The 240,769-nt window shown below is 39.8% G+C and overlaps 1 protein-coding gene across 2 annotated transcripts; it reads left to right on the forward strand.

Moving 5' to 3' along the window:
- The first annotated feature begins 21,620 nt into the window (after positions 1-21,620).
- On the forward strand, positions 21,621-231,437 carry LOC124161199 (transcription factor GATA-4-like). Of its 2 annotated transcripts, none has more exons than XM_046537447.1 (8): positions 21,621-22,289; positions 88,349-88,425; positions 155,799-155,838; positions 212,402-212,804; positions 216,493-216,754; positions 224,903-225,144; positions 228,223-228,589; positions 229,500-231,437. In XM_046537447.1, the coding sequence occupies exons 4-8, from the start codon at positions 212,409-212,411 to the stop codon at positions 229,964-229,966; spliced, it is 1,734 nt and encodes a 577-aa protein (XP_046393403.1). In that variant the 5' UTR covers positions 21,621-22,289; positions 88,349-88,425; positions 155,799-155,838; positions 212,402-212,408; the 3' UTR covers positions 229,967-231,437. The 2 variants fall into 2 exon arrangements, with proteins under 2 accessions (XP_046393403.1, XP_046393405.1); XM_046537449.1 differs by having other exon boundaries at positions 88,352-88,425.
- Positions 231,438-240,769: the final 9,332 nt, after the last annotated feature.

The following is a 240,769-nucleotide window of genomic DNA, read 5'->3' on the forward strand; positions in this document are numbered from 1 at the left end:
CGCGCTCTTAGATTTTCGAATGACGATATCTATTTTTCGCGATTAAACGAAAAGTGAAAATTTTCAAGCGCGCGAAAACGCGACGGCTAAGTAGAAATAATGGGAAAAGTCAGCGTGACGTATTTCTGGTTCCCGCTGCCGCCCTGTGAGGTGACCTTGAGGCGAGGCTTGAGCGCTGATACGACGCAGGCTGCTAGCAGGTAGCAGAGTACCCTGCTAGCAGGTAGCGCTTGGCTTAAATATGGATTATTACTACCTTTACAAGCGAAGGAAACTTTCCCACCATGGGCAGTTTTAATAGGTGATTATTAGGCATGTTTCCCTGAGCTCTGTGCCTCATGCATGCATCGGTAATCTCAGACGATGTAAAACTCCTATCTACTCGTATATAAACTAGGTACCTGTGACTTCACGTGGAGTGGGATCGCAGGGGCGCCAATTTGGCCTTTTTCAAATGAGATTAAAATTGACCATTGTCGTTCGTCTAAACTGGGAATTCTAAAACCAAATAATTTATAAATTAGGAATACCCTAATGGTGGGTAACGAATATCAATCAATGCATTTCGTTTTCTTTGAGGAAGGAAACTACCCTATTAATTTAATATTCATAATAGAATATAAATGTATCATTACCATACGATTACGTCCCTGAGAACACAAATTGTAACCAGTGATTTTGAAACCCAGAAAAAATACTAAAATTGAACGTTAATGAAATGGAAAACCTTGTTGTATTCCAGCAATTATTTTTTAAGGTACGACAAGTTTCGACGCAGCGGCGTCGTACTCACGTACCTGAGAATGGCGCCGCTGTGTTGGAACTAGTCCTACCAAAAATAAATTGGAGGAATACAACAAGGTTTTACATTTCATTAACGCTATGATGAACTTCCACAAACCTAAGCCTGAGAAGATATAAATAAATTAAAATTGAATCAACGCACTTTAAATTTACAGAATAGCAACCATATTATAAACCTCTTGATGCAACAATTTTTCCGTCAATACATAGGAAAAAATCATTCTTAGTGTTTGAGGAGCTTGACGCCACTACCTGAACATATGGCGGTGAAATTCACAGGAAATGCTACGGGAAAAGAATGACCGGATCGGCAATTGTTCCACGGATCTTTGCAAGAAGATTTCTGGGGGATCAAGGCAAGAAGAGTGCTGGATTCCCACCCAGTTGGTCCGGGTTTAAATCCCGGCGGTGGCAGAGATTTTTCAGAAACTCCGTGGTTGAGTGCCTTAAGAAGGACACTTCACCATCCGTCCGATGGGACATTAACCCGTGGTCCTACTTGGCACCCTTAGTCAGAAGTAGGCTAATATCGACGCCAGGTTTCTCTCCAACATTTCTTTCTTTACTCTTCCCTGATGGCGTTGATGGCCTCTGCTGTCGGTCGCTTCATACAAATACACCAAGATTATTTTTTGGGTTTTCCTATCTTTGCGTTTTCCTGCAGTGGGTTTTTTCGCTGAAAGACACTACACCCTTATCGTTATGTTTTTTCCCACAAACAGAAATCTTTTTTCCACAAAATTTCCACATACAGTTGTTCATATTTTTGACATTTCACAAATATTGTATATTGTATATCCTTTATATTGTAAACGTTTGTCTACTATTTTTTAATATGTTTGCATTGACGCTATGGAGGGGTTAGGAGGAAGAGGGGACTTCTTAGTCTCAACCTCGCCCGAATAAAGGCATTTTATTATTATTATTATTTTATACATATTTTCACAGCATTTTTGATGGTTTTATGCGAGGTACGGGTATCACCAAGTACTCTCGTCTTTTTACTCTGTGTTGAAAAATTTTCTGACACTCCGGCAAGTATTTAAAATTGCTGCTTTTTGTAGTGTAATAAACAAGTTTTTCGGCAGTCCAATAGTTTGAAGACCTTGATGGAGTGAATGAGGCACTACTCCTGTGGCGGAGAAAATGATAGGTATTATGTGTACTTTATCTGATTTCCACAATCTTTATTATTATTATTATTATTATTATTATCATCATCATCATCTTATAATTTTACATTTATAACTATCTTTTTGGTCAGTACTAATCAAAACTACGCAATTCAAAGCACTGTAGAGTCATTATAACCATTATTGATAAAAAGTTGACTTTAAATTATCACAATAAAACCATACCTCGCTAAAACTGTAGCTACGTTTCATTTCGAGATGTTTGTAGGTAATCATATCCAACCCTGAATTTTCCCATTTTTTCCTCAATTATTTCTCCCAATCCCATTTATTTATTCCTCAATCACAAAACATAATTCTTACAGCATGGTGACATTTATGGAGCCCTGACTGATTATTCGTTTGAGGTCTTACCGAAATTTAATTAAACTTGGTCATAAATTGCTACTAGCGTAAATAAAGTGTTTTAAAGATGTAAAACGAAAAGAGGATGGCAGCCACAAGAGACTCACAGGCCGCGCGTAAGGCTTGAAGTGCTTGCACCATAGGGTAGTTTCCTTCATCAAAGAAAACGAAAGGCATTGATTGCGATTAGTTATCAACCATTAGTGTATTCATGATATACAAATTATTTGGTTTTAGAAATCCCAGTTTAGACGAATGGCAATGGTCAATTTTAACCTCATTTGAAAAAGACCAGATTGGCGCCCATGATATGCCACTCCACGTGACGTCGCAGGGACATAGTTTCTATACGAGAAGATAGCAGTTTTACATCGGCTGAGATTACCAATGCATGCATGAGGCAAAGACTTCAGGGAAACATGCCTTAATAATCACCTATTAAAACTGCCCAAGGTCGGAAGGTTTCCTTCGTTTAATATGGTATTAATAATCCTTATTTAAGCCAAGCGCTACCTGCTAGCAGGGTACTCCGCTACCTCGCCCCAAGGTCACCTCACATGCGGCAGCGGGAGCCAGAACGACGTCACACGGAGTTTTCCTCGCATTCATACTTACCCATCGCCTTTTCGCGCGCTTGAAAATTTTCACTTTTCATTTAATCGCTAAAAATAGATATCGTCATTTAAAAACCTAAAATCGTGAAATACGTACTCTCAGAGTAATAATCTTTCGATTTAGGCAATAAAAAAATAATAGGAAAACACCCTATTGAGAATGGATATCTTTCAGAGTGAAACGGAGAACATCATTTTAAAACCCCACTATATTTCCAGGTCCAACAGAAACGATGAATTAAGAGAGAGAGATATTCTGCCGAACGGGTAGGAATGGGAGTTCGTTTTTCTCCCAAAAATGAGGGACTCCAATAAAGTTGATGCGGAACTTCGCCAGATTATTTCCTTTTCATTCCCCGCTGCACGTCTATTGAGGTGGTTCGCCAGGTGGAATGTAGACATAGATTACTCCCTAATCCTTTCTAACCCAGAGCCACTTCAGGGAGAAATCAAATTTCAAGATTTTTCATTTTGAAAACTTGAAAATTTTCCATCAAATCATGTTTATCATGGTAGCTAAATATTTCATCGCTAAAATTTACACCACAAAATAATGTCTAGTTTTGATATTCCCCGAATAGGGCTGAAAATTTATACATTTTTGATATTGCTTAGAAGCAACACTGGGTTATTAAGGTTTAAGGCGGGCTAATTCCAATGTGACCAGAAGAGGTTCGTGTGTCTTCGAAAGTACGGATGGTATAAAAAAAATAAATAAAGTGTCTTCGTCCAACAGGAGTGAGGACTTCCAAGCAGGAAAATACGATTTGGACTTGGCTGGGTGGTGTGGGTCTTGGAGAGAAGAAGGCAATGCTTTTAAGTCGGGAATGCTCTTTTCTCGGGATGAGGTCGAGGTGGTTGACGGGAAGTACTAGGTGGAGTGAGATCCTTTCATTTCGGGGCTGGAGATGGGGAGGAAGGGGGCATTTCGAGGGGAGCGAGGCGCCAAACAGATAGTATTGATCACCATCATAAGTCAACAACCAATAGAAAGGTTTGTCGCAGCTCTCCATTCCTCTCTCCTATCCGCAAGCCTTTTCATAGCGACGCATTTCTTTAATTTTACATACTTTACAACCTGTACTGTGTAACTCATTCGGGAAAGTCCCATGCCCTTTTTCCCGTGCACCTATCCTTCTACAATTGTTTTCATCTGGGCATCATAACGTGGCCAACTAAGTTGTACCATCTCCTGGCGTGGTAGTATTGATGAGAGTGAGATGAGAGTGAATTATCACCTCTGTTTTACTTTTAAATCCTAAAATCTTCCCAAATCGGTGGAGGGCGGTTGATATGATCATCGTATATGATATTCAAAAGGAACTAAAAACATCAGGATTGGTACCAGGCACAGATTTAATTATGCTATTTTACGTATTCTACGCCAGGATTTCAATTGATATGTACGCGAAAATATGTAAGATAGTAAATATTTAAATGAAATTATAGGCTTGGGGAGAAAGTTTCCGTTGACACATTTTATATTTTGAGAAAATACATAAAAATTGCTTACTTTTGCATCCATTTTTTCCTAGAATATCCATAAACGAAACCCCGTTTCGTCGCCGGCCGGTTCCCTCGATCCCCGTCCGCGCCGATAACGCCAGCCGTCTCCACCAGGGGACGTACGATCTAACACCCCCTCCTCATCTCCTCCCCGAGTGCGACCGACTACCGTGCAGGAAGGAAGCAGCCGACGTTTTGACGGCTTCACACCGCTTCTCTTGCAGTAGCAAGTGCATCGTGAAGTCTCCTTTCGCTCCTTTTATTTCGCAAAGAGCATCCGACGACGACGATGCTGCGGCTACTGTATCGGTCTTGTTTTCAACCCCCTACCCCCGCAGAACTCGTCGGGAGCTCGCAGAGTTTAGTCCCATCGCGATGGAGAGGAGATTTCAACCGATGCATATCCCTGTTTGGTGTCAGAGTGAAAAGCAATCGCCGGTCTTCGTCCCGAGATACGCCGGTTCTCACGAATCGATGCACGATAATTACTTCAAGACGACGTTTTCTAGAGGGGCAATGACCACAGAGCAGGGATTTTGGGAATTAACCAAGAAGTATTTATAAAAATATTTACAGATGGAAACTTAACACCGGTTCATAGAAAAATGGCAATAATTATCCTTAAGGCGGATTTTACGTGAGATTCCAGTAAACGTTCATTAATACAAAAAATTTGCGCGGAAAAACATGAAATTTACGCGAAAATTAGCTTAGGGATCGGTCGAATACGAATAATCGGAAAAATTAGCGTGAAAACTTGGAACTCGCAGTCTCGTGATCATTTGTTTTCAACCAAGAATATTTCTTTGGCTTTCCTATCTTATGCTTGTAAATTTTTAAATATTGCTTTCATTGGTACCTACTTATCGAAACAGCCCAATTAAAAGCTCTATAGTGTCATTATATCCATTGCAAATTAAAAATTGACTTTAAATTACGTCAGTAAAATACTAATGGCAACCATGCTAATGCTGTAAATGCGAATTATTTCGAGATGTTTGTAATTATTCCTATCCCTCATTGATCTCCTTGATTTCTCCCTCAAATAGAAAATATAACCTTAACATCTTGGCAATATTTGTCATGTCCTGAATTCCTATTCGTTTGAGGTTTTGCAGAAATATTATTTAACTTCGTAAAAAAAAGGCTACGGGTGAATACAAAGCGTTACACAGTTGTCAAACGACTTATGCTGGGAGCGGCAAGAAACTCGGAGGCTGCGCGCTGGGCTTAGATTACTTGAGCGGTTTAGAATTGATATCCTACTGAGCGACACGGAGAACATCATATAGGAACCCAAACATACATACAGATCCGACAGAAACGATAAATTAAGAGAGATATTTTTCCGAACGGATGGGTATGGGAGTTAGTTTTCCCCGCGAATAGTAAAGGACTTAATAAATGCTAGTCGTAATTTTGTTCGAGACTTTGCTATTTAAATGTAAAAGGCTGGTGTCCTAACACCCCCTGCCACACGCCTCTTCAGACGGCTTGCAGAGTAGTATGTAGATGAATATTTGTTGATGAAGAAAATTGCTCTTATAAAAATTGTAGTGTAACTGAATTAATTTGGAATGGCAACGTCTAACCGATCGAGGGAAAAACATTGCATTTAATCTTTAGCGGATATTATGAATAGATTATTTTTTGCCTGATGTCGCAGCTATCTTGAGAGAGCCAATTATTATTGTAAAGACTATCACATGGATAGGATAAGGGAGAAAGATTGCGGAACCGATAGATTTAAGATGACTTTTTCCGAGTACAATATGGGACCATAATAATAATGACAGTGCATGTATAAGATAGTTTGTCTAATTATTATTAGTAAGGTAAGCTCTGCATGGGTATTTTATAGCTTATTATATTTCTTTAAATCCTAACATTCTGCATGATTATTTGGTATATTAATACTCATGCATGAATCTCCGCTCAATACTACCACGAGCGTTTCTTTTTTTATGTGTTAACGGCTGGTGTCACAACACCCTCCGATATATGCCTATGAGGCGGGTTTCGGGGTGGTATGTAGTTATAGAAAAGTTACACTTCATAGTATTGCAATCCCAAGATTGGTATTCTGCTCTCCTCTATTTTACCCTATCCAATATTTTACCTCCCTGAGGCTTTTCTTCCCCTTATCCCTCGTGATTTTTCCTAGGCCGCTTGCGGGTTGGTACGTAGATGAAAACTCAAGAGTAAATACAAAAAAGAGAGCAAATACAACTTGAATGTCTTCAAACGGAGCACCACCAATATGTACATCAAACCCATCAACTTAGAGGAGCTTGTGGTTAGACTTTACATCGTAAAGTAGGCTAAAACGTCGATAAGTAGTTTTTGTTGAAACTCTGCAATTTTTGCATCAACAGGATATCTCTCCTGATATGTTGCTATAGTGTGGAATCTTTAAGAGCAGCTTAATTCAGACGCTGGGTTTCTCTATGCCTTTTCTTCCCTCATGGTGCAAAGGACCTCAAGCTTTGGGTCGAAATCTCTTAAGAAAATTTTTAATGGAGAAAAAGTACCATATTGGTAGATGATATATTTTTTATCCCATTGAATCACTCCAATAGCGTGTAAGGATTATCAGGGGGAGGGCGACGTCATTGCATTAGTCCTAACATACCTTGAGTGTCTCTATGTTAACATGGAATTGTGTCTCATGCTTTGCATATTATTAGCGAATGGCAACCATTGCTGTGACTTTGGGCGACAAGAAAAATCATTCGTGGGATGATCAGTGGCCTTTCATTGGTAACTAAAGTTAACAATATTTGAATATTTGAACAGTAAAACTCGTTTATAAATATCACGCATGTAGCGAAATCCCGCCTATAACGAGGTGAGTTATCGGTCCCTTGGACTTTCCTGTGATCGCCAATGTTAATTTGCCTTCATGTAACCAGTTCGGATGATACGAAACCCCCGCTATTATGAACTATTCTTTAGGGAATTATTTCCCCTTTTATGAAGAAATTACCTCAATCTTCGCTACTTAACCGTTCCATACCTTACTATCAGTTGCTCTTACGTGTGGCCATCACCACATGTCAACTGTTGATCTTAAAATCCTTCCCTTAGCAACGGTTTGATGGGAAGGGTGGGACGATGATTAAATGCTATGGATCTGTTGCTTAAATAAAGACGATTTACGAAGTATAAGCCGGCAATCCTGTAATGTAAAGGGCAAAATCCTTTATTATGGATACAACGAAATCCCGTTTATGACAAAACAGGACGATGGTCCCCTGAAATTCGTTATAAGCGAGTTTCACTGTATTTCAATTTGTTATCGGATTAATTTTTGTCGCGAGCTCATTAATGAGTAAATTAGCCACGCCGCAGTATACATATGATGGGTATCTACATCTACATCTACATAATACCCCGCAAGCCGCCTAAAAGGCGTGTGGCAGGGGGTGTTAGGACACGAGCCGTTTACAGCTAAAAAAAAAAATTAAGTGCTCAAACGAAGTTGGGACTAGCGTTTATTAAAGTCCTTTATGGTTCGGGGGAAAAATGAATTCGCATATCTATCCGTTCGGCAAAACATCTCTCTTAATTTATCACTTCTATCGGACCTGGAAATATAGTGTGGCTCTAATATTATGTTCTCTGTGTCGCTCTTAAAGATATCCATTCTCAATTGTTCAAGCAATCTAAGCCTTGCGCGCAGCCTCCGAGTCTCCAACGGCTCCCAGCCTAATTCGCTTAACATCTGGGTAACACTGTCTATGCGTTTACCGAATAGGGTGCTAACTACCCGACCGATTCTACTTTTATTCTCGCTTCCTCCAAATACCATATCACACCTGCATTCATATTGTAACTTTTTACCCGATGCGATGGCTGGATTTTACTAGTACGGTCATTTTCTTCTCTGTTCGCGGCGAGCGCGGGATCTGCCTATCCCGCGATGGTACCAACCCGGGCGCTGCGCCGTCGCCGTAGCTGCAGACAAGACGGGAAGTGGAAGGTCGTTAGGACAGGCCTCCACCCCTCCCTGCAGAGAGAGCCTACCCTCCCTCACCTCCCCCCTCTCTCGGCAGCCCCCGGAATTAATGGCTGCGCTGTCGCCTGATTGCGGCGAATGGAAGAAGCGTGCTCTGCAGAGAAGCCACTCAGCCACAACGGCGGCAAACGACGACAAGGTGGTCGGGACAGATTACGCACCTACTCCTCTTCATTTTTTTCACCTCCCATTTTCGTGTTTTTTTTTCTTTTCCGTCTTTCATTCCTTAACCGTTCCCAACTCCAAAAGTTCTAGACCACCGATCTCCAATGATGGCAGAGTTCGATATTTTTCCGATTGAAACCTGCATCGATGACATTGGCCATAGACCATTCCACGCAGTGGCGCAGCGAGGGGGATTAAACCCCAGAGCTCAGAGAAATTTTAAAGTTTAATCCATTTTACTTAATTGGATTGATATTACTAATAGAATAGAATAGTGTGAGGATTAATAAAATACCCCTCAGAAAGCCGTAAAACTCACAATTTTGAATCGTTTATCTTAAAATTCCGCAATTTAATAATCTCGCACCTAACGCTCATCCTGGTGAGTATTTCATACCACCACACACCCCGGTATTAGTTACACCTAAACCCACCCCACCCCCCCAGCCTTAATTCCTGGCTGCGCTCCTGATGCCATGAAGTCTGGTTTACCCATCGCTTCCCTTATTTCGTACATGGTCATGCCTTCAACATTTCCCACTTTTGTAACAGGACACTCTTTAATTCTAATATAATACTTAAATAATAAAAAAATACTTTATACTCAAAGAGAGCGAGCTAAATTTCACTTTTTCTCTTGTAAACCACTACGCCTTGCAAGAAATACGGGTTAGTTATTATCAAAATTTTTAGTTTACTCACCAATTAATGGTTACCATTTGTTGATTAATATTGTGTTTGTGTCGTAAACTAGGAAAGACAAGGAACAAGGAAAAACAAGGGTAGTGAACGAATATTTATTAAGATATTTCACCGATTAAGTAGGTTTGTTCGGAATATTTACGAAGTATTCTGGCAGTCTCCCCTCCCTTCACATCGACATCCCTCTATCCCCCATCCTATCTCTTTAATAGGGTAGTTTCCTTCATCAAAGAAAACGAAAGGCATTGATTGTGATTCGTTACCCACCATTAGTGTATTCATAATACACAAATTATTTGGTTTTAGATATACCGGTTTAGACGAATGGCAATGATCAATTTTATCCTCATTTGAAAAAGGCCAGATTGGCGCCCATGCGATGCCACTCCACGTGACGTCACAGGGACCAAGTTTCTATACGAGTAGATAGGAGTTTTACATCGTCTGAGATTACCAATGCATGCATGAGGCACAGAGCTCAGGGAAACATCTCTTAATAATCACTTATTAAAACTGTCTAAGGTCGGAAAGTTTTCTTCATTTGATAAGGTATTAATAATCTTTATTTAAGCCAAGCGCTACCAGCTAGCTGGGTACTCTGCTACCTGCCAGCATCCTGCGTCGTATCAGCGCTCAAAGCCTCGCCCCAAGGTCACCTCACTTGCGGAAGCGGAAACCAGAACGACGTCACACGGAGTTTTCCCAGCATTCATACTTAGCCGTCGCGTTTTCGCGCGCTTGAAATTTTTCACTTTTCATTTAACCGCGAAAAATAGATATCGTCATTTAAAAATCTAAAAGCGTGAAACACGTACTCCAGGAGTAATAATCTTTCCATTTAGGCAATGAAAAAATAATAGGAAACCACCCTATTCAAAGTTTGGCCTACTCCCTTCCAATCTATCTAAATATCCTATCTTTTCCCTTCCTCTCCCTCGTTTACCCTACATTCTTACCTCTAACACTATTTTCAACATCGCCGCTCAGCACTCGCCCCATCCATACCTTCTGTCTCCTCCGCATCTCATCTATAAGCTGCTTCTCCTCACGCCACGTCCAACATTTCGTCGTTCCTCCCCCTCTCTGTCCACTTCATCTTCTCCATTATTCTCCGCATCCATATCTCGAATGCCTCCAGTCTTTCCTCATCCACCTTCCTATGCTTCCGCACCGTAAAAGCTATTCTCAAGATCAGACTTATCACTAGCCTTTTCTTTAACATCTTACACAGGTAACGATCCTCTCCTTACTGCTATGCCTGTTTTCTTCGAATTTTCTGCCCAAATAGTTGAATTTCTCTATCTACGCTAGCCAGTGAAGCAGCGAGGGGGCGGTTTTAGGGATTAAACCCCCCCTAGAGCTCAGAGAAATATTTAAGTTTAATCCATTTTACTTAACTGAATTGATATTACTAATAGAACAGTGTAAGGATTAATAAAATATCCCTCAGAAAGCCGCAAAACTCACCATTTTGAACCATTTATATTAAAATTCCGCAATTCATTAATCTCGCACCTACCGCTTATCCTGGTGGGTAATCTATACCACCACACATCCCGGTATTAGATGCACCTAAATCCCCCCCCCCAGCCTTAATTCCTGGTCGCGCCCCTGGCGCTAGCTATTTCCCTCCTACTTTTACCTTGAGTCTCATATTCAAAGCTCACGATGGTTTGCAAAACCACATATCCATGGTCTTCTTGTGATTAATCTTCATACCATACTCCACACAACACTTGTCTAACGCATCCACCAGAGCCTGCAACCCTCTCGCTGGCCACTCGCCTTTTTCTTTTAACTCTTACATTACGATCCTCTCACCAGCTCTTTACTGTTAATGAATGCATCGAGTCGATATTGACTTGTATAAATAATCTCGACCTTTATAAGAACCCTCGCAAACGGAAGAAGAAAAGGTACCATTTAAAATAATGACTTCTGAGCTCAACTTGAAGTGAATATATTTGTGTTCCACGCGTCAATATCTTCAGCAATACTCCGTCTTGGAGAGATCACATTTTGTATGTTACCAAACAAATTAATGCTTCTCTCCATCAATTGAAATTCCATACAGGTCTGCCGCCAATCCAGGAACGAAGTCAACTTGTCACCTTATTGCTTTTTACGCACTTCGACTGCATATCCCATGAATCGCGTAAGTCCCAAAAATCCCACTTGGGGAACATTCGGCTATCTTGGAAGATCGGCTGCCATCTTGGATTTCGTACCACGCCTTTATGCGCTAGAAGCACCAGGCTATGAAGCACATGTCCAGTACTAATTAAGACTGAAATTTTTCGGGCAGCGGAAGAAGGCGATAAAAGACAAGAAGCGTTCGAAACGTGGGTGAGGAGGAGGATGGAGAAAGTGAAGTGGACGCAGAGGAGGAGGAACGACGAAGTGCTAGACGTGGTGGGCGAGGAGAGGAAACTCCCAGAGATGATACGAAGCAGTTACGGTTTAAATCTACAGCTACGAGGTACCGTGCAAACTACCACCAGGGTGTGTGGCACGGGGTGATTCCACACCAGGCACGCAGCAGTCATCCTAGCCTTAATCAGAAAAGCGCCTGTTCGCCAGACACAGGCCAAACACTCTCGATAAATATACGCAGTCAGACCAGAAACTAGGAGAGTGCTTTGGACACGAACGTGCTACCATAAAAAAAACTAGACAAACGAAAAGTTATGGGTGCAAGTGATTCATGCACGATTCATGACATGCCAGCAAAATCCATGCAGATAGTTATTATTTACAAATACAAGACGTTATTAACTATACGTGAGGAGCCTATTTTATCTATTCAAGTCAAACTATCCTAGAGCTAAATTATTGCAAGTATGGTCCCTAATTGTACGCGAAAAAATGGCTTCTTAAATCTATCGGTTTTGCAGTATGATGAGCCTAAAAATTACTTCTTTTCGGTATCAAAGTTGCCCTCAGCGGGAAAATTGTCTACTTATGTCAGGGTCTCAGATACGAATTATTTTCAAAATCAAACAATATTAACCATTGCCGCCCGAGCCCAAAATTTTTAATTTTGCTAAAAACCAGGATATTTTTGGAGACAAAGAGCTATGAAGAAGAAATTACTGTAATTAAGTCCGTTTCTAAAACGTGTATTGGTGATTGTAATTTTCAGAATTATATTTGCTAAGTTAAAACTTTATGGAAGGAATTATATAGTTTTGCAATGGGTGAGAATGGTCAACAAATGTTGAGGGCAATCAACCCGCCTGACACTCAAATTATCTGGCTGGCAGTGGCAACAATTCATGTCTTGCCCTTTATAGCCGAGTTTGCGGTAAATTTATTAACTAAAAAAATATTTTGCTTTTTTGAAATTTCATTGATCTTTAAGTGGGAAATGATTCCCATTATGAAACCTAAACTAACGTTAATTTTTAAATTAATTTGTACGTGCAGATGTGCTCATAAAAATGTTTCAATGATTGGAATACTTATCTCACTGTGTGATAAGAGATTACCGGTAGTTTCAGCGTATATTTAGTATCCTATAGTTAATTAGCGGCACAGAGGTGTTTTTAAGACGATGATGAATACGACGATCGTTTTCCAAGCGAAGGTCTGGTCAAAATATTTGAATATATCGCATTTCAATTTGATATCGGATTATTTTTCGTCATCACAACTCCGTCTCTCCTTACGATTAATATCCTCTCTTCAAAAGATAGTAATTTTCTCGATTTATAACTTTTTTCAGCCAAGGATTCTCATCTTACCTGCGCCTTCCTTCTTAATATATTCAAGGATCAGAGACTCTGAAAGAAGATAATTTTCCCAGACAGGGAAAATTTGATACCGAAAAAAGCCATTTTTCGGCCCACCATATCCTGCAGTTAGCTATTAGTACCTAATCTTAGGCATGTAATTATCACTAAAATAATAACTAAGCATTCTCAAAATATCTCGAATATCTGGCAAATAGCATTCTACTTGAAATTTCCGGAAAAGATTTCATCTCAATTTTTCCTTCAATCGGTTAGACTCCTCCATTCTGAATTCCTAATTAATTCAGTAACATTTCTATATTTAATATATAATTTTTTAAATCTGACTTTTTTTAGATGGAGCGAAGCTAAGCGGGAAGGGATGTTTCAAAAGTGTAAGGTGGAAGAATTGTAGATTACAATTAGAGACGGGAGGATGAGAACAGGACGCTTAGACATCATGAACGAAAGTAGGCCTCGTTGTTAATAGAAGAGGGAAGTCCAATTAGGAAGGGAGAACCGTCTAGGACAGGGGTCACCAATTTACTAGGCCACGAGGGCCGCATTCCAAGTTCCGAATCGCCCCGTGGGCCGGATAGCAAATTTGCCGATGACTGAAGAATTCGATACCAACGTCTACTGAAGTATCCGGTGGCGTATTTCTTATTTACGATCAGTTGAAGGCGACTTTGACGTGCAATACAGCGCTGCAATGCTCCTAGCGGGTCTCACAGAGTTAAATGCGCGAAAATCGCGTGCTACTTGAAACGAGTACGCGGACCGGATGAAAGCCCTCCGCGGGCCGGATCCAGCCCACGGGCCGTATTTTGGAGACCCTTGGTCTAGGACGATTCCCTACATGCTCCATGTAACTCCACCAAAACCACCTACCTACGGAACGAACAGAAGAGTAACATTGACGTTGGACATTTCAACACTCTAAAATAAAATAAAGACACGTTCTACTTTCCACACTCATTTTAATATTCTGCACCGGTTTCGACGTGTTCTTCGTCATTTTCAAGCTAGACAGGCCACGAAAAGTGGTCGCAAAACATTTTTTTAAACTACGAAGTATTTTTATTCAGAAGTTATTATTTTGGCGAATATCATATTTAATGGTTGATGAACATTTAAAAAAAGAAACCATCATGACACAAAAATAATTTGGCAATGCAGCCATAGTTATACATACATGTATTCAAATGCTAAAATTCGTGTGCTCAAATTTTCGTACATAGATCGACAAATTTCGTTAGGAGTCATCCAGAGAGAAAAATAGCCACCAATGATTTTCGCTTGGAATGGCGGCATTAAGGCCGTTTCACACGGTACACGGAATTGCGCAGGCTAGAGCTGCATTAATTTCTAAAATGGCGTGGAATTGCGCAAATGCATGAACGAAATTAGAACAGGGGCTATTTTGCCGTCTCGCATCCACGCATTCTCGCATGTGTTCTAGCAATTCACCGCTTTATACGACGCAATTTTGATTGCGCCTTCACACGTACGTCAGACTGCGCAATTCCGTGTACCGTGTAAAACGGCCTTTAGACTGAGTGCTCTGTGGCGGAGGCTGTATCGTGCCTCACGGGGAAGGGGGAAGTTTTAATCCCAATGACGCACGAGGTGGAATCGCGGAGGAAGAAATGCAACCGACCAAGAGGAGAGACCGGGTGGGCAGGGGGGGGGGGTGGAAAAGACCCCGAGGGTAAGGCCATGGACATCAGGGGAAGATAGGAAGAGGGGAGACTAAACTTCTGGACTATTTTTTGGTCAAACCCCACTCCTACGCTTCGAATGCAAAAATTACTCAACCCCATTTCACTAACCAAATGCAATGAAAAATACTGAATCCACAAATACCACAAAAGAGGACCCTCAAATGGCCTCAAAATACGTGTACACCCACCACACATTTAAATGGGTTTACTAAAGTCGCCACTCGCGTCGCTGACGAGCAAAGTGATCCGGTTTCACGGGGAAATATGGTATTATTACGGATATTAACCGAAATGTATGCACATGATGATATGATCAATCAAATTTATTACTTTTAAATGCTATTGCAATGACAAACGTTATAATGCCAACGATTGGAAAGAATTGGATCGCATTGCACTCATCACCGTGCCGCGGACATTTTTGAAAACCGAATAAAATGCGACCGAAGTGGCAGCAGAAATCAGCCTTTTTGGGATGGAATTGGGCCTCCTCCATGCAGTCCCCTTGCCTGAATCACACGACCATTTTACCAATCTCTCAAGGTGATGGCTTCAGCGACATCTCTTGCGACAAAGGCATTTTAAGGATGATGTCTTCGAAATCTTTCTCAAAGCCAATGTCGTGGATGGGATCAACATGAAGACGAAAAATGAAGTATCTAGCTACGATAACTTCTAACCTATCGCGGGGAACACATATGCGAAATACTCGTGGCTTGATAAAATAGAATTGAAAGTTGCACGATTCGTCAAAAACTGCTACGGGCGTACAGAATTACGTTACGTATGGGCGTTACACAGATGTTAAGATAACTAGGCTGGAAGCCTCTAGAGACTCGCAGGCGGCGCGCTAGGCTTAAATTCCTTGAGCAATTGAGAATGGATATCTGTAATAATGACTCGGAGAATATCATATTAGAATACCACTATATTTTCAGGTCCGAGATAAACGATAAATTATTAGAGATATACTGCCGAACGGGTAGGTGTGAGATTTGGTTTTCGCCCGAACGAAAAAATGCTAGGTGGAACTAAGTGAGAGTATTTCAACTTATTATCGTCTCACCGTTGGTATAGTGCTAACTGAGCGTTTATGAAACTTTTGTCAAATGTTTGTATGCGAAAAATTCTAATTATTCGGAGTGAGAGCCCACGGGTAAAAATTGTACGAAATGCCATCTCAACACAAATATTTTCTTGCAAACAAAAACTTTATCCAAGCAGTTCATAATTTGCTTAACACTTTGACTCCTTCTGAGCCATATTTGGCTCATCAGAAGGTTCTCCGTCTTTTAATTTGCTCATTTTTGTGATTAAATTGTACATTTAATAAGTGTTAATATACAAACTATTAAATTATTGTTTTTCACTGGAATATTTTCATATTGCTTGAATGAAAAGGGCATCCTTAAAGATGTGATTGAATGAATTGCGCGTACGTTAAGAGTGAGCTTTTAAAAATGGGAATAATTGAATGCAACCTATCTGAGACGTAGTCATTTCTTTGAATTTTTCCCCCGAATGATCGTAGTATCAGACACATTGATTTTTGTCCATTATTTAGATATTTTATGAGATAATCAACCGACAATTTTTTCAGTGCGTGAGAATCTGAAGATTTACGTTAATGTGATGTTTTCTATTCATTATTACGCGCTCTTTAACTTTAAACCTTTTATAGCCTATAAGAATGCAATGTTTTATCTGGTGCATTCCATCTTTGAATGAGGTGAGTGATGTAACATTGAACTCAGGTTATTGCTGAGATAATTCAAGCCGGATTTATTAAGCTCCGAACTTCTTCATCGCCTCTCTTTTAAGATTTCCTCCGAGTCATAAAACCCGGGAACTTGATCAATGCCCTCCATTAAAACGTGTGCAGCAACGGATGTGCGCTCTCGGCCATTGCGCGGCCTTTTTTTTCCTTTGTAAAATTTTATTACGCACTCACCCATTTAAGTGATGCGCGGATATTCAGCTCGCGATGGTGCAAATCTCAAATCTTGCAGACGCATTGATGGATCATCCGACATGATAGAAAAGTTACTTCCGTCCGGCAGATGAAGATTAGAAAAATTTCTAGTAAGTAAGGCAATTATCACTTGTCAGCGGCTTTTTTGACATGTAAAAATATATCATGCATTAAGATGCAATTCGAATCCTCAAAAAAATTAAATTAAAAAGTTACAACCGCTAAAAAATCAAAAAACAAAGTTTACTTTCACAGTGACGCGTGTGTTTCTAAAAAATGATCGTGCCTCAATAAGAATGGTTTTTAATTAATGCAAGAAATAATAATAAAAAGACTTTGTTCTCTTATCCTATAAATTGGTGTATTGACTACTCTTAAATGGTGGGTACCGGGTACCTACTTCAATAATAAATGCTTCTTTGCCTGGAAAAGGTTACGTCGACGAGTTTTTTGATTCTGCATTAAAAATGTGTCGGAACATGGTATGTTATTTGTGTCAACCAAAAATTATATATATTCGACCATTGTAATTCATTCTTTGAAACAGAATTACCTCCAAGTTATTGGCAGATGAACGATAGGAAATTATAAATACGAGGGTGCTTTGAAAAGTTCTCGGAATCACCACGAGTTATCAGCGCTAGCGAAACGAAATTTTCACGTGATAATCATAGGACTGTTCGCTGTGAACACATGCCACGTCAATGCTCGTGGGAAAGAACTGTGTCGGTGACGTGACTTTTTTGTTGTTCCCGCATAGTGATTTGCGAAGATGGAAAAATCGAGATTCGTGCAGTGACAAAGTACTTCGTAAAGATAGATATGGAAGCAAAGGACATTCATGCCGATTCCCAGGATATACTAGGGGACTCTGCTCCTTCATAGTCAACTGTTGCCAAGAGGACAAAAGAATTTAAAGTTGGTTGGGGGAGCTTAGATGATGGTCCGCGCAAAGGTCGGCGAAGAAGTGTCACTACTCCAGAAATCATTGCAAAAGTACACAAAATGTTAATAAAGGATCGCCGATTGAAAGTGGGTGAAATTGCTCTTTCTTGCCAGATGTCATAAAAGGGTATATTATATTTTAACGGAAAAATTAGAAATGAAAAAATTAACTGCAAGATGAGTACTCTTGACGCTGGATCAAAAACGCATGAGAATGGACATATCGGAACAATGTTTGACCCGGTTAAGGGAAAACGAACAAGTTTTTTTGCACCAGTTTGTGACCAAAGATGAAACTTGGGTCCATTACTATTCCCCAGAGACAAAAACATAACCAAAGCTGTGGAAACATAATGATTATCCACCACCAAAGAAAGTAAAGACATTTCTTTCGACTGGAAAGGTCATGACATCAGTGTTCTGGGATGTGAAGGGGATTCTGTTTATAGATTGTCTCCCCACTAGGCAAACAATTACTAGAAGACACTATGCTAACCTCTTGGGCTAATTGCAACAAAATATACGCGAAATAAGGCCAGGTTTAGCAAGGATGAAAGTCATCTTTCATCAATACAATGCGCGCCTGCACATATGTGCTGTCGCCATGGCAAAATAACACGAACGATGGTATTTATTGCTGCCACTTCCGCTTTATTCATCTGATGTGCCTCCGTCAGACTTCATCTCTTTCCAAAACTGAATTTTTTTGATGGTGGACTTGGTGGATAAAATGATTTACTTCAAATGAAGAACTGATTGCCGGAGTTGACAACTATTTCGCAGGCCTAGAGAAATCTCATTTTCTAGATGGGATCAAGGCACTAGAATATCGATTGACCAAATGTAGTAATCTACAAGAAGACTACATTGAAAAATAAAAAAAGGTTCAGTGATGTAAGAACATTTTTCTATTCCATTCCGAGAACTTTTCAAACCACCCTCGTAGGACGTAAAAAAATTCTATGCTAAAAGTTTAAATTATGAATTAACCATTTCAACCATGAATGAACCATTCCAAAATTAACTTACACTCTTCAAACTTAATTATAAAGGCACGTTGGACCGAATCAGGGACCAGTTCACGGAAGCAGTTTATACTCATTATAAAACGTTGCAACATTCGTATGTATTTTATGTAGCTATACCTACAGCCAGAAGCGTAGCTAGGAATTTCGTTCGGGATGGGCCCAAAACCGGGGGACCGGGGGAAAATATTTGGAAAACATTGTACTATTTAGAGGGTTTTTAACTAATTTTAGCAGTTCTCATAATCGAAAAAACTTCATTTTTCACAGAAATCATTTAATGATTTTTCTACATTTTGTTTTCTTTTATGATGAAGCAAAGTAATTTTGTTTATATATTTCGGGAGGGCGGGTCCAGACCCCCCGGACACCCACCTCGCTACGCCACTGCCCACTGCCAGTTTTAACCGTTTTACGGTATTATCAGGTAACTCGATGCATAGGTGGTCGGGAATCCAAATGGCAATGGCAAACACAAAAAACTGTCAAAAAGCCATAACTTTGACCTTGTTTAGGACATTACCTTTTTTGCCTACGACTGGTTCCCTGACACCCCCCGCCAAACGCATATTGAGGTGGATTACGAGGAATTATATAAATGAGGTCTAATAATGAAATCTAGCTTTTACGAAGTTTTATGCGGCTCCTATTTTGCCATCTTAGACAATGCATTAAGCACATGTGTTATTTCAGCTGAGTAGTGTCACCAAATCAAACTGCCTTTTTCTGACGTCACCGGTATGCAAAATACTTCTGAATAGTTGAAATTTAACTTAGTAAACTCTTATCTGTAATTCAACCGATTAGAATCCTGCAACCGTAAGAAAATGCATTCCCATTACGGTGTCGTAAAAAGAGGCAGATAGCTTCGTTGTCCATCCCCAAACTTCGGATCCCATATTACCTCTGCGATATAGATGCCTTAAGGTTTGAGTCACATCGGGGAAAGCGGCAGAAACTTTTTAAATTGAATTTCCGAACATAAGAACAGCATGACTAGGGGAGGGCGGATATCGCACTCGACCAAGCACATAATAGTGGAGTTCCACCCTTGTCACTTCAAGGTGAAAATCCTTCCCAAATAGCAACACCGACGCGACGTCTCCTGTATGTCTACCTTGGAAAAAAATGGGATAGCGCAAAGAGGAAGAAGAATTTTACCCTATTCAGTTATGCCTCCAACAATACCTCTCCAAAGCATGAGAGTAAGATTTCATAAATATGCTAGAAAGTGTGATTACAGATGGAGCAGCGGTTTGAGATTATGATAGGAAAAAAAAGAAAAAGGTCATTGACGACTGACACAGATTACACGAGAAAAAGCTGCCGAAAGAGTGGACTTGATAAAGTTAGAAATGATACAATAATGAAGGTGATGGAATTTGAAAAAAATATCTAGTCAACGAGATAGAAGGGAAGAGAGTACTCTGGTTTGGCCATGGTAATAGGATGCATGACACCAGACGGCCCGATCAAATATTGGATTGGAGACCTCCAGAAAACCTGAAAATCGAGATTGAATTGGAGAATGCAGGGAATATAGAGAGCAATGGAAGCAACAGCGAAGAGAGAAGATGAATGTCATGACAGAGAGAAATGGAAGCTGAGCACAGGAAAGCGACGGAAGACGTAAACAACCTGCAGTCTATAAAAGCAGCGGTATCGATATATCATCATTATAAATCAACAATCCCAAGATTAGTTTGACGCAACTCTCCATTTCTCTCTCCTATCCGTATTCCATAGCGACGTTTTTCTTCTCTTTAACAGGCCATCATGTCTCATAATGAGGCCAACTAAGTTTACCCGTATTCTCCTTAAGTTTTAGAATACTTCTCTTTTCTCCTCTCTTCTTAGCACTTACTCATTATTTAACCGTTCTATCCATCTTAACTTTGAGTAATTCTTCGGTAGCACCAAATTTCGAATGCTTCCACTCCTGACTTATCAACGTCCATGCCACGTCAAAGAAACAGCGAAAAAGGAGCGAAACAGTCTATATATTTGGTTTCAAGAGGAATCTGCAATATTTCAGGAGGTGGTAGGGGAAATAATTTTAAGAATTTTTTTGTGCTATAAACATGGGGTCGTAACCTTTTAATTACCGAGCTAAGGCAACACAAACATTTTTTTCAGCTACCATGAAAACGGTTTTTCTTGCGCATCCACCCTTTTCGACGTTCTATTTAATACCGTGGTGTTTAATGACATAAAATAATTAAGGGTAGACAAAAATGTGCGATTTTAATGAAGTGAAACAATTAATCTTTGACCTTAATTTAACGACAGCTTTGGGCGAGTATCAATAATATGTTTACGCAATCTCATTCATTTTGAGATTGTTTCAGAAAATTATAATCGCACATTTTCGTCCAACCTTAATTATTAATGTTCTTAAAATCCAGAGTATAAAATAAAATGTCGAAAGGGGTGGATATCTAATAAAAAACCATTTGCATGGTAACTGTAAAGTGCATCTAAAAGAATGTTTGCGTTGCCATAGTTCAGTAACTAAGGAGTTACGAACCCACGTTTATAGGACAAGAAATGCTAAAAAATACCTCCCATACCATCTCCTGAAGTAATGCAGATTCCTCCTGAAACACCCTTTATACCAATATTTTATTGTTCTTATTTACAGGAATCTGCACCGGGAATTATTTTTTTGAGGTTGTGTTTGTAGATCGAATTGGAGGAGGGCTTTCTCAAGGTGCAATGCCGGCCGGCGGCGCGGGGAGACATCAACGCCAGAATGTGCCGGGAGGGGAGCTAAAAGGGGAGGGGCATGAGAGTGGATTGGGGGGCGGGGGAGAGAAGGGGAGGGACCGCGCCTTCTCCTTGAGTCTGGAGAGGGGAGGGCGGCAGAGACACGTCTGGGAGCAGTTCACAGAAGCGGCAGACCCGTTTGACGGACTAAACGTCTATCGCGAAGCGAAGAAGCCACGCTTCTTACCCCGAGTGTGCCCACAGAACTTATCTAAGGTTCGTCCGCGTTTGTGCCAGTATCTCAGCAATTCAGTTTTCATCTGAGGAATCTATACATCGATTATTTTCTCTCTCGTGAACTTTACCAGAAGTGTTATCACCGCGAATACTAACCATCTCGTTTCAATACGAGCCTAGTGGTCCAGTGCGTATGACCGGCGAATATATTTCTGGAAGTTTATTCCAGTTTAATATCCAAGCTAGCAATTCGGTTTTATCGCAGGTGAACGCATTGAAAGTGTTGTGAGTTTTACGTACCGTAGAGGGACCTGTCCCGCGTCGGATCGCCGCCAGGTACGGCCGTAGTCGCCGGGGGAAGTCGGCGCCGGCTCCGGCCGCGTGTTCTTCCCGTGTCCCGGGCCATGGGTGTGCCGGCAACTTGAGTCCCTGCCCCGTGGCTCAATCGGCGGGGGCGACCCGGCGCTTTCGGTCCCCAGCGTCGTCAACCGTCCCTTCGGCATCCCTCTCCGCGTGAGTGTTCGACGGTGACAGTGTCCACAACGCAGCATAGCGCCAAGTCTCGACCTACCGTCCAACGTCGCCTGCAGCCGTGGACCTTGGTAAGTGCACCTTGTATATTTTTTTTCGCTTTAACTTATGGCCAACTGTAAAACCGTGAAAAAAACAATGGGACAATCTCCATATTAATCACTACAGACCGAAGCACGTTGCTTTCCATCTTATGAACTCGGAAACCTACGCCAAGTCTCGTAATCTCCGCCATCAAGTTCCCACCAGCACCACTGTGCGACTGCCTAAATGGAAACGAAATATATTCCGTAGACTAGGCTACCAATCTCCCCACTTCTCATGCATTATATGACCAAAATTGTTTGACTGCCTACCGTCATTCCCACGCATGCATGGAATAGATGGATTCCGAAGTCTAGTGTAATTACAATGGAATCCGGTGAGGTACATATTATAACTTGAACTTAATTACGCAGTGGAAAACTTAATGATGGTATTAGGATTATACCATCTACATTAATATCCGGTTTTCTCCGCGATTCTTGGCTTGTTAAGACGACTTAAGATATTACTAGATTCCTCCTCCTACCACTGATTTTTCCGTATCACCTTGTTTTTCTATTTTCTCATCGCCTCCCCAGTGTAATTATCTTTCCTACCCCTTTCTCAAGCCTGTCATATCCTACCCCACCTCTTCCTCAAATGGAAAAGGTAATGTTTTCATGTACTGTGATGCCTTGTACCAGATGATGGCTCTGTCAGCCGAAACGCGTCTTTCGTATTGAAATAATTGTGCATAACTGTAATTATATTTTATTTTAATTTGTCGAATCTTCCACTTCATCACGTTTGAATGTGTTTCTTTGTATCTCTTGGTCAGTCCAAGCCAAAACTAATGAAGACATTTTTAAAGAACGGCTAAAGTCTTTGCCAGAGGATCAATTCAGTCGTCGACTTTAGTTTTGTCTGGAGAGTAAATTGTAACGTAATATTTTATTTTGCTATATCGTGGTGATGTTTAATATCTTTACTTTTAGCGAAAACTTTACTTCGCAGATGTAAATATTTGTATGTCACGGAAGAAGATATCAGTGTTAGGGATTCGAATAATTTCCCATGTAAATCATGCCCTTCGAACGTTGAGTTTAGAAGTAAATATTTATGTGTGTATTGGTTGATGAGTAAAATATTACTAATTTTGATGGCGGCAGGGTAAGTTCCCTGCGTGCCAAACCGAAGGTCGAGGGGTTCGAGTCATTCCTTCGTATGTTGCCGTTATCCCCAGTATGAGTGTGTTGTGATAGTCGAACGTTGTATTTTTTTGATTCTTTTACTGTAAATGCCTTAATGCGTTGTTTTAGAATGGTTGAGGACTGATAAATAAAAGATCTAATAACAATAAAAAAATAAGGTGAAAACTAGGGAGTTACATCGTTTGGACGTTGAGTTTAGAATTAAATAATTGTGTTTTTTTATTGATCAGCGACTTAACAGTATTCAATTTCGCCATAATGGTAACGATTTCTGTTATAAATGTTTGTGTGCAGCAATTCAGTGTGGTAATTCAGCCGATTTCAGTCCTTTAAGTTTACCCTTCTACGCGAAATGATAGAACTTTGAAGTACCTTAAAGTGATAAATCGATAATTGAAGGAAGAGTTAAATACATTGTAATATTAGATAACTCGTTTTTAATGAGGGCGCATTTAATATACGATTAATTAAATAAAGGACGGAGTATCATTAAATGTCGTGGACAAATGACTCATATAACTACCCTTGCATACAACCCTCGCGTCGCGTTCAGTCGAAATTCTATTCTTACACTTTTTCATAAGTGTATCGCACGATCATTTTTAAAGTGTTTATTTGTCTGATTTTTGAATAAGATAGTAATATTTTGCAAGCATTTTTATATTCAGTACTTCCCAATAGTAGTACCAAAGGTTACGGGAGAAGGTCATGAATTCCTTTACATTTTGAGTGATTCTGAGACACATGTGGCTCCCAAGAAAGTTCTATGCATTTTACTTTTATTATTTTTGCAATTAAATTATAAATATAGCAAGTTATAATATTGATGACACAATATACTAATTATTACATTATTATTTTTATTGTTCTATCGTTAGAAAACAGTTTGAACATAATTTAATAACTTAACACTAGTATATCTGTCTTCACTTTTATTTTCGATTCTTAATATTGAGGTATTTGTAGCATTTTAGAACCTAAGGTTTTCACCGAAAAAATGTGTTCCATTTCATTGTCTGAGTTGTTTAAAATTGCTGGTTAATTTAACTCTTATAGATACCTACAATGCTATACAATGCAATAACTTCACCTATTTCACTCGTCGAATGAAGTTGACGGAACTCGGCAATCCGCAGGCCGAGCACGGCCCTCTAAGAAATGCCACGCCTTCGCCATAAATATATTAATTAATTTATCAATGTAGATTGTGAAAATTCTTCTTGGTTAGGTATACCGCTTTAATTATTTTTTTCGGATAATATCCAATGCCTTATACTCTATCTAAATAGTTATTTATTTATTTTCAATTTCCCCGTAAACAGCACATCGAGGCCTTCTACAACGGAGGAATTCACAAAACGCGTAATTCCATGCCTTGGATAAGTACCACCTACCCGGGCGGGATTCGAACCCGCGACCTAAGGTTTGGCAGGCGAGAACTTCACTCCACCGCCACAAAGGCCTGCAAATTTAGATATTTCCCCTCATTTCAGGGATATAATTCTGCCTCTTAACTTTATTTTCGTTATGTATGAGTTTCTCTTATTTAGTATCTATCGCAAGTAGTGCAATATCCGATAGTAGGTACTTAATCCATGGCCAATAGAATAGCGTACCCGTCATTCATCCAGTATTATTCACTGTCAATATTACGTATAGAGTGAATGCTGTAAACTTCATCAATAGAGAAAACCACTAGCAATTTTTGAATGCAGGATTTTTTTTAATGTAGGAATTGGGATTCAAATTTATCCTGATGGTAACTGATGAACATTTCAGATCATTTTCTCCTTATTATGTAGTATTGGAATGATTATTTCCCTCCCTTAGCTCTTTCTTTTTTCGCATTCATAACCCATCTTCTTCATAATTTTCATCAAAGCTAGAGTTTGGGGTGGTGATAAGGTATCCAATCCAAGAGTCTTTCAATTGCAATACTTATTTTAATCGCATTCATCATGATCTGCTGGAATAGGCTGACTTCACAGCATAACCCTGGGAAATATGTGCTTGTAATAACGATATAACAAAAAATGACCAAAGATGTAATCGTATTTGAGTAATTCGAACACTTTTGCTTCGCTAATTCGCATCACTGGTCTTTGTCCCCGTAATTCTTTCAACTTAAATTACTCGGGTCATTCTTCAATTAGAGCTTTTCCCACCTGAAGTATTTCTCATGTGTTCCTCCGTATTGGAGCCTAATAGAGAAATAAAAGTAATCTGAAGCTCAACGGGAAATGTTATCTTTATAAATGATGCTCCAACTGCTTCAGTGATCTTCTTTAGTGATTTCCGTCGTTAGCTTACGTGCTCTGCACGCCTCGCTGGCTTCAGTTATCTATCTACAGCGTATTATCTCACCAATAAATCCCGTTGGCGGTGATGTGATGTCCTCCAAGACTGCCTAACCGAAAACCGAAGGTCGCGGGTTCTACTCCCGCCAGGGTAGGTTGCCCCTTTCCAGGGTATGGCTGTTTGTGAACGTGCATTGTTGTTATTCGCTTGTTATCTCCGATGTTTTCGGGGTAGGGAAGATAAATAAATATAAATAATTTGAAACTCGATGAAAATCATTGAAACCTTTTGGGTATCTGTAACATTTTTCGTGCTCGGTAATTTTTTAAGCTGTGTTGGAATTTAAAAAGAGCTTTACTCATTTATTCATTCATAGGAAATAAATCCTAAGATCGGTATATTTCAGCCTCACATTTCATGACGGAATTCTCATCGTTGGAGCCGTAGCGGAAAATGATTGCGTGAAACAGTCACTTTTTGGCGCTATCGCTCGGGAGAAAGGAAAAATGATCATATGATCAAGACTGTAGATTTTTAGCCATAACTATTAGATAAAAGGGATAAATTCATAGCTAAGCTAAAACTTGATAAGGGCATTTTTTCTTAATTTCGCTAGGTTAAAGGAATTTTGGTTGCCGATTTCGTTTTACGTTTCACGATTTTCAACATGGTAGCACTTTTTGTATCTAAAGCTATCCAATTCCGTTCTGTTTATTTGTCTTCTACTCATAGACGCTCTAATTGTGCAATTTTCAGGCTGCAAATATTAGCACGTAGCGATTGGTAGCAGTTTAATGAGGGACTTCTCATTTTTGTATGCCTCAATACAAATGAACAAGAATGTTATATTATTATCATTTTGGCCGTATTAGTGAAAATTTTAAGATTCTGTGAGTGATTAAAACATATTTGCGCTTTTTTAGCCAAATAGGAGCGTAGTAAACCAAATAATAGTGGTGTGATAATGAACTAACGAACTTTGATAAGCTCTTTGATGGAATCCAGAGAATTTATATTTGTCGTTATTACTGGTTGCGATTTATTAAGCTCTTCATCACAGTATTTATTTGGTCACCTCGAAATTCACTTTATTTATTCACTAATTCTATTTATCTATTTACTAAATTAACTTCGGGCCGTACGTTTTCGCGAAACATAACCCAATTTTTATTTTAAATCCAACTCGATGATAAAAGTCTCTTGGGTCTGGCTGTAATGTGCATTGCGTGTTGTTTTCTATCCGAGGTACGTAGCAAAGTTGTGCTCTTATGATTTTTTGTAATATTTTTTGCGAATAAAGTACTGTTAGACACGAAGGTAGTTAGATAATGGAAAAGAGCGCAGTCAAATCACCTAGATTTGCTGTCTACGAAAGAATGATAGCGATAAATAATGGACCATTCTAAAAGAAATGAAATTTGTAAAAGAAAATATTCATTTGTCATACTTCTTTTCTACCTAAAACATTTTCATTTTTACAAACCACGTTTATTTTCCTCTCATTTAGTTTAAAACTTAGCTTTTGTTGACTTTTGGGTCGTTAACCAATATCCGAAATCCCAATTTAATAAAATAATTCGGTAGATGGTTGGGATAGATAAGTTAAGAAGAAAAGAAATGCCTTCTCCTTCAACTAAAAATATAATGACAAAAAAATGATAAAAAATAAAAAGTCGCCGCCCACTTTTCATGAGTTTGTGGCGTCATTTAAGTTCTGGTTCATTAAGTCGTTCAGATAGACCCAAATTTTGATGCAAAGAATCGCTCATTAGAATATTTATAGCAACAAACCGCGTTAGATGCATGCGTGAGATCGAGAGGTAGCGGAGAAGCAGTGAGCAGCTCGACAAGACTCATTGACGCAATCAACATTTCGCGGTAAATCCGTCGATATTTCGCCGCCAATAGCTCGAGAAGTAGGCGAAGGATCGGTAAGCGGTAAAAAAAATTCTTTATTTTTCAAATCCTATCGCAATCGACAACAGTAAAAAAATGGATGAGAGGCCGTTATGTTACATAACGGTTTTACCAATTAAGCTTAACCAATTAATATGAAGCTTAACTATCAGTATCATTACTACCAGGTTATTAAAATTACTTTTCTCCTATATTGATCCTTCAATGCTTTCCAAATCAAAGTTATTTTGCTTTTATATTCCTGCATTTCTTTTATTGTTTCCTGTTATCACGTTTTCCTGCATAAAGATCAAATGTGTTGCTAAAAAATTGGTGAAAGTTCAATTGTATAGGAAATCATCATTTTGATGCGTCTTCTTTTTATCTTCTTCTTCGTCATCTTCCTTAAATCCTTCCCGTTTAAACTTTTTATCGTCCAAATAATGATTTTTTTTAAATCTCCGGTTGATCTTGAAATTAAAGCTGTTGTATAGGTGTGAAAAAAAAATTTCGTTTGAAATGTTTCCCACGTGTTATGAAAGAGATGGTTACGAGATGTTATTTAATCTATCCCTTCACAATCACATTTCTTGAATGCGAAAAAAATCCAGCCTTCTCGTTCTCCCCACGATACGTTGAGTGTTTATGGCTGAACCGGTCCAACCCATCACTTAGCTTTACCAGTGAGAAAAGATGCAATGGATGGGGAATGAGAGGATTTTACCTTGATCTGATATTAATATGATTTCCTCGAAAATTTTCAAATCCTTCTCCTCTCGTCATGGTACACATACTTTTTTTCAACTACGCTTAGGCTTTACGGAATAATATTTCCGGGAAATACATTTTATAATCCACAAATTTTTATGGCTCTTTTGGTAATGATTGGTCAAGGTATATTCAAAACGTATGTAGGGATTACATGAAAAATGTGTAATATTTCGAGCCTAAACTGCGTTGAGATGTATATTAAATGCGAAGAGAAAAAATATCCGGTGCAGTGAATTATGGAACCTAGGTATCGTAGTAGTCTGCGCAGTGGTCCGAGAAGCCAAATGTCCGCGGTTAGATTCCCGGTCTAGGGTATTTTTTTCAATGGGAATTCACAAATGGATAACAAATAATAATTTGGATTGTTGGACAAAAAATAGTTTGGATAATATAAATGAAATCATAGTGCCTTCCTAAAAAAGGTAAAAATATTATCTAAGCACCTTACCGTAGTACTCATGACTTGCATAAGATTTTTCAAAACCCATTCTATGAACTCACTCCCAGTGTAGAAATTAACGACTCAGAAAATGGAGAGCCAGTTTTCGACTTTTTTCACTAGCCGCTTTGAGACTCAAATGAAAAAAAATCAAAAAATGCGGGCTCCTACTACATGTTTACATGTGTAAATAATTGATTCCACGTTGAAGATTGATATAATTTTAAGGAATTGGTCCAATCCTTGCCATTACTCCTCCATCTAAATCGGTGCTGTAGTTGGGAAAAAAATTTAGGCGATACTCACCAAAAATTCCAACAGCTGAACATCTATTATACATCCTGCCGCGAAGGTATTTTAACCAGTACGCTTATAACGAGCTTGGATTTTAGGGGGTACGCCGTACCGACCCAACTACAGCACTGATCTAAATGCTTTCCTTCGTGGGGGAGAGTCCCTTCAAAGAGTCGCTCCACAACCGCTCTTGTTGAATGGAAAAAATATCCAGCATCCTCGCACTTAGAGTGGAATGTTTACGGGTGAACCGGTCCAGCCAATCATCTTGCAGAAACGGACGAGGAAAAGAAGGCGAAGGAATTGCATTTGGCAAAATAAAACGAGTAGAGTGGCTCGAATGAGTGCAAGGGTCACGCCCCTTTGTAGTGTCCACTAGAAGAAATTAGGATTCGTCAAGCGTATTGTGGGAAGATTTTCGGACGAGAAAGTAAAAGAAAGGTGCTATTTCGCTCTCGTCCGACCGCACCTTGAATATGCAGCGAGTGTATGGGATCCAGTGCAGAAAGACTTAATCCGCGAGCTGAATAAGATACAAAGGAAGGCTGCGCGTTTCGTCAAAAACCGCTACGGGCGTACTGACAGTGTTACCCAGATGTTAAGCGAATTAGGCTGGGAGCCGTTGGAGACTCGGAGGCTGCGCGCTAGGCTTAGATTGCTTGAACAATTAAGAATGGATATATTTAAGAGCGACACAGAGAACATAATCTTAGAGCCACACTATATTTCCAGGTCCGACAGAAGTTTTTAGCCGAACGGATAGATATGGGAATTCGTTTTTCCCCCGAACAATAAAGGACTTTAATAAACGCTTGTCCCAACCTCGTTAGAGCACTTCTTTTTTTTTCTTCTTTTTTTTTAATAGCTGTAAACGGCTGGTGTCCTAACACCCCCTGCCACACGCCTTTTAGGCGGCTTGCGGGGTATTATGTAGATGTAGATGTAGTCCCTCCCCTCATCCATGAACGTTTTCAACCCTAACTCGGCTGCAGCTGGGGCCTGTGGAGTATTCCGTGTGCTCATCTACATCTACGAAATAGCGTGCAAGCCACCACCAAGGTGTGTAGCGGTGGGTGATTCCACGCCAGGAAATCAATCAGTGGGGTAAAAAGGAATTTCATTCGGGGAGGTCCAAAACCAGGGGGGGGGGGGGAAATTAAAAAAAAACAGAGCACCAAGTAGAGGGTTTTAAACTAATTTCAACACTTTTCACTATCGAAAAAACTTTATTTTTCAAATAAATCTTTTGTAACTTTGAACGTAGGTTTTCGCAGCGAGAGGCATCGTTGCTAACGGCTTCCGGGTGCAGCTGCGTGTTGCCCTTTGTCGTGCAAGCTTTCGCGACCGTTGCAGGACGCATCATCAGGCCCAACTACAGCACTAATCTAAATGCTTTCCTTCGTGGGGGAGAGTCCCTTCAACGAGTCGCTTCACAACCGCTCTTGTTGAATGGAAAACGTAGTTGAAACGTAGTTGATTTATTAGCCATCTTTTGTAAATTCATGATTTTTCAAATGTTTTCTTTCCTTTCATGAATCAAAATGAATGTGTTTTTATTTTGCGGGGGAGATCCGGACCCCCCTCGCTACGGCACTGAAACCAGTACTCTTCTTAGCCTTAATCAGAAACGCGCTCGCTTACTGGACACAGGCCACACACACACACACAGTTTAACAACACGCAGACAGACCAGAAACTAGGAGAGTGCTAAAGGCGAAACATGCTACCATGAAAATAAAATTACTAGTTAGTAATTTAAAAACGAAATGTTGGCGTAGTAAGTGATTCATGGCTAATGTTTGAGTTATACCACGAGTTAAAACATGATGGATGCGGTCTAACATAGGTACCAAAAAGTTCATGCAGTTAGTAATGAATTCAATACAAATGTAATAAATTATGAACTACACATGCAGAGCCTATTTGAACAAGACCGAGTAAAGCTATCCTAGGGCTAAAATTTCTGAAGTTTTTCTCAAGTCCCTAATTGCAAGAGGAAAAGACTGCATCTTAAATCTATCGGTTCTGCAGATATTTCCCCTATCTTTTCCCTGTGATTGTTTCAAACATTATTATTAGACCGTCGCAAAATAGCATGAGTATCAGGCAAAAAGTATGCCACTTAAAATTTCCGCAAAAGAATTAATTCAAAATTTTCCTTTTGATCTGCAACTTGATGGTGTTGGTTTGAACATTGAGAGATCGGTCACCAAGCTTTAACCCAGGGTTCTCGATAAAATCGAGAATTTTCAGTTCAATACATTTTCACTTCGGTTATTTCGTACATAAAAGTTTTTTTTACAATGAGGTCACATGAGTGCATACAGAGTAAGTTAACGGTTTTTCCGACTCGATAGAATGATGGGAGATCTGTTGCTTTCCCGACGAATAGACTGAATACGATTATCTTGGGTTTGATTGAGCCGGGTGAGATTGTCCATTTTCTCCTCAGTTTCGACGCCCGAAATTTCCGTTTGATTTAACTTTTGTCTGATTCAACACATTAGGAGTAGTATTATATTTGACTTTCGTGTTCATACCTTGCTTAACAAAAAATTTATTAGCGACTAAAGCGAATCCAAGGAGATTGGTATCGATGTAAGTATCACATGAATCGATCGGGTGGAATGGTTATCATTTGAAAAGTTTTCCTTTTTGATAATAGTATTACCCTGAAAATTTCATTCATACAACTTGAATGGTTGCCAATTTATTCAAGATTGTGTGCTCCACAAAATAATGGCGACAATGATTTTTCATTGGCAGGATATTTTTCAGAATTTTATAATGAATTAGACAAGAGGCTTACGGGAAAATCAGGGTAGATCGCGAGGGTACGAGGTACCCTCAACGGTTTTTCCAGAAGATTCCAAATATTCATACCCCTAAGACTCAAGGCCGAAATCCGAAATTGAATCGTCATCTCAACAATGGAAAATCGAAAATCGTCATCAAGAAGTGATGTTTGTGTCATGACCGTGGCCTGTATTTATACTTATTTTGCATTTGTGGTCTCTTTTCATTAATATGCGCCCACTTTCGTCCTCCAATGACTCAATCGTTCACAGCACTGGCGCCCAAGGGTTGCTCAGCGCGCACCTGGTGTCTCTATTAAAATTCCGGCTTTCCAATCGGCTTAAATTGCCACTGATGATATTTCGGTCCCAATAATTGGATGTAAATACATCAATCATTTTCATTTATTCATAAATCATCCACATTTTCTACATGCCTCCCAATTCTCGGCAATGGCCGACTTGGTCGGTTGGGCTAGTCGCAAGTAGCAACGATGCTCCTTGAGTTGCGTTTCTATGGTGAGGCCCAGGGGCGCAGCTAGGAATTATTGCTAGGGGGGGGGGTTTCAGGAGCAACTTATACTGGAGTGCTTGGGGTATTGCATACCAGCCAAGGTAAGCGGGAGGTGCGGAGGCCTTCCGCCGGAAAAAAATTAAGATAAATGGTTCACAATGGTGATTTTTTTTTAAAGATTGGCCTTCTGAGGGATATTTTATTAATCCTCACACTATTCCTTAAGTAATATTAATCCAATTAAGTAAAATAGATTTAACTTGAAATTTCTGTGAGCTCTGGGGGGGGGGGGTTTATCCCCCAAGCTCCTCGCTGCGCCACTGGTGAGGTCAGTCTCCCCGATATACACCTTTCCGCTACCCCGTGGCACACGGTAGACTCCTGTTGTCTTGAGCCCGATTGGGTTCTTTGCTCATGCGTGGAAGTTTCGAATTTTGGGGAAAAGTTTGTGGATTGTTACGAACATATATCCCTCTTATTCATGGGCGTACTCAGGATGGAAACTAGGGGGGAGGGGGCAAGCCATGGTTGTTCAAGTTGTAGGTAAGATTTTAGCATGGAAGAGGTGAATGAAATCAACATTTTAAGGAAACTGTAACAGCTCTTTATTAGCTTTTAAAATTGTTTACTTGAAAAAATATTATTTTCCTTAAAGACATTTGCGATTTTTGCTTCTAGGGGGGACAGCTGCCCCTCGCTGGCTACGCCCATGCTCTTATACGATCATATATGCCTCGCAAGGACTATCGTGATTTTTACGAAGGTGGTGGACATCTTTTGGCAGGATACGCTTTGGCCAACGGCTTCTCCCTATCGTTTCATAACGATCTCAGTTTTTTTCATTCAGGTGACGCCACCAGGTGGAAACCCTGTGCTTAGCGGTGATGAAAATTGATTCTAGACTGAGGTCCCTTGTCTCGGTTTTCCCCCGTGCGTCCAGAGCACGGTATCGACGCGTTCTGTTAGTGCGGTCGATAAACAAGTGAAAAGCAGGGAAACACGAAACCGTGTTCTGAGCAAAATGGTGCCCACGCTCTGACTTAAAGCGTTAGTGCATTTAGAAAGCGCGTAAATTTGATATTGGTGACTCGAACAATGCGTTTTGAAAATATGTATCGCCGATATCTAGTGCATTGAGGAAGTAAAAGTGAAAATTGCGTTTTGAACTGGGAGAGTAGGAGGAATACGAATCTCTTCATTCAGAAAGTGAGTTGTCATTCGTTTTTACCTAATTCATGGTAACAATCATTCAAATGAAAACTGTTTGATCAATGTATAATTTCTCTGCGAACTTCATTATTTTTCAACAATCATAAGCTTGGTTTGACGCAGCTCTCCATTCCGTTCTCCTATCCGCTTGCTTTTTCATGCCGACTTATTTCTTGTATTTTACGCCTGACCAGTATAACTCATTTGGGGCCGTCCCTTGCCCTTCTTTCCCGTCCACCTGTCCTTCGATGACTGTTTTCATCATGCCACATGCAGTATGCAAAGAGTGTTTATGATGAGGAAGAGTATTTATACAGTCGATGGTACTTGGTCACAAAATTTATAAAAGAGGCCATTTCAAGCATCAGTTTAAATCATTGGTAATTTATTTAAAAAAATATAAGTTTGAATACTTTACCTCCATCACTAGTAATTTACTTAAAAAAATATACGTTTGAATACTTTACCTGCATTACTAATAGTATTATACACTTTGGTATACCTATGTGTGTGGGCAGGAAAATTTCCCAACTTTGGTCAAAAACTTGGCATTCATTTCCTGGAACGTGCATAGGTCACAAGGTTTGGGAAATTTTAACTGAATCGGAGAGGAATGGTTTTAAAATTTTACTTTGCGTTGAGTTCGCGTGGAATAATTTCATTTTTAATGAAATTTCGACATGGATTGGCAAATATTTTTCTACCTCTCCACTTTGAGAGGGGTATTATGTGGCTAAGTCTGCTTCTTATGTTTTTTAGATGACTTCTCTTTTCTCCCACTCTTCTTAGGACTTCCTCGTTACTTACTCGGTCGATCCATTTTATCATCATCATTCTTCGGTACCATCTCATTTCGAATGCGTACACTATTGTCTTTCGTGTATCTTTCAACGTCCTAGCTTGGATCGCACGGAGAAACATGCCCCTTATGTATAATCTGATGAATTATTGCCGCCATGCCTGTGCTTTCTGTCCAGTCATGAAATAGGTCATTATATTCATTGTTAGTAAGGTTTTCATCAACCCCTAAAGAAACTTGTGTGTGTTGAAGTATTGAATTATTTTTTATTTAAATATTTTACTGTTTGTTCTGAGGTGTTTCGGGGAATGAAGAAATTAATTATTTTTTACCTGAATGAATCATTAATGGTTGTACTGTTCTGTCAATGTTCGTCATTTTTAATAGAATTGTACTGACGAGAATATTTTTTCACATTAGAGTAGGGAGATTGTTTTTCCAGCACCCGGTTGCGAGCTAAGTTTGTACTGAAGTGGTGGAGGATAATCCAGCGGCATTACAAACCGTTTATAAATGGTGTTAAAATACTAGTACGTGGAGGTTAACATGTTATTTTCAGAGTGAGCACATGTGTTATGTAGATATGCTTCTACATAAGTTGCAATGGTCCAGTGGCAGATACTTGATATGGATATTTTGCTTCAAGAAGATGTATTTACTCTTCAGTCATGTTTCAGAGTTTGCATCGCTCGTTTATTTTTTATCATATCGTTTCATCGACTGATTTATATTGTAAACCTCTCTGAAGAAGTAAGCCAAAGTGACAGAATTGATCTGTGGCTGTTACCTCCATTTCCTACTGTGATAATTACAATCGCTTTGTATATATGGCATGCCTTTAATTATTAATCCATTTTTGAAACCTTATTGTTTATTATAATAATTAGTCGTTTATTGGCATTGGTTTATTTTTTCTGGAAATCCATTGAAACTATGTATCCTACAAGAAAAATCTGTGGTGAGGATAACTTCCAAGAAATCAAGGCTGCTTTTTTTATAAAATGAATGCAGTATTTACTACAACAAATACTTCTACAATGCAGTTTTCTAATGAATCAAGTGGAAATACGATTACTAAAAAAAAAACTTCATACAATATTATTAAGTAAATGGTGGAAGTTGATAGTTTTTTATCAAATCTTTCGATTGCCAAAAGCTAGTTCCCCTCGGTATAATGGTAAATAGGTTAGTTTACTCTGAATAGATATTTATAATTTGTATTAATTAACGATAGCTTTATCAACCACATTCTATGGCAAATATCACCATTATATTTTTCTCTCCACTCGTCAAATGCGCGACCAACGGTTAGAAAGTATTAACAGCCAGCGAAATTTCCCTTGCAAACGCCACGTCTTACTTAGCGATGCAGTGGTCCAAAATTTTCTATTCTCCCGTTGGAATCATACAGAGACCGACGTAAAGAGGAATACAAGTAAAAAGTCATCTCTTTTACGATTAGAGATGACCTTTTTCGATGAAACTGTGTGGTACTCCGTATCGGGGGCAGTTCTCCAATGGTTGCCATGAATTCCATCACAGTGGTTTGTGCAGAGAAAAGCAAATGCAGGCAAAGCTTTCCAAGTCTTGAGTATCCTAGAGCACCCGGCAACAGGGAAAACTCGCGGCCAATCGGAGCTCATAACTCAAAGGTACTGTAGTTTAAAATGGTGACCTACGCATCGCTGGTGATGTTGATGGAGACTATCGCGGGGTGGTGCAGCTTGCGTAGCAAGGTTTTTCGGGTTGACCTCCGCGTCGTTTCATCTTCATGACGACAGTTTCGCCGGCGTTGCAGCTAGCGTCTTCATACGAGAGGCTATCGAAATAGCGAAAACATCCACTTTCAACAGGGAGGACAGCCATTCGCTCTCAAACACCTGGAAGAGACTCTTACCCAAACGGACCGATCAGAACGCACCTAGCCCAAACCAAGGCCTATATAAGACGGGCAAAAAACCTGCATCAAACACTTCGTATCTGAAGACGCTAGCTGCAACCCCGGCGAAACTGTCGTCATGAAGATGAAACGACGCGGAGGTCAACCCGAAAACCTTGCTACGCACATCGTTGATGATTTTGGTTCCTACTGGAATCAACTATCTTGGGTCAAAATTTCGTGACATAATTTTTCTCCAGCCTGTACGTTAATCCGATAGCTTTTGTATCATATGTAGCGTATTTACTGCGTATTGCATGTAAGTGGGATTACCCTGCAAATTACCTCTGTAGGTGGTAATATGTAAATGTAGAAGTAATCGGTAGCACCGATTGAAAACGCGGCAGACTTCTCCGGATATTTCCGCTCCGTGCCAACCTCTAGTCCCACCAAAAACAAGATATCGATAGCTAACTTCTATCAACACGTATCTCAAAAAAGGCAACTTTCCAGGAGGGGGAAAAAGCTGTTATATTTTTAACTTGTACACTTAAATTAAAAAACACGTTCATGAAACTAAAAAAGAAGCATTCATTTGCAAAAAAGAATCGTGTTTTGCTTCTATTTTGTTTTTTAATGTTATTACACTCATTTTAAGATACTTGTCTCAAACCGGACAAATTTTGAGATACGTGTTGTCACATTTAGTCATCGATATGGGGGTCGGTTTCCTTTTCCCAGTAAACCCTCTGACGCACGCGGCCGCTGGTTTACCGAACGCTTCGACACATCCCTTCGTCCGAACACCTCGAAGGCGCGCTGATAAAGCAATTCTCTCCCCCGCTGGGACTCCAATCGCTCTAAGGGCCAGTATCGCGGACTAGATATCGCCTTCCCCCGGCAAGTTCTCAACAAGTTGACCGGCAAGCCGTCCCCGGCAGTGGCCTCGGTGAGAAAAAATATCTCCTAGCTCGAGTCAAACACGACCATTTCTGTACGCGATTAGACTATTTTATCTTTCCGCAAGCGGTGCGAAGGCTGTCCGGAGATATTCCGCTCTCGAACTTCCCGCTATACCCGCTACGGAACGACAAAAGTCTCGCGTACGAATGTGTTGACAGCAAAAATATTTAAATTATGAGTCCCTTTATCGAGAGATGATAAAAAAAACATGCCTGTAAGAAGGTGAGCCGATTAGAAAAGTATGATTAGTGTGCTCATTACTGTTTTGTCTCATCCATAAGAATATTTTTCCAAAGTGCATTTCACATAAATTTCGCTAATCGTAGACCCTTCACACAAAATTACACGAATTTTCCTCCAAAGAGTGAAAAATTTTTCGTTTATAATTAGTTACAAAATTTTATTATTCTGAGCACATATCATATTTGAAATTATTCTTGTGGAAACCAAAAATTTCAATTAACCCGCTTTAAAAATTTCAATCAACTCAGAAACTTCTTAAGGGAAAAAAGGAAAATTTCTATCGAAATAATTAACCTCCTCAAATTACGATTTAAACTCCAAAAATCAATGGTGAACGCGTACTATATAGAGAAAAAATATGAGGGAATAAGAGCATTCTTCTCGTGATATTTTTTCTATCGCTTTTAGGGAATAATTAATAATTACGCTAGTTCGACACCAAAAAATATATTAATGAATGTTTGGATTATTCTTCCTACGATCTTCCACACTTGTTTTCGACTGTTCATTAATCTCTCGTATTTTCATTTCATTAAAAACTCTCTTCCTGGTAATTCATATCGTTCACAATCGAAGGGACCTAAAAGCCACATTCTCACCTAATATCATTTCAATTTGAATTAAGTCTTAGGCATAAATGTACAATGAAATCTATGCATACTTACATTGGATTCTAATCAAACATTTGATCAGTCATTAGAAACATTCATAACAAGTGTTTCTTTGTGTGGAGAAAACTCCTCATCTTGGTATGATATTGTCTGCCTCACTCCTTCCACCGATAGCCTGCATTACAACCTACACTTGTTTTCGAAGCGAATTCGCCATGAAGGTTAGCGTCAAGGACTGGATGAAAGTGGAGAAAATGACGCTGTTACTTGGTGTTAAGTGGAGGAAATCAAACCTTTCTGGTCAAAGGGGGACTTTTTCGATTCGGGGTGCATCGTAGTTGCGTTTCTTAGGATTGTTGCTGCTCTACCTTAATTGCTGCTCAGCCAACTGGGATCGGTGAAAGGCAACAATTGAGCTAGGATTTTTTTACCCTAAGCCTAGTGGATGTGTTGCCGTAAACACTTCAGTCAGTAAAAGAATCTATCGATATAAATGAAGTGCGTTATCTGATGTTACAGACGATGATATGGACATCTCAACTATAGATTATTTAAGTTACGGGATAAATTGACTAGGGCGTTGTAGAGTACAGCTAATATGTAAATATTAGTATCTCTTTGGATAATCGGATTACAACGCTGCCAAAAAGGAATCTCTACGACGTCCTAGTCAATATATCACGCACTTTACAAAAATTATAAAAGCCTTTATTTCTGCTGTAGTCGTATGTTTGAAACTTAAATAATCTACAGTTGAGATGCACTATCTTTATCTTACTTATCGCGATCGGGACCAGTGGTCGGCGCGGCATTTCTTCTCTTCTTCTGTCTACACACTTCCTTCCAATCATCCCGGGCTTACGTTCGGTGAACATTTACCATTATGTTATCCATCCACCTTCTCTTCCGTATTCTTCTTGGTTCTTCTTCCTTCCGGGACCGTATAATAATTTGCTTATTTAGGATATCGTTCGTCATTCATCCGTTCCGCATGTCCTGTCTAATCCAATCTCCTGATTTTTAATAATCCCACTATCGCACTCACACATCAATTGAGACAAGTTGCTAGAATGCCCGTTTTGAATACAATTTAATAAATATTTTCCGAGTAAAAAAATAAAAATTTTGCTTCTCTCGATCACCTTACCCATGTGTACTGTTTTCGTTGCAACAGGAATAAAAACAAAAAAACTCGGAAATAAACTATGAATGTGGTGTTGCGGTTATATTTTCTAAGTTCCTATTGTTTAAAAAAACCGCTTCCTATAAAACCGCTACGTGCGTACAGACAGCGTTACCCAGATGTTAAGCGAATTAAGCTGGGACGCACTGGAGACTGGGAGGCTGCGCGCTAGGCTTAGATTGCTTGAATAATTAAGAATGGATATCTTTAAGAGCGACACGGAGAACATAATATTAGAGCCACACTATATTTCCAGATCCGATAGAAGCGATAAATTGAGAGAGTTGTTTTGCCGAACGGATAGATATGGGAATTCGTTTTTCTCCCGAACCATAAAGTACTTTAATAAACGCTAGTCCCAACTTCGTTAGATAACTTCATTTTTTATGTGTATATGGCTGGTGTCCTAACACCCCCTGCCACACGCCTTTTAGGCGGCTTGCGGGGTAGTATGTAAAAGTATATGTAGATTTAGTAATTTGTTGTAAAAACTCGAGTACTTGCAATATATGTGTCGATATAAGTCACCCCTACCTTATCCACGCTATTTATCTCTTCACACGAACTGTCCTGACGCATGACCATCCACTCTTCACTATGATCCCCCTGCCACTATCCGCTCCAACCTAAGCTTCATCTCATGGAATCCCCTCCCCATTTGACATCCCGCTTTGTAGTATAGTTGAATTTGTCATTTAAGCTGAAATTTCCGAAATTATTTGCTTTACAATCAATATTAGCTACTGCCACCTCTTTAGGAATGGATGGATAAATACTATGCAGATGGTAAAGACAATGCATGTTTCATCGGATTTGATGGGATAGCTATTAAATAGCACCTGATACCCGCACCTGTAGTATTTGCCTTCCATTTATCATTTACTTTTGTCACCTCCTTAGAAATAGATAGAAAAATACTGTACAGGTCGTGTACAAAGCATGGATCCTCGGCCATGTCGGAGTAGCTATCCAACAGCACCTGATGCCCGCACCTCTAGTATTTGTTTTCCAATTGATATTTCCTTTTGTCACCCCTTTTGGAATAGATAGATAAATACTATGCAGTTCTTAAACAAGGCTATTTAACAGCACCTGATGCCTATTTCCTCGCACTACTAATGGATATTTCATGCTGTTAATTTTCTCGATAGGAATGCCATTAGATCTGTAGTCCCTCCTAATTACAAATGTGGATGGATTATCCTTAAGTGGAATTGGAGGCTCGAGTCGGGGAGAAGACAACAAAAAGTGAAGTGATCTCCTTCGCTTTTTCTTCGCCTTTAGAGTGGCTATTTTTGCTTTTTTCTTCGCATCATAATGATGGTTAGATTTGTACATAAAAAGGAATGCTAGAAATGCAGTCGTCGTAATCGAACGTGAGAAATTAGGATCCTTCGGAAAGGGGCCACTTACATGCGGGCTTGGGGCAATCACCCTTGGCTTGCTGCGAGGTCGTACGAGGCCACTTCTCACCTCCTTAGCCCTTCATTGTGACCGATTGGAACTTGAAAGTGTGCTTATCTCTGTAAGGAATGCGAAATAACAATTACGAATGCATTTATAACGTTAAACTTTTTAATAACGTCAACTTAACTCATGAATTCATCCTCAAAACTTTAATGGGGGGACACAGCAGGTTTAAAAGTCCACAAAAAATTGTCCACTTTGGATTTTATTGATAGTTGAAAAAATTAATACGATTCTGGTGCAGATGGGCCTATATACACTTCAATTCTCGTATTGGTCGCTGGTGGTCCTTTGTTAATCGATTGCATTTAGTCGACACAGAAATCAATACGATGAAATGATGACTATTGCGTGTTGTGTACATGATAAGCTGAATTTTGTAGATTAACTCCACATCATCACGCACACGACGACTTTAAGGCACAAATGTTACAGTAATGATTCCTCAACAAAATCTTTCAGGGTCAGTAAATTTAATATAATAGACGTCGATTATCAAATCCCTCATTTTATAAATTAAAGCTTGCAAAAATTATTGTGAAAGATCACTCATTGAATGTTTGCTAATTAACGGAATGAGAATCATCATCAGGTTGTCCACGATGCAAAAAGTAAAGAAATCGGTGTGACCCATAGGTACCTGACCTTTTGGCCCCGCGAGTACACTGTATCGAGTTATGTCCTCACTTCACAAGGTTATGTCCAAAAAATCCAAAAATAGAAACGATTACTTTTATCAGATTATGGTAATTGACTGCAGAAGCAGTAGATTTAAGATGCCGTTTTTTCCGCGGACATTAAGGAACAATAATGCTTGCGATAGTTTATCTCTGAGATAGCTTGACTCGGAATCGGTGAAATAGGCTCTGCAAATATACTTAATAACATATTATACTTGACAATACTAACCATCTGCATTTTTTTACATGTTATAACTCACGCATGGATCACTTACTGCGCTTAGTTTTCGTTTTTTCTCTTATTAACTAGCAATTTTATTGGCATTATAGTATGTCATTTTCCTTAGCACTCTCCTAGTTTCTGGTCTGGTCTCTCTTCGCCGAACGAGTGCGTTTCTGATTAAGGCTAGCATAAGTGCTGTTTGCCTGGTGTAGAATCACCCTATGCCACACACCCTGGTGTTGGCCTGCAGGGTACCTCGTAGCTGCATATGAATATCTTATGTGCTGTCGGTGAGTTGAATATCCATCGGGAGTACCCACAGGGAAAATCTACATGTACATGCTATCCTGCAAGCCGCCGGAATAGGCATATGGCGGTGAGTGCTATGAAACCAGTCGTTAAATAAGGAAAGGAAATCTGAATAAAAATGAATATGCCTCAGATAAATTACGCCCAGCATTTATTAAAGTCCTTTACAGCTCGGGGAAAAAAAACGAATTCCCATATATATCCGCTGGGCAAAATATCTCCTTTATTTATCGTCTCTGTCGGACCTGGAAATGTAGTGGGGTCAATAACCCATATGATGAAACAAATTCATCCAACTCTTCAAATTATATATATGATAATGTTTTGCTTACCTGCGTGAAACCTTTCCATTTTGGAAAGTTAAAGAATAAACTATATGAGGTTGACTAATATATTTGAGGAAAGCATTACCCGGGTTTCATACCATGCGATGTAAATATGATGTCACCAGACGATGTGACTACGTTATGAAACCCGGGTCGTGCTTTTCAAAATAAATGTATGGGTGAGCCTAATAAAGTTCATTCTTTCGTTTTCCATATCTTCAAAGCATTTGTAATCCGTCTCCACTTAACCCTACTCGGCGCTCTCTTAACGAATTTGGGATGGTTTTCTCGTCTACAGTGTAGGGAAAGAATATCGGGAGATAACAGTACGAGATGATGGACTTACAAGGGAGGGAGGGAGGGCTTGGTCTCGCCATCCTCTCCTTCGGTTTGTGTTCGTTTGTGTGTGTGTTTGGAGATGGTGCGATTGTGTCGGACGCTGAGGGGTTTTCTGGATGTGCCGCGGACGCGAAAGATTAAAAAAGGGAAAAAAATTGGTCCGCTCTATTGCTCGTCATAAAACGTTATTGCACCCTCGCAGCAACCCTTCCTCATCGGAGAGTGGCATGAGGGAGCGGAAGGAGTATAAATGGCATTGCAGAGACACGGGAGGAAGGTATTCGTTGGGATCTGCGGTCGGGAAACGATGGAAGGTTAGATGAGGTGGAGATGGTTTGTCGAGAATGATGCGAGAAAGATACCTTAAAAAAGTTCTGAAAAGGCAGAGCTATAGAACGGAGTGGGACCTGGGAATGAAGAGTAATACGTCGCTGAGAAGAAGAGCGCGGGTGTTCCTGCTCTTGCATTGGTAGTTTTCACTAGCCTTTAGGAATTCCTGAGGTTAATACGGAGAGATGTATGTGATTCCAATATCTATACTACCCTTCGTTATAACAAAAGGAAAGTTTTGTTTATTCAAAATTAGTGTAACTGTACTCTCCATATCCGTAAACTTATTTATTCTTCCATCGTTCATTCAAAGTCAGGTTACGGATAATTTGTTGGGGAAGAGCTAATTCCTATACAATATATTTGCCCGAGTGAAGTTGTGTATAAGCCGAAATCAATACTTAATATTTTCTGGAAAATAAACATGCATTTAACACAATTCTGTTGATGTGTCTTCAAATTTTCCAATCAAAATCAATAATTATCCAAGAGAGACAAAATGCTAAATTACCCGTTTCTTTTATCAAGCATTGATAATGAAGCGTCAAGAAAAGTTCTTTTTGCATGTGTATTACAAGACCTCATGTCAACGCCGAAGTCATATAAGCTATTCAAGTATGTCTGGTCTCTTTCTAAAGAGAAAACGGAGATAGGTTTATTTTATCGCCTTAAGTAGCGGCTTTCAAGTAGCCGTTGGTCAGAAGTGTAATAATTACGTGCCGGAAATTTTAGAGACTATAATTTTATTTGCTTCATAATTATGCGGGAAATATTTGGGCATACCTGGATACCTGTGTCTAAGCGAAATATGTCGAACCTTTTAGCGTCTACAAATTGTTTTGCTGTAAATGGTAGCTTTTTGTTTTTGGCTATCATATACAAGCTTTTAAACTGTCGTTTTTACAAATAAACTACGTGAAAACAATAAACTACATTGGAACTCTATAATATTTATATATTACCATGGTGTAACGAGATAGCTAATACTGTTGTTTATAAAGTCATTGTGGGTTGCTTAATTAATAGGGGAATGGTAGAATTCCAAATGTGCGCCCTCAGGTTTTCGGATGCATGGCGCGTGTCGATTGAATGTGGAGAACGAGTTCACACCTGCCTCGCCGTATCTGAACTCCAACGCAATACAAGTGCCGAATGTAGAACTTATGAATATGCACGAGTTTTATTTCGGAAACCTTCCTATATGGAAGAACCGCGTTTGAGTATTTGTAGAGTGGAAAAAAATATTTATAAGGGACCGGAGATGCTTAAGTTCGAGCCAGGCTTTGATGGAAGGATATTGAATCATATTTTACACACTTTTTCTAAACTTGCTTCGTCTCTCCGTTTCATTAATAGAATCTTGTAATTGATTTTTCGCCCACTGAAAACACACACAAATGGAAAATGTATGAAAAAAATAGTTTTAAAATTTCTCAACATTTTTTCAGGCATTACTTTCCTCTAGAAGGTTCGACAATGACGTCGAGGAAATCGCGGAAATGAGTTCAAGACTAGTCCATTCCGAAATTTCATTTTCAAATTATTTTTTTTATTTTATATTTCACGATCACTTATCATTTAAAAGAATTAAACAAAAAATATTTTTAAAACATGCTTTTTTCACAACCAAAAATAAGTGTAAAATGCTGAAACAAGTAAAAAAATGAGCATATAATGGCTCGCAGAATATATCGTGGGTGCCAATCCTTTTTCACCTATCAGGCTCTTCTGCACTTATTTCTTATTAGCCTAATCAGCACTCATCCTTTATTTTCCGAGTGATGATACGCTCATGCTTAACTTATTAGTGCACTAGCAAGCCACCCTGCTTTGCTAGAAAAGGATAGTATCCAGGTAAATGGGCTATTTGGCACTTGAAATTCTGGTCACATAGCAGGATTTTTGATGTTTACTCTTTAAGCGTGTCAAGAGGTGTGCCTACCCGGCAGGATGTTCATCCGTAGAAGTGGAATGACGTTATGTAACAAACGGTAACGATGACACTACTCATAGGATGGATCCGAAAGTATCACTACGGGGTTTGAGGGCATGAGATGCATCTATGTACAAACTTCTGTCGAAATCCGTGCATCCGTATGGAAATTAAGAGCGGACAGACAAACAGACATCCTCTTTTATATATATAATTTAAACAGATTTCATACTGTTTAGGCAAAGAGCCTTATCTTTTTTATTTTGTAACAATGAATCCATTTACTGCTAAGGATAATCCGTATTAATCGCCCGGCCGCCCGAAATATCGTGTCGCCTCGCTTTTCGCAGCTCATCAGGTCCTGCTAGTCACAGATTTGAGGAGAGGATATTTGTAGGCGGACGCCCCAGCAGCTGCCGATTCCCGCGAATCCATACTCTGCGGTTAACCGAGGACTAGAGGCAAATGAGCGGTCGATCTCAGCCACAGTTAATTTTAGTTTCGAGGGTATGCGTTCCATCGCACCGCCGGTCGAGTGAAAGTTGGAAAGTTTTAAAGGCACTATGCAGGGATCTAACCAATAAAATCAGAAGATTATTTTACTTGCCATTACTGCCCAGTGCCCATCCTGGTCTACGTAAAATTATATCAACCCGTGTATCGCTGACTCAGACTCGGAGGATGCCACTAGGGTTAGATTGCTTGAGCAATTGAGAATAGATATCTTTAAAAGCGACACGGTAAAAATCATCTTAGAACCCCACTATATTTTCAGGTCCGACAGGAGCGATAACTTGGGAGACATATTTTGCCGAACGGAAAGATATGGGAATTCGTTTTTCCCCTGAACCGTATAGGACTTTAATTAATGCATGTCGTAATTTTGTTATAGCATTTCATTTTTATTTTTTAACGGCTGTTTTTTTAATGTCTATACATCCCCTGACACACGCCTTTTTTGGTGGCTTGCGGGGTAGTTTGTAGGCGTAGATACATCCTTCCTGAAGAAATACACACTATAAAGGCCGTTTCACACGGTACACGGAATTGCGCAGTCTGACGTACGTGTGAAGGCGCAATCAAAATTGCGTCGTGTAAAGCGGTGAATTGCTAGAACACATGCGAGAATGCGTGGATTTGAGACGGCAAAATAGGCCCTGTTCTAATTTCGTTCATGCATTCGCGCAATTCCACGCCATTTTAGAAATTAATGCAGCTCTAACCTGCGCAATTCCGTGTACCTTGTAAAACCGCCTTAAGTCTATTTATATGCCATAGTAGTCAATGGATACCATCGACCTCTTGGGCGATGTCTTAATTTAATCGTGGTATTGAAAACGGGCCTGCCCTAGTCACACGGCTGTGCTAGTAGTGCACCACCCAAACTGTCCATCGAACAAGCCGCCAAAGGGGGAGTAGCGTGCAGATGTAATCTTTCCCGCCCGACGTATTCGAAGCACAGGGGCGTCCAATCAGAATAACCCCTCCACCCTCCTCAACGGAGCATGGCGGAAAAGAATTAGGAGGGAAGGGAAAGAGCCGAAAAAAGGGTACGCAGCCCCTTTATAATTCTAGAGGGGTCCGAAACGAGGGGGGAGGGGAAGATTCTCCCTCATTCCCCCTACTCCCCCACCCCCATCGGTCGCCAGGGCAACCCCACTACGGTCATGCGCGGAAGGAGATATGCATAAAACACCCTTCTTCCCCTTCCACCGTTTGGGGGATATATATCCCCACTCTCTCTTCGTTTCCATCCCCACCCCCTAATCGGTAACGAGCAGCCAATGGAAGGAGGGTACGGGAACTCTTAACAGGGCCACGCTAACACCCCCCTCCCTTCGCAATAGCGACTACCCCCGAAAATAAAACTTAAGCCCCCATACCACCCATATATAAAAGGAGTGTGTAAAAAAAAGAAAACAAATGCCTCGCGCTGGTGGCTTGGCCCTCATCCCACACGAATAGCACCTTCTCAACGAGCTTCCAAACTCGGCCCTCGGGCGCACGGAATGTGGACCGAGTATCTTGACGCCTGAAAATGAATTACGCGCTCACAAATCCATGCTCATAGCGCACCGTTGCGAGGAAAATGATATAAGAGGAAAACTCGATCTCGCACATTGAAGAAATTTTTTGCCCATTAAGAATTGCTAAGCATAAATAAATTGCTCTGCATCATCCCTGGTCAACAATGCCGAGATAAAAAGTCCGAAGATTCAAGCACGATGGAGTGGAATTTTTCCATATTGAAATAAATACTTGAAAATTTCCGCTATTAGAAAATTTACGGCGTCCTAGGTTTCAATGTGACTGCATGATGAATATACTTCGTAAATACACCTTGAAGATGATCTAGTAACATTGAAGCCTAGGTAGTATTAATCTTTTTTAATCGTGGAATATTGAAGGTATTTATTTCAATGTAATCCTAAGATTGGTTCGACGCAGCTCTCCACTCCATTCTCCCATCGGCGAATATTTTCGCACCTACGTGTGTATGTCTTCTCTTTCACATCCTTCTTAACCTCTTCCTTCTATAAGTATTAAAATAAAAGAGAGATGGCACTTTTCCACAGGTATATTTAAAATACGACGCGTTTCAATCGTTAGGTCACTATCAAGTACAATGACCTTGATATTGTACTTGATAATTACGTAACGGTTGAAACGCGTCGTACTTTAAATAAACCCGTGGAAAAGTGCCATCTCTACTTTCTTTTAATACTTATAGAATGTCAGTCCACGGCATTTCGCCTGCTTCTGTTACTTCTCTTCCATCTATTTTTTCGATGCATTCCTTTTTCCGTTCTTGCCATCCACTTGCCCCTCGAAAATTGTCTTCGTCTAAATTTAATTGCTTAAAGCAATAAATTATTCACCGAAACTACATTAAAATCAGTTTAGGCTCTGGTTTTAATTTTGTTTTTAATAAGGGAGGAATTGATTATTGGGAATTCGAAATTGAAAATATCCAAAGACGAACGAAAACCATTCTCCCACACAGCACGCAAAGCCATCTTTAATCATAAGGGTTAGAAATTATTTGTTGGTTTTTATATAAATGTTTTAATTATCATAACATTTCCGAAATATGGAATTAAAGGACCGAAAATGACTTTAAAATATGCAAGGAAGCTCTACAGCTTTTCAATCATAAAGCTACAGCATAAGGAAAATAATGATTAAATGCATAATTAACGGCCTGAAATTTTAAATAATTATATATATATGTTGGCAAATTTAGCGATCACGCGTCGAGATGTAAAAAATTTAAGTTTTCACAATTACTTCATCAATACCAGCTATGCCTTTTCAAGTGAATCGTTTAATAGTATTGCCATACTAATTTCATAACAATACTTACCTTCTAGATGATGTAGAAACAATAATAATTTTCTAAAGAAATTCTGAAATGCAACTCGCAAGTTCCATAACAATGATGTTGGTGTAAGATGAAATTCAAGTTTCGTAAAAAATTTTGAATGAAGAAATCAGAGGAAAATTTGAAACCTCATTATAAGGTCTTTACATAATGTGCCACTCGAAAGGTCCACAGCTATGGTTGAATGGCCCGCGAGACATTATTAAATCTTCAATTCGCAGAAAGTATTTTCGAGTTCATCATTCTGACTCACGCCTGAGATTGTGAATTTAAATGCCTTAGGTGCACGTATTCTTAATTATGCGAAGGTACACATGAAATTTTCGTTAGACTGAATTGGCCTTGTTAAGAGTAAAATTTCATAATTCAGAGCGGTATTGGATCAATATAGGGGGGCTAAGAGGGATATACCCCCCCCCCTTTAATATCCAATTTACACTAGAAAAAAATTGTAATTTTGTTCGGATCCCCACTACTGCTGGGAGGTTACCTCCCTCTAACCCCCCCCCCCTATGTCGGCCTCGGTGGCGTCGGGGTAAAGTCCCCGGCTGCTAAGCTAGAGGTCGCGGGTTCGAATCCCGCCTGGGTGGATTGATCACCATCCAGGGCATGGATGTTTGTGATTGTCCATCAAGTTAATTGGAAGAGAGGACAACAATGTCCTAAATTCGCTTGAGAAAATAAGACGAAATAATAATAATGTCCCTATCCGCCACTGATTCAGAGCTTATATCATGCTAATGCCCAACAAACAGTAAAGGCTACATAAGATTACAAGCAGGCATAAATTTTTACACATGCTAGTGTGTTTTTAATGAAATAACATATATTTGACGAAGGAACTCTTGCAATTTGCGCATGCAATATTTCCATTTAGAACGGAACTTAACCGTTTATCGCCGTCTTTATGTAGTAGGATAGCAAAAACAGGGTAACAAAGGAACAAGGATTTAAAATAAAAAGGAAGGTTCCTGCGGCGGTAGTGTGTCCTTATTGTGTATTCCTTGGGAGGGATTCTTCGACCTGAAGACGCTGGCAGATTAGCCGGCGAACCCTTTGCCCACCAGCCAATAGGGTAGTTTCATTCATAAAAGAAAACGAAAGGCGTTGATTGCGAGTCGTTTCCCACCATTAGTGTATTCAGAACATACAAATTATTTGGTATTAGAAATCCCAGTTAAGACGAGTGTTAATGGTGAATTTTATCCGCATTTGAAAAAGGCCAGATTGGCGCCCATGCGATGCCACTCCACGTGACGTCACAGGGACCTAGTTTCTATACGAGAAGATAAGAGTTATACATCGTCTGAGGTTACCAATGCATGCATGAGGCACAGAGCTCAGGGAAACATGTCTTAATAATCACCTATTAAAACTGGCCAAGGTCGGAAAGTTTTCCTCGTTTGATAAGGTATTAATAATCCTTATTTAAGCCAAGCGCTACCAGCTAGCAGGGTACTCTGCTACCTGCTAGCATCCTGCGTCGTATCAGCGCTAAAATCCTCGCCCCAAGGTCACCTCACTTGCGGCAGCGGGAACCAGGACGACGTCAAACGGAGATTTCCCGGCATTCATACTTAGCCGTCGCGTTTTCGCGCGCTTGAATATTTTCACTTTTCATTTAATCGCGAAAAATAGATATCGTCATTTCAAAATCTACAAGTGTGAAATGTGTACTCCAGGAGCAATAATCTTTCGATTTAGACAATATAAAATAATAGGAAACCACCCTACTGTCGTGGCAGAAAACCCGAAAGCATTCATGGTTAATTTAAGTCAGCAGATATGAAAAAAATCATTTTCGGCAGACGTTGTATTTCTCGAAGCATGAAGACGAACTTAAAGCTTGACAGTATGTTTATAACCATTAATTACGATTAATCTAAGTGAGATAGGCATTGTTTATGTTAATCTTTAACCTTAATCAATAATATTACAAACTGATCAAACAATCGTGCTCTCAACATTCAAATCAAATATCCTCCTGGAATGCATGGATGCAAATTGCGCAGAGCAGTTATTCGTGTTTTTGACAGTGTTTCACCAATTTTAAAAATATGGAAAAAATTAGAATTGTACTTTGGTGTAGTGGTAACAACATATATTTTTTCGGCGTGTCTATTGTTTCCTAAAATTTTTAATTTAATTTTGAAATTTCCAAACTTTAGTTTTGAACAAAAGTTTAGTTTTCGGTCAAAAACTTTTGAAAAAAAATCAGGATGGTAGAGCGTAATAGTATATACATTTCAAACTGAAGAAAATGATTTTACAAAAATAAAAACTGGAGATATGGTTAAAAAAGAAAAATCTTGTTTCAAATTTTTGGGGGTTAATTTCCATTGTTAGGGCCTGAAACTTTGAGGAAACACAATTTTTGATGCACTTCAGGTGTATATTTTTTATTTTTCAAAACATCTGGGGGCACTTTTCACCATCTTAACCGGCTACACCCTTTCGTAATTTTTAGGCTGTGATTCATTCATTACAGTGAATTTAATTTTCCTCTGCATTGAGTCGAGCCATGTATAATTCATTTTTAATGCATGAATGATTTCACGCGTGTAATCCGTCACCAGGAGAGACCGGTCGAGAGGAAGGCATGCGACCTCTTAATGAGTTATACGCACGAGTGTTAGGTGTCTTCAATGTCAAAGGAAGGTTTATAAGTCCCTCCCCGCTCTTACGAATTCTACTGCCGTTGATGGTTTATCATTCGGTGATTTGTCCGGTCCCCTTGATCGTTCGATGCCGGTCGGAGCGCCCGCGGTTCCCGGCCGCCTTTTTTCTGCCGCATCGGAGATTTCCTTCAGCCCCTGCCGGCGTGACGCCAGTACAGCTGCTGGCTGTAAAACCCCTAATTGTCTTCCGCTGTTTATTTTCTCCCCTCTCTTCAGACAGCGGACGGAATATAATTTAAAAAACGAACTAGCCTTAACCCCTTTTTAGTGTAAAAGTCGATTGATGAAGCGAAATAATAAAATAATTTCCAACTCTGAAGATGGAAGATGGCTTTGCGTGCTGTGTGAGAGAATGGTTTTCGTTCGTCACTTGAGGTTTTCAATCACAAATTCCCGACATTCAATTGCTCCCTCATTATGTCTTTTTGCGGCAATGAGGAGCTTCTTTTCCACTTCGCGCTTAAGAAGAAATGCTTGTATGTAAGGTACGATTCCCGTTCTCATATTTTCAAGCTTTTCGGTTTATATTTGAAGGTCAATATAATATGATGTTTCCCACTGTTATAATGTAAAAAAAATCGGCAGAGCCTCAGAGATCGCATCCTTAATTTATTTATGACCATCAAAAGTATTGTGATTATGTTGTAAATTCATCGCGTCCTGAAGAGGTGCCATTCCATTCATCCGGTGAAGGTGGATTGAATGAAGTTTAGATATTGGTGCAGTATTTGATTTTTATCAAATTTATTTCTGCATGTTTTTATATATGATGAAAATTTATTGATTTTTCCGGCAGAATTTTGGTGGGCAAGGTTCTCCTCACGTTAGATTTTACTCAGCCAGATACCATACTATTCATAAAATTGCCTTTTAGTATTTTCTTTGAAGGAATTATGTATTAAGTTCTTTCGTATGCAGAAAGTTTTTTCGAAAACATTTTTTCCTTCGTGGTGTGTTAATTGCTATATAAGTTGGTGACTTCATATTTCGTGAGTTATGGGTTTCATTACATTGTCACACAGGCCAAGGATTAAATTCGCCATGAAAAAAAAATTTGGATTAACCGGGATTCGAACCCGGATCTCCCTCTTGCCGGTCAGGTATGCTATTAGTTATACCTCTAACCACTCTTTTTCTGAGGAAAATCTCGGACTGGGTTTAGCGAACAAGGTGTGGGTGTCTTAAATCCAGTCTGCGGCACAGGAAACGAAGTCGTGCTTGCAAATGCATTGTCTGATAAATAAACCCTGCTTTGTAGCTATACGTGATTTATTCTCTGGCAGAGGCATAGTAAGAACGACCTTCGTCTCCCGTGCCATGGAGTGGACTTCAGACGTCCAAACCATGGTCGGCGAAAAATGAAAAAGAAGAAACTTTGTTCTTTCACATGAAATATTTATTCACACATTTACACGACCATGGTTTCAGCGTAATATGTCATCATCAAGAGATCTTACGTTGAAACCATGGTCGTGTAAATGTGTGAGTAAACATTTCATGTGGAAGTACAGTTTCTTCTTTTTCATTTTTCATAATGAATCGCTTTCACGAAGTACCTAACGCCTCAAACCAACAACGTTACCATGCTTGGCGTTCGGATGACATTCGCCCCGTTACCTTAATTGAATCATTGTTTGATTGATTAGAAGCTCAGCTCAGCGTACTTATTGAGATATTTGCGGCGGAAAATCAACGACCTTAGCCCTTCGCAGCTAAGTTGATGACGTCACGCACTCCTGACGAGAGGATCATCTCTCCTCGGATACTCTTCCCTTCCCTTATGGAAAGGATACGCGCACACGAAGTTCCGCCTGAAAGTCAAGTCCTTTGTTGTTCGGGGGAAAAACGTATTCCCATACCTATCCGATCGGCGAAATATCTCTCTTTCTCGTTTCTGTCGAATCCGGAAATATTATGGAGTTTAATTATGACGTTCTCCGTTTCCTAGCGAGCAGCCTCCGAGCCTCTAGCGACACCAGGCCTAATGCGTTTAATATCTGTTCAACGCTTTCTGTAGGCCCCTTGCAGCTTTTGACGAATCGCGCAGCTGTAAATGTGTGCATTGGTAATGTATCTGCATGACATTGCTTGAATTCAGAATGAAGATGTAGTGTTACAGAACATGCAAAGAGAAAAGAGTTATCTGCCCACACTTTTCATTTTGTTATCTCGTGATCTCTCTGGTGATGAATTTATTTCCCTTGTGTGACTTTTAGTTTGCCGAATTCTACAGTTTACATAAAAATAAAGTGATGAAAACCAGTCTTGAATGCACGGCGAAGATCGCGGGTAATTCCCCGTGATAAACTTCGTTCGCTCTCGTGATTTTCAGACGAAAGTATCGAATTACGTTATTTTTTTCTCCTGAATATTTTTTCATTAGATACAGAAAATGCCATTCTCGTCATAAATCCCAAATGATTTTTATTTGCCGTTTATTGTTGTTGTGATGGTCTTGTTTGGAACACTTGCTCTCATTTTTTTGGACGCTCATCGTATGTGCGTGATGATAATGGCCCTGTGTTGCAATTAGCGGTAAGTGGGGTAAAGCAGCGTTTATGTTCCCAGGGATAAAATGAAAACGAGAGTTTTTGCATTTTCCTCCTTTTTTATTATAAATTACTCGGAGCCTAATAAAAGTTCGGTCGCAGTGATCTAAAATTCCCTTTCATCCACAGATCGGTTCCATTGTACACTGTACAGATTAAACTTAAGAGAACAAATGAATGACAGAAATACCTAGTATTAGTTTGTGTGAAGTCCGTTCGGTATTTCAACGCGGAACTTTGAGCATTTGCTTTTTACTTATCAATGGCCGGTGTCCTAACACCCCCTACCACACACCTATTGAGGCGGCTTGCGAGTTAATTGGTTGGTATAGAAAAGTTACGTTACATCGTAGTGGCGTAACTATGGGGAGTTTGAGGGGATATATTCCCCCCAAAGCCTCAGATAAATGAAAGAAATATTTAAAATTATGGTCTAGTTTTGACAGATAGACCCGGTTTTATAATGTTTGGTTAGCGCTAACCATAAGGTTATTCAGTCTTCAGCTTTACCTGGCAGTGAATGTAAGTTCTGGCTTGCTAGAAGTCTGATCTTATGCAGGAGCTAACCAGAACTTTCAACCTCCTATAATTAAAAGATGTAGGATCCTAGGGTTAGCGTTTACCAGACATTATAAAACTGGCCCATAATAGCTAAAGTTAAATATATTCTTAAAGTTAAATTTTTAGAGCCAAAATGATGTGAATTGTATTTCCAGGCATGCCATATTTCACAAATTTTACCAGATTTTGCCTGGGGGGGGAGGGGTCACCTTCCCACCCCCCAAGGCATATTCCTAGTTACGCCACATCGTATTGCAATCCGTAAGGCCGTTAAATGAAAAATCTTGAAATTCGATTTCTCCCAGAAGCAGCGCTGTGTTAGAAAGGGTTAAACGGCCTTAAGATAGGTATACTAGTCCTCCCATATGCAAGCTAGTTCTTTTACCCCCCTTCGACTGTTCTATCCGTATTCTTCATGATCCGTCCAATGCACTTGCCCCTTGTCTTCCCCTGGGGACTTTTTCACCAATTTTTCCTTTCGTTGTACTTCCCACGGAACTGCTGTGTCTCATGGAGCTACCAATCCACCGCGTTCTTCTGTGGCGTACCTCTCCGATTGAAAGCCCGTCAATCACTTCCTCTGAAACCCTCCACTCCGTTCCCAGCACTATTTTCAACACGGGTCGACGGCGTTAAACTAAAGCAGAATTTCGATAGGTGTGGGAACCGCTCTGAAAGTTTGTGAAACCGATTTACGTGCAATGATAGTGTGATATTAGCTTTATGCAAGACTTTTAAGCTGTTTTAACGGCAACATTTAACGTGCGTTCTTTTGCCCAAGTGATCTTGCTAATAACACGTTTGTGTGAGTAAAATTGAAATGTATAAGGTTCAACGGTAAGTGTTTAATTACTACGTGATAGAATAAGTGTAAAAATATCTAAGTAAGTACCTATCTATTTTTTAACTAAATTTAGAGTTGTTGAATTTATTTATATCCAGCCAATATATTAATTGCAGCGTTTATGCGATTCGTTGGACCGTGAACAACAGCCAATTCAAGTACTATTGCAGCGCTACTTTGAAATTTATTTTTGGGATAATTGAATGGGCTTGTTGTGAGTTAAATTGCCCTTCGCCCGACGTATTCTCACGGCCAAGTCGGCGGATTCCGTGGGGAGGGCGGGAGCAAGCGGGTGGCGGCGATCGGAGCCGAGGAAGCCGAGAAGAGCGGGCAAGCGGCGAACCGGTCTCGACAGACCACTTCATCGTTGTCTTGCCGTCTCCCCTGAGAAACAAGAAAATACTTCATCACTTTTTTGGAGCGCTTAATTCATGAGTGTCTGTCAACTGACTTCTAGTTGTGTTGCAATTAATTGAAGCGTCCATGGAGTTCGCAAGAATTGTCGCCTGAAATAATAATCCTGCACCGCGAATCAATCCACATAATTCCTAACACACCGCGAATACATGCACATAACCTGCAACCATTTAGACCATAACGTGTGGCAACTTTTTTATTATTTTCATATTTATATTTTTTTTTTTCATGATGAGTTTCATGATTAGTCTTGCGTTCAACTACCACCACTTTCCGGGGCGTTTCACCGGTTTCCGAGGCGTCGGTTTAGTCTTCGATAGGCAAGCCGAAGGTCGCGGGATCTAGTCGCGCCTGGGTTGGTAACCCCTATCCGAAGTATGGTTACTTGTGAACGTCCATTATTGCTATTCGTTGGATACCTCTAATGTAGGTTTTCAGTGCACTGTTTTCGTGTTGGTGAAGATAAATAAAAATAAATTTAATTTTCTCAAGAAGCTGAATGTACAAATTATTGAGTAATTTTGGGTATTCCTAGTATTTTTCGTGTGTAGTAATTTTTCCAAGCTGTGCTGGAATTCAAAATAAGCTTCATTCATTCATACTTAGCATTGAAATCCTAAGATTGGCATACTGCAGCTCTAAATTTCTCCCTATCCCATGCTTTTTCGTTATCATCCCTGAAGTTCTTCTTCCCCCGTATCATTCGTGATCTGTCCTAAGTACTTGCCCCTTGATCTTCCTCTGGGGACCTCTCCATGAATATTTAATTTCATTTTCTTTCCCACGTAACTGGTGCTGTGCCTCATCACGTGGCCAATCGACCATGTCCTTCCTTGAACCACATTAATCAACTCGAAAATCACTTATCAACAAATTTTCAGCTCCAATATTTCCTACCATGTATTAAGGCCACGGAATAGAGTACCTATTCGAAAACCCAATAACGAAGCTTTTAGAAGATCTAATTTATATTGTTCTACTAAGATGTTTAACTTTCTACCATTTCATATTACCTCTGTAAAGTCCTTCACGATTGTTTTACATGAATTGAAAATATGGTTGTTCTCCATAGAAAATACTGAAGAGTGCTTGTAAATATTATCCTTGAACATTATTTTAATATTGTATGTTATTTGTCTGATTTCTGTACAGTGTACGGAATATTTCTATGCATAACGGTAATTAATGCATTTTTTTTTTATGTTTTATGTTTCAATCCTTCACAATATTCTCGAAGGAACTCACGTTAAAGAAAAGCGTAATTTGACTCATAAATTATGGCATATTCTTTTGTTTTGGCCGCACCAGTCAGATGTCAGTTTGTTAATTTAAGAGGTGGCAACCCCAACACTGGTCCTTACCACAGTGGTGCTTATATTCCACCTTGTAAAAACTAAGCGGTTAAAATTTCATGTACCATAATGTGGAATAAAAATATATATTATTAAAAAAAAAATATATATATATATTTATATTGACCCGGAAAGTTTACAATTACGATAGTGTGAACAGTGAACACCCCACAAGTATAAAAGCCAAATATTTAAGTGTGATGGAGTAATTTATATTTCAATACTGAAATACAGTGGAACTTGGTTATAACGGCATCGGCTGTAACGTCAACTCGGGTTTAACGTCACATTTTATACAGACCAGCCAAAATTGAACATTTTATGTTGTACGAAAACCCGTTTATATTGTCAACAAATATTGTGACGCTCGGGTATAGCGTCAAAAATTGTGCGATTCTTAGGTTGCAAAAGTGGTAGTGTGATTGTATTATATCCCAAAGTTCATAGAAACCATGTGTAGAAACATCAAAAGCAAAAACAGGTCACACGCTGGACGTTGAGCTGGTGACGGGATGCAACTCTTTTGTTTAATTGGTGTCTGGACATATTCCAATGTACGAGTAGATTTCAATAAACAGTGTTGTATACAGCAGAACATTTGCGTTTTCACTTTGTCCTTTCACTCAGATTTAAGGCTACTTTTTTATAACGTCACTCGGATATAACGTTAAAAATCTTCTGGTCCCTTTGATGACGTTATAACCAAGATCCACTGTATATACATGCAGTTTTGGAAATGAAATCTGAGTCCAAACTACTTCGGGTCGAAACAGACTAAACCTCTGGGACGAAACGAAACACACATTTGATTACGACGAGTAGTTTTGACCCATACAACGAGTACGAAGTGTGGTTGAATGGAGCGGAGGTTCACCCTACCGCCTCTAGATACATGGTGCACTTTTCCACTCATAATGCGCAGCGCAGTATTCAGTCGCAATTTGATGAAGCTAAATAAATGCTTTGACCGCTCTACATTTTGTCATGAAATGGATCGAAACTATTTATGCCTCTTTTCCCCCTCCACTCAATTTCTAGGGTTGAGACTATGAGCAGAAGAGTTTCCATTAATTTAGTTTCGTTCCCGGGAGTGATGTTCCGTCCCGGATTGAAATTAAACTCCTCAGTATCCCCCATCTGTATCCGCCACTGTTCCTATGGCCAATTCCACCATCGTCCTCAGGCATTAATTTTATGGTATTTTATTGTTCATAATGGCTTGTTTACACAAATATAGAACTTATGAAATACGTCTACGGTTCACGTCAATGTCTTTAACTTCGTGGGTTTGTTCTTTTCCAATTCTCTTTATTTTCTTCGATGTGCAGTATTCATGTTTGCCTGCCTACTTCAGCCAACTTTCCCTTTCCTTTTTCTCCTAAAACGTTCCCCTCCCCTTCCATCTATAACTCCCTAATAACCTTAAATATCAGTAACTATTCGTTAAAAATCAACATTACTATTTAAATACCAAGCCTCCTCGTCCTCGAGATTTGTCCTCGTCAATCTTGAACCTGGGCTGGGAATTTACCTAACATGACACGGTTCCATCAATAGCCTGTTCTTAAGATTCTCATTATTAGTGGAGAATAAAGAAAACCTGGATAGCGTAGTGGTCTGCGCAGTGGCCCGGAAAGTCAAAGGTCCGTGGTTCGATATCCGGTCCAGGGGAATTTATTCTCATGGGAATAGGGTATTTTCCTTCATCAAATAAAACGAAAGGCATTGATTGCTATTCGTTACCCACCATTGGTGTATTCATAATATACAAATTATTTGGTTTTAGAAATACCGGTTTAGACGAATGGCAATGCTCAATTTTAACCTCATTTGAAAAAGACCAGATTGGCGCCCATGCGATGCCACTCCACGTGACGTCACAGGGACCTAGTTTCTATACGAGTAGATAGGAGTTTTACATCGTCTGAGATTACTAATGCATGCATGAGGCACAGAGCTCAGGGAAACATCTCTTAATAATCACCTATTAAAACTGGCTAAGGTCGGAAAGTTTTCTTCGTTTGATAAGGTATTAATAATCCTTATTTAAGCCAAGGGCTACTCTGCTACCTGCAAGCATCCTGCGTCGTATCAGCGCTCAAAGCCTCGCCCCAAGGTCACCTCACTTAGAGCAGAGGGAACCAGAACGACGTCACACGGAGATTTCCCAGCATTCATACTTAGCCGTCGCGTTTTCGCGCGCTTGAAATTTTTCACTTTTCATTTAATCGCGAAAAATACATATCGTCATTTAAAAATCTAAAAGCGTGAAATACGTACTCCAGGAGTAATAATCTTTCGATCTAGGCAATAAAAAAAGAATAGGAAACCACCCAATTATATGAATTTCACCTCGGTTTACGAGGCAGGATTGAAATAATACACATTAACCGCCAAGCGCGGCGTTAAGCACTGGAAGAGGGTTTACCACTAACCATTCTTTTTAAATGTAAGAATTAAATTGATATTGATAGGTCTCATAGAGTTTATCGTGACTTCATCAGTTCTAATTTGCTAGATCCGAATTCTGTAATAATTTCGGACTGTGATTCGGTTTATCTGGCATAGATATCCTAAGGTATTCGTTACTTAATTTAATTCTGTTCCTTTATTCCAAGGACAACTGTACTTTATACTTTCTCTTTAATTTGTATAATTGCATTATTTATCTATGGCAGGATTTAATATCTTATTAAAAATTCCTTTTTTCCTAGCTACCTTACATTCCACTACTAATGCATTTCAAGTCTTAAAATCTAATACGCGTGGCAAGTTATAGGACAGTAGGCAAGGAATGGACGCCAGAAAATTTTACGAGTCTGTAATGAATACAGCTATTTTCCAGCCTATTTAGAGAATTTGTATGTAAATGACCCTTTTCTTGCACTTATGGCAGATGTCCAAGGAAAACAACGTATGTAAAAGTAAGCAATTTTAATGTATTTTCTCAAAATATAAAAATGTGTCAACGGAAAGTTTCTCCCCAAGCCTATAATTTCATTAAAACATTCACTATCTTACATATTTTCGCGTACATATCAAATAAAATCCTGGCGTAGAATACGTAAAATAGCATAATTAAGTCTCTGCCAGCTACCAATCCTGATTTCTTTAGTTCCTTTTGAATATCATATACGATGATCAATTATCATTCGCCCTCCACCGATTTGGGAGAATTTTAGGATGAAAAAGTAAAACAAAGGTGATAATTCGCTCTCATCTGGCTTCACCTTGAATATGCTGGGAGAATTTTGAATCCTGAGCTGTTTTAGACTTAACCCGTGAATTTATAAATTACTGAGGAAAGCGGCCCGATTCGTCAAAAAGCGCTACGGACGTACAGTGATAGTTAAACAGACTTTAAACGAGTTGGGCTGGGAGTCGCTAGAAACTCGGAGGCTGCGCGCTAGGCTTAGATTGCTTGACCAATTGAGGACTTAAGGAAGTGCATTCCAAGCATTGCAGCTCATTCTTTCGACCACGAATATTACGAAAGAGGATCTTGATGACAGCGTCTAGGAATGTGTTGTCACCCACCGCACATTTAAATGGGGTTACAAAAGTCGCCACTCGCGTCGCTGACGGACAAAGTGATCCGTGTTTCGTGGGAAAATAAGGTATAATTAGGGGTGTAAAACGAAATGTATTCACCTGGTTATCATCTACCAAATTCATGACTTTTCCATGCCATCCCTCGTAATTGCAGACACTAAGCTGCAAAATATTGAGAAAAACAATTGGATCGCATTACACTCATCACAACGCCGCGGGCATTTTTGAAAGCCGATTAAAATGCGACCGAAGCGACAACAGAAATCAGTCTTCTGAGGGATGGAATTGGGCCTCCTCTATGCAATCCCTTTGCTTTCGATTCGACTCCTCTGTGGTTGACTTTCGTTCCGTTCTTCATCCGAGAGGCTATGGAAGTATTGTGTGTGTTTGAGTGGCTACGCTGAGCGGGATGAAGAAAAAACAGTCAAGCATCGGGGCCCCGTTTTATGGCCACAATCACTGGTCGCCCTCGCGTGCTTCTGCCCCCGCTGACGCCGCGGCGCGCCGCAGCCCGGCAGCCTAGGACGGTGTTTCAGAGTCACCCGTTCCGAGTGGATCGGGAAACTTGACTCGGATTCTACGCCGCTTATGCCTCGTTCACATTACGATTGTCCGAGCCATCGTCGTAACGATAGTTGACCGAACTAGCCGTGTGAATGCATGTCCTGACAATAGTTGACGCAGTTCCGAACGTTGCCACTTCACGATGGTTAGGCGCTGGGAGACCGGAAACGGTAGCGACAAGAGAAAGGCGAAAAGCCCGTGAAGCTCTATTTTTTCATGGATTTGTCCTAGGAAGGGAGAATATGGATGGAAGAAATTATTATTTCGGTAAATACACGTTGAACACAGTAATACCTATGTTGTCCCTGCATACCTTAACAGCTTTGCCAACCGTCAATTTCCCGTTCACTTTAGATGTCAGCACTAGAGGGCAGCACAGGTTTTAACAATCGTCGTGTGAATGCATGATAGTTCCGACAATCCCTGGAACAATCGTAATGAGAATGAGGCATTACTATCGGCAAGACAATCCGTGCGTTCCAGACCCGTAATTTGCACAAAATGGCATGAGATTACATTTTTTTAAACTGTAAACGGACAATTCTAAAATAATTTTACCCCGCAATACCGTCAATTATGTGACAATGTATCAATATTGTGCTTTCCTATTTTTTTAACTGCCTAAATCCAAAGATTATTACTCCTGGAGTACATTTTTCACGCTTTTAGATTTTTAAACGACGATATCTATTTTTCGCGATTAAATAAAAAGTTAAAATTTTAAAGCGCGCGAAAACGCGACGGCTAACAAGTAAGTAAGTTGTAAGTGTGAATGCTGGTAAAAGCCTAAAAGCCCGTGTGATGTCTGGCTGCTGCTGTGTGAGGCCACCTGGGTGCGAGGCTATAAACGCCGCTTTGATGCAGGCTGCTTGCTGCCGATCATGGCGGTAGCGTAGAGTACCCTGCTTGCAGGTAGCGCTTGGCTTAAATAAGGATTATTTATACCCTATCAAACGAAGGAAACTTTCCGACCATAGGAAATTTTAATAGGTGATTAATGAGAGATGTTTCCCTGAGCTCTGTGCCTCATACATGCATTGGTAATCTCAGACGATGTAAAATTCCTATCTACTCGTATAGCATCTAGATCCCTGTGACGTCACGTGGAGTGGCATCGCATGGGCGCCATTCTGGACTTTTTTAAATGAGGTTAAAATTGACCATTAACATTCGTTTAAACTGGGGTTTCTAAAACCAAATAATTTGTATATAATGAATACACTAATGGTGGGTAACGAATCGCAACCAATGCCTTTTGTTTTCTTTGATGAAGGAAACTACCCTTATGCTGAGAAGAATTGGGAGAAAAGAGACGTATTCAAAAACATTAAGGAGAAGATAGGACAACTTTGTTGGTCATATTATAAGGCATGCTGGCTCGATGAAAACAATCTCATTTCGCCTCCAATATGAAGTGTCAAACCTGGCGGGAGGTTGTTTTCGCCGCTCACTTGTCTCTTGAAAATTGTGACGTTTCATCGTTTCTTGTTTGGGGTGTCTATTGACGTCATAACAAAAGCGGAACGCTTTCCGATAATAAGTGTGAAACGCACGGAAGACGAGCGTAGGATAGGTTCCTGGGGCCCTATCCACTAAGACAATCTCTCGGATAGTTCGTGGTTTGTTCTCGGAAAGACGTCATCATTACGGAATGAGCTATTCACTAAGGTCTATCCGAACTTTCCGTCACGGGAACTCGTCCGAGAGCGGCCGAAATGACGGAGGGTGTCGGAAAGTGACTTTCCGTTTCTCGGAAACGGAAAGTGATATGCCAGCTGGTAAGTTATGGAATATTTTTACCGATAAAGTGATGCTGTAGAAGCTGGTAAGAAATCTCAAATCATTTGCAATACTGGCACGGTATGTGTACTAAATACAATGGTAAATAGATGATTATGTGCGAAGTTTGGAATTAAATAAAGTTGCAGTTGAACCGAAGAAGTCAATGCCTGTTTTTGTTGTAGTTACTTTCTTAATAAGTTCCAATTTGGGAAATGGTGATATCCGTTGAAATAAATAAATAATTGCCTTTAAAGGCATTGACGCTTTTCAACAATGCATTAAATTTGTACTTAATCAATTTGTTTTGGAGTCAGTTGTTTCGAATTTGACGTTGTGTTTGGATTTCGACCTGCTAGATTTTGGATTACTGCTCTCTTTATTTTGACTGACCTCTTGGACTTACTCTTTTTCGGAATCACTACTTACTGACGTTTTTAGGCAAGTATTTGCTTAACGCTTTGACCTCGCACCGTTTGGACCTCGATTTTTGGATTGGATTAACGCTTTGACCCCGCACCGTTTGGACCTTGATTTTTGTTATAGTAGTACCTCGTACTCGGAACATCTTGCGAGGTAAGTGCAATCTTTGACAAGTTATGATTGATTGTTTGAGAAAGTTCGTTTCCTGCGGGAATTCCTGGCGTATGACTGTCACTGTTTGTCACATTTGGCTCAGTACTCTCATCATCTGATCTTTCCTTGACAACATTTGAAAAGCTTGTGGGTTTTGATATCCTCTTACGTCGTCTGCAGATCTTCACAACGTTCAATGAAATCACAAGTATACTAGGTATACCAATGTAAAATTTGGCGATTTCGCTACTTATGAAAAATATCAATGCTGTGAGAATTGTCCAGTATAGTTGCCTGCGACCTAAAACAATAATATTTATTAAAAATTAACATATTTTCACTTACCTCCTCCGCGTTCCATTTTCAAAGGTATGATAAACAATTGCCGGACGGTAATCAGCCATTGGCTCCGAGAGGATACGTCATCAGTAACTTCGGCAATCTCCGCCTCTTCTGCCCAAGAAGGGGGGAGGGCACGGAATATTTTCCGAGAAGTATAGTGGATAGCATAACAACGCTTCCGAGTGACGGAAACGGAATCGGACACGGAAACTGAAAGTTCGATTCCGAAATCACGGAAACGAGGAGACTTAGTTACTGAATAGGGCTCCTGATCGACTCGGACTGAATCCGTTTCCGATGCCTCCAATCCGATGAAACTCAGAAAACAACCCCCCAAGATCTCCCCCGCCGCGAACCGATGCCAGTGCACTAATGCGCGAAAGAAGGCCTTCTCCCGCCGTCGAACATCTCTCCACGCCCAGGAGAGCAACAAATTCACTGGAGCACTGGTATTCGAGTAATCAGGCGGTAGCCGAGTACTCAACTACCTATTTAATCGGTAACTCAAATATCATCTTTATCATAACTCAACAATCCTGAGATTGTAATTTTTGAAAGCTGCCGAGAAGCCTGCTTAACGGCGGTGGAATATACATGAGTTGCCATGAGAGAAAATTACCCTGGACTGGGAGTCGAACCACGGACTCTTTGGCTTTCCACTCGCAACTCGCGCTTGCCACTGCGCAGACCATTACGCTATCCAGTATTCCCAAAAATACCTAGCCCGAATATCACACCCGTTCCGTGAGTAAATCAATAGATTGTATGATGCCACACAATTTGTTTAGACCTGATAGCAGCGTATATATCCGGAAAGCTATTATCATAAGCATGAATTCCCATGAAAATTCCCCTTGACCGGGAATCGAACCACGGACTTTTGGCTTTCCAGGACACTGCGCAGACCACTACGCTATCCTGAATTCCTGAATTCTCATGGCAATTCTTCCGCGCATTGCCACCCTTGATGGACCGCGAGGGACTAACATCTAGTACCAGCCTCGGTACAATTGCCATTAGAATTCGGGAACATGGATAGCGTAGTGGTCTGCGCTGTGGCCCGAAAAGCCTAAGGTCCGTGGTTCGATTACAGGTCCACGGTAATTTTCCTCATGGCAATTTACATATAAATCCTAAGATTGGTTGGACGCAGCTCTCCATTCCGCTCTCTTATCCGCTAATCTTTTCATTGTGACGTATTCCGTCACTTTTACATCCGTTATTACTTATACTCCCCTTCCAACTGTCCTTCTACGATTTTTTTCATAATTCCATCATTCCTCATAATGCGGTCAGCTAAGTTGTCCCGTTTTCTACTTAAGTTTTTTAGAATACTCATCTTTGCTTCTACTCTAGTTAGTATTCCCTTATAACTCTAGGGGTTAGATGGAAGATGAGACTTTCTAGTCTCAATCTCGCCCAATAAAGACGTTTATTATTATTATTATTATTATTATTATAACATATTCGGTCAATGCAATTTATCTTCACCACATTTCTATTGCCTCCACTCTTGACATCTCTGCACCTATCAATGTCTGACCCTCACTATATTGAATTTAAATAAATTACAATATAAAATTACTCTTTCAATAATTAATAAGTAGGATTCTATTAACGATTACAATTAATTTTACTTTTCATGTTGTACATGATGCAATCGTTAACATTATTTTCTCAAATAGGGAGTACTAACATACTAACAAGCATTTTAATTACTATATAATTCCATTACATAACATAATAATTGAAATGTTTGATTTTGGCTCTTTAGGCTTAAATAAATATGTTGTGCCAAAAATTAACGCCTGTTATGCGGTTGAAATAGTTGTAACTGCCTTTTCATCAGCGCGAGTGGAATTCAATTTTTCATTTTTGATTGCTTCGACGATTAATGTAACAATTAATCATTGCTCCGTTACATCACGTCTTTGTACATAATTTTACTGGAAGAATTCAAGGCGATTGAACGAGTAATGCTAAATTATATAGATAAAATACGAGCAGTCTAGGGGAGGCCCCAATAGCCCTAGCTATCATACCAATACTCTAATTACATTCATTGCTTTCATAGAAACTACCGACAAGCAAAGGAAAGGTTGCAGTCGCCAAATTAGATTTTGATTTTGTGGCTTTAGCGAGATGGAGATTCAGTAATCCTAAAAAGGAATAAAAATTCCCCCGCCTATGCTCTTGCTATTATTTTTAAGCCTCCGTTAATACTCAGGCAATTAATCTTCCTTGTCTGGATTTATTGCTTTAACTCATGTTCTCGAAAACACTCTCTGTAATGAGGTCAATCTCCCTCTGAAATCTCAACGACGTGGGGATAATTGCGATGTACTTAGAGCATATATATTTGTCCGCCTTCCTTCCTTCCTATCATCAAATTTAAAACGCACTCAACTTGTTAAGTTGGCTTTTGTCTTACTCTTTAGTACGGAAAAAATCCATTTCCGAATCAGATATTTATCGTAGTGACATGAGGAGCATCAGCGGAGAACCGCACAATATTTCTTGGGCCGCGAGACACGGATATCTTACAGAGTGACAAGGAGAAATTCATGTAAGAATCGGATAGAATTCACCTTCACTGCAGAGAAAGCTTTCTTTCATGACGAAAATATTGGTTTAGGAATTCATTATTTTTCACCCCAAGAAAAAAGCCCCGTTTACAACAACTTAGCTTAGCGAAACCTAATTTAATGTACGTTCAATGGTTTCCGGGTCAACTTTGTGTAAGTTGAAGTTCACAAATGACAAAAGGACTTCGTTTTCTTCCACGGATTTATTTTTTTGGTACAACATGTTCGACAGACATGGCTGCATTTGACTTTTTCCTCTTTCCAAAAATAAAGGGAACCTCAAAAGGCTCTCTTTTTATAAGCATAGAGGACATTTCAAGAAATCGCTGACGGAGCTGAATGCTGTCCCAAAAATCGAGTTTGAGAGGTATTTCGAATATTGGAAAGGCCGTTTTACACGGGGCACGGAATTGCGCAGGTTAGAGCTGCATTAATTTCTAAAATGGCGTGGAATTGCGCGAATGCATGAACGAAATTAAAACAGGTGCTATTTTGCCGTCTCGCATCCACGCTTTCTAGCATGTGTTCTAGCAATTCACCGCTTTACACGATGCAATATTGATTGCGCCTTCGCAGGTACGTCAGATTGCGCAATTCCGTGTACCGCGTAAAACGGCCTGAAGAAGCGCCGGCACAAGTGAATTATATTTACTGGGGACTATTTTGAAGGCCAACACATTTATGTGGACGAATGAATAAATATTTTTTCAAGAAATTAAATTTCCCGTAATAATCTGAATACTCCTCGTACAGCGATTGATAGCATTTAGATGCTTTTATAGCTTTCGAGATAGCATTTAGATGTTTTTTTTGCATGTGTTCCATCTCTTTATTTTATCTTTCTAGTTATTTTCGCCTATGAATACTAAAAGATAGAGCATTCGTTCTTCATGCTGTGTTTATCGCTGTTTTCTACGATCGTAGAGGACCACTCGTTATTGTAGGAGTTGAAGGAATAAAAAAACTTGGCTTTTTTTACATGGTGATTTATTTCGTCCGACCATGATTTCATTAGAGCGTAACGTTTTTAAGGTGAAAATCCTTTATCGTAGGAGATGAAGGAATAACATCTTAGTATTCACCTTGACAATATTACGCGGTAACGAAACCATGTTCGGACAAAATATATAAAACTTGTGGAAAAAGCCAAGTTTTAATTCCTTCAACTCCTTAGATATAGGATTTCCTCCAAGTCGCGCCCGCTACAATTACTTACCAAATCTTATAATTGTCCTTCGAGGGAAGATTTCCGTTGAGGTAGCGTGCACCCTTAGCAGGTGTATTCACAATTTAATTACAAAATATTTCTCGAGAAAAACTTTGCTGCAATTACATAAAATGGGGTTCTTTTAAGAAGTATGCATCATATCCGTCTTCAAAATGTTTTATTTTTTTCGAGTACTCTTATTATAGGTTGCCATTTATCTGGCGCTACCCCACCGATATCACACGAGTCTCCCGGCTTAACAAACAAGGGGAGACCACGTACCTTGCTACATTTATTTCAATGCTATATTTTTTATGGCATTCGGAATGCCGAACGCATCTCGGAACTGGTAGTGGTTTCATTGGATGGGCCTTAGTTTGGCTGTATTTTTTATTTTTCATGCGGTATTTTAACATGCTTCATATTATTTGAAAAGAGCTGCCCTTCAATCATATCTATCAGTTGGTGTAGTGGTTAGCGTCTTTTACTCCCACTGCGGGGACTAGGGTTCGCGGATCCATGAAGGAGGTATATTTCATTGAATTCATTTAGAGAATTTTGGCGCCAAGTTACTATTTAATTTAAATTGCAGCAAGAATAGGCAGGAGAAGAATATTTTATCATCATAGCGGCTTTCAGGTATTTAAGTAGTTTTTTTTATTTCGAATATGGCGTTCGTTATTCCGAATGCTAATAAAAGGTGTCATTAAGAAAGACTTAGCAAGGTGCGTGGTCTCTCCATGTTAGTAATACTTGTGTATTCACGCTACACTATGGTGTCTGTCGCGTTGTTTTTTTCTACAAATTATATCCTGCGCCTCGCTTTCCTATCTCTGGGTTTTTCGTGCGATAGTCAAATGCGGTCCCGAAAGCTCATCTGTCGAAATCGATTATCTCGCGGCCGTGCTTGCGTAGCTAGTGCGCGCCAGATAGTTTCTTTTGTCTTTTTATCTCCGGTTAATTATGCAGGTGCCTCCCACATAGGCTCATTTCCTGCCTACGGCCGTTTTTCCAGAAGCATAGAGAGAGAGAGAGAGACACCGATAGATATATCGCCGGCATAATACGGGTAATCACTCATTGTAGCGATTAGCCCGCTATCTTTTCAGCTCCTTGGAAGGGCCTTCGGTCGTATCGGGGCGGGGACGAAGCGGGTCGGCCGGAAGAGCGATAGCCGATATCGAGGAAGGACTTCGTTTACTGCTCCCGAAAGTGTTTTCCCCCATTAATATTTCGATGACGCCAATATGTCGAGAAGTATGTTGAAGGTGGAATATTTTATTCTTATTTTTGCTCTTACGAGTAAGCTCAAAACATCAATAAATATAAATAAATATAAAAAAATAACTGTAAATAATATTAAATTTAAAATTAAAATAAATTCCTGTTAAATAAACGTATTGACCCCCACCGGAGTGGTCATGATATGGAGACAGTATTTCGGTTATAAAAAAGTTGTTTCCTCCTATATGAGTTTTTGTTTATTGATAAAATAGATAGTTTGCTAATACCATGAAATACTGTAACATTCACATCGTAAATGTGTTAAATTTTAAGTAAAAAAAAAGAAGAGAAGGAGAAGTTTAATTGTTTCTTTTATGGTCAAGATTTTTTTTACCAAATAACTTTTTTCAATAAACAACTTTTAATTAAGACTCGTACAAAATTACTGTTTTTTACTCCTGAAAATAACGTTGTCAGCATAAAAAATCCATAGACTATATGGTTGATATTTTTGCCCATACATAACACATTGATGAACTCGGTAGTTATGCGGAAATATTTTAGTATTTTACACTATCTATAGTAGGTGATTGTAAAGGAAGCGTAGGAATTGATTTCTTCTAAGGAAATCGGTGTGCTGTGAGGGAATATCACCGAACTGTCACTGTAAATTTGGATGAGCGCAAATGTCAATGAGTTTGTCAGACGCCGATGCACCCAAGGTGTATGGGAAATTTGGTACACCTGTTCGCTTTATCTACAGTCCACAAATTTCTCAATAAATGTGTTAAGTGTAGGTGAAACGGGTATGACTTCTCAAATGTCTCTCCTTCTGACATTTTTCATTCATCATTCAACGTCCATCTTCTCAAGGAAAATACTAAGAAAAACTACAATTCTTATCAGAATAACGTCCATTGATTTTTTTCCAGTGTCTTGATGTAGCAGTTATAATCTGTTTAAGCTTGAAAGAATGCTATTATTCCAGTTGAAATCTGCCGCGACAAAAATTGCTTTCAACGTTTCTCATGCCATCGACATGACCCGTAAAATTTGTCATATTTCTTGGATCACATTGTTTTTCGAAAAGTTGTTCGTTTTTTCCTTATATTTATATTTAAATCTGGAATCAAAGTAAATTTTACACGCATGAGCACTCACAAAATTTGTTTTCTTCTTCTATTTCAACTGTGTTTTGATTAACTGGAAATTCACTCGCTATTTGTTTTGGAGATCACGTATTGACATTCAGAAGTCTCTCTAGACAAGTATTGTAGGTAACGCTGGGGTAAGCGAAGAGAAATCCAGTCTATGGTTACAATATTAATGTCTTTTTCAAAAAATTTACGCTGAAACATGGTGAGCCATAGGATGGGAGTAAAAAGTAATTGCTAGCATGGATGTTATTTTTATCCGAATATCTTATATGAATAACTTTGACATATTGCATATTTTTAATTCTCTCTTCAATTTTTGTGATTTTGTGGGACAATTATTCTGAAATGGTACATTCATATCTCTTAAATAAGTAATAATTCATATACTTCAGTAAAAAAGGCCACATCTGTTAAGATATTTTTATTCGGGTTTTTTCATATAACTCTTTTTTCCCTTCATCAAGCACTGCTTTATAGGTAGTATAACCAGTGTCTCGCATACAAAAATAATAATTCAGTACTGATTGGTTTTTTTTATTTGGATGGCCTAAGGAAATATGTTGAATAGTAATTGCCTAGGTAATGGTGATCAGCGAAGATTGGAAAACTAGTTTTTCAACGCACTGCTTCCTGTTGGCAGAGTTGTGCGTTGTGCGCAACTGCAATCCGGTTGATTCTGGCGAGGAATGACTTAAAACAATCTCTGCTGCACTATTTGACTATAGAACGCAGAAAACGAAATCTGCGAGTTGCAATTATTTTTCAGTAAAGCTTTTATGCTACTTTAATATGATACAAGTTCTCTGGAAGATCTCCAAAAAAATACTCAGTCCAGCATAATTTCCAGTACAAAAACGAAATCAAGGTAGGCTGGGCAACTATCCTTCACTTCTCTGCCAAAAGCAATAGTTAATTGGCTGCGGTCTTGATGCGTCTCGCGACCACCACTGTAGCTTATATTAATCCCTACAGAGAAGCATTGTTGCCGAAAAATAACTCGTTTATTTTCGCAACAGGTTATAATATTCTCTTGCTGTATCACATAACGTTTCATTATGGCATTATTATTATTATTATTATTATAAATTTATTGCTCTCAGATTATTACATCAGACTGGGGTATTGTTTTTAAACAGTTTACAGCCGAGTTTAATGCTTTAGTACAGTTATTTTAAATCATTAATATAGGAAAATGTACAAAAAATGCAAAACATACATATATGGTTACACAGCGTTGAAATGGTCGATGAGGATGGGCTACATCGGAATTAGTATAATGCTTTTCTGAATTTCTGCTGGGATGAAGAGTCATTTATGGGTTAAGGAAGTTTGTTCCTTGTTTGTGAGGCGGCAACGGTAAATGATCTTTGAATAGTTGTGGGCCGATAATGTGATGCATGTAGATTATGAATTCGTATGGATGTTCATCTTTTGTGCAAGTTATATATGAATATTATGAAGGAATGTATCAAGCGTTGAAGCATCATATTTAGTTCGGCTATAAGATCATAAAATACCTGGCAGCAGTATTCGATGAGTGGAACAATTATTGAGTAGAAAAGTTTCCTTCGTACTCGGAGAGGCAGTATATTTTCATAGTTTCGATTGATGGAGAGAAGCATCAACTTTATTTGAAACGTAACAAATGTTATAGTATTACTCAGACAGAGTATTGCTGAAGATATGGATGCATGACACAATAATTTTATCACATGGAGTGGGGATTAGAAGTCATTATTTTTCTATAGTGATTTGCGTAATCTTCTTCCATTTGCAAGGGTGCTTAAAATATCGAGATTATTTTGCATGTTACTATTGACTCGATGCGTTCATTAACAGTAAAAAGCTGATGAAAGGAGCGTTATATAAGAGTTTAAAGAAAAGGCCTGTGGCTAGCGAGAGGGTTGCAGGCTCTATTGAATACGTTACACAAACGTTGCGAGTAGTTACACAAACGTTGCGAGTAGTATCAAAAGACCAAGGTTATGCGGTCTTGTATAGCATAGGAATGTAATACTCAAGAAGTAGCTTGGCAAAAGCTTGGGCGGATGGAGCAATTCAACTATGATGGAGCGATTCAACTACTTGGGTAGCACATTAGAGGAAAACTAATACAACCGTAAAGGCACCAGGAAGATAATTGCGTTAGCAAAGAAGGCGTTCATTAATGGGGAAAAGCTTATGAGAGGATGGTTATGTAAGAGTTTAGATAAAAGGTTAGTTAAAAGTCTGATCTGGAGTATTGCGCTTTACGGTGCGGAAACAAGGATGATCAGGAAGGAGGCGAGAGTTGACTTAAGGCGTTCGACATATGGGTAGGGCGAAGAATGGAGAAGGTAGTGTGGACGGAGAGGAAGAGAAACGACGAAGCGCTGGACGTGGTTGATGAGGATAGGCAGCTTATGGATGGGATACGGAGGAGACAGAAGGTATGGTTGGAGCGTGTACTTAGCGGGGAGGGGATGTTGAAAATGGTGTTAGAGGGTCTAATGTTGGGTAAACGAGGGTGGGGAAGATAAAGAACAGGATTATTTTAGATAAAATGAAAGGAAGCCGTGGCGGAACCAGAGAGGGAATGGGGGAGTTCTATAGCTCCCTCCTTCGGTAACCAATTTACATTTGATAAAACGGTAATTTCGTTCAGTTGTCGCATATATGTACCGGAGAGGAGAACTCCGTAGCCCCTTGCCCCTATCCTGGATCCGCTGCTGAAAGGGAGTAGTCCTTATTGTAAATTGAAGAGGGAAGTCCACGAAGGGAGGGGAGACTGCGAGAATTCTTCGCAAATACCCCATGCTAACCTAACTTAATCGGCAGAAATCTTTAATAATAATATTAACTATTGACTCACCCAATAAATAAATTGATGAAGGGCCTGGAGTATGCCGTGTCAGAGTAAATCACGTAATAATAGCGTACTCGATGGAAGGTGGAAGGAAAAAAATTTTTGAAGGCAGCAAAAATATTTTTATTTTTATTGAAATATTTTAAGGAGGGTGGTGGTTTTGCGGGCAGAGCTCTCGTCTGCTAATGGAAAGCTTCCATGTTTAAATCCCGATTGAAGCCTTCGGACACCCCTGGATAAAATCCTCGAAGTAAAAGATGGTCCTGGGAAAGTAACCCCCCTTTACCCTGAATGTGTGAAAACTCACACCCCTGAGGCCAAGTCCGGGGTGATCTCTATCCTTAACTGTCAACAACGACCTTTGGTTTGAATCACTGAACGAATTTAGGAAGTAATGGCATTTTATTGCGCTATTTTAGTAAAAGAGAAAAATTTTGCACATATTTTGCTTAAAACAAATATTGTAGACTTTAAAAATGGAAAAATTAGCTTTAAAATGAGAAGTAAACTATTTTTCTACGATATATATCATTACGGCCCATCACAAACAAGTTCTCGCTTTCAAGGCAGGCGTGTGTTCGGATGTCAGGGAAGCGAGCGCCACCCGATGTTTGCTTGTTTTATCGTTTTTTTTTTTATCCCGTCCACGAGAGGGGGAGGTAGGAAACACGAATCATATTGTGCTCACCCTAAAAGTTTTAACGAGCGTAATATTATTCTAATATTCACCCCCAATACCGGTTCGTGAAGCCCTCGCAAAACGGGTCGAAAAAAAAGTCGAAAACGAAAACAAAACATGGTCATCCCGCGCATTTCCCCACGCGACGCTCGCCCTCCGCGATTTTTTTTCTTCACATAATGTTGGCGGCACTGTTTTACCCTCCCTCCATTTTCCCTCCACTTCTGTTTCCGATATTTGGCTTGTTCAATGAGCGATATTTGGTCATCGACAATCTAAAGTTGATGGATGAGCTGTGATGTCGATGACGAGCCTCGAAATTTGGCTAATTATCAACGTTAGCCATTTAGCGAATTGATGGTTCGCTAGTTCACTTCGTGTAATGGTGGCATGGTAGATTTAAAAATAAACGGTGTTATATTCCACACAGTATTTATTGAAAACTCTACCGGTTTTGACCCTTTCAGTTCGTTATCAAGAGTTAGCTGAACAGAAGGTTCATTATCGAGAGGTAACAGAACAGAAGATTCTATTATCTCTTGATAATGACCTGAAAAGGTCGAAACCGGTAGCGTTTTCAATAAATACTGTGCAGAATATAAATAGGTTTATCTCTGATAGTTATCTTTGTTTTATACTGTATGGAATATAACTGCGTTTATTTTTTATAGCTATCCATAGTCGATTGTCAACAATGATTATCGATTTTCCATGTTCATCGCTAATTATCGAGTTTGAACTATCTATGAGATATATCAATCATTGATGGTTGAATATTAATATCAATGCATCGATATCGGGGAAGAGTTTGATATTTATCGTTATTCATCATTCTGCGGCTACAGCTACCAATGGCGCCTCATCCGCATCGATTATGGCTAGTTATCGACGAAATGGATTAAATATAACACATGAAATGTTGATAAGTGACAGAGTCACCCTTTCCAATGCTTAAAGCTGCATGTCAACAACTTTGCGCGCATAATATCGTTATACTTGTGTTTCAACAAATCTTTCGGCACTTTCGCACTCTTCCGACAGCTGAATTTTACGAATCTATGCCAGATAATGCGATCACCGTATGAATTCTTCTGCGAAATAATTAGTGCTGAGAAAATATTGCAGTTCCGAATCGGGCAAGCAGTTCACTCCCCGTGTAAATGGGTGTTCAATATCGGATGTCTTGCTTTTTTATATGGGTAGTAGGTATGATGGAAGCGGGGAGGTGTGCCGTAGGTGTAACGTCTTCTCTCTCTCTCTCTCTCTCTGGAAGTGGTGGTATAAAATATGGGGTGATCGGTCCGTCGTAGAGTTGGCCAGAGTGGTTTGGGACACTAAAAATGGATGCTCCGAAGCACAACAAGGACAAACGGACGAAGAGTGTTCGTCTTGGGACGCGAGTCTGCCTTCGGTGGCTCTCTGCTCTGCCCCGGAGATATATACTCTCTTAAAAGCTTCTCTCCCTCTCCCACGGAGTGTTTTATTTTATTATTTTTTTCAGTTTCTTTTATTCATTTGTTATTTTCTCCCCTCCTTCCCGGGCGGCGGAGAGCTCGGCTGACTGCCCCGCCCTCTGCCCGTCCACAAAAGAAGCAGGCACGATTCCCTCGCCCTAATGCCAACAGCCGGACACTTTGTACAGCGACTGACATGGCTAATGAACGCCTTTCCTTATACTCCTTAGGAGGTACTTTGTATCAATCCGTAAAGGCTGACTTCTTCGCCCTTCGCTCCTCACAAGTCGCGTGTAAAACTTGTCACAACTGGGAGCCTTGATTTGGTTTCATATGTACTCCAATCAAAAACTTAGTGCATACTTACCTCATCTCATAAGTGAATTGATTTAAGTTTTAACGTCTTCTGGCCGTTTTATCGAAAAATAAGTAGAGGTTAATTGACCGTACTTTCTATTCGTAGCCTGCAATATTAATGGGACTTTTTCATAAATCATCTAGCTATGCATGATACGCTTCTGTGATATAATCTTCGCTCTCTTTAATTGTGATCGGTATAGAATCTATTACATTCGCAATCATTCGTCTTCTTCAATGTTACAATACAAAATATACTTTGTGAGCATTATTTCTTGCTCTATTATCACTTTTTATAAAAGTAGTATTCTATTAGGCATTCTAAAAACTCGTGACATTATGAGGCGGGATGGCCTGATGAAAACAATCGTCGAAGGACAGGTGGAAGGGAAGAAGGGCAAAGGGCAGCCTCGAATGAGTTACATAGGACACAGGTTATAAAATATGTAAAAGAGAGGAAAATCGTTATTATGAATAGGATAACGGACAGGAGAGAGGAATGGAGAACTGCGTCAAACCAATCTTAACATTGTTGACTTATAATGAGTAACGATTAGCAGCGTGAAAATCCAGTACTCATACTACAATAGAATACGCTGGCGTTCATATATTAGCATTGAGCTTGGCTGAATTAACGAAGTTAGCGTGGCATTTGGTCGATTTTAAATTAACGGGAAAATAAGCCTAGAATTTTGGAACGCCTAGAGTCATAGTCATATTTTCATGCGCTTTTCATTCATGTTTTGTCCTCTAAAACCGTGAATCACGGAGGGATACCTCTCGAGATTGCATGGATGTAACAATGCGTATCTAATGAGTAAACTCCGCTAAAGACATGGATACGGCTAAGGGACCACTAAATTTAATTCGATACCGTTATTGCGGTAGTTTTTTGTTGATTCAGATAATTATATGGTTACATGCACGTGTTGATTTTTATTGCCATTGCGCTAATTTTTCATTAACGGCTAAATTTAATTTTTACTAAAAACCGTCAATTAATTTCATCCCTTGACACGCCACTCTGATATTTTCCACCAATTTGCGTGGGTATAGTTCATGGACTTGACATTCTCGGAGTGCGAAAGCATTATGTCATGGCAAACTTAACTGAGTACTGTCCGTGTATTCCAGCGTCGAAAAATCTTCCATGCCATGATCATCAAAAACAGTACCGCCTGCACGTGGCCCTAAAATTTCATGGCAGACACTATCCTGTACTGGTTTTATGTCTGCCCTAAGATCGGCGTAAAGTCCGACCATTTATGGGCAATATCCGGGTCGCCAATCCTCTTGCACTAACACACGACCCGACGCGTAAATGTCACACACACACACTTTCCAGACGTGTGGCTTTTATGGAGATTCATTCAAGCAGAATCAATTGGTTTTCTCTATTATTGTTATCCATATGTCAACTCATACGCTCCATAGACGCTTTACTCGTTTTACATTACATTCTTCTTTCGATCGCGAAGTGGAGTAAAATCAAGCCTCGTTCCCACTTGCTACAAAAATCTTCATTTAGATTGAATTTCATCAAAATTACTTTTACATTTTGAAAACGATATTCAATGATGACATATATGCAGATTTGAGTCATTTATTTTGATGCATCTATTACCATTTAAACAAACATATATTTCTATAAAATATCCTACCCAACAATTACCCATACGTTTGATCTCCTGAATGCAAACCAAGCACCAGGATTCGAAAGTTTTCATCGTATTAATTTATTTCAATTGTCTAAGGTTCCTCTCGGTGTCATTTAACCTTACAGCTTCATTTTTTACTTAATTTAAATGTGATTTTTTTTCTAGTAGTCAGCGGATTTCTTAAAAGCTCAACAAACCGCATCCAACAAATTTGGTTGGAGGGAGTGAAATTTTCCGCATCTTCGCTGGGCAAGTTAAGGGATGCGATAAGAAGTGACTGGGTGGGATAAAGGTAAAGAACTAATTCTAATAACGAAAAAATACAAGATTAGTATTATAAGCTTAGGAACACCACCAAGCCTACCTGACTACCAAGTAGCATACCTGACCGACAATCGGTAGGTCTGGGTTCGAATCCCGGCTAATCCAAATGCTTTTTTCATGATGTATTTAGTCCTTGATGTCAGGGGCGCAGCTAAGAATTAAGGCTGGGGGGGTTTAGGTGCAAATAATACCAGAGTGTGTGGGGGTATGGTATACCAACCAGGATAAGCGGTAGGTGTAGGAATTTTAAGATAAATATAAGACACTGTCTTGGGCGTAACTTTGTGGAATTGCTTCATAATAGAATAAAATCAAATTACTTTGTTCTATTCCACACTTTATTTTAAATAGCACGACCCGGGTTTCAGCATCTAATGCTATCATCTAGTGCTATTTAAAATAAAGTGTCGTGCTATTTAAAATAAAGTGTGGAGCAGAACAAAGTAATTTTATTTTACTCTATGTATAAGATAAATCGTTGAAAATAGTGTTTTACGGCTTTCTGAGGGATATTTTATTAATCCTTACACTATTCTATTAGTAATATCAATCCAATTAAGTAAAATTTTTAAAATCCCCCTCCTCGCTGCGCCTCTGCTTAGTGTGTATATAACTTTGCACCCGATCGCGTGACTGCTCAAAAAGGTTACACGTTTCATGCAGTGCTTTAGTTGTAGTTCCTTAAAAGTTTTGGGCGGAACATTCTAGTGGCGAATCTTTTCCTCTCGAGTTCCTTGCCCGAGGATGGAATTCGGGGTCTGGCGCCGGGTACGTGAGCGATGAATTTATTGCGAGCCGCCTCCACTCGGCTACCCTCTCATCTTGTCGTGCCCCCCCCCCCCCCGCCCCAGTCCCCTCTCACTTATCCTAATCGCTCTCCCTCCACCCCTACCCCCACTCCTCTCTCCCCCCCTCCCCAACTTTCGCTGCACTAAACCACTGACGGCTCAATTTCATGGTTTGAGGAGAGAGCCTTTTAGGAGAGATGGCCCGTGGATGGGGTGGGGAGAGGCTGTGGCCGGCGCAGATAAGAGAGGGAGAAAGATGGAGGTGCCTGGTGGCCATTTACCCCCCACTTTCGCCGTCTTCCTTCGCTTCTATCCACTTACCATTCTCTCCCCCAATAACCCCATTATCCGCTCTAAAACTACATCATATATCAAGTATTTATCTTACTTACTTATATTATACCCTCATACGAAATAACCTTATGCTAATATTTGCCCTGTAACTCTTTTTTTCCATTGTTGCCAGAATCAAGTTGTTGATGCTAAAGAAAGCTCGTTTGTTTTTTTTTGTCAAAATATTCTTGTATGCAATGATATATCCTTACATCATGTGAACGATGAGGGAAAAAAAATCCGGTACCCTAAAAACAGGCCTCTAGCCTAGTGGGGCACACAACTTACTGATGTAAAAATAAATATTGTCGTAATCCATTTGTTTAGGTAGAATAAATTATCATTATTTTCTATGAATGAATCAAATGAGTATCTATTCATGGAATAGGAAAAAGATTATCTCGTGCTCGATTCCCAGTCCAGGGGATTTTTACCAATAGAATTTAATGTAAATTTTACTACCGTCACGCGGAAGTCCTGACATTATTATAGATCTACTACGGAGATGGATATAAAGTTTCTGCGCCGTTTCTCCATATGAGTCTCGGCTTTCGGGCATTCCTCCGCGTTGAGTTGTCCCCAGTGACGACAGTTCTTCCAGCCATCCTGCTGTCGTCTTCAGGTCAGAAGTAGCGATGCATAAATTTGGCCGTGTTATATGGGTATTATCTATATGGCCTCTCTGATTAGCCTAGGATAGTAGCGGCTTTCAATACACAGGACTTGAGGCTTATCGAGAAGCCCACAGTGTGGCCAGGTTCCGACCAAACGAGCTCCGAGACGGCGAAAAGGTGGAACTGCTTCTTCTCCGTGGCACGTTTATGTTCCCTTATCCTGGTTGTGATAGATCGTCCGGTCTGTCCTATGTAACATTTACCGCACGAGCATTGCAGTTGATACACTCCCTTTTATAAGCCTAAAGTGGTGATAATAGGGAAGACAAATTAGGTACATGCACCTTTTGTTATTATTGCAAGAATGCCTCATAACCGGCTCTAATTTACTGTCATTCTCATTCTAATTCATTGTGGAAAATATAAATTACCTTATTTATAGTTAATGAACTCTTGTGACGTCACCAACTCATAAAAAGTGGGCGGAAACTTCGGCATTTTCTTATTTTAAATTTACAAAGGAATGACCAAATGGGGAAGATATTTCTTCGTCCTATCTCATCTTTCCCATCCGTTTATCTAATTCGGGTCGGAGTGAATTCGCTTCGACTTCGAGCCCACAGCGACGCCCCCCGGCCGTCCCAGGCCCAACATCCCCGGGCCGCCCGGCGTCCGATATCCCCACTCCTGTGCGATCGCCTCCCCCATATCACGCTTTTACTCTCATCCCGACAGAAGAGTGGAAAGTTGTTTCCGCTCCTCTCCTCGGCCCACTCTAAACCTTCCGCTGTCGTTCCGAGGGCGGCCTATTCCCCGCCGCGGAAACATATATAATACATGTATTCATGCACGAGTGTAAGAGAGTTGTCATTTGCCATTGCGGAGAGTTACGTGGCGTGGGACGACTTTTCTCCTAGGTCTCGGTCGTTGAGGTCACCTCGCCCGTTCAAGTCTCTCGCGCGTGAAGCCGTCTGCGGGATGGACAGCGAATCCATTGAATATTGTTTCTTCCCTTTTCTCGATGCTTTCTATGTTTCGTCGTACTCCAAACCCAACATCCACCTACGTATACGGTAGTAGGTCTTGGTCTCGGTAGAGACTGGCGTCTTGGATTCTAGACGAAAGATATCATGTTTCATCTAGACTAAAGTCTTCAATTTCTTTATTTAAGCCTAAAAAATATCCTTTTAATACTTTATATTACGTAAGAGTAAGTCTACACTCGCTGATTCAAATATAGAGGCTGGGTAAATCAATGTAAAACGAAGAACAGAATTCGATGTTTTAAAACGTCCATTGGAAGAGAGTCGACTAGTCAAATGTGATAGCTTTTTATGGATGCAAACCTGGAGCGTGAGGTAGTTTCTTCCCTAAGGACAAAAGATGAATGGGAAGGTGATAATGCGAAGAAAGTTCCTGGGGCGTATATTAGGAATAAGCGAAATGAAGTATCAAGTGGCTTTTGGCGAGGAAGCTACAGGATCGTCTGCACAAGATCCGTGAGACCGTGCAGCGAGAATTCAGAATGCGTAGACCAGTGGGGTATCAACCAAAAATGTCAACCATTTCGCGAGGAAAATCTCAGCAGGGTAGAGTTAGTGATACTATTTCTTCTATGTAAAATGATTGATTAGTGGAGAAAGTCAATAGAATGAACGCACAATCATGAAAATGTAGGCTCATCCGCAAAAATTTTCATCGATTCCACGAATAAAACTTTTTGATAGTTTATTTCGTCACTATATAGTAGTATTTATTACTTGCTTTGGTTTTGATGATCTCTAAATTGGGTAACGGGTATCAAAAATGTGAGAGACATAGACTCTTATCACTATTCCGAGTATCGGGTATCATCAACATATTACGTTTCGTGTCTTTTAATTTATAATTATCGACCTTAGACAGAGATTAATTGGGAAAGAGTATTTTTCTACAGAAATGTTTAACTTTATTGACTGGTCTGATCTTGACTTTCGTCAATCGAAGACCAATTGAAAATCGCCATTTTATTATTTTTCCAAATCAATTGGTCAATAATCGACTTCCCTTCTTCGACAGCTGAATGAATTATTTACAGTAACTTCCCTTGTTATTGAAAAGAACTCCATTTTCATTATGATTCCATTGGTTGTTAGGGCAAAACACTTTCGTTGGGCAACGTGAGTATTAGATAATTTGGTAAGTTACACATGTTGGACACCTCGCTATTTTATCACGAAGACCACCATGAAAACTTTACTTCGCAGTCATTCTTTTAATGTAGTTCCTTTATAAATCGTATTTGGTGATGGGAGACCATTATTATCACATATATATTAGTTTATGCATAAATTATTGTTCACTTCCAATTATAAAGAGAGAAACTTATAATTTAAGTGCTGTTGAAGCTGTATTTTAAGGAGGGAATATATCTTTTAATGTTTATACATATATTTTAGATGACTTTTAATTGCTCCCAAACCTGCCGTTAGTCGTAAACTGAGATATCTAAAAATGCATTTATGATTAATTGAGTGAATTGATCTCCGAGATTCCATTTAAGATATGAGAGTGTGAACCGTTTATTCCATGAATGTATGCGGGATGAGAGTTTATGGCGTGCTCTTCAGGTCGGTGGAAAGTGAGTGAGTTATAAATCTTGAGCCCCGGAAAAGCATTCCGCTTGCGTTGGTAGGCAACGAAATTGCTTAAAAAATCAACAGATGGAAGATTATACCCACCTTGAAAATTATAAAAATAAAAATAATTTAAAATATTTTTAACTCGATTCATTATTTCATCTTAGCATCATAACACTTTATTTACCTTGTTTCGTGGGCAATTTTTCCATCTAGCACTTTGCTCAGGATTTGTTTCTTACAAAAGTTTTCAGTTTATCCTGGATAACTAAGTAAACACCTTCTGTTCATCGTGTTGATGTTTGTTTATGTTTTAGTAAGTATTTTTAGGCACCGGTTGCCATTTAATGATAATCTTTTATTATATATTTTCAACATGTTTTATAATAAATGAATCATTGGAGCAAACACATGTTGTATTTTTCTTATCAAATATTATTTGATAAGAAAGTGAATTTTTTTGTGTGAAATTTGAAAATATGAAATGTGAAAGTGAAATATGAAAGATTTATTTTTCTTATCAAATATTATTAGAAATTATTAGAAAATGGCTCGGATAGAAGCATTGAAACCATCTAATATTATTAAACACCGATTAAATTCATCTACTTTCTCGGATTATTATCGCCTTTGCGAATGATTCACATGACATCTCGTGATTACCCAATAGCCCTAGCAATAGCAATATCACTTGCGATGTAATTCCTTAGCATCTATATATAACAGCGAAATACCTGAATTTTGTCATAATTAAATTCAAGCTTCGAATAATTGATTCGATGATTGTAGTCGGACTTTTCTTAGATAATGGTTAAGCTGAGAACATTGCCTAAAATGCCTATTTTTTCTTTTATTCGGAAAACCAATATTATTAAGTTATGCGATCATTTAGCATTAATTATGGTGAAATTAAGGCCGTTTTTTATACTCTAAAATGCCTATGCTACCTGTTTATACCTTTTTCTGCTGATATCTCCCATTTACGGACCTAAAAAAGCAACATTTACACAATGTCGCCAAAAATTCTCTTTAGTGCGGAGCTATTCTGTATATCAGTTTATTTTTTAAGCTATCGACGCTAAAAATAATGTCATTAAATATGAATAAACAAAATATCACCCGAAGAATTGTTACATAAAGAGCAGAAAAACAACTATGGTAAATTTACGTGATGCGTAAATGCGATGGTTACATTTGCCAAAAACTTGTTTTTGAATGTACCTCTCGGTTTTGCTGAGTCATCATCACTGGTCAACAATCCTAGGATTGGTTGGACGGAGCTCTCCACTCAGTTCTCCAATCAGCTAATCTTTTCACGCCTACGCATTTATTCTCTTTCACATCCTTCTTTGCTTGTTCCATATATTCTGTTCTAGGTCTTCCTTTCCCATTCTTGCCTTCCACTTGTCCCTCGACGATTGTCTTCATCAGGCCATCATATTTCAAGATGTGGCCTATAAGGTTGTTCCGTCTTCTTGTTAAGGATTTCATGAGGCTTCTCTTCTCTCCTACTCTTCTTAGGACCACCTCGTTAGTAACTCGGTGGATCCATTTGATCTTCGTCATTCTTCTGTAGCACCACATTTCGAAGGCCTCTATCATTGCTTTCTCCGCTGCGGTCATTTTCCATGCCTCACTTCCGTATATGAGCACACTCCAAATGTAGATCTTATAAATTGTTTCTTAACTTCCATATTTACGTTTCCCGATGTAAGCAGATCTTTCTTTTGGTGAAATGCTCTCTTCGCCTGGGCTATTCTGCTGATAATTTCTTTCTTGCTTCTCACGTCACTAGTTATCTTGCTTCCCAAATAACCGAATTCATCCACCTCTATCAGTTTTTGCTTCCCTATTTTAATGTTATTCTTGACTTCTTCTCTTCTGCTGCATACTAATATCTTGGTTTTCTTCGTGCTTATTTTCAGATATTGCTGAGTAGAAAGAGATTATGACCGAAGCTGCTCTGCCTTAACATCCAGTACTGATATTATGGGGAGCATAGCTACATGCTGCATTATACTCTGCATATAAAATTATTGAAAAACGTGAGCCAAATGACAGGAATAATATGCCCCTCCAATACACCAATTCGAATATCTTTTCCACCCACTTAAAGCTAAATTATTGTAACCGATTTCACTCATCTTTTATACTACGTGTCTATAAGAAAATTAAGCCATCACGGTGCATGAGTAGGTTTTCTGTGAGCAACATAATATCTGGATGAAGATGAAGCAAATTGCATTCTCGAATCCAAAGATGCAGGGTTCAATATTGATGTCGGTAAGAGTACGCGAAACCATTGCCATTCAAATGCAGTCACAACTTGATTTTTTTCGTTATAATTAGCCATGATTGAATTTCTTTGTTTCAAAAATATTTAACCTTAGCACCGAAACACAAAAATCATATTTTTATAAAATACCAATTTTACGTACCTACTTATACGCGTATTTTTTTGTTTGAATGACCAATTTTTGATATACCTTTTTAGCCGTACTTATTTAGATAAATTGTTGATTTCAATATTTTTGTCCATTCCTTAACGAAAGTAGGTACAGCTATTTCCAAATTTCCTCTTCCATTTCATTCACACCGAGTTAAAATATCATTAGTAAACCACTCCCGTTGGCTGTAGAAACGAGCATTACAAGCCAACAGGAGAATTGAATAGGTTATTCGTAGGTCGCATGTATACCATATTTGCACTGAATTGTTGAGGCCTTTACTTTGTAGAATTCCATATTTAATGTTTGGAAGGAAATTTCTTAGCTTTTCTACAAAAACACACACTTTATTGCCGACTAGTTTCGGTTACACTGTACCATTTTCAAGACTATACCATATTTTTCGATGCCGAGAAAAAAATTTGCACGAATCATACAAAATTACACGGAAAATATCTTTAAAACTGTCCTCCTAAAAATTCAAAGCCTTAAATGGCTGGGCATTGTTACGAGTAGTACGTGGAGAATTGATTATGCTCTCACCAGGCTGGAAAAAACCGTGCCACAGATGGCTTGCTTTAGATAATAGCTCCATGTTGGTCTATTTCCCTGGTGCTTAGATTTCTTAAGTTTACTACATGGGCACTGATTAAGGCTCTCACTGTGTCTTGTTCACCGCGTGAGTGTTCCCCCTTGCGGATACACGAAATGACAACCCGCGCGTGTATTTCAAGAGTGAAAATGGTGGTTATAATTCCATCGCGAAGCGTTTTGGGCGTGAAGTGAATGGGATGTTGACTGATATAAACGGCCGGGCACCAATGCTTGATGGCCCGCGATCGTGGAAGACAATTTTCAATCAAAGCCTTAACATGCGAGAGGGCAGTGTGTAGTCAATCAGAGGCGAAAAGCGAAAGTCCACCTTAGAGCAGTTCCATCGCAACTCACGTACCGCCTTCTTTGGAATTTACATGAACCGAATTTGAATGGAGTGACTCAATTTGAAATACCCTTGCCGTGTTTTCAACTTTGTATGGAATATGATATTATAAATTTTGCTACTAATATCCCGCAACGCCAAGAGATTTCAGTCGAGAGCAAAAGGTAGGATTAAATAATTCAAATGAAACATATAAGCAATATTTGCACGGGATTTATTCAAACACGAAACATGTAATAATGATGTTTCATTGTAAGCTGGATAATGTTGTTGAAAACCAAAGAGTATCCAAGATTTTATATCAATACCGCGAGGAGTTCAAGTATTAGCTCCCTGTAATATATTCGTAGTAATGGTAAAAAATCAGCAGCTTAGGAAAATGTCGTTGATTAACAGTGGCCTTTTTAAGGCACCCGCAGTGACTGATTGGTTATAGTGGAAAGATATGAAATGATGTACGGCAGGAGCTAATCACAAAATTTATTGGAACAGCAAGCCACGTGTGAGGTGGATATAATTTTAGTTAGCTCGGATATGAACTGGGGAAAAAATTTATGTTAGCTGAAATAGCATTATAAAATGCACGATGCACCTGATAATGTTGTTGAAAACCGAAATATGAGTACCAAATATTTTATTTCATTTCAGAAAATTTTCGGATTAGATTCTCTGATTAAATAAGCCACCCCATATTCTTCCCTTTTGTTCAATACATTGTGTTAAAAATGGCAGCGATTAGAAATTTTTGATCACACAAAAATCAACCGGTCAGTAGGTCTAAGTGTAAGTGTGACACACGCACATTATTTGAAAACTTTTCATTTGCTTCCACATTTCAGATTACATCACTGTTATGATCGTGGTAAAAGGATGAAAAATAGGCACATATACTTTTTTTATTATTTCAAGAATATCACTCTATCTACTTCAATTTAAAGCCATACTAATACTAATTTTAATTAACATACTTATTTTGTGTGGAAAATATCAATTATCATATTTATAGTTATTCAAAGGCATTATCTGAATAATAATTTCAACGTTTTTCAGGGATATTTTGCTTAAGATTTGGAAAACTGAAATATTTCCCAATATACATGTTCAAATACCTCCGTAGTATTTGGCTATATTTAGATACTATTTAGTGTTCCAGAATGTTACAACTTCTCCCTTCTTAGTCATTGAAACCCTACAACCCAATTTGACTATAATGTTGCATTCATTATCCTCAAATATAAAAATTTTAGCTTGCCAAATACCGCTTACCAACTATCTCCGTGCTTAATTTTTGCATTCCTTTACTTGTGGAGATTCTGATGAAATCAGTACTTGTCTTTTTTAGCGTTATTTAAGCAGTTTAACTCTCCTAAAATGCTTATTTACGTGTTTTATATGTTAATAGTCAATGCAGAAATTCAAAAAAATGCTTTCGTCTTATTTTCTAAACTCCTTATAATTTTTGAAGTCGTGTATTAAAGGATGACGTCGGACCTATTTTCCTCTCGATTCTACGCAATTAGCTAGTTCCATTATCTTTTATCACTCTTTTTCCCACGGACAGTTAAAAGTAACACCTTATCTGAGCGTGCTTAAATTTTATCCCTGTCATGCGTGGCGTGCTATTCCAATTAAATTTTGTGATTAACTCCAACCGTACTTAACTTCATACCTTTCCAGTATCACCAATTAGTCTCTGAGCTTATCTTAAAAAAAAGGCCAGTGTTAATCCATAACATTTTCCTAAGCTCTTAATTTCTTCCCATTACCACGAATATCTCCCCATTACTATGAATATATTGCGTATAGGGAAATAATAATTTAACTCCGTATCCCGAAAAATGGAACCAACTATGAATTTAAATGTTCTCTTTATAATTTATAATGGGAGTGGACAGGGTGAGCAATTATATTCTCGCCGCCAGCGTGTATTTTAGTTATTTTACCAACCAATTAGAATGATGTCATCAACAATCTTAGTTTTTGATAGCAACCATCAAATTTATGTATCCCTGTGCTGTTTACGCGTTCTTAGGAAGATACATAACAAATTAATTAGTTTTACTTGCGTCACTCCAGTCAATTTTGTTCACGTGCTTATGCGATCCGTGATAGTAAATCGGGTTTTGGGAAGCGCTCACGTTAATCTAGGAAATTTATCTGCTCGTCCGCTAATCCAAGGAATTTATCTTATCTAGAGTTAATGTAAAACGGTGATTTTTTGGCATAACCAACGTATTTTTCAATTCCTCTATTTGACTCCCTGTCATAAATGGCTAAAACTACGAAAAAATTATCGAGACTCAATAAAATGTTACTGAGAGGGTCTTGCGTTTCTTTTTGTTATGATATTATTACAATAGTGCACTCATACTTTTGGCAAAAAGTCATTAATTTTTTCAAATTAAATCGTATTTCAGTGGCGCATATGGCTGATATAATGCCATTCTGCTCAAATACGACGGGCATTAAGTTTTTTTCTCACAAGATAGGTAATATTTTGCAGAGTTTGTGGTCAGCTCAGTTTAAATTGATAATTTCTGGCATACTAAAGTCCTCATTGTTGACCTTATGTGTAAGAAATTAAAATTAATAGTCGGCCCAAGCCCGCTGAGAGTAATGTGCGGTCCTACAATGTTGCTCGACGTAGCGAGTTCGATCAATTCGGGCTCTCAAGAAATTGTCAACCGGAGTCGGATCAGAGGTCATTCAAAGAGAATGGCTCTCGTCGGCTGGAGATGGGAATAAAACGTGGACATGCACAGACATTTTACCGCGTGACGTTTGGCGCAAACTGGCACTTTGCCGATCGAGTGAGGTAAGAGGGGACATGGAGCGACTTAAAGACCGATGACGGGAGACACGCGGGAGATAGATTGCTGAGACAATTGACGAACGCTCCCAGCTTTCTCTGTTCCGCTGTTCGAGAGCAAGGGGCCTATTTAGTGCTTTTTCTTCATTACATGCTCACTGCAAGTGAGGGTTTTACTTGGGTACTTTTTTGCTGGTATAAAGGGCTTTGTCAATGCCTTTTGAATTTTATTATTTGCCTGGAGGTGTTTGTGATGATAAATTATTTAATTCAGAATGGGGTTCCGGTGGGATAGGCTAGAAAACTATTTTCTCAAATGGGTTCGGTATGAAATCGTTGGATTATCAGCAACTGTTCAGTATTTTATGATAATTTTCAATTAGTAAATATTTAACAAAAAGTAAATATTTGATTAATCACTTTTCTGTTAAAGAAACTTCTTTTAATTATATAACGAATTATTAAAATAACTCTAAATATCCTCTAAAATTCTCCTACGTATTGTTTCAATCTTGGCCAAATTTACCCGCACCATCAACAATGCGGTTGCCACTCTTGTCTCTGATGTATCAGTGGAAGTCGTTTCATATGACTGGGTTGGAAGCCAAGGGGTATAAGCGATTTTTTTCTCAACAGAGTTAGGGAAAGTTAATTGTTAGAATAAGTACACAAAAACCTGGTTGCTAAGGGAAATGAGTGAGTCTCTGTTCTGTGCTGACATCCAGTGGAAAATTATATCTTCTTTTTTCCTTCTCTCAGGAGCAGTTGGATGCCACACCAACCGTGAAGGTTTTATCTGGTCGCACAATTTGAAGCAGTGAAGAACTGGAGTTGAGGTAAGTACGTCCATGTAAATAGCTCTCTATTTCTTAACTTGCTCCTATCCCAAGTAGTATCCCAACCTCTTGAGGAGGCCAATTGCCATGCAAATCCACTTTCAGTAGAGAGCTTCCTTTGAAAAGTTGTTATTTTGAATGGTTTATATTGATACCCTGTCGTGGAACTTAAATATGATATAATCTTGAATTATTGTTGACGATTCGACCTTTTGCTCCGTTGGAGTAGGCAAATTTTAACATCCAGTTATCTCTCTTCAGGCAATTTAATTATACAAAAAAATGTTCAAAATGTGCAGTTAAACATTGGTATTTAAGTTCGTCATAATATTCATGTCAAAATCTCATTTCAAACGCAAATCGTTCAATTTGAAGAGATCAGCCTCATTAAATTATTTGACTTTGGAGAAATTCGCCTTCTCAAAACACAAACTATGGTCGATATGGAAGATTTTTTTTACCTCGAAAGAACATTGCTTCGGTTGCCAAGACTTACCAGATATCATTTAAGCTCAAAAATCTGCGCGAAATGCCATTGAAATAAATTTATACCGAGTAATAGAGTAGGTAATGATCCCGTTGGGTGTTTCCGTGATATAACGGATCTCTGTGAGCCATAAAAAGTGAGGGCAAGTGAAGGGAAGCGATTACGCAATTGCAGACCTCATCGCGCGCCCGTGAGCAGCCAAGGCTTCCCTACTCGAACCAGCTCGCGCGGAGAACAGTTGACTCCCGAAAGGCGTCGCGTTGTGCTCCTGGTATGGTATTGCAAGGAGGCGACCGACAGCTTAGGTCATTTTGTGCCGTGATGGAAGGGTAGTTAAGGAAGGGTGGAGAGAAACCCGGCGTTGGGGTTAGCCTGCTACTAAAGAAAGGCGCCATGGCTTAACGTCCCATCCGACAGGCGTAGTGCTGCGCTTGAAATGTTCTCCACGCGACATTTAAGCAGGGATCGGGAATTCTCTGAAAATTCTCTGCCACCGCCAGGATTTGAACCCGAGTCCACAAGGTGGAAATCCACCACTCTAGCCACCACACCAATCCGATCCACATGAAAACTTTCATCCTTTGGCATGTATAAGGTCTGTGCTCCTTAGTCCCCTCTAAGATCACGCGCACGTTACAGAAGTTATTTTTATCGATTTCTCGCGGAGGTGCCATAGATATGAGACATCGAATTTTCGCGCATTTCAATTATTCATCATCTGCAGCTCGAATTCACGCACTAACATGACATCATTATTTCATCCTCATGGCAGCCAGATAAAAATATTCATTCAAAACATACCATAGGAAAACACCATAAACTTCTTTTTCATTTGTAATTAATTACATTAACAAGTTACTGCTTGAAGAGAAGGAATCAGTAGGATCACAATTACCATTACTTTTTATTTTGCCCTTGTACATGTTGTGATCTATGCCAATATATTCTCAAACAGTGAACATACAAACCAGAATTTGAATTATTTTTTGATGCCATAATTATCATCACAAGCCAACAATCCTAAGATTGGTTTGACGCAGCTCTATATTCCGCTCATGTATACGCTAGCCTTTTACATCGACGTATTTCTTCTATTTTACATCCTTTACAACCTGTAGTATGTAACTCATTCGGGGCCTTCCCTTACCCTTCTTCCCGTCCAACTATCCGTCAACGATTGTTTTCATCGGGTCATCTTATCTCATGATGTTGACAACTAAGTCTTCTTATGTTTATGGTTTTTAGAAGACTTCTCTTTTTACCCACTTGTGCAGCTTGATTGGTTTATTAAGCACGAGCTCCGTCCTATCTGTCATGGTGTGGACTTGTGGCGTCAATGCCTCGTTCGGTAAAAGCCCATCCTGAAGTTCGCTCAGGGAAATTAACTTGGTGGTGCGTCTGGCCGACACGCCTGACCGCCAATCGAGATATCCGGGTTCGAATCCCGGCTTAGCGAAATACTTTTTCATGGCGTACTTTATCCTTGGTTTACGTAAAAGCTATGCCTACTGACGTTGTACATGTAACATTACCATGTGTACTATATGACAAGCATATTAGTATACATAGTTTAATAGGACTCTTAAGATTTCGTTAATGCTTTGAAATGACGCACAAATCCTGCCCGGTTTGCCTATTATACAGGGTACGTTCAATAAGTGTCGGGACTGGGTCGCTGTGGCCTCAACAATGCGGTGTGTGGGGAGTCCGACTTGTCGGCTCGGTAGAGGGGTCCCTCACCACTCCGGCGCACTTTAGTTCAGTCGCCTCCGGGCATGTGTTGAGACAGCAGGTTGATTGTTGTGACGTGTGATTGTTTGTGGTGTCGTCGCTTCCCGGCATGGAGCCCACTCTCGAGCAACGCTATGCTGTGAAGTTTTGTGTTCAACTCGGGAAATCCGCGTCGGAGACCCTTGAACTCATTCAACAGGCTTATGGGGATGATGCCTTAAGCCGCACAAGAGTTTTTGAGTGGCACAAAATGTTTAAGGAAGGCCGGGAGTTCGTCGATGACGAGCACCACGACGGACGCCCGACGACCGCTCGAACCGATGCTCAGGTGGGCATAGTGAAAAACGTTTTGGACTCTACAGGCGTTTAACCATCGCCCTTATCAGTGAGGAGACCAGCCTTACAGTCGTAACCGTCCACACCATCGTAACAGAGTATCTTGCGATGAGGAAATGTGCGCGAAGCTGGTACGACATCGCGTAAAGGCCGTATCACACTAGCGACTGCGACCGCCGCTGCGACCGCAACTGCGGCTGCGACTAGCCCGTCGACCAATCAGAGCGAGGCAGCCGACGCTGCGACTGCGACTCAGAAGAATAGCCGACCGTCTATTCTTCTGAGTCGCAGTCGCAGCCAATCAGAGAGCTCTATTTCAATCTCGCGCGCTTGCGGCAGACGTGTTTGTTTTGGTTACCGTAGCGAGGGAAGTTCAAGAAGGTTGTGAGATAACGCTGAGATAATTTCGGATTTTTAAAGTGATGATGGAAGCCCGGCATATTAGATATTGGACCCGAGTACACAGGTGACTAATAATGAAGTACGTTTTAAAATATTTTAGGAACAATTTCAACAATTGCTGCTCTCTATCCATTCTTTGGGCTTTCGTAAATAAACAAGCCACAAGCAGAAACGTTCATACGTGCGCATGCGCGACCGTGGCGTCGGCCGCGATGTGTGATGGGGTGCAGTCGCAGTCGAAATCGCGGTCGCAGTCGCTAGTGTGATATGGCCTTAACGCACGTGTAATCAGCCATTGCCAAGAATCGGAAACTTCACCATGACAATGCGCCGTGCCACAGTGCAATTGTTGTGCTGCAGCTGCTAGCGAAATTCGGCGTGGTGACGTTGCCTCACCCCACCTACAGCCCCGACTTACAGCTCCACCTGACTTTTTCTTTTTTCCGCGAATGAAAAGCGAGCTGAAGGATATCGGTTCGACTCCACCCTTAGCGAAAAAATTGTTGAAATGTTCTACAGTTAATTGGGACCATTTTTGAATCCAGCAGTAATTGCTGAACTCATCAATAACTGTTGGATTTATCAGTTACTGCTTGAGTTAACAGTTTGGTTATTAGTTTTAAAAGTGGTCCCAAATAACTGTAGAAAATTTCCACAATTTTTTCTCAAAGGGCATCGAGGCGGTTCAAGCGGCGACGACAAAGGCTCTGAACAGTATCCCGGAAACCGACTTCCAGCGGGCTTTTGACGAGTGGCAGACGCGCCGAACTAAGTTTATAGATTCAGGAGGAATGTATTATGAAGGTTATTAAGTAAATATTATGATAACTGCAATAAATTTTGATATTTGGAACCAGTCCCCATAGTTTTTGAACGGACCCTGTATCTTCCACTCTGCTAAGGGGCACGCTTATTGGATGCAAAAGGGGGCTAAGTGTGGAAGGGCATATGGTAATCCTAAAGTGGAACTGGAACCACGATGCATCACAACCACTTGTCCACTCATATAGGGTCAGCCATTCTATTTTTTGCTCCTTGCAGGGCAAAGAAAAATATGTGTTCGTACGGCACGGAAAAAAAGATGGAAGGCCATTACTCGCTTTCCCGACCCAGATACCACCACAGACAGTCCCGGAAGAGACGAGCCACAGTCCCAAGCCGCCCACCCTGCCAGGGTATTGGGAAGAAACACTGAGAGACCCTTTTAACTAAGTGGAAGCGAGGGATCAAAGGGTTCGACAGCCGCCCTCGAGTTTATGGGAAGGCGCCGGCGTCTATGAAGGGAACCACCCACAACTCGTTGCCAATGCAGCCACTGAATGACCAAGGGCCTCTTTAGAAGCGCCAACGGTGAAGAGAAAAGTAATGAAATAATCCAATCGGCCTAAATCACAATTACCCTGTCATATTTTAAATTACGACTACAAATTACTCTATGAAAGAGTAATCAGTAGGATTACTATTACGGTTAAAATTAATTTTAATTTTGCACCTGTGCATGATGCAATCTCTGTCAATATATTCCCAAAACGTGAGTGCTAACATGCGAACCAACATTTTCATTATTAGTCAAAGTCAAATAATAATAAGAATATTTTATGTTGGCATTTTATTTTATTTTACGCCCTGCATGCACTATCAACGCGGATGTAATTCAAATTTCCACTTTAGACTTCTAAAAGAAAACGATTAGTCGCAAGCGCTTTGAGGTATATAACAAATAAACATTACATCAAAGTCTATTTAATAAAGTGATGAGTTCTTGGAATAGTTCTTGGAATAAGTATTCAGTAGAGGTACAATTACGATTAAAATTATTTTGAATTAAACCCTCCATAAATAACATTGAAAAGTTATGTATAGGAGAAATTGCACTATCGCGAATATAACCTTTAGTTAAATGCGCTAATTTTAGCTTTATTTTTTTACGTTGAATTCGGATCGCTCTGCTGTCAACGACGCTATTGATTAGGATTGAGTGGCGAATCTTAAAAGCCCATTCCAATATTCTGTGGGAGACAGCGCATCTTCTGGTCGACAGGAAAAGCATGAATTTTTATCAGTGATGTAATGTAATGAAATAAAAGTAATGAATTCATATTTTTCTCTTAATAATCGGAAGTGTGTAATGGAAGAGTAAACTTTTCGAAGATATATATAATTATGATATTAAGATATATTTCGAAGAAATTATAATTATGAGGCGTATATTTATATATTTTTCTCGGCAAATTATGTAATTAACTAAAAATATGTGACGTAAATCAACAACCCATTAAAATATCATAGAAAAGGAATGCAATTACTATACCGACACAATTCGTCCGGTTATCATTTACTTTAACATGAAACTAGTTACTCGAGTGTAAATATTCGATTCTACGGCATATCGAGTAAAAGTAGGCGAGTTTTAAAGCACTTCATAGGGCTCTACCGAGGGAGCGGTCGAACATAGCCAAACTCGGTTAACTAAAGACTCGAGTCATGAAGAATCTTAATTTTTTTTCCGGTAAATGACTTGAATGAATTCGTCTCCGGATTCCTACCGTTTTAGCATCTGCGATGACCCTAACCCGATTGGAAACCCGAGAAGAATTCTTTAATGACTCGAGTGTATACACTCGATCGCACCGCCAATCGAGTGAAAGTAGGCGATTTTGAAAAGCGTTTTAGTGGGCTCTAGTAACGACACCTAACCCCCCCCCCCCCAAAAGGACGCAGTGTGGAGTCGGACACCGCACCCTGTCCACCACCACTCCCTGGCCCTTTGCCCCGCACCCCCTTTTCCCTTCGGGGCTCCCTACATTCTGAGCTTTTTCCCCCTCCCTCCCGTCGTGGAAGGGGACCGATATCTTTTTCCAAAGAAGGGTTGGGAGTGACGCTTTTAAGAGGATTCCAAGACAAATTGGGATGTTTTGGGGGGCGCCGGGGTCCTACCCACACCCTCTCCCTCGTGTCGCTTCTTTTTCCCTCTCTCTCCTTCCTCTCGTTTTTATTTTTATTTTATTTTTTTTGAACGTGTGGTTCCACCTGCAAAATATTGTCCCGGAAAAAGATTCGGACCGACCCCGTCCGGAGATGTTTCGGACGATCTTCTTCTGTCGCCAGTGCACGGGTCTTTCCTTTTTTTCTTGCGATGTCGCTGTGTCTTGGGATTTTTGTCGTCTGCTGGATGTCCGAGGATTTGGTTCGACTTCGCTCAGATCCCAGAGAGGAACAAGAGGAGGGAACATGGTCGACGCTGTTTCTTAACATTATAAAGGCTGAATGGGTCATTGGCTCATGTTCAAAATCAAATTTAACTTCTAACTTTCTATCAAATTCCTCTCTAATTTCAAGAATTTTTTCCTACTCCTTTCATACCAATATTAAAAGAAAATTTCATAATTACGTATTGGTAAAAGTTTTTATAATGGATGTTATCGCTAAAAGGATGGTTTTGAGTCAAAAAGTACTCATGACAGACTCCCTTATTACTTCTCATCTACGCCAGGCCCAGTTTTCTTTGTATTATCTCCTCCCACTCGACACTTGGGGTGTTTATTTACTAATGAAATCACATTTCACATTACATTTGGGTCAATACTTGAAAACTTTTTATTCAATTTGAATGATACTCTCCGGTAATCGATATTTGTTACAGTAATAAGAGCAACGTTTCCAATGTGGTAGGTAACTTAGAATGGGAATCTTTGCAGGAGCGTAGAAAAAATTATCGGCTAAATTTGCCTAATAAATTCGGAAAAGATTTTTTCTTAGTCGACGTGAATCATATCCTTTGTTTATCGTCATACTACAGTGACATGATCACGAGAAGAGAATAAAGGAAATAGAGTGCAAAGCAGAGATTTCAACTGCCATTTTAGCTCGTGCAGTTGAAAATAGCAACGGTTTCTCGATTAACAAAATAAATGGCGTCACTTGATAGGACGACTCATTGCAGTTTTTTTATTTTTCCATTGTTTTAACCTATAAAGGATTTATTATAGGGATTACTAAGCGTTGAAAAGTTTTGCCTTTGCATGAATGAATTGGGCGTATTTTTCGTTATTATGCGTAATATTTGTGTGACCGTGCGATGTGCTTGAGGGAATCCTCTTGCGTGCTACATACTGGTGATTGGTCACCCCCTGCCAAAAACTCTGAGGTGGCTCGCAGGGTATTATGTTGGGGTTTATCCTGCTTTGCGTGTTTCTCAAAAAGCTATTATTGCCTCACCTTCTGGCTCAACTAAACATTTTATCTATCATAGAAATGCGATTGTTGATATTTCCCTTTATTATGCCCTAATTCACTCGGCGACATAAAAATATGCCAAAAAATTGGACGTATTGATGAAAGGAGGAAGAAAATTTAATGGGTCGAAATGATTCGTGCCCGTTCTACTAGATAGTGTGATACTCCCGTCCACCCAGTGATAAGATGTCGCGTCACTCCGGATCGACCTGTCTTCCTTTGCGACGTGTTGTTTTTTTTATAACCCGGGCCATCATCTTGAAATTTTCAGGGTACGTTAGAGCGTATACAATTATAAAGGTGAGTAAATGAGAATTAGTGAGTTACGCGCATTAAATCAGGCATGATGGGTATCGCTGGAAAATAACAGGCTAAAGGTGAACATTTGTTATATCAACAATGAACCAAACTGTGGTTTCAACAAAATATCTCTTACATCAGCATATAAACTGATGAGATTTATGTAATGACGGTTGGCAAAAATATGTATTGGTAAAACACAATCACTTATACACTATTATCATATGTTCCACAATTTTTTTATGTTCACCCACGAATTTTCTGTTTCCATCATTCAATTTGCTCATTTGTAACTATTTTAAAAAAGATGACAATTATTATTATCTACGTAAGAGTCAATTATGTCAAATTTTCTCCACGCGCAACAAGAAAAGCAAGTGACGAACAACAATGCAGAAAAATATGGGTCAATTGATTTTTCAAACTTAACCACATTCAAGATTGAAATACATTAGTAAACGAGTGCATCGACTTAATAGCCAGTGACGTTATCCTTTGTTCAAGTATACTTTCTCAACGATAGAGGTTCCCTGAAATATATTTCTGTGCCTCATAAGTCGGCCATAAGGACGTAGTCTAATTTTTACTGGGCCCACGTGGCCTGTTGCACTAAAATACGCATATTAAAGTAAAGAGACCAAGGTTCTCCTCCTAAGCCGAGGCGTGTTTGAGCGTCTGTTTTTAGCGGAGTGCTCTTGAGTTTTAAAATATATTGCGCACGAGGGTGAGCGAAGCACGAACTACAAGTGGTGTGGATGTTTGTTTTACGACTCGGCGGCGTCGTGCAACCCTCTTCTTAGATATTAAAAGAAATGTTCACTGCCCAGGGACTTATAACCGTGGGGTTGGCCGTGTTTTACTAGGCGATGCTAATGAACGCCCACCCGAACTTTTCATAGCGGACTGAAATGGTCTATCTTTGACCTTTCTCCCACCATCTTCTTATTGCTAGTCTGATATAGTGAGTGGTGATCTATTCAGGAGTCACCATTGCCTTGTTCGATTCGTGCGTTGAGCTCTCCAACAATTGTGGTAATATCATGTTATTATTTACTTAACGGGTAATCCCTTTTACAATTTTTCATAAGTTACAATCGTATAAGCATACTAAAATTATTAATTGATGGTAACATTGCGTTAAACGAAACAAAATAATCATACGATAATTGCTGTGATGTGATAATATAAGCATAAGTTATGCAATATTCAAAAAGGTGTAAAAGTAAAACATTTGAATATAAACGTACCTTTAATTATAATTAAAAAACGTATATGATTGTATACTATATACAATCATATACGTATAAGAAAAATACTGAAAATAAAATCAAAGAGAAAAACATAGTTTTCAGCAAAGGTACTAAATGTAGAACAGCATTTGAGGCAAAGAATTTCTATTCCTCCTCAGGAATTTTCCATTTCCCTAAAAGTCAAGGTGTGAGACAGTACATAGTTTGATATTAAACAGTAGCCTTACAAAACATTTTAATGATACATAATTTTTTCTCTTGAAAGGTATTTCGCAGTATTCCTAGGTTAATTTTCTCTCCATTTTCTCAATTTTCTTCGTGATGTCGGGGCATTCATTGTTGAAAGATCAGAAAACACGATCGTATCAGCTATGTATCAAGAAATCCTTCGGAATAAATGGTAATTCTCTCCTCTTTATGATCCCACGTAGTTAAGATAACATAGCATGAGATTTGAATCGCAATCAGAAAGAGTCAGTCACGGTCTCCAGCCCGTGATTCCGTCTTGCCGCGTGCCGATCGGTCATTCAGGAGGCTGTTCTTTATTTCCGAATGGAAATAACCTAACTCGGAGAGCTATTGGGCCTTCATAATGAATCGTTCATTGATTCCACGAATATTGAAAAAGAGGATCCTAAATGCGGCCTCTGAATGTATTGTCAACCACCGCGCATTTAAACGAGTTTACAGAAGTCGCCATTCGCGTCGCTAACAGACAAATTGATCCGAGTTTCACTGGGAAATATGGTATAATTAGGGGTATTAACCAAAATTGATATACATGTTAATGTGATCTATCAAATTTATTAATTGTTCAATGATATTCCCTGGAATATAAAACATAATAATTCAAAATATTGGGAAAAAAGTGTATCGCATTGCATCCATAACCACACCGCGGACATTTTTGAAAGCAGATTAAAATGCAACCGAAGTGGCAACAGAAAACTGCCTTTTATGGAATGGTAACGGGCCTCATCTGTGCAATCTCCTTTATTGATTCATTCATTGCTCGATGTCAGCGTTTGAATATATCTATGACTTCATCCGAATTTAAGCTGAAATTCGGAAATACAAATTCATTAAACCATTCCCCACTAACCCCTCTTGTTATTCCCGAGGTGTTTTTAACGGATGCTGATGTGAAACGAAAAGGTGTGGCAGTTGTCTATCGACCTTGAAAGAGATAGATTGCCTCGAAAATATCCCAGTGAAAGGAAGAACTTCAGAGAATTTTTGGGCGAGAGAACAGGTTGGAAACTTCTAGGGCGAAGAGATAAGCCAATTTAGCCGTGGATTTCCGTACTATGCGCTATATTCCGTTCTGTGGGTAATATTACCGTCAAAATATTTATCCACGCGAGTTACCTTAAGTCGTTTCGGAGGTAGCGGCATGAATGGTGCACGCCTGATGAGAGCTAGCACCTTCTATTTAATTGCACCTGCGATTGCGCTATCACCTACATGTTTCGCTGAGTGTATATAAAGGGATAATTATCCCCTGCTAGACCCCATAGAGGTGTCTCGCATGATATCATGTAGATGTGTAATTGCGCCGTTTAAATATAGTTGTTACGTTTACATATAAACGTTTCTGGCTTAGTTTTGCGGAACTTGGATACGAAAAAATAATAATCGATTCGTGCGTTCCTCATAGGTAGTTTTTTATTGTCTTTTACTTTAAATAAAAATGTTTCCACTGGTCACGGTATTTTTAAAAGATAGATAAAAATTCTCCACAGGCATGGCTTTCGGCAACCTGTTTACAAGTTTTTCTAAAAATGGTCATTTGCGCCAAGATAGTGACTTGTCATTAGCATGAAAAGTTAATTTAGTCATTGCTTTTGAGGTTTTCTGTGAAAACTATCGGTCTAAAATTTGGAAAGGAATTCCCTTAACGTGAACATTTTTTTGCGCAATTTCTGAAATGTTTCTTGGCTCTTTAAAAGCTAGCTATATCAGTATGGTTATACGCAAAAAGTATTATTACGTTCATGTGTCATAAGCATGGTTTCGGGATTGCAGAAACTTTTCTCACGTTCTAGATCGTGTCAAGTTTTCCATTGCCAGCATTTCGAAGTGTGGAAAATTTAATTAGGAGACAAGTTGTCTTCCTCCATGGAGGGGAGCATCAACTTTATTTGAAACGTAAAAAAATGTGATTTTCCAAGACAGAGTATTGCTGAAGTTTTTCCTATAAGTTACAAGTTGTATTTGAGTAAAATATAGAAATTCTTTTGGACCTCAATCATTGGCATATCGGCAGTATTTGGTGTATAAATAACCCAAGAGAGGCCAATTATAATTGATTTGGTTGTAGTTACTATTTATTTTCATGAAGTTTTTTGTGCTCATAATATAATAGCAGATAATTTATAGTTTACTAATCTAATAGTCTCAGGGAAATCATGGGGGTGACAGTGTATATAAATTTTTGAAATCGTCTGCATACGTCATATTAGCCATTTGCGCCAAGTTAGTGACCAGTCATAAGCATGAAAAGATAATTGAATAATTGGTTTTTATGTTTTCTTTTAAAAACAATTACCTAAAATTCTAAAAGGGATGCCTTTATCATAACCATTTCTTTGCGCGATTTGTGAAATGGCATTAGGATATTTAAAATTCAGTTTGTCGGTGTGGAACGTATAAGTATGATAGTGAATTTTATGTTCCTGTATCGTCAGCATAGTATTTAGATTTTTTAATACCCGCAAAGAGGTCTCCCACGTAGAGCGAAAACAGCAATGGCCCGAGGACTGACCATTGCGGTACTCCTATTTCATAGTTCGGGGGTGTTTCCCTCGACCGCGTCCAGCCGGGTGAAATATTGAGAGGCGGGATGGGTCCTTGAGGGTGGAAGTGCGGTGTTTAGTGTAAACTTTGGGAGCCACCGGTGGTGGTTGGAGAGGGTTTTTTAAGGGTCCGTGTGAAAAACATCGCCCACCCCTGCGGCGGGACATTGCGTAACTGTAACAACCACCCTTTCAACCCTGCTGAGGGGTGACCGAAAAACTCTTCCCACGCCTCCCCCCGCCCTAGGGTCGCCAGCCACATCCGAACCCTTAGCGCCGACGGCTCCTTGTACCCTTTTTGCCTCCTTCGCCCGCCCTGGAGACTTTTCACCCCCCTAAGCGAGATCCTCCGTTTCGACCTCTACCTCACCCTCTCGGCTTTTTGCCACTTACACACTTCACGATTCCTGCGGCTCAGTCTGCCAGAAAGAGGATGACGGAGTTATATAGACGTCTGGCACGACTGCCACCCACTTTGCCCATCCCTGTGGCTAGACGTCCTCCTCCACCACAGAGGGCTCTATGCGGGAGGCGCCTTGTAAAATTGCTGGGTCTCTGGTGTTTTTTTATCCTATTTTACATCAATACACGTGATTTTCAACGTTTTAATCGGGAAGGACATTAATGAAATCGAATAAAATATCATTTCATTATTTATCGGATGCAAAATTTCCACAGTGAATAATCCTAGACATACACATACGCAAAATTAAGAAAAAAATATGCATACACTTCAATACAAAAGTTCAATATGAAAATAACAGGGAATAATCACAGAAGTTGAAGTCTCATCCATATGATTAATCAGTTGAATAAGGCCTTTTGATGAGCTAGGCATACTCTGAATACTTAAATTTAGAGAGAATACCCTCAGTCAGTGGCTAGGTCATCAGGCATCCAGGATAGAGACAAGGGAGTGCTAAGTAAGGGGTAACTTCCCAGAAGTAGTGGGGGTCCGAATAAAGTAACCATTCTATCTAGTGTAAATTGGATATCCAAGTGGGGGGCTATAGTCACCTTAGCCCCCCATAGATCCGCCACTGCCTTCAGTCAGGAGGCAAACTTTTAAGTAGACGCGGGCCTCAGGAGAAAAAATATGTATGCCACGATTTTCTGATGAAAGAGCTGGCATAGCAGAGACAAAGAAGGATTTGAAGTAGATTCTGAAAAAAATACGAGTAGGATAACGGATGGTTACCGGCTGAGCATAAGTGCACAGAAAACTAAATTTTTAACATGCAGCAGGACAACAGGAGTGAAGGCTTACATTAAAATATATAAACAAAAAATGGGACTCTTGATGATTAAATTCTTTTATTTGGGAAGGAGAATAGCCTGCGATGGAAGGGGCAAGACAGAAATTGAAATAGACTAGGCGAATAGATATCGCAAAAATAGAGCTACTAACAGCGGAAAATTTAAACAGAGTATTATGGAAACATAACAGATGCTTCATTTGGAGTATGCCTCTCTACGGAAGTGATGCATGGACTTTGATCGCAGCGGAGAAATCGAGGAAAATGCTTCATCAATGATGAGAAAAGTATTGGTATTGAAAAAATTACACATTACGCTGTGAAAAAGTAATCGGTAGGATGACAATTACGATTACTTCTAATATTGCTCCTGTTCATGAAACAATATCTATCATTATTTTCTCAAACAGGAAGTAGTAACAGGTAAATGAGCATTTTAATTATTATTGGCTATGCATAAAGTAATAGTTAAATGTTTTATTTAAGCACTTCATTTTTTGATGAGGCACACCTTATATGTAATTTGTGTGGGTTATCTCATGCGTCACAGATTATATTTATATTTTTTACATTTATATCAATTGTGATTAATTAAAGTAATATAATAAGTATTAAAGTATTAAAATAAATAGAAGAACTTTGTGCTTTCACATGAACTTTGTGCTTCCTTCTTTTTCATTTTAATAATGAGTCGCTTTCACAAAGTTACACCTCAAACAATCAAGTTGCTTAAAGCATCAATGTCAGTTCTTTTATTACAAGTTTTGGTATGTTTGCACTGAAATAGATTGTTTAAGCGACTTATATTGTAATCTAATCACTCTAAATTGACGTTAATGTAAAAAAATATAATTATAATGTTGTATTATAGCACCTAACAAATAAACTAAAAAACTTCGTAAATGGTACGTAACATGTATTTTCTTAATTTGTTTTTTTCTTTAATTTTAAATCTAATTGCTAAAATATTTTATTGGGCTTTTGATATTCGCACAGTATTTCATTCGCACAGTATTTCATTCGCACAGTAATTTGTTTTTTCTTAAATTTTATATCTTATTGCTAAAATATTCTATTATGTATGTGATATTCTTGACCACTTTTTGTATTTATTGTTCCTTGGGGTCACGAGTGAATTTCTGCCCCACGGAATAGTGAGGTGAAATGGAGGAGAGTGCCTGGAGAGGCGCCACTAGTCCTCGCTTCCCGTCGGAGGAATTCCCGGAATCCGGTCGTGTGGACTGGTGCGGCACTTCGGAGGGCGAAACCAATCCCTTAGCACGGAAACATAGAGGCGCCACCCGAAAAAAGCGTTCATTCAAGGCCATTAAACCCAGGCCGTGACAGACTCCCAAAAATGCATCACGATCTCACCATATTGGATTCAGCGCACCACAGTGAAGCATTGTAGTTCTGCAGCGGGGATGCAATGACTTGCAGTAATGTTTAGTTTTAGAGCTCCTAATTCTTCACAGAAAGACAAGAAAGCCTAGTTTATTCTGAATTATCCTCCATCAATTGTTATATGAGGCTTCGGTGGCGGTGTGGTAAAGACCTCGCATGTAAAACCGAATGTCACGGGTTCGAGTCCCGCCTGTGTTGGTTGCCTCTATCCTGTTGTGGGTGTTTTTCATCGTCCAACGTTTCTATTCGGTAGATTACCTTGTTGTAAAGGCATTAAACGCTCTATTATCGGAGCGGTCAAGGCAAAGAAAATAAAAATTAATGTATCCAAAACTTTGCACGAAAAAAAAACGTTTAATCATTTACTGGAGCAATGCATCTACTTCGGATTGGTTAATTTTTATATCTCGTAGCTCAGTCCACGTGTTACGTTGCTTGGCTGTGGAACGGAGGGTCTGGTACCCAGAGTTGCGATGGGAAAATTCACTAAATCATTTTTAACTGTGTGGTATTCCATTTTAAGGTTTCTTGGATGAATAACTATCACATATGCATCTTCTTTTTTAAAGGAAGCGACCCGTGTTTCGATGAATAATGACCATGATCAGGCGTATATAATTATCTGTATCTTCCCCTTCTCCAAGACAGTGTAAGTACAAAAATCCTCTTTTTTCGCCATGACTCTATGCTCATAAACTCAATCCCCACCTTGTTGGCAAAAACCTTGGATTTCTCCTTCCCCTCACCTCTGTCCGTTTGACGTGACCGCGGCGTTGACGTGTCAGTCAGGGGCAGTGGCGTAGCCAGGGGGGGTCCGGACCCCCCCCCCCCCGAAATATAAAGAAAAAATTATTTTCCTGCATAAAAGAAAACAAAATATTGAAAAATCATGAATTAACAATATATTTTTTAACAAATGAAGTTTTTTTGATTATGAAAAGTGTTGAAATTACTTTAAAACCCTCTACTTAGTACCCTGTTTTTCAAACATTTCCCCCCCTAGTTTTGGATCCCCCCCGAAATAAATTCCTGGCTACGCCACTGGTCAGGGGGAAGGCAAGAAGGGGAATTCCACTGCGTCCGTGAAAACATTGTATTCTAAGGCAGTATGGGACCAACCAATATAGTACCAAACCAAAGCAGTAGTGTACCAACCAATGGAGTACTAACCAGCAGTAGCGTAGCGAGGAATCTACTTAGGGGGGATGAGAGGGGTTAATGGGGGCTAACCCCTCCCCCCCCCCAGGTAACGGGGAGTTCAGGAAAACCTTTGAAGAATAACATGCCTGAAATAGCATTTTATATCATTGTGGCACTTAAAATTTAACTTTAAGCAGGGGCAGTTATTATATACTTCAAATCCATACTAGAATTTTAAATATATTTTTTTATTTCTGTGAGGCCTTGGGGGGATACATCCCCTCACCCCCCCCCCCCCCCACACACAGAGTTACGCCACAGCTAACCAGTGTAGTACCAAAACAAGGCTGTAGGGTACCAAAGAGTGTAGTACCAACCAGTTACTCACGTAGCTGTTTACAAATCCTCATTTCTGCAAGTTTCAATTATGTATTTGAATTACTTCGATCGTTTTCATAACGAAATATAGAATAACAACCCGTGTGGTCGGTAAACAACAGCTTTACCCACTAATGCCTCCAAGCTCCTCTCCACGTTGGAGTGACGATCTATTTTTCTTCCGCTTTGACATGTTCCCCCAGCAGCATCAAGTCCTCATTGGAGCAATGATCAACTTTCCTTTGTGGTCCTATACGTTTTACGTACCGTTCTTCCCCCAACCAAATGGTCGTCGCGTGCCACACCTCAATTAGCCACTCGGGAGTGGGGGAGGGGGGCCTTCGGAAAGCTCCGATATCGATTATTCCATCGCCTCGCCGTACCTCCATCGTAAACAGACGGTGCGGGTGGGAGCCATCTTGTATCGCAGCCATCTTGTCTTGTTCCAAAAAGGCTACTGAATGCATTTCATCTCCTCCTCCTCATATTAGTGCTCCTGACAAGCCATTAGAGACAGCTATACTTTCCTCCCTTTTTTTGCTTCCACTGACCGAGTTTGCTGCACATTTTACCGTCATAATAATGATCCCCACTACGGTAGATTGACTCTTAGTTTTCCGCGGCGTTGATTTGCATGTTTTGTCTCCATGGCTTCTGGGTTTCACTACGTGGGATTGCTGGTGACGAACGTTTCGCCGATATTTCAGCGGACGCCCACAAGGTCGAGAACTGAGAAACTCACTCACCCAGATTTCACTCAACCTGAGGGCGTCGATTGTAATACCGGCGAAACCGTCGTCACCAGCAGATCCCACGTTGTGAAACGCAGAATCCAAGGAGATACCACTACAGGGATGCCGACTTACAAAAAATATTGGGGGGGCCCAAACCGGGGATATTGCCCCGGGAAATTTTATAAGTAGTGAGTTTTAAGTCTTTTAAGCATATTAGAAGAGTCATATGATCAGCATTAGAACCCTGATAACTCGAATTTAGATATCTGGACACTTCGGGGAAAATCGACAAGCCCGACACATTTTTTCCTCGCACCATAATGAATTTTTGAGGGGGCTCAGGCCCCCTCTGGCCCCATGGAGTCGGCGCCACTATACCACTACGATATGTTATTTAAAAATGTTATCCCTACCTTTCTTATAATGTAACATCGGTGTCGAAGATATCATTTAACTCGGCGTTAAGTTCCAGCGCTCTTTTGCATATTCTTGAAAAGGTTTTAGTCTCCTCAATATCTCGAACTCTTCCAGTTATTTCTCGTCTTCTTTCCTCAGGGTCCACGTTTTCGCAGTGTATAGCGCTGCACTCAAAGTAAGACTTAAGACTAGTAAGACACTAGCCTTCTCTCTTCATATTTATGCAACAATCCTCACATCATCCCTTTCCCTTTCATGGTAACAATAGTGTATTTGGAGGGGCTACTTACTCCCGAGCATTGGAGATAGGTTGAAGACATGGGCGGATAAAGAGATGGATCGTGGGCGGCCGGGGCGGCCGGGATTACTGGATTCTGGCTGACTTTCTGGCTGATTTCTGGCTGACTTTCCAGGATTAAAACGATACGAATTATTAAGGTGGCTCTCCGATTCATTTTTTTCATTTTCAAGCATTATATTACGAAAAGATGAGAGGTGCAATGAATACAAAAGTATTCAAGTGTTAGAAATTAATTTTTTAACCCAGTTTTTTTTTTTAATATTTGAAGAAACATATTTAAAATTTAAAGTAGGATATAATATTTTTTTTTAATTTATGCAAAGCTATACATTTTTTAAATTGCTATTTCTATTATTTTTGTTGCAGTAAGCAATTGTTATCATCATTATTATTATTATTATTTTTGTTATTTTTAATATAATTAGCATAATAAACATATTCAACAAATGATATTATTAAAGCTAGAAGAAGTGGAAAGGCATAGGAAAGACTCATAGAAGATTCACTTGATGAGGTAGTATGTGTGTTGTTGGAACAGTGGGGTCATAATTCCTTATTTCTGTAAGTAGTGTGTTATTGGTTGGACTTAAAACTGGACTAAAAATTATGGACTAGTTGAGTAATGAATGATTAATTAAGGGGAGTTTATGGGCTGAAAGGATATCGGAAATTCAGGTTAACTTTGAGTGGTTCAGAAGCATAGGGAGGGATTTTTGTTTTGGAATATTTCTAGCTTTACTCATACCTCCTGCCTCATACATATTCCCCGCCCTTTCAATTAATGCGCTCCGAATAGCCATTATCTTCCCTCCACTCATGCACCGCCCTTCCTCAAGTCCTTCGCTCACCTTTTCAATTAGAACGGTCGAGACCTTCCGCCCTCGACTCGCCCTCCCCTCCACTGTTGGCACTTGCCCCTCTGTCACCCATGACAACGGAACTTACTTAGACCTCGCATCCCCACCCCCTCTCCACCTCACACCACGCAACGACCACACGCCCCAGAGCACCTTCTTTTTTTTATTTCCCCTCTTTCTCCAAATGGCCGCATCAACGACGGCGCCACCTTACTACCGCTCTGTCTTCCTCCCCCCCTCCCATTACGGAAGTGGTGTCGAACGTGGAGGGTAAAGGCGGGAGGGGTGATTCTTAATATTGAATCGAAGGGTGGTGCGAGAATCAGATAGATCTTGGAAGCTCTGTCCCTAAGGGTTTATTCCCATTTTTTAAACTCGATGGTTTCCGGCTTTACTTTGTGAAAATCCATAGTAAAGAATTGAAAAGGTATAGTACTTTTTACATAGAATTTATTTAAGTCAACCAACCGGTTTCGTCGCAAAGACGGCATCTTCAGGTAGGTACAGAGTTTGTTATTTTTTGTTTGTTATGTTTGTTTTCTGTCAAAATTACAAACTCTGTACCTGAAGATGTCGCCTTTATGACGAAACCGGTCGATTTATATAAATTTTGTGAAAAAAGTACCATACCTTTTTAATTCCCATTTTTTAGTTTCTTTAGGGGTTCCCACTCTATGGGATATATCTATTGCAATGTCCGGTTATACAGAAGATAACCAGTGACATTAGTAAGGTGTTATTAGGTTATGTAAATTAGAGGTCAATTATTAATATTAATATGTTATTCGACTGTTCGAATCATTAAAAAAAGAACTGAAGAGGAAAGTGTGATGAAACTTTTCATTGAATGCCACCCAAATGCACTGCTCGGCACTTGGTATAAGTTGTTCCACTTCCTATTTCTGCAGTGGTGCTCTCAGGTAATTTCATCCTCATACATTATATCCTCATCTCATGAAAATTTTTCGTCTTCAACTTCAACCAAGTTCGGCCACATCTTGAATGTGTAGGCAGCATATGGAATTCGGCGCAAAATAACTCAATCCGCTAATTTAATAAAACACACAGGAAAGCTGCGCCATTAAAAAAAAAACAGCAACAGACGTACGGAAAGCGTTACACGGATGTTAAACAAATTAGGCCGGGAGCCGCCAGAGACTCTGAGGCTGCGAACTAGGCTTAGATTGCTTGATCAATTTAGAATGGATATCCTTTAGAGCGATTCGTAGAACATGTGATTAGAGACCCACAATATTTCCAGGTCGACAGATATGATAAATTAAGGGAGATATTTTGCCGAAGAGATAGACATATGAAACCACGTCTATTCAAAATTTACGTTTGTTAACCGAAATTTGTATTCGAGGTCAAATTCAAAAATTTGCTATAATACTCCGCGTGAGAGTAAATACTCTATCGCAGCCTTTAAAAAATAATTGGATCTCTCTGCGCTCATACCCGCGCCACTGACATATATGAAAATCGATTATAACGCGAGCGAAGCTATGGCACAAATCAAAATTTCTACGGTGCGGTCTGTGTTTTCCTAGTTGGGGTCCTCCTTGGTCGCCTCAATGGAGACTAGAGAAGCGCGTGGCCATTATACCACGTGCCCCACTTACATCAGCGGTGATGAGTGTTGTCGACCGTTGTGCACTTGGACGAGAGTCGACGACGCGAGCTGACCGTCAGGTGTCTTCTGCCCCCGCGTGCCCACGAGTGCTTCGGCGGAAATGGAGAAGGATGTCTCTTCACTTCCCGCACGCTGGGACTTCCGGTTTCCCGCGCTTCCTACATTTACCTCCAAAACAGTTGGACATGCCGTCTTCTCCCGCTTTTTGTACATTTCAACTTACACTTTGTCCTTCCTTTTGGCCTTCTGCCGTGACCACGTGCTGTTTATTAGAGGACAGGAACGGCGAAGTGTAGAAACAGAAGAATGCTATCAGGCTCTTCAAGCGCAGTGTCCTTCTAAACAAGAAGAACCAAATTGTCCATTAAGGACATGGGACTGGATATATTCCAGTGAATAAAATCCGTGAGCATTTTAATTTGGGCAAAGATAATGGTAGACATTGGCAAAGTACGATTCAGTTGTTTTTTTATAATCAGATCGCGAGATATCCACAAGAATTCTTTCAAAGAAAAATTGCACCTTACTTAAGGAAGTAACATATTCAGTATAAAATGAGATTGCAATTAAAAAAACACTCTTTTCATACAAAATCAAATCTTCGGGTAAGCAATGAAATTTATTTTTTTGTAATTTTACAGATTAAAGCAGTAGCATGATAGACTAATGGGTAGAGTGTTGGGTTGGCTATCGAGGAGTCCCGGGTTCCAATCCTGAAATGTTCGGACTACCCCAAACAAAATCCTCCAATCGCAAAGTGGGTCCGGGAAAAGAACTGCCCCTCTCCAAACCCGAATGTGTAAAGTTCACAAGACTGAGGCTTAGTTAGGGGTGAGCTCTACCATATCCCATCGAAGCTAACTTTTTGCTTGAATGATTGCTTTCTCGTAGAATATACCGAATAAAGTTTTCTCGGGCTTCCAACCGGGTGGGAGTCTCAATGTCCTCCAAAGTTTTGAGGAGTAAGAGCGAAACGATGAGTAGGAGCGTGTCAGACCTCGAACGTTGAAGAAAAGGGACACCCTTTGTCTCATTTTGGGGTGAGCTCTACCCTCATAGATCATAGCCAACCTTCCGGTTGAATCACTGATTGACTGATGAAGTCAATGAAAAATCAAACCCGCAGGGTAGTGAATGAAATTTTCCGTTGTGCTATTCTCATTGTGTTCCATTCTTCATTGTGTAGCCGATTCTCACGCAATCTCGCGATGGGAAGAAAGGGGTCCTGGAAAGTAACACGTTATTTTTTTCTGCATATAACATAGTTAGAATAGCTACCTTAGTATTCTTAAATACTAGTCTTTACTAATCTTCATAAGTTCAACAGATTCAGGCTTCAGTTGGTGGAAGTTAGACATATTTAAATAAATAAAAGATCATAGCACTTTTCCACAAGAATTTTTAATGCGTACAACGCGTTTCGGCTCACTGAGCCATCGTCTGGTGCAAAACACTTCAAAACATTTGAAAATCCCTTTTATACCCTTGAGAAAGGAGGGGGGTTAGGGGAGGATTTGACATCTTTGAGGAAGGTTAATTAAAAATAATTAAACATTGTTTTTCTTAAGAAATCCAACGTAATGAAGCATAGGCTAACGTATTTACACTGAAAATACGCATTTTGAACAATCTCACGAGTGATTAGAGGGCGGGGGTCGAGCCAAATCTCACGATATCTCCCAAAGGGGGGAGCGGGGCTCAAAAATCGCCAAAATCATCTCATGTAATTAATAGACGCCCCCTAAGCACTGGGGAAGGGCTACAGTAATTATCAAAGGCTGTCAATGCTGTAACTGACATACATTGCCTACTTCGGAGTCCATCGAGTAATTGCGTATGCCGTAATTTTAAGTCCATCGACAGTAACAATCGAAAGCTGATGGCGGACATTGAAGATTAAACGTACCTGGCGACATGTCCTGTCGTTTCCCGCTCGACTTCCATTCATCAGATACAGCCAGATATAGTCCTCTTTCATTTTCCCATCGATCTTGTCCATCATCCTAATACCGCTTCCTCCCTCAGCCTTCGTGCTGGCGATATCTGTCATAAGAAGACGCGAGGACGCCCGCCCCAGCGTAACACGGTAGGCCGAGCCCATCTCTCCCGTCGATGTATTCGCCCGACGCAATTAGCCGCTATCAGCTTCGCCGGACGAGAGTGGTGTGTGGATGACAGGCGATCCTTGGCTACTGCCATCCGCATTCTGACAGCTCTCGGAGACGCTGCGAGGAGAGATTACGACGGGAGCCGTTTGCCACGGTGTTGTTGGGCCGACGACAAAAACAGAAGAGTTTTGACGAGCGCAGAAGATTGGGGAGGAGAAATAACAAGTCCAGATGATATTGGAGGCATCCGGTCTCACGCAGAGTCGACGTGGGTGCTCAATGGAATTCCATCTTTCGCTTTATGAGTGGTAACTGCGAACACTTCCTTTCGCATTCTGATCAACTCCTATAGAAATAGGCGTTGCTTTGGGAAATTATGGTAAGATAAAAAACTGTTAGAAATATACCCATCGAGCAATGTACTAAAAACCTCACTGCTTTTGCCCCTATCGCAACATTATCAAGGGATGCATATGGATTTTTACTAAGGCCTAAGTGCACTATAAATTTTGGCTACGTGGAAAAGTTACAAGGTAGACTGTATCCAAATCGCTTTCATGTATTTATGAATTGGTTCTTGAACGTCTTACTTTGCAAGAAGTATAGAAATTCATTTTTACCCGGAACCATAAACGAATTTCATAGATGTTTAGTGGAACTTAGTAGGCGCATTTATTGTTTAATTGCTAACGGTTACCGGCAATTTCCAAGCACCCACGCCACACGGTTATTTGGGGCGGCTTGCGAAGTAATATGTTAATTTAAATGTATCGCAATACCGACAACATATGCCGAGAAAGCATGAGACCTCACCTTTTATCTTATTCTCACCATTATCTTTCTTCTTTATCTCAGTTTGCATTCTCCTCCACCATTCCTTCCTCCGTCATGGCCATTCGCCCTCTTTTCTTCTATCTTCATCTCGTTAATAGGATGCACCACTTCCGCTAAACCAGTGTTTTTAGAGGAGTATTAGTCCTTTATAACAAGCAGCAGCGATGGGAAAAGTATTGAAAAAATTTAATCCGGCTGAATTACAATTAAATCGTCAAATTTGGAATCAATTATAATTATAAATAAGCCTTTGAAAAAGTAATCAGTAGCGATGCAATTACAATTACTTATAATTTACCCCCTGTAACGATGCAATGATGTAATCGCTGTCAATATTTTCTCAAAAAGGTAGTTCTAACATACACACCAGCATGCACACACTTGCACGTGTGTATGCGTCTGCGAAAAGTTTTATTTGTGCAGTGCTGAAGAAATACCGCCCTGAAAATGACAAATTACAATTAATTAAGCTTAATCTTATTTAAGTATACCGGGACTAGCCACGGTGATAACTTTTACGGAGTCACCCGCAATGCACAAATTGTGCGAAAAATCCACAGAGGAAAAATCATTCGCCTTGACCGGGATTCGAACCCGGATCCCTCGATTTATAAGCTTAATCTATTTCGGAAGGAACAATTAATTAATGATCTTTACATATCTTATCGAATTTTTCAATATGAAGGCGAAGCAATGACATCTGTTTTTTAAGTATCGCACAAATTGGGTGGAGACTTCAACGCCTGCGTGTCTTGCAACGGTAGGTTTGCTAGTGGTATTTTTCGAGTTCGAATAAAATGGTTGAGATATACGCGTTCCGAGGCGGTCGACAGTGTGGTCGGCGCGTCGATCGAAGGCGAGGTATCGTTTAATGGGAGGGCAAAAGGAACGGTGGGAGCAAGCGGTCCTCGGTCGGAGGGAGTACGGGACTCAATCTGGTCAGAGTGCATTCCGTGGTCGGTCGAGCAATGAGAGTCGTGGGGGGTGCGTCGGGCGTAGAAGGGCGTGGTCGCGTGCCTTAGGTTCGTTCGTTTGCTGAAAGGTCGGGGCGGAATTGGAAGCTGCCTCCATACCCTAAGGGCGAACGTCACAAACCATTCGAGTGGAATACGGAAAGGCACGGGACCGAAACTACGTGAAAAGATGATGACGAGACAGTCGAATGAAGATAAAGAGATCCATCGCTTAATCATCTAAAACCATGGTTTTTCTACCATCATCATTCGTACCTGCTACCTGTAGATGGCCACTTCGGATACTTAGGTAAACATGAAAATTATAATAATTATTATAGTAATAATAATAATAATTTCAACCGATTCATGGGTGATATGGTGGAAGCTCGACGCATCAAAATAAAATGTAATTGTACTCTTCCACAATTATTTAAATTCGTATGAGGCTTTTCAGCTCACAGAGCCATTGTCTGGAACAAGACACGATCTTATACCAGATTTAGGCATCGTGTAGACAAGGTCTTGTAGCAGATCATTTCTCTACGAGCCGAAAAGCGTCGTATGAATTAAAATAATTGTGGAAAAAAGCAATTATGTTTGCTTTTAATAATATTATATAACTTTATTTAATTCATTTACATAATCCATAGCATGAACTAAACATCTTAAGTAATAGAACTAAATTAGTCACCCCAGAGGAGCTCTCTCATTTAGTAGGGATGGCATCCGATACATATGGTAGCACAGACAAACAAAAATATCTAAGCATCGAGGCAAGTCTATACACATAAAAGTGCACATTAGTACAAAAATATCAAAAGCAATATACAATAACAAAAATATAGTATTCATAATGAAAAAAAATTATGGATACTTAAATTGCTAATAAATTAAATTCCTATCCATTACTATTACAAACTCTCTCTATGTTCAATATTTTCAGTTCCTTCATTTAATCTCTTTATAAATATTTCATTTCTTAAGTAATAGTCCGTTCGTAGTGGAGTTATTGATGATTATGTATTCAAATGTGAACTCTTGAGATTTACCTCATTTAATTGCCGGCGTTTCAGAATTTTATTTTCCATTTTAAAGGCCTGCTACGAAAAGATTAAGGTAGAATGAATACAAAAGTGATCAAGTATTAAAAAGTTATTTTTACGTACAAAATAATACCCAATCAAACATCTAACAAATATATTTAAAATTTTAATGAAATGAGGAAATTAATTTTTTTTTTGTTTAAATGTTTATTTTTTATTTTTTACATTCTAAAATTACTTTTTTCCTTACTCGACCACTTTTTTACTTATTTTACCTTTCGTCTTTACGTATATTAAACTTTGAAGATGGAAAATGAATTTCTGAAACATAGTCAAATTTGTTTTCATAAAACGTAGGCCTCGAGTGTTTCTAGTGAACGTTTTTAGGTGCATAGTGTAGTAAGGTCTTAATAAAAATGTACATGCATTCCGTGATGATGATGCGAAAGAGGCGAATCCAATGGAGTTTATAACACATTGCGTGAAGAATATATTGCTCAAAACTTTTTAACTTAATAATAACGTCATTAAATGTTTTTTTATAAATGACTAGAACCTCAATAGTTCATATTTAAATTTTTATTTAAATATGTATGTAAATAAATTATATATTTAAAAAAGAGGTCATGATCAAAAGAAATGTTTGTTGTTGTTGTTTTTTTATAATATTTTATGGTTTATCGGTGTGTTCTAAAAATCCCTGATATACCGATATCTGTTTCTGTAATAGTCCCATTACTGAGAATCGATTTTGATTCGTTTTCTGATAGGCCGGGGGTGGAATTGGGAGTTGCTGCGGCCGCCTCCCTCGATATCCGGGGGTGGACGTCACAAACCATTCGAATAGGATGCGGAGAGGCGCAAGGGACGGAGCCCACGTGAAAATACGATGGAACTGTCGATGGAAGATAAAAGGAATTCACTTCTTACTCGTCGACACCATTCCGTAGTTTCTCCTCCATTACCATTCATGCTCGTAACCTATGGAGAACTCAGGGCAAGTCTTTTTTAAATCCCCTAAGGATGTTGCCTTCATATGTCCCAACTTTACATGTTTTGGCGTCTTAGAGCGCAGCATTGCCAATAAAGCGTTTAACATTACTGCAACTAATTTCCTTTAACTCTTATCCATTGACTTAAATTTTTGTATTTTATTCTCTTTTGCCAAAATTATCTTTCCCTCTGCCCTTCTGTTACAAATATGTTCTGCACAATAGCGATTTCATGACGTAATATTTCGTAAATGTGTTCGTATGATATTTTTGATAGCTGCTCTCCACCTTCAGTGACATTTATTGATGCTACCACTTTTGTTGCTTTTATTGATTCAATTTTCATCGTTTTTCCTCTCATGCGGTCACAACAGTTCATATTTGAAACTAAATTTGGCCATGAATTAAATCCGGGTAAATTCGGTTTCCGAAAAAATTCTGATTGATTGAATGATTTCCTTTACTTTTTGTTTTAAATGATCATGTTATAGAAAAGCTTTTTCTGAGCTTACCACTTCGTTTATAAATAAGGAGGAAGAGGTCATGTGAATAATTTCGGCCTTAACTATATGTAATTGAAAAAATTAAATTAAAATCATCTTTTCATCAATCATTCGTAATAATATTTCCGACAAAAAATTCATCCTTGGATTACTTTTTACTTTAATCTTTTATTAAAAGAAGCGATGGCACGGGTCGGGCATATTATGTTTTTCATAGAATAAAATAAAATTACTTTGTTCAATTCCACACTTTATTTTAAATACCACCACCCGGGTTTCAGCATCTAATGCTATCATCAGGTGATAGCATTACCAGGTGATAATACTATCATCACGTGATGGCATCACCTGATGATAGCATTAGATGCTGAAACCCGGGCCGTGTTATTTATAATAAATTGTGGAATAGAACAAAGTAATTTAATTTTATTCTATGACGAAGCAATTCCACAAAGTAACGCCTGAGACCGTGTCTTATATATTATGTTTTCATGAAAGAGCAAAGCGTTTTTCAGTTTTCAGTGAAAATTGCTGTGTTCTAAAAATTCTGAATGAACGGCAATTTTATGATTTCGGCAGCCCAGCGTTAGCATGCATGCCGATGGGAAGGTCAGCCTCGGCGGCGCCGAGAATTCGTTAGCGTGGGCGTCGCGAAGCCAAATGAATCAGTCGCGAATGGTCGATCGTAGAACAGTACCTGTGTCAATCACGACTGATGTCGGTCAAAAACTATACTGGTCACTTTTTTTATATTTTCGACAAAAAATAAAAGAGCATAAGCCAATCACAGAATTCCGAGAATGTATGTGATGGTGAAATAGATTTTGATCCAAATAAAATGGATCCTATGATACTTCTGAACATGAACTCCACAATCTCCAATTCTCGTAGAACTCCACAATCATTCACTGCATTCCCTCATGGGGTAAACCACGATTAATAGAGTCGTCGCCTTTGATACATTCGCGAGCGACCTGGAAACTTTTTATCGATCTCGAACGACCAACAACCGACTTGGGTCGCCAATGATTGACTAATGACTTCGGTAAATGAACATTCAAAAAGATCGAATCGTTCGTCTTTGTGATCCCGTTCATGAATCGATCGCACAAAAGATCTCTTTCGCGCATCTTGGTCGCTTACAACTTGAAACGTACACTCCTGGACCATATAAGCAGGTATGATTATATGGTCTAAACGTACACCAGATAAAATCGATTTTTTTAATGTTACCCCTTTGCACAAAAATATTTAACTATACCTATTTTCCCGGTAAAGTTACATGCAATTGCGAACTGAATTTCTATATTTTTATTTAGTGCATATTTGTGCCTTTTATGTCAACGAATTAGCCTAAAACACCTGTTTCTGAGTCTAGAAAATCCCATATTCCCAATATTCCCGAACCCCCATTCGGCTGGAAGGAATTCCCCAGATTCCCAGTTCCGCCCCCCTTTCCCCCGGTCAAAACCTAGTTCCGAAACTGCCCATTACTGCCTATAGACACATCCGCCCGAGGAAGTGGGCTTGACGGAAATTAATCCGAGAAAGAGATGAGTGAATATCGTTCCTAACGAACAAACGGACGAGGTGGACGGGAGAGGTGAGGGGAACAGATATTTTTTTTTCGAGGGGCGCAGAGTGGGTTGGGCGGATGGTCAGGAGAGGGTCTTCGAAAAGAACATCGAAATCCTCTTTCGACCGTGGCGCCATCCCGCGGATCGGAGTGGAAATATGTGGATGATGGGGAGGGGGGATTTTCGAGTGGTGCAATGCAATGTGGAGACGGAGGAGGAGGGGTAGGTAGGTAGGGGAGAGAAGGGGAATTGAGGCGAAGGAGAGGAAAGGTGTGACAAGTCAAAAGGAGGATCTGGGCAAGGGGATCGCGGATTTGAGTCTGCGAGCTGTGCACATTGAGGAAGTTCCGCCCCGTTCTCTCATTGACTGCTGATCATCATCATCATCGTTAGTCAACAATCCTGAGACTGGTTTGACTCATCTCTCCATTCCGCTCTCCTATCCGCTAGACTTTTCATAGCCACGTATTTCTGCTTTTTTACATCCTTTATAACCTGTCCTATGTTACTCATTTGGGGCTCATACTCCCTTGCCCTTCTTCCCTTCCACTTGTCTTTCTACGATTGTTTTCATCGGGCCATCATGCCTTATAATATGACCAACAAAGTTGTCCTATCTTCTCCTTAATGTTTTTGAAGACGTCTCTTTCCTCCCAATTCTTCTCAGCAATTCTTCATTGCTTACTCGGTCGATCCATTTTATCTTCATCTTTCTATTGATTTCTGAAGAAAATGAATTCCCTGGAAGGGAATTCATTGAGTGTGTTTGACACTGTGTTATCGTTATAAGTCGACGATCCGAAGGTTGTATTGACGAAACTCTTCTTAACTTAACTCTTCTTCAACTCTGGCATATTTTCATCCAATGTTAAATGTTATATCTCCCCAAAAATCCAGAGTATTAAAATGCCGAAAAGGCTGACTTGGCGGTACCCAAGAAAAAATGTTTTCATGGTAACTGCAAAATGCATCCGAAAAATGTTTGCGTTTCCATACTTCAGTAACTAAGGAGTTACGATCCCACGTTTATGAACAAATAACACAGGCCAACAAAAAAAAACATTTTTTTTGGTGCCAGGAGTTTTTGAGCTGATATTAACAATATTAGTGGTGCTGAATCCAAATATGATATCCGTTTTTATGTAACAGCTCTACTTTTTTAGATACGGCGCATTTTATGATTAGATTCTTTCAAATTTCTGATATATTTCAGAAAATATTTTTCAAATTTAAATCAATCTATAAAAAGAGTAAAAAAGGGGGGATAGGGTAAAGAGAGAGTGTGTCTTTGAAAATGGAGAGGCGGGAGTAAATAAGCAGTAAGGGGATTTCCGAAAACAAATGGTCAAATTCTCAAAGTTTTTGTAAAGTAGCCTCTAAAAATGAGCTCAATTCGAAGAAGCTGTGTAAATCATTGTGATGTGTATTGTTACATTTGTGGGGAATATACTTTAAAAGAAAATAGGAAAAACATTACAGACTTTGTGAAACGTGCATACCTAGGATATTTTGGTGTTCAGCTTGGTGACCAAGGTAAAAAGTAGGCACCGCATGTTGTGTGTAAAACATGTACAGAACATCAGCGGTATTGAACTACAGGAAAAAGGAAAAGTTTAAATTTTGGTGTGACAATGGTTTGGAGAGAACATACAAACCATATTGACGACTGTTATTTTTGCATGGTAAATGTTTCGGGAATTAATCGAAACAATCGCCACAAATGGAAATATCCAGATTTGCCTTCAGCTAGATACTCGGTACCCCATTCAGAAGAAATCCCAATCCTAATATTTCAGACATTACGTGATGTATGTGAGGATAAATATGAGCCTGATTCTATTGACGATAGTGGCAGTGACTACGAGGCAGTATCAACAAATCCTCAACATCAATCAAGATTAACTAAGCACACTTGTTAGAGAATTGAACTTACCGAAGGAAGCATCTGAACTACTAGCTTCAAGGATGCATGAAAAGAATTTAATGGAACAAGGTACAAAAAATTAATTTTTATCCCACAATTGAAAAGGATCTGCTACCCCTCTTTACTCAAGAAGACAATCTTACATTTTGTTTAGACGTTAGAGATCTTCTGAAAGGAATGGGACTACCGCAATATGAAGCTAGTGATTGGCGTTTGTTCATTGATAGCTCCAAGCGTAGTTTAAAATGTGTTCTTCACAATGTTAACAAGTTTGGCTCAATACCAATCGCTCATTCAACTGAAACGAAAGAAGAATATGATACAATAGTATTGGCCTTACAGAAGATAAAATACTAGGGACATCGCTAGGTGATTTGTGTAGATTTAAAATTGGTGAACTTTCTTCTTGGGCAGCAATTTAGCAACACAAAATATCCTTGTTTCTGGTGCCTCTGTGCTAGCAGGGACAGACAAACCACTGGATTAAGGAGTGGTCAAAAGGAGAAAACTTAATTATTGGGTAAAAACATTATTGCTAAGTCTTTGGTGAACGGGAGAAAATCACCTTACCGCCCCTTCATGTTAAACTAGGCTTATTGAAGCAATTTGTAAAGGTTCTTGACAAGGATGAACCATGCTTCGGCTACATAAGAATAAAAATGCCGCAGATAAGTATCGAAAAACTTAGAGCTGGTAGTTTTTATGGGCCACAAATCAGACACAGATGGACCACAAAACTGCTTTTGTCAAGCCATTGAATGAGATTAAAAAAACAGTTGGCTTTCATTTGTTGAGGTAATAAATTTTTTTCTGAGAAATCACTAGCGAGAGAAATTATCTTGAGCAGGTAAACAATATGCTCACTAACTTTAAACCACTTGGATGTAATATTAGCATAAAAGTTCACTATACACAGTCACTTAGACTGTTTTCCTGAAAATTTAGGCGACACAAGTGAAAAACAAGGCGAATGATTTCACCAGGAAATCAAAACAATGTAAGATCGCTACCAAGGAAGATAAATATATGATGGCAGATTACTGCTGGTGCTTAAAACGAGACTGTTTTAACAAAGTGCACGCAAGAAAATCGCGCAAAAGGAGCTTCCGTAGTGTTGAGTGACGTTTTTACGTCTTTTTTTTCTTTAAATTGTTTTATTTCAGTGAAAAATGTTACTATTTGTATTCAATTGTATTGTAAAACTATTGTAATTGTAGGTGATTTAACATTCCAATAAATAAATCAAGTCTTTTTATTTTGTGGGTTTTATCATTTATGTAATATCATCATATTGAACTTTTTTTTACGTAAGTAACAACATATCTGTATCTTGAAAACTAGAGCTGATAGGAAAAAACTAATATCATATTTGGATTCAGCACCCCAATTATACTTGGAATCAGCTTTAAAAGCTCCGGCACCAAAACCACTGTTGACCTGTGTAATGCTTAAAATTGTCTCCCCTACCACCTCCTGAAGCATTGCAGATTCATCCTGAGACACCCTTGCAACGTTTTTTTTTATTTTCTCTTGAATGCACTTACAAATATTTTTATTATACTTTACGTAATAAAAACTTTAAACGCTTTATAAACAAACTCGTGAGCGAAGAGACAACCGTACGCCACCACTATTACCATTCAACTCTCCATACTCTCCATCCCGCGCCGTCAACAACAATCGCCCCGCTCCACCTCTGCTGCTTATTATTGTTCGCTCCCTTGTTCACCTTCTATCCATCATCACACCAAAATCCAACGCAAAACAACCCAAAAATACTCAAAAATAAGTGTGCACACCCTGTATGTCAATCAGATACGCAGCAATCCTTCCTTTTCTCGTAAATTATTCTTAACAGGAGAAGGATTTAAATTTGATTCCATCAACTTGTCGGACATGATGAGGAGGAGGAGCAGCTGCTGTAGCTCGTGCCGCGTCGTAAGCCAAAGCAGCCTATTACACTGGGTGACTCAATTGTGACAAAGTGAGTAATTCGCACCCTGGTGCGAATCACTTCGTTATCTCGTGCATCATCACGCGAGGAGAAAAGACAAAAGGTGGCGTAGAGGAAGAAAAATTCGTGGCATGCGTCATTTCGGAAGGTGAATGTGGAGAGCCTAATATGAGGAACAATGTTTTTAACCCAACAACAAAGATATTTGAAGGGCGCGGTCAGTAGCTGTACCGGTACACCAAAATATTCACCCCAACCGTTCAGTTTACGGTTGAATTACGGGCACATTTTTGTTTGCTGTGAGTGTACCATGTTGTTTTGCTGTGGTAGAAAATTAAACCAGTTTACGGTTGAATAAGTTTTCGGGAACAGTCGTGTTTGCTGTGAGTGTGCTATGATGTTTTGCTATATTAGGAAAAAAAACATTGATAACGATGAGTCAGAACATTTTTTGAAACATATGCAGACAAATTTTGTTTCAAAAATTATTTTTTCATTTAAGTTATTCCTTCTTAATTTGTATTTTTACTACGGGTTATTTTTTATATCATATTCAACAAGATTATTTTTTACAAATCAATTTTTTTTTAATCATGTTACCTCATTTTTTCGGCTATTTGCTATTTCTTAGAATATAAAATTTTGTCGTGTTTTGATTTTTTCTCTTCCATATTTTTATTCAAATTATTGTTATTATGTAATCTACCGATTGAAGTAGGTTTCTATGGACATTATCAACTACTATGTAATCACATCTTAAGCCATTACGTAGGAATCAGAGATCAGATGAGCAACTACGATGGCACTTCACTTATCAAACCTAACTAATCGGCCGCCAATATGTTTGTGTCGTTCTCCGACCGGGCTTAGTGCGACTACGTTTGTTATTTGCGAAGGAGAAACATTTTAAATTAGCGTGAAGCTTTGGAGCGCGTGGTGCCGTTAATTTTTCGTGTGCTTCGAAACCGTGTTTTATTTGTTTTAACCGTGAATCTTGGAAGACAACACCTCAGAATAAAAAATTACGTGGACATGGTATGAAATTAAGAACTACTCTCGGGAAAAGATATCGATGAGGCTAAGGAACAGCTCAACTCAATTCCATTGACTTATGTCCGGCAGTTTGCTGTCATAGTTCTCCATAGGAATGATAGATAGCGTCCAGTTCACGCTAATTTTTTTATGAGAACAATTTTTTTATGGTGAGATTAATTCTTCTCGGGTTTTCAACCGCGTCAGTTCTTCTGCTGCCGACGTTTCAATGGCTTACTCCGCCTTCCTCAGCAGGGCGTGGATATCGGGTAGTATTTTCTCGCCTTTATATGATTTGTGCCTTTCTTTGCTTATAATTCTTACCTTCATATACAATTCTCGCCTTAAAGAACGATAGAAAATCGTATCCGGCATCAACGATCTGAATACGATGGCAAAGTTAGCAATTGAAACGTCAGCAGTAGAAGACCTGACTCGGTTGGAAAACCAAGAAGACTTTATCTCGTTACTTCGCCAGGAAATAATAAGGTAGTTTCCTTCATCAAAGAAAACGAAAGGCATTGATTGCGATTCCTTACCCATCATTAGTGTATTCATAATACAAAAATTATTTGACTTTAGAAATCCCAGTTTAGACGAATGGCAATGGTAAATTTTAACCGCATTTGAAAAAGGCCAGATTGGCGCCCATGCGATGCCACTCCACGTGACGTCACAGGGACCTAGTTTCTATGCGAATAGATAGGAGTTTTACTTCGTCTGAGATTACTAATGCATGCATGAGGCCCAGAGCTCAGGGAAACATCTCTTAATAATCATCTATTAAAACTGCCTATGGTCGGAAAGTTTCCTTCGTTTGATAAGGTATTAATAATCCTTATTTAAGCCAAGCCCAACTGCTAGCAGGGTACTCTGCTACCTGCATCGCAGTGGTGCACACATCCTCGCCCCAAGGTCACCTCACAAGGCGGAAGTGGGAACCAGAAATACGCCACACGGGCTTTTCCCAGCATTCATACTTAGTCGTCTCGTTTTCGCGCGCATGAAAATTTTCACTTTTCATTTAATGGCGAAAAATAGATATCGTCATTACAAATGTAAAAGCGTGAAATGCGTACTCCATGAGTAATAATCTTTCGATTTAGGCAATTAAAAAATAAATGGAAACCACCCTACTGTATCCTATTCTGCGAGGCTATTTATTGGAAAATCCAAACACATTTATAGCTAAGTCTTCTATTAACCGGCATTCACTTGCGCGCGAATTTTTTAATGTACACGTCTTCGCCGGCAGAGCCATCTAGTAACGTCCCCCCGCACCTGGCCATTTGTGGGGGGGGGGAGAAGAAGGGAGTCCCGAAGCACCTTTGCCCAACGCATCATCGGCGGGAGCGACGCCACTAAACGCGTAATATACTCCCCCCTGCCGGAGGAACGAGGAATTTCACTTAGCCCGAATTTCGCCCTCGGTTATTAAAACTAAAGCCACATAAATTCACTTCCCGTGCCTTTAAGCCGACTGACTGACTGCTCGCCATCAAGGCGGAAAGCGAGTGGACAAGGCGGATCCATTTCCATTTGGGATTTCAACCCGCTTGCTTCAGCCCGACCCGCCTCACCCCTGTCCATTACTAATACCACTCATACCCATCCCACCTCCTCCGCTGACCAAGAAAGGGAGAGTGGATGAGGAAAAGAGAAGCTGGCATATATTGTGAAGTTGTAGAAGAAGAAAAATGTCTCATGTAAAGGCTTTGTCACGTGGCCGGCCTCTGTGACGGCGGAGTAAAGCCTTACCTGAAAAACCTATCGAGGGTTCGAGTCTCGCTGGGGTAGTTTTCCCCTCCCCAGAGCATCGGTGTTTTTGATAGTCCTACGTTGTTGTCTGTTAGATTTTCTCGCTGTGCGGCCTTGATTGTTATATTTTTTGGGGCGTTGAAGATAAATAAAAGCATTTGAATTCCGTGAAAATATTTTTGATTTTTTGAGCTAATCACACGGAAGATATTGTTTGAAAATTTTTATCGGAACACGAAAAAATGTGTTTTGTAAAAAGTAATTTTTTTCATTATTCAATACGATTCGTATTATTTATATTATTTTATTGATAGAGACAAATTTGTTCCCCGATGTTCTTCCATTTTTAAATATATAATTGAAAGATCGTCACCTAGGAAGCGTGGTTGCCTAGTGGGTAGAGTGCTTTACTGCTGATTGAAAGGTCCTGCGTTCAAATTCCGAGTGATGCCTTCGGACAACCCCAAACAAAATCCTCGAAGTGCAATGTGGCTTAGTTAGAAGTTAGTTCTACCCTCTGACATCCAAACCAACCTTCTGGTTGAATGAAGATCGGAAGGTTGAAGAAGAAAGATCTGGTGCTTTCCGAGGAGGTTGTAAATATACTGGAGGGGGCACGCATGGTTCCAGCGTTGAGCGCAGTGTGGCAGGAATGGGGGTGCTTGGGTAGGATAGCCACGCCTACTTGGATCGAAACGTTGATAATCACATAAGAGTCTACGCTAACTATTTGGTGAAATATTCTGTCATGGTCGTTGTTACGTTCAAATAAACTATCGCAAACGAACACAATAAACCTTTTTTCTATCATTATGGGAAGGCTTCATGAAAATATGCCTCGAATATCTTTTCCCTGGGAAAAATTGTCAATCACCACGGTTCGGCTGTGCAACTAGCTTAGCCGAAGAAAACATTTTACAAGAGTAAAATATCAAAACCCCTGCACTTCTACTGGTAATTAATAAGATTACAGCCAATGGAAGTCTTGCGATAGCGGACCGGTCGCAATAATAGTATGAAATATGTTCACGACGGTATATGTATATTTATTATTATTGCATAAGTTACAATTTGGCAACTGGCCAGGTGGTAACATGTATGTACAAAAAAGAAAAACACAACATCCCCACAAAGTCACATATCAACTAGACAGTTGTACAAATATTGAAATTTAATTAAAATTTCTAAAAAAATTAATAATTTTTCAGCTTTTTCTTAAATATTTTTAAATTGCTAGGAAAGGGCTCAACTAACTCTGCAGGCAATCTGTTCCAATCTTCAATTGTTTTATTCAGGTATGAAAATTTTTTAACATTGGTCCTCTGCGCCCGGCATTTGATTTTGAACTGATGATCGTTCCTACCAATGAAATTAGGTTTTCCCACTTCATTGCTTAATTCCCTCCATGCTTTATCCCCTTTGTATATTTTATACATACCGCAGAGTCGGTTTCTTTTTCTCCTACTTTCCAAAGATTCCCACCCCAGTATTTTTAACATGCCTGATACGCTCTCTATCCTCCGATGCCTACCCAAAACGTATCGAGCCGCTTTTCTTTGAACTCTCTCCAAGGCCTTTATATGTCCCACCTCATAATCACCACGATATGACTGTATGGACAGTTTAATATACACAGTAGTATGATGAATGATTGGAAAAAGAAGTAATTGTTGCATATTCATTTTGTAAATCATAGGCGATATAAGGAATAGAATACTTGCTTATATACGTAAAATGTTTGAGAATAAGTCTGAAAACGGTCGAACCAAGATGGCTGAATTCAGACCATGCTTAAAACTCGAACTCTAACGTGTTTTAACGTTGGATGAGTCATTGACATTTATGCATAAGTTGACAAATTATTACTTTCTAAAAGACCAAACTCCCCATCATTAGTAATTAAAATTTACTATCAATTCCACGTATTTCACCCCGTTGAATGTCTTCGGGTATTATCCGCCAGTAAGCCTACCTAGTTTTTCATTCTCATCTTGCCCTCCGAATACATCCCAGCCAAGCTTTATACATATTCCGAGCACCCACGAGAAGAAGAAGGAAAAATGGAAAGAAAATATATAAAAAATAAACAAACTCCTCGCCCATCAAACGATCGAGCATCTCGATGCGGACACTGCCTTCTTTTTTTTTCTCTTTCGTCTTTTCTTTGGCCCGGCGCCCGTCCGTCCCGTGTGGCAGCACTGTCGTCGAGGCGGTGGGGGAGGTAGACAGACAGCACGCGCCCGTTCCAGGATCCCAGTCTCCACAACAATTAGGCGACACACGGAAATCCTTCTCCTCACCCTAAGCCGTCCACTTACCGCTGGAAATTTATTTATTTTTTACCCCCTCCTGCTTTTCTTCTTTTTTTTTATTTCTCGTCCTACGCTCCTTTGTTTTTAGCGTCTATTTTTTTGTTCTTCTCCTTTTTTTCTCGCCGCTTACCTTGCGTCGTCACCGCACGGGTAAGCTCCCGCATAGAAAGCCGCGGTAGCAAAGGTTTCTCCCTATGCCATGGGTCTTATTCGGGTAGAGGTCATGAATGCCATGACTCGTCTATGACGAAATAATACATCGTAAAGTTTTTTTTATTTATACAAAGCGTAATGATATATACTTTTAATTTTAAGCTAATTTTATAATTTAGTATGCCATAACTAGGTATATATCTTCTTTTTATCTTAAAGCAATTAGGGTTCCAAACTCAGATCTTGACAAGCCCTAAATTTTTGCTATATAAATTTTTTATTAACAATCCAGCGAATTAACTCGCTAACTTCATTACTCCTAATAAATATCTTAAACAGACTAGAATCTACAGTGTTAGGCGTCGTCTCGCGTAGTTATAGAGTTTTTATAGCATAGTATTTTCAATTTTTATGATGATTTCTCTGTAAGAAGTGTCTCTCTAGTTATCTACTTAATTGAATTCGGTTTGAAAACCGCTATTTCAATGAAGTCTCCGCGCTGAGTATGCGCTGAGCAACACTTGGAGGCCAGTGCTGAAAACTATTTCGTCATTGGAGGACGAAAATCGTCGCCAGCCAATGGGAAGAGACCACAACTGTGATACAAGTATGAATTCAGGCCAATTTCAGGACACCAGCACCATTCCCTGATGACAAGAAATGTGTCGGACGTCGAGATGGACGTTCTCACCCGGCTGAAAACACGATTGAACCTTACTCAGACTATTCACCGGTGAAGAACCAGAACTAGTATATCATTGCTCTCTTTTGAATTTTATCCAGCGTTCTAGACTCGTTAAGCATTATTTAACGATAGTCAGGCGTTGAAATCTTTTCTTTAAGCCGTTAATTTGAAAGCTCGCCAAAAACAGTGGTGCGTTCATATGAATCTAAATTGTTTGCTATCGGAGAGATAGGATACCAGTAACTTTCCGTTCGTAGAGAACGCTGAGCACATTTAAATGTAGTTAACTGTATTTCCTTAAAAGGGTTTAAACATCATTATTTTCCATTCCTAGTCGGCGTAACCGAAAGAGGCATCGGGTAGAGTCTCTGTTCCAATTGATGTACGAGATACATAAGAGCTAGACCTAGAGCGCCACTTAAGCATGGAATGGTGTGGGATGAGAGATTCCTACCAAACGTTTTTTCTAATGCATATTTTTGTAGGTGGCATGGTCATTAAAGAATTTTTAGGAGTATTTTATGCATTTTATTTCGATATTACTCCTACATTGTTTATTTATTTAATGTATATTGCTACAAGTAGGCTATCACCTTGTGGTAACATTAAAATTAAAATTAATGAAAAGCCCTCATTCTAAAGAGTAGAGTCAAGGCACAGAAAACACGTATACAGTAATATGTACATCTTGGTTACAAAAACTACACTAATACGAAAACCATACTACTAAGTGATATTTGAGCCAAATAACCCAATTTCCAACGCCCCCTAATTAAGAACAATGACAATAACCAAGAATCGAGGAACACATAGTCTTAAAAATTTTAATATTTGCGGGGAAAATCTTAGAAATTTCTTCAGGAAGGTCATTCCACCCCTTTATTCCTCTAGTCAGTGAGGATTTCTTCAAAATGTTCGTTTTCTGCTTCTTGAACTTCATTTTGAATTCAAGATCGCTCCATCCTATGTATCAGGGTGATACCAGCTTTTGACCTATTTCCTTCGAAGCTCGTTCTTTTATAAACGATTTGCAGACTCCACTTGTATAATAATCAGCCCAGTAGTTAATGCAAAGTGATATTTAAAATACACAGCCATCAGACTGATTTTTAATAAAAACGCGATTTGCATGGCTTACGTCCATTCCAATAGACAGTACATTTCGCAAGAAGTATCTAATGTTTAGGAGGCAAAAATTCGTTCCTCTATCACGCTCATTTCACAAGGTGCTTGAGCAAATCTTGAACCTCAATCTCAACCGACCTTATGTAAATGTTTCAAATAGATTTTTTTAATAAATAAAAGATTGTAGCACTTTTCCTCAAAATTTTTACTGCGTACATCGCACTTCGGCTCACAGAGCCATCATCTGGTACAAGACTCGTCTTGTACGAATAATTATGCACAAAAAAGTATGTAAAATAAATTCAATTAGTTAAGAATTCCTCTCTATACGGTCTTGAAAGCATGCTTTATGACGTAATTTGTAGAAAGAATACTTTTAATTAATAATATTATATTGACTCAATCAATAATATTGACTCGATCAATAATATCGATTCCATCCGCCCTTTGCCTGTTTCATTTCTCTTTTGTTTTTATCCACTCACTGTCTCCGCCGTGTCGTGACACACCCTGCCACTCGCCCCCGTCTCGCGGTCAGGAATGTAGATGTAGACGAACGCCGCTCACGCGCCGCTTGTCTCGTTTGTTTCCCGTGAGTGCTGCCCCCCCCCCCCTCCTCCCCGCCCACCCTCTCCCCACACCCCTTCACGACCCCCACACATCCATTGCGGGATAACCAGAATTCCACACTCCCAACGCCTCCACCCAGCCACGATTGATTAAGTTCGCTGATCTTTATCTCAATATTCTCTCTTTCCACTCCTCCCTGATATTTTTTATGGCGTCAGGCGTTGACCGATTATTTGCCACATTCCGAGCCTCGCTCGTCAAAATGAGTGCCCACAGTTCATCATACCAGACTCTTTTGACAACGCGGTGAATGGCTCTCACAGTACTTCTTTGAGAATGGTGACATTATCCTGGAGTAACTGTCCGTCTACTTCTGATGATGTCATTATTTATTTATTGTTATTTCTCACCGCCAAAAAAGGTTCAAAGTTTTGGCCAATGAATAAATATAAATTATATAAATATAAATGATATTGAACAATATAAATATATAGCTCATTATCCATGAAATGTAGGATCTACTTCGGATCATGTAATTATTTATTTATTTTTGTTAATTCATTTATTTCTTGCCGCCAAAATAGACGGCAAAGCCTTTACACAGGTGAATAAATATAAATTATATCTAAAAATTATAACTGAAATCGGGTTTTATATCTTCGGAAATTTTCTGACACCTAAAGATATACTTATGTCATCATCACTGGTCAACAATCCTAGGATTGGTTTGACGCAGCTCTCCACTCAGTTCTCCTATCAGCTAATCTTTTCACACCTACGTATTTCTTCTCTTTCACATCTCTCTTTACTTGTTCCATATATTTTGTTCGAGGTCTTCCTTTTCCATTCTTGCCTTCCACTTGTCCTTCGACGATTGTCTTCATCAGGCCATCATGTCTCAAGATGTGGCCTATAAGGTTGTTCCGTCTTCTTATTAAGGTTTTCATGAGGCTTCTCTTCTCTCCTACCCTTCTTAGGACTTCCTCGTTACTAACTCGGTCGATCCATTTGATTTTCATCATTCTTCTGTAGCATGAAAATCAAATGGATCGACCGAGTTAGTAACGAGGAAGTCCTAAGAAGGGTAATAGAGAAGAGAAGCCTCATGAAATGTATGAGGACAAAATGGTCTTTTTCGATTCTCGGAAAAGCGGCAGAAATCAAGCGTCTATCGTAGTGAATAAATATGTTTTTTTTCCGGCTGGATAAAAGCGTTCAATTTCTCCCTCGGAAGATGAGATTGAGATGACATTGGACTTTAAGTAAACTTAAATGTGGATATCCTAGAAAGAGAAGAAAATGAACCCTATGACGCGGCTGGAATCACGGGAAAACCTTATTCGGTCTAGCTCTTTCTGTCTTACAATTAGTAAATGTTTTCGTCTCTTTTTAAGTTTTCCTGAGTTCTATACATTGTTCTGTAAGTATTTAATTTCGTGCCATACCTACTTTTTCTCTATATTAAGGTCTCCAGATTCAATGCGTTAAGATAGTGTTACACAAATGTGAAACGGATTAGGATGCGTGCCGATAGAGACTCGGAGAATACGCGCTTTGCTTAGGTTGCTTGAGCGATTATTAATAGATGTATTTCAGAATAACGCGAAGAACATCCAATTGAAACAGTAGGTACCATATTTCCAAGTCCGACAGAAACGATAAATTGAGAGAGATATTTTACGGTACTGATAGGTGTGTGAATTCGTTTTTCCGGCGAACTACATAGATAGACTTTAGAAAATCAAGGCGGAACCTCGTAATAGCTTTTACTTTTACGAGCGTGATGCGCCCGCTCCCAGCGGGCTTCCTCCGCTCTTTTCAATGCAGGTCCACAGAGGGATAGGTGCATTTCTAATTTTAAAATGTAGAAAAAAAAGGCAGGGTCTTATGTACAAATTTAATTGGAATGTTCATGTACAAATTGAGGGCAGAGGTCCTCTTTAAACACAACATTAAAAGTAATTACACTATCCTCTGTTAAACGCACATGATGACTCATACTTACGTATCAACTTCTTGACAACTACGACTTGAATGTGGAATCAGCCACATTTTGATAAAAGTTATTTAAAGAATGCGAGATATTGTTGCAAATGAACAAATGTATCAGTTTGTGCGCGGTTAACGTCAGGATTATTTACCGGTTTTTGTTTATTTTTATTATAATTTAAAAACCAATGTTGATAAATTCTTTGCCTTTTGGTACCTCATTTGTAGAGTTTGGTTGCGTATAAGTTGAGAAAAAGGTATCTATACAGTAGAAATAATATAGAAGACTTGTAAAAGGCTAGTGTCTTAACACTTCCCGCCACACGGCTATTGAGGCAGCTTGCAGTGTATGATGAATATCTATCATTCGAGTTAAGGCCGTCGGGGTAAAAAATATATTTTTCGGTGAAAATAAAGAAATCATTAATTTGAAATATTTTTTCTTTCACCTCAGTAGTGATTTAATTTTATAATAAGTTTTTGGCTCCTTTTTACATATATTGGTGTTTGTCATGTGATTTCCTTACCATTTGTAAACGGATAGTGTCTGAACACCCCACGAAACTCGCCTATTAAGGCGGCTTGCGGTGTATTATTTAGATGTAATTGAAACTTGATGAATCTGTGGATGGCATACATGCAATGAAAATTTCATTCCTGTCATTCTATCATATATTTCCTAGCACATTCTTTACCGCACACACCCACATTCTTTTGTGTGCACGAGAGTAATACTCATGGGCGAGGAATTTCTGTCAACGCATTTTACGAATATTCAGAATAATGTCTTGTCTATCAAGTTTTTCATCTGATGTTTTCGATGAACCCTGAATAATTCATTAATGAAATGAGCATACCACGTCACTCTTGTCTGTAAAGAGTATATTAGCGTTTTGTTTTTCTTTCAAACCATTCCATCACGACTGCCTATCAAATTATTTGCATTTCAAAAAGATATCTCCCGATATTTGACGTTGAAGCGAGCCTCTTCGTTTATTTTTTGATCTTTCGTCTGCGTATTCCTTGTTCTTTTTTGTGACTTTTTTCTGGGCCCTCAACCTAGAAAATGCACGCAACAGAAGATGGTGAACTCAGACATGAGGAGTAGGAAAGAAAGAAAACTCCACTGTCTCACGCTTATGTTATTTATTGCGACTGGTTCCAGCACAGTGTATAATCATCAGCATTGTGATGTCACGAAGTAATAGTTAGCAATTCCATCTTTGGTAATTTTTATAAGTTATCGATACATCTTTAAAATTAATTTTACTTGTAATCTTATACTCCAAAGCTCGCGCGAGTAATCGTTACGTTTGAGCCATAATTACTACTTAATAATAAAAATTGAAAAATGGAATTCCTAGCGCGTCGATCGAAAATAAGTCCCACTAAAATAACCTCATCTGCAGGTGTAAGTCATTGGTTATAATATTTAATTTATGCTCAAAGTGCCAAAATCAAACATTGTAATTATTTTTTGTGCGTAGGCATTAAATATTAATAATGTGCTGCCTAGCTATTTCATAATCCATGTTTGAGAAAATATTAACAGCGATTGCGTCATGTAGTATGGTAGAGAACTTTTAAAAACATTCTGTAATCTTAATTTTTAAATTTTATCCGTCCTTCTTTTCCTCGGACTCGTCATTGTCTTCTTCCATCCGGGACCAAATTATGGGCTAATTTAGGATATCTTTCGTGATTAATCAGATACACATGCCCTATCCAATCCAATCCTCTGCTTTTTAATAATCCCACCATCGTATTTTGGTTGTTATTTGTAATTTTCAGTTGTGTTCTTTGATTAGCAACCAAAGTTATTTATTGTTCTCTTAGCAACAATGCCTTCTTTTGTGATGTTCAATGAAGTGAAGTTTCAATCGACATAAGTTGAAGTCTTATTATTCATTTACGCTAAACGCTAGACTTCCTCAGGGATATAAGTTCACGTTAAGAAACTAACAATTTTCCCCATAAGGATCGTATATTGCCTGATTATTTCGTATTCTCCTTCCTCCTTTTAATTAGTCCTGGACTGGATCAAATCACTTTTTCAAAGAGTAAATTTGTGTATGCAGTACTACCCTCCTCGCGTTTTTCCGGGGGGATTAATAAAAAAATTTCGCATAAAGTACTCATCGCATATACTTACCCTTAGGTCAGTCATCTGGTCGTCATGGCAACGCTCATCCTCCGCGCAAAACCCGTCCCACGGATACTCATTCAGATCTTAAACGTCGCACGACGACTATGTCTCCTTCTCTCCCCGCCGTATTTGCGCCAAGACACGCCAGAGGAAGCATACAAACCTTCGCAGAAATGACCCGTGAAGCATCACGAAAGGTAATTTCGCCAACTTTGTAACACTCACCCAACCGTATGTTAAGAGAGAAAAAACCCTCACTATTTTCCCTTTAGCAAGCGTATTCAAAGTTCAAATTTGAATATAGGGAGGGGAGTTATTCTTCGGTGAATTTACTCACAGCCGAGAAAACAAGTTGTCGTCTCAGCAGCCATAGCCAGTCAGTCCAGTCTTCTATCCACCGATGTAACAAGGAAAATTTAAGCATGTTTGAGAGCTGCCTCGGAGACTCTAACTTAAAATTATGATCCTTTCTCGACAAATAACTAGGTCCTTCTAACCTGCTTGATTGGTCCCTCCGCGCAGGATGACTATTATTATTATATGCTACATATATCCTTGACTTAAGATCTTCCAGCCCGAAATGTTTTATATCCCTATAAAAATTGCCTTCATTTTAATATTTCCAATTACAAATCCCTTAGTTGACGTCACAAACTTTTTGATAGAGCGCAACCAGGAGCGGAACCCGTCGGAGGAAATTAATTTCTTTTAAACGATGATATAGGAACTTAATGCTGACACTTTACCAGCATATTTTCCTTTCTATAATCCATTAAACTATCTCTGGTCTTGTAATGTTATATGCCAAGAACCCAGACATTTTGCGACCCCTAGTCTTCGCTTCCTCTCATGAAATTGGGGCTTGTTGCCGAGCTCGTAGGTGTAGAAAATTTTCAACCGAGGGAGGAGCTTGGTAGGCTAACTCCTTGGATACTAGTCGGAGGGTCCTAGGTTCAAAACTAGAGTGCAAGTCTTCAGATTCCCGAGATATATCCCGAGACAAATATCCTCGAATTAATGTGCAGCCCTGAGAATCAAGTGTTCAAATTAAACTTGGAACTTTGGTTCTCGTGATTGTTTCCGTTATTTCCAATATTTTCTTAGATATGTTCTCTCTACAGCTTTGGTCAAAAAAGCTTTTTTAAATTCATATATAATAATGTATTGTTTTCCTTGTACAACCGATTAAAAAAAAACTCATCTGCACCTTTTCGATCGTTCAAATTATTGCATTAGTATTGAGATATTATGTTAGTAAGTTTTCGCTAGGCGCAAAACGTATAGCAATCTCTTTCTTCACCAGCAAGCTATAATATAGTGCTAATAAATCGCGCTGTTTAAAAACATACACGCTCAAGACGGTCCGCTCCCTCGTAACCTCCTCAAGGTCTTCTCGTATTTCAATCTTTCTCTCAAGCGGATTGCATATTATGAAATACTTAATTCGTGAACTTAATAACATACAAAGGAAAGCAGGGCGATTCGTGAAAAACTGCCGCAGGTATAGAAAAAAGATTACACATATGTTAAACTAATTAGTCAAGGAGTCGCCAGAGACTCGGATACTGCGCATCAGCCTTAGATTGTTTGAGCAATTGAGAATGGATATCACTGAGAGCGACACGGAGAACATAATATTAGAACCTCACTATACTTACACGTCCGACAGTAGAGATAAAAAGAGGGAGATAGTTTTCCAAATGAATTAAGAATTCGTTTCACCCCGAGCAATAAAGGTCTTGAATAAATGCTAGGCGCAACTTCATTAGAGCATTTCATTTATTTATTTGTCAACGCCTGGTGTCCTAACACACCCCGCCACCTGCCTTTTGAAGCGGCTTGTGGGGAAGTATGTGTTCTGCATTAGAAGTACATGTTCCGCATTGGTCTCCGCCCTCGTCGTCGGCTACATTGGAAAGAAGATCAGCCCAGCTAAAGATAATCAGGGCAGACCACTTGAACGGACAAACGTTCCTTCTTTTCTTTAATTCCCTTTTCGCCTTTTTTTCATCCGATGGTCTTGTTTGTTTTTTGAATTTATTGCCCGTTCCTCCTTGGCCGAGTGGGTGATAAATCTCCCGCTTCAAGTGGTCCACTCGCATTCTCCGTATTTTCATCTCCCCTCCCCCTCCCCCTCGACACAGCCTCCTCGTCTGGACCAAATATTGACGCGGATTTTTGCTCAAGTGCTGTCTGAAATGGGAGTATTTTTTTCTCTTTTGGCTCGTCCGAAATAATATTGGTTCAAATGGGGTCCCTAAAGGGTAAAATCTGACTGACCTTATCTACATCTACATACTAGACAAGCAAGTTGCCTCATAAGGCGTGTGGCGGGGGTGTTAATTCAATAGATGATAGTGAAGGGAAAAGTATAGTAAAAATATAATCGGGCTCAATTACAATTACATTGTTTAATTTACAAAGAAATAAAATTAAAAACTACTCTTTGAATATTTAATAAGTTGGATAACATTTCGATGAAAATTACTTTTACTTTTGTATCTGCTCATGATGCAACCATTATCGATATTTTTTCAAACACGGAGAACTAACATGTAAACCAGCACTTCAATAATTTTTAATGCCATTGCATAAAATGATAATTAAATTATTTGATTTAGGTATTCTAATCGTGAATAAAAATGTTCTACTAAATTTAACACCCGTGAATGAGGTTTAATATAGACGGAACTGTCTTTCGATAAGCGCGCGAGGAAATAAAATTGTCATCTTTGATAACTAAGATGTAAAGATTATTCAAATTTAACGATATCTCGCGCAAGCTTGGGAGTAGTATACAAGTGAAAATTAATTCTTTAAAAACCCTATCGATTTAATGTAATAGTATGGTATAATTAAAATTAATTTCTTTCACTGCCGGCTGGTAACGTTAAAATATGGATTAAATAAAAGAAATTTAAATGCGCGTGCCCATTCCTTTATCTTTCTGTGGGAAATCGAATTCTCATACCAATCCTTTCGGCAAACTATTTCTCTTAATTTATCGCTTCCCTTAATTTATCGCAGTGTTGCGTCTACGTATCTCTGGATACGCTTCTTAAAATCCAATTCCTATAAATCACGGATTTCCGGAGTTCATCTATGTGATTCCGTTCGCCAACACCGATCCGGAACTGGCTACACCAATAATGTAGGTATTACAAGAGTCGGACATCTGTTGAAAAAGTTAATAATTCAAATATCACATTTATTAGTTCACCTAATGCAGAAATGTCACTAGAATATGCGGAGAAAAACTAGTCACCTTTTGCGTACTGTTTAAAAAAATAATTGGAAAATATCATGCATCGCCTCGTGGCGTTTCTGTTTGCAAGCATACAAAGTAGATTGTTGTCCGACATCCTTGCCATTCTCGGCGAGGCTTAGGTGCATTCGTGAGCGCGAACGTCTCGCAGCAGACTTGGCTTCTCTTCTGAGTCCTCCAGGCAATGGGCACGAATGTAACATACCCACTCACGGACGCATAAAAATGAAACTCAACGACTTCGTGCGTGTGGAACAGAGGTGGAGGAGAGGAGTCGCGACTCCTTTCCGAATGGCATTGGAAGAGGGGAGATTCCGTTCGATTCGTAGACTTGGCAACGCCGCGCGGAATCATCTTTTTCCCGCCTCGCCCGCCATGCCTCCCGCCCCTCTGCAAATAATGAGATAGTTCCATTAAGGGGATACATCCCCACGGTTTCCGCCCCTACTCCAACGCACTCAACACTCGCTCCCTCTTCCACACTCGATTCCTTCCTTTTTTATGTAAACCCACGGTATAAATATTACGAAATTCTCTCCGATGACGGCAGGTTGCTAAAAAGGGTCACAAGAGCGGAACGAATGGACGGGACTAAAGGAAATGGAAGGAGAGGTGAAATAAATTAAGGGCGGCAATGGCCCGCAAACCTTGAATGTGTATATTTTTTTTTTCATTTTAACATCCACCCCTCTTCCTGAGTGCTCAGTCAAATCCGAAATCGACGAATGCGTAGCCTCCGAGATGTGGACGCCAAAGCTCCGCATTTGGCATTAGAAAAATCGATTTTTTACCCAGACTATAGGCCAGTCACTTCCCACAGAATTATTTTGGCAGAGATCGAGAAACATGAACAATTATATGCATAGCCAAACGGCTTATACAATGTGCCACTGCCCTTCAATGTAAAAAAATACAAATACAATATTGTATTTGTCGATGTTTTCTGCCGATGCTTTTTGGAATTTACTCATTTTGAATGAAAAATTAAAATTTGTTAGTCCACAGAATAATTTAATTAGCACTAATAAAATATTCTGAGGATTAACAAAGTTTAATTTTTCATTCACAACAATGCATTCCAGGGGGAAGTAATCCATACAAATTGCAAACAATTATTACCACCAAAAAAACATCATTATCACCCTTACATACAATGGTGATTGCTGTAAATTCATCGATTTATTGTTACACTTATTCCTATATTATTCGGGACGAGCCTCAGTATCGTTGCGCCCATTTCACAGAGAGCAGTCTCCGAAATGTTCGGGCCGGAACACTACCCCTCTCCCACAATTTTATTTAGATGGCCTAAGAGAACGGCGGGAAATTCACTTTCAACGGTATTCTCATGGCAAATTTAAAAAATTTAAGCATTTATATCTTGTCGCACGCCTCATTTCATGTGCTAATTCAATGTCATTTAAAATGCTAATGCTCTAGGGAAATCATTAGTATCAGTTGGGGCGGGATTTCACGCAATTATTACTTGAAAACAATAAAACAATCCTCACTTCCTAGAATATTCTTATGACCGACTTGAAGAAACTCAAAAATTATATATGTTCACCGCTTCTCTTTCATTTGAAACTGAAATGCATCATTTTATCCAATGGAAAAAAACCAGACTAACGGCAAATAAAAACACGTTCCAGTGTTTTTTAACAACGGGTGAGTATATTTGATAAAATCGCATCAAACGTTCCTTCATCTATCAGTAGCGATTACTGGATGACTATGATAATTATTATAAAGAAATTTATGCTTATCATCAAATATTTTTACCCCAAACACCTTAACACTTTCAATGCTGACCATGTAAAACTCAAAATCGACCCCCGGTGCGGCTGTCGTTTTTTAATGCAAAACGCATGCATGGGTGCCAAAAGAGCTGGGAAAAATAATGAAAAAATTTTCTTGGCCCTAATTTGTTAGCTATGAATTTTTTTATTTATGACGTGATATCACGTCACCCGCACAGCGGGATATAAACGTGATGCGGGTTGCATACTGTCAGCTTTTTCCCCGCGCCACCGTTTTCTTCTAATTTTTTTTCTGCGCTATGTATCCAAAAAAATACGAGGAAAATGAATTTGTAATGTTCTACTGGTATCGCCATTGGTATTTTGCCACTGTCATAGGGAAATTTTTGGCTTAGATGGATGTAATGCAAGTTATAAATACAAGGAGTCGCCGTGAACAGCTGTTTGATTGTGATGGTAATTCTGCGCAAGATATTTCGGCGTATTCCTTGTACTAGTAATCGTAAGTATCGGGGTAGGGTTCTATAATATTGAATAATTTCTACATATTCTTCTGAAGTCACTATTCTCGTCACAAATACCTTTACTCGTATCATGTTTTCAGCTCCAATTCCTTTGTTCCCATACGACCATCATCAGCTCAGCAAGCAAGTAAGCATCAGATATTTAACAAAAATGGTTTTCACATACCATTATGTATTCCCTTCACTGCATGTGCTTGAGATGGGTGGCACTCAGCTTACGAGATTATTTTCCGACGGTGTATTAGGGTGTCTCTTGTCGTGCACCACTCCTGCCAGCTGTTCTAATGTTGGAGGGGGTACGGAGATGAAGCGAGGGGTGATAGTAAGATTTATTCGGTCCACTTGTAAGAACTAGGAATAACTTTTTTGGAAGTGCCATCGGCACATCAAAAAGATGGGGAAGGTATGGGGAAAGATTTTGCTGGTACGTGTCCTTTTTGGGTCATTGGGTTATAGACTCCGTTGCCGAAATAAAAATGGATGTGGAAACAGACATAATCAACCCATAACTTCCTCATTACTCTCTTATGAACTCAAGCCAATAACATATTTTTGCAATATGATGTTACCGAGTTAGAAATTAATCCATAAAAACTGGAACTATTGGCATTTGCTAGCAAACATCTTACAAGTAATCTTCATTTAGGCCACGTATCGCGGTTCTTACTACGAATATTCTGCGGAAATCTGAAAATGATGTAAATTTTTACCGCAATAATATTTTTTCATTTGGTGCATAATAATATCCATTCGAGTAAACCATTCAACAATACGTATTCCTAGGAATAGATTTGCAGCATCTATGCCCATTATTACTTACCCGATTACCGAAAGCAACGATGGCGTTTTCTTTCTAATTACACGAGGGAAAGACTAATTCCATCGTGCTTGGAAATCTCTGGTTACATCTTATTTATGTAAGAGCCCTAGTCTATTGAAAAAAGGAATCACATGATATGAACAAAATATTGTATTTACCCAAAACAATTTCAATACAATCGAAAAGATGAGCATTTTCAAATTATATATTATATACAACTACGTACAGTCAAGTATGTTTTACCAATGTAGGAAATACCTCTCTCACAAATTTTATAACAATGTATTTAACCTATAATACTATTGCAAATATATGATACAAAAATATATAATACTATTTATGCCTTCTTATGAAAGAAAGAAAAAAGCTCGGGACAGAGTAGAGGAGACCTAGCAGCCAATGTAGATATCTGCAGTCTCTTTCCTACGCCCAAGAGTGCTTGCACCGCAATAGTGCAATACTTGCACCATCGATTCTTCTTTTTACCTCCTTCCTCTTGGATGAGTTCAGGGAAGTGAGATTGAGATATTGATGGTAAAATTGGCTTGGGATAAGGAATGTAGGATGGCAGAATAAAGGATCTAATGACAGAAAGACGGAATTTATAAAGGGAAATCTTTCCAGCGGGTTCACGATAAATGAAAAAGCGTGCATAGCTTTCGGTAAGGATTTATTAGGGAATCAATGGAGGAGTGAAATTAATCTAAAAGGGACGGATTTTTTTAGAGGAAATACTCAGGCTCTGAATCGTTTGGGCCGGTGTTCGGTGAAAAATGAAGGGCTTGAAGAATGCTAAAGAATCAATCAAGACTCATGTATTTCCGAAAGCAAAGCAGGTCAAACAAGATAGCAATGATCCATTAGTCGGATATATTGGTTATAGGAATACCTACCTTGTGAAATATTAGGCCTATGAAGGTAAAACTCTTCATAGGTCAATTGTTTCCAATTCCTAACCTATTCTTTCGGAGATTATAAGAAAGTATGTCTGAATACGAAAGAGGGTGTCTGGGAAAAGGAGACGCAAAAAACACTTGGATCGTTGGAAGGGTGTGAAGTGGTGAGAGCTGGGTTTTCTATGAAAGTGATATTTTGAGGGGTCACTGAACTACGGGTCCACCGCAAAGGACGTTCGGATGGAGAAGGACTGACGGTATTGTTAGAGGGTTCAGGGAAAGAATAGGACAAAGGGGATGGGCCAGTGATTGACATAAAGGGATCTGGCGTAGAAGGAGGCAACGGAGTACCTGACTGTGAGGGTTCAACCTCCTCCCCACCCTCCTCCTCTCTAATTTCTAGCTCGGAGTCTTCAGAGAATGCCTGATCCCGCTCTCTTCCAGGAGCCCCCGCTATTCCTTCTTCGTGTACATTCGGCTAGAGAAGGCAGAGAGCTAAGAAGGAAATGTTTGTGTCCTTGCGGAGGTTTCCTCCCTCGACGTCGATGGCTGCAAGTCCTGAAGGAAGGTCGAAGACTGCTGATCATCGGCAAAAGCTGATAAATAGAGAATTTCACCTCTTTCAAGCAGCATCGACTACCGGCCAGCATGAAAAATTTTCCGTTTTACTCCTCGCTTCCGTACCATCTGCAATAAATACATTGCATTTTTTTTTTGAAAAAATTCCGATAAATAACAGGATCAAAATAAACACACTCGGTGTAATAGGCCAAAGCTGAAATGCTACAAACAGCTTTACTAATGTAAAACTATGTTTAGGAACTAAATATTCACAATGGCGAGACAATGAATTGAGAGCACCCATAAGCCATTGATTTCACAGTTATCGAGAAAAAAAAAGCATTTTTATAAAGCAACTCCTTAGCACTTCTTCGCCAATCCATGGGATTGGCGATGGCCAAACAGTTATTTGCAATTATAATAAGAATGTTTATTGGTGCATAATATGCATATATCAACAATAAATATTTAAAACTAGCTGACCCGACAGACTTCGTCCTGTCAAAAAAATTTGTAATGTGGCAGTGTTTTGTTCCTACCTTTTTTATATTCTTTGCAAAAAATTATCCTGAACAGAACCGTCACCCTGGTAATAATTCGGTGTGAATTAAAAATAATTAAATAAAACACTATAAGCATTTAAAAGTAAGTAATTTTAATCATGTAAATCATAATTATTAACAAAAATAAAATCAGTTCTATTTTCATTGTAGTGCTTTGTGGTAAACGATGTTTTTTGTTTGATTACCTGGCGCATAGACAAACAAATCTGATGATTTTCCAATACGGGAACAGGCAACATACAATTAACCATGTGAGAAACATGGGTTTTCCAAATTAATACCACAAATACTTAATGATTGCCCCTGGGACTTGTTTATGGTGATAGCAAAAGCAAGCCGCACTGGAAACTGTAGTCGTTTAAACTCAAATGGCACATCAGTCGGAATCATTGGGATGCGCGGTATGAGAACATCTTCTCCTTTATACTTTCCTTTCAATATAGTTGCTTCTATCACGTTGTTTAGTAGTTTTTTATCGCTAACCGTGTGCCGTTGCAAAGGCGCGGTTGGTTGATATTTCGCAACATTATAATTACCGATCCAACCTTTAATTGAAGATTGTGAGGTGGCAATCCTGGCAAATCCAGCGAGTTTAAAAATTCCGGTGGATAGTTAACTACATCGTCTTGGTTAGTTGCCGAATCAACTGATTTATATAGCCTCGATTCGCCTGTAATTTGTTCTTGAATTTTGAAATTTAATTCATTTACATCAATGTTTTTGGCTGCCAATCGCTCGTTCGCTTAACCAATCATGGTTTCTGTAATTTTGAGCAACATCTGGAAATACCTTCTGAATGAGTTCTTCTTTTGATTGAGTTAAATGACAAAAACTTTGAGGAAATTTAATGCATCCAGTCAACATGTCAATAGGAAAATTGCCATTGCCAATGTCAATGAGTTGTTTAGAGAATATGTTTCCAGATTGGTCATTTTGCAACTCAACACGCATATTCTTGCTTAAATTAAGTACTTTGACATATTTCCACAAATTGGATGACTTTAGACATGCGTTGAGTTCATCAGCTGGCGTTGATCGTGGAATCACTGGCAATGTTTGACGAAAATCTCCTGCTAATAAAACCATTGCACCACCAAATCGGTTCTGATTGCTCCATAGATCTTTTAAGGTTCTGCCTAAAGCCTCAAAAAATTTTTTATGTGCCATCGTGCATTCATCCCAAATGATCAATTGACATTGCTGCAAAACCTTTGCCATTGCAGAGTTCTTCGAAATGTTGCAGGTTGGAGTTTCATTGCTTTGCATATTTAATGGCAATTTTAGTGCTGAATGGGCTGTTCGACCACCTTCAAGCAAAGTTGCTGCGATTCCCGACGAAGCGAGTGCAAGTGCAATTTTATTTTGTGGATTCAATGGTATTAATTTCACTTTACCATTTGCGCAACACAATCCATTGGCTTCGTTTTTGTATTTTGATGCTTTACAATGTGAGCAAACCGAGTTCATAGAACCAATAACAACACATTGGTAGTTACTGTAGTCAATTGACACATCGTAACTGAAAGCAGCTCGATTCAAATTTGCGCGATTATTACTTGAAAGTCGTGCTCGCGCTTCACGTGTTTGTGATATCCTAATTCTTTCATGTTCATTTCGGTCGTCACGTTCTTGTGCAGTACGATTAGATCGGTAATTAGCTTGGTTAGTAGCATTTCGTGTTCTTCTACTTAAATTGCCTCGTCTTATAGGAGGCATTATTAAAATATTGTGTCACATGCAATAACTTTTTTTCATAGGTAGATAACAAAACACTGCAAACAAAACAAAAGCACACTCAGTAGAGTATAACAGAAAATCCAAGAAAAACAACACCGGCAAAGGCGGCAAATCGACATTGACAGTTGTTTTTTTAATTTGTTTTTTTTTTTAAATCTGATATGACTTGAAGTCAAATCCTTTAAAGCCATACCAATGTTTTATTTTTTTGTCGCCTGCCGAAAGTAAAACAAAAGAAATAATATCGCGAATTCAACCAAGTTGTTATTATTATATTTTGTGACTATTCAATTTGGTCGGGTCCGCGATCACTTTTTTTTAGTTTCGGAACGCGACATTAAATCCTCCAACGACGTATTCTGTGCTCCAACGCACACACGCACACTGTTTTGATAGATATGATTGAATTTGAACTTTGTATAGCGGTAAGAAAGTGCAAATTTACTTTTTGACGTTAGGAACACACCTACATTTCTTAGATAACAGTGAGTGCTTGTAATTTAATATGAACTTTATATAATAATAGCAATAAAGCTCAAATTGATTCCACGTTTTAGTTAGAAAACGTTTGTATGTGAAAAAGAAAAGGGCTGTTTTTAGGGTTTTCCCGGCAATTATTCGATTTTTTCTCGCCGTAAGAACCATCCTTGGACTTCAACGAACATTTTAAAAAAAGAATTGGCCAAATTGGTCCAGGCGTTGTTGAGTTATGCGCTTACCAACACATTTTGCGATTCATTTTTATATATAAGATAGCTTACACTTTTTCCGTAAATAACTTCCTTCACTCTCGTAAGATTGCCGCTTGTCGATCCCTTCCCTGCTTAGGAGTTCCACTGACAAACAAAGGAAGGGTGCAAAAGTTAGAGATATGTTACGTTGCATAAATAAAATGTAATGGCATTTTTAAATTTACATTAAAGTTTAACTAATCACAGTACTTCATGTATTAATTGAATAAAACTTATTAACATCAGACAATAAAGGTTCGAAAAATACTAGGCTCGCAAGAAGAAAAAAAGGAAGGATGGAAAAAATATCTATATTCTCGCTAAACATTATTAAAACAGAATAAAAATTATTAAACACACATAATTAAGTTCCAGATAGTAAATACTTATGATTTTTAAAATAAAACTCAAATAAAATTTGTCATTCTCACGCATTAATAGAAAGAAATAAAAATAATAGCATAAAATACAGGGGGAAAATGAATGGAAATTGGCTTACCTTAAGATAAAAGAAAAAATTTCTCCCGATCCTCCCAGGAAAGGTTGCTTGAAACGGCGTTCACAAATGCGCTGCTAGATCCCTGCTGAGCAACTTAGGGGGGCAAAATGGCATAATAGCACTGAACCGAGCTCTTACGGAGGGCCGGAACCCTCGGGGTACACATGACGTGATATCACGTCATCAGCACCAGGGGATAGCGCACCATGACGTGATATCACGTCATGCCGCACTCAAGGTGTTAATATAAGAAAATGTTCATACTATCCCCACAGCTACCTACTGTCACAAAAACAGAGGTACTCATCTCAAGCAGGTGAGAATCGAAATTCGAATATTCCGGTGTGTACATCTCGGATAATACTATCCGCAGCGCCATTTACCGTTGAAGCGGGAAGTTTAATTACCATTCACAATGTTCTCCATTCAAGATCGAGTCCTCCATTCATGGCTGCGGAGACCGCAGATGTAGAGTTAAAAAAATCGTTCCATGATGCATTTAGGGTTTAATTATCAATTAATAATAGCAATCTGGTGCTATGAATATTATCCAAAAAGGTAATGCACACATGAACATCGCTTCTGATCATTTGATATATATTTTTTAATTTCAAAATAAATACTTCTTTGCACTTGGAATATTTTGATCTCATACATCTGTGCCAGTATTTGAATGTATTTGATTATCTCCACATAAAGGTTTTCGTTGAAAATCTGACCTTATTTTATGAACCATTCAGACGTTCTCCAAAGGAAAATACTTCTGATGAATGTAGGTACTTCACATCTTCTTCAATATTTCCATTTTCCTCCATCACCCTATCCGGAACGCCTTCAATTTTCTCTCGTCTCTTTTCCTTTCCGCTCCGTAAGAATGCTATTACATCCAATTCATGATCTTCGAAAGTTTTTCCTTCAAGCGTTTACGCTACGGTCTTTTCATCATCTATTTCCTAAACATACACACCTACTTCGATAACGCAATTCTTTTCCTGATATTAGTAGGTTGAAGAGTTAAAATGAGGTTAATCCTTTCCAGCAAATGTCTGCTCCGACCTGTGCTTTCAGAGGTCGACGCGAATCATCGGCATTGTTACCGATGCAACGGGAAAAATCGACTGTTTCGAATATTTATAGCTATTCCATCGTGTACTACATAATTTAGAGCCTCGCATGATGGAGAAACGTCATAAAGACGGTCATGAAGTGGGAGGATGGTCTGGATGATCACGTACGTAAAAGCACCACACAAGTCGCGGGGAAGATACGTAAGAGAATATGAAGATGAGCTGGAGGAAATTACGGCTGCGAGTAAAACGGCGAATCGAAATGGTCTGGAGGGATTTTTCCATCCCCGCATGTTCCTGAAAGGAGTGCTAAGGGATGCTTTACGTCCGTGCTAAAGTTTGATTCGCGGTCGCTGATGCGAGGCGGAAGGTAAAGGCCATAACGAAGCAGAGGTTGGCGAAAGAAAAAATGTATATAGTACGACCGCTGGAAGATTGATTCGTGTTCCGGAATCATGACTCGGCTCGGAGAATGTTTATGGCCGCCGCCGAAGTTTTGTGGCCCTAATCTTCCCACGTTATCAAAAAAATTAATGAGAGAATCGTAGCGGTGTTCCAACTTCCCAACTGGTTTATACCACTTCGCACATTACACTTCCTTTCTTTCGTTTATCGCGTTCACCTCGTTATGATTTCACATTAGGCTTCAAGCTATCCATCCTTGTGATATTCGTGACGTTTTTAAACTCATATTTCTGCGCCGGGAATATTTTTTGGGCCATAAATACTTCCGTGTAGATAAATTTACTTTGGCTTCCAAACTGAATCTCTTTTTTCATGCATAGTAAGTGGACGAAAAGCTCATTTCAACGCTCTTGAGTCATTGATATCCAATGCTAATCGTTATTCATTGGAGGCTGATGAGAGGACTCTCTTATATCTCAGTGTGAATACTATATCACGCAATTCTTCGACATATCGGAACCGATGATTATAGCCGCATTATCAGTAGATTGTTGTGAAAAGATTAAGAAGTATTGTTTCGACTTGGTAGATTTTCCGAGAGTGAGTGAGTAAAACTGTGTATTGACTATGAATGAATGAATGACACGTCTAGATAATATTAATTGTTGTGGTTATCAGCCTGATATCCCTACAATTTATTGTTATGGCATCTTAAACGGTTATTTTGGAACGGGATTTCTTAGCCTTAACTGAATGCAAGCGATCATAATGTCTTCACACCCAGCGAACTCAAGTGCCATGGGTGCTTATTAAAACGAGCGTCTTTCGTGAACTACCAAAAAAATATTTTTTTAACCTACATCATCACACTTGGAGTCAACTTTTTCTGGAGAGCAGCAACGTGAAAAGATACACAAATACATCTTACTGTCTAACTCCACAAATAGTGTTTCAACTGGCTCCATCAGGTACAGAGGACAGTATATTTAAAGTGCTTTTCTTAACTCTTCCCCCTTATTCTTCCTTCTTTCCCCCCACACTACTTATAGAATATATGCAGGGTGTTTCACGTGGAATCTGCAATACTTCAGGTAGGAGAGAAATATTTAAGCTTTTTTTGTCTATAAACAAGGAGTCGCAACTCCTTTGTTACTGCGCTATGGCAACGCAAACATTTTCTTTGGATGCACTTTGCAGTAACCATGAAAACGGTTTATCATGGGTTTCCAGCCTTTTCGACATTTTATTTAATACTCTGGATTTTTAAGGACATTAAATAATTAAGGTTGGACAAAAAAGTGCGATTGTATTATTCTGATACAATTCATGTTTGAGCTGAATAAAAAAGAGAGCTTTGAGCGAGATTAAACAATACGATTGCGCGATCTCACCCATTTTGAGTTTTCATGGTAACTGCAAAGTATAAATTTTAAAAAATTGCGTTGGCATAGCTCAGTAATTAAGGAGGTGCGATCCCATGTTTTTCTAAAACAAATGGTTACAATTATCTCCCCGACCACCTCCTGAAGTATTGCAGATTCCTCCTGAAACACCATCTATGTGTAACTCTCTGTAACTGAAATATCTTCGTACCTGATGATGACTGCAAGCTAGTCGAAACTCGTGTTTTAGAGCTTCGAAATCAAAATAAGAAGACATTACGATATATTTGGGCATCTTTTTCATCAAACTTGCCCATGATATTTCTACTCCACGCACGACTATTAATTGAATCTTCAATTCTGATTATTAGCTACTAACTTCTCTTTCACAAGAACTCCAACGGAGAAAATTGGTCCGTTCACATTCCTTCTCTCGTCATCAACGTTCACTTGAGCTTATCAACCTGGCATTAATTGATATCCGAGGCTTCTTTTTCCTTTACAATTAGAGATTATGATGTTTGAACTATGTTGGGCCACATCATTCTGATTTGATGATTTTGAAATGCATCGGTTGCATGTTTAGGTACTGTGGTAAGTGGTGATGGAATGAGGGATGTGGGAGATACCATTGAAAAAAGCGATTATGCAACTGAAATTATTTTATTTTTCCAAATTTCATATTCTCATCATTCCTAAGGCCAGATCTAATTTTAATAATAATGATAAGTTTCTGTAGTAAGAAATATTATCGTTACCAGGCATATGAGAAATGATTCAAACATACCTACATTCTACCGATTCACTACTATTCTACCCTACTCCTGTGGCCATTGGAAACCTAGACAGTATTTGACCAACCAAGCACCTCCACATTCTGCAGTCGCCTGCCATATCCCGTCTTCCTCATATCGAATTAAATCATATCGAATTGAATTAAATCGAATCATATCGGATTAAACGAAACAGTTGTAAACTGGATACGCGACTTTCTCAGAGATCGTAAACAAAAAGTAGTTCTTCACGGAATTAGCTCTGATTTTGTAAAAGTTACATCAGGTGTTCCACAAGGAAGCGTAATCGGCCCCCTGTTGTTCATTATATACATTAATGATCTCTGCTCCCACATTAGCAGTAAAATACGTTTATTTGCTGACGACGCTGTCATCTATCGCGATATTAGTGATCACTCTGACTATGAAATTCTATCATCTGACTTAAACAACGTTCATTCGTGGAGCCAAGAGTGGGGACTCGAACTTAATCTGAGCAAATGCATGGCGGTACATTTCTTGCGGAATTCGTCCAAATCTAACCATGTTTTTGCAGTGGATGGTATTAACATAAAGGCAACAGACGAAGTGAAGTACCTGGGAGTTACGATAACCTCGAACCTCACGTGGGGAACACATATAAAGAATATTTGCGGCATAGCCCTGAAGAAATTAGTATTCGTCAAGCGTATTGTGGGAAGATTTTCGGATGAAAAAGTAAAAGAAAGGTGCTATTTCGCTCTCGTCCGACCGCACCTTGAATATGCAGCGAGCATATGAGATCCGGTGCAAAAAGACTTAATCCGCGAACTGAATAAAAAACAAACGGATGGCCCCTGTCCAGGGTCGGATCCGGGATTTTTTTCTGAGGGGGAAGGGCACAGGGGTCTGACAGGTCTTCTCATATTTGTGATTAAAAACAAAATGCAACAATTACTGTAGAAAATATTCTTTATTTTGATATGAAGTTATTAATGTTAAATCAAATTATTGAGGCTTCGTAATAAACAAAATAGAACGAACTTAATGATAACCGCATTAAAAATCTTGTCTATTTTTAAGTGTTTGGGGGGGCACGTACCCCCTCTCAAAATCCGCCAGTGCCTCTGTCCATTCTTTCACCGATCCAATGCCTAAACAAATCACGCTACAAAAGAGTCTTTCCTATCTTTCTCTTTTCTCGTTGTTTCGAAAAAGTAAAAATGAATGACCTTCAAAAATTCGGTTGAATACTTTTATAACAGGGTCGTTTCCTATAATTTTTTATCGCCTAAATGAGAGATTATTACTCCTGGAGTACGCATTTCACACTTTTGATTTTTAAATGACGATATCTATTTTTCGCGATCAAATAAATAGTGAAAAATTTCAAGCGCGCGAAAACGCGACGGCTAAGTATGAATGCTGGGAAAAGCCCGTGTGACGTCTGGCTGCCCCTGTGTGAGGCCTCCTGGGTGCGAGGCTATGAACGCCGCTATGATGCAGGCTGCTTGCTGCCGAGCATGGCGGTAGCATAGAGTGCCCTACTAGCAGGTAGCGCTTGGCTTACCTAAGGATTATTAATACCCTATCAAGCGAAGGAAACTTTCCGACCATAGGCAGTTTTAATAGGTGATTATTAAGAGATGTTTCCCTGAGCTCTGGGCCTCGTGCATGCATTGGTAATCTCAGACGATGTAAAACTCCTATCTACTCGTATAGATACTAGGTCCCTGTAGCGTCACGCGGGGGTGCATCGCATGGGCGCCAATCTGGCCTTTTTCAAATGAGGATAAAATTGAGCATTGCCATTCGTCTAAACCGGTATTTCTAAAACCAAATAGTTTGTATATTAGGAATACAGTAATGGTGCGTAACGAATCGCAATCAATGTCTTTCGTTTTCTTTGATGAAGGAAACTACCCAATTCTAAATTAGTTTGACGCAGCTCTCCACTGAATTCTTCACTCAGCTACTCTTTTTACACATACGTATTTCTCCTCCTACTCATCCTTATATAATTTTCCCATAGATCAAATGCGCGGTCTTTCTTCTCCGTACTTGCCAACTACCTACATAAACATTCGTCTAAACTGGGGTTTCTAAAACCAAATAATTTGTATATTATGAATTCACCAATGGTGGGTAACGAATCATAACACAGGCCAACAATGAAAAAACTTTTTTACTGAAAATACCTTATTCTCATTTTCTGAAGTTGCTGAATCCAAATATGATGGTTTTAAAGTTGTATCACCCACCATTTATTCACATTTTACAGTTAAATTTATGAAATCAAGCAATATTTTTTTTAATTAACAGCTTTTGTTATAATTATAATAAAATTGAAAAAGTAGGTCCAATGAACGAAGATAATGGGGATTAGTGTTGGTATTTCACCGAGAAGTTCAGCAAGCGATTCATCGCAGAAAAATCTCCACAAGAATCTTCAAGGAAAAAAGGGAAAAAAATGTAGACCAATTCCAGTTGACAAGTGAAGCATGTATTATCACGCTGTAGTAAATACAAACAATTTTACACGATGTAGTGAACAGTAAATTTAAACAATTTTATGATGTAACACAGTGTTTCATTGATTTCCCTGTATACCGTATAGGGGTATTAGACTAAAGATTAAATACATATTGCTTGGAAACTATGGGTGATACAAAAAAAACTAAGGCCAGGTATGTATTCGGCACATTATAATCTAAAAAAGATCAGCTATTAAAATAAAAAAAGTTTTTAAATAAAATTTTTTGTTGGCCTGTGTAATCAATGCCTTTCGTTTTCTTTGATGAAGTAAACTACCCTATTGGTAATAATGTATGAAGTAAGCTGACAAGTGAACCCTGTATTATCACGCTGTAGTAAATACAAACAATTTAATCACGATGTAGTGAACAGTAAATACCAACAATTTTATTACGTAACATAATGTTTCATTGATTTCACTGTACACCGTATAGGGATATTAGACTAAATATTAAATACATATTGCTTGGAAACTATGGGTGATACAAAAAAACTAAAGCCAGGTTTGGACTCGGCACATCAAAATCTATAAAGATCAGCTATTAAAAAAAAAAGTTTTCAAGCAAAATTTTTTTGTTGGCCTTTGTAATCAATGCCTTTCGTTTTCTATGATGAAGTAAACTACCCTATTGGTAATAAGTAGAGATGCGTGAAAACCGCAAATGCGATAAATGCAATATAGAGCGATGTGCGCAAATAAATGCGACATAGATGCGATGACTGGACTTTTATGATATTTTTACGCAAATTTGCCTTTTCGACGGCAAAATTCGTATATTTTGTGCCGAGCGCAGTTAAAATGCTCCGCCGATACTCACCGCTTAAAGTATGTGAGTGGCTGGACAGCTACTAGTTGGCTGGGACTCTACGTGGCCGCGAACTACAAGTGGGCGCGGACAAGCTACACCCCCGCCATTATATGTCTTATTCCTTAATTTATTATTGTTGTACAACTTAGTTATTTAAATATTCTCTATATTGTCATATAACTGTGTTTCACTACATTTTACCGTCATCTACCTCATTATGAAAATATAAAATAGGCGCTACAAAATGCGATAAACTGTTATTGAAAGTGCGATAAAATAAAAATGAAAGTGCTATTTTCACCTATCTCTAGTAATAATGTATGAAGCTTCAGAGTGGATCTGCCGTCGTCCGCGGGGTTGGTGGAGGTCCAGGCCGGCCAAGGGAAGAGTGCCAGGGGGGCGGCGTCATTGAGGAAGACGGAGTGCCGCTCTGCGTGGCGTCGAGGGTCCGAGGCGGGCGGCGGCGCCCGAGAGGAGAGCATCGCTCCCACCGACGGGCGATGCGTGTTCCTTTTTTATGCGTACAAGGGTTCGCGGCTAATGGCCCACTTGTGGACTCTCAAGCGGATCCGGGGGGCTGGGGGGGGGGGGGGGGGGGGGGAAGAAAGAAACAGGTCTCCTTTGCGGCGGTGGCAGCCAGAGCAAGTGCATATGGCGGGAAGGCTGGAATACGTCTCCATATTTACGATGCTCGGGCAAAAAAATTGACACATTCCCCCATTTTGGAGCGCTCTCACCCAATGGACACTTTTTGTCTAGTCTCATCTCTATTACGTAGGAAGAGAAAAAAATAAATCCGTGTCATTTTATGAACGGGGTGATGTTAAAAGGACTCCTAGGACAGGCCTTTAAAAAACTTTTTATCACGGAATTAGGGTTTCTTCAGTTTCCATCCGGGTGAGAGAGAGCCAATTTTCAACGTTTCGATGTGCGACACGTTCCTCATCATCAGGGATCAATGTCCGCCAGGTTGGAGAAAATGGACACTCTAATCCGGCTGGGAACCCGAGAAGACCTTATTCAGTGTCCATTCGCCGAGAAGGACCATATTTATCCTAACTTTATAACACCATCAAATGCGGGAATATTTTTTGTTCTCCCCGAACGCAAAACGTAATTCGCTTTAAGCATAGATCGAGAGAAAATGGATTACGGTGAAAGAGATTACGGTGGGGTCACGATTTCCAATCCAGGAAGAAGGCCTCGGACACTAGAAATCATAAACTTGGAAGTTCGAGGTGATCGAGGGATATGAACCCTCCCTCCCTAGGATGAGTGAAATCCACCTTAGTTCGGGATGAGCTCTAACCTCCAAACCAGTGGCGGGGTTATCCAGTGGAGGTCTTCCCTTTCCGTTCTTACCACCTACTTGTCCTTCGACGATCATCGATGTCTTCATCAGGCCATCATGTCTTAAGATGTGGCCTATAAGGTCGTTCCGTCTTCTTATTCACGAGGCTTTTCTTCTCTCCTACTCTTCTTAGGACTTCCTCATTAGTACTTACTCGATCGATCCATTTGATCCTCATCATTCTCCTGTAGCACCACATTTCTAAGGCCTCTATTCTTGCTTTCTCCGCTGCTGTCATCGTCCATGCCTCACTTTAATGGATTATTAGTTTTAAGTATGGAAAGTGACGGGATAAGCGATGGAAAAAGTGACGGTGGGAATGACCGTGTGATTCAGAAAATGATGGGTCGAGCGGTTATTCTTTTGATCCCAGATAACATATTACTGGAGCTATTACCTTGAGGGACGGAAAAGTGATCGCGTGATTCAAGTTTAACTTAGCCATTTTGACTGATGAATAATGTATTTAGGTAACACCTTCAGCCTCACAGGCTATTCGATGAAACTTCAGTTTCACCAGGACTCCGTAAGTGTAATTCATGTAAAATTAAATTTTTGATCTGTCATTCAAGAAATATGATTATGGTGACGTTATTGGAGTATTTACTTGCGTAGGTGGAACTAGTTTTAAGTGGTACAAGTCGAATTAATGTGCTATAAAGCCTATTAGCACTAACAGAAGAATTTTTTTAATGCAAATAAATGTTTTTGCTGGCTGGTAAACGTAGTGTTTTTAATAATGCGCGATGTATCATTTTTATTATTAACATTCTCTTAAGTCATAATATCGGACCCTTAGATAAATATCAAGGGCCCCTATCCAGTCAGCCCACAAAACCCTCGATCCATATTTTCTTTGATCGCAAATAGTTATAGCCACTTCTGATACTTCTGATGTAGTTTCATAGTCATGGGGAATTGGATCCGATCCCAAGCAATGGAAATCAAACCTAACCTTTCGCCAACCCGACCACTACGCCGCAAAGGTTTTATCTGTTCCTATTTTTTCACGAAAAAGGTTTTTTTCTTTTCGTTCTTTCGCGTTTTTTTTTAATTCTCAGTAACGCCTCCTTCATATTTCTTGAAAACGGTAAAAAAATGTTTTTCATACCACCAGAAGGATTGTCATTTAAAATCCTGCACTCATTTAGCTAATTGTAAATTGCGCTGACGAATGCGCCGGTTGTGACACAGATGAGATCAAACGAAATGGTCAAGATCGAAGTTTAAAAATAGAGTTTGAATCGGAACTCGAAGATCATTGCTGGATCTCAATTTCCTTGATCTTTTTATATTAACCTTTCGTTGGGCTCAATATTGGAATTGCTGAATTCTGGCGCAATGTGCCTAACAGGCACAGATGTAAAATAACATAATTAACTCTTAGCACGGCTCGGTGGTACACCTTTAAACTTTAAAGCACCATAACTAGTGTAATCTAACACACAAATGATATCTTATTTGCCATTAATATACCCCTTTACACACCGCCATCGTGCCCCGGACCGATCCAGCAAGGTGCGACCTAATCTTTAGGCTTAAAGTATTATTTAATGGAATGTACTTTAGCATGTGAATTGTGTATGATTAGGGTCTTTATTTTGCTATATAATATATCCAATAATGCTTTTATTTCACTTTATTTTATCATTACTCTGCTTAATGATACTAAATAATTCGCCACTGATCTGTCGGCATAAATGCGAAAAGCGAAAGGCTGCATATAGCGTACCAAAATAAACAGCTATTATGGTAATGAGGCGTCTCTGCGAACTATTGGCTCGGAGAAGCGTAAAAAAACTTCCGCTGAGCCCGCCAGATCCATTGCGCCCGACGGAAGGTTAAAACTCGATTTTCGATTTCGATCGAAATCGATTTTTCCATCACAAGGTCCCCCTTGGGCCAGAGTGCGTCATCCACAGTTGGTGAGGTTGGCAGTTTATATCGAGATCGGGGTGGGATGAGGTTGGGGCTGTTATAGAGTTGGAAGAGTCCTCGATGGGAAGAGGGGATGTTCGGATGGTGTAAATGGAGTCTGGCCGGCCGGAGGAACAAGGCGAGGCAGCGTGTAATAGGCGCGCCCAGCCCAGAGAGAGGGTCCACCACGTGACAAATGGAGATGAGGCCGGAATTAACGGCGCCGCCTTGAGTGTTAGTGTGCGCCTGGCGTTTTTCATTTTTTTCTCTCTTTTTTTTTTATTCTTCTTCTTCGTCGGAGAGTGGTAGAGGTTGGGTGTGCGTGAGGTTTGGCAGAGAACTAAAAACACACATCGGGATCTTATTAGCCTCTCTCTCCCTATATATAAATTATATATTCGCCCCAGGAGAATGTGAAAGAATGAGCCGCTTGGAGTTCACACACACGCTCGATTGAGTTGTCTCATTTCTGCCGCCGCCAATTAGGGAAACTCTTTCTGACTCCTCGCCCGGCAGTCCAAAGTGGACCTTCATCACGGAAATCTACATTCTCATCAGTTTCGAATCTTCTTCCTGTCTTCCTTTTGGATCGAGAGATATGTGGGGATGTAAAGGTTTTTTTAATTTAAGCAATATTTAGCGTCTCGGCGACGTAAAAACGGGGCAGGGTGAGCTTTGAATGGCCACTCCAAAGGATTCTCTGTTTGCGAGGCGACGAAAGGTGGGTGAATGGCATGGGATGTAAGGATAACTGTTCAAAAGAATGAAAGAGACGGACGATGGTGATTAAAACCTGGGTAGAAATTTCCCATAGTGTATTTCCTACTGGGAGCAAGTTATCCTATTGGGTAGAGGGCTTTGCTACTCACAGAGGGGTCCCGCGTTCAAATATCGCGTGTGAAGCCTTCGGTCACCCCAAATCATAATTCTTAGAGATGCGTGAAAATCGCAAATGCGATAAATGCGATATAGATGCGATGTGCGCAAATAAATGCGACATACATGCGATGACTGGAATTTTATGATATTTTTACGCAAATTTGCCTTTTCGACGGCAAAATTCGTACATTTTGTGCCGAGCGCAGTGTAAATGCTCCGCCGACACTAACCGCTTAAAGCAGGTGAGCGACTGGCCAGCTGCGAGTTGGCTGGGATTCTACGTGGCCGCGAACTACAAGTGGTTGCGGGCAAGCTACACCGCCGCCACTTCATGTCTTATTCCTTGATTTATTATTGTTCGACAAAATAATTATTTAAAATATTCTATATTTTGTCATATAACTGTGTTTCACTACATTTTATCGTCATCTACCTCATTATGAAAATAAAAAATAGGCGCTACAAAATGCGATAAACTGTTGTTGAAAGTGCGATAAAATAAAAATGAAAGTGCGATTTTCACGTATCTCTAAGTTAATTCTCCAAGTCCAAGGTGCCCTAGGGATAGGAACGGACCCCCTTCCCTGAATGTGTGAAATTCACACGACTGTGGGTTAGTCAACGCTGAGCTCTACCCTCATATATCCAAACCAACCTTTGGGCAGAATCACTGAGTGAGTGCTTGAGTTGGTATTTTCAAGGGCAGAGTTCAGCGACTTAAGTCCTGAGAAACAGTTTTAAGTCCGTTTTTCACGAATCGCTTAATTACAAAACCATCGTGTGCAGCCACGAAATGCAATTTCAGCTATTCATAGTAAGATAGAATATCTCACACCTTCTCATTTATTCTTCAAACCTTTCATTTTTTCTTCCTTTCTTCTGGGGTACATCAAAATCGTTGTTTACATGCGAAAAATTTGCGACCTAAACCACAATGAAGAGAACCAATGAAGCACTGACCAGTGGCGTGGCCAGGGGAGTCCCCCCTCCCACCCCCCCCCCCCCCCCCCGAAATATGAAAATACAGTTATTTTCCTTCATAAAAGAAAACAAAACATTGAAAAATCATGAATTTACAAAATATTTCTTTAACAAATGAAGTTTTTTCGATTATGAAACTGTCAAATTAGTTTCAAACCCATTACTTAGTACTCTGCTCCACAGTCACATATAAAACTATGGAAACAGGCATTATGATTGTAAATATAAAAAATGACCGAAGTCGATTCAGCAGCAAAGATAGCGTCCTCTTAAATATATAATATTGTTTTTGTGCCTCTTGAGCGTATGCGTTTATATAAGAAAGATACTTATCCTTGTGTAAATATTTGAAATATCATATTATAATAATGAATACAATCGGTAAGATAACAAATAACTTAATGCAAAGAAATAAATTTACTTCTCATGTATGTTAGCACCAGACCTGTGCAAAAAGTGTATGATGGTAGCCCCATAACTATTCAATAAGGGGTACCTATATATTCCATAATTATTTAAGTGTTTTCTAATGTAATATATTTGAATGTAAATGAAATAAAGTTATATTATTATTATTATTATTATTATTTGTTGATAGAAAATTGTTTTCTTTCCTTCTAGGAATTCCTCTTGAACACCCTGGCCTGAGCAGTATTTAAAGGTATTTGATCTTTAATTTTCTCTATTTATTCCTTCTGACTTCTTTTACTTTAAAATCACTGTAGATACTTAGATTAGATCTTTAAGTCGTGTAATATATTCGCGATTTTTCTGTCTCTCCTGCCGCATACTTACCTTTCACTGGCTGCTGTTCTGAGAATTAGCAAATAATGGTTGATCATGGGTTTTAGTTATGTACTACGTTTTTCTTAAGTTGTCAGCCTCGAAAAATAACCTCTACCTATTTTTTTGTTACGAGAGGATAGCCGACCGGTAAATAGCCACGCTATTGCCGGCCTCGGTGGCGGCGGGATAAACTCCTCGCTTGCCAAACAAGAGGTAACGGGTTCGAGTCCCTCCTGCGTAGGTTTCCCCTATCCAGGGCATGGCTGTTCGTGTACGTGCGATGGTTAAATTAGTCGAATATAAAATGGCCGATATGAGCTGTATTCGGTGGTTCGGGAAGAAAATACATAAATAAATATCTTGGACCGTGTCACAAGCAGTCCACAGTTGGATGTGGCCATGGTCACCTAGATACTCAGTATATACTGAGTATATACGGTACAGTATACCGAGTATGTAGATGGTTGGTGTGGTCAACCCTCGGAAGGGTCGCTAACCCGCAACCTATCCCTTGAGTCGCTTACACTCACTATTAAATGCAGAGATTCTTCTCGGTTTGTCAACCGGTGGGATGCTTTTATCTCTAAGATGATGGAGATGGAGAAATACACTTGGTTGAAAACCCGGGAATAATTACTTTTACTTCGTCACATTACATCACTGACATCCTGTAAATGTACATGAATATGGCCAAAGATTCCATCGCCGCACTCGTGACGATCGAAATTCTAACGCTGTAATGCCGTATTATCTTCTGGCAGCGATAATATTTAATACACCTTTTTTAATATTTGCCTCCATAAAAAATTTCAAAATTAATCACATTATTTTTTTAATGCTGACAATGTTCAACTTTATATGCCCTGAAAATATCTTGATGTCATCGTAAGATTTAAACAATTAATGCGATGCCATAAAGAAAAAAATATGTACGACTGGTCCAGAGTGAGTGATGAGTCCCCTTAAGACAATGGTGAGTCCTCTTAAACCCGGTTCACATCAACTCAATTTGGCGTCACTTGACTTTATATAGCAAATGCCGATGCGTAAAATATTCCAATCATATCATCTCAGAAATAGTTTCAATTTTGAAATCAATTTAAGAGAACCTTTGATAGTGCAATTGATAACTACCTTTCTTTCTTCTGCATAAACTTTGCAAGACATACGAACATTTCTCAACTAATGGCTATTTCGTGTCGAGTTACTCCGCTTTGATTTGTTGTGAATTAAAGTTTCTCTTCTTAATTTTAAACCTTCGTTGTTACGTCCTCTTAATTCAAGTTAAGTTGATGTGAACGGGGCTTTAAGCTTTCTTCTCAAAAGACTAATTTTCCAAACCAGGATGCGCACTCCATGCAAAGTTGATCAACCCTGAGAAAAGTAACATAGGTTTAAGTTTTTCGCTTGAATAATTTCCAAAGATTTATAAATAGAGAGAATTTTACTGGGAGATATGTTGAATGTATGAAGCACGGGTGAAGATAACTTCTCCGAGAACGATTTCCATAATTTCTGAGCCAATCTCTAGCTTTGACACCCCATGCCATAGGCTCTCGGTGCCTGAGTAGAGCAATACCTAAGCAGCAGATGCGTTCATCCTTTCAAGAACGTTCACTTGCAACTTTGAACGAGTGAAGCGGAGAAAACGCGAAATGAAACAGTGTTCATGAGTCGTACCTAATACTCGACTCGCATCCACGCGACGAAGCCAATGGACTGGCAAAGCGACATTCTATGCATGGTAATTGCTTCAAGAACACATTTTTCCGTGAATCCCTTCTTAGGCCTGAAATTCAGCTGCATCATCCTAGAAATAAGAATGTGCACACGTTCTTGCATGCCGATATGATGGGAATCTCAAGTGTACAGGTTTATTTTTCCTCTCAAGCATCAGTGGTCGAGAATCTTAAGATTGGTTTTGACGCAGCTCTCCACCCAATAGAACGGAAACATTGTCAAATTTACTTTGACGAATCGTAAAGAAAATTTTGGCGAGCTAGTTAGGAAGCAAAAAACTCTATTCTCAGCTAAATTAACCATAAAAATGTATATACCGAGTGCAGGTATTTATTATTATGTAGATAGAGATTGGTTTGACGCAGCTCTCCACCCAACAGAACGGAAAAATTGTCAAATTTACTTTGACGGATCGTAAAGAAAATTTTACGAACCTAGTGAGCTAGTTAGGAAGTAAAAAACCCTATTCTCAGCTAAATTAACCAGTAAAAATTTATATACCGAGTGCAGGTATTTATCATTAGGCAAAACTGTTGTGACCATGGGAGAATTTGTCAAAAATCCTCCAATTCGAAACCGGTACAAGGATCCACGGCGACCGTCCCTCTCAGAAGTGGTCGCGTTGAAATAACAAGGGAAAGAGAGGCAGGAGTAAGGTGGAGTGGGATGAGAAATAAATTAGGGAATTAGTCCACAGTAAAGAGGATAGCCCTCCCTTGGGACGCCATTAGCAGCACTTCAAAAGCGGCGTCGTCGTCACCTGGAGGGACGGACCAGGGCGAAGCCAAGCGACGGGTCGGGCAGTGCTCGACGGTAGCAGACAACGTCACTTCTCTATCGGCTTCACCCTTATTAATCAACGACCGAGAAGTTCGAAGACTGCAGGAAGTGAAAGTATGGTATGGTATTTGGAGGAGGCGACCGACAGCTGAGGCCATTTGCGCCACGAGGGAAGGGTATGGAATGAAGGGTGGAGAGAAACCCGGCGGAAGTGAGGAATCATCATTCATGGAGCATAGAAAGTGGTTTTGAATGAGCTCAATCAGCTGCACTGTGCGATCACCCCTGATCAGTGAGCGATGTGATGCCACATGACTAAGAGACACAGCACCACAGTGCTGCTGATCACACACAGGTTATGAGGGGGAGGAAATATTCACCCCCTGCGCCCCACCAATATTGGGGGGAGATGGGGTCGCCCAACTAGCCCCCTCAAATGCCCACCCCCAAAGCATATTCCTTGTTACTCCACTGATCACCTTCCGAAATACTAGTTCTCATAGGTTTCTATGTGAAATTATGCTCTTGAGATGATGGTATGGTATGGTATTTGAAAGAGGCTACCGACAGCTGAGGCCATTTGCGCCATGAGGGAAGGGTATGGAAGGAAGGGTGGAGAGAAACCCGGCGTCGGCATTACCCTGCTCTTAACGAAAGGCACCAAGGGGACCGCGGCTTAACGTCCCATTCGACGGACGGAGGGTTGCGCTTCAAATTCCCTCCACACAACACTCAAGCAGGGATCGGGCAGTCTCTGAAAATTTTCTGTCACTGCCGGGATTTGAACCGAGCCCGCCGGGTGGGAAGCCAACACTCTAGCCACCATATCAACCCGATCCCCGGAAGTAAATGTAATCGCATTGCTGTTAACGAGTAATTTTTTGTAATTTTTGCTCGTGATCAATACATTTTTAAGAAAGCAATTTTCACTGTTCAATAATCTACCCCAAAGTTTAAGCAATTATTTGCAACTTTGTGTAATCGTTACATTCAATAATCAATCGTGAACATTTGAATTCACGCGCGCTGATATTTAGATACATTAAGGCTGTTCATTCAGTTACATCCAGTTACAGTCACATCCAGTTACATTAAGGCTGTTCCAGCTACATTGACCTCATCCACATATCTAAATATTTGTTAGAACATATTATTTAAGCCTAAATTGCTTCAGCCAAGCATTTTTATTGTTACTTTAATCAATGGCATCGAATAATAATTAAAATGCTCTTTTTCACTTCTTGCTTTTATAATATATAAAATATTACTAACATATATTGACAGACATTGCGTCACGTACAGGAGCAAATTTTAAAGTAATTTAAATCGTAATAGTAATCCTACTGAATGCTTCCTCTAAGAATAATTTGTAACGCTTATTAATTACAAATTTGACCGGGTGATTTTAATTAATGCCGATCACATATTTTCAGTACTTTTTCCATCAATTCTGGGTGCGTATTTTAAAATAATGAGAATAAATTGATTGAAAGAAATTTATTAGTTATATCGCTAAAAAAAAACTCTGATATTCTTCAAAGCATGCTCCTTCAGTATCGATGCACTTCTGCAGGCGTGTTTCCACATTTCGTACACTCCCTGGAACTGAAAAACCGAAGTATTCCTCAGAGATTTCGTGCAATCCACTTTGACATAATCCTGGGTACGTGAGACAGAAGCTATCGCTCGAAAGGGACTGAAAAAATGATACAGGCTTAAGATTTAGCTAATTCTTAGCGACGAAAGAACCGGAAAAAATGCCTATGACGTTAATCATGGTTATAAATCTACATCTACATGCTACTCGGTAATCCGCCTAAAAAGGTTTGGCGTTTTAGATTTTAGTTCGCAGGTAAAAGGAAACGCTTTGACGAAATTCCTACTAGAATTTTTTAAAGCCCTCTATCGTTCGGGGGAAAAACGAATTACCATACCTATCCGTTCGGCAAAATATACGTCTAAATTTATCGACTCTGTCGGCCCTAGATATATAGTGGGGTTCCAATATGATATTCTCTGTGCCGGTCCGAAAGGTATGTTTTCTCAAATGCTTAAGCAATTTAAGCATGGCGCAGCCTCCGAGTCTCTAGCGGCTCCCAGCCTAATTTGTTCAACATCTTTGTAGCGCTTCTCTACCCTTTAGCCTTTTATATAAACTCATCCTTTAATTAATCCGCATCCCTTACTCCTCGTAACGCTTGCCTAACGCAGCTACTATACCCCTCACCACTTTTAGGCCAACAAGGGTTACTAGGTACCAACAAAGGAAATTTTTACGCAATCGTTGAATCAAGTAATATAAATTTTGTAATGTAATAACTATTTTGCATATTACGCCATTAAATGGTTCAATAAATCTCATGGCCGATTGGTGAAAGAAAAACAACATTACAGATTCCAAAACTCACCGGAACTGCCAGTGGGCTGCTGAGATTGTTCATGACTGCGTTGAGGAGTGGAGATTAGCAAGCATAATTAAAGCATTTTCAATTCATTTGACAAGCATGAATACAGTTGGCTAGCTGCTTTCAATTTTAGGTTTTCAGTCCGTCATATTCTTTGGGATTTTCAACCTGAAATTTTCTTTCTTTATCATATATTAGGTTCAAATATTAGTACAGTAGTTATTTTAAAGGATAAACTACAGTAAGCAATCGGTGTGTACAATTTCAACCTAGTAATCGACTCCTTCCTTCTTCCACCGACTCACGTTAGGGAAGGCGCGAGGCAATGAGGGGCGCAGGACCTATCAGCTGACCGTGAATGCGGCCTGTGAGCGACCAGCTCGCCGTTAGAGGTGTGACGCGCGGCTGTGGCTCGCAGAAAAGTATTGTATTCATGGAAAACTTTTGAGCGGACGTAAGAATGGATCGCATTTTTTGGCCCGAAAGAACTGTGAAATTGTACGTTAACCCTGTGAATGATATTATCCCCTAAAATCGGGAAAATTGAATGTTATTGCACCATAATTGTTAATTATGCTCCTTGAGCGACCTCTAAATCTTAAGCAATCGGATATAGGATATCCATTCTGCACCCTGTAGCGTATTTTAAGAGGTAGACAAAAAATCCGAGAAAAAATAAGTAACATCCTACCCCTCAGCCGTCTCTCTGACTGGCTAATCAACGCCTGATTATTCGCGAGCTAATTGTTTTAAACATTAATTACCCCCACTTATCAAATCTAAACAAATGTAGGATTAGACTCCAATTTTATCCCCTAACGACTGGACTAGCATTCTTCTTTAGCGAACCAGAACCACACACTTATTCCTCTTTCTCCTTCAGCTCAGAACTGAATGTTAGAGCGACGTTCTTACACTTTTACCATGAGCGGAACATTATCTCGAGTAATATTAATAAATAAAAATTAAATATGGTGATTAGTTCCAAGAATGACCAAGTATTAATTTTATAATCTCACATGCGCACCACGTTTTTCGTTTTTTATCCCTCAAATGTTCTTCTGAAACTTGTTGTAACTTTCTCACCATCCATTTTTGAAATTTTCAATAATTCAAGGGGTCGTAGGACGTTATTTTCTTCTTTTTTTATTAGCGTATCTATAAAGAATTATATTTTTAAATAAATAAAAGATCGTAGCACTATTCCACAAAATTTGTTTACTTAGTACAACGCATTTCGGCTCACTGAGTCATCATCGGGTACAAGACCAGATGATGGCTCAGCGAGCCGAAACGCGTTGCACGCAGTAAGAAATTTTGTGGAAATATGTTACGAGATTTTATTTATTTCAATGTGTCTAACTTCCACCAATTGAAGCCTGAATCTGTTGAACTTATTTGAAAAAATTATATTGTTTTTCAATATTGTAATATTATTTCGCCTCCAGGGAATGAACTAACTAGCAAGGCTGTTGTAACTTTCTCATCGACCATATTTGAAATTTTCAATATTTTAAAGGGTCGTAGGCCGTTATTTTTTTCCTTTTTTATAAGCGTATTTATCAAAAAATTATATTTTTCATATTGTAGGTAATAATATTTCGCCTCCAGTGCATGGATTAACTAGCAAGGCGGCACGCGCTACCTTCTTTAGCGAAGCAGAACCACACACACAATCCTCTCTTTCCCATCGTCTCATTCTAGGAGAAGAGCGCCCTCTCTAGGAAGCCTATTATCTGCCCGCAGGCAGTCAGTCACCCAGCCAGCCCTCGCCTTCTCTCTCAATTACGGCCGCTTCCCTTTTTCAGCGCCAGACCCCCCAACCCTCCCCCCCACCAAAGGGACATCCGTCACCCGATATGTCACTGGGAGGGTGCAAACGAACTGCTCGAAGAAATATTTCTCTCCCTCGATTCATTTCAAGATGCATCCCTCTCGCCGCATTCAAATTTAAGAAAAGGTTTCCTAGAGTTAAAATCTTAGCGCGGGGTAATTGGAACTGAGTTGGAAATTGTATTCAAGCGTAATCCAAACCTTATTTCAGTCAGGATCACAAGTTCATATTTTCCATCCCTTCCGAGCCATAGCTCAAGCGATCACTCCAATGATGGCGGAATAATGACCGTTTCACACAATCATTTTCCGCGATGGCTCCAGGGATGGAAATCTCAGCCTTTTTTTCCACCACTCGGCACGTCCCTTTTTTCCGTCGCTGAGACCATCGCAGGTACCAGTTTTTTTAGCCAATCAGAACCCACGGACACAAAGAGCAATTGTAACGCCACGCTTTCCTTTTCATTGAATGACAATCGTAAATAAGAAAAGTGAGGGAATGAATTATGGAAAAAGGGATGGTGAGAATAACCGTGTGATGTGCCGAGCGATCACTCTTTCGGTCCCTGAAAACCTATCGCTGGAGCAATCATTCTTAGGGACAGAAAAAATGACCTCGTGATTCTTGCTTAAGAGTAATTTCGGTTGCTGAATGTCTCACGGAATATAAAATGTACAAATCTATTCTCCTTTTCTAATGTTCGACGTACTCACCAGTCAGATCATGAATATCACAAAGGAGCCACTTGATGCTTAGTCACTGGGAAATTGACCCGATACGAAACAGAACGTATTGTTCCGGGCCTGGGAAGGTTCGAATTGCCCGTAATAGTAAATAAAGTTCCGATCCATGTGACATCCAAAATTATCTGCACCGATTGTGGCACGAAATTGCGCAATATAATATATATAATTCTGGGCCGATTGAGAAACAAAATTACCCGATATTACAAAGTTTCGGGCTGAGAGAGGAAAATGTACCATTTTGAATCACTCGTTGTAAGATATTGAGCAATGCGTGCTTCGAAACATGTATTGACGAGATGAAAAATTATTAATGTCAATGATTCTATTTAGAGTTTTTACGATGCATTCAAACTATCTTCAACTTAACAAACAATGATGTAACATGTCAATCAAAAATTTTATGATCATATTGCAAAGTAATCATAGCATTGGCTCCAACATCCGTTGGTGCCTAACCAGAATACTATTCAAAAGTACGACTGAACTGAGGGGGAAGGTAGTACGTGTATTCACGGTAACTTTTTTAATTACTGCGATAGAGCCTTGTTTTCTAAAATAATTATTTTAAAATTAAGAAATTTCCTACATAACTACGTCGAAATTGTATAAACATGAATCTCGCGATTGCCAATTAGGAATGCAACCAGTTGCACCATAAAGCCATCTCTTACGGCGTGAACCCCCAGTTCGGTAAAGCTAGTTTGTAATTTACCATGGTGGAAGATAGCTTGATGGTGTAATTTTGTAGTATACCTGATGTGCGATCGGGTACGTTTCGCTAAATGAATTTTTCAAGGCTAATTTCATCCAAGGAGCTTCTCTTCTATCTTCATGACTGAAAATCTCCATGTGATAAAACCTTGGGCGATTGCTTTTATTATGTGTATTTGGTCAAAGGGACAGCCTGGTAGCCTAGTGGTTGGAGCAATTGGCTGCTGATCTTAGGGTCGTGGGTTCAAATCTCGGATGACAAGCCTTCGGATAAGTCCCCCGAATTAAATCGTCGAAGTTTGAGGTGGCCCAGGGAAAGAAAACGATGCCCGTAACCTGAATGCATGATATTCACGCGCCTCTGGCTTAGTATGGAGTGAGCTCTACCCTTACCAATCTAGTATTCTACTAATCGCTAGTGAAACTGATTGAATGGATTGCTCAAATCCTGAAATGACATTGACCTTGGGCTTGGTTCAATTTTTCTGATTGCTTCCTTTTTTTCCCCGACTTCTAAACCTCCCTTGTCTTCGTAACGGCCCTCGCCCCATGCATACTATCCACCTCCATACTTTCTCAACTCTTCTCGTCTTCTCTCATAGTTTTGAGGAATGACCTCCGACCGGATAGTTGCCGCTTCATTAGTCGACCCGAAACAAGAAACACATGTGGCGGCGTGAACTCGCGACCCCATACATGCGACACACCCCCCGCCACACGCCTATATATCCCCGAGAGCAACCACTAACAACCCCTTTCGCACCCTCCTCCCCTCTAAAAGCAATTCATCCACGTCTTTCATCCCCGTTCCAGGGACCGTACCTCTGGAATCTAGAGGGCGCTCACTGCCTCCAAGGACACCGTACACCGCTCCTAATACTGGATCTTTCGCTTCCCTACCCCTTCCCAATGCTTCCGCTGCATCCGCACGATTTTCCCATCTTTTGGTGGTTCTGTGACGACTGCTTCATTTGAAATAGCATTTTCTCCTAAAATCATCTACATAATACTCCGCGAGCCACCTATAGGGTTAAAGACAGTTGAATCCGTAAAATATCTAGGAGCTACACTCAATTATGATCTATCGTGGAATAAACGTATTCGGGAAATAACCGGTCAAGCTAATCGTAAAATGGGTGTTGTTAAAAGAATATTAGGAAAGTGCGACGACAAAGTGAGAGAAATTAGCTACTTCTACCTCGTTAGACCCCATTTAGAATACGCTGCCTGTGTTTGGGACCCTCATGAAATAGGCTTATTAATAGAGTTAGAACGCGTGCAAAGAAGACCTGCCAGGTACTTACGTTTAAAGTCGTTACGATAGTCTTGTTAGTGTAACTGACCTCTTCGATAAACTCGGATGGGAATCTCGGGCCCTAAAGGTGGCTCGCAGGGTACTCTGTAGATATGATGATATATAAAGATTATTACTCCTGGAGTACGTATTTCACGCTTTTAGATTTTTTCATGACGATATCTATTTTTCGCGATTAAAAGAAAAGTGACAAATTTCAAGCGCGCGAAAACACGACGGCTAAGTATGAATGCTGGGAAAGATCCGTGTGACGTCGTTCTGGTTCCCACTGCTGTAAGTGAGATGACCTTGGGGCGAGGCTCTGAGCGCTGATACGACGCAGGATGCTAGCAGGTAGCAGAGTACCCTGCTAGCAGGTAGCGCTTGGCTTAAATAAGGATTATTAATACCTTATAAAACGAAGAAAACTTTCCGACCTTAGCCAGTTTTAATAGGTGATTATTTAGACATGCTTCACTGAGCTCTGTGCCTCATACATGCATTAGTAATCTCATACGATGTAAAACTCCTATCTACTCGTATAGAAACTAGGTCCCTGTGACGTCACGTGGAGTGGCATCGCATGGGCGCCAATCTGGCCTCTTTCAAATGAGGATGAAATTGACCATTGCCATTCGTCTCAACCGGTATTTCTAAAACCAAATAATTTGTATATTATGAATACACTAATTGTGGGTAACGAATTGCCATCAATGCCTTTCGTTTTCTTTGATGAAGGAAACTACCCTATTCTTATCGTCGAATTATTTTCCTAAACCCATTCAGCAGCTGACCTCCACCATCAGCATCATAAGACAATAGTCTAAAGATTGGTTTGACTCAGCTCTCCATTCTTATCTCTCCCATCTGCTTGCCTTTTTTCATAATGACGTATTACTCCTCTTTTACATCCTTTATAACCAGTCCTGTATAACTCATTCGTGGCCATCTCTTGGCCTTTTTCCCTTCCACCTGTTCTTCAACGATTGTTTACATCAGGCCATCATGCCTCATAATGTGGACAAGTAAGTAGTCCTGTCTTCTCGTTAAGGTTTTTAGAAGACGTCTCTTTTCAGGAATTCTTCATTGCTTACTCGGTCGATACATTCTATCGTTATCTTTCTATTGATTTCTGAAGGAAAGGAATACCCTGGGAGGTGTGTTTGACACTGTGTTATCGTTATTCTTATTGTACGGTAGCACAGCATTTCGAGAGCTTCCACTCTCGACTTCTCTACCACTGTCAACGTCAAAGCCTCGTTCCAATGGAGAAACAAGGCTGCGAAATACGCCATGAAAAATTCATTTAGCTTACCCGATTACCGGTTAGGTATGCTACAAGTTACACCACCTAGCTATCTTCTTCCTAGGCGAATATCAGACTGGGTTTACCAAACAAGGTTTTCACGTCCAAGAAGATGGCTACTAGGTGGCTGGTAGGTGTAACTGGTAGTATCATACCTGACAGGCAACAAAGGGCTCTGGGTTTCCAGATGACGAGGAAGTTGTCGGACTTCGGAACGTTGGATAAAATGGACACTATAACTCGGCTTGAAACCCTAGAAAGTGTTATTCAGTATTTAGCAGTTTTATGGCACATATTGGCAGTGGCGCAGTAAGGGGGGTTTGGGGGACGAAACCCCCCCCCCCAGAACTCAGAGACATTTTAAAATTGAATCCATTTTACTTAATTTTATAAATTTTACTTATGTAATAGTGTAATGATTACTAAATATCCCTCATAAAGTCGTGAAACTTACCATTTTGAACCATTCATCATGAAAATGTTCTGGGGAGGGCACCCGCACCTCCCGTATTCCATACCCCCCGGTATTAGTTGCTCCTAAAAAACCCCCCTCCCTCGCCTCAATTCCTAGCTGTGCGCCTGAATATTGGTGATGAAAAGTGAATTTTTTAGGTATTTTTTTTGACAATTTCTCATTTCCTAGCGGTTCGGTGGTGACTACGCCATTTTGTACGTTATATTATTATATGATAATATTGCTAAATCGGTAATTATTTTACAAAACCGGTATTGGTTATACTAATATTAATATTATCCTTGAATACCACAGATACTTACCTGAATATCACACATTCAGGCTAGTTCCTTTCCCTGGGCTATCTCGCGCAACCAGTATATTTTAGCTGTAACACCTAATTTTCAGTTGTTTTGAGTTGGGTGTTGGTGTGACGATTGATAGGAGAAGGACAATGAAGCGGGCAATAATGAGCAGCAGAGGTGGAGTGGAGCAATAGGGTGGTTTCCTGTTATTTTTTTATTGCCTAAATCAAAAGATTATTATTACTCCTGCAGTACGCATTTCACGCTCTTAGAATTTCGAATGACGATATCTATTTTTCGCGATTAAACGAAAAGTGAAAATTTTCAAGCGCGCGAAAACGCGACGGCTAAGTAGGAATGCTGGGAAAAGTCCGTGTGGCGTATTTCTGGTTCCCGCTGCCGCAAAGTGAAGTGATCTTGGGGCGAGTCTTAGACCGCTGATACGACGCAGGCTGCTAGCAGGTAGCAGAGTACCCTGCTAACAGGTAGCGCTTGCCTTAAACAAGGATTATTATTACTCTATCAAACGAAGGAAACTTTCCGACCTTAGCCAGTTTTAATAGGTGATTATTAAGAGATTTTTCCCTGAGCTCTGTGCCTCATGCATGCATTGGTAATCACAGACAATGCAAAACTCGTATCTACTCGTATAGAAACTAGGTCCCTGTGACGTCACGTGGAGTGGAATCGCTTGGGCGCCAATTTGGCCTTTTTCAAATGAGGTTAAAATTGACCTTTGCCATTCGTCTAAACTGGTATTTCTAAAACCAAATTATTTGTATATTATGAATACATTAATGGTGGGTAAGGAATCGCAATCAATGCGTTGCGTTTTCCTTGATGAAGGAAACTACCCTATTGTTGTTGACGGCGCGGGAGGGAGAGTAAGAGGGGTTGGATTTTAAAAGTTGTGGCGTGCGGATGTGTTTTTGCTCCCGAGTTTGTTTATACAGTGTAATAACAATATTTGCGAACCATTGAAGAGAAAATAAAAAACGATACATAGCCTTTGCATGTACTAAGGCAATGCTACGCGGGATATGAACTCAGGAACTCCTCGCGATCTCCAGCCAAGCGTTTATTCCTCACTAGGCCTCCGCTCCCAACACGGAAAGACTTGCGAAGTAATTTATTTATAAAGTGACCGTTCCTCTTGCTTACAGCATCACCAGGAAGTTCTCCGCGCCCGTCAGCTCCGAGAAATTTTTATGGGCCCAGTCACGCGTGCCACTGGCTCAGATATCGCCTGCTCACGTGTAACCATGGAAACTGGCGTCTCTCCCCCACTCCGATTTTGGATTCCTCCTTCGAGAGGAATTCTTCGAAATGGAGCTGGAAATGTAAATCATGGAGAGGGCGCTGCAGCTGCCCCACCAATCAACATCGTCACTCGATGCGAGTGAATCGCGCGTGTGGCAGGACAGCTGTCCTTTGCGACCAATCGCATTCGCGCTCAGCTGTCGCTCATTTGAATTTGACTCCAATTAGACGAGGCGAGGCTTGAATTGGATTCTCCTTCGATCGAAAATGCTTCATAGTGCGGCCTGGAAATCCTTCCGTCTCGTCGTCGTGTTTTTTTCCGCCGTATAACATGGCCATTATTCCCTCCATTTCCGATTTGTTGTTTTTTACTGAAATTTATCCTGCACAGCCCTTTCTACTGAAGACCGGATCAGTTTTTTTTAAAGATAGTATTAAATACACATTAGGATGTAGAAAAAATTAGCTTCACAGCTTCTTGCTAAAACATTAGCGTGGATTGGACGGCATTAGAGAAATCGATCTCTCTCAGGACTTCTATATTCTGCCATGCCTCCATTCCACCGTACACATTTTCTTCATGCGTGAACATACTCCGGAAATTATTTGGTTCCATTGTTGCTGTAAATAAAGGCGCGGTACACAAAAAATAGCAATACATACAAATAAGGGTGAAGGAAAAAAATAGTTTCACAGCTTGATAGAAAAATACTAGCGCGCACTGGATTCCATCTATCATTCTTCTTCTGAACTTTGTCAGATAACTTCAGCTTATTTGTATTAAAATAGGATCCGAGGATTTAAGCGTGATGGAGTGAAATTTTTCCATAATGAAATAAATACTTGCAATTTTCCACGATTGTAAAATTCATTACCACCTAGGTTTCAATGTCACTACATCACCTTAAAGATTATATAGTCTAAATCTAGGTCGTAATAAAATGTATAATCGTAGAAAATTTTAAGTATTCATTTCAATATTGAAATAGAGTTGATGAAGTTTTCTCAGCCGCACCTATTACTTTCCCGGAGTTAACTATTCAATTCCATAATAATACTTTTTATTTTTATTCATAAGTGTCTCCTTCCACGATTCACTGTTATAGCTAACAAAACACGGCTGCAAAGAGAAATTGAAATAATTGAATGCGGCTCTGCGCCTTCCAAATTTTTACTCTAATTTCTCCGTTGATTCGAAATCGAACAAACCACACGCCAATTTTGGCGCTAATTTCATTAGTTTCCGCGCTGTTTTTTTCTGCGAACGCCATCACTGACGCACAGGCACTGGATTATCGAACGAAGGGCCGGTTTTATAATGTTTGGTTCAAATTTTGCGGAGCATGAAAACAGGAGTTAAATCATCCTTGCGTTGGAGATCATGACTTTAACGAAACGTTATTTTCAACTACTTTTACTTACTGTAACTTACTAACATTCTCCAGCTAAGGTTGTGGCTGTACCATGTTCCAGTTAAGGCTAACCAGACATTATAAAACCAGCCGTAAGAGTTTAGTTCGGATGATTAAAAAAAATATTTTTCCATTTTAATCGGCCTAAATAGATTTCATCCAGGTGGCAGTCCGTACACACCTCGAGCGGCAAATGCAGCCAAATCAGAAGGATTACGACCACCGACGTGCGACAACAAATTATTCAAATTTCGAACCCCATCGCCTCTTCTTTGTTTAGACCCCTCCTTCGATAACATTGGTATATAGCCTTACATTACGTGAAGATTAAGACGCGATCTTCTTTTTCCCGAACCTTTTCCTGCAACCACCTGCATGTTGTTGTGTGATTTTTTTCATTCCGTTAGACATGGGCGGTGACCAGATAAAATAGCTGATGTATACTGAGATTGAAAAGTGGCACTCCAGAGTCGGTTGAAGTGTGCTATATCGTTCAAGACGCCAGAGCGTTAGTCAGGGAGAATTCAATAGTGATAAGGTGGAGGAGAAGGAAAGGAATATTGGACTGAATACTTGGCGAAGGAGGTTGAGGGAAGTTATCTCACAGGGAAATCCTGCATAAGGAGACAAGTCCCAAAGTCTGTAATATTTTAGGGAAAGATAATTTACCCCCTTCCGTGCGCTACTTCAGACACTATAAGTAGCATTTGTCCGTCCTGTAAAAGTGAAAATAACTATTAGAAACGATTTATATTTTATAATTTCCAGTATTTCTTTTTAGAAGGGTGGATTCACCTGCTCAATGCTCCTTGCAAACCTACCTGAAGCGGTAGAATAATTACAATAATACCGTATTCTTGTATTGTATCGCTCAAGGTCACGGTTTTCTAGTTCTTTCGCGAAAAACGTGAAAAAATATCGCATTTAGGGTGACATGGCAGACTCCGCTCTTTTCTGTGATGTCCTTGCAGAAGCCGGCAGATGCGCAATGCCACCAAGATAAAGTGTTACCAAATGCCAAGAGGTACTTACAATAGCCTTGAGCAAACTTTTAGCCTTCACTCCGAAAATTTTTTCCTTCTTTCTAGTAATAGCCATTACTGACCAAATCTGAAAACCCGTAAAGGGGAGAAAAGTAAATTGAATAAACATTGTATTCTGCACGCAGTTTCTATTGGTAAACCGCGGTCCCAAAATTTTGTCCTTCTTCTTTGCCTTTCCTTAGTCCGTGGAGCATTAAGGGACTAAGCAAGATCTTTCCCCCATTCTTATAATAATAATAATTTCGTTTATTTTCGTGAGCGCTGAGACCCATGAGGAAATAAATGTACCACATTTTACATTTTCAGCATTGGTACATTCATAGCTGAATTTAAATAAAGAGAATATCAGACAAATGCACCTTGTGCGGATTGCCAATCGCATGAAAGCAATTAAGCCAAACAATATTTTCAACAAAAAAACCACACTGTGATATAACAACTAATTACAGGAATCTAAGGTGATAATTCATTATGACAATAGTGTCAAACAAACAGTATATTTATTTTTTCCAAAAACAAAACGAAACATTAGAATATCACTGTGATTTAACAAAACTCTAAACTCAGTTAACCATTTATTCACATGTGTATCAATATAAATAGTAATAATAATTACGCTACACATGCATATAAACAAGCGGAATTCAACATGAAGTTGATGAAGTATTTTTCAGAAACCCATATGTGCTATGTTTAAATTTATTGATGTTTTCAATGCATCTTATTTGGGCCGGAAGATAGTTCCATATTCGTGAGGTGGTTACTATGAACGATTTATTCATATGAAGCTTGCGATATTTTGGGATATGGAGATCAATGGAATGTTTTCGGGTGGGTATGTTGTGTAATTCAGTTTTCCTTACGAATTTCTCATACAGGTATGGCGGGTAAACGGTCGTTAAGACACTGAAGGCTAAAGTTATTATCAGAAGGGTGCGACGCTTCTAATATTTAAGCCAGTTAAGACGGTTGTAAGAGTCGCTGATATGGTCCCATTTTTTTTTGGTCACAAATAAATCTAACATCTGAATTCATTGTAACTTGGAGTATATTAGTGTTTTCGTCACGAGGGTTTGTGAATATTTTTTTCACCAAGATATCACTAAATTCCTTTTCCAGCATCAAATACCCGCCATGAAGAACAACAATCACAGTAGCCTCGGATCAGAGTCCTCTGGATGGCAGTTCTCTACACTACTCCTTCATAGTTACCGAGGGTGCAGTGTATTCGCGGCAATCCGTAAGGCTCTACCTCGAACTGCTCCTTATTACCATTGGTAATGGAAAAAAAGTCGTTCAAAGTCGATTTTTCGAGCAACCGTGTTTTAATCGAAATTATAAGCTCGATTTTTCCGTCAAAATCGAAATTTGAACAAAAAGATCTGCTAATCGAAAAAATCAACGGTTATTTATAAATATACCGTTTTTACAAAAACATATTAATTAAGCATTGGAAAACTCTCAAAATGCACATTTGAGATGTAGAAAAAAATCTACATAGAATGCATGCGTGAATTATTATTAGTAAAACTTTACAAATGCAAGCGCATTAAAGTTTTGGGATAACGCTTGGAACAATTTTGCTTCACTAAAATTTTTTAGAAAGATCAATTGATTTCGATGTTTTCTTGATAATATAGGGCGTACCTTAACAATTTTACCAGCCTCAGATAATAATCTTTCACGTGGGGCGGATGACTTTATCACAGGTGTTGACGCTCGCGCTGCGGAGATCAAAAGAAACGGTCAAGATCGAAGTTTAAAAATCGATTTTGGATCTAAACTTGATGCTTAAGGCTTGATATCGTTTTCCTCGATATTTGGCTATAAAAACTCGATTTTCCCATCACTAACTATGACATTTGACGGCCAGCTTCAAAAAAATTGAAAGGCAAGAGGCGTGGTGGGGCTTGTAATACTCTAAGCGAGCGAGGGTGTCTGAAGGGGGGAGTGAGGGGGTATGGGGTGGGGTTGTCGTCCCACGTGGCGACATCTTGTTAAGTGGAAGAGGGTCGATGTCATTTCGAGACGAGCATGTGAGGAGGAGGTGCTCGGTGGAGTAGGAGAAGAAAATGAAATTAAGGAGAAGGAGCGGAAATGGATATTTCGGTATTATTCACTCCTCCTTCGTCGCCATGGATGCAAACTCATCATCTCAGTGGGGTCGAAGGGGAGTTAACTGGGTTCTCACGGCGCGCATCGGGGCGCTGCAAACGAAGCGTACGAACGGAGAAAAAAAACATGCGAACGCATAGGAATCCTTCGCTCCCCACCTCGTATGGGGAGCGAAGGATTCCGGCCTCAAGTAGATGAGAAACTGAAGGATTCAAATTGCTGGTATTAATTCACAGCAGTATTTCCAATATCTATCCATTTCATACCGGGCCAATAGATACGGGATTTTATGAAGAAAGATCTTCTGTTTTCCCGGATAATATTCTGAACAAGGTTTTTTTTCGGGTCACAGCCGGGAGAGTGTGTCCATTTTCTCCAACATTTTGAGGCCCGACACATTCCTCGTCATTAGGGAATGATTCTGGTGCCATGACCGTGGCTTGTATACGTGCTAGTCGTGGTCTCTTCCTATTGGTTGGCGCCGATTCGTTGACAAAAATGGAATCTTTCACTAGTCCGGAGGAAACATTATTTTCGTTATCAATGATTTCCGGGTCTCTACTGCCTATCTTCATGTCTATCAGTGACGTAGCGAGGGGGCAGGTCTGGAGGGTCCGGAACCCCCAAAAAAAAACATAATTACTTTACTTCAGAAAATGAAACAAATTATTGAAAAATCATGAATATATAAAACATTTCTTTGAAAAATAAAAGTTTTTTTCGATTATGAAAAGTGCTAAAAATTAGTTTAAAACCCATTACTTAGTACCATGTTTTTAAAAAATCCCCCCCCCCCCCTGGTTTTGGATTATCCGACCCCCCCCTCTCCCCCCCGAACGATATTCGTGGCTACACCATTGATGTCTTTTGACGACAGTTTTACCACCAATGCAATACAGCCAGCAACTTCAGGTCAGAGCAGGAGTTGGTTCTCTTCACGTGTCAATGATCGCGCCTCTAACTAACCTCGGTTAAAAATCCTCCACTGTCTTTACCATGGACTATTTGAGAATCGGTGTCTTGAAGGAAATAATAAAAATGGTGAATGCTGAGCGTTAAAACCCGTACAGTTTCAATAACCTTACCGCGTCGTGGCTAATCCAACTCCAGACGCGCGGAGACGAACCCTGCCGCGTGATCGAAAAATCAATGTAATTTCCGGCGTCGCAAACTTACTTCAAAGATAAATGAATAAACACCTTAATAAATTTAAAAAAATGCTCTTATATAATTTACTTTGCGTGACTTGGCCGAAACCCCATTTCAAACTCTAACTAAATGTAAAACTTTGTCGAAAAACAGTATCCGCCATTTTGTAACTGAATGCTAAGAATTTATCATTGATATTCTTTAATATTTTGGAAAATTAAATAAAATCACCATGGCATCAGATTAAGTGGTTTTTTATTCCGCAAAAATCCACATATTACTTCACCATCTGCTTACTTTGGAAGGTTTACAGAGAAAATTGAAGACTGACGTTTTCATGGAAATTTGCTCACGTTTGAGCCTCTATATCCCATTGTCAGTAACGGTGGGATCTATGTGTAATGAAGCATATATCCATAAATTTCAATCATTTTTTAGTATATCTGCGAAGTTTAAAGTTTATTACTAAAAAAAAGCCATTTTGTAATTTTGCCCGGCTTTTTCCGATTTCCGCCCACTGCCTATCCCTTTCCGGGTGAAGAAATTAGTGAAGAGTCTGATCCGGAATGTAGCTCTTTACGGTGCGGAAACGAGAACACTTAGGAAGGAGGACGAGAGTAGACTGGAGAACTTAGATAGTGGGTGAGGCGAAGAATGGAGAAGGTGAAGTGGACGGAAAGCAGGAGGAATGACGAAGTGCTGGGCATGGTGGGTGAGGAGAGGCAGCTTTTAGATGAGATACAGAGGAGACAGAGGGTTTGGATGCAGCGAGTGCTGATTGGGGAGGGAATGTTGGAAATGGTGTTAGAGGGTCGAATGTTGGGTAAACGAGGGAGAATAAGGATGAGAAGAATAGGATTTTTTGATAGAATGAAAGGGAGGAGGCCGTATTGTGAATTAAGGTGGGAAGAATTTAAGAGGAGGAGAAGAAAGGAGAGGAGACTAACAGAATATATCTTTAACACTCAATGCAACCCTACCTTAATAGGTAAAATACTTTAGCAAATATCCATTTACTATCAGGCCAAATGACAAGATTTAACTTTTAAGTCATGGAATAAATTTATAAATTAGACGGCTTGAGATTTCCAGAAATATCTCGTTCGGCTTCGTGAGATTCAGTCCGCGGCGTATAGGTATATTCCTCATTACGGAAACAACCTATAGATTGTGAGAACTGAACTTCTTCGAAGATCGTAGGAAGTAAATCACTTCTCGTCCACGATGATGGGATGATTTTCTCAAATGGAAAAGTCGCATTAGTGCTTGCTTCGCAATATTTCATTTACGTTTCAGCTCCGGTTCCGTTTCATCTAACATTTGAAGCTCGTACTTTTGCTCGTACGGTTGCATTCAAGGAAGATAACTTGAGGAATCCGTAGTGGTGTGTGACGAACGAATAAGTATGCGGCGCAGAATCGCATCTTCCTCCGCCGTGTGTGACGTAATTATTCAATTCGTTGGAGGGAGTCTCGCTCGTTCGTTCATTCAGTGAAGAATTTGAGTGGTTCTCTTCATTGCGAGCCGTCGCGTTAGCACTCTCGCGTAACGCATTTTCATTTCAATTACAAGTGAGCATCCAATACTACTGATTCTGAACCTTCTTATAATCTTAGGATGAGAGCGTAGAATGGAATTCAACGCTTTGATTTTTGAGAGAAATTTGAGTGCTCTATAATGATCGTAGAATTGTGCAGTTTGTATAAAAACCAAGTAGTTGTGATAAGGTCTGGTCCCAATTGTGTGTTAGCAACAATAGGAAAAAGAGTGAGACATGTATGTGCACTTTCCCCGTATTTTTTATGTTTGCATCGAGAAAGCCACGAATGAAATCAAGGAGAAGGTTTTGGGTGTCAATATCCACGGATAAAGCATAAGTATGCTGCGATTTTCTGACGTCATAGCAGTCATAGCTGAGACAGGGAATGATTTGTGGAAGGCTTCAACAAATATATAAAGGATAATTGGCAGATGTCAGCTGAAAATACACCAAAAGGAGGCTAGTATAATAGTATGCAGCGGAAGAAAGGGTACTTGGAAAAACATTAAACTAGGGAAACAAAATCTTGAAGATTTGAATGAGTATTGTGACATTGACAGCCGAATAACCAACGATGGACGAAGCAAGAAAGAAATATCAGCAGAATAGCGCAGGTAAGGAGGGATTCCTACAAAAAGAAAAATCTAATTACAGAAAACAATCAGAGAAGGAAGAAGGGCAAGGGACGGCCCCGAATGAGTTACTCAGGACCTGTTTCAATGGATGTTAAAGAGAAGAAATTCGTCATCATGAAAATACTAGCGAATAGAAGAGAGATAGCATACCTTTCATGTACTTATTTAGTTTTTTGTTAGGTATTATATTACAATATTATACTTACATCAATTTGACTAACACGATTAGATATAATCTAATTGTAAGTGAATATAATCCTGTAACATAGCAACCAACAAACAAACTAAACAACTGCATAAAATATGAGTCACATAAATTTTCTTCGTCTAATTTTTAACTTCTAAATCTATTTTTTATATCTTTTAATGGCATTTTTTGCCCTATAAAATTTCTTTTAATGCTTCATCACTTTTTAAAATCTATTTTGCCACTGTTCTTTTCATGTAATTAGCCTTGAAAACGGAAAATAAATTTCTGGTACGTCTCCAAATATGTTTAAAAATACAGTAATTACTGAAAACAATCATGGAAGAAATCGCTGCAGATTACCATTTTTTAAATTATGCAACTTTCCACTTGATATGATTTCTTGTGAATAAAGGGAGTGCACTGGTGATGCGTTCGACCAGATGCCAGAGAATGTTTCTTCCCGTTACATGTTTCCCCTATGTCTTCGCTGGGCTCACTCACGGTCCTACGCTGACGGTGCACCTATCACGGAACCTTTTGCTAAGAAAAATTCACTTAAAGCAAATACAAGTTACTCTGGCCTCTAGTTCACTATTTCGTCCAAACAGGCCTGACTCCATTCAAATGCAATTCATGCGTGAAATTTTTTGCGTGCATGTGATCACGCGAACTGGAACGAAGGCCGGCGTTTCAAATGTTTTAAGGAATTATTCCCGTTCCTCACTCCAGTTGCGTGGAAATCTCTTTCTTCGTAAGTGATGTAATTTAAATTTCCCACGCCACGTGATACATATGACGGGCACGCGTGTTGACTGAAGAGGGTGATAACTAACCGCCCACGAGTAATAATCTATGGACGGGAGCGAACAATCGGAGTACATAGAGAAGGCAACTAAGCGTTCCGTAGGAGCTTCATTTTTGTTGCCTCTTTGTGCGAATTTTAATTATTAAATAGTATTCTACCAATTAAGCTAGGTTTACATGTAATTTTTAAGAATTACTCTCCATGACTAGTATGTATGACCCCCTGCCAGTCACCCTAGAGGTGGCTAAACAGGGATTAATGTAGATGTGCATTCCGTCAGCCTCCTCTCCCTTCTTAGACTTCCCCCTTCAATTCAATATAGCATTTAAGAAATTTTCTTAATCTCCCCTCCCTTCATGGATTCCCCCTTCAAATCACTGTACGATCTACTCCCTTTCATGCTATCTTTAAATTCTATTTTCTTCCCTCCTCTCCCTCGTTTACATAACATATAAGAACTAACAATGTTATCATTTTACCCTATAACACTGTGTTCAACATCTGCTTCCCGCTAAGTACTCCATCCGTACCTTCTGTCTCCCCCGTATCTCAACTAGAAGCTGCCTCTCCTCACCCACCACGTCCTGCACTTCGTAGTTCCTCTCCCTCTCCGTCCACTTCACCTTACACATTCTTCTCTATTCCAACATCTCGAACTCCACAAGTCTTCTCTCGTCCTCCTTCCTTAGTGTCCATGTTTCCGCACCGTAAAGCGCTACACTCCAGTTCAGGCTCTTCACTAACCTTTTCTTAAAACTATTACACAGCGATCCTATCATCAGCTCCTTCCCGTTCATGAACGCTTCCTTTTTTAATGCAAATCTCTTCCTGAGGTCGTTACTGCTGAATCCGTTTTCCTACAATGTGATGCCCAAATAGGTAGTTGAATTGCACTACCTGCTCAATTTCTACCCACCTGCTCTCACCCTGAGTTTCACATTCCTAGCTCGCGATGCTCGGCATAATCGCATACTCTTGGTCTCCTTGTGATTAATTCTCACGCCAAAATGTCAAATGTGGTGTTATACAAAAATGATGAAGATCATGGTAGATTTTGTGAGCAATACGGAAGTTCTTAGACTGGTAGGACGGAGGAGCAATGTTGTTTTTCTGAGACTGGTCTCAGGTCTCATAATAATAATAACGGAGTAATTTTCAGTCATTTTTCTTCAGGGGACACAATTTTTATATGAACCTCCGTGATAAGAATCTCGGAGACTGAGACTATAGCCTTCAATCGACACAATTCTGACACAAATTTCGAGATCAAGTCTCGAAGTTTCCTTTTCACTTAACACTCACTTTATTGTTTGAATGCGAAGACTGGTTTGACCCAGCTCTCCACTCTTCTATCCGCTATCATATTTGTGTTGATGTTTTTCTTCTCTTTAACATCTTAAATATCCTATCATATTGAATTCATTTTGCGCCTTCCTTAGATTTTCTTCCCTTCCACTTGTCCTTTAACGATTTTCTTCATTAGCCCGTCGTACCGATTGAGTTGTCCCTTCTTATTCTTCTCAGGGTTTTTAGGAAACTCCGCTTTTCTCTCACTCAGAATTCTAACGGCGGCGTAAGTTTTGGTAATATACATTGTCGTGATAAATCTGAAACTGGCCTCCAATGGACATAGTTCTGCGATAAATCTTTATATCAAGTCTCGATGTTTGGTCACCAGTGGACGCGTAGCCTTAGGATAGTAATTCTATTAATGAAGGAATGCAGTTATTAGCAATACACCAAGTTTCCTCTGAAAGTCTTCGCCTCCTGATATGAAGCCGGGCCCTCGTTATAGGAAGCCACGACACTAACCCGATCCCATGCCTGATTTTTTGTTTCGGGGATGTGTTTCCTCCTTTGGTTGTGTTAGTTTGTCACCCCCTGCCAAATCCCTCTCCAACTCCACCGTGAATTCGCATTTTCTTCCCTCACTTCGGGAACTTCCAGCCGCCCCCTTCCCCTCCCTCCTGGTGTCATTCGAGCAAGATGGATGCGTTGGGACCCAGAAAAGCACAGCCTCACACGCGTGCCGACTGTGGAGATCGGATGCCTACACCACATATCCACAGCTCTCGCACAGATTTATACTTTGTGTCCCTGACGCGCGCTAAATTACGATGTTACGAGCTCTGTGTGTTGTCGCAGCGGAAATAGTTTTTTTTTTCCTCCCCACTACTCAATTGTATCTCATGATATAGCGCCAAAAAAAAGGCAAAGAGCACATGTGACGAGAGAGAAACTGAAAAAATACATTCTGCCTCACAACTGCACTGTAAAATTTATAATTTATTGCAATTGAAAATAACGCTATAAAAAGGTACAGAAGCTTTAAAATTACTTTTTCTTTTGCTCCTGTATATTTTTATTTATTTATATTCTACTACTACTTCCTTGGCACTACAGCCCGGTATGGGCTTTGGCCTCCCTCAAGACGCCTGTCCATTCTCTCCTGTTCTGCACTTTCTCCCACCATCTGACAATCCTCATAGCCTTTATGTCTTCTTCCACATCATGCATCCATCTTTTCCTCGGTCTTCCTCTTTTTCTCTTTCCATCCATATTTCCATGTAGAATCTTCTTAGGCATCCTTTCTTCACTCATTCTTTCTACATGACCTAGCCAAGCTAGCCGTTGGGTCTTCACAAACCTCACTTTGTCTTCGCCTCGGATAATATTTTCTATTTCCTTGTTTGTTCTTATCCTCCAAGTTACCTCATCTGTCACGGGACCATATATCTTTCGCAAAACCTTCCGTTCAAATGTCCGCAGAGCTTGCTCGTTTCCAGCGGAGATGCTCCACGTTTCTGCTCCATATGTCACGACCGGTCTGATAAGTATCTTATAGATCTTGAATTTCATCTCCTTAGATAGAAGAGTTAACTTCAGGAGCTTAATATTAGCAAAGTAAGCCCTATTTCCAGTCATTATCCTCTTGTTGATCTCTTCCATCATTGAGTTCTTACAGTTTAAATTAGTACCGAGGTAGCTGAAATATTTTACATTTTCAAAGTTGTACTGCCCAAATGTAACGTTTTGAGTCCATCTTCTGTCTTCCGTGGTCGACATTCTCATGCATTTCGTTTTTCTCTCATTGATTCTGAGCCCTATATTCTTACACTTCTGTTCTAAGATTTTGAATATTTCTTTCAGAGAATCCATATTCCGTGCCATTAGAACTATATCGTCGGCATAGGCACATGCCTGAGTAGATTTATGCACAATCGTCCCCTCTAACCCCAGTTCTTTCATGGCTTCATGTAGACACAGATTAGATTTATTTATATTCATCGCCCCAAAAATACCGCATTCAAGGTCTTTACAGCGGAGGAATCTAATGAATAGCAACGTAGGACGATCTCGAATATCCATGCCCTGGAGAGGGAAAACTTACCCAGACGGGACTCGAACCCGCAACCTTTGATTTGGCAGGCGACGAAATTACCCCGCCGTCACCGAGGCCGACGCAAATGTAATGTTTCAATGCAATGAATGCAAAATACATAATTCAATAACTGTCAATATTTTCTCCAACGGGAAGTACTAAATGCAAATCAGCATTTTGATTATTATTTAGTCCCACAAAATAATAATTAAAGTGCTTAATTTAGGCATAGATAAATATATTCCACCAAATTTAGTCGGAGCGCAGTGTGTGAGCTAGAGCCTGATTGGTCCGTCGCTCCTAATTGGAACACGCCTCCCTCGCGTTTTCCTCTTAAGAATATAGGTGATTGAACTATCTACGGCCGTTAAACAGTTGAAAGAAAATAAATTCCCCAAGGCCGTGCTCTTTGCCGGGAAAAAGGTGGGGGGGGGTGGGAAGTTAGAAGAATGACAGTGGGGTGATACACAAATATATGGGTTTTTCTTTGATGTGAGGGGGGGTCACTGATGTAAGCGGAAGCTTCGCAAACCTGAGTGTGTGTTTAATTGAGACCTACGCGTTTAATTGAGACCTACCTACGAAATTCGTACCTCAGAGAAAATCTGCTAGGTGCGTGAGTGAGCTTGCGCGATTGCTTGCTTCATAGTGTTTCAGCTTAATTTTTGTGTCTCACCTCACTGTCATCATTTTAACTTCCCACCCCCACCTTTTTGCCCAGCAAAGAGTACGGCCTCGGGGAATTTATTATCTTTCAACTCTCAAGATTAGAGAGAGAAATTTTCCATTTAATTATTTTTTAAATTTCATATGCGGAAAACGCTCAAAAAAGTCAACTATGCATTTATTGTTGAAGTATTCTATCGATTAGGGCGGGTTTTCATGGGGTGTTTCGTGAGTTTTTCTGAGCCAGCCCATATTGGATCTCTCTCTTCAAATCCCAATAAGGCCTTCTCCCTTTCATTCTGCCTATTAATTCTATTCTCTTCTTCCTCTCCCTCGTTTACCCGACATTCTTCCCTCTGACGCTGTGTTCAACATCCCCTCCTCGTTCAGTACTCGCTCCATCCATACCTGTCTCTTCCGTATCTCACCTAAAATCTGCCTCTCATCACCTACTATAGTAGACAAAACTGGCAGAGTGTAAATTGTCGGCACTACCCTGAATCCAAGATATCTCTAATTTACTAATGGGGATGCTAATATTGTCGTCAACAATCATCAATCCTAATCAGGGCCGGATTAATTCAAAGTTACGCTAAAGGGACCTCTCCAAGGAGCACCCCTCCTCAATTGAGCCCACCCACACCCCGATTTTTATGATAAGGCATAGCCACTCGCATGAGGTAAGGTCCGGAAAAAAGGAATAAACAGATATATGGCTGACCGCATAAGTGTATGCTTGAATTTTTACGCAGGGAAAATATAGACAATTCAATCAAATAAAAACAGCTTGGAGTAAAACTACATGAAACAGTTTAACTTTGCAGCTGAAACACTTTATCTACATCTACATCTACATAATACCCTGCGAGCCACCTCTAGGGTGTTTGGCAGGGGGTGATCAATCACCAGCATGCAGCATGCATTTGGACTCCCACATGCACACCACACCGTCCAAAAAGCGCCTTTATGAATACCCTTTCCAAAAATAATGTCTAGCATTAATTCATACAACAAAAAAGAAGAGTAAATTCAAAAATAAAAACATTACGTACGTAACTGAAGGAACTGCCGCTTTTGAAGGCGCCCCTTGGACTGCGACGCCCCTAGATACGTCCCTATATTGCCTGCCGGCCTGCCGGCCCTGATCCCTCTGCTCAATTTTCTTATCGGCTAGTCTTTTAATACCAACATAACTCTTGTTCTCCAACTTTTCCCGAGCTATTTAGTGTTCTGATGACTCGAATAATAGAGCACATGATGAAGCTGACAATATTAGCACGCGTGTAAAAAAAAAATTTCTTGCGCCTGTAAGCTATCCGTTTTTTTATTCTTAATTCAAAAATCATCTTGATGTATTTTTAAATATTTGAGATAACTTTTCAAGACATATTTTGGGAGTGTACTATTCATGAATTATCTACTGAATAATCAGAAAAACATACCAAGCTCATTATTTTTATAAGTCGGCCTCTCGTCAGTTTTAGAGGAGCAGATTTTTATCTATCTTGGTTTTTACTGACATTTTTCTGGCCAATCCTATGATATTTATTATTTTGTTTTTATTATTCAGCTTTCTGCCTAATATTTACCTGGAGTTATCAATCGCCATGCATTTTGGCATGATTGCAATTTTTTCATCAAAAATACTTTTTAAAAGTTTTTATGTTAATATTTCCAATCCATTCCTACCGCTTGTGATCTGAGTGTCTTTTGCATTTAGGGTCTATATATTTCCGTTCTTTTTGCCGGCTTCCTCCTCGGTGAGTGCTTGCTGGGAGTCGCCGAAATATTGAGTTATTCGCCTTCAAATCCATTAGTCAGTTCAAGTGATACTGAGTAAGTAATTAGGGATGGAAATTTTACGCAGATATTTCCGTTATATCTTATGCAAAAAAATATTCCAGCCACCGAACCACTTTTTCTACTACCTCCATTTATTCCGTCCGTTACTTGTGCTGAAGTAAGACTTAATCAAAAAGTTACGTGGGTGAAAAAGATGGGAAGGAAGTAGTGATTGCAGGGGCGTTCCTATAATGAATGGATCATGTGAGAGGTGTTGGCGGAAAACTCATTCGAGGTCAGAGTATTAAAACATTCAAGGATGGTGTCCAAATATATTATTACTAGTGATGGGTCGATTCCAAAATTTTATCGATTCCGATCCCGATTCTGACATTTCGATTCCGATTCTACCGATACCGATTCCATTGATTCTGACGACATAGGCACCAAGAAAAAGACCACTTATAAATACAAGGGAGAGCCCTGAGTAAAGTCACACAGTTATAATTAAGATTAAATACAGCTTATATGAATCGTGTAATATTTGGTCCTTAATAATTCTCAAGCAGAAAAACCAACATGCTCATGCTCAGCCAGCAGTTTTTGATGTCTCCATGTCACAGTATTACTGCCTACAGAAAATTGCCTTTTGCTACATAATTGTGTGACTGGGAAAGTACTTTCCTCCCAAAATTGCAAGATTTCGGAAACTTGAAGTATATCATCGATCTTTGTGGATCTTGAAACCTCATGGAACTCAAGTTGCCTAAGCAAATGAACTAAAGAACTTAGCTTTAGTTTTGTAGAGCCAAAAATACCTACACTTCTCACGTCGTTTAATCAACCTTAAAACTCTTGCTTTTTTAAGTTCAAGAAAGAAACTAAACGCTAAAAATGAATATCACATTGGACGGACGCAGTATTAAAAAAGGCTAAAAGATGCCTTGTGATGTGAAAACTCTGCTTTCCGCGCGACTCACCTCTGCGAAGGTGGAGAGGGAAAAAGGGTATCGGCTGTTGCCTTTCGAGGAAACAGTTCATTTTCCTCTTTCTTAAGCATGCCGAATTAATCTCTTCACTTTACTTCAATACCCGAGCCATATTTCTTATGCGTGGGATGGTTCCCGAAAAATATCCAATCCTTAGTATTTTCACTCGAGTAATGCGTTAAATGGTCAAGTCGATCTATATATAACCCTTTTTAACACCCTCATTTTAGTTTTTTAAGTCAATGAAGACGATTATCCGTGCTTTAAATGACGATTTTCAAGACTTAAGTTTAAAAAAACTTGAAAAATCGGCCTCGGTTACCGAGTTCCGCGGCGTGTAGCTCAGCCTTGACGCGCGATTAAAAAATCGCTCTTATTTCCTTCTTCGCAAAAGTGTTTTTCCAAGATTTCTGCTTAGTACTTTTAAGAAATCTCTACTTTATATTGTGGTTCAAATTTTCCGAGTTATATTTTTCGCAAACGAAAGATATTTTCTACTTTATGTCAAATTTCAAGTGAAAAACGGGTCGACCATTTCGCGTTGTAAAACCAGACAGATGAAAGCCAAAATCTTCAAAAGTCATTGGAAGTATAGAAAAAGCACCAAGTGTAAGGAATATTGCGTTTTTTTAAATCATACCAACGCAACACCACCTGGATAAATTTAAAAATTTTCGAGGATTAACGAGATCGCGCGTGGTTTTGAAAAGTTGGTCATGTTTGGGCCACTGTATCATCACTAAAGCGTCGTATTTAGGTAAAATGGCATATAAGTATATATCTGGTAATGATTTATGAGTATTTACGCTAAGTTTCAAGCCTCTATCCCCAAAAAGGTGATTTTGGACTTGATTCCAGCTTTTTCCGATTTCGGACCGGTGCACCGCGGTGTGCGCCGGGTCGGAAGACGATCGACCGCCGCGGCTGGCGTAAAGGTATTCTGCGCCCACGTCGACAACTGTAGAGTGTACAGCAAGCTAAATCTACCAAGCCAAGACATTGGAATGACTTATCGGCTTTAAAAACTGTATTACTACATGAGTTTCATGATAGCACTTCCTGTCGGCAGATTGCTGGACCTACTAGCCTCGAAAGCCGTGTAACCGTAACTTACTCGAATCGACATTTGCAATGCTACTCGAAACGCTCGAGTCGAGTACCAACTACTTAAGCGCTTAAAAGTACCAACTACTCGACTCAACTCGAACTTTCGAGTACTCGCAAATCCCTAGAAGATAATGATTTTTGTTGTTACGATAACGCGGCGCGAAAATTCAAATGACTGTTGGCAACGCGGTCATATTTAAATTTGTGGTTCGAAGTACTACTGGAATCGGAATCGATTTTTCACATTGACAAGTACTCATTTTCGATTCCGATTCTTGGCCGAGAATCGAGGAATCGAACCGACCCATCACTAATTATTACCTTATGTTATTATAAGTCATAGTAACGATGATTACAGAGCTCATTTGGCCATACATTAATCGTTCTTTATGTGATGCATGTTACAAAATTTCTCAGCCTCGAATTACTTCAAAATATCCAAATACTATTGCCAGGAAATATGGGAGAGTTTGTTAAATTACTCGCAGATTCAATCCGAAGGTTGGTTTGGTTAGGTTAGGTTTGAGCTCGCTCCAGGCTAGGCCACAGGTGTGTGAACATTGAGCATTCAGGTTAGCTTTTCGTCTTTCTCTTGTCGCTTCCGTTTCCGGTCTCCTAGCGCCTAATTATCGTAAAGTGGCAACGTTCGGAACTACGTGAACTATTGTCAGGACATGCATTCACACGGCTAGTTCGGTCAACTATCGTTAGGACGATCGCTCGGACAATCGTAATGTGAAGGAGGCATGAGAAAAATATTAGTAAAAGAAGGGGTTGGTCATAGTTTGGTGGGGCCAAGATCCAGCCAGGTATACTGGACCGATGGGCGACCCTTTTTCAAACCCTTCCTCGGGCTCTCAGAGATAATTCGGGTCCTCGAGAGACGGGCGTCACAGCATGAGGTAACCACGGCCGATATGACCTGTCGTAGTACATTTTTTACTTTACTAATTCCAATCCTTAGAAGTGAATAAATACCCCTATCATACTATTCATCGAGGTTCTACGATGAGAAATAAGGATTTTACGAAAAGTTATCAAATTTACGCTGATTGCCTCCTCTGAATTGGCAACGCCGGAATTTTGTGAGGGAAGGGGGAACGCGAAATCTCCTTTTTCTCCCCCCACTCCACTTTTTAGCTTGTCCACATACCAAAGAAGGTACATAAGAGGAGGTTTATATATATAAGGTGAATGAATACTTTTTGTTGTCATCATCAATATCAGTCATCAGTCCACAGATTGATTTGACGCACCTCTCCATTTAGTTCTCATGTCCGGAAATCTTATAGCTCCTGCAATTCTTTTCTACTTTAGTAATCCTAATAGATTTAATACTAGCTGAAAATTATGACATTTAATCGTTATTGTCTTAATTTAACTTATAAAAACGTCAGATCATCGATGAAGGAAAAATCAAAAGCCGGAAATCTTATAGCTCTTACACTTCCTTTCTGATTTACTAATCCTAATAGATTTAATACTAGGTGAAAATTATGACATTTAATTGTTATTGTCTTAATTTAACGTATAAAAACGTCAGATCATTCATGAAGGAAAAATCAAAAGCCCTCGCGTCTTTATGGCATAATCATATGCAGTGGCGGATTAATGGGGGGTAAAGGGGGCTATGCCCCCCCCCCCCTTCGGTATCCAATTTACATTAGATAGAAGGATAATTTTTCCGACCCCCCACTACTGCTGGAATTTTAACCCCCACTTAGCCCCCTTGTCCCTATCCTGGATCCGCCCCTGATCATATGCATGGGAACATGGATATGCCACAGTGTTATGAAACGCGCTGTGCGAGTTCAAATGAAATTTCTATGGAAACTGCAGTCTTGATTGTTCCACCATAAAAGTTCTGCTTTAACATGAAGTTACTCCCCATCATCATCAACCAGTCCTAAGAGTGGTTTGACAGAGCTCTCCATTCAGTTCTCCCATCAGCCGATCTTTAACACCTACACCTCCTTCTTCTCCTTCACATTCTTCATCACCTGCTCTATACATCCGCGGCCTACCTCTGCAGTTCTACCTTTCCACCTGTCCTTCACCGATAATTTTCATCTGGCCATCGCGTCCATGATGCAGCCAATCAAGCTCTCCCGTCTTCTTCCAAATATTTTCAAAAGATACATCTTTTCTCCTGCAACTCTTAAAACTTCCTCTTTGCTCGCACGATCTATTCATTTTATCTTCATCATTCTGCGATAATTGCTCCAATAGAAATAAAATTTATTTATAAGATTATAATCTGCTTATCTCATCCATGTTTCCCAGCAATGTTTGAATATCTTTTAATTGAAGGCTGAGAAGTGCATTAATATACTTTTAAGAATTAACCTGAGAAGTAGGAACCTCGCAGTGTGGTCGTCATTTCTTTCATGCGCTTATCGACCATTTTTTGTTAGTTCCGACCGCGAGTTATGGATGAAGACACCTCGGAATGAAATATGGATTTGAATATGATATGGACTTAAAGAAGTAAATCGGTGCGGATTAGAAACACATCAACTGTGTTTCAATGTCTTATGTTTGGTGGAAGTACTTGGCAATTTGGTGCTATCGTTTTGTAGAATAATGATAGATGGCCTTCAGTCCCCGCTTATTTTTTCAGCGAATGCAGAGCAACTAATTTTTTGCTAATCCTTAATTATATTCATTGCTATATTTCTGCACACCGGCCTTTTCTCTTGAATTTACCTGGAAGAATTGAGACTTCTTTTGGGGGTCATAAACCCCAACTTGTGGCCATCAAACGGGGTCATAATTGGAAAGTGAATTTACCGTGAATAAGTTGTGGTGACCTGGTGGGTTATAATAAGAGGGAATTCGAGTTGGTATGATGGCTCGAGTGCTGGCTTCCCACCCAGAAAGTCCGGATTTAAATCGCGGCGGAGATTTTTCAGAGGCTTCCCGATCCCTGCTTGAGTGCTTTGTGGAGGGCAATTCGAGTGCAGCACTCCGTCCGTCGGATAGGACGTTAAGCCGTGGTCCCCTTGGCGCCTTTCGTTTGGAGTAGGTAAATGCTGACGCCGGGTTTCTCTTCATCATTCCATCCCTACCCTTTCCTCATTGCAAATGACCCTGGCTGTTAGTCACCTCTTCTAGGCTTTTCTTACGGTTATAAACAGTAATAATGCTTGAAGGAACACTTTAATTCTAGAACGCAATCAGCGAGAACTTGAGACGTCATCCGAAAACGCGGTATGCAAATGCAGTAAGTGTGCGTGAGAGATGTCCAGCTTTCATCCCTCACTCAATTCTCCTGTAAGCTTTTCTTTAAACACTAACTAAATCCCTAACCTGCCCTATGCATGCCCGACATCTTCCTCCATTTACATTTGGCGCCCTCGTAATTCGCACAACTTTACCATGCCCCATCCGGATGACCAATCTATAGAGAACTTGTTATAGTTTACACCTTAAACGATGTTACTGAAGCTGATATTGTGACGGGTCGGCTGCGCACGCCGAATAGGTTTTGTTTTTGCTTCACTGGACGGCCGGGGAGGTCGCCGCAGTCGCTGTCGCGAGGGTTGAGCTATGGCGGTCAACCAAGAGGACGGTAGTGATGGACTTAAAAGAGGTCGGCCGTAAGTGCTCTCATCTCTAATTTGGTAGTTTGAAATCGAATCGATTCCGTATTTTTTCTATTTAGTTCTTCTGCTTATGCCCTTCCAGAATACCTTGCTGCTCCCCTTCCTTCACAGCCCAACCTATTAAATTCCTCCACTTCTACAAACCAGTGATGAAAAGGTGACACTCTCAACGAGTGATTTATTACTTAAAAACTTACTACTGGTTGTCCCTCGATTATTTCTTACCGATAATTAATTCAAAATATTCTTTAAAACCTTGGTCAAAATGTTTAGTCCATAGTACCAAAGTAAGTTTTTAAAATGTTTGATTTTCGGAGAAGATTTTTACTTGCTCTTCCTATTCATGACGATGGTAACCTTCAACACTTGAGGGCAGTTGGATCAATCTGACTCGATCTTACGAGATTAATGATTTAAAGTCAAAATAAATTGATAACTCTCTGAGTATTACTCAATCTCACTTTGCATTCATCGTCCAATATATTTACTACTTATGCTATTTATCGTTCAAAAACAACTGCAGCTTTATGTTTAAGCGTCAAATCAATCAATTTTACCCCTCAGTCGTGCCTTGACCCAAGTAAGCCGGTAAACGGTTTTCGAAAGTATTTCCTGTTAATGTATTTTTTTCAGAACAAGTGATTTATCGACAAAACTTTCTCTGAAGGAATCACTCCCATTTCCCAATTATCTATTTCTCATCTTCCTTCTTCTGTGTGTGAGCGGAAGGATTCCTCCCTCACCCCTATCGCACTGGCACCCAATATTTCTATTCATTTTTATCTACTTAGGTTTACCCACTGCCCAGGGTAGCCTTCCGCGGCAATGCCGTCACAAGATAAACAGGGTTATCATAAAAGAATGGTGGGGTTTTGAACATGGTTTAAAAGAAATCAGAATTAATTACAGAAAAGTTTCTCGGGTTTTCGACCGGTTGATGTCGTCCATGTCTCCCGACGTTTCGATCCGCGACTGGCTGATCATCCTCAGGGGATATTCCGAATGATGGATGATCAGCAAGTCGCGGATCGAAACGCCGGGAGACATGGACGAAATCAACCGGTCGAAAACCCGAGAAACTTTTCTGCAACTGATACGCCGAGAAAACCTAAGATCATACATCAGAATTAATTGCAGTTTATGTTTTTTATTTTTCAAATTTGTCGTCTTAAATACTTTTTTATGCAATTTATAAATTTCAATGTGTGCGCCCTTCGCTTCGCTTCCAAGAGAGAAACTCGGCGTCGACATCATCTTACTCCTAGCGAAAGGCGCCAAGGGGACCACGGCTTAACGCCCCTTTCGACGGACTGAGTGCTTCACTTGAAATGGCCTCCTCAAGGCACTCAAGTAGGGATCGTGCAGCCTCTGAAAAACGACCATGGGCGCACTTATCGAAATGTATTAATTATGTAAAAATAACTGTTTGCGACGAAAAATAAAGAACATAAACTTTAAATAACTCTGCTTTCACTCCAACCATATTCAAAACCAGTGGCGTAACTATGAGGGGAATGAGGGGAAAGACCCCCCCCCCCCCCAAATCATCAGAGAAATTAAAAAGTTTATTAAAAATATTGCCTATTTTTGAAATATAATAACGGCATCTGCTTAGATTTAAATTTGTCGTGCCAAAATGAGGTAAAATTTATATTCAGGGATGTCGTCCTTCAAACATTTTCCTGCCCCAGGCCATCCCAATACCGCCTTCCCCAAAGCATATTCCTAGTTACGCCACTGTTCAAACCGTACCATCCTTTTATGAAAACCCTTTACTTGGCTTGCGGACGGACTGCTGTTAGTTGTTAGCGACCGACTTGGGTTTTAAAAAAAAGTTCTAATCTTCCAGTCCGTTAGTAATCCCGCCTTTGAACTGTCACAACTGTAGAAGGAATCACTACGTTCGCCTCCTGCCAGGCCAACACCCCACCGCACCCTTGATCTTCGCATCCCTCGTGTCTTATTATTCCATCCCTTCCATTTCTGGGCACACTCCTGCCCCCGCCGGATACTTTACGACTCAATATCCCTCCCCCCCACCTCCTCTCACTCAGCTAGGAGGCAGATAAGGCGGATCCCAATTCGGAGACATGGTTTCCCTCTCTTTCCCATTCCCCCTGTCTGCCTCCGCCAAAGTGCCGTGCCGTGTTTAAACATACCATCGAATGACCATTCCACAGCCCACCCCTCCAACAAAAAGCACCCTCTCGCTCTCTCTACTGCTCCATTCGACCAATCCCCGACCGACTGGCCCCACGCGCCCCATTAGACCACTGGCGCGCGCGTCACGATGTTCTCTTTTCTCCCTCCCCCCTCCTACTTCTTTCTCTTCCCCGTAAAGGAAAGGTATTCTGGAAGAGATTCCTGAGGTTGTAGAAGTTACCCAAGGGACATCATTGTGACGTCACGGGCTGTCATTTTATCATCGTCATCATAAATAAACAATCCTACCCCTCTCACGCGCCCTACCGGCCCGCGCGTGTTGGTATTTCTTTATTTCCCGCCCCTCTCTTTTCTTTCTTTCTCCACTCCTAATGGAAAAGTAAAATAGAAGAAAGTCCTGAAAGCTGTCGATGTTCGCGAAGGGTCGATTTTGTGACCTCACGGCCTGTTATATTCTTTGAGGAAGGATCATCAGAGCGCGGATAATTGGCACCCTCTTCAATTAAAACGTGTACCCATCATATGTATCACAATGTGTGAGAAATTTAAACATCTAGGAGCCCGGAAGAGGAATTAGGCACATTTCAAAATGAAATACCATGTATTAAAATATTTTTGACTTTTCTCACCAATGAAAGATCACTGAGCTTTCTGGATTATTTTTGGCTCCCAAAGGCATTGCATTTATTCATCATTTTGCTAATCATATGTATGTCACGTGTTACAATACCAAGGTTGCCATTGAGACGATACATTATATTAGGACCAATGTAGTGACGTCACGTGCACTCTATTTATCCTTTCTCAGTAACATAGTTATTCTATTTAAATTTATTTTGAGATACGTAATACCCTTATTTATACGAACTGGATACTTGCAATAAATATCTTGATCACAATTCCAAACACGCAGTGCATTCGCATTTTTATGCGCGTGCGGATGCTGCAGAAAACACTGCGAAATTAGCGAAAGATAACAAGTCAACCTTTGTTAACGTACGATGTTGCTTGGATTCGACGTTGCGCTTAACGATAGTCAATTATTCCAGGATGCGCGCCCCTGCGTCGATTGCGTCCGTGGAGGGAATCTCCCGTCAACACGTCACTCAAGGCTTTGCTTACGTCTCAGCCTTAAGTGGCATTCCGAAGTTATTTTTCAACCATTAACCATTCCTTTCCTCCGGTCGGCAAACTCTGGGCACAATCACTAACCCCCTCCCCTTCACCCCTCCCCCCCCCCCCGCTATCCCCCACTCCACTTTTGAGCGGTTTTAATTCCTTTGGAGCCGCAGCAATAATTTACGCCCGTACAGCACTCCACCTCAGAGGGCGCCATAAAATCCAACCGCGTACTTCCTAAACTTCCCTTTCTCCATCCTCTCCCCGTCTGACATCTTCATTTCCACTCCAGGCGATTACTTCTCATTGAATAACACTTATGACCTCGTAAGCTAGGAATAGCAGCAGTAAATACATCAGGTAAAGAATTCCGTTAGCAAAGGAGGCGTTCATGAATAGGAAAGAGTATTGGGCATTTGTCGTCTGGAAATTATTGAGATTTTTTAATCTCATTAATTTGCCCATTTCTCTAGTGACTGATCATGCTTTTAGGGAGAGATTTCAGTGCGATAAAGTACTTAACGATAGCATAGTTTTACCATATTTTTAAATCGCTAAATTAAAGTGCAATTATATTTTTGTGAACATATTTTTTGCCATAAAGATGTGAAGATATTTTATGTTACATTTCGCAATAATTATAATGTATTATTAGGGGGGTTTTCACCAGATAAATTCTTTAACAGTTGAAGAAGATATATTCTGGAAACTGGAAGATATACTTATGGTACATCCTGATTTTAACATTGGTGTCAATGTATTTAGATGTGCATGGATAAATTTATGTATTTATCACGACTTGTGTATTAACAGAATACAAATCAAGTTATTTTATGGCTTAGGCTAGCTGTGGTTCGCTATTTAGAACGATAACTTCAGAAAAATAACATTTTCAACTCTTTAGCATTTGAGAAGGTTATACGTTGACGTTACTTTACCTATGTTTGGGTCAATAAAATTTGTGTTTACCGAATTTCCCGGACATCAGTGTCAGGGTGACTTTTAGGAACCCCGCGCTCTACGATAGCTGCCTGCTCTTAAATCTTTGCTACCTCCTGGGAATTCATAGTTTGTTATCCTATTGGGACTGTTCTGCCAAAATTCATGTTTCAGATTTTCGAAGACAGCATTACATAGAACACTTCTCTTTATAAAAACAAACAAGTAGCATGGAGTGTGAACTTTATTCATGCGTAAACATTTCTTGTCACGTGTGAAAATCCGCAAGAAATGTACCCTATAATCAGGAAACGCGCCAACTATTTAGCTGATATTATGAGCATTTTTCTGAGTTTATTAAAATCCCTCGCATCTCCATAAAAATATATATCTAGTTTCTGCAGTAGCTTTTTTTAATCTCGCAAGAGAAAAATTGTCTTTGCAATTTCTTTTATGGAATTGCTTTGTTGTTCTTCACAATATCGAAGAAAAAAATTACTTTCTCTAGAAATATTATGTGAGTTCTTAAAAACTCACTCCTACTGTTTTTCCTCGTTTAGTTCTTACAGATAATTTCTTCAACAAATCCTTTAAATTCTTGGTCAAATAGTTTAGCTCATAGGAGCTAAGTAAGTTTAAAAAATGTTTGATTTTCGGAGAAGTGTTTATTTCCTTTTCCTATTCATGATGATGGTAAGCTTCAACACTTTAGGGCAGTTGGATTAATCTGACTGAATCTTACGAGATGATTTGAAGCCAAAATAAATAGATTACTCTCTAAGTATTACTCAATCTCGCTTTGCATTTCTCGTCCAATCTAACTATTTATTGCACAAAAACAACTACAACATTCTTTTTCGAAAATCACATCATTCAATAGCGCTCAGTCGTGCCTTAACCCAAGTGAACCTTATACCTACTCCGACCGCTTCATGGTATTCGAAGGTATTTTTGTTATGTGTTTTTTTCAGAAAAACCTATTCAACTCTTTAGTTGCTCGATAATAGCTGCATGTTCGTAAATGCTTACTACCTACCGGGAAATCATATTCTGAGGGCAATTCTTCCAAATTCATTTTCCAGATTTTCGAAGATAGCATTCCATAATATCTGGTGATTTTTCCGGGTATTCTTCCGCGTTTATCCATTTTGTAGGACAATATTTCGCCAACGTTCCAGTTGGCTTCCTCAGGTCCACTGTCTTCAGGTCCAGGTGGACCTGAGGAAGCCAAATATTGGCGAAATATTGTCCTACAAAATGGATAAACGCGGAAGACTACCCGGAAAAATCACCATATATCATCATAATCTCCGCGGAAGCCTACTTGGAAATTATAGCATTCCATAAATCAGCACTCTTCATAAAAAATAAACGGGTAACGGCACTTTATTCAGATGTGAAAATTTCTTGAATTATTTACTTACCCTTAAACAGTACAGTGGACGGAGTTTGACAAGACTAATGCGAGGGCCGGAACGCGCGGGGTACAAGTGTAGGCATTCGGGCCTGCATGTCGAACAAAGAAGCGTTTCAGGATTTATTTCCAACCTTTAAACATTAACTCACTCTTTCCGTGTCATTCAGACGTGATAAAGCACCTTTAGGGTGTGGAATAAACAGTTGAGAGCACTTCACAGTTGGCGTTCACGGTTCGCTATCCATCTTGCGGCGCCTTGATAACAATGGGGAGAGGAGAGGGCCCTTGAACCCTCGCGCGCTGTTCATTGTACCCCCACCACTTCACGACCCCTCCCCCTACTTCCATCTCCATGGTTACGGGGACGTCAACACTAGGAAACGGTTATTGGGTTGTGCGCATGCGGCCTAATTTGATATTCCCAAAATCACGTGACTAACTCCTCCCCTACATCCTTTTGTGGCAGGGGACAGTGGCGCAGCGACCGGGGGGGGGGTTTGGGGGATAGAACCCCCCCCCCCCCCCCCAGAGCTAAAAGAAATTTTTAGGTTTAATCCATTTTACTTAATTGGATCAGTATTACTTGTAGCATAGTCTTAGGATTAATCAAATATCCCACAGAAAGCCGTAAAACTCGCCATTTTGAACCATTAATCTTAATTTTTTTCTGGAGGAAGGCCCCCGCAACTCCTGCTTACCCTGGCGGGTATGCAATACCCCCAAACATCGAAGTATTAGTTGCTCTTCAAAACCCCCCCCCCCATAGCCTTAATTCTTAGCTGCGCCCCTGGCAGGGGAAGGTGGTGGTTGGCTGATTTACATCCATATATCCATATGAGAAATGTTTTTGGAAGAGCCCTGAAGAATTTAGGATTCGTCGAGCGTATTGTGGCAAGATTTTCGGATAAATAAGTAAAAGAGAGGTTACTCACTCGTCCGACCACACCTAGAATACGAAGCGAGCACATGGGATCCAGCGCTGCAAGGCTTAATCCGTGACTTTAATAAAATGCAAAGGAGTGCTGCGAGATTCGTCAAAAAATAACTATAGGCGTACAGAAAGCGTTTGACAGATGTTGCTGGAACGATAAGACTGGTAGCCGCTAGATACTCGGAGGTGAAGCGCGTTAGACGTAGATTGCTGGAGCAGTTGAGAATAGATATCTTTCGTAGCGACACGGAGAACATCGTATTAGAACCCCACAACGTTTCCAGGTCCGACTAAAACGAGTAATCTATAGAGAGATATTTTGCCGAAAGCATTGGTATAGGAATTTCTTTTTTCCGCGATCAACAAAGGACTTAATTAATGCTTGGCGGAACTTATCATATCATGCCATAAAGCATATACTTTTTATTTGTTAATTGCTGTTGTCCTGGCACCCCTTACCACACGCCAATGGAGGCTGCTTGCGGGGTGGTATGTGGATGTATACTTAAAATTAGATGCATAGAAGTTCTTATGGGTACGTTTCACCAGTGAGGCATTTGACCCCAAAATGAACACATCGCACAGTTCATATTTCCGCTGAGGAGTCTATTTAGGACATGGTTTCAGTTGGTTGAAATTACGGTTGTTTCAGGTGACATGAAATCATAAAGATGAAAGAGATTTTGGTAGTTCCACTTAAAACTTTATTGACTGCCGTGCACAGAGTTTCGATGTGATACAAAAAAAACGTGATGCGTAAAATATATAAATGTGATGTGATGAATAGAAACGATAAATACATGTGATACATTAAAAAAATTTAGTGCATTGAATGACGTTACTAAATAGAACCAGAAAAAATCTCTTCCATTCACATTTGTTTGCTCTTCATGAAATTGACTACCCTCTTGAAAATCTTGATGACACTATCGGTATAGATTCAGCTCCTGTCGTCTTCAGGTGGATGATACGAACTTTAAGGAAACCGATGAAGTCATTAAACTTTTTAAGGATAATTAGCAGTTTTTTCGATAAAAATTTAGACTTGCACGAAGTCAAGCCTGAGAACACCTCGTTAAGTTGCTGGGTATTGCGCATGCGTATTGTGAGATATCGTATGAGAAGTGTGACGCAAGTGGTCTAGGGCTTATTCCTCATGAATCCTAATAGAAAATTTTTCATCTCGGGACTAACATGTTGCCCTATCATCACATCCATAGGCGGATTTAGGGGGGACGGAGGCACGTGTCCCCTCAGTCGCTTAAATAATAGACAAAAATTTTTATACGGTTATCATTACGTTCGTTTTGTCTTGTGTATTACGGAGCTACTATCATTAAATTTCATATTAATAACTTTCACATAAAAATAAAGAGAAAATTTTGTACAGAAAATGTTGTATCTTTTTTTTAACCTCAAGGTTGAAAAGATCGTTTGCCTGTCATACCTTAATGCCCCCCCAGAAAAAATCTGGGATCCGGCCCTGATCACATCTATAACGCATCTCCAGTTTACATAATCGAAGAATTTTCCCTAGCATCACATCTTCTATTTATATGACCGAACATTTGGCTCTAGCATCGCATCCACTGTTTATATCATCAAATATTTTGTCATAGCATCCCATATGCTCCTTACCTACACGGGCGAATATTTTACCCTAGCATCACATCTACTGTTGCGATGACAGATGTTTTTTCCCTAGCTACGCATCTCTTGTTTACTTGATTGACGATTTTGCCACAGCATCCCAACTACTGTTCAGATTAGTCAATATTTTGTGTTTTATTTATATTATGTTTTTACCCTAGCATCACATCCAATGTTGGAATGATAGATGTATTTTTATCTAGCTGCGCATCTCTTGTTTAATCGATTGACGAATTTGGCATAGCATCCCATCAACTGTTTAGATTATCAAATATTTGGTCACAGCATCGGATCTACTGTCTACTCGAGTGGATATTTTGTTCTAGCCACACATCTTCGATGTACGAGTGGAAAGGAAGGGTAGGGGGTCAACGCGCACCTTTGGCCCCGCCCACTTCTCTCCATTTCCGCCGCGCTCCGCCCCTACGGTCGCGCCATCTTCAAGCAAGCCGGCGAATCAAAGGCGAGAGTGGAAGGGTTGGCTAATGGAGGCGGTGAATAAGAGAGGGACGTAAGAGAGTGCTTCCAAAACGAGACGGAATTCCTTCTCTTTCGGCGATGATGGTCAAATGTCCCCCTCACGGCTCCAAACATAAATTCTTCGGTTTAGGTACCTCAAGGATACTTCATATGCCTACACCTCTTCTTTTTCGTCTTCGCTTAGTCTTTTGAGATTGTCTGGACAGAGTGGGGAGAATCTGGGAGTGGCCGAGAGGAGCATTAATCACGAGCATGGTCCCTCTAAATGTGTGTGTTTTTCTTTTTTAATGGAGACAAGAGTTCCCTCCGGTGGTAGTAATCCTTTCTGCCTCGCGCGACTTGTGGCGTAGTTCATAATGAGGCTCGGGTCGTCTGATACAGCGTATTTACATCGTCGTTAACAATGCTTTGGAATCCTCAACCTTTTGACTTTGAGACATTTTCTTTTTTGCCGAGTTAATTTGCTCGAACCAGTTAGGAGGGCTTTCTACAAAAATACAGCTGAAATACAAGAATAGAAGTGAGGAGAAAATTCATCATTTGCTACACATATAGAATAGTTTCTGTATGGGAGGGAGGCTTGGACGTTGACAGCAGTAAAGAAGTCAAGTGGAAAAATTCGAATCGTGGTGCTACCGAAAAATGATATAATGAACATGGATCGACAGTATAAGTAATGAGGAAGTGTTAAAAAGAGCGGGAGAAATATGAGTCTTCTAAAAGTCTTTAAGGTGAAGACGGAACAACTTAATTGGCCACTTAATGAGGCAGTTTATACCCAATGAGTTTATACACCGTTTCTCGATTAACATTAATGTGAGATAAGCAAAATTAAGCAATGTGCCGAATCCCATTTTTAAGAAAATAAAAAATGATAAAACTCCTCCTTTTTATCCGAATTGCCAAGATGTTTCCGGCCAATCAGGAGTAACTTGATTTTTGTTATTGTTTATTGTTACATCTCAATGTTTTTGTTCATTCAAAAACTTATTCATTTACCCTGATGACGATGGACGTGGAACCGTTGGTGTTATGCAACGAATTAAACCAGTGAAAACCCCGAGAAGATTTCACGCAAATAATTCGCCGAGAAAGAATTGCATCGTATTTTATTAGCCTATACCTTGACTTTTTACGTTCTTTTGCGATTTTGGGAATCATTTCCGCGTCTTTATTGGTCCGCGTACATTGGATCATGCCGTAGCTCCATAGATGTCACCTTAGGTCCTCCAGTCTCCGCTCTTTCGGCTCTGTAGTTATTATTCTTGAGTTGATTTCGTAGTTCCTTAGGCGCCATCTTTGCCCTTCGCCCTACGGGTAACACAGAGCCAGAATCGGCCGTATTCTCACTGCTCCTATTTTTACATAAGAATACGAGTGAAGAGCGATGGACGATGCCAGTGAGAAAAAGTCAATAAATACCGCAGAGGAGTAGGGCTTTCTACTAAATGAAGATTCTGCCAACAACTCAGACCACAAGTGTAGATGTGAAGAAATAATTCATCACATGCTACTTATGGAGTTTCTCTATCGGAAAAAGGCTTGGACGTTGACAGCAGCAGAGAATTCTTCGTTAAAACTTTCGCGGGTGCTCGTCATGTTGAATTAAAACTTATTTAAACTCTAACTCTTCTTTCTCTTTCTTCTTCGCGAACTAAAAAAGTTTTAATTCAACATGAGCAGCAGAGAAATCAAGAAGGAACTTTTCGAAATGCTGAGTTACCGAAGAATGATAAAGAGAAAATAAATTGACCGAGCAAGTAATGTGGAAAAGTTGCCTAGTCTACCTACTGCTATTAGCTAAATGTTCTCGGTAGATACACCCGTGCTTATGCGTGAACATTTACGTCGTGATTATGGATTACTAACGGATTGGAAATTTAGCCCCGCGCAACATGCTCAGGTCGGCCGCGGAATACACTCCCCGTTGGCGGAGCTGGGGCTCGCGTTCGAAGGGAAAAGCGCTGCGCTTCACCTTGCCTCCTTGAAGGGGAATCTTTGGGCAAGACCGTGCCTTATTGGCGCGTCGATAGGCAACCACTCAAGTACCAATGAAAATGCTTTTGTTGAATTAAAATGTATTTCATGAAATCCAGAGTAACTCCGTTTTTGCGTGAAGTCTTCACGTGATTTCCGCCGATTTAATTTGTTGGAGGTATATACAACTGTTTCAACAAAAAGGCGCGTTTACACTGTGTAACATGTTATATAAACGTGTTTTATGTAACAAGTTACTTGTAATATTTGTTTTACGTACAATTTGTTTTATAACAAGAGTCCAGCGGAGCCAAAAATGCACAAATAACATGTTACAAATTCAGTCGCTAAGCTAAAAGTTTCGTCCAAATTCACCATCGCATCATGCTTTTTGTTTCTGTACTTGTAATCTTCTGCTAAGGGATCCCACTGCAGCCGTTGCTCTCTGTATGACTCGATGAGCCGAAACGCTTCTGCCTGCTGCCACTCGACCATTGTATACTATATTTCAAAGCGAAATAGCAGTCACTAAACAACTCAACATCACACGGCAACTAGCCCACCCGTCAACCGGCATGCGCTTCACCTCTTTTCTGTAACATGTTACACATTTTTCCCACTTCGTGTAGGAAACCAAAAAATTGTCGTATAACACGAGTTTTTTTTTGTAACACAATGTTACATGTAATGTGACATGTTACATGTATTTGTAACTTTTTCGTAAAATATGTTATATGTAACTTGTTTATATAACATCTTACACAGTGTAAACGCACCTGAAGACTCGCCCATCGTCATCTGGATGAATGGATAATTTTTACTGAACGAAAAAAAGTTGTAATGTCACTTTCGTTCACTACAAATTATTCATTCACTCTGTTGACGACGGACAAGTCGTCCGTTGAAACGTTGGTGAAATACAACGAATCAAACCGGTGGAATCCCCGAGAAGACTTCACGCAAATAATTCGGCGAGAAAAAATTACATCATATTTTAACTTTTTTTTTAATTCGTGAGGCGACGATTTTTTAACAGTGGGAAGTTTTCCTCAGCGTGACTTGGTGGAATTGGCTAATTAATAGCGAACGAAAATCAAGAACTTGGTCAATCCACACAATTTTTTTAGTTGACCATGATTTCGACTTAGAACGTCGTCCTCAGGTACTCACACTGGGTAACAAACCTGTAATACATGTGTGTTTGTCATCTTGTTTTTGTACCTGATGATGAGTCTCCACGTCGAAACCATGGTCAGTTAAATAAAGCATGTAGAATATCGAAGTCCTCCTTATTCATTCGCGACTATTGTTAATGAAGTACTTGTTATAATAAAAACGTAAGGAAGAGAAATAGATATTTAGATAGAATTAAAAGGAGTAGAAGGGAAGTACAAAAGGGGAGACTGACAGAATATTTCCTAAACACTCCAAGTAAATCTATTTTAATAGATGGAATACTTAAATAATAATACTGATAATTGTTTCTAATTGATTTTCAGTGAATAAATTTCGTAAGTCAAACACTATATACCAAAGAAATGATCACTGCTATAAATAATATATAAAACAAAAACATGTTTTGTAATAATTGAAAGTAGATGGTGTAAAATTTCAGGGGAAATGAATATTTTTGTCCGGAAAAAGTCGACAACAGGCTAAGGAATTTGAATTCGGGAATCTTTAACGACACTGTCGATTATTCTCTACGATTAAATTGGGTGAAAACCTTTAGGTTCGCTGTAGGGCACCTTGCCTCTTGAATAACAACTTTAAGCATTAATTTCCAGATTATTTCGTAGTCATTTTACTCGAAGGTAAACGAAATTACTCGTTTAGAAACAGAATTACAGTTAGAAAGCATAAATTATTTATCATACATAACAATTTGTGTGCAAAACCAGTGCCAGGCTTTTCATTTCTGGATAATTGTGATTGAGAAAGAATGTTTTGAATGGTTCATACTCATGCCCCATGACTCAATATTAATGAATATTCAGACATTTGTGAGCCGCAATGTATGATGGGATTGGCGTCTTGCAATTAGGCACCCCTTCAATGGATGTAAATATCATTTTTAGCTATCTCAAAAAGCAATGGATTGAGTGCTACCGTCGTCCTTCCTAGCACTTATGAAGTCACGAGTCGACAGCAAATTGTCTACCTTTTGAATATATGCATTAGGTTGGTAAATCATTATTGGCATGTATTAATGGTAAAGTATGAGCCTGAAAGCGACGCTTTTAAAATATTTTCTGTCTACCATTTGAGAAATCGATCTCTCTCAGCACTACTATATATACTTATGCTGCTTTGCCTATAATGTACCTGCGTTTAGATTTTCTGGGTGTCAACGGGTACGTGATGTTTTAAAATACCCCGGAAGCTATTTTGCTCGATCGTTGCAAGAATATTAAGGTCGGTTTACTGAAAAAATAGCAATAAATGTAAAAAAGGATTGAAGAAAATTTAGCTTCACAGCTTCGGGGCGTTCATAGAAAAACTCAGCGTTGAATAGAACCCAATTACCTTTCTTCAGCAGAAACAGCAAAATGAAGCACAGTACTGAACTTGAGTTGACCTGATACTTTCTGTGTCGATTTATTTTGTGGAGTTAACTACTCAATTCCATATTTGTCCACGTTATTTTTGATTCTGAAATGTCTTCTTCCGCGAATCGTGGCTATGAATAACAAAACAGTTACAAAGCGCGTAAAAAAATCGAATACAGCTCTGCGCGTTCCAAAGTTTCACGCTAATTTCTCCGTGATACAAAATGCACCAAAGCCATGCTAACATTCACACTAATTCCACCAGATTCTGCGCCAATTCTTTCTTATGAGCGCCACTAAGTATTGACAGACGGGAACTGTATTCTCTCGCTTAGTGCTCCGGCTATTTCCGACATCGGTATAAACCGGCCATTAGGCAAGTACAGAGATATAGACTAAGGACCCCCGCGCACTGGCAACTTTTCCAAAGCAACTACAAAGTTTGGATACGGAACTGCAACTGACACATGGTTGTTCGCAAGGAATGCCGGGAGGCAGCGCGCACACTCGTTAACGGCGCGCGAACTGCTACAGTGAACAACAAAACGGCCCTTATTCAGCCCTCGTATTTAGTTGCTAAAAACTCACGTGGTCTATTCCTGTCGGCGACAGTTGACTCACCCTCGGAATAGGTCCGGACACAATTATTTAGTTGCGGCAACTAAAAAGTCGCCCGTGCGCGAGGCCACAGTCAATGCTGTGTGTTTCATCGGAACTTCCTCAAAGCGACTAAATGGTTGCTTCAGTGGCGTAACTATGGAGGGGGATGAGGGGGATTGATCCGCCCCCCCCCCCCATAAGCTTCAGAGAAATAAAAGTAATATTCAAAACTATTGTCTAGTTTTGAATTACAGTAAATTTTAACATAACCTTTTAATGAAACCCAAAATTTTAAGTGCTAAAATTATGTAAAATGTATTTGCAGGCATGTCATTTTTCCAAAATTTTCCTAAAAGCGGGAGTGGTGGGTGGGAAGTCGCCCTTCCCCACCCCCTCTCACCACCCCCAAAGCATATTCCTAGTTACGCCACTGAGTTGCTTTATAAAAGTTGCCATCACGTTGCCAAAAGTTGCCCTTAGGGCGGGTTAAGTATGAGACGGAATACTTGCTTAAACTTACAGTATTATCTTGAAAATTTGAAAGTGCAAGTAGACATTAGACCCTTTGTTGTGTCCCAAATGCAAGAATGCAACATAGATGGATCTTCGACCTATTTGGCTGGGCCGAAGTTTCGAGGATAGGGTTCAGGCGCTTAAGATTAGAAACTCAAGCGTTTGCTATGGAAGGTGATTATTGTGGCCCTGTCCGGAGCGTTGCATAGCCTCCGGCTACACGTATGAGATTGTTCCTCGAGTACAGGATTTCTGGGGTTAATATACAATTCTCTTAGACTAGGAGACTGCAGTCGGTGCGTGAGGAGAGACCCTTGCAAAAGGATTCCCACGGGAACAGTTTGAGTGCAACTGCATTCTTTACCAGGGTACAGGTGGCCTATTAAGCAAAACCGTCGATTGAACATTTAAATGCTAACACGCCTTTGGTGGACGTCTCCCAAGCTTAAGACATCGGACCACTGAAGCAGCTTACCTAACTCTTAGAACGAACACCTGGCGCTTAATTCTCCCATGCACCCCGAACGCGAGACTCGACCACTCCCACGCAGTCTCCAATGGTCAATTAGTAATACCGAGGTAGTTTCCACCCAGTGGCTTAAAATTAGAAGACATAGCGACGTGTATGACAAGTGGTCAAAATTTTCCTGTATCTCAAATTAGACAATTTTAAACATTTTTTCTTTTTTGAAAACAGTCATTTTTTCAGATACAGCTTTTTAATATTTGAGCTCCAGGAAATGGTGAACACGATCTACTTTTCTTACCCTGAATATTTCAAGGCTTATAGCATAAATTTTAGATAGATGAGTTTTACGGGAGTAATCCCTCACCAAAAAAGGGCCAGTCGTGCAGAAGGTACTTATATGTCCTCTTGAGTGGACAAGTCTCAGGATGCTAGGCGATATCAGGACTTCTCGGACTAAGTCTGGAAGGCTGAAAACCATGTGCACCTGAATCACGCTTATTGTAAGAGTAAAGATAAATAGATGGCGGGTAGCCATCACCTTTTCGTTAAACACATGTAGCCATTATGTACTTATATCACGTGGCGTGGGAAATTTACTCATCAATGTGGCAGAGAGGTAAAATTAGAAACATATCAAAATAAAAAGCAATATGATCTTTCCATTCTATTCGGGTTTTTTCACCGCGTTTGTTGTATTTTAAAGACAACAGTTTCGCCGGCGTTACAGTCGGCGTCTTCAGGTCGAAGGAACTGTTGTCTTTAAAATACAACAAACGTGGTGAAAAAACCCGAATAGAATGGAAAGATCATCTAACCAACGCCGCGAAAATCTTCGAACCTACATTAAAAAGCAATATATTAAATATTTTTAACTTTAGTTGTCAATTGAAGGTTACTGAGCTTTTCTTGAATGATTTTTGGCGCCTAAATGTACAGCAATAGATAACGTTTGAATGGAGAGTGTACTGAGTGAGTGAGGAGGGGATATTAAAAACACTGTTAGAGGGTAGAATTTTGGGTTGACGAGGGAGAAAGAGAATAGGATTTTTTGATAGAATTTTACGGAGAAGGACTTATTGTCAATTTAGGCGGGAAGTACATGAAAAATGGGGAGACTGCCAGAATATTTCGTAAATATTCCATGGAAACCTACCTTAATCGGTAGAATACCTTTCACAACGTCACTATTACGGCAAAGAATTTTTATTGACTGCCTGCGAGTCACTTTAGAGAAAGTGATTACGAGATAAAGGAAGTAGAGGGGAAAAGTGGAGGATTAATTCCCGCGACGAAAGCCAGGAGATAAGTGCTCGGGCAGATAATGGAGGAAACAATAAATATGAACTTCAGGGAACGGAAGGAATATGCTTTGGAAATGGAAAAATGGGACTTTTCTTACTTCGACGAAGAAACGTATCTTAATCTCTTATCATCATGCGATGAACGTCTTTCGGAGTAAGTAGCATATTTGTTGGAATTTCTTAACATTTATATAGTATTATTGAAATTCAGAAGCGGAAACGTTTAGGATTTTAATACACGTAATTTGTTGCCGCATGTTATGACTATTTGAGAGATATTTGTTTGTGGATTTCAGGTCCTCGGATTTAGACGTCTGTTGAATTAATTATGTGTTAAAATACAGTGAATTCAAATTCGAATAGATTTTCACGTTTTACTTCTGGAATCAGAAGTGAAGTAGTCAGTGGCGTAGTCAGCAATTTCGTTCGGGCGGGGGGGTCTAAACCAGAGGGAAATGTTTTTGTGAAACAGGAAACTAAGAAGAGGGTTTTAAACTAATTTTTGCACTTTTCATAGCCGAAAAAACTTCATTTCTCAAATAAATCTTTTTTTAAATTAATGATTTTTCAATATTTGGTTTTCTTTTGTAGCGCAAAGTAAGTGTGCATTTATATTTCAGGGGGGGGTGGGTTTCCGGACTCACCCTCGCTACACCACTGGCAGTACTACGGAAAACTATTCAATATCTTTCAGTGGTAACTTTCTTATAGCCATTCTCATCATTGAACTTAAATTTTTTCATTGAAGAATGGTGATATACTTTCACTATTTCTGTGATTGATTATTATACTATGATACTATTTCATCACTTATCTTCATGAACCCGCCGATAATTTTTAGGAATACACGTCGTATGCAGCTGGCGTAGGCTATTATGATCCTTCTTCAATTTGGTATATCCTCAATCTTATCCGAGGCTACGTAGTGCTTCGAATCCCTAATATCCTACTATTGCATCATTGTGAGGATAAGTTTTGATAAATGGATATCGCAGCTACCACAATCATTTAAATTCATTATCTACATTTAGTGTAGCATATCTTCCCTGTGTTGTGGCGCAGGGAGGGGGGTTTTGAGGGAAAAACCCCCCAGAACTCAGAGAAAATGAAAACTTCAATCCATTTTACTTAATTGGATAAATATTACTTACCCTAGAAACCCTAGAAAGTGTTATTCAGTATTTAGCAGTTTTATGGCAGATATTGACAGTGTCGCAGCGAGGGGGGGATTTGGGGGATGAACCCCATAACTCAGAGAAATTTTAAAATTTAATCCATTTTACTTAATTTTCTAAATATTACTTATATAATAGTGTAAGGATTTATGAAATATCCCTCAGAAAGCCGTAACACCCACTATTGTGAACAATTTATCTTAAAAATTATCTGGGGGAGGGCACCCACACCTCCCGTATTCCATTCCCCCTGGAATTAATTGCTCCTAAAACCCCCCCTTGCTTTAATTCCTAGCTGCGCGCCTGTCGCGATGAGGACTACGTTTATAAAGATCTGCGTTATGCTCGGAAATTAAGGAAATAGTATTCAGCTCGAGTTTTTTTTATTAACAAGCTTAAATACACGAACGATTGCGGGTTTTCTTTTGTGAAATTTATCCATGATGGAAAAAAGGCGAACTTTGCGAATTTCACTAGATAGGAAATTTTATTGCGAACCGGGTTTCAAGTCATTGTGTTATCATCAGAGTTATCATGTGTTGGAACCCGGACGCAATATATTTTCTTACCGAGTGAAATTCGCAAAGTTTTTCTTCTTTCATCACGGACCAGTTATATACCTAATATCATGAAACTTTTATCGAATGAAATAATTATTGACTTTAGTAAAGTGTCCCCAATACTTGTCGTAGTCGCCCATCCTGATTTTGGAAATTTAGAGGGTGGATTCGATATTTAAGACAGATAAAAACCGTTTGTTTCTCGTGCAGTTTCTTTTCCTAATTTGGATATTTTTATCCCGTTTGAACGTCTTTCGTTCGATACAATTGATTAGAACGGTTCCTTTCGTGAAAACACTCAATGAAAATTAAGAAAAACATATTTTTAAATAACACACTTTATTTAAATGCAGTATAAAATGCTCTAAAAAAGAAAAAATAAGCTTTTCATCAATCTGAGAATCCATCATTATTACAAATGAGAGTATTTGAGCATGATATGTAAGGATTGGTACGCAATATTAATATCTAAACCTAATCTGTACCCGCGCTTTATTCTACGGTAATTCCAAGCCGATCCTACTATGTGCAATGGATTAAATATCAATCATAAGATTCCATCGATAAAACAGGCAAACTGACACACGAAGCAAGTTTAGAAAAAGCATGTAAAAACAGCCTGACCGCGGCGGGGAAGGACATGTGGCAACATTGCTGCGGAAGAGTTGGGTAGTGCTGAAGTGGATGGGGGGAATGAAGACAATGATGAAGTTGCCAGACAGGTTGTAGTCGCTGTTGAGGTGACGGTGTCTTTTTTTTCCTCCGACTAGAGATCAAGGCGGAGACTTCAACGGCCGAATCTGTGGGCGGGGCCTCGGGAATAGGCGTGGCCTATATATGGGGCGTGGCTTATTAAGGGGGCGTGTGGCTGTAAAAGGGGGCGGGGCAATGCGGATGGACGGCTTACCTGAGTGAAGGGGACGGCATTGTGCGGTCTGAAAGCGAAGCAGGCGGTCATCAGTGTGCTCTGCACGCGTTATGCATAACAAGCTCACTTTAAGTGGCGTTACTTAGAGTGAGTGTTTGAGTTAGGAACTTAAATTTGATAGCATAGACAAGAGTATTCAGGACAAGTCGCTGAGACAGCAATTGAAGGTAATAAAGTGAAAGAATAAATTTTTTATGACATGAATTCTTCACGGGTTTCCAACCGGATCAGGCCCTCTGTTGCCGACGTTTCAATGACTAACTCCTCCATTATTATCAGGGCGTTGATGAAGTCGAATCCTTCGCTGGACGCTATCAAGGCCATGAGGACATTTTAATGGTAAAGCTTGCCATTAAAATGTCGGCAGCAGAAGACCTGACCCGGTTGGAAACCCGAGAAGAACTCATCTCCTTAGTTCGCAGGGGAAAAAACTAAATAACGAGTGCTTTTCGGAAAGCAACCTCCGTTTGCTCACTACGTGTAAAATAGAAGGGACAGTTCCGCCATTGTTGCATCGGCACACAAGGCAGCTCAATCGGCGTGCAGTCGTGGTAGAGTGAAGGTGGTCTGAGTCTTAGCTGTTTTTTGGTAGCTTGTCAAAATGTGTGCTGCGATAGAATATCCCACCAAGTGCGCGATGTTATTAGATTGTTCACTGCTACACAATATTTGGCAACAGCAATTCATTTGATCTGTGTTTGGGATTTTTGAGCAATGTTTGGCCGAAAGCTTATGAGCGAAGTAGTTGATCTGGAGTGGGTTAATGCAAATGAAGAAATGGCTTGACTAGAAGGTATTGTCAGTATTTTATACTCTATGAAGTGCGTGGATAATACAATTGGGAAGTGAACGGAGATGACTTTCGTAATTTTAGGTCACTCACTCAACTATTCCATCCGATAGGGTACGTGAGGGTAGAGCTCGCCCCTGACTAAGCTCTAGCAGTGTCATTACACAGATTTTGAGTGTGGGAGCCAATTTATTTCCTTGGGTCACCTCGCTTTTCGAGAATTTTGGTTCTAGTACGAAAACCTTCTCACTTTTTCCTAGAGCCATGAATTTTATTGTTAGAATAAATTAAATAGATTTGTTATATAAAGAGGGTTTTTTAAAAATAATGATTTACAATGCCGATACATGGCCATTTTTTTCCACCACAATATGTTCAAAGGCTTCAACCAAGATTCGAACACAGGATGGTTAAGTATTTTACTCAACGCTCTACCCTCGCTACTTTGATTAGGTAAATAATGATCAATCACATTTGAATTCATTTTTTGTCGAAATTAACTAAAAGAATTATTATTACGTGTAGTTCACTATCGAGCATTGGGCATTAATCTAGCACTGGATAGATTTCGTTGTTTTCAAATTTCAGTTTTGGCGTAAATAGCTGTAATATGCACATTTTTTACACACAGTCAAGATCTAAACCCATTCTTTGCTCATTTATGCTTCCTTCAGTAAGCTAGAGGTCAAGTGGAAAAATTGCAAATGAACTTTATGTGAGACAAAGAGGAGTGATGGAGTTATTGGGGATGCTTTCTATTGAAAATTCATACGGCTTAGCCGGGAGTCGAAACAGGATCTCCCGATTGCCGGTTCCCGGTTCTGCCACTTACACCATGGAGCCATCTCATTTCATTGCAAATCTCAGACCGGGTTTACCGATCTAATTGCTGACGCCATTAGTCCACTTTGTGTTACAGGGGACGGAGGACGTGCTTACTAAGCCACTGTCGGAGAAATACACCCTACTTTGTCGCTACTCATTGACAGGCGTTTTCCACGGCACTGCATGTAACATATAATTTAGTACGAAGTCACTTGTACTCAGTGCTTTACCATAGCCATCATCTTCGGTAGACAACCATGTATTAAACGTGATTCAAAAACATCAGAATGCAGTGGCGTAGCCAGGAATTTCGTTCAGGAAGGAGGGAGGGGGTACAAAACCAGGAGGGAAATTTAAAAAAAAAGGTACTAATCAATGGGTTTTTAACTAATTTTAACACTTTTCATAATTAAAAAAAACTTCATTTGTTAAAGAAATATTTTGTAAATTCAAAATTGATTTTTCAATATTTTGTATTCTTTTATGCAGGAAAGTAGGTGTATTTTTATATTTCGGGGGGGGGGGGTGGTTCCGGACCCCCCGGACCTTCCCCCAGGCTATGCCACTGTCAGAATGACGTCTCACAATCTTCATTTCATTGAATTCACCATTCCCTTGACTTCACTACCGGTAAAATCCAGCAATTAAGATTTGGCATTACAAAAGAAGGAACTTGTTTTTATGATGAAATTAAATATCGTATCCAATATTCTGATTTTTCCAAATCTAAATTGAAATGTATATAATTCTAGCAAACTCACTCAGACCTAATTATACCGGTGCAATTGCTAGAGATACATGAAGTCAAAAATACGGCGAAAATAACCCCTAACTTCCATTGAGAAATTATTTCATTTGCTTTTGATTTAATAAGAGTCCAATGACTATCAGACTTCACTCTTGGAAAGTAGCGGAATTCGTTTGTCGTCAATATAAAATTGGTAAATATTTTATAGAAATTTAAATTTTTGCGAAATCTGTAAACTTAAAACGCGAAGCAGAAGGATTTTATTCCAGGTAATCTTATATTTTATTTTTTGCTCAAATCTGCTTGATTTAAAAAATTTTTCCTTCTCTATTTTATCGACCAGTGCCATTTCCGATGCCAATTCGTATATTTTTTTAATGCTGCCATGCCTGTTGTTTCCCATGCATGTCTGCCAGCAATAAGTGTCGACCCTGTTTGCGCACTTGTGAGAAAAATGAATGAGTAGAATTTATTAAGCGTAAAATATGTTGAATTTAATGGGTCCTTGGTGATGGTAATATTTTATGTACATTGGTAATGTGAGTAAGGGAAAAAGGAGCAAAAGGGAGTTGGTAACTACGTTAATTGTAAAGCCTGCCCCGTAAACGTAAGGAAAAAATTACTTGATCCCTGAGCTGTTGAATTGAAATGCTCTCTTAATGGGTGTGCTTGATGCGTTCAATTTTAATTATAATTAAACTAATATTTTTTCCCGAGTAAATGATTTATCATGACGATCCATTAATGTTTTTGTAATGTTTCCACAGTTTCATTTTAATACTCTCGTCCGTTCATCTGATACTTTTCACGGTAATTAATTTTCCTTTGAAGCAGAAGGAATTATTAATGCAACCGTTAATAGTTTCACGAGAATGTTCTCATAATCTTTTAGAAAAACTGGTCCAACAGGTTTTTTTAATCTTCACGCTTACTTAGACTCATTGAAATTTCAAATTTTGATTTATATGAGGACTTCCTCATTCATATTTTTTCTTAATACCGATTATTGGAGAACACCTGCATCTTTTGGCTAGATTCCGGGTTGTTTGAAAAAAATGTGTTCGTAATGATTGAAGATGAGATGAGGCAGGATGTTAGGATGGGCGAGTACAGAGCGGGGAGGAGAAGTTAAAAACGGTGTTTGAGGAAAGAATGTCTAGTAATGCAGGCTTGTAAGCGAACACAAAACCCGAATCTACATGGAGAACTGATTAATACGACAAAAAATCTATCTACTAATAAATAACGGTTGTTTTGGAAGGCTATTAGTTTTTCCCGGCGGGTAAATGTTGAAGTGGCTGAAAATGGGAATTGAATCGGATTCCAAAACACCAGCACCCATTCAACATTAAACCCGGTGGAAAACCTGAGATATAGTTGGGAACCGACTCGGTTTTCGTAACGTCGGCACCCATACCAACATTAACCCGGCAGGAAGCACGATATGAAAATGGTAATCGACTCGTTTTCCGAAACGTCGACAGCCACACCGAGGTGAATATGTGAATGACTGTTTTCGAAACATCGTCACCGAAACCAAAATTGCCCTACAGGAAACCTGAGATGGAGATGCGAATGGAGACTCGGTTTTCTAAACGTCGGCATCCACACCATAAGTCACTACACGCCGGGAAAGCTCCAGGGAATGATGCATAAGCCGTAGTTCCTTGGTCACACCACGCCGAAATTTCTTGTTGTATTTTGTTCGCTATTCCCATCCTTATTTGCTGTTTACAACGGGTTTCTTGCACTGTCATTTCAGGAAAATACTATTCACGGATGAGCTGCAGTATGGAAGGAATGTCAACTTGGGGGATATGATGGGGAAGAAATGCATGTTGGGGGTTTTATGCTTATGACTTGCATTTGGTTCACAATTCCAGAGATCTGCAATAGTACTGTTATTGGTTGAGACCAGATTTTTTTCAAATTTTGCCAAGTTTGATTTTAACACAGCGAGGATGAGTGATTTGGGGTGAACATCTTTGAAAGGGCACAATGTCTTTAACTCGAATATAATTCATTCTAATCCTCGCTTCCGTTTCGCAGGTCGGCCATGTTCCAGGGCAACTCTTCTTACCAGGAGGGCTTCGGGCCCGTGTACGTGCCCACGACCCGCGCGATGCTGGGCATCGGGGGCGTGGCCACCTCGGGGGGCGGGGCAGAGGGCTCCGCCCCCAACCACCTCCACCACCCCCAGCCGTACTCGTGGGGGCAGAACTCATCCGCCTCCTCGACGGCGCCCACCTCGGCGGCGGGACAGGCCTCCGAGTACGGCCCATCGGCGGCGGGCCTCCACCAGGCCTTCGCCCACCGCTTCCCCGCCGCCTCCTCCTCCGCGCCCGCGTCCTCCGCCTCCTCCGCAGCGGGGGCCTCCGACAGCAGCTCCTACTCGACCGCCTCCGGACACCTGGCGTCCCTAGGATCCCAGCACCATCACCACCACCATCAGGTAAGGTGACACTCCACGCTCAGAGCACGTGACTATAGATAGATGCGGAGATAGCTACATTAGGGAAACCGGAAGAACAATTGAAACGAGGATATCAGAACACAAACGGTGCACTAGGCTTGGATACCCAGAGAAATCTGCCGTAGCCGACCACTGCATTAAATACAATCATACCATCAAGATCAATGAAACAAAAATCCTCTGCAAGGCAAAGGGATATTGGGACCGTCTTACAAAAGAGGCCGTCGAAATAAGAATCGCAAATAATAAAATGAATAGGGACGCGGGTTTCAACCTCAGCTAATCGTGGACCCCATGATAAAAAGAATGAGTAAGCTGAGAGGAGGAAAGAAACCTAAAAAACTGACCAATCACAGACGGCTTGACCTCCCCAACGGTGTATATAAGTCCGGCACTAACCAGGTCCATCATTTGCCCTGAAGACGATGGCAGAGAAGGCCATTGAAACGTTGGCAGCATTGTCCATCCTTACCCGGCTGATTTCGCGTGAAGATTTTATCAACACGTGACTATAGGTATAATATTTAGCCTTAAGGTTTCCCGCGGAGCGATTTGTTGGTGAAGAGACTTTCGCCGGTATTCGAACTTCAGGTCGAGTGCCGGGATGAGGTGTTTTAGTCGACTTTGTTGACGCCAGTTCCTTCACGCAGGAAGATGGTTGATCGGTTCGTTTCTTTCTCGCATGACAACAGCCTGTGGAGATGATAGTCGTCCTCTCCGTTCACGTTGCTCGGAGTCTTGGTTATTTCTATGACTTCCTTGATTTTTCTGGGATAATATATCTCATTTTTTGAAATTGTAAGTGATAGAAAAAAATATAGTCACGATTAAAAACAAAAATTTTATAAAACATCTTTTTTCTCATGAACTAAAAAGAAGAAAATAATTTTACTCTCAGCCTGACACAAGCTCTGAATAAATTGCTTCATATGTATCGAAAACCTTTGCGCAATTCAGAGTTATTACTCTGGAAAAGGAATTTTGAGAACAAGTACGTACATATTATCCATAATAAAACTTCATGCACCTACCGTCTTTCTTTGTACATGAAACAATTTATTCAGAGAAGTTATCATGCTAACAGTATAATTGTTTTTTATTTGCAGTTCTTGGGTGATACGTTTTTCATGAAAGATTTTTTATGTTGCTCTTTAAGGCGTGTTTATCTCAACGTTGTGTGTGAAGTCAATGGTTTCGGCTCAACTTTGTGGAAGTTGAAGTTCACAAATGATAAAACGACTTCGTTTCTTCCACGGATTTATTTTCTTGGTACCACATGTTTCAAACTCAAGAGGTCATTTTCAAGTACCAAAAGTACTTGAAAATTTGCTCCTCAAAAATTTTCTAGTACTTGAAAATGACCTCTTGAGGTTGAATCATGTCGTGCCAAGAAAAAAATCCGTGGAAGAAAATTAAGTCGTTCTATCATTTTTTGTGTGTGAAATCTGACATAAACACGCATTGAAAATAGGAAGCAATTCGTTTTCAGAGAAGTCGACAGAAATGAAGTCAATAACCTGGTGCGGAGCCCGAGAAGAATTTCTTAATATTATTCTCGGGGAAAATTTTAGATCGTCTAAAATATTTTCAATTTAAATAGTATACATGACGAAAGGCATTACGTGAGAATACTTCTAACCAGTGGCGTAGCCAGGAATTTTATTCGGGGGGGATCCAAAACCAGGGGGGAAAGTTTTTGAAAAACAGGGTACTAGGTAGAGGGTTTTAAACTAATTTTAACACCTTTAATAATCGAAAATACTCATTTGTCAAAGAAATTCATGATTTTTCAACATTCAGTTTTCTTTTGTGATGCAAAGTAAGTGTGCTTTTATATTTCGGGTAGGGGGGGTTTCAGACCCCTCTGACCACCCCATCGCTAACCCACTGATTATTACGATAGTTTTCTTTTTAAAATTAATGAAGTGAATCCTGCTGCACTGGACTTCTGATATAAATTGTGATTTTATTGACGACATAAGCAGGGAGAAGAAATATGTGTCAACTCGACAAGAGGCATTCTAAATTAGGCTGACGTCGCGACAACGCCAATTTTTTCTCTCCATAAATGGCTGCCTTCGGAGCTAACCGTCCATACATTGATCGGTGTTTCTAATGTAAGTGGCACATTAGCATTTATATCATCCTTAATAGTATGCTACTCGCAACCCACATGTGACGTGCGCGGTGATACATAATACGGAGTCCAACCAATGGCGAAGCTAATGTGGCCATTCTTATTGAGGAATGCTATGCTAATGCTATATTTACGTTATGGATAGCGTATTGCAGGAAGTTAACGAGCAATGAGAGACTGGCATTAATAATGGTTTAATAGATGTTTGATTGAAGAAGAATTGGAAGGAAAAGTGAATTCGGTCTTATTTTTTAAATCAGCTTCGTCCCTTCCAGACGTTCATTTTATATGTTTTAATTGGACTGTCTTTCATACACATTCGCCGGAGTCAGATTTTTTCTCATTGCTCCATATAGGAGGCAGCAGACCTCTCATAGTTCCTTCTTCCCTGACGGTTTCCTTTTTCTTCTGAGTTGGTTTGATCACACTTTTCCGTGAGTTGGATAGCTGGTATCCGTCTTCCCTGCTGAAGGGCCTCGTAAATTACATCATTTCTATCGCTCCCCTAATAGTACGAGGATAATACCTATAATAAAAATATGTCTTTATTCGGGCGAGGTTGAGACTAATCTCTCCCTCTTTCACCTAACCCCTCGATAGCGTCAATGCAAACATTTAAAAAATGGTAAATAAAGGTTTACAATAAAAAAATATGCAATGCACACTGTTAGTGAAATTTCAAACAAGATAAGCAAGTATACGAGAAAATTTTGTGTAAGAAAAAAGATTTATGTCTGTGGGAATAACATGAGGATAAGGGTGTAGTATCCTTCAGAGAAAAAAAACCCACCGCAGGAAAACGCCCACACAAGGGGGGGGGGCGTGAAAAACCTGCTGGGTGAAAACTAATGTCATGTTCATATCTCTTCCCCTTGGCAATTACTTTTGCATTGTCATCGTTAACTTCGTGAGTGGGGCCACTCAAAGTGTGCCTTAGCACTCCGCGGTGCGTATCCCGTATAGTGATGGAAAAATCGATTGGGATTAAAATCGAAATTCGAGTTTTAATGGTCAAAGATCGAGGATATCGAGCCATGATCTTCGGGTTTTGATCCAATCTCGATTTTTCGACCCCGATATCGACCATTTCGTTTGACCTCATCAGCGTCACTACCAGCATATGATAACTTTATCCATTCCGTGTGAAAGACGTATATAAAGCCGGTATATTGGAAAGGCACGCCCTCAATCATCAAGAAAGCATCTCAATCAGTTGATCTTTGTTAAAAAGTTCAGAGGAACCGAATGGTTCCAAGCGGTGATCCCAAAACTTTAATTTGCGGATATTTTTTATTTTTTTCAAAGGTAACCGTCGAATTCTTTCGATTAATCTATATTTTGGTTCAAATCTCTATTTTTGTTGAAAATTCTAAGTTATCATTTCGATTTAAAATCTTTTGCTCGAAATAACGACATTTTTCCATCACCAATCCTGTAAACCTCTCTGTTGAATGTTAACCACTCCACGATAGCCTACACATAGTAGAGGGTTAATGTTTAATTCGTCCTCCTTTCTTGACACCATCGCAGAGCTTTGTGGCAGCGGCGTCGCAGCAGGGCCTGCAGCACCCGGGCGCCAACGCGAGCACCAATGTCCACGGCTACCACCACCACCATCACCACCCGGGACACCATCACCACCACACGGCGGCCTCTGCGGCGGGCAACCTGCTGCCCTCCTACCCGGCAGCGGCGGCCGCGGCCGCCTACGCGCAGAACGTGATGACCTCTTGGAGGGCTTACGAGGGCTTCCAATCGCTGCACCAGAGGGCGCCCGGAACCACCACTTACGGTAAGGACACACCTACCATCATTCACAAGTCATTAATCCGAAGATTGGTTGGACGCAGCTCCCTCCTATCTAATAAACTTTTCATATTTTCTTATTTCTTCTCTTTTACGTGCTTAACTTCTTATTCTACGTCCAGTCGGTCTTTAAAAGTGCTGTCACCAAACGCGAATTTAAATGGGTTTAAAAAAGTCGCCACTTGCGTCGATGATGGGCAGAGCGATTCGAATTTCACGGAGAAATGAGCTATAAATAGGAATTTTAATGAAAAATATATTCTTTATAATGTTATTTATGAAATCCCCAACTTTTCAAATCTATTCCTCGCGATTGTTGATACTATATTGCTGATATTGTGAATAAATGGATCGATCTGCACTTACTGCCGCTCTGCGGACATTTTTGCAAACCGATTAAAATGCGCCCTGAATTGCATTAAAATTTAGTTTCGATGGAACAGACTGGTGCCTCACGTATGAGGTCCCCTTGATGGCGACAAAAACTTTATCGGGATACCTTTCCCTCAATGGTTCCCAACAAATGAAAGGACGGGAAAACTCCGAACTTCGCCGTTATACCTTTTCTGATGCCTGCCGCGGTGAGGCGCCACCAGGCTATGTGAGGCAAGAGACCCCTAGATTGTTGAGTTGATAATACACTACATAGACCCTATGAGAGAATAGTGTAGAGAACTGCCATCCAGAGGACTCTGTGTGAGGCTACTAATATACGAATTCTATGTATACTTATGGACTTTCGTTATATTTTAACTTATAATATATACTTTAACTTAATGTATTTCAACAGAAGATAAATACGGCCAGCTAAGACACACGTTAAGAGTTTGTCAGATGGGCAAAAATATTAATCACACGTGGGATAAAATGTGTTAAAGTCACATAAATTGATCAAAATCCATAACCTTCACATTAGATAGATAATTACTGTAAAATTTAGCCTCAACAAATTTAATTTAAGCAATGGAAACATTAAAATAACACCAACGAATTTATTGTGTTACCATGTGTTTATAAGTCATACGAGATACTTAGGTTAGCCTTCAACAAACTTTTAGTCTCCACTATGGAAATTTTGTCCCTTTTCTTTTCATCTGCATAGCGCGAAGTATATCCAGGGATCAAGCATGAAATTTTACCCATTTTTCACCACGATATTGCCAATTCATATGCCTACCACAAATATCTCCGTGAAATACATCAATCAGTAGAGTCAAATTGTTCCTTACCGGCATCTGACGTCCAGCTTGAAGAAAGTGAAGCTAAAAACAATGAAAACGCAAGGAGCTTGATGGGGATGGTGCATTCATATGCGTGTCTGTTTTGTGCTTGAGCGAAGGTGGGGTGGTTAGCTGGCTCGTGTCTCGGAGACGTAAATCATTTCTCTGTCCGGCACTTGGAACTTGGGTGGGCCGTATCTCCTCTTCCTCCGCCCCTATATGCTCTTGGAAACCTCTCTGCCATACACCACCATTCCGTCACGTGGCCCTCGAACGTGTCCAGACGCCTCGTACTCTTAAAGAAGAGAGAGAACCCATATCTGCGTCCCTCTCTCTCTCTCGTTGGAGGGAGTTCAACGTCGGCCCATTCCCTCGACTCCCATTAGAAACCTCTCTATCCTTTTGAGCGATACGGACGGACACCTTTTATAACTGCTTTATCGGGGGAGCGGTCTCTCTCGGGGCAAGACAGGGGGCGCCTTATCCTCTCCCGCACTCCAAATAGTCCCTCTGGCGCGCGCCATTCTAAGTGCTCCCCCACTTTTCGTCCTGGCCCCATTTACTCTTTACTCTTGTCCCGTCGAATAGGGCGAGGTTATCCCGGAAATTCCTCCATTTGTACCGAATTAGTCAAGCTTAAATACCCAAGATTATTTTATTATTTTTATTTTACATAAAATGCCCGCGTACAGCAATATTAGCAAATTTACAGTGGCCCATTAACAAAGTAAATACATTTCATCATTCAAATCATTTATCGCAGGCAACCGTGAGGTAAATTTAAAGTGAAAATTTCAGCAGAGCATGAAATGAAACAAAATACAGTAAAAATTTAAAAGCTAGCAAAAAATAATTCACAGAAGAGAGGAAAACATTCAAGTAGCTGACAGATGGGACGATGCTTTTACGGTGACCAAAAATCGAGCTTGGTAGCTCCGCAATACCATCCCATTCGTCAAAAACCGCTACGGGCGTACAGTCAGCGTTACCCAGATGTTAAGCGAATTAGGCTGGGAACCGCTGGAGACTCGGAGGCTGCGCGCTAGGGTTAGATTGAAAAATTGAGAATGTGTATCTTTTAGAGCGACATGGAGAACATAATATTTGAGCCACACTATATTTCCAGGTCCCACAGAAGCGATAAATTAAGAGAGATATTATGCCAAACGGATCGATATCCGAATTCCTTTTTCCCCCGAACCATAAAAGACTTTCATAAATGCCAGTCGTAATTTTGATGTAGAATTTCCTTGAATTTTCTTGCATGTTTCTAATTTCGATTGGATTTTCTTGTATTTTGGATTAAAAATTCACGATGAAAGAGAAACATCAAGCTTATAACAAAAAACATATTTAAATGTGAACTCCTGAGAGTAAGGTCCTTTATATTTTATATATTTTTATGTATATTAAAATTATGTAATTATCTATTTGATATTTGTATATTCTATTGGATACTTTTTTCTCTCTAATATCAATTTTCAATACTTGACCACTCATGCATTTACATATTTCACATCTTGAAAAATAAAAATACAATTCTGAAATATCGAAAACTTTTGTAATTAACTGAACATCATGAGTTGATGTTTACATATCACCAAGAGGTCAAGAACAGAAAACACATATTGCTGAATATTTCACTTGCTAACATTTTTGATGGAGTTTCAGCAGTAAGTCATTTGTAGTAAAAACAGACCAAGGTTGACATTATATAAACGTTGTTTTCTTTACATAGGGCAAAAGTTATTTCATTTACTGTCCGCTAAAATTTAAAAAAATAAATCCTCAAGTAAAATGTTAAGACTTGCCAAAGACTGAATGTTCTCACAAGAAACAATTGAACATTTATTTTGATGTTATTTCTTTAAAACACTCTTGTATCATTTACTGAATTATTTTCTTTTTTTGGCATACATTTTTGTTATTTGATGGTGGCTCAATTCTGGTCCTATTGTCGTATCCCGCTCGTCTTCGAACGAGATATTAGCGACAATACGAACGTCTCTCGAATGGAAGGATCAGGTGGCGGAAATAAAAGGAGTCACTCTGACTAAAAAACAGTGACTTTATTCCCTTTAAGAATGAACAAATATGTCCCCGGCCTCTTGGCCGTGTGACCACCACAACGAGACGCCACGCCACAACTCAGCCACGAGCCAAGCTAGGCATACCCTTTTAATCTTCCCCAAGGGAAGGTCCAAAAAACCCTCTTATCTACCCATGGACCGACATCCGCCGATCACGAGCGGGTCATCTCGTAGACTTACACTTTGGACTAGCATGCCTACGAGCCGGCTCACGCGTAGCAATGGCTGCTGGATACTACACTATGACCTTAGAGACCACCTAAAGCTCCTTCTCTTTATATCTTTGTTATTCAGCTGTAAAATCAAAATGTAAAAGAAAAAAATTATAACTATTGTTGAAGAAAGATTTCGTGCTTTCCCGGCGAATGGACTTAGTGAAGAGTTCTCGGGATCGCCATCGGGTCAGGAACTCCATATCTGCCGACGTTTCGAAGTCCGACTCGGTCATCGAAACGTCGGCAGATATGGAGTTCCTGACCCGGTGGCGATCCCGAGAACTCTTCGCTGAATATAATTATTGTTGTTATTATTATTATTATTATTATTAATTTAATTTTCATTGGTCCCTACGTTGGTCTAAGATTTTGATTACTGCGATCTCAGATTGACCATTCTTGCTTGCATACATATAATGTGCATATACACTTTCAAAAATTGGCAACATCAAAGTTTTTATGTCTTCTGAAAGAGGACAACTTAGAATTTTTCGAAGAGTCGTCGGCGTGGAGAGGGTCTCCATATTTATATTTTGTGGTGGAGAAGGGACGGCAGATGAGTGCTATATTTTCGAGACTTGTCCGGAAAGTAAGTACCGTTCTGTCATACCGCCACGGTATCCGCGCGAATTTCAGGATCGATCACAGTCGTGGTCGAAATTCAAGAGAGCCTGATTGTATAGTGACAAAAATACACGTAAATACTTTCAGTAAATAAGAGGGGAAGAAAACATCGTAGACAATTATCACAAGTACCCTAAAAATTGCTTAAAAACTATAATGATAGTGTGTTTTTATGCTCGTGCGCAAATAAATATGGCCGCTATACATCTCATGGCTACCGATTACCAAAATTCCCGATACTATTTAGCGAGTATGAAAATCCACTGCCGAGGTAGAAATTGTGTTCACATTCATACAAATTCGAACTGAGAAGAAAAAGAGAAATATGGACATTATTTCCCCGATTCCTCTCACCTCTCTTCCCATGCCATGACCTCTTTTTATTTATGTAGTTTTACGTAATTTTAGCCAAATCTCCGACAAAACCTAGTCTTCTAATGATTTTTATCAGTGATTTTCTGGGTGGGAAATTTTTCCGAAGAAAATATAAAAGATAGGTGCTATTTTGACTCGTCGGGCTGCGCCGAGAATATACAGCGAGCATCTACGATCTGTTGCAGAAAGATTCAATCCATGAGCTTCGTAAAATACAAAGGAAAGCTCCGTTAGTCGACAAAAACTGCTACGGGCGTGCAGAAAGCTTTACTTAGATGATAAGCGAATTAGGCTGGGAGCCGCTTGAGACTCTTTAGGCTGAGCGCTAGGCTAAGATTGCTTGACCAACTGAGAATGGATATATTTAAGAGCGACACGGAGAACATCATATTGGAACCTCCCAATATTTCCAGATACAACAGAGACATTAAATTAGGAGAGATATTTTGGCGAACAGACAGATATGGGAATTCGTCTTCCCCCGTACGATAAAAGACTAATAAATGGCAGGTGCAACTTCGTCTGAGAATTTCCTTTTTAATTTATTAACGGCTAGTGTCCTAACACGCCCTACCACACGCCTATTGTAGCGGATCGCGGGCTAGAATGTAGTTTTATTTTGAAACTTAAAATCAGGTTTCCAGTAGAAACATGAATGACGAGGGTGATGGTAATGAGAAAATGAAGAGACTATCAAATAAACTATGCGGAAACCTGCGTTATTGGCGTTAACTTCACGATATATTGTCCTGAATAGCGCAATTTTGCAGATTTATCAATCAATTGTATCTATTTATGAGATATATAGTGGGCACGCGACTCGCAATCTTGCGAAAAGTGCAAATTATTTCACTCTTTCAGTCTTCTATATTATCCCATCACTCCGCCGCCCTACTAATCTTAAAAAAAAAAAAAAGTTGAGGGAGGGAACGGTCGTGATTGGTTGATCATTAATTTTTATTGTTGGCGTTCCCGGCATGCAATTCGACCCTATCTCGGTGGAAACGACACCTATAAAAAGGGTTGCGGAGTTGTTTCAGCTAAGGGTTGGTCGCTTTTTTTTATACGGCGCATGCATAAAGCAGCCTTTGATCTTAATTCACAGCCCTCGCGGCTAGAGCTGTCTTAAATCCTCCCCGCCCACTATCAAGATTGCCTGCTGCATTGCCCTCATGCTTTTAAATCGGCCGCGACCTCAAAGGACGAGGATGAAAGGAAAGGAGAGCCTTTGAATGCTTTCCGTACGGCGCAGGGCCTCGCTTTTATCGCTATACTCTCCGTGCGCGGTTCAAATTGAGAATCAATCTGCATAAAAAGGTTTTCCCCACGCCGCAAACCAACCGATGGGCCCATTCGGTCTTGCAATGCCCTCGCGCCGTGGATGGAATCTTTTTGATCCGTTGAGAAAGACCTATTTCGACCGCCGAGGATGAACCTTGGCAGAAAAATATATTTTTAAGGAAATAACTTGTTCCATCTTCCCTTGATGACTCAACTGGAATTTAAGGAAGCTCTTAGGCGAATGAGTGCAGTGCTGGGCACGGAGAGAAGGTTTTTTTTGAAGCGATTTTTTGCCGCTCTTTCAATCGGAGCTACCGATTACTTATGATTGATAAGGGATTCTGGAAAATTCCTTTTTTTCATACCGGGTCACCTGTGAACAATATAATTCATGAAAAGTATGATTCACAAGTAAACAGTAATACAAAGGCTAAAACTTCCGCAATTATTTATAAAAGTTATATGTTAGAATTAGTAATAATTCTTTATAAATCATTAATATTAGTGGTGTTTTGGTGTGATTAAGGTTGTTATCCTATGCCTGTGTAACTTGGATGGACTGAAAAAAAATTGTAACAGAAATAAAGGCATTATTTGTGGAAACTGAAAAACTAAATTATTGCAGTCGAATTTTTTTGTGATTCTTAACGTATGTATGGAGAATTTTGGAAATATGTACGAAGTACTGTGAGTCATATCTCCTGAATTAGAATCCATAGGTATTTTTTCAAACATAATAGCTTTTGTGGTAACCAACACAAGATTTCAACATGGGAACTTCAATAGATACAAGGACAAAAGATAATTGAAGCAAGGCTTCGAGTCATTTCTAAAAAGAAGACATCCGAAAACTCTCTGTCAGCACCCGCCCCTAATAAATCGATGCTCAATAAAGGTCATTAGGCCTGATTAGGTCTTTGTCACAGAAGAGGAAACGTTGGTCATTTTAAAATCCTGACGCTTGTTATCCCAGAAACGATTAATTTGGATTAACGTGGACCGCGAAAGTTTTATTAATGTAACTGGTTTGTTTTCATTTCGTGAATAACAGCAACTCAATCGAACTAATCTATTTTTTTGTAAATATTAGTCATATAAAACGTTGCTCGTGTTGCAATTTTTCCTCTGAATTATCACACGAATCGTTTCGTTGCTACAACAGCATTTCCAAGCGCATTTTTTGGAAAATTTTGATACAACAATGAAACGCGTCGTGCAAAAATAAATTAAGAGGAAAATTCTTATTTAACGAACCTTATTTCAAAGTCTTATTTAACTGATATTGATGACTTCCACCGCATACTGCTAAAAATTATTTGAGTTTTTGTAAAACTTCTTTATTTCTTTTCGTTTGATTTTATGAACGTTTTTCAGAGTGCAGTATTTTAATTCGTACCGTTTTTGTTCTGACTTATGAGTAGTATTTTTCTGATTATAAACATCTGTGACTAGTTTACTTACCAGAGTATTTTATTTGTGTAATATAGTATTTACATATCCTTCTAGTGTCTTACGAATCAACTCTCCTGATGCGCAACTTCTAGTGATAAAAACCTGATTGATTTGTTCCTTAACGTTTCTAAGAGCGCCATACATTACCAGAGGTTTACTTCGGAAGGAATACGTTTAAAGGAATCTAATAAAAATTAGTCATGGTCATAGCTAATTTTTATTAATTTTTTACCTCTCTATTTATTTTCACTATTTTTTGTAAGTACTTTATTGTCAAAGAAAATTTTATCATATAGCTATTTGGGATACTTTGAGTTGAAAAATTCGTATATTACGTTATGTATTTGATATTTCCGTCGCTTGTGGACCTTCTACTATTTTAGAGGAAAGAATGTTGAGGAGTTAGCTGAACAGGAAATTGGAATTGAATGGAGTATTATGCTCTGGGCATTACCCTTAAAGCAAAACACAATTTACTTTTAAGAAGAACTTGGCTCACCAAAAATCTTATTAGTAAAAATACTTGATTAATTGGTTCTTAACGTTTCTACGACTGCCATGCATTACCAAAGGTTGACTTTGGAAGTAGTAACCATTTTTCTAATTTATTGGGATGACTATGGTTGACATGTAAAACATCTTGATTTCTTGTTCTTTGATTCATAACATTTTTGGGAGTGAGTTATTGTTTATTTTGATTCGTAACGTATTTTTTTAATTGTTGCGTATTACCAGGGATTTTTTTTCGACGTTTTGAGTTGCAATTTCTTTTTGTTTTATAAAACCTTTTTGGCCAGTTTTTTTATTAACATTTCTGGCGTTGTTGGGAAATAAAAAATGTGCCATAAATAATTTTTCCCTCCTCATTGACGTGCAGAGACGCAGATGGCCGATTACCCGTTCTCCGAGGGCCGTGAGTGCGTCAACTGCGGCGCCATTTCGACGCCGCTGTGGCGTCGCGACGGCACGGGCCACTACCTGTGCAACGCCTGCGGACTCTACCACAAGATGAACGGCATGAACAGACCGCTCATCAAGCCATCCAAGAGACTCGTCCGATATCCGGACGCCATCGACACGCTATCCTTCATGCCGAGTGGACCCACCGTCATCACCAAGGTAAGAAACCATCGCAATAGGGTAGTTTCCTTCATCAAATAAAACGAAATACATTGATTGCCACCATTAGGGTTTTCATAATATACAAATTTCTTGGTTTTACAAATCCCAGTTTAGACGAATGGCAATGGTCAATTTTATCCTCATTTGAAAAAGGCCAGATTGGCGCCCATGCGATTACACTCCACGTGACGTCAAAGGGACCTAGTTTCTACACGAGAGGATAGGAGTTTTACATCGTCCGTGATTACTAATGCATGCATGAGTCACAGAGCTCAGGGAAACATCTCTTAATAATCACTCATTAAAATTGTCTAAGGTCGGAAAGTTTCCTTCGTTTGATAAGGTAGTAATAATCCATATTTAAGCCAAGCGCTACCTGCTAGCAGGGTACTCTGCTACTTACTAGCATCCTGCGTCGTATCAGCGCTCAAAGCCTCGCCTCAAGGTCACCTCACTTGCGGCAGCGCGAACCAGAACGACGTCACACGGAGTTTTCCCAGCATTCCTACTTAGCCGTCGCGTTTTCGCGCGCTTGAAAATTTTCACTTTTCAAAACTAGAGCGGTGCAAGCCTTGGTCGTTCAATTTGTAACACTGAAAAGTTTAAGGAAACAAAAATTTCGATAAAATCATAACAGCGCTGTATTATTTTTTAAATTATTGATAATTAAATCATAAATTGATCGAAAAATATTTTTATTTTAAGCACGCGTTTTATACTAATATCACTTTTCTTGGATTTAAAGAAAATTTGTTCAAAATTTTCGTTTTGAAACCTTGCTTCTTGGGGGGGGGGGGCGGGCAGCTCGCCCCTGTTTCATTCATGTATCGGTAGATGCTTTATATATTTTACTCTAAGGGTGGGGCTGCTGGTTACACTCTGCGGCGTGGACTAGCTTTCGATGTCTCTCACAGGTCTACTTCACTCTAAATCCTGAATGACACGATAATTTTTTTCGTCATCTTAGAGTGATCACTCCAGCGATCACTCGAGTGATCACTCGCAAATGATCGTCGCCAGCAATAGGGTAGTTTCCTTCATCAAAGAAAACGAAAGGCATTGATTGCTGTTCGTTACCCACCATTAGGGTTTTCATTATATATAAATTATTTGGTTTTAGAAATACCGGTTTAGACGAATGGCAAGGGTCAATAGAGTGTTTGCATGGGTGAGGAATAAGCATGAAACCCTTTCCATTTAGTGCATGCATGTTTGAAGTTCACACATGTTTAATGAAAATTCCATGTGTTTAGTCGACTCTGATCCCTCCGGGCTGCCAATAACCATTTCCGTCGTAGTTCAGGCTTATCGGGAACATCCACAAAAATCTTGTTCGGTGTAGAAACACGGGTGCTCCCACATATCGGAACAAAACAATATTCATTCCGGAATTTTGTCCTACAAGCCATTAATCTATCTTCACTCATGGCTACGAACTTAAATAATTATTGTACGAAATATACCACTAAGTTATAGTAGGACAGATGGTTTATTCCGTCAGATTCACCTCAGTGTTCGTAAACAACAATAAACAAGGTTTCCATCAATCGCAGGTGATCGGAGGAACTGCAGTCAGTTGAGTGTGGGGATTGACGTCACAAGCCGTCTGACATGGCGGCGGAGTGTTTTAAGCGCAACATTGATTTTGGAATGTTTATTTGTTAATAACAAATTCACCCATGGTCGTACGACTGTAGGAATTGGAATTTTGCTTAATTAAACCAAACTGATATTTTTAACAGGCCTCACCAAAAAAGTACAAATACTCTATTTTATCCTCCTTTGAAAAAGGCCAGATTGGCGCCCATGCGATGCCTCTCCACGTGACGTCACAGGGACCTAGTTTCCTCACGAGAGGATAGGAGTTTTACATCATCTGAGATTACCAATGCATGCATGATGCCCAGATATCAGGGAAACATGTCTTAATAATCACCTATTAAAACTGCCTATGGTCGGAAAGTTTCCTTCGTTTGATAGGGTATTAATAATCCTTATTTAAGCCAAGCGCTACCAGCTAGCAGAGTATCAGCGCTCAAAGCCTCGCCCCAAGGTCACCTCACTTGCGGCAGCGCGAACCAGAACGACGTCACACGGAGTTTTCCCATCATTCATACTTAGCCGTCGCGTTTTCGCGCCCTTGAAATTTTTCACTTTTCATTTAATGACGAAAAATAGATATCGTCATTTAAAAATCTAAAAGCCTAAAATACGTACTCCAGGAGTAATAATCTTTCGATTTAGGCAATCAAAAAATAATAGGAAACCACCTTATTGTTTTCCGCTTGATATCACTCCAAAGATGACGATTCCCATCACTTTTTTCATCACTCGTCTGGTCGCTTTTTCCGTCGCTGATACCGTCACTGAAACACCATATCAGCCAATCAGAACGCCTGCCCGTATGGAGCGATCGTTTGACAATCGTGGGAACGACATTGGTAAACAAACACGCTATAAATTTTCGTGATGCAGGTTCTATGACATAGAGCTGTGATATCGGAAATCATGCAAAAAGCCACGGCGGGAAGGACCGTGTCGATACCTCCCCTGCAAAAAACGCTCAACAATCGCACACCGAATCAAATCCGCTCATCTAGTAGCCCAACAATACGAATTCGCTCACCTGGCAGTAGCCATCTTGTCATTGTCTGCCATACAATTTGCAATCTAGTCATTCACATTTTTATTTTAATCTCTAAAAATACCTTAATTCCCAATGCATCGTATTGATGAGTTTGTGGCCAGTATCTCTTCCTTGTAGCCATTCTCTCGCCCATATTCTACGCGTCCGGAGCATAACCGCTGATTTCTATTCTCCAAGCTTTGAGGTTAGCTTTTATGCTCCGGACACTACCAGCAGAGCGGATTCGTATTGTTGGGCTACTACATGAGTGGATTTGATTCGGTGGGCGATTGTTGAGCGTTTTTGCAGTGGAGGTATCGGTGTGATACCGAAAAATCATCGCTCGAGTGATCACTTTTCGCGACGAAAAAAAAATGATCGTGTGATTCAGACTTAATTTACCGAGAGCACATAGATTGTGATGTTTGATTCTCTCTCCCTTTCTGCAGACTGCCACGCGTCGCTTGGGGCTGTGCTGCACCAACTGCGGCACGCGCACCACCACCCTCTGGCGGCGAAACACGGAAGGAGAGCCCGTGTGCAACGCGTGCGGCCTCTACTTCAAGCTGCACGGCGTCAACCGCCCGCTGGCCATGCGCAAAGACGGCATCCAGACCAGGAAGCGAAAGCCGAAAGGGGGCGGCGGGAGCGGAGGCGGCAGTGGGGGTGGGGCGGCGGCGGGGTCCACGGACCTCGAGGGCCCCAAAGGCAAGGGCCCCGTGGCGGATGCAGAGGCCACGGCGGAAGACGAGAGGAAGGCATCACCGTCGAGGGAAGCCGCAGCAGATCGGAGGGAAGAGGAGCGAAAGACTGCAGGTGAGGACACGATCACAGTCTTGGGGTTTCATCTCCTGGTACCACGGATGGCTAGTTTAAGGGCAAAAATTTCGTGCATTTTGACGTATCTGCCACCGTTTAGCCACAAAATGCCTATTTTAAGTCCGCGTCCGCGGAGAAAATATTCCGACGCCCTCGCAGCGTCGCGGATACAAGAACGGCAGGTCGATTCCGTCCCCTCCCCGCTCGCTTCTCCCCCTCCCACGCCTCGAATACAGAAAAATTCATCCCGCGTGTGCTGCTGGGAGGGCGTTCATCTTCGATGATATAAATCGGAAGATGGTAGAAGGTAAAAAAGGGTGCGTAGTTAGAAGACTTGTCCCTTATTTGGAGCCTCGTTGGCGTAAAAAAATCGATGTTACCAACTTTTAGAGAAGTGATGAAAAATTTTTAAACCCGAGAACGCAGAAAAAGAACCTACGGTCTATGAAAAGGCCTCTCGAGTGGCTATAAAGGTGTGCGAACTTTGGATATGCGCTTCAAAATAGGCATTTTGTGGCAAAACGGTGGCAGATACTTCAAGATGCACGAAATGTTTGCTCTAAAAGGGCAGTAACTCGGCAAAATCTATAGGGAATGACCATAAAATATTATATTTTTAGAATTTTGACCCTCGCCCACTAAATTGCATTTGAGCGAGGGTCAGGGGTTCACCTAGAGGTCTCAAATTTTTCAGGCCTTATTTTTGATCGGTCCCACAACTTTTTTTCATTGGGCCAGATGGATATGAAAAAAATCGATTTTTCCGATCCGCCCTAGTGCACAGCCTTAAATAACATAAAACGATGAGATAGGTAAAATTTTTTGCAAGAGAATCAGTTGCTTACCTATTTTATAGGGAAACTTTTTTTAGAGTACATGACAATTTTACTATTATTTCCATCCATAGGTATGCAAGATTCATCATCGCATCGGCAAGACGTGCACCAGCACCTGCCCCACGGGCTGCACAGCTCGCAGCACCAGATGAGGGGGATGGGGTCTTCAAACATCGTGAACAAGCCATCGGCGGCCATCCAGGGTGGGAACCACACCTTCGCCCACCACCACAACCCATACTACCACCACCACCAGCAGCACCAGCACCACAGGGGCCAGGCGATGGTGGCGCACGGCGCGAAGGCGGAGGGGAGCGCAGGAGGGGACCCCCTGCCACACTCCCCGTTCGTCCTGCCCCCTCCCCACCCCTCCTCGTCCCCCTCCTCGGCTCCCTCCTCCTTCTCCTCCCCCTCCTCCTCCTCCTCATCGTCCACCTCCTCCTCCACGCCCCCCTCGCTGGCGTTCGTCGTCCCTCCGGAATACCTCCTCATGAACCACACGCATCGAATGGCCACCAAGCTCATGGCCACCACCTAAACGTCCAAGTTTTCGAATGTAGAAGTGTTCATTTAAATAGTGTGAAGATATGTGTTTTACGTTTGAAATAATACATATAATTATGTACACGTTGATTCATAATGTACAATTGAAAAGGAACATTATGTGTGTGGCACAAATAGATAATTTTCGCGAGATACGACACACTAAAAAACACTGAAAAGAAAGAACACGTATAGAGTCAGCTAAACAGCAATTTCCTCAGCATCTGAAAGGAAAATTCCAGTAGGCATTGAAGGCTCTGTCTTTTAAGATGTATTTGGGTGTTTTAAATGTGTCATATCTCAAGACAATTTTTATTCATGCATAGCTATAATAAACAAAATTAACTTGCACATGATCGCTCAGTGTAGTGTCTAGCCTTGTTGGTGAAAGCGTATGGGATTGTGTCATCTGTTATGATTGGATGTTACCCCGAAGGATATCTCCACATTCACCGCACATTCTACATTAGGGATGGTTTCAACATGTTGGCTGGCTGGTGATCACTAAAAGGCCTCGAGTGAGAAGGAGCTTTGTTGGGGGCCTCAAGCTGATCTTGCTTCTTTGCCCCAGTAAAATATGGGGCCCCAAATTTCGCTCCACCTGACTACCATCAGCAATGACCGATGCCTCTGTTCTCGGTGAAGTTTTCCAGCAATGCCTATTGATTCTGAGGCAGTCTTTGTTAAATGTATGCCTTCACATCAGTCTTGTGAGAGTTATTTAGAACAGCAATGGCATCAACTTGCCTCTTCATTGAATTGTTTCATTGTGCTTGGTGGAAAAGATTCCAGGAACTGCTGAACTATGGAAATGAAGTCGAAAAAAGCATTCAGCTTTATGTCTCATTGTGTAGGATTATTGTAGAGCAGTATTCTAAGCAGGAATGGAAAGTGTGTACATAATTAATTATTTTTCTTTCAGAGCCTCCAAGAGGAAAGTCTATCATTCAAGCAAAGTTTATACTTAAGTATTTTGTGTGTTAAATATTTTCCTTGCTATAATTTATTTACATTTCAGTTGCACACATTTCTCAGTTTCCAGCCTCTCAAATGCACGTGTCTCTTCCTTCACTGTGTGTGCATTTCAGTGAAGAGAGAAAAATGTGCAAAGCAATATATTTGACCTACCTAGTAATTCTATAGTTTAAATTAGTCTTTATGGAAGATATTTTTTCCTCATAGGTTTTCTTTTGCCCAAGTTACATTTTCACAGCGTCTGTGCTTATTTTTGTGGGTCGCATATTATTTGATGAGAGAAATCACTGCCTGATCATATTAAACTGTAAACGGTGGTTTAGATTATTTTTTTCTGTTTTGACAATTAATTGATGATGATGTTAAGTTCTCGAAGCACAGGTTGTTATGATTTTGTAGAAAAAATGACAAATATGTAAATGGCTCGCCAATCGTTGTTAGTATAACATAATCAGATCCTTTTTTATTCATAAAGCAAACCTCAAAATGTTTTTGTGATAGTGTGATCTTCTTGCTTCAAAATACTTCCAGTCTCTGTACTGTAAATATTTAGAGTGAAATTATTGTGCCTGCACGCCCTTAAATGCTTTTTAGTTAGTGGTTGATGTCAAGAAATTCCATAACTAATTGGTAGATACATTTAATGTAGTTGATTCCTCGTCACCTCATCTGTGGCACAGATTTAATATCAGTTCTTAATACATTATTCATCCTAAAGAATAGGTACCTATTGAAAAATAAATATCACTTGTCCTATTAATTCAATATCACTGCTTCTCACCCTTCCGTTGTTGTTATTACGATTAAATCTTATTGCATTGGCATAATGGTCCTGAAATGAATGTAGCAAGATTCTTAAACCATAAATATAGATAATGAATAGTTCTTTAAATCCTTAAAAATTACATTGAAAATTAGAAATGGTTATGTGGCACTTTGATAATTTTACACACTTTATAGATGTTGTGCGTTGAAATCTGTAATTAAAAATCATGTGGCTTATAAGGGCTTATTAATATGTGCAATAGCCAAACATGTTCATACCATTTGCATTACATTTTTTGGTACATATATTGAAGTGTAGCAATGATTTGTTTTTATTTTGAGCCCATGCCATGCTGAATGGAATCCTGTAAATTGTCAAAATATAAAATGTTATATATCCCTACAAGGAAACTGTTATTTAAATATATGTAAGTACTAGTTATTTGGAGGTTTGGTGCATTGTAGGTAATAAGAGAATCGTGGAAGCCATGTAGATAGTGTGATTGGCTGCTAATCGATGGCTCCTTGGTTCAAGTCCCGGGTGAGCCTTCGGACATACCAAAATAAAATCCTTGAAATACAAGGTGGCCCTGGGAAAAGAAATGCGCCCCCCCCCCCCCACTTCCCTGAATGCGAGATATTCACACTCCTGTGATTGAGTCTGGAATGTGCTCTATCCTCACCTATCGAAACCAATCATCGGGCTGAAACACTGAGTGAGTGAGAGTACTCATAGAACAGGGCATGTGAGCTCTGCAGCTTCAATAGTGACGCAGATAGTTTATCTCCAATGGCCGTAATGATAGGGCTCACGTCACAGCTACAAAACAACTTAGTGTGTCGGTTTGCTGGAAAAGGATGATTCGCAGCAGTGACCAACATCAGTTTCTCAACCAGAAACCCTTCATAAGAACTCTCTCAACTTGAAGGAAATTTTGTGAGGGTTGAGAGATAAGGTTGCCTTGGTTGAGATACCACTCACTCAAACAAACATATACATACAACACTCACTTCTTGTGCTTGACTCCAGGAGAAAATGCTTGGACACAAGTATTGGTACAGGTACATTTTATGAAATCAGAGGACTGGTTTCGAAATCAATCATATTCTTCATATAGCTGAGCTCCAATGTCAATCAATGCAGTTGAGAGTCGATTCTTCACATCAACAAAATGTTGAGTTATCAGTTTGGGGATCGTTCCAATGTTAATAATTTTAGAGAAATGTTCTAAGGAAGACAAGGGGGAAAGACTACTTCCATTTGCCACGAGAACAGCATAAACGTGGCCTTTTCTGACGAGGAATATTCAACGATTAACAATGAATGACCACAAATGCCCATGTCCTGGACTACCCAGGGGGGGCTCAAACCTGGGACTTTGGTTTGGCAGTCGAGAAATCTACAATACCGCCACTGAGCCTGACTATTTTAGACCGAAGGCCGCAGTGATTCATAAAATGCTCCATGTAATATATGATCTCATAATTTTTTGGTCCACTAGGTGAGTGAATAGGGTAGTTTCCTTTATCAAAGAAAGCGAAATGCATTGATTGCTATTCGTTACCCACCATTAGTGTATTCATATTATACAAATTATTTGGTTTTAATAATCCCAGTTTAAACAAATGGCAATGGTCAATTTTAACCCCATTTGAGAAAGGCCAGATTGGCGACCATGCGATTCCACTCCACGTGACGTCACGTGGACCTAGTTTCTACACGAGAGGATAGGAGTTATACATCGTCTGAGAATACCAATGCATGCATGAGTCACAGAGCTCAGGGAAACATCTCTTAATAATCACCTATTAAAACAGCCTAAGGTCGGAAAGTTTTCTTCGTTTGATATGGTATTAATAATCCATATTAAAGCCAAGAGCTAACTGCTAACAGGGTACTGAGCTACCTGCTAGCAGCCTGCGTCGTATCAGCGCTCAAGCCTCGCCTCAAGGTCACCTCACAGGGCGGCAGCGGGAACCAGAAATACGTCACACGGAGAGATTTCCCGGCATTCATACTTTCGCGTCGCGTTTTCGCGCGCTTGAAATTTTACACTTTTCGTTTAATCGCGAAAAATAGATATCGTCATTAAAAAAATCTAAAAGCGTGAAATACGTACTCCAGGAGTAATAATCTTTCGATTTAGGCAATTAAAAAATAATAGGAAACCACCCTATTCTTTTCAGCATCGCCACCTCATTAGGTTCTCGTCAAGCTCATCTCATTCATCGAAACAGTGGCCACAATTGAGGATCTGACATGGTGGAAAGATTTATACGATCATTTTTTTCCATTCCTTTCGAGCATTAGCTCCAGTGATCACTTAAATGATGGCAGAAGAATGACCATTTCATGCAATCGTTATTTGTGATGGCTCCAAGGATGGGAAGTCCCACTCCTTTTTCCATCGTTGGGCATATCCATTTTTCATTCACTGACACTATAGCACTGGCACTGTCTTTCAGCCAATCAGAATTCACAGCCACTAACAGCACATGATACCGCGTTTGGATTTTAATGAAATGAGAGTTGGAAATATAGAAAAAGTGATGGAAAAAGAGGTGGCAGAATTACAGCGTGATTCAGAAAATAATGGTTTGTATGATCACTTTTTTCATCCCTGAAAATCTATCACTGAAGCAATCACTCAGAGGGAGAGAAAAAGTGATTGCTTGATTAAGGCTTAAGCTGCATCGATATTCAATAGGTATGATCCATCAGATGTGGTGACTTAAGGGAGGGCGAATCAGACTATCAACTAGATATTGTAATATTTAACAATTTGGACACACTTCAAAATAATATGCTCTCATTGAAGGGAGAAGCAGTAGTGGCATTTCTTCATAGAAGCAAAAAAGGAGTGTCCTCTCTGGTTTTTTTTCATTCTGAATGACATAATATATTTGGTTAGATACAGATGAAGGCCTATTAAGTTAATAGGTGTATACAAGGTGTGATAAAAAAAAGACCGGACTGATTTTATAACTTGTTTATTTCAACGGATACAGGTTAATCGAACTTGTCTCCCTCAAAGTACATGCCTCGGCTGAAGACCCAATTTTGCCAACGTTTCCACCGTACAGTGAGTATTAATATCCGCAATAGAGTTTAATCGGTTCCTTTTCAAGGTCGATTTTAACTTTGGAATCAAATATTAGTCTGATAGATCCACGTCTGAAGAGTAGGGTGGCTGCGTGATCACTGAAGTTCAGGTTTTGGCGAAAAACTCTGTCACGATCAGCGTGTGAACCGGTGCGTTATCGTGATGGAAACGCCTTCATGAGGGACGAATTTTGATGCGATGCGCATCATGCCCAAAATGCCTTTCAAAATGGGGTAGTTTCCTTCATCAAAGAAAACGAAAGGTATTGATTGCAATTCGTTACCCACCATTAGTGTATTCATAAAATACAAATTTTCTGGTTTTAGATATCCCAGTTTAGACGACTGTTATTGGTCCACATTAACCTCTTTTGAAAAAGGCCAGATTGGCGCCCATGCGATGCCACTCCACTTGTCATCACAGGGGGCTAGATTTTATACGAGTAGATAGGAGTATTACATCGTCTGAGATTACCAATGCATGCTTGAGGCACAGAGCTCAGGGAAACATCTCTTAATAATTGCCTATTAAAATTGCCTATGGTCGGAAAGTTTCCTTCGTTTGATAAGGTATTAATAATCATTATTTAAGCCAAGCGCTACCTGCTAACGGGGCACTCTGCTACATGCTAGGAGACTGCATGGTGGTGGTGCTCATAGCCTCGCACCAAGGTGGCCTCACACAGCAGCAGACGGAACCAGAATGACGTCACACGGGGTTTTCCCAGCATTCATACTTAGCCGTCGCGTTTTCGCGCGCTTTAAATTTTTCACTTTTCAATTAATCGCAAAAAATATATATCGTCATTTAAAAATCTAGAGGCGTGTAATACGTACTCCAGGAGTAATAATATTTCGATTTAGGCAATAAAAAATAATAGGAAACCACCCTATTGTCTTGTAGGATCAAATACTAATGTTCACTTCTTCGGATTCCACCCTATTACTTAAACGGAGATTTTTCCGCAACAAATCGTTCACCAATTTGAAATGGTTGGGACGTCGAAGTGGAAGGCCGCCCTAATTCGCGAATTTTCATCTGTCGAAGTTATTACCGATTTAAAACAACTATATACCGAACAACTATGTATCAAAATACTGACTTTCATACATAGCTTCATTAAGAAAGGCTTACTGAATAATTCAAAACGTCTGCGTAGCACTTTTGCCAAGTTTGAAACAAAATTTCACGCACACACGGTCTTCCTCTAGCTCCTTTATTGCTGCCGTTGCACGCGGAGACGAACAGGTTAAGACACTTACCGCTGTTGCCAAGCAACGACACCACGTTAACAAATGCAACACCTCTCGTTTTACTCGTCAGATGTGCCGCTAACTGTTGCAAGATGGCGCACTTTGTTTTGCTTCGATACGCTGAACGGTGCGCGCAGAATAGAATCAGTCCGGTCTTTTTTTGATCACACCTTGTACATGTAAGAAATGGGAAAGAAAAAAACTTCTCTACTATGGCATCGTTCACACAAATCAGGCTGGGAGGTGCAAGAGACTGTATCTAACATTCTGAGAAGTGGTTACAAATACATATTTTAAGAATGGGGGAGGGTAAGTCCATGATTTAATTTTATTATGATTAGTCGCTGCAAGCTTCTGGGTGTTGAGAGCTGCTGATATTAAGGTATGCCATTAATGAAGGTAGGGGGGAGGATAGTAGCCAGATGCTGCCAGATTTACATTCCCCATGGTCACCCTTTCACGGCCGAATTTAATTCCAACCCCATAAAATTAGAATGATTGCTCAGGAACACCAAGCACCACTTGGAGCTTTGTTCTAGTGCCCATATGGGCATGTTGTGCATTTAAAGGTTGAAGACTGTGACTGAATGAATGAGAAAGTTCCAAGGACGTAACCAGAGAATTTTTTCGGGTGTTCCTTTTTTATGCTTCTGTGAGACTATATAGGGTGAAGCTTCATTGCTTATTAGATTTATTTCCCTCTTATCAACGAATTTTTTAAAATTTATTCTGTTTTTATGAAAATGAAAATATGTAATTTCAATTGAGATGATAGTTTCCCTCTTTCAAAAACATCGAAACTTATTTTGCAGGGAACTATGAGATTTCAGCCACCAACCACAAAGAGCCGATACCAATGGATGAGGCATTTGATGTAGTTGAAATTCTACATCTTCACTTCACTGACATGAAGAAGCAAATTGCAACACCATCAAAACTGTTACCTATCTGAGACAGTGAAGACATACCAAGTAAATCTCGAAGCTGTATTTTTTTAGGCGTTCACGCGGAGGGAAATGCTTTCATAGGGATGAAATAGTTGGCGCATTGCGAGCGGGCAAGGAACTAATGGTGGCACAGGGGGCACATGCCCAGGGTAACCGATTTCAGGTCTCGCAAAAATTTGAAAAGTTTATTTATAAAAGTTATTAATTTTTTCTAATTAAATAACTTAACGATAATCATTAATTTAAAAATTATTAAACAATATTATTAATATAACTTCTCAATATATACAGTGCGTCATTTCAACTACTTACCGTATCTCAAAAAAATAGCTTACGAATGTATTATATATTAGTGGTGGGGGAGCGGAAGGGAGGGGGGTTCAGGGGGCAAACTGATCTTCGCTCTCCTGACAAAAATCCTCGTTCCGGCCCTGAATACGAGCAATCGAAACCGATACTTTTGTCTCAATTCCGTAGAGATAAATTTTTATGCCCTTTACTTGGCATGCGAGGCTTAATTTGTATTAAAACCGATATAATACGCTATGCTAAAATGAAAGGCACTCTGTACTTTCCACACTTATCAATAAAGTGCATAAGTGTGGAAAATACGAAGCGTCTTTTATTTTAGCATGCATAACTTCCACAAAGTCAATTCACCCACCATCAACTTCATAATGAGCTATTGCTGTTAATGATAGCTCGCCAATAATTAGGAAAAATTTAAAAGCAGGATGCTTTTAACAGATATCGTCCGATTTACTTGTTTGCGTAGCAACAAACCCGGAAAAAATTGAATAGAGGTACAGAACACGGAGCAGAGCATCTTATCTTCTACCATGGTCACTTGGAGTTCGAATGCGATGAGAAGTAGTCAGAGAGAAAATGAAAATAATTGCAAATTCTTGCCAAAATAGAAATGATAATAGGGTAGTTTCCTTCATCAAAGAAAACGAAAGGCATTGATTGCGATTCGTTACCCACCATTAGTGTATTCATAATATACAAATTATTTGGTTTTTGAAATACCGGTTTAGACGAATGGCAAGGGTCAAATTTTATCCTCATTTGAAAAAGGCCAGATTGGCGCCCATGCGATTCCACTCCGCATGACGTCACAGGGACCTAGTTTCTACACGAGAGGATAGGAGTTATACATCGTCTGAGGTTAATAATGCATGCATGAGGCACAGAGCTCAGGGAAACATGTCTTAATAATCACCTATTAAAACTGGCTTAGTTCGGAAAGTTTTCTTCGTTTGATAAGGTATTAATAAACCTTTTTCAAGCCAAGCGCTACCATCCAGCAAGGTACTCAGCTATCCGCAAGCATCCTGCGACGTATCAGCGCTAAGCCTCGCCTCAAGGTCACCTCACCGGGCGGGAGGGGGAACCAGAAATACGACGTACGGAGATATTTCCCGGCATTCATACTTAAGCTTCGCGTTTTCGCGCGCTTGAAAATTTTCACTTTTCATTTAATCGCGAAAAATAGATGTTGTCATTTAAAAATCTAAAAGCGTGAATTACGTACTCCAGGAGTAATAATCTTTCGATTAAAGCAATAAAAAATAATAGGAAACCACCCTATTGCTATGAGCGGTTGGGAACAAATTGCTGTTTTCAGAGAAGATGGTGCAAAAAATTTTGGATTGGCACTTATAATTGCGAAGAATAAGCATAAATCACAATTAAAGCACGGTAAGTTTTAGAGCTTATTCTATGGTTTTACGGTGTTCATTAATTAATCCTGGAGGATAGTCCACCATTGCCATTTAATTAGTTGCTTCTATTTCAACCACGATAAAAAACCTGCATGCGACTAGTTATTTTATTACTTAGGTTCACTTCTAGAGGATTAGATGATAAGATCATTCGATAGCTGGTAATTAAACGTCATTACTTTTGACCGCTATGTAAGATGTTTCCGATTAAATTTCAAGAATAGTTCAAGATACTAGCAAGAGCAATTGGAGGTTAGCAGAAGACACAAAAATCAAGCTATCACTGTGGCGCCATAACCGAAGGATGTTTGATATCGGAACATTCCACTCATAATCGAGCAATCATGAATTCCCGTAATCCTTTGAGTTGGAACACCCTAATCCCGTTCTTACTGAAGTGAGGAATAAGCAATTTAATAAGTTACCTAATTAGCGAAAAGCAGTTCTGCATGTCATCAAATGCTAACTTTTTTCAAATAAGATAACTTGGCATGGATAGTAGCATGAGTCTTGTTGGGGAGGGGCCATATGTGAGCCGTATACCAAATCTTGGGCGTTATCACCTGCTCAACTGCGCGGACACGAATATTTCGCGTGTTGTGCGTTCGGAATCTTCTGATATCTTTGTGGCGAGATTCCAAAGCTTCCGCCGAAAGTTGGCCAAATGGAAGCACTGCTGCCTTGGTAATTGTTGTTTCATGAAACAGCACTTTGTGCACTGTGGGCGGCATGTAGTACCACGGATACAAATCCACAAAAAGGGATGCAGTTTCTGAGCAGTACTCGCTGAAATTGGCGTAATCTATCTCAAATCCAGATGTAAGAGCTCGAGGTAATTGAGGTAAACCTCGAGATGAGTTCCTCTTTAATGCCTATTTGAAAGGAAAAAAAGTCCTCACCAAATCCTATATTCATAACAAATTTTGAAATTAATAAATTAATATGAAATATGAGTTTTTGACGGTTAATATACCGGTAATTTCTGATGTTAGCTTAGGATCAGAAAAAAAACATCGGGCAGTGTTCCCATCATTAGTCATTCCTGAGATATATTACTTGGAAAACGTACCTTTTTATCGTTCCGAGATATTCTTCACTAGTGTTAGTTCGGTCTCAACGCTGAAATTTCACGATATTGGGAAAATAAACCCTGGTTCTTCGCTTCCGTATATCAAGCACTGAGATCCTTTCGCACTCTTGAAGACAAACTGACTAATTTTCTCGGTAAAATCATGAAAGAGAATATTTTTCAACCAATTGGGAAGAAGCCTCTGTGGAAAACCCCGTACAAGCTACTTAGTGGAAACGTTTGCGCGGATATCGAAGGGAAGCGATCCTCAACTGTCCCCCCGTCAAACCCCTTCACAGACCGAGGCAATAAATTGAATAAAGCAATAAGCGGCATTTCTACAAAGGGACAGTTATGAACCGAGAACAGAACTTCTTTAACGCTAGATAATAATCATAACACGGCGGTTGTGTTTTCGGGTACAATAGGGATTAACGCGGTCGGCAGAGTAGTGCCCGCCGCCACGGCGCGGCGGCGCTCCGCCACACATATGCCCTTTCCAGTGTTTGAGCGTGGGAGTTATAAAAGGCCGAGGAGGGCATGGAGAGCAAAATATGCGAGTGCATAGTGTTGAAAATTGGATTTTCTAAGAATTAATATATAATGCTTTGCAGCCCCCCGCTTCCCGGGACAAGAATCTGACTTACCGGCGCAATCGTTGAGTCAATTATATGAATTATGAAGGAAATCGTAATGTGCCCTTGGAAAAATTGGAACAATAAGGCTAATGTGGCATGATAAACGTTAGCAGTGTATGTAACATTCACGCACATAACTTGATAGGAAAGGCGGGGTGGCAAATTGGGGCAGGATTTTTCCATTGATAACTAAAATTGACACTTTATTTTATAATGTGGTGCCAAAGACTTCGTGAAGCAAAGTGAAAAACATAAAGTTTTTCTCTACATTATGTTAAAAACACGTGAAAAATAGGACATTTTAATTGTTTCAATAAAAGTAA

The sequence above is a fragment of the Ischnura elegans genome, chromosome 6 (genome assembly GCF_921293095.1).
Source record: "Ischnura elegans chromosome 6, ioIscEleg1.1, whole genome shotgun sequence".
NCBI lineage: Eukaryota > Metazoa > Arthropoda > Insecta > Odonata > Coenagrionidae > Ischnura > Ischnura elegans.

What these genes read in the sequence shown, in the direction of transcription:
- LOC124161199 (XM_046537447.1), top strand. Translation starts at nt 212,409, where the DNA reads ATGTTCCAGGGCAACTCTTCTTACCAGGAGGGCTTCGGGCCCGTGTAC. An exon ending in GACCCACCGTCATCACCAAG is followed by an intron (nt 225,145 to 228,222) that starts GTAAGAAACCAT and finishes CCCTTTCTGCAG; the next exon opens with ACTGCCACGCGTCGCTTGGG. An exon ending in AGAGGAGCGAAAGACTGCAG is followed by an intron (nt 228,590 to 229,499) that starts GTGAGGACACGA and finishes TTCCATCCATAG; the next exon opens with GTATGCAAGATTCATCATCG.